Source organism: Rhinolophus ferrumequinum, chromosome 15 (genome assembly GCF_004115265.2).
Source record: "Rhinolophus ferrumequinum isolate MPI-CBG mRhiFer1 chromosome 15, mRhiFer1_v1.p, whole genome shotgun sequence".
In the NCBI taxonomy this organism is placed as follows: domain Eukaryota; kingdom Metazoa; phylum Chordata; class Mammalia; order Chiroptera; family Rhinolophidae; genus Rhinolophus; species Rhinolophus ferrumequinum.
Window position 1 is genome coordinate 33,753,934 of NC_046298.1, and position 243,374 is coordinate 33,997,307.

General features: G+C 47.8%; 3 protein-coding genes and 3 pseudogenes across 5 annotated transcripts; 3 read left to right on the plus strand and 3 right to left on the minus strand.

Annotated features, from left to right (window-relative positions):
• The first annotated feature begins 466 nt into the window (after positions 1-466).
• CDH15 (cadherin 15) lies at positions 467-20,954 on the plus strand. Its single transcript, XM_033129171.1, has 14 exons — positions 467-640; positions 8,190-8,348; positions 8,525-8,680; positions 9,272-9,416; positions 14,413-14,573; positions 15,546-15,674; positions 16,097-16,282; positions 17,242-17,495; positions 18,093-18,235; positions 18,401-18,637; positions 18,891-19,130; positions 19,243-19,379; positions 19,591-19,758; positions 20,749-20,954. The coding sequence occupies exons 1-14, from the start codon at positions 599-601 to the stop codon at positions 20,947-20,949; spliced, it is 2,358 nt and encodes a 785-aa protein (XP_032985062.1). The 5' UTR covers positions 467-598; the 3' UTR covers positions 20,950-20,954.
• Positions 20,955-20,964: 10 nt separating this feature from the next.
• Positions 20,965-26,822, minus strand: SLC22A31 (solute carrier family 22 member 31). The gene is made up of 9 exons (XM_033129172.1): positions 26,398-26,822; positions 24,690-24,793; positions 24,439-24,593; positions 23,975-24,143; positions 23,623-23,768; positions 23,421-23,529; positions 23,090-23,304; positions 22,597-22,708; positions 20,965-22,062 (listed from the first exon to the last, which is right to left on the minus strand). The coding sequence occupies exons 1-9, from the start codon at positions 26,773-26,775 to the stop codon at positions 21,765-21,767; spliced, it is 1,686 nt and encodes a 561-aa protein (XP_032985063.1). The 5' UTR covers positions 26,776-26,822; the 3' UTR covers positions 20,965-21,764.
• Positions 26,823-38,042: 11,220 nt separating this feature from the next.
• On the minus strand, positions 38,043-230,854 carry ANKRD11 (ankyrin repeat domain containing 11). Of its 3 annotated transcripts, XM_033128132.1 has the most exons (14): positions 230,755-230,854; positions 167,996-168,079; positions 80,544-80,688; positions 71,902-72,040; positions 60,717-60,810; positions 60,086-60,256; positions 59,693-59,896; positions 58,350-58,492; positions 54,815-54,962; positions 47,709-54,325; positions 44,026-44,124; positions 43,796-43,939; positions 41,298-41,390; positions 38,043-39,030 (listed from the first exon to the last, which is right to left on the minus strand). In XM_033128132.1, exons 4-14 carry the CDS (start codon positions 71,926-71,928, stop codon positions 38,845-38,847), a joined length of 7,926 nt encoding a protein of 2,641 aa, XP_032984023.1. In that variant the 5' UTR covers positions 71,929-72,040; positions 80,544-80,688; positions 167,996-168,079; positions 230,755-230,854; the 3' UTR covers positions 38,043-38,844. The 3 variants fall into 3 exon arrangements, with proteins under 3 accessions (XP_032984023.1, XP_032984021.1, XP_032984022.1); XM_033128130.1 differs by lacking the exon at positions 60,717-60,810 and having other exon boundaries at positions 38,044-39,030; XM_033128131.1 differs by lacking the exon at positions 60,717-60,810 and having other exon boundaries at positions 38,044-39,030; positions 80,544-80,691.
• On the plus strand, positions 107,755-108,787 carry LOC117034804 (KATNB1-like protein 1; annotated as a pseudogene).
• On the minus strand, positions 213,824-213,929 carry LOC117035689 (uncharacterized; annotated as a pseudogene).
• Positions 230,855-236,273: 5,419 nt separating the features above from the next.
• Positions 236,274-236,616, plus strand: LOC117035331 (60S ribosomal protein L35a-like; annotated as a pseudogene).
• Positions 236,617-243,374: the final 6,758 nt, after the last annotated feature.

Below are 243,374 nucleotides of genomic sequence, written 5' to 3' on the forward strand. Positions count from 1 at the left end.
CCCGGCCTGCCAGGGCCTGTCCTTGGGCCTGCCTTCAGCCTCTCGAGAGGCTTCACGTGCTGTCACTCAGCCCTTGGCCCGCCCTCTTAACACTTGTGCTGTCACTCATCGCCCAGCCCAGCCCACACGTGTGCTGTTCTTCAGCCCAGTCCCCGCCCCCACACGCGTGCTGTCACTCAGCCCAGGTCCCGCCCCTCCCCCCGCCCCCTGCACATGTGTTGTCACTCTGTCCTGGACCAGCCCCCCCCACTCCGCCCAGCACACATTTTGTCACTCACTCGGCCCCGCCCCGGCCCCGCCCGCGCACTTGTGCTGTCACTCAGCCCCAGGCCCGCCGCCACACTCGTACTGTCATTCACTCAGCCCGCCGGCTCCACCTCCCGCCCTCCAGCCCCCATTTCCCCCCACGCACACATGCGGCCCCCCAGCCCTCGCACTTGTGCTGTCATTCAGCACCAGGCCCCGCCCCGGCCACGTGTAGTCACTCACTCTGTCCACCGCCCGCGCACTTGTGCTGTCACTCAGCCGGGTTTTGTCGAAGCAGGAGGTACAGCTCGGGCCCGGCCGGACACTCGGCCAGTCGCCCCGCCGCCGGCCCATGGAAACCGTGCTCCTTCTCGCCCTCGGGCTGCTAGCCCAGGTAAGGCATGGGCACCTGCGGGGGTCCCTGGCCCCCTGCACTGCCCAACGGTGTCTTAGAGTGTGTCGCCCCGTCGTCCCCGGTACTACTGGCCCTGGTTGCCGTTAGGGGCCCCTGAGCTGATGGTCCTGGGTGGGGCAGCGCTGTCCAGGGCGCTCTGGGTCCCGGGGGTAGGAGGGTCCAAAGTGGAGTGGAACTGCCTCCCCCTGGACTGGACAGGGAGCCGAGCTGGCCAGGAGACCGCCTAGCAGGCCAGCCCCTCCCTCTGAGGTGTGCCCCTCAGCTCTACTGGGAACTGGAGTAGTCAGTCTTGTGGTGGGAGGCAGGGAGAGTGGGGAACTGCCCAGCTGGAGTTGCTGGCAGGCTAGATCTCTGTAGGAACCCCAGGCCAAGTTGGCGGATGACATTCGTTAGTCTTGAGGGGAGTCCAAGCCCCCCTCCGTGTGCCCTGCCAGCGTTGGCAGCTTCAGGCTCTACCTTCCAGGAACCCACTTTTCCTTGGGAGGGCCCTGTGCCCAGGGGAACCAGGTCCCAGCACACAGCCCACCACCCTGCACACTCCTTGCTGGTCCCCCGGCCTCCCCAATGAGGGAGTAGGATGGGTAGAAGGAAGCACAGGCCACCCCCTCCTCCCCACAATGGGCACCCCCTGGATCTCCTCAATGCCTAGGCCAGGAATGGAGCATGTGGCCTCAATGGCCTCCTGCCTTCAGGGGACTGGGCTAAGCCAAGGTCACAGGTCAGAGGCCAGGGGCCACGGCCAGGGCCAGGCAGAGGTCACGTAGAACCATCATTTGCTATTACAGTTCCAGGCCCATCAGGCAGCTCTGGATGCTGGTGAGGAGAGACAGCTTCCTAGCACCCACCATAGTGGCTTCTGAGTCCCCCTCATTCTCACAGACCTCCGAGCTCCAGCTGGCCAGCTCAGGTTTCAGCCCTGGCAGCTGACCAGATGCCCGCCAGCCGGACCCTCCAGCAGCTGGCCCCTCCGGGCACCTAGCCCCATGGCTCCGTCCACCTCCTCCCTCGCCTTTGGGCCTTCCCACTGTCCCCCATTGGAGACAGTGTCCCTGCTGCCTAGTCCTGTGCTGTCCAGCTGGCTCAGCACAGCCTAGTCACCCTTGGCCCAGCATGGCCTGGCCCCTCCAGCCCTCTGCTGGGAGACCGTACCCCTGGATGCCCCCACACACTGGGATCCACTCCAGAAGGCTCCACGCCTCCCGTGCTCCCTCCCCACTTGGCCTAGGAACGGCATTTCTGCCCCAGCACCTTCACAGGTATATTCCTGCAGACCCCTTTCTCTGGGTCTAGGGATGTTCACCTTTCACTCTGCTGCAGGGAAGGGGAGTCAGTCCCTCTCAGATTCCTCTCCCCTCCCCCAGGGCTACTGAAGAATCCCTCCTCCTCCAGACAACTGGAGCCTTCAGGATCGGGTGCTGGTGGGGGACCAGCCAGTGAGGGCCTCTGGGCTGCTCGAGTTCCCGCAACCAGTGCTCAAATTAGCTCCGGTGTGAGGGGAGTGCGGAGAGCCAGGGGAACAGGGGAGTGGTTGCTGGACCTGCCTAAATCTGTCTGTCAGGACCCTGCCCACCCCTCCCCCACCCAGCTCAGCTTTCAGACTTTTGTTCTCTCCTGTCCAGCCACATGGGTCCTGTGGCGACCTCTGGATACTTCTTCCTCCACCTCCAGGAGCCCCCAAGGCAGGCTGGCCCCAGGCCCAGCATGGGCTGGTGGGGGGAGGGTGCTCAGGGGGTAGTTGGAGACCAGACTACACAGATCCGTTGCCTTGGATGAAGCATGGCCCTCCCCTGCCTGTATCCCCTAAAATCTCATCCAGGGGGCTGAGTGAGAACCGACCTTTGTCGCCCCCACCTCAACCCATAGCATCTCAAGTAGCTGGGCTTACTCGGGGACCCCACCCCATCTGGGGGTGGCAGAGGGATTGGATTGGGGTAACATGGATGATTCAGGGCAGACCCACACCCTGCTGGGAGGGGCCCCAAGCCTGTGTCTGGCCAGTGAGCCACAGGGTGTCTGGAAGAAAAATGGGGCCTCAGTGGCACTCCTGGGAGCTTTGCAAAGTGTGGAGAACCCCAGGCAATGTGGAAAAGTGCCTGGAACAGGATGGCACCCACAGCAGATTCACCCATCTCCTCCAGTAGAGGGCGGGGCTGTCAGCCCCTCATTAGGGTGATAGTAACCGAAGCAGAGGCGGAAGCCTGCTCCTGGACCACTGTCCTCTCCAAGGAGGACAGGAGCCTGGTGGCAGTTATGTTGTGGTGTTCGTCCCAGCAGAGGGGGGCAGGCAGAGGAAACAGCTCCCCTCCCTACCCCCGTTTGCGTGGCCATCCTCATTCCTTCTCTGAAGCCTGCAGCAGCTGGAGGGGAACGCGGGTGAGGGTGGGGGGATGCCTTTCTGGGCCAGGTCGACAGCTGGGTCCATTCCTGGCATGTCTGATGCCTGCCAGGCCATCCAGGAATGATGTGGCGTGGATTCCAGCCTGGGGGGAAGGGGCTCATGCCCGGGAAGCTTGTGGAGCATCCAGACCCGGGCTTCTAGACCTCAAAGACACCTGGTCTCTCCCCCTGGCCCAGGCTCCACCAGGCTACAGGCCTCTGCTGATTCTTAGAATCTGAGAAACCCAGGGCCTACGCAGTATGGAAGGGGTGTCCCTACACCCAGAACCCCTTCCCTGAGCTGCTGCTGCATCCACTTTTCATCAGGTTTTCCCCGACTACACCGGGAGAGGGTGGAATAGAAAATGCCCTTTATCCAATCAAGACATACTGCTGTGGACCAGCTCCAGGGAGCTAGGTCCCAGACAGCAAACATCCTGCTCAAGCCCCAGTCCCCTGCCTGCCACTAGAGGCTGCAGTGCCAAGAGAGGAGCTGTGGTCTCCTTACTTTCCACCCTGCTTCCCTAGTCACCAGCATTTCTTCCCAAAGCGGTGAGCGCCCAGCCAGCCACACGCCCAGCTTTCTTGCCAGACTCCTGGAAGATGGGCTGTGCCTTATAATTTTTTGTTCTGAATCCACCTGGGCTGGTGAAGAGAAGCAGAGAGCCCTGTGCGCTGCCCCAGGCCTGTAGGCGGGATGGATGCCTGCAGAGGGTAGGGGGCAGCTAGCAGTCCCCCTCCAGGGGTTGGCTACTTTCTCTCCATTGCTTCTGAACAGCAATGGTGCTGGTGGAGATGCATCATCCAGCACTCACCACGGCTCTGTCTGTCTGGCCCCCACTGTGGCCCCCACACGCAGAGCCCCAGGATGGGAGGGACCTGCCTGAGGGATGGAACGTCAGGACTGTTTGACCCTGAAGTCCCACCTTCTAGCCCGGTGCTGCCCAGTTTCCCCAACGCTTCCAAGAATCCCGCGGGCTCTGGGACCACCGGGGTTCTCTAACTCAGTATGCCTGGGGTGAACTCGTGGAACCCCTATTTTAACAACACTCCTCCCACCCCGGTGATTCTTTCATCACTCAGGTTCTAGAATCCTGGCCTGTGCTAAATGCCTCAGCCCCAATGCATTGCCTGCGTGGTCTGACCAGGGAGAAGGCATGATCACCAATCCTATGGGAACTTCTCTGAGGCCAGAGAAGCATCTCGTCAGGAGGTGGCCAGCTGCTCACAGGCCCGGGGCCCTCGCCCACGTCTGGGTCAGTCAACACCATTCCTGCTTCTGCAGGAATGTCTGTAAGGCACTCGCCACTCAGCTTGGCTGTATCAAGTGCTCCGTAAGTGATGGGAGCTTCATTCCTGGCAGCCCTTGGGTTGGGTGCCAGGGCTGGGGTGGACCTCAGTGAGGAGCAGGGCCCTGGTGTCTCTAAGGCTTCCAGAATATTCTCTCAGGTTCTTGGTTAAGGGCAGGTCAAGGCTGAGTGTGGGGTGTTGTTGGGCACCCACTTGGGGGCAGTGGGCCCGTGACGCCCGCTGGTTCTGGCTTGGCGTCAGGGACAGCAAGGTGGGCAACGTATGTGAGTACATGTCATTCAAGGGCGTTGCCAGCATGCTGAGGGTCTGTGGGAGCTGGCTTTGTCCCTGGGGTTTTGTCCCGAGATCCCAAGGCAGCTCCTTCCCCCAGCCAGCCACGTCTTCTGGGAAGAAGGTGATGAGAGGACAAAGGACAAACAGAGAAGTACTCCCAACCTCCGGAAATCGCGGCAGCCCGGCCCAGCCACCCCACCCACCACAGCCTGTGATCTGGGCGAGGGGCCCCTGCCAAGGCTCTGTGGCTTCCGCTGACCTCATGAACTTGGGCTGTGGACAGACTGGGACCCAGACTCCCAGGCTCTGCCTCTACTGTACTGGCCCCACGCCAAGCTGGTGGGCACCCTGGAGTGTGAGCTGAGGCCCCTGGCAGGGAGGCGCAGCCAAAGGCTCTGTGGTGGGTGAGGGGCATAGGGGCCAGTCCAGGGTGGCAGCAGCTGGACAGGGCAGAGCGTGTTCTCCAGGATGCCTCCAAGAGCCTGAGATCAAGGGATACCTGTGGACTGTGCCCAGCCCCCTCCCCCCAATGCTGAAGTCAGGGCAGGGTGGGCACTGCTGTACCACTGGGCTTCTTTCAGAGCCTGCTCCTCTGAGTGATGGAGGTTCAGGGGCTGACTTCCCTGTGGCTCCCAGCTCTGCTGAGCTCTGGCTCTGTGGCCTTGAACAAATGGCTGAGCCTCTGTGACCCTCGCTCTGGAGAGCTATGAAATAAGGTGGTCACCACCTTTCCTAAGGGCTGTGAGAGCTGAGAGAGGGTCTAGGGGGAGGGAAAGAAAGGGGGCAAGAGCACAGGGAAGATGTGCGCTCGGTGCTGACCCACATAACCAGGAAACAGACACTGCCCCACTAGCCCCTGTGACAAAGGCAGGCAGGTCTCCACTTGGTGGGAATACCATGACGACCTGGAAGTGGCTTGTGCTTGGGTGGTTTTGGCAAGAAGCCCCAGGCAGGCTCAGAGGCCAGCACTGCCATCTGTCTGGCTGCAGTGAGATCAGGGGGTCTGGCCAGCCACCTGGTCCTTTTTATAAACAGGGTTTCTGCTACCTGGACTCCAGGCCCTGCAGGTGACATGCCCCTGGCATTTCAAGCGAGGTAGTGGGAGGAGTATTCCAGAATTGGGGAGGTGGCCTAGGGCCACCAGACAGGTCAGCTGTAGTTTGGATGTTATTGCCATTCTGTCAATAAAGTGTCTGCGAACTGACTGTGCCTGGTCCTAGGCAGAAGGGGGAGGTTACGGAAGAGAGAAAAGACAAGAGGATTACACAGCACAGCAGCCTGCTGCCCCCGCCACACCCCTAAGCACCCCCCACTACTCCTCCCTCCTCTGAGGCCACCAGCGCTCTGCGTCCCATGCTGCCCCTCCATAGACTGGAAGGGAGAGAAAGCGGAAGTCAGCAGGACCAGGTGGCTGGGAGTGGGTCTTGAGGGGTTCAGGAGGAGAAGGGCAGCCAGGGAGCCTGTGTCCCACTTGGAGGGGCCCTGGAAGTCACCCTGTCCACCTTGGCTAGAAGGGAGCCCCCTTCAGAAAGGCCCAGGAGCCTGGAGAGCCTGGGTGGGAGTAGACAGCTCCCAGGGCCATCCCCAGGGACACAGAGGGCTGGCGGCTAGGAAGGGGATTGGGATGGGGTGTCCCCTCTGCACACACAAGCTGGCTAGCCCTGCCTTAGGCCTGGGGGAGGGCAAGGTAGGGGGCAGCTGCAAACGGGGCGGGGGTTGACAGGCCATGGCAGGGGGCATGTCTCACATTCTCCTGCAGCCAAAGCCAGCTGGGCCCCGCAGGTGACTGAGCCCTCTTCCCTTTCTCTCCCTCAGGCCCTAACAGCCTTTATCCAGGTCCAGCCAAACTCTGTGCCCCCAGAGAGCTGCAGTAGCATCGGCCTCCCTTGTGATTTGGGGAGCATGAGGGGACCTTAATATCTCCGTGCTTCGGCCCACACTTGAGCCAGCCAGCACCCAGTCGGTGCAAAGACAACTTATTTAAAGCAGGGCTGCCCTGATGGGATGTGGGGCAGCTGCCAGCTACCCTTGACTCATGGGCTGGGCCCTTTCTCTGGCCTCAGTGTCCCCATCTGAGTGGTGGGGTGGGGCTGTCTGTAGTGACAGGGAGCTGGCAGTGGGTCTGGAGAGAGTTTTGGCCCTTCTCTGTGCTCCTTCCTGTACAACCCCCTCCTTCTGATCCCAGCGCTCAGTGGGTGGTGACAGCCTGGTCATGGGGCAGGACCTGGGGTTGTGTCTGCACGCCCCCTACCCCTGGAGTAGAGTGGGAGGGAGCATGGCTGCCACATTCTCGTCCTCCCTGTGCGGCCCCATAGGCTGGGCACTACCACTTGGGGGTGGGGTGGAATTGAGGGTGGAAATGCCACAGGGCCCCCAGGTCTCAGGAAGTAAACTATTTCTGTGAAAAATGACACTTGGTTCCACAGTTCTGGGAGGAAAACAGCACAGGCTGGTGGGAGTGGGGCAGGGAACACCTGCAGGGTGTTGGCCACTCTGGTACGTCATGTGGCCCCTTCCCTTCTTAGTTCTCTTCTGACAAAAGCATTGGTCTGGACAACCTCCACCAACCCTCAAGAATTTAAGCAGTGAGGAGCCTGGGATAGGCACATGTCACCCCCCCCTCTGCCCCAGCCCACCAGCCAGGAGCCCCCACACCCCCACCTCGGACAGACCCCACCTCGGAAAGATCCAGCCGTGTGGAGGGGGCAGGAGTGCTCCCGGGGCACCCGCCTTTCTTGGCCCCCAACACCATTAGCCACACTCTTTTTTCCCCCCTTCTTTCCGGTTGAAGCCGTTGTTTCTCAGTCTGGTTTTGTAGGACACAGCTCCCTGGCCCATGCTGGTAGTCATGCTGGTAGTCATTCGCCGGTCACCAGTCACAGCAGCTCTCGCCGGCTGCTGGCCACTCATGCTGGCCACCGGCAGCTCATGGCATCCCAGCTCCTGTCTTAGCTGTAGAGGGCACAGCTCACTGGCCCATGCGGGAATCGAACCAGCACCTTGGCATTAGGCTCATGGCGCTCCAACCACCTGGGACCCTGGGCCAGCCCTGTTATCCACACTCTTTACCCACAGGGGTCGCTGGAGAGGGGACCCTGCTGGGCCAGCTGTTGTTCCCATTACTCATCGTTCACCTCCCTCCCAGGCATCCTCTGTCTCCCAGCACCAGGTTCTCTGCAGCTTCCCCCCAGAACATCCTGCCTTCCAGGCCCTACAGCCCGAGCCTCCCCTGGGCCACATGGGGGAGTGGGGAGAGCACCCCGCACTCTGAGGAGACGGGGCACAGCATGCTCAGTTGCCCCCAGTCATCCAGAGCCTGTGACAAGTCCTGTTCCTGGGCTCAGGGGTTCCCAGACTAGGGCAAGAGACAAACGCTGAGATTTAGGGGCTCCAGGTGTGGGGGTGTGGCTGCTAGGGCCTCCCAGGAGTGCGCTCAGGGCTCTGATGGGGGTCAAGGTGCCCCTTGCCCTCCAGGCAGGGGAAAATTCACTCACCCTCGGCCCTTGGGGGAGGGGAGCTCTCAGTGCTGCCTGCTCCCGGGGCTCACTTGGTTGTGTCTTTATTGCAGAGCTTCGGCCTGTCATTGGGGGTCCCTGGGCTGAGAAGGCCCAGCACCCTGTTCCCTTGGCGCCGGGGTCCCACGCTGGGCCGTGTGCGGAGAGCCTGGGTCATTCCCCCCATCAGTGTGTCCGAGAACCAGAAGCGCCTCCCCTACCTACTGGTGCAGGTGAGTGGGAGGGTCTAAAGTGGGCATAGCAGAGGCTGGTTTTCCCTGTGGGTCCCCGAAGGTCCTTGGAGCCACATACTGAGCTGACCTCCTAGCTGGGGGTGGGACTGAGGCTTCAGAGAGGGAGGGACCCTCCCCTGGGGGCACCTCCCTCAGTCCATTTCCTGCCCTGGCAGATCAAGTCGGACAAGCAGGAGCTGGGCAGCGTCCTCTACAGCATCCAGGGGCCCGGTGTGGACGAGGAGCCCCGGGGCATGTTCTCCATCGACAAGTTCACCGGGAAGGTGTTCCTGAACGATATGCTGGACCGGGAGAAGACAGACCGCTTCAGGGTGGGGCTCCTCCCCCAACCAGGCTCCTGTTCCCATGTCTGGCTAAGACCACTCCTCCAGCGAGAGCTGTGTCCTTAATGGGGGGGCTGGGGGGGGGGGTGAGGTGTGGATTTGGGACTAGGGCCTGCAGCCCAAGGAAGCAGGTGCTCAGGATTATATCCCTGTTTAACAAAGGAGCAAAGTGAGGCTTCATGGAGGAACAGCTTGGTTCCAACAGGAAGATTGGGCAGCAAGGGCGGGTGCTGCCTCCTCAGGAAAGCACGACCTCACCCTGGTGTCGCCCTCTTCACCCACAGCCAATTCTCCCCCCATCTGGCTATGTTTGGTGGGGACAAGGTGTCAGAAGAATCCCACAGTACTGGCAAATCCCAGTGGCAGCTGCCCCCTGATTTGTAGGGGTGAGACCCTGGGCAGGGCACCACACGACCCACCCCTCAGAGGGTTTGGGGCTATGAGGTCTGAGAGAAAGGGCAGTGGGGAGGGAAATCAGGAAACACAAAGTCTGCGCTTGCTGTCCCTTTCGCATGGCTCTCGTGGGAGCCACAGAAATGTGGGGATCACAGTTTCGGTCGTTGCTCTCTGCTTGACCAGCTAAGGGCCTTTGCCCTGGACCTGGGAGGATCTACTCTGGAGGAGCCCACGGACCTGGAGATCGTAGTTGTGGATCAGAACGACAACCGGCCTGTCTTCCGGCAGGACGTGTTCACTGGCCAAGTACTGGAGGGCGCCATCCCAGGTGAGGCAGGAGCCCAGCCACCCTGTGCCCACTGGCTCCCACAGGGGAGGAAAACTTCTGCAGAAGGGTTCTGGGTAGGTCGGAAGTTCAGGATTTCCCTTTAGCAAGAATTTGGGGTCCTTCAAAGAGCCTAAAAATAAGTAAACCGAGTTTCCAGAACGGAGGACATTTGCACAAACCAATTTAAGTCACTTCCCATTTCAATATAAATTTCAAACCCTCACAGCTTCCAAAATGCAATGAGAAGATTTGTGAACGGCAAAGCTCTGGCTGCTGCTCCTGCTGCTTTTAAATTGAAGTGAAATTCACATAACAAAATTAACCGTTTTAAAGGAACATTTCAGTGGCATTTAGTACATTCACAGTGTTATGCAACCACCACTTTATCTAGTTCCAGAACGTTTTCGTCACCCCAAAAGGAAACCCTGTGCCCATTCAGAAGTCACTCCCTCTCGTTGTTTCTTAATTCTACATTTCGATCGCAAACAAAACACACCTGAGTTGACAGCCTTCAGCCCTTTATGAGTTTTTACAGGACGCACTCACTTGTCTGAGTCTGTTCCAGGACAGACAAATTTCACTGCAGACAGTAATCCCCTTCTTGTTTCCCACCCTGCTCCCAGGGTTTTGGTCCAATCCCAGACAAGTCACGTGCTTCAGGTGGGAGGGCACTGATTCATGGCAGAGGTGTGTCCTCTTTTGCCACTCATGTTTATTTTATTTCATCCCATTTTTTGTTTTTCATGACTTAAAATGACAATGCTTTTACTATTAACTTTTTATTGTGACATAATTTCAGACTTACAGAAAAGTTGCAAAGAATTCCTATACACCCTTCACAGAGATGTGATGTTCATCATGTTTGCTTTAACCTTTTCCTTTTCCTCCCTCCCTCCCTCCTTTCCTTCACTGCTGGTTGCAGACTCGATTGATGCCTTCAGTATATACACCAATTACTTAGCTACAGGATAATGATCAAAACCAGGAAGTTAACATTGACACACACTAATATCTGGTCCACAGACCTTATTCAGTTTCAGTTAACCAAATGCCTTTTACAGCAAAAGAAAACCCTGCCTGTTCTTATAGTTCCCATCTCTCCTCTGAATTCCCCATCTGTTCATGCATGTTGCCCACCTTTTCCATTAGAGCCTTTTGCACACGGATCATAGACCTTTTAGAGTTCTGTTGAATAAAAGCCTCAGTGTCCAGTCAGCTATAGGTCTGGTTCTGTTGGCTGATTGATCATGGAAGATGGAGTTTTTTTCCTCTTGCTCTTCTGTGTGTAAAAGAACAGCAGAGATGGAGGTAAATAGTGAAAGCCTGGGAATGAGGGGATGGCCCCACTTTGGGGACGCAGGCAGTGGGCAGGTTTCATCTGTCACTGGGCCAGCCTTGGACTCTGTTGCTGCTTCAGTTCAGCTTCCTGGGGCTTCCCTTGGTTTTCCTGCTGCTCCTCTGCTTCAGCAGGCACCGCATACCCTTGCACAGAGGGGTCTCTCCACAGCCCTGGCCCCTCCCAGGGTGACTGCTGTTGCATAGTACCCAGCAAGGCCCCTGGAGGGAATGGGGGGGGTCTCAATTTTACGTGGTCCCTGTGGACCTGAGCCTCTGGGGTGGGAGTTTTTCAGGGTTCCTGCCCCTCCTTCAAGACAAACCACCTCTCCTCCTGCTTAGGGCAGGGTCCTTTCCTTCCCCAGAAACCTCATCATCACCCTGTAGTTGTGAACGGTCCAGAGCACCACTGGGCTTCTCCAGTTCTCCCACTCCCCTCAACCTAGGCAGACCCTGTAGGCCTGGCCTAGATGCCCTCCCTGGCCTCCTCCTGTCCCAGTCCTTCCCGTGAGCACTCAGCGGGGGCCTATGGAAATGGACTGACAAAAGGGCACAGATCTCCTTGTGTGGGGGCTCCCAGGACTGAACTGTCATGCTAGCCCATGCTCAGCCTTTGAGACTTTGCTCAAAGACTTTGCTCTTCTCTTCCTGCCTGCTTCTGCGGTGGCTGCGTTCTCCTGCTTCGCTCCACCGAAGGTGAAAGCCTCTACGCGTCCCACCCTTCCTCAGGGAGGCTGGCCACATCCTGGATTCCAGTTTAGCAGGTTGCCTTGTGCCCTCACCAATCTGACAAACTCAAAATAAGTACTATTTTGTGGATTTCCCACTGGTTCTCATCGTGAGGGTAGGACTGACGTTGTCTTTCCACCTCCAAGCACCAGGACCTCTTCATTCTCCCTGTCTGGCGTTAGTTCCTTTAGCCATTAGGTTTTCATGAAACTTTTTTTTTTCTTCAGCTTTTTATGGTGGTAAAATACAACATAAAGTTTACCATCCTAACCGTTTTTAAGCGTACCGTTCAGCAGTATTAAAAACATTCATAATGTGCGGCCCTCACCATCATCCATTCCCATAGCTCTTTCCATCTTCCCAAACTGAAAGTCTGTCCCCAACACACACTAACTCCCCATCCCCGCCCCCCAGTCCCTGCTGACCACCACCCGACATTCTGTCTCTGTGAATTTCACTCCTCGAGGGACTTCGTATGAGTGGAATCATACAGTATTTGTCTTTTGTGACTCACTTATTTCACTTAGCATACTGTTCATCCATCCTGTAGCATTTGTCAGAATTTCTTTCCATTTTAAGGCTGAATAATATTCCCTTGTATGTAGAGAACACATTTTGCTTATCCATTCATCTGTCCATGGACACTTGGGTTGCTTCCATGTCTTAGCTGTTGTGAATAGTGCTGCAATGAACATGGGTGTACAAATATGTTTTTGAGACCCTCCTTTCAGTTCTTTGGGCCTATCCCCAGAAGTGGAATTGCTGGGTCATAAGGTAATTCTATTTTTAATTTTTGGAGTAACTGCTATACTGTTCTCTACAGCGGCTACAGCATTTTATATTCCCACCAACAGTGCACAAGGGTTCCAATTTCTCCACATCCTTGCCAACACTTATTTTCTACTTTTTGGGTAGTAGCCATCCTAAATAGGTGTGAGGCGGTATCTCATGGTAATCTTTATTTGCATTTCTCTAATGATTAGTGATATTGATCATTTGTATATCTTCTTTGGAGAAATACCTGTTCAAGTTCTTTGCTCATTTTTGAGTCCGGTTATTATTCATTGTTGAGTTTTCAGGAATTCTCTATATCTTCTGGATATTAATCCCTTATCGGATATATGATTACAAATATTTTATCCCATTCTTTGGTTGGCTTTTCATTTGATGTTGTCTTTTCATGAACAACACTTTTTAATTTTCACAAAGTCCAATTTGTTTCTTTTTCCTTTTATGGCCTGTGCCTTTGGTGGCATATCCAAGAAATTATGGCCAAATGCAGTGTCATGAAGCTTTTGCCCTATATTTTCTTCTCAGAGTTTTATGGTTTTAGGTCTTACATTTAGGTCTTTGATCTATTTTGAGTTAATTTTTATATACAGTGTTAGATAATTATGGGTCTGATGTCATTCTTTTGTGTGTGGATATCCAGTTTCTTTGTTGAAAAGACTGTTATTTCTCCATTGAAAGGTCTTGGCCCCCTTGTCAAAAATCACTTGACCATATATATGAGGGTTTATTTCTGGGCTCTCTAGTCTATTCTATTGGTCTGTATGTCTGTCTTTATGACCACACTGTTTTGATCACTATACCTTTGTAGTAAGTTTTAAAATCAGAAAGCAGGAGCCCTCCAGTTTTGTTCTTTTTTTCCAAGACTGTTCTGGCTATTTGTGCTTCCTCGAGATTCCATATCAATTTTAGAATCATTTTTCTATTTCTAAAAAAAAAAGTCCTTGGGATTGCATTAAATCTATAATTCACTTTGGGTAGTACTGACATTTTCACAATACTGTCTTCCAATCCGTGAACGTGGGATGTGTTTCCACTTACTTGTCTTCTTTACTTTCTTTGGGCAATGGTTTGTAGTTTTCCTCGTCAAGTCTTTCACCTCCTTAATCCTGATGCTGGCATTCCGAAGCATCCAAACAATTATTTTGAAGATTGTCTCTGCGTGTAACGTTGTGTGATTGGATTCGGGCTTTGCGTTTTTGGTTGGAATTTCACAGAAGTGATGCTGTGTCCTCGGTGTATCCTATCAGGAGGCACATGTGTCCTGTTCCTGGATGTGCTGACTTTGATCCACCTAGTGAAGGGGGTGTCTGCCCGCCTTCTCCACTGTGATTTTTCTGTTTTCCCGTTGTGATGGATAGGTATCTTGTGGAAGATACTTTGAGACGAATATCCCATTGCTCCTCAAACTTGCACCCACCAATTTTAGCATCCACTGAAGGCTCTCACCTGAATCAGTTATTATTCTGATGGCTGTGAAATGGTGGTTTTCTAATTCCATCATTCTTTCTCCATTTATCAGTTGGCTTTCTATTCTGTGGTAGAACTTTTACTTCTCCCCTATGTATGTACGTACATATGTATGTATGGACTTTGTTCCTGTATACTAGTCTGGACTGTGAAGTACACCTGAGCAGGGAGGGGGAGGTCAGGCCTAAATCTCACCAGAGGGAAAAAGGGGTGTGGGGACAGATGCTGAGGACCCTCCTGGCCCCTGCATAGGTCCCTCTATCCTGAGATTCGGTGGCTCGTTTGCTTCAAAGCACAGGTCCAGCCCTGGCTGCTGCTTCTCGGGCTGAGGACAGAGCTGCTTAGTGTATCGGCACATGCTCTGTCTCCCAGGGAGCTGGGGTTCAGGGCCAGCCCCAGGTTCTCCTGCTGGCTCGCCTGGTCTGACCCAGTGCTCTCAGCCCCTGCCGGGCTGTCTCAGTGTTTGTGGGAGACACAGGTGTCAGCTCTTGATTGAACACGTATCAGATACTCCTGCTTCCTTCCCCACAAACAACATAAGGCAAAAGGCTTGGACATTCAAGTTTGCACAGGCCAAACAGGGGCCTGGCCCTGGCATGGTGGGCTGCAGGGGAGCAGCGGTTAGGGGTTGGCACCCATGGGCGTTGCACCCACGTGTTCTTATCCTTTCCAGGCACCTATGTGACGAGGGCTGAGGCCACGGATGCTGACGACCCAGAAACCGACAATGCAGCCCTGCGGTACTCCATCCTGGAGCAGGGCAGCCCCCAGCTGTTCAGCATCGATGAGCACACGGGGGAGATCCGCACGGTGCAAGTGGGCTTGGACCGAGAGGTGAGGCCGCCACTGCTCCACTTTGAAAGCTGGGGATGAGGGAGCCGTTGTCACATTTGGCCCATTTTTGCCCACCTTATTGGCACTGTCGGCTGGTCAAGGGCAGTTCCTTTCTACTTGGACCTTCTGCCCCAGCCTTGCCCACACGGACTCTCCTTCCCCTACAGTGAAAGAAGGTCCCCATTGCTGCAAACACTCATGGTGGCTCCAGGTTCTGGGCACAGACTCAGATGGGAAGCATTTGCCTCCTGGATGGTTGTGGAGTTAGCTCAAGAGAGGGTGTGGAAGGCCCTCAGCGCAGCGCCTGGCCCTGACACGTCCTCAGCATCTTTCCTGCCGAAAACCTCCCTGCCCGGGTACCTACTAAGTAGTCAGGCTCATCACCTGGAGTAGGACCATCCCCTCACTTCATGGGCCCCACAGCAACCATTCATGCTCTGGAGACGGCTGCCCTCTGTTAGGACCACTGCTGCCTCTCACTGCTGGGCGTCTGTGTGGCGTTGGCACCTCCAGGAAGCCCTCCTTGGTTTCTCCACAGCCACCTGTGTGGCTCTGTCTGGTCACCCGCTGTGTTAGGTGGTCTTCATCCTTCTCTTTCTCTCTGCTATGCCCCAGGGCAGGGACCTAGCTTGTTGGTGCCACTCAGCACCCGGCATGCAGTAGGTGTTCTGTAAATGCTTATCCGACTTGGTACTGACCTCTTGCCCACTCCTGGGCTAGGGCAGAATCTGGGGTTGGCAGCGGTGCCATCAGACCCCCAAGAGGCCAAGCAGCACTTTTTGCCCCGAGATTGGGAGCAGGCAGGGTGCTTGGAACCACTTGGGGCCTCTGCTGCCCACAGGGCTCTTCTGTGCAGGCTGAGCCCACAGAAGGTGGCCTGCTCCTTGCCCTGTCCCCCGGGCCCTACGGTGGCTGGCCAGCCCTGGCCCTATGCCCACCCAGTCTCCTGACCCCATGTTGCCATCCCTCCAGGTGGTCGCCGTGTACAATCTGACCCTGCAGGTGGCAGACATGTCTGGAGATGGCCTGACTGCCACTGCCTCGGCCATCATCACTCTTGAGGATGTCAATGACAATGCCCCTGAGTTCACCAGGGATGAGGTGCCGCTTCTGTCCACACCCCACCAACCTCTGTTGGGGCTGCCCTTCCCTCCTCAGGCCCAGAGGGAGGGTGGGAGGCTGGGTGCTTTGGAGAAGGAGTCTTGCCTACACAGATAGCACAGAGACCTGAATTGGGGGTCAACAGAGGCGGTGCTTGCGAGTGGTAAACAGTCAAAAGGAGCCGGGAGAGAGGCCCTGGGAGAAGCAGCCCAGACACCCCTCTGTGTCTCTCCCAAGCCCTGGTGCAGCTGAGCCTACAGAGAGGGGCTCCCAGGGCCCCTGGGGGACAGTGGCTCCGGAGAGGACAAACCCCAGGAGGATTCCCAGTGGGTGGGCAGCAGAGAGAGCAGGGAGGGAGGGAGTGAGGGAGGCCATCCCTACTCCCAAGAGCCCTGGCAGGTAACCAAGGGGGGCTCCCACAGTTCTTCCTGGAGACCTCAGAGGCTGTCAGTGGAGTTGACGTGGGACGGCTCGAGGTGGAGGACAGAGACCTGCCAGGCTCTCCCAACTGGGCGGCCAAGTTCACCATCCTGGAGGGAGATCCCGATGGGCATTTCGCTATCCGCACAGACCCCAAGACCAACGAGGGCGTGCTGTCTGTGGTGAAGGTGAGTGGGGCGCACTGCTCCCCCAGCTGGGGTCTTGCTGTGGGCAGAGCTGTTCACACCCTGGGACCCCATTTGGATGCTCTGTGCATCTTCCGGAGCGAGCAGAGGGCAGGGATGGAGCCCAGAGGATGGGAAATGCTAGGACTGCAGACTCACACTGGCCACAGGGCAACCGGGCCACCTCCCACCAGCCTGTGTGTTATTTACAGCGCACTGCTGCTTTATGTTTGTAATCAGCGTATATGAATACAGACTTCAACTGCATCAGCCGGATATGAAACCGGAGAACCAGTAGGAGAGACATGTATACACACATGTTTGTATATACACATGTAGAGATACAGATCTATTTAGATATTGACATAGGAAGAGATTTGTTGCAGGAAACTGGCTCATGCCACTGTGGGGGCTGGCTGGGCAAGTCTGAGATCTGTAGGGTGGGCTGGCAACTCAGGAACTGGTGCTACGATTTTGAGGCAGGGTTCCTTCTTCCTCAAAGATCTCAGTTTTGCTCTTAAAGAGGCCCACGTATGGGGACGCCCACCCAGGTGCCCAGGACAATCTTCTTTCTTTAAAGCCAATTGATTGTAGAAGTTAATTTAACCACATCTACCAAATACCTTCTTCGCCACACCCAGATGAATACTTGGGTCACTGGGGAAGTGACACTTAAAACTGACCACACAACACCCAACAAATTTGTTTTGAGTGATGAGTATTTATTTGATCATTTTTACCTTATTCCTTGTGCCTTTTCTGTCCGGCATAACTTTTATGTTTTCCAAGGCCGAAAAGGAAAAGAAAGAATGTAGGGGGCTCTGAGGGCAGACCTGGGGGGCAGCAGCACCACCATGGAGGCCACTCTCTGCCTCGTAGGCCCTGTACCTGCCCCCGGGTGCCCAAATGTGAGGGGGGCCCGGAGTTCTGAGCAGGTCACCAGCTCTGCTTCCTCCCCACAGCCCCTGGACTATGAGAGTTGTGACCAGTACGACCTCACAGTGGTGGTGCAGAACGAGGCCCCCCTGCATGCGGCTGCCCCCAGGGCCGAGCGGGGCCAGGCAAGGGTCAGCGTGCAGGTGCAGGATGTCAACGAGGCGCCTGTGTTCCAGGAGAACCCCCTGCGGACCAGCCTGGCTGAGGGGGCGGCCCCCAGAACCCCCGTGGCCACCTTTTCTGCCCGAGACCCTGACACACAACAACTGCAGAGGCTCAGGTGTGGCAGAGGGAGCTAACGGCCCCATTCCTCCATTTCCCTGCCGGGGCCAGGGGCACAGCTGAGGCTACATCAGGCCCTGAGGGTTCCCGTCAGACCCCTGGTCAGAGGGTGGAGGGCTCATCAGTCGGTGTGTGTCCCTGATGGTCCAGAGGGTCTTAAGTCCCATGCGTGTGCATATTGGTGTGCCTTTGTTCCATAGGGCAGGACTGGGCTCCAGTGGGCACAACCCTGTCCATTCTGGCAATTGTTCCCCTGGGACTGGCCCTTAATATCTTGGATTTCACCCCCAGCCCCGGCCCTGTGTTATTGCTGTCTCCACGGTGCCCGTGGGTTGAATTCTATGGATATGATGCTGTGTCATTCAGTCCCCATGGGACCCTGGGCAGCTCCCCTGCCTCCCCGAGCCTCAGGTTCCTCATCTGTGGATTGGCATAGAAAACACCAGCTTAGGGCCTCAAAGGCTAATGTGTATATGCACATAGTGAGTATGCGTATGGGGATGTATGTATGTGTGTGTCTGTGTGTGACCACACTTCTGGGGGGGTTCCTGTGTAGGCTCAGGGTCACCCTGTTCCTCCCCTCCTTGGCCAACAGTTACATCAAGGATTATGACCCCGAGGACTGGCTGCAAGTGGATGGAGCCACGGGCCAGGTCCAGACCCAGCGTGTGCTCAGCCCGGCATCTCCCTTCCTCAAGGATGGCTGGTATCGGGCCATCATCCTGGTCCACGACAATGGTGAGCGCCAAACCCACACCTGGACTCCAGGGGTCCCTAACCCAGACGGGGTGTCCCTGCCACTGTGCAAGGGCTGAGAGCCGGGCCTTCCACCGAGCAGACGTGTGGAGTGGGCAGTGGGCTCTGGCAGAGGCAAGGAGCCCACCAGGCTTCTCCTGTCTGCAGCCTCCCCGCCCTGCACAGCCACCGGGACCCTGTCCATTGAGATCCTAGAGGTCAACGACCACGCCCCTGAGCTATCCCCACCATCTGGAAGCCTGTGCAGCGAGCCAGATCAAGGCTCTGGCCTTCTCCTGGGTGCCATGGATGAGGACCTGCCACCCCACGGGGCCCCCTTCCACTTCCAGCTGAGCCCTAGGGTTCCAGAGCTCGCCCGGAACTGGAGCCTCAGCCAGATTAACAGTGAGCTCCAACCCCCCCACCCTGGGGGTCCAGACCTGGGACCTGAGGGGCACTCATCACATGGTCCCGCTGGTTCCCACCTCAGCACACCCTCAGGTGGGGCAGGGGTTAGTTATACCCAGTGGGCAGATGGGGAAACAGGCCCAGCATTTCATGATCCCCACGGGGCACAAAAGGGGCATGGCCCGCCCAGGGCACAAAAGGGGCATAGCCAGCCCAAGAGGACCCTGCTGACCTCAGGCACCCTCCACAGTGAGCCACACACGCCTGCGGCTGCGGCACCAGGTCCAGGAGGGGCTGCACCACCTCAGCCTGCTGCTCCGAGACTCAGGGCAGCCGCCCCAGCAGCGGGAACAGCTCCTGAACGTGACCGTGTGCCGCTGCGGCCGCGATGGAGCCTGCCTGCCGGGGGCCTCTGCGCTGAGGGTTGGGGCCGCGGGCATCAGCCTGGGCGCCCTGGTTATCGTGCTGGCCAGCGTCACCCTGCTGCTCTGTGAGTGCTGTGCCCTGAGACCCTTGCCTTCAGACCCTGGCACCCTTGGACACCACCCCCTTCCCCCCCACACCGTCTTGTCGGCACTAACCGAGCCCTGTCTGCCACCTAGTGCTCAGCCTGCCTGTGGTCGTCCTCACACGGTTCCGGCAGCAGTCATGGGACAAGGGGCTTCTACAGGGGCTGCAGGACGATCTCAGAGACAACATCCTCAACTACGATGAGCAGGGGGGCGGGGAGGAGGACCAGGTGAGGGCAGGGGCGGGGGTGCATAGCAGCTCAGAATTCTGAGCGGTGGGAAGGGTCCCGGGGAGCCCAGGCAAGGGGCCAGCATCCAGGCTCCAAGGGGAGGGGCCTCCCCAGATCCTCTCCCCCCCACCCTCAAATCCATAGGACCTGTCTTGGGATGGAAACTCCACTGTCATCAATCCAGGCTCAGTTCCATGTACTTTGTCTGCAGGATGCCTACGACATCAGTCAGCTGCGCCACCCGACCCACCTGGCAGCCTTGAGCGCTCCTCTGGGTCGGCCACCGCTGCGCCGTGACGCCCCGTTCGGCCGGGCACGCCCCCCACCACCCCGTGCACTGCCCACCAGCGCTGCAGACATCGTAGACTTCATCAACGGCGTACGTCCCCCAGGGGTGGGCAGGGAGGGCGGGGGCACACACGTGTACATACACACCCATAACACCCACACCACATACCCATGCCTCCGTGTACCCCTGTACATGTGCTGTCGGGGGGAGTGGACTCACTGCTGGGAACCCTGGTCAAGCTTCTGGGAAGCTCCTGAAGACCTGAGAGCTGAGTGAAGCTGGGGGAACAAGGGGCCACAGGCACAAAAGTCCTGCAGGACGAGGCGGGTGGTGACCCCCTGGCCCAGATAGCGGTGAGCAGGGTTGGTTGGAGCCTGCCCTGCAGCGCTGTCCACCAAGCATTAGCAGAGGAACTTCATGCCCCTGTGAGTGAAGTGCAGCTGTCAGCTGAGCCTGGGCATCCCCGTAGCTCCTCTGGATACAGCGTCAGTGACTTCCTGAGGGCAACACAGGAGATGCCCAGAACATGGGAAATCCAATTAAGAGGGCAGTGGGGCAGTGGGGAGGAGACGGGAGGCACACAGGTACTTCCCAGTAGCAGGCCAGGTTCCACATCTGCCTGCACACTTAGTGCCCTGGCTCAGAGAACACCGCCGACAGATGCCCAGTAAGGGGCAGGCCCAGGTGCAGGTCCTGGTTAGGAGGGGTCCCACCCTCAGGAGCCAGTGCATTCACTGAGAAGGTGACGGGCAGAGGTGGACCATTTGCCAAACTTTTAAGAGGCAGAACCAGCTGGTCTCTGGGATGGGGTGTCAGGAAGCCTAAGGCAAGACATAGCCCTTGGGGTGGGCTGGGGACGGTTCTGGCCCCGAGGAAAGACAGCCGACCAGAGGGAAGCTTCTCTTTTCAAATCTACATCCTGGGGTGGGAGCTCCCAATGGTGCCCCGTCCCTCATGCACTCAGGGCTGCTCCAAGAATCCCCAATCACCCCTCAGACCTCCCACCTCAGGTTGACCTCACCCTGTGCTGCAGCTAGGCTGTGTGTGCGTGGGTCTTGAGCTCCCGGGGCCTCTCTGTAGGGCTTGGAGGCTGCGGACAGTGACCTCAGCGTCCCACCCTATGACACGGCTCTCATCTATGACTACGAAGGAGATGGGTCCGTGGCAGGGACACTGAGCTCCATCCTGTCCAGCCTGGGTGACGAGGACCAAGACTACAGCTGCCTCCAGGATTGGGGCCCCCGCTTCGCCCGGCTGGCCGACTTGTACGGCCCTCACTGAGGTCTGAAGTGGCAGCTCAGGACAGGGAAAGGAGCTTTCTGATGGGGACCTGCACCCACCCTGTTGAGGGCACAACCACCTGGACACCGAGGGCAAACATCCTTCCCAGGATGGACAGCCTGACCACAGGGAACTGACTAGATATACCAAAATCCGGCCATGCGGCTGGAAGGACCAGCTGACCTGTGTGGAGGTGGCCACAGGGCACCTGGCCCCACACCTAGGGGCCTTGGGCAGCCTGTTTCTCCTAGGGGAGGATGGAGTCCAGGGGGCAGAGCCCAGAGCCCGGAGTGGTGCTGCAGGAAGGAGGCGCTTCTCCCACCCCGAGGGTCCACCAGCCCTGCTCTGAGTTGCCTGCGAGAGGTTCGGCCACCCCCATTCCCAGTTCTGCCTCCCCCCATGCAGATCTCATGTTTGTACGAAAGGAAGCAAAACTCTCCAACAAATGTGAATTAAAAATATGCTGTCTCTCCAGTGTGGGGTGTGCAGGGTCTCACTCTACCCCCATCCCACCACGGCTACAGCAGTGGGCTAGCCCCAGGGGATGGTGGGAGGGGTAGTGGGGCACCCTGGTTTGGGGTAGTGAGCCTAAAGTGGGGAGCCCCCCCAGCCCCAGGATGCGGACTGAAGGAAGAACCAGTGAGGATGCCAAGTTCTATGGGTGCCTTTATCCTCCACAAGTGCCCCCAAGAACAAGGAACCCCATTGGGGCTCCCTCTTCACACTGTCCCCAGGAGTCCTCCCTGAGGCCCTTCTGCCCACACTGACACGTGGCCATCTGAGGGGAGGTGTGTATCCACTCAGGGTCACCCCTCCTAGACCAGCTGTGTCTGGGTCCGACAATGGGATGGTGGCAGCAGGGGCAGGTGGTCCTGGCAGGGGTGGCCCCGAAGGAGTGGTGAGCGGCGAAGGCGGTCAGCATCCTGTAGCGAATGTGGCAGCCCTCGGCCACGGCTCTCGGGCAGCAGCAGGACACACAGCAGGGCAAGGATGGCGAAGGAGGCGAAAACCACATGTTGCAAGAAGAAGCCCCGCCGGCCGTGCATGTTGGCGAGTGGGGCGGCCGCCTGGCCCAGGAACCCGGCACCTAGCACGAGGCCCAGCCCTGCCCCCCTGCAGGAGAGGGCATGGTGTGGGCAGCCTGGGCAGGTGGCTACCCTCACATGCAGATGGACACACAGACACAGCGTGTGACTCTCAGTGCCCCCAGGCAGGCCTGGATCCAGGGAGGGACCGCACTAAGCAGAACCAGAGGCATGGGGAGCTCCAGGAAAACAAAACTGTAAACATTTTTTTGTGTGAAAAAGCAGCTCCCCGCTGCCCTGGAACAAGTTTTGTTCTTTTCATTAGAAAACTGGAAAACCATTTCCCCCCGGAATTCTACTCTTTCTGAGGGCTCATCTGTGCCCTCCCTCCGTCCTCCATCTCTCCTTCCTTTATTCCTGAGCTGTGGTCCAGACCTTTCTGTGCCAGTGGCCCCCGCGTCACCCAGGAAAAGACAATCGGAACTTGGGTCATGATGGAATGGAGGTCTTGGGCATAACCTGGGGAGGGAGGGGGTGAGGTGTCCGATCCCCGGGGGGGCTCTGTGGGCTGGGTTGGCAGGACTGTGTGTCCAGCCACGTGGCTGGGAAGCCTGAAGCTCACCTGGTTACTGTGGGGAAGATCTCAGCTGCAAAGAGGCTGCTGAGGGTGGACACGGCCTGGGAGGCCACAAGCCCCAGGACAGAGAGGGACAGCACGGTCCAGCCCGGCAGGTCTGGGGACAAGGACAGGGCTCCCATGCTGCCCACACAGGGCTGCTCCAGGGGTCTTGCCGGGCCTGGCCTCCCCAACCTTTCACCCCTGCACCTGAACTTGGGGTTTGGGGTCAGGTGTTCCAGGCTGTCCTGTCTAAACCCGACTGTTATATTTAGCCCCTTCATGTAGATACTTTTGGTCCTTAACTCTTTGGGCCTCAGTTTCCCCAGCTGCACAGTGAGATAAATGGGGTAAAAAGACAGCAGCCTATCCCAACACCCCATGCTTCTCTCTTATGGTCCCAGAAGGGGGCTGATCCCAGGACCACCCCCCCGCCCCCATCAGGCTGACCCTCAGCCAAATTGGACGACCCTCTTATCCGGCAGGGCCTTCCACTCACACTGGGCCCCGGCAAGCAGCAGCAGGGATGCTAGGCCCACGACCAAGGTACCCAGCAACAGGATCAGGCGACGCCCCCAGCGATCCACTGTCAGGAGCAGGAAGATGGTGGCTGCCATCTCTAGGGCGGCTACCAGGAAGTAGGGTCCGTAGAAGACACCCTCATGTGGGGACAGTCTGCGGAGGAAGCTGGCTCTGATGCCCCCACCGACCAACCTGGGAGGGAGGGTGAAGCTATGGGTTCAGCCAGAGCTGGGGGCCCTGGCAACAACCTCCACTGGGGGCAGAGCACAGACCCATCTCTTGGCCCACCCACACCCTCCCCTCCTCACGAACTGAAGCCCAGGATGAGTCCGTTCCTCCAGGTGACGTGGGTATGCCGGAGCTCCAGGATGCAGTGGTGCTGGGGCTGGGGGCTCCCCGCAGACAGTATGTCCAGTTCTGTGGACATGAGGGGACATGAGGTGGTGCATACAAGGGGGTGAGGCCTCTCCTCCTCCAGCACCCTAGCCTTCCTTCTGGCTGGTGCGTTACCTGTAGCCAGGGAGCTCTCTTCCTCGGGGCCATTCTCAGGGTCCACGCCGCTGGCTTCAGACAAGTGCCACAGGATCTTCCTGGCTCTGGCCAGCTGCCCAGTGGCCAGCAGCCAGCAGGGAGACTCAGGAAACAGGGCTGGGTACCTGCAGGGGTGGGGCAAGGATGCCTTCAGGTCTTCCCCACAGAGATGCCAGGCCAAGGCCCACGCCCTGGACCTAGGGGCAGGACATCACATGGCTTTCTGTGTCCCTGTCCCACACCCATATGCCTGGTGTTACATGCAGGTGCAGAGGGAAGTGACACACGTGGCCTCCACGGTGGCTACTGACCCATGTCCCGCCACACTTACCCCCAAAAGAGCAGCAGGAGTCCTGTTGCCAGAGCGCTCAGCCCCTGCAGAAGGCGCCAGTCCTGTGCGAGCAGGGCCAGGCCGGGCAACAGCAGAGTGCCCACCCCCGAGAAGAGGCCTGCCCCCATGGAGAACACCAGGCGGTGTGGGGGGTCGCACAGCTCCAGGCCTGAATGGACACAGATGGCCTGAGGCCCAGGCCTCTCGAGAGGGAGGGCTGTCCTGTCCAGGGCTGTGGGGACCAGCCACTGACCTGCCCGAGAGCTAGACGTGTGAGGCCAACTCCCTGCCCACTCCAGCCCTGAGCCTGCCCACAAAGAGCAGTGCTCACAGTGCCCTCCCACCTTTTAGAGAAGGGCCCTCAACAGCAGTACGGAGAGGCCTCCCATGCCGCTGACGGCCCCCTCCTGTGGGGTTGAAGGCCTAGCTTGAGGGTACCTCTTCCAGCCCCCCATGGTACTCACGAGCCACATAGAGGGTAAGGGAGGCCCCTGCCAGAGCCCCTCCATGAAGCAGCCGCAGGGCCAGCAGGGCAGTAAAGCTGGCAGCTAGGGCCTCGCCAGCCCCCAGGCCTGTGGCCAGCACCAGGGAGGCTACAAACACAGCTCGGCGGCCAAACCTGGTGGGCAGTGGGGGACACACATGGATGCAGCTCAGGACAGATCAGGCGTTCAGCTGGACCCCGAGGAGCTACAGGGGAAGGGCATCACCTCACCGGTCACAGCCCATGCCCAGGATGACACAGCCCAGCAGCCAGCCCAGGAGGTGGCTCGTCTGCTCCAGTGGCACCTTCCAGCCATCCTCACACACGAGGTTCCACTGCAGGAGACAGCGTCACCTGTCAGCCAGCCAGGACCCTCCCTTACTGGAGTCCTCAGAATGTCAGGCTGGAAGGGGGCCCTAGATGTCCTGCTCCAATTCCTCCTTGGAGAGAAGGGGAAATTGAGGCAGAGAGAGGGCAAGAGACCTGTAGTCTCTTGACCAGTGCGCTTCACATGGAATTGGAACAATTCTACGTCTGAGTCCCCAGGGGGTGATGATCTGGGGTCCCCAGAGTACCCACATGGAGCCCCAAGTCTGGTTCCTGCTTTTCTCTGGATGGAGTCTCATCCCTCTCTCTCCAGCTTTCACTTTCCTCCCACGGCTGGCCCTTGGCTGATCTTACTTTCCACCTGCTGTGCCCAGGCCTCGCCCTCACTTCTCCCCTGCCCTGCTCACTTCAAGAGCAATTCCTGGAACAGGCTACAGGGCTGTGCTCACCTGCTTCCTGGTCAAGGGCCCTTGACCTGCTTTGCACCACCCCGCTTCCCCTTCCAGGGTCCTGGGCTTTTTAAAAATAAGTTTAACATACTTTTTGGGTCACACTATGTCAGTTTTTATTTTAAAATCCAACCAGTTGTGAAAGCTGATCGAACCATATACCAACAGGAAGGCAGGTGTGAGGTGGAATAGAATGGGTGGGAGGAGAGAAGCCCTGCCGGTCTGAGGGCCCCAGGCAGGCCTGGCAGGGATGTGGCAACTCTGCTCCAGTTTCCACACTGGGGCCAATCTTCTCAGGGGTGGGGGTGCGGCTTCAGGCCTGAGGCTGCTAAGAGGGAGGCAGGGATGGGCAGGCCCTAGCCCCATGCGGGGACAGGAGGTCCTAGCTGTCCTCTTTCCATTTTTTCCCACCAAGACCAGAGTTGCCCCCTTAGGAGCCCCTGCCTCTAGTCCAACCTGCACACACCTCACAGGTGGGAGGTCTGCCTTTCACAAACTGAACTGACAGTATTATTCCCTTGATTCAAAGCCTCCTGTCTTGGGAACCCAGTCTTGACACAGCCCAAAGCTACAGGTTGGTCAGAAAACTCGTGGCACTGAACTGAAGTGAACTCCAGGCCCTGCTGACCACCTGGAACCTACCTGGTCATACCTTCAGCTTAACTCCTCCTCCTCCCCCAGGTTGCCCACCCACCTTGGCAGCCCTTGGGCTTCAGACTCTGTCATCAGGCCTGGCAACCCGCCGACCTGGGCATCAGCTGCACCATCAGACAGGAGGGGGTGGCCCCCCAAATGAGAGCCCTCGGAGACCAAGGGCAGAAGGGCAAGGGGGTGGACGGACAGAGAAAGGGGGTACAAAGGAGCAGAGGAGGGGGAACAGAGGAGGGGGACAGAGAAAGGGTGGACAGGAGAGGATGAAGCGGAAGGGAGTACAGAGGAATGGGGACAGCATGGGGAGACAAAGGAGAGGGGCAAAAGTAAGATGTACCGGAAACGGAGGGGGGACAGAGAATTGGGGGCAGAGGGGCAGGGATGGGGAAAAAGAGCAAGGGGAATGAAGGAGGGGGGACGGAGGGTGGAAACACAGCAAGGGGGGCGAAGGAGGGGGCCAGAGGCAGGGGAGGGGGGCAGCGTGATGAAGAGCCCAGGCAGTCCTCCCGCACCTGGGTGACCGGGCTGCGCAGCAGGCCGGCGGCGGGCAGAACGTAGTGCCAGCCGCGAGTGCAGGGCCCCGTGCCGTTGGGGCGGGCGCGGAGCGCGGGCTCGGGGTAGCGCAGCAGCAGGCAGGGGCTCGGGGAGCGCGCGGGGCCCAGGCGCGGCACGCTGGCCTCGAGCAGCGCAGGTCCGCGTAGGGCGCGCAGCGTTGGGGGCAGCAGCGCGGGGTCCGGCCGGCAGTGATGCGCGGGCAGTGCGGTGAGCAGCGGCTCCGAGCTCAGCGCCAGACCCAGCGCCACGCATGGCAGCCACGAGGCGACGGCCAGCAGGCGCCGGGCTCGGCCGAAGCCGCCCGCCGCACGCAACACCCGCACCTCCGGGTCCATCGTCTACCTCTGCACCTTGGCGAAACTTGGCGAAGAACCTGCCACTCGGGGCCTTCTTGTGGGCGGGGCCCTGGTTGTAGGCGGAGCCCTGTTGTAGGCGTGGCCTTGAGGGTCGGGGTTAACAGGTGGGTCTAAGAGGGCGCGTAGCCGGCGGAGCGGGGCCTGAGAGGGGCGGGGCCGTCGGGAGAGGACCTGAGGGGCAGGGCTACAGCGCGGGGCAGGTCCTCGGTGCGGGGCCTCAGAGCGGCGGAGACTGGGGCGGGGCCTGAGGGGCCACGGTCGGAGGGCGGAGCCAGGAGAGGGGCCTTAGAGGGCAGGGCAGGTGAAGGTCCTGGTGTCCTGGCCTGGGCCGCGGGGATTGCAGGGGCGTGGCCGCGCGGGCGTGGCCGAGAGGCACTCAGGTGCTCGTGGTCCTGGCGGTGTCTGGACGCCGGGCTTGGGTCGCCCCAGTGGACTTCGGGCGGACGCTGTCTCAGGCGTCTCGGAGGCCTCAGGGTCCCTGGTGGGCCCGACGGTCCCGGGTGTGTGAGGCGGCCAGGGATCGTGGGCCGGATGCGCACTGGACTCCGCGTCGGCCTAGGTTCGGGCCTGCGGAGCGCGGGCTGCCACTGCCCCCCGGCGGCCTGACGCGGGGCTGCAGCCATGGGAGGTAGCGGCTGGGACAGTCCTGCTCCAGTGTCCCGCTCTGGCCCTCCTGCGTCGCCACCTTTGCTGCAACCGGAGCGGAGTGTGGTATAGGTGAGGACAGGCCCTGATCGGTGCCCTGCGTTTCAGAAGTTTGAGGATTACTGTAATTATTCTGCAAAACGAGCTTCAGTTACTTTGTCCAGCTCTGGGTCCTTTTGTGAGGTTGGCTCGGAATGGCGTTACGTGTATGGATTAAGTAGGGACACCAACACCGTCACCATGGTGGAGGCTTCCATCCCAGACAAAGGTAGGTCGCGTTTGTTTTCACCTTCTGTTTTTCTCAGTGAGGAAAATGACAGTATGTCCTATAGGTTATGCCTAAATTTTCCTAACTAGTTGGCTTCCTTTTGCTTTGTGAAGGAACTGTGGATTTGCATTGTATTTTCTAACTGGCAGTTTTTGAAATATTTCAGAGGTGAAATTCACATAACATAAAACTATTTTATGCTACCACTACCTGTATCAAGTTCCAAAATATTTTCATCACGAAAGAAAACCTGGTACCTATTAATCCGTCCCTATTTCCCTTCCTCCACCCCCACCACTGCTAACCACTAACCATACAATATGTGACCTTTTGGGCTTGGCTTCTTTCACTTTGAATAATGTTTTCAAGGTTGAGCTACATTGTAGCGTCTGTCAGGACTTCATTCCTTTTTGTGGCTAAGTAATATTCCATGTATAGATTGGTCACATTTTGTTTCTCCATGCATCTGTTGATGGACATTTGGGTTGTTTCCACTTTTTGCCTATTGTGAATAATGCTATGAACGTTGATGTACAACAGGTCCTCGAATAATGTTGTTTCGTTCAAAGTCATTTTATTATAACGTTGATGAGATGCTGTGGGAACTTAACTCTATATCAGTTAACCTATGGTAAAATTGGTTTCGTTATAAGTCATTTTGCTTAAAGTTGCAGAACCTACTGATGATGTTAAATGAGGACTTACTGTACAAGTATTTGTTGGAGTACCTATTTTCAGATCTTTTGAGTGTATACCTAGGAGTGAAATTGTTGAGTCATATGTCGTGAGTTCATATTTAACTTTTTGAGGAACCATCAAACAGTTTTCCATGGTGGCTGCCTATTTTACGTTCCCACCAGGAATTTCTCCACCTCTGTGCCAATACTTACCTTCCCTTAAAACAAAAAAAAAACCCCAAGACTATACCCATCCTAGTGGATGTGAAGTACCTCATTGTGGTTTTTAATTTTCTTTTCCCTAATGGCTAGAGATGTTAAAAAACCTATTCATGTGCTTGTTGGCCATATGCATATCTTTGGAGAAATAACTGTTTAAGTCCTTTGCCCATTTTTTACTTGGGTTGCATGCCTTTTTGTTGTTAAATTGTAAGAAGTCTTTACACATTCTGGTTACTAGACTTTATCAGATATATGATTTACAAGTATTTTCTGCCATCCTATAGGTTGTCTTTTCACTTTCTTGACAGTGAAAAGATTTTAACATGGGTAAGGTTCAATTTTTTTCCTTTCTGCTCATGCTTTTGGTGTCATATGTAAGACACCATTACCAAATCCAAGATCATAAAGCTTTACACCTGCGTTTCCTTCTAAGTATTTTATAGTTTTCATCTCTTAGATTTAGAGTTTCAATCCAAATTGAGTTAATTTTTGCATATAGTTTGTGATAAGTGTTCAACATCATTGTTTTGCATGTGGATATCTAGATTTTCCAGCACCATTTGTTGAAAGACCTATTCTTTTCCCATTGAATCATGTTGACACTCTTGATGAAACCAATTGTATGATTAATATCTGGACTCTCAGTTATAGTCTTTGGGTCTATATGTCTGTCCTATGCCAGTACTACACTGTCGTGATAACTGTACCTTTGTAGTACATTTTGAAATTGGGAATGAGTCCTCCCATTCCCAATCTTTTTCAAGATTGTTTTGACTCTTTGTGGTCCCTTGAGATTTTATATGAATTTTAGGATGGGTTTTTCTTTTTCAGCAAAAAAAATGCTTTGGGGATTTTGATGGGGATTGCATTAAATCTGTAGATCACTTCACACAGTACTGACATCTTAAGAAAATTAAGTCTCCCGATCCATGAACATAGGATGTGTTGCCATTTATTTGTCTTATTTTTTTTCCATCAATGTTTTGTAGTTTTCAGCATCCAAGTCTTTCACCTCCTTCATTAATTCCTAAGTATTTTAGTCTTTTTGATGCTATTGTGAATGAAATTATTTTTGTAATTTCCCTTTCAGTTTGTTCATTAATTTTTTTTTTTTTTTTTTTTGCTTTTAGTAGTTTGATTATGATTTATTTAGGCATTGATTTCTCTGAGTTTATCCTCTTTAGTTTGCTTAGCTTCTTGAATCTCTTAGTTTATATTTTTTGCCTAATTTGACATTTTTCAGCCTTTTATTTTCTCAAATTTTTTTCAACATAATTCTCTTCTCCTTGTGGGACTCCAATAACATATATGTTAGACCTTTGTATGTGTCCCCCAGGTACCTGAGGATCTGTTCATTTAAAAAATTTTTTCCTATTGTAATTCAGATTGAATAATATCTATTGATTTCTCTTCAAGATCACTGTATTTTTCCATTCTGCTATTAAGTCTGTACAGTGAGCTTTTTGTTTTGCTTACTTTATTTTTTAGTCCTAAAAATGAAACTTGGGTTATCTTTATGTCTTCCATTTCTTTTATGAGATATTGTATTTTAACATTTGTTTAAAGAATGTTAGTGATTGCTTCTTGGGAGTATTTGTATAATTGCTACTTTAACATACTTGTCAGATAATTCCAACATCTGCACCATTTGGGCATTGGCATCTGTCGATTGTCTTTTCCTGTGTGAATTGAAATTTCTGTGGTTTTCATATGCTGAAGAATTTTTTATTGTGTCCTGAACTTATAAGATCCTGGGTCTTGTTTAAAAACTATGAAGATTGTTACTTTTATCAGGCAGTCCACCTGGATAGATTCAGGCTGTAAGTTCCAACCTGCCTACTGTGTGCTGCGGTTCCAGTGTCAGTTCAGTTTTCAGAGCCTTCAGAGCTCTTCAGCTCTGTCCCAGGTGTGCGTCACCAATGGCAGTCTGTGTTCTGGGTGGGCATGGTCTACCTGTTCCCAAAGATTTTAGTGTGTTAATTAGGAATATGTATGTATGGGTGGGCCTGAGCCCTGGAGTTCAAAATTTATTGAGGCTTGATTTGTAGCCTAACATATGATCTTCCCTGGAAAACAGTCCATGTGTATTTAAGAAGCATATACATTTTGTTGTTGCTGGGTAGTGTGTTCTCTAGATATCTAGTTCATTTTAGTGTGTGCATGTCTGTTTCCTTGTTCATCTTCTGCCTACTTGTTCTATCCATTAGGAAAAGAGGGAGTATTGAAATCTCTAACTATTACTGTTGATAGTCTAGTTCTTCTTTCTGCTCTGCCAGTTTTTGCAGAGTCTCTTGTAGGTAGCATGTAGTTGAATCATAATTTTAAAATCAATTCTGCCAATCTCTGTCTTTTAATTGAAGAGTCTAATCCATGTACGCTTAAAGTAATTACTGATAATTCTTCTGTTCTGACATTTTTCTGTTTTTATTTCTCAGTGCCTTCATTACTGCCTTCTTTTGTGTTAGATATTTTCTAGTGTTCCATTTAAATTTCCTTGTTGTTTCTTTTACTATTTTTGAGCAATTTAAAAAGAAACATCAGTGTGGATATTACAGTTAACATCTTAATGAAAACAAACTAGTTTGGATAAGGGAATTTCACTACTATATAAAAATTTTCCTCCAATATATCTGTCTCCTTCCCCCTCCTTTGTGCTACAAATTACAAGCTCATCAACACAGTTTTATAATTATTGCTTTTGAAGTTGTTTTTTAAGACAAAAAAATGTTGAAAACAAAAATACACTTATACTTTCTTTTGTGTTTACCTATAGTTATCTTTAGTGATGTTTTTGATCTCTTCATGTGAATTCAATTATTATTTAGTGTTTTTTCAATTTAGCCTGAAGGGCTCTTTTTAGTATTTCTTGAAGGGCAGATATGCTAGCCATAAATTCTGTTTTTGTTTATCTGGAAATGTCCTAAATTCTCCTTCATTTTTTTTTTCCAATGTCAAGTTGTCCTTTCAATCTTAGTTCAGCTTCAAATTGTTGTCCTTTCAGTCTTAGTTGTGGAGGGCGCAGCTCAGCTCCAGGTCCAGTTGCCGTTGCTAGTTGCAGGGGGCGCAGCCCACCATCCCTTGTGGGAATCGAACCGGCAACCTTGTGGTTGAGAGGACGCGCTCCAACCAACTGAGCCATCTGGGAGCTTAGTGGCAGCTCAGCTCAAGGTGCCGTGTTCAATCTTTAGTTGCAGGGGGCGGAGCCCACCATCCCTTGCAGGATTCGAGGAATGGAACTGGCAACCTTGTGGTTGAGAGCCCACTGGCCCATGTGGGAATCACACCGGCAGCCTTCGGAGTTAGGAACACAGAGCTCTAACCGCCTGAGCCACCGGGCCGGCCCTCTCCTTCATTTTTTGAAGGATAATTTCACCAGTTGTAGAAATCTTGGTTGACCATCTTTTTCTTTCAGCACTAATATGTAACCCCACTGCTTTTGGCCTCCATGGTTTCTAATGAAAAGCCAATTGTTAATCCTATTGAGGGTTCCTCCTGTGAGCTGAATTGATTTCTCTTGCTCCTTTCAAGATTTTCTCTTTGTCTTTCACTTTTGACAATTAGATTGTAATGCATCTAGGTATGAATTTCTTTTGGTTTACCCTGCTTTTAGTTTATTGAGCTTCTTAGATATAGATTAATATTTTTCATCAAATTTGAATAACTTTGGACATTATTTCTTTAAATATTCTTTCTGCCCCTTTCTCTCTCCTTCTAGGGCTCCTATTGTACATATGTTGGTACACATGATAGCATCCAACAGGTCTCTGTTCAATTTTCTTCACTTTTTTTTTTCTTTCTGTTCCTCAAATTATACCATCTTAATTGACCTGTCTTCAGATTTGCTGATTCTTCCTTCTGCCAACTGAAATTCAGTTTTTATACTTTTTAACTATAGAACTTCCATTTGTTCTTTAAATTTTTTCTTTTTATTCGTGTTCTGTAGTTGGTTCCATTCTCTTACTGTCTTTAGAAATAAATTTCTTTAGTAACTTAAACATAATTTATAAAAGCTGATTTTAAGTCTTTGGCTAATGTATTATTTAGGATTTTCCAAGGAAGCAGAACCAGTAGAAGACAGGTGGATGGGTAGATACACTTTAAGGAATTGGTTTCCATGACTGTGGAGGCTGGCAAGTCCAAAATCTGCAGGTTAGACCAGCAGGCTGGGATCCAGGGAAGAGTTGATACTGCATTTTGGGTCCAAAGGCAGTCAGAATTACCTCTTCACTGTTAAAGCTTTCTCTTACTGTCATATTTAATCTTTAGGCATAATTTATTTAGTCCTTTCACCATCATTTGTCAAAGCTGACTTTAAATCTTTTTCCAGTATGTTTAACATCTGGGCTTCCTCAGAGATGGTATATATTGGTTGTCTTTTTTTTTTTTCCCTGTTTATGGGTCATGCTTTCTGTTTCTTTGCACACCTTCTAAGTTTCTGTTCAAAAGTAGACATTTTGAATAATATAACATGCAACTCTGGAAATTGGTTGTCCATTCCCCAGATTTGTGTTGGTGGTCGTGATTGCTGCTACCGCTCTGTGGTTAGTGTCTTTCCTGAACTGATTCTGTAAAGTCCTTTGTGTGGGGGTAGTGAAGTCTGTGCTGTTGGCTTGCTGCTCATCTAATGACTGGACAGAGGTTTTTCTTCCCACCCTTTGCCGAAAGGCTCTTCAAAGTACTCAGGCAGGTTATAGCCCTGCCTTAGCCTTTGCTTCCTGCTTTGAAAGCTTTAAGGTTAGCCAAAAGTGAGAAAATAGGCTGTTCTGTTATTTCTTGGGCATACCCATAGACTTGCACATTTGCATGGTCTTCTATACTCCCAGGAATATGTCAGAGCACCTAAGAGTACCATGGGTATCTTACTCCCCAGCTCTTCCTCCTAAATTTTGTGACCAGGCTTTTTTTCCCAGTGGTATTACCACCTCAGGCAGCTATGATGTTAAACAGTTGTCACTGCTTTTGACAAACCCTTTGGGAAGAGGGCTTTTCCCACTGAATGAACTCCAAGTCACATCAAATAATGACAAGCCCTGCGAATGGTGCTTTCCCAGGGAGCTGCCAGCCAGGTCAAATGGTGACAATGCCCTGGAAATGGGAGGGCATTTAGGAGCTTCACACCCAGTCTGACCCTGTTGGTGGCTACTGGGTGGCTGGTTTCCAAGGTTAAATGTAGCTAGAAAGAGAGGAATAGAAATATGGAAATTTAAAATGACAGAAAGCTCACTCTTTGTACCGAGATGCTGCTATTTTTCTTGAATAATCACTCCTTGGATTGTAACAAGCCTTAATTTCTAGATTTCTGGAAAAGTCGATTTTGGCCGGTTTGTTTTTTGTGTGTTTTGTGGGTTTTGGTTTTGGTTTTTGCCCCTTCCAATCTTCTCATTGCTCTTACGGAGATTTTTGGAGGTCTTGACTCTGCTGTTCTGGAAGTCCCAACTCATTTGCCATCAAATTAATTCATCTTACTTTATCTTCTCCATTTTTCAGAGGTTCTAATCTGCAGTATAATCATTCTCTCTTTACCAAGATGCTTTGTCATCCTCCCCCCCTTTCTTTTCTTTTTTCTTTTCTTTCTTTCTTTTTCTTGTTTTTGGTGGTAGTGCTGGTGATTTTGACTGGAAGATCAAATTGCTCTGCCATTTTTACTTGGCATCCTGCACTGTATTTTCCAAAGTATGTCCATGAATATCCTTCTGGCTTCCTGGGAAAATGGAGCCATATTCTCCATTTCTTTAAAAAACAAACAAAAAAACAAAAACAAACAAACAAAAAACTTGTATTGGCAACTATAAAAGTGGCCAAAAACATATTTACTGCCCACTGAGTCATCACAACACAAATACCCATTTAGGCAACACCCAGATCAAGAAATAGAGTATTGCCAACACCCCAGGGTCCTTGCATTCTTCACATGGTGACTGACTGCTCGCACGGCAGTTTTGTTTTCCTGGTTTAACTTTACATAAATGGAATCACGCAATACGAATTGTGTATGTAGCTGGCTTTTGTTCATCTTCATTGTTATATATAAGCACTTCTCAGTGGGGGTGATTTTGTCCCCCAGGGAACATTTGGCCATGTTTGGAGATATTGTTGGTTGTCACAACTTGGCTGCGGGGGTGGGGAGGGTGCCACTGGCGTTAGTGGGTGAAGGCCTGTGTGCTGCTGAGCACCCTGCTGTATTCAGGACAGACACAACAGACTCGTCTGGCCAGATGCCAGTGGTCCCGAGGCTGAGAAACTCTGCTGTATACACCGTCATTTTTTAACCCTTTTAACAAAGTGACACGTTTCTCGTTCTTAACTCTTACCAATAATTTAGGTATGCCTTTGTTTGTGATATTCTGTGCCCTGTGCATCTGTTTCTCATAGAAGCAAATGCTCAGAGTGGAGTTGTTAGGTCTGCGCCCTTCCATCCCCCACCCACCACCACGAGCAGCTCAAAGCCGTCGGGCTGGTGTGTGGTGAGCACACTGGCCTCGTGCTCCAGGGCAGTGCTCCCGTCCAGCTGGCCCCTCACTGCATGTGGGGTTTCCTCCTGCTGGTTTCAGTTTCTCATTCTATTTTCCAACACACATGAACCTGAGCCATTCTTTCCACTGTCCTGTGTGTCCTATGTAGTAAGTCCCCCAACATGCAGCAGCAGCAGCAGCAGCAGCGTATCTGGGAGCAGTGTGTCCCTTCCCTGTTGCCTCGCTCAGGATGAAAGCAGGCTGTGTGAGGGAACCTACCCAGCACAGGAGCCCACGTGCTGATCTGGCTTGTGGGAAGGCATCCTCTCTTCCTGCCAAGGGTGTTCCCAGCTCTCTCTCAGCCTCAGGCATCCTGTCACCTCAATGGAGACTCTGTCCTTCTGCCATGTGAGAACAGGCCTGGACATTGTGAGGTCCCCGGGCCAGCCCCCACCTCCAGGCTCCCTGCACCGCAGGAACGCTCTCCCTTGGCTGCTTTCTGTCAAGAGGAAAGCTGCTCATGGCTTTCACAAAAACCCCTCACCTGCTTCCAAGCTGCAGTCTGCTGTTAGCTTCTCTTCTGCAGGTTGGAAAAAGCCCCTGATTTCTTTTCTTTCCATCTAAGCCGCGGGCTACCCTTGGCAAGGCACCAGCTTCCCTGACAGAAGGCCCGTGTCTGACTGACGCATTGGCCCATAGCACCTGGTGGGCATTTGTTAGGGCTTGTTTTTGATGCTAATGAGGTACTAAAGCCTCTGAAGACCAAGGGATAAGAGGCCTTGAATTACGGGGTGGTGGACTGTCTCCCTGGCGAGGAATTCAACACCCGGCAGTGTCAGAGCCCGGAGCCCAGGCAGCAGTCGGGGCGGCAGCAGGTGTCCTGAGCAAGGGGCTAATTGTGAGACCCCAGCACCCCTTCCTCCAGCTCAAGCCAGACCCCCCCGAGGGCAGCCGGCCTGACGCCCACACCTGCAATTGCAGGCCTGGGCGACAGTCAGCGGTACCTCCAGACCAGGCACAATTCTGAACGCGTGGACGCCCTAAAAATACCTGCACTGAATCCTCAAGTGGAGGGGCATAACCACAGACAGAGCCCTTGTTCCTAGAATTTACAAATGTTCTCTGGGAACAGAACACCACCAGGTGGTGCGTGCTGTGCAGGTGGCCAGGAATGGGGCCAGGGGTACCAGGGCCTCCGCTGTTGTGGCCCGAAGCTGCTGATGCCACGCGGTGTCCATATGAACGCGTGCAAGTTAAGCCGTTTAAAAAAACAGGGCTTAAAGGAAGTGTTACTGTGATCAGAGTTCTGTGATTAGAAAAACAGAAAATACCCTGGAACTTCGCTGCCATCTCTGTGCTCCTCCCCAGGTATATGAGGTGGGACCAGCCTGGAGCGGATTTGCACAAAGGGGAGAACAGAGTCAGAAAGCGAGAGGGGGCGGCCTCCCTCCATATCCCAGGCACGGACCAGGGGAGGTCACATCAGGTGCTTTGGGGAAATCCAGGCCCTGCCCATGGCCCGTCCCCAAAGAGCCAGGCTCCCTGCACCGCAAAAACAGTTGCAGGCCGCTCAGGCTGGTCTGCGCTTTCAGGGTGCTCAGGGCCACTGGTGAGGCAGAGCTGGGATTTTGCTCCTGTGTGGGCTCATTTCTACAGTTCCTGCTGCCCTCGCTGGGTACAGGAAGCGTAGACCAGAGAAGAGGGTGAGGGATTCCAGGACATGAGCAAGAAAAAGGTCTACTCAGACCCTGCTGCCAGGACCAGTGCCCTCCATGCACCATGTGTCCCTCCAGCACCCCAGGTATTAGGGGAGCCAAGTCTGTGACCCAGACAGGAGTTGCAGACAGGACAGGGTGAGGGTGATCTAGGGGGAAAGGCCACTTTGGGAGCCCCCTACTCAGAAGGTGGCGCCCACACAGCCCATGTGGTCTGGTGCACCATGCCGGCTCTCACCCCGTTCCTGCAGGTGTCTTCCTTGGAGAGGAGCACAGGGTGCCAGCGCTGTCTGCTCAGTGCACTGCTCGGCCCCTGCAGAACGTGCTGGGCTCACACCTCCAACCGTTGCCCTCTGAGCTGGTTTTCTGCTAGCGTGGCTTTTTAAAAGTGGGGACCCTGTACCAGCGGCAGCCTCATCAGGGCACCTGTTAGCCATGCAGACTCAGCCCCAGGGGGAAGCTCTCTCGGTGCAGGGAGCGGCCAGCCTGGCCAGTGAGTGCTTGCTCCAAGGTCACGCTGCCCAGCGGACCTGTCTCCTTCCTATTCTGACAGGCCCCTCAGGGAAGACGACACAGGCATCCTGTTGGGTTTCTGGAAGCCGGGGGATGGTGCTCGCTATGTTCCCACGCACTCGGCCTCCTTCACAGAAAGCAAGCCTCGGCATTTTGCAGGAACTGCAGGTCCTGCCGCAGGCCTTGGTCATCTGCTGGGGTGCGCATCTGCCTGGGTCTGCCCTCCCGGCCAGCTCCTCCCCACATCGAGAGCTGTGCAGCGCCCGGCCAGTGGGGAACAGCCCCTCAGGTCCCCGTAAGGGCAGGAAAGGAGGGGAAAAATACAGTTGGCCCTGGACAACACGGGTTTGAACTGTGTACGGCCACTTAGGCGTGGATTTTTCCCACTAAATGCTACAAATGTGTTTTCCTTAAGATTTTAATAACATTTTCTTTTCTCTAACTTTGTTGTAAGAACACAGTATGTAATACATGTAACATACAAAATATGTGTTAACTGCTACTAGTAAGGCTTCTGGTCAATTGTAGGCTATTAGCAGTTAAGTTTTGGGGAGAATCAAGTTATATGCAGATTTTTGGCTGTGTGGTGCTCCTAACCCCTGCCTTGTTCAAGAGTCACCTGTATAATTTGTTTCAAAATTAAAAGCTACTAATTGGGGAGGGAAAAAGTTTAAGAAAATAGAGTCTTTCAGTGGAGTGACCCCTCATCTCCCAGTCCTGCGTGTTGGCCCCTCCCGGGGAGCGGACTGTCATGTACAAAGAGCATTTAATTAATTTATTTATTTCTTTACACATAACTGAAGTGATGTTACAGTACATAAGTTATTTACAACTGTGCAGTAATGTGTTGCAAAATAAATTATCTAGAAGGCAGCAAAAGTACATTGTGAATGTGTATAAAACTGTACAGCGTTTACGGGTACACTTTTTATATGATTATTGGCTCTGTAGTGTTTCAAGTTATGTTCTCAGAAAGAGAAACAAAATGCCCAAGATTAAAGGAAAAAATATACAAACCACGTGGATTTGACTCCATTAAAAACACAACCGGAGAGTCCTGGCTCTGTGTCCTTCTGTGTCCCTCTGTCAGGCGGGCGGGCGGGCGGGCGGCCTTGCTCGGCACAGCGTCCTAGCCCGTCGGAGGCCTGTGGCTGTCCGCAGTTCCATGGCAACAGGACAACAGCCAGGATGGCACTCTCCCTGCCCTCTGACCTGGAGGTCACTATTGGTGAGGGGTGGACGCCTTAATTTTATTTCCTTTAGTTGATCAGAATGGAACAAGAAATTTAAAAAAAACGCACTCCGTTCTGCAGCTCCTGAAATGCCCGTGCAGCCGGCTGGGAAACAGACCCCAAGGCCACCGTGTCCCTGCGGTCTTCTCATCCTCCTGTGGCAGCTGGTATAAAAGAGCCGCGCTCCAGGTGGAAAAGTGCAGGGTTTCCCTGGGTGCCCCCACCTGAGGGACAAGGTCTCCTTCCGCCACCCCGACTCGGCAGCACTGCTGGGCCAACGCAGGTGGCCCTCACTTGTGTCCTGTGCGGCTGTCCCGTGGTGCGTCAGGCTGGCAGAAGCACGAAGTCGTCATTGACATCTACCATGGGCACGTAAAAGGAGGGCACTTCGTTCACACACAGGGACTTGTGCCCAGCGGGGTCCAGCTCCTGGACCTTCAGCTGCCACTCCATCCTCTGCACAGCGTTCAGGGCCGCAGCCTCATGCTGCTGCCGCATCAGGAGACACGTCTGCGTGGGAGACACAGTAGGTGAGGCAAGTGGAAGCGAGACCCTGGGCCCCCACTGCCCACTCATCCTGCAGCAGTACCCACTGGGAGGGAGGGGTCGAGAGACCTGGGCCAAGCTCTGGCCGCAGGATGCCCGTCTGTGAGGGCCTGTGCCGCTGCGTGGTCTACGGAGCTGTCCTGCAGGCCACTTGACCACCCTGGCCGCCTCGTCCTGCCCCGAGTGGTCCTGCCCACCCCAGGGAGAGTCTATCTCTGCCCCCCAGCCCCATGGGCTTCACCACAGCGGCATTTAATTAGAATTTGCAACTTTTTTTTTTTTACAGTTATTTATGGGTGGTGATATTGTTCATTTTCATTTATAATCGTTTTTTAAAAGTGCACTTAATTTTTGAAAAGGGTTATCTAGGGTTTAGTACTAAAATGTTTAGTATTTATGGGTATATTATTAAATAGGTACTAAATCATTACATAGATACAATGCTGAAAACTGAAATAATGACACCAAATTACTGAAATGGGACAGAACCAGATGTAGCATGTGTGGATCTGGGGGGAGCACATTTTGGGAACAGAGGGGATTTAAACATGGCCAGGTTTGACAATGTTACAGTAACGGTACAGGAAAATAAATGTATTTTCTTACGTGCATGCAAGTATTTAGGATGGAATATCACAATGTCTAATTTACTTTAAAATAATTTTTTTTTTAAAAGTGTTTGGTCTTCCGGAACTGACTGCTGTGTGCGTAGCAGGCGTGTCTCCAAACTTTCCTCGCATGTGGTGCTGCAATGTGTCTGAACCCCGGATGGACCCTCTACATTGAGCAGTTCAGAGGCCCTCACTCACTGATTAAGCCGTGTCTGCCGAAGATACTACGTAGTATTTCAATCTTGGGGTGTCCCCACTCCATTTAATCACTGAATTATTGATGAGGCTTCTGGGTTTCCACTTTACTGGGTTGTTGCAATAAACTTGGAACTTTTTTTTTATGTATCCCTATGTTTTAAATGACTAAATGAGCTTGCTAGGTTAGGCGGCCAAACCCTGTGAAATCTGATAGATACTGCGCACCCTACAACACTGTCAAACGACTGCAGGACAGAACCCAGTGCGGAGGAGGCCGGCAGTCTGTCTTCTAAATAGGATCGCATGTAACTTGTGGTTCTCAAAACAAAGGTCACGGGCCGGCCCGGTGGCTCAGGCGGTTAGAGCTCCACAGTCCTAACTCCGAAGGCTGCCGGTTCGATTCCCACATGGGCCAGTGGGCTCTCAACCACAAGGTTGCCGGTTCGACTCCCACAAGGGATGGTGGGCTGCGCCCCCTGCAACTAGTAACGGCAACTGGACCTGGAGCTGAGCTGCACCCTCCACAACTAAGACTGAAAGGACAACAACTTGACTTGGAATAAAGTCCTGGAAGCACACACTGTTCCCCAATAAAGTCCTGTTCCCTTTCCCCAATAAACTCTTAAAAAAAAAAAACAAAGGTCACACGGAACTCCTGTGCCCGCTTCCTGACGACACCCTGGGACCTGAAACGCCACGTGGGTTCGCTGTTGTCTGCACTGGGCTTTCTGTCCACCCCATGTGGCACCTGTGTGCACTGCTGTGGCGCCATGGTCATGAGTCACTGAGGTAAGGGGCATGGGTAAGGCTGGCATCCTGGACACTGTCTTCCTCTCCCAATATAGGCACCACAGGGGTGAAGTGGGAGAGTCCGGGATGCCTCTCCATCTGTAGCTCAGGGAAAGCCCACTCGGCCCTGCCTCATGGAGCTTCCGGGGGTGGCGCTGACGTGTGTTAACTCTGTAACTGGCACGTTCTTGTTGGCAAGTTTTACGGTGGGTTCTCATGGGTGGCCCCCGGTGCAGCTCGAGCAGCTGCACGTGAGGGGTTGCTTCTCACTCGCTAAGCTTTCTAGCTGCCCCCATCGCCTGCCTGCTGCACTGGTCAGCACGTCCAGAGCAGTGGTGATGAGTGTATGCTGTGACCTTTGAGGAGGGCTCAAGGTGGGGTCCCACAGAGGTCTGACCGCCAGCTGGTGACAGGAGCTGCTCCCCGCACACCTGGACAGGAGGGAAGACACTCTAAGGAGACTACATGGGGGCGGGGAGACCTCAGCTCCCTGAAAGTATCAGCTGGGTTCCGAGAGTATGAAATTGTCACCTCCAAACACGGGACCCGGCAGTGGCCTCCCCCCGCCCCAGGAGACTCCTGGGGGCTCCCAGCCCAAGTGCAGCTTGCTGGGGGCGGGTAGAGCACACTGACCTTCATGCGGTCGTACTTGTCATCCACGTCCTGGAGCCAGGAGATGAACTGGCGGGCGTTGAACCGATCTCGCACAGACTTGTTCTCATCGCCCTGCAGGAAGAAGCAGTTGCGGGCATTTGTGGGGAACAAGGGAGAAGACCAACGTGCGTGTGCTGCAACCCTCCTTCCGCCCCGAAGGAGGCCGTAATGCCTGAGGACGGCTCGCGTGACCCTCCATCATCCTTCCCCCCAGCCAGCTTTCTGAACACGCCCTAGGGGGCCGTGGGGCCATCTGTGGCGGAGCTGCCCGGGGGGGTGAATCACGACCCCCTGAGGGTGTTCTCCATGTCTGTCCCGATCCCCGTGGAGGAAACAGAATCAGGAAGCCCTACGACTCTGGCTGGCACTGCTTTTGGAGGCCGCGTGGTAAAGCTGGCAGGCAGTGGCATCCGTTTCAATTCCTTCTGTTTGTTAACTTTTTTTCGTTGAAAAGGATGTTTGAGAGGCCTGAGGGGGCACAGAGCCAGCCTCCTGGGTTCACTGCAGGAGTGCTACCTTAATGTCACCGTCCTCAAGTGTGGCAGCGTCTGTGCCTGTGACGGACTGTGGGAGCCTTAGGACTCCTGCTGTCTGGTTCTCCACGGTGACAGGTGGTGGCATGCCGAGCAGGACACATGAAGTCTCTTAGCCAGGGGTCCATGCGCAACCACCCAGTGCGTGAGCCCGGGCCCCACATAGAACGTCATTAGGAGAGGAGGCTGCGGCCTTCACTCTCTCTGACATTCAGAAGCAATGCAGGAAATCCCTTCATGATCAGCAGATTCCTTTTCTTTTTTCTTTTAGATGCAAAAAGCAAAACCTCCAGATACCCAATCTCTGAAGTAATCACTCAGTCCCAACCAAACATTTTGTTTTATAGTTTGGTGACAAATGTTTTGTTTTAGGGAAAATACTTGTCGTTATGCATAGTATGTTAGATGGAGAAACTATTTAAGATAACCTTAAAGATTATACATAAGTAAATGGGAAATCTTTAATACACTAATAAAAGTTTTTAACTAAAAATCACTGAACCACTGTATGTCACCACACAACCACAGCCAACCTGGGAATGCTGCTCAGAACCCCCAGGGGTCCACATGCTCCTACTGTGAGTCTGGGGTACAGCAGGCCAGGAGGGGACTTGGTGCCAAGGCCTGAACAGTGAAGGGGCCAGCAGCAGAGGGACAACAAGGGGACAACAGTGTCCCGTGCAAGTCCATGCAAGCAGGGGCGTGGTGCCGCGGGGCAGAGGGCAGGCCTAGAATGACACATGCTAGGTTGTTTGCACAAGTCACTGGGGGAGAAGAGTAAATTGGGGAGTAAATCCCAGGGCAGACAGCCTCAGAGGGCCAGGTCTGAGTGCTGTGGGCAGTGAAGGTGGAGGAGGAGCCAGGCTCAGGACGGCCATGGGGGACATGAGAGCCCACTTCGCATGTGTTAGATCTCAGACGTGTCTATGGACAGGGCAAGAGGCAGCTGACAACTCCTAAAGCTGGGGGGTCACCAGCAGATGGGGCCACTTAAAGACACAGTCCTGCACTCCAGCAGATGCAGGGAGACCTGTGGGGAGGGGGTGCCCACCTGTTGAATGACAGGTCAAAATGGGTTAGGGAAACAAAGGGTATGACCGACCACATGGGACAAATTTAACCCTGGAGGCGAGGGGAGCTCACTGGGGTGCACGAGGCAGGGCCGTGGAGGACAGGTGGGGTGCTCTGGGCTCTGCTGCCTAGCCTGCATCAGACCAGCAGGTAAGTTCTAACAGGACCTGGTGAGGCCCTCAGGCAGAGGAGAGACATGCAGACGTGCAGAGTGGAGACATGCTAAGCACTCCCAGGTCCTCACACCTTTTGGCCCTTGACTGGAAGGCCTTGGTGCCGCTGTCACGCAGCTGGCACGAGGCCATCACTGTCCCCAGCGTGACAACCTCCTGTGGGCCTTCGCTGCACAAGGCTATTTATGCAGCAGCTCTGGGTGCTGCTTATAGTAATCATACCGTGTTTCCCTGAAAATAAGACCTAGCCGGACTCTCAGCTCTAATGCGTCTTTTGGAGCGAAAACAAATATGAGATCCGGTTTGATATTACAGTAAAATAAGACCGGGTGTCTTATATTTGTTTTTGCTCCAAAAGATGCATGAGAGCTGAGTTTCTGGCTAGGTCTTATTTTCGGGGAAACACGGTCTGTATGTTTTAGAGGAAAGTTGAAATAACTCTTTAAGTGACTGAAACTAAAGCCCAGCCACTGAGCCACGAGACTGTGCCCATGAGGACCCTGGAACAGCCTCACAGAGCTTACATGACACCATGTGTTGCATGTACTGCTGTCCCGGGGGCAGACCTGCTCATGTGACCAGCATGGCGTTTGTGGGATGTCAGTGTCTCCCGCTCCTGCCTGTGTGTATGGCCAAAGCCTGGAAGGCCCAGCTCTTCTTGGGAGGCAGGTGTGAGTGCCCAGCCTGGGCGAAAACCGACCTGGCTTTCCAGAGGCATGTTGTAGACCTCAGAGTCCAGCAGCATGGTGCAGGCGCTGAACGGCACAGCCTGATTTGCGATGGTCCTCGCCGCCCGGCAGTGAACCCGCAGGATCTCCTGTTCGCAGGAGACGATCAGCTTTTCCTAGAGGACAGGAGCCAGGTGAGCCGAGAGTAACATGGCCAGACGCATCCTGGGCCCAGGGCCCCCCACCTGAGGCCTCCTCTTACCCGCTCGATGCTGTGCTGCAGGCGCAGCTTCCCCCTCACGGCCTCCTGCTGCTTGAACAGCTCCTTCAGGGGCTCTGCCAGGGAGGGAGGGGGTGCGATCTGCAGTCACAAAGGGGGAGGGCGAGAGGGAGGGGTTAGCAGAGGCTGAGAACCTGTACCAACAACAGACTGGGTCTGCCCTGAAGACACCTCCAGTCACACCTCATACACACACACTGCGCAATGCCCTGGAAACCAGGTAGACGCTCGTACACAGGAGAGCAGGTGAATGAACTGTGGCACGGACCTTGGTCCCGAAAGGAGCGTCACACAGCTGTGAAAAAGAATGAGGGGGAGTGAATGCCAGAGATGGTGTGAAGGGTAAAAAGCAACGTACAGAGAGTGTCTACACTGCTACTCTTCATGCAAGAAAGAAGAGATCAAGAATACAGACGTGCTGTCTGTGCAGAAGACATACAACGAGAGGAGCAAGTGGGGGGCAGGGGAGAGGAGGCAGAGCTGTTTATTTACAGTGAGGTTTCACGGCCCCCAAATAAACTCTGACACCAAGTGGGATATAAATACCAACACGAAACACATGTGACAATTAGCCCAACTGTCCTACGCAGGGGTCAGCGAGGGGAAGAGAGCTCACCTGAAGCAAAAGACCAGAGGAACCACCCACAAATGCCAGCCTCTAACCAGTGAGGGGTTTCAGGGCTTGGGTCGGCACTGGTGAAACAAGACGCGTACACTGGGAGTGAACAGGCCAGTACACGCACCGCAGGAAAGAAGCAACAGGTCTCTCTCTCGGAGAAGGAAGATGCAAGCACAGGTTGAAGGCAAGATTTCAACACGGACCAGACAGGAACAGGCCCTGCCACCCTGTCTCTCCCAGGACAGCGGGCACCCAGGACATGGTTTCTAAGCACCGTCCCCACCAGAAGGGACCATGTGGTTGAAGACAGGGCTGAGCTGGAACAACTCGTGGAGCCATAAAGTGCGCGAGTGCTCAGAAAGATGGGGCCACCTAAAGGAGCTATTGACGGCCAAGGCTGGGACAGTCTGCACACAAAACAACTGTGATTCACGCTGGATTACACGAAAATTCCAATCCGTAAATGTAGGAGAGGGAAGGAGAAAATCAGCATTAAGCCAGCACCACAGGATAACTGCTGCAAACGAGATCCACTGAAGACTAAACTCAGTGGGCACAAGCGTGAGGAAAACAGGACTTAAGTTTCAAAGTACCTTCCGCAAGATACTTATCAGCCGCGAAGGGAAAAGACAGTAACTGCAGAGTGGAGACTTGGAGATTTGGGCCACTATGACCAGGAAGTGGCTGCTGACAGCAAGAAACTGGACACGACACCCCAAGGTCTCGTCACATCTGTGCATTCTCACCAGAAACATGTCCCTCGGCCGAGTCCTGGACATCGAATACCTAACCAACAGTCCTCGAAAGTGTCCCCAGACTATGTCTTCCCAGGAAGATGAGGTGGGTGACCTACCACAGCCCAGGAGCCCAGCGAGGGGCACACGCTCACTCTGTGCTTTCAACTGTCCGTCTAAAGTTAGCTCACAAGACAGGAGGACATCCAGCTGGTCCCTTTAGGTGCACACCGCACCTCGGGGGCCCTGCTCTGCTCAATGGGCCCGGCCTCGTGGGGCCTGGTGTGCCTTCCTCATCTGACTACCTGGGCCGTCCACAAGTGGTACCATGCGGGGAGGTGCGAGCTCAGTGGCGCATCTACGTGTGATTCTTGTTTCTGGTATGAGTTAAAGCACGACTGTTTGTGTGCCCTCAGAGACAACGCCAGGACCCGGTGCCATGGCTGCCGGAACGAGGCCTCACTCAGCGTCAGGCAGCCTGGAGGGAGCCCCAGGCCACTGGCCTGGTGAGAAATCCAGGAAGGCCGGACCTCGGCCTGCCCTCACCTAACAGCCTGGCTGCTCAATGATGTGCTAACAGGAAGTGAAACAGCTTTCTTCCAGAAAGGCATGAGTCCAGGAGAAGAGGAGACGCGCAGACCACTGACAGGGTGAACCCTGGGTGGTAGGAGTTCAGTGACCTCTGCCGTTTCTTGGTTTCTCAAACTTTGTGTGGTGATCATGGTACTTTTATTTCGATAACTAAAATTTAAACAACAAAACAACAGAAGTCTCACCAAACAGAAACCTACTGACCTAGATGAAGCCAGGCAGCTGGCTCCTCCCAGGCCAGACTAGGGTAGGGGTGCCTCAGTGTCCCTTCCCCAGAGCGGCGCAGGGTTATAGCACCAAGAGAGAGTGACACTGGCGACATCCCACTGGATTCCACGCTGGCGGCCCTGGTGGCTGTGCCCCACGCCTCATCCTTTGAACCTCACACTCAGAGTCGCTTGTCCTTGTTCAGAAGACGCTGGGTGTCAGTCCAATTAGCTGAGCTTTCTGCCTGGTGGAGCCAGCAGGTACCGACTTCTGGAATACCAAGGTCTGACAGCAGAACATACGCATCCAGGACAAGAGGTTCCCTCTGAGACTGGCTGTATGCCCACAGCCCCCCAGAATCGGCTCGCCCTAACCGGCACTCACTCAACAGCCATAACTGAGGCCCATTTGGGGCCTAATGAAAGATGAAACAGAAGTCCTGGCTTTTCTTCAAGGGCGTGAGATGGTCAAAGAAATGAAACGTAAATGGAGGAAACCTGGGGGCACGATGAGCCGGGGTCCTTGAAGGCCAAGGAGGCTGTGGCTGAGCCAGGGGAGGGTACAAGGATCCCTTTGCCTACTGTGATTAGAACAGACCCCAATAGGCAAGGAAACAGCAGGAGCCAGCCCAGGGGAGGGGAGAGGAGCGACACGGGAGGTACTGGCCTGCAGAGACCTACCGGCAGGACTTGCTGATGGGCAGAAGGACGGGGGTGGAGGGTGGTGTGCATGGTGCCATTCAGACGTGTCATGTCTGCACCGACACGGGGCCATCAGGTCGAGACGGAAGGTAAGTCACCAAGGGAAGGGACTGGATGAAAGGAGGCCCTGGGTAGCGTGCTGAGGCTGGTGGGGTGCTGAGCACAGGCCCGCCAGCTGGAGAAGCCTGGTAGCCCGGTGTGCTTCGAGGAGGGGCAGTTACCAGGGTCACTCAGGGTTCCCGCATGATGAGAGCTGAGGCCTGGCCTCAGATTAGCAACATGGGGGGAGGGGGGCTGCTAGAAACCAGGACAAGAGGCACGGAGGGAGGGGTTCAAGGGTGAGGGGCTGGGCTGGAGCCAGGCTGAACAACCCCGTGGAGGTCTTCGGCTGTTAAAGGGCGTTGAGAGGAGACACGGAGCTGCAGAAAGGGGGGCTGCTGCACAGGGGTGCCCAACATGGGGTGGGGGCCTCGGTCGGCCCTAGTCCCAGGTGAGGATGTCAGGGAGACCAGGGACTAAGCAGCACCGGGGTCTGCAGGACGCAACCACAAGGACAGGGAGCTGGGGGACGGTCAGGAGGCCACAGACCCCAGGACTGGGCACACAGTGACTCAGGCACGGGGTGGGAGCTGCCACAGGAAAAACAATGAGCGACAAAGAGGAAAGTGAGTGGACCTCCGGATCCAGAGGAGCTGTGGCAATGCAGACCTCCGCGTTGGAGGCTGGTCCCCAGGACGGCACACCTGTCCCCAGCTCTGCTGTCCCCGGCAAACAGGATCCTGACCCAGTGGCCTGGCCCCACCTGGCACTCACCACGGGGATGTGCAGCTTGCTGAGCGGTTTGCCATCTAGGAGGTAGGAGCCTGTGTAGGTGACGTACTCGGCGTAGCACTGGGGAGCCTGTGGGGTGATGTAGCACAGGATCTTCCGCTTCTCCTCAATCTTCTTCCTGATCTGCAAGTATTCAAAGTACGGGTTGGACCTATCGCTGTGGTAGGGCTCAATGTCATCCAGCTTGATGGCATCCACGATGGCAGCCAGAGTCTGCTGGATCACCTCCCGCGTCTGCTGTGTGGACGTGTTCATCTGCTGTTGCAGCTGCTGGCTGGAGCGCTGGAAGCGGCGTTTGCGCGGGTGCTGGGCTTGGGGGTCCTCCTCCTCGGAGCCACGGCCCTTTGCTCTGGGAGTGGGAGTGGTGGTAGGGGCGGGCTCCTTCTCTGAAGGCGGTGAGCTCTGCTTGTTCTGGTTGGCCAGCATCTGAGCCCGGTTCCTGGTCATGCGCTGGGGGATCTCCTCAATTTTGGGGGCCTTCGGGGCTTCGGCTGTGGGTCTGGGTTCTTGTTCTGTACTTTCAGACTGGAGGCTGCCTGGAGGCCCCTCAAGCCCAGCGCTGTCATGGGGGCCAGCCCCGTCTGCTCCATGTGCCTGTGCAGGGCCATCCCCAAGGGGCTCGGGTGTGCTGTGGGGTGCTGCCGAGGGGTCCGGGCCCTCGGCCTCATCTCCACTCCCGGGCGGACGCTGCTCCGGGGAGGGTGGTGTGAGCCCCAAGCTGGAGTCAGAGGCCTCAGGGGCTCTACCCTCCGACTCGGCTTCTGCTTCCACCGTGGCTTCCAACATCACATCTGGCTTTGGCCCTTCTGAGGGCTCGGGCTCGGCGGGGAGCTGGGGGACTGCCTGGTCAGGAGGCAGCACGAGCTGTTCCTCAGCAGCTGATGTAGCCACATCCCCACCATTAAGGACCATGGGGGCCCCTGCAGGGGTACTTTCCGGGGGAATGAGAGGACTCTCTTCTACAGGTTCTGTTTCCACATCAGAAACATCTTTTGTTTGCAGAGGAAGTTCTGGCAGTGAGAAGGGCCCCAGGTCCAGGTCGTCCTCGGAGTTGGGGAAGGCGTCGGGCCAGGACACCGGCTCCACTGGGCCAAGCGCAGAGAGGCTGTGGCCATTTTCCAGGAAGGTATTTTCCAGAGGCCCCAGAGCCTCCACCTGAGCCACGGTGGTCATACATGCAGGCTCTGGGGGCACGTCGGGGGGCGCTTCTGGAAGTGGCTTACAGTTACTGAAGAAGGACTCCAGCCGGGAAGGAGGGGCGAAAGGGGCTGGTTCTTCCGCAGTGGAGATGGCGGCCGGGATTGCGTCCACTGAGGCATCTTTGACTTCCTCTAGTCCTGGCTCAGTGACCGACAGAGGGTACGAGACAGGGGAAACGGGGTAAGGGGGCTCCGTGGTGCCAAAGGGCCCCGGGGCAGCAGGGTGGAGGGCCTCGGCAGGGCAGAAATGTTTTGGGGACTCTGGGAATCTCTGTGGAGACTTAAGCATAAGGTCTGACCCCATGGGCCAGGTGACAGGGTTTTCAGGGGCGCTTCCGATTAGGCTGGAAGAGAGGCCCTGCTCCGAGGCGGTGGGGTGAGCCCACTCAACGGGCTCCTCTGTGATGACTGTGCTGAAGGGGCCCTCGTCCAGGGGCTCCAGGTAGCTGGGCTCTGGGGGGATGATGGCGGCCGTGGCCTGCTGGTCCTCCGTAGCATCCAAGGGAATGCCCAAGTCGGGGGGAAGGGCCCCCTCCATGGACGAGGCCAAAAGCTCATCTCTATGTGAAGTGGGGGACTTTGCTTGTGAACCAGAGAAGGCGCCCTCTGGGGAGGGGGTCGCGGTGACCACGGCTGCCGGTGGGCAGTGCAGAGTGTCCACTTTGGGGGAGGGGATGCCATAGTCCGGAGAGTAATACCCTGGAGACAAGCAGGCAAACTTCTCGGGGGGGCCAGGGGGCACAGGGGCCTTGTCCTCCAAGTGCTGCCCTGGCGAGTCGTAACTGGATGCGGTGGGGACACTCTGCTGTCTGAATAGCTTGTCCCCAACGCTGAATTCTTCTTCGGGGGTCCTCCTGATATCAACAGAGACCGAACGATAAAGGTTTGTGCACAGAGGCCTTGTAGGCGTCTGACCTGGGGTTTCTGAAATCCCACTCCCTGCCACAGAGAATCTATCAAAGAAGGAGGGGGAGCAGGCACTGGCGGCCGTGCTGGAGACGGGCGGGGGGTCTGTGCAGTCGAACATGACATCGTGGTAGTCGTCGGCACTGCAGGATGGGGTCCTGGGCGTGTGCATCGCCTCCTCGTAGCTGGGGCAGGACACCACGGACGTGGGGGTGGGCACCCCAGTGGGCCGATTCTGGTCAGGCCTGGGGGAAGCAGGCAAGACCTCTTTCATATGAGGTCCTGCCAGCCAGTCTCTGGCGTCCACAGCTGGTCCTGGGTGGGGCTTAGTCTCGGGGGCTGGTGGAGCAGGAGCCGACTCCTTGAGCTTTTTGTCTTTAAGGGCCAGGTCCAGCCCCAGTGGCTTCTTCGGAGGGGCATCCAGACTCTTCTTCCGCATGTCCTCACCCGGCTTTATCCTCTCCTTAAGCTTAGGGTCCCCAGACCTGTGCCTCATCTTCTCCATTTGCTTCATTCTTTCTTTGTGCCGTTTGTGGCGTTCTTCAATCTCCAGGTCTTTCTGGGAGAGCATTCTCTCAAAGCTGGTCATCATCAGATCGCCATCTCCTAGAAGCTTCTCTCTGGGCCTGACATCTTTCTTGCCTGGGTCTTTGGACAGCTGTAACTTATCGTTTCCATTGCTGATCTTGACAGAGTCCCCCTTTTCTTTCTCTGGATTTTCCTTGAATTTCTCCTTCAGTTTGGTCTCGCTGAGTTTCAGGCTTTCGTCCTTGGACTTTTCTTTAAAGGAACTGGGAGGACTGTCCTTGTCTTTGGCTGCAGGCCTGTGCTCCTCCTTGTGATGTCTCAGGAGCCCGTCCCCGTGTTTGTCCCGGTGTCTCTCCTTCTCGTCTCTCCACTTCTCCCTGTGCTTCTCTCTCCTCTTCCTCTCTTTTAGGATGTTGATGGCACTAGATCCATAAGGCTTTAGTTCCTTTTCTATTTTCTTGGAAGGTTCTCTTTCAGAATCGTTTTTATCTTTCTTTTCAGCAGAAAACAGTTCAATGGTTTTATCTAATTCGTCTTCTATGTCGGCTTTTGTACTGTAAGAAATACCGTAAGCATCAGCATCCAAGAAATCCTTTTCATACTGGCTGGAGTCCTTCCTGCTGCCAAGGTCCTTGTAGTCGTCGCTCTTTTCTTTTTTCTCAGACTTTTCTTTCTTGACTCGCTCTCGCTCGTGGCTTTTCTTGGATGAGGAAGAAGAGTGCCTGTGCCTTTCTTTCTCCTTCAGCTTCTCCTGCGGGCAGTTCTCCTTGACCCTCTCCTCAGGGGGCTCGGTGAAAGACACCTCCAGGAGGGCGCTCAGGCCTGGGTCCTGCCCTCGGTCCGTGAAGCTGTCAGAGGACACCTCGCTGATCTTGTCATTGGAGTCTTCCCTGTACTCATGCAGAGCTTCTTCCTCCAACTTTTCCAGCAGGCTCTTCTCTACCTCAGCACTTTTGGATGCTTTCCGCTCTCTGCAGTGCTCTTTGTCCGGCCTCTCCCTGTGTCTGCTCTTGGCCTTCTCTTCGGCAGAGGGCTTCTTCTCCACCTTCTCGGGAGGTTTCTGTTTGTTTTTCTTTTCCTGAGTAGAGTCAACTGAAGTTCGGTCTTTCCTGTCCTTATATTTTTCCGTAGACTCTTTATCCTTCTTCTCTTTGTGCTTTTCAAAGCCTTTTTCTTTCTTGTCTTTCCCCCCTTCTGTGGCTTTTTCCTTTTTCTTTTCTTTGAGTTCTTTCTCCTTCTGCTTCTCCGAGTGCTGCCTGTCAGCAGAGTGCTTCCGGTGTCTGTCTGAGGGGTAAGGCTCCCTCCCATCGTCTTTCTCCTGGAGGCTGTCCGCCCTCTGCACTTCACTGGCCTCTCCGATTTTGAATCCGCTGGCTGTATAATCATCTTTTTCATCTTCGCTTTCATCTGTGAATATATCTGCAATATACCAGCTTTTCTCTTTACCCTTTTTTTCCTCTTTTTTGTCGGAGAAGTCCTCTGAGATAATTCCAGGGAAACTCTTCTCCTTTTTTTCTTTAACTTGGTCAAGAGAAGATTTTCTTTCCTTGTCTTTGCTATGTATATCTTTATGCTTTTCTTTAGGATCTTTTTTCTCTTTAAAACATTTATCAAATTCTTTGTCCTTCTGACATTTTTCAAGGATTGATTTTTCACTTTTATCTCGGTCACTGGACTTATCTTTATATTTTTCTAATTTTATTTTTTCCTTCTTCTCCTTCTCAAGGCCGTCTTTCTTCTCCTTCTCCCTCACTGGATGATGCCTTTCCCAAGGCTCCAGACTCTTCCCAAAGTCACAGTCAGACCTGTCCTTGAAGATGCTTTCGCAGCCATAGTCCTTCAGGTCCTCCCTGTAAGCCTCCTCGGCCTTCACTCTGTTGTCTTTCCGTTCCTTGGCACTCTCGAGGGAGTCCTTCCTGTCCCTGCAGATGTCACTCAGATCCCTGTCCTTTCTGTCTCGTCCGCCTTCAGCAGACTCTCTCCTCTTTTTGTCCTTTTCTGGAAGATAGCTGGGGATACTTTTATGCTTTTCAATTTGGTCTTTTCTCTTCTCAGGGTTTTTATCCAGATAGTCTCGGTCTTTCTTTCTGAAGAAAGCATCTTTGTCGCTCCGTTTTTCACTGTACTCTCGCTTCTCCCGGCTTTTGTTTTCCCGCTTCTTCTCCTTACTGTCCTCTTTCACCGTTTCCAGGATCAATCTGGCCACAGAGTCATTTTTAATGTCCCTGTAGTCTGTCACTGGAGAATCCCAACTATCTTCCCCTTTGAAATCAAAGGACGAATCGGACAAGTCAGAAAACCACCGATCTTGCTGATCGTCAGAAAGGCTAAATTTGGTGTCTTCATTCTCCAGAAACTGACTTTTGTTACAATATTCATCAAAAGCAGAATCTTCCCTATAAACTTTTTCTTTTTTGGGTTTTTCTTTATCTTCTTTGAAAGTTTTCTCCTTCTCTTTTGAAATTTTGTCCTCTTTAAAATCATTCTTTTTCTCTAATTTTGAAGGCCTGTCTTTGGACTTTTTCTTTCTTTCCTCTTTGTATAGTCTCAGTTTTTCCTCTTTTGGAGACTTTTCCTTCACCAGTTTCTCCTTTTCTGCTTTATTCGAACGGTCTTTCTCTTCTCGGAAAGATCTGCTCATGTCTTTGTTCATGTCTTTGATTCTCTTGAGTGACTTTTCATCTTTGGAGACCTTTATTATCTCATCTTTAAAGAGCCACTCTTTTTCTTCTGACTTCATTTTGCTAAGCTTCTCTTCTTTCTTAAAGTGGTCTCTATCGTGCTTTAACACTTTTAACTTATTTTCAGTGGAAATATCATTGTCTAAAAGTATAGCCTTGTCTGACCTTTGTTTGGAGTCCTCATATTCATAAGTGAAACTTTTCAATTTTAGTTCCTGACTGACTGAACACAGCCCTTTCTCTTTGTTTTTGTGTTTGTGTTTTGTTTTATGTTTTTTGACCACTTTCCCCTCCTTGTCCAGCTTGGGAATGGCGCCATCCACACTGGAGTGGAAGGAGCTCTTCTTCTCTGACAGAGCGCTCTGCAAGCCGCCCCGCTTCCTATGCTCCTGCCTCTTCCTCACTGGCTTCAGCGACTCCACACTGGAGCCCTCTGAGGAGCAGTCAGACTCACTGGTCAGTCTTGTTCTCGTGGAGTCCGATAAAGAGCTGACCTCTGACCAGGCTGGAGAAGAAATGGTTTTCCAATTGTCTGTCCGCCAGTGCTTGGCATGCTGGTCTGTGTGGCTGGGATTATGCTTCTGGGCGGCAGAGCTCCCGTGAGACGAGGTGGAGGAGGCAGATAAGGAGCTGAACAGGGAGGGGTCCTTCAGCACCAGCGGGGACTCCTTGAGGCAGCCAGAGCTACCCACCGAGTCCCCGTCGTCCTCGCCGCTCTCTGAGGACTCGCTCTCTGACTCAGAGGAACAGAACTTGTCGTTCCTCTTCCCAAACCGCACTTCTTTGCCTTTTGTTTCTTTCTTTCGCTTCTTTTTCACTTTATTTTTTTCCTTCTGCTGCTTGGAATTAGAAGGCTCCCGTGTTTTGTTACTGGGCAACATTGTGTGTGCAGAGAGTCTCAGCTTCTCTCCTGTCCCCACAGTGACACCAACGTCCTCCTCATCTGATGTGTCTGACAAGATGCGATGAGCTGCTTTCTTTGGTGCAATTGTGTTATTTTTAGTGTAACTTTTCACTTCCATTTTGGGTATAGAAATAAAACTATTTGATTTAGTCTCTTTTCTGTAATCCTTTTTCAGTAAGTGTTTGTCATCCACTGGAGGGACTCTGTCCTGCTCGTCGTCCTCGTCAAACTCATACTCGTCCTTGACAGGGGTCACAGTTTTCTGGGGCTCTGGATTCTTAGCCTTGTGCTTTAGGCCTTTTTCAAACTCAGAGTCCGTGTTATTGCCATCAACTGAACTAGAAGGTGCGAACGACGGGGCATCTTCCTCCTCTGAGCTCTCTGTAGGAAACAGGGAGAAAAGATGTCAGAGGCAGGTTCAAAACACCTGCACAGACACAACAGGGGAAAGCAGTCTGCAGAGGTGACCTGGAGAAAGGCCTCCCCAAACACTCAAGTCACCCCTGGACGGTGGGGGAGGGCCCCTGGAGAAGCACTTCACTTGACTTAGTGAAATCTGTGGCCAACCAAGGAAACCAAATCTGTGGCTGAAGGAAACCAAAGATAGGTTTGTGCAGAAACAAGCTGGCACTTTAGGATAAGCCTGAAGGCCTTTTGGTACTGAAACCCCAGGTCTTCACAGTTCAGAAATTCCTGTAAATGCCAGGCGTCTAGGAGGCTGGAACTGTGTGCGCTGATCTACAGATGAAAGCCAACATTGCCTCTGGCATCACAGCGGTTTTGGGAGGCCTACTCCCCTGTAGTGCCGCACACCCTGCTCCCGCCCCCACCGTCCCCACCCTGCACACGGCCTGGTGCCCAGCCACTGACCAGTCGAGCTCTCCTCACTGGACGTGTAGGTGCCTTTGCCCAACAGGAGGTTCACCATGGTTGGGGAGTTGGCCACCTTCAGCGGCGTCTCGCCCTTTCGGTTGCTCTGCTGAGGATTCCCTCCATACCGCAGCAGCAGCTTCACCACCTACGAGACAACAGCAGGTGTGTGAGGGCGCGTTCTGAGAAACACTGACTGCTACAGTGCCCGTGTAAGACTGCCACCTGTTCAGACAACCTTGTGGTTATTACCAGGGAACAGCCCCCAGGCCGAGGGCCGGAAGCTGTGTGCCTAGATTACCCGGTGGGGTCTCTAGACCTGTGCCTCTTCCTTAGGAAGGACCCTAACAGGTCCTGGCACCCCTTCCAGGCTTTCCTGCAGGTAGAAAAGTCCCAACTCCCCCCGACAATCTCCTCCCTCGCAACGAGTTGACCGCTTTCTTGGAATCTTCTCACATAGGCTCTCCCCTCCTGCCAAGGATGCGCTCACCATCCAGCAGGGTCCAGTGGTCACGGATGAGTTCTGGCAGTTTAGGGGGGGAATTTTTTTATTGGAGGGGAGTTTACAGAATGGAGGAAACAAAGGCCAACCTTCCGTAAGCGGGTTTATTTTGTTTTCATTTATTTTAGAAAATAAGATCATCTCCTTTATTCTACCCTGTTAAGGATGGTCATGTGAAGGACAGAAACACTCAAGGTGACATTTCCACAGCTCTGTGTATAACCAGGAACCTGTGTTTCATACGCCCAGGACAGCTGATTCACTGAACCCAAGGACAAACACTGAATTCAATCTCAATTTCAGTCCAGTCTGAAATCAGAGCATGAGGAGAATCTTTCATAAGGACTGACAGAAACTCGTTCCTCGCATACTCTATTTTCACTCAGTAGTTACAGCTTCTCCTGCTTCATCAGGACAGTCTCCTATTGCTGCTCTAACAAATCAGCACCACCTGCATCTTATAATCCTAGAAGTTAGAAGTTCAAAAATCAATCCTGCTGACCTGGCTGATGTGTAGTGCTGGCTCTTTCCTTTCCCTGTGTGTAGGTTTCCTTGCAGTGGTGGTGGTCGGGGGGGGTGGGTGGGGGGGACTCTGGTCCCGAGTCCTTGTTGTCTGCCAGCTGAGGGCCATCCCAGTTGCTGGAGGCCACTGCACCTTGACCGTGGCCCCGCCTCTAAGGCCGGCAGGTCAGGTCTCCTTCACGTCCTCCTCCCTCCTGCCTCTGCTGGTAACTCGGACCCAACTAGGAAAGGGTCTCTGCTGTCGGGACCCTTGAAGGCCACTGGGCCTGCCCAGAGAATCCAGGAGTATCTTCCATCTCATGGTTCTTCCCTTTCTCCCATCTGCAGTCCCATTACCACATGAGGTCATATGTCACAGGACCCAGGATCAGGATGGGTTTATCTTTGGTGCGCTTATTCTGCCGCCCTTAGCACATTTCCAGTCTTTGACATTTTCCATAATAAACCACTATAGAAAAGTTTTGTTGTTTTTTTCATACATTAACGCGCTTTATAAATGGAGTTTTACTGTCTTACTTTTCATATCTAATTATGAGGTTTAGAATATTATTTCCATAGTATTCTTTTGGAAGATATAACGTTTTTACTCTTGTGAAATCAGTTCCTGATTTTTACAAAATTGATGACATCTGTGCATTGGATACTTTTATAATTTTTCTGTTAATTTGCCATTTAAGGATTGCTTAGTTTCTTTATTTTGTGAACTCTCATACTTTTTAGAAACCAGGCTAATTCACAGGTCATATCATTTTAGTTTTGCTATTTTAGCTTTTAGTCACTGGAGAGCTTTTGAACTTTTAGCATTATTCTCAGAGCCACACAAAACTGGGCATTCGATGTACAGAATAAATCTTTTAATTCAGTAGTGTAAAACTGAAATCTTATCAGAATCCCAAATGATATACTGCTACTTTTAACTCTTCATAAAAGCATTACTCGAATTTTTCTTTTCTTTCTGTCACCATCCTCAAAACAGAAATTACTCTCCAATTTACAAGAACTTTGGCCAAGAAGAAAATTATTTTAGTCTTTAAATAACATTGATGAAAAATTTTATTAATGGAACAAGATTGTTTCAAGGCATTATCTCCCAGAAACCTTAGTGATTCAAATCTCAACCACAGAATTAGAATTAAGACAGACTTTGGTTTATGTTTAACCATTTTCTAACTACAAATTATACAAAAAGAAAGGGTAGGGTTTAACCTTTATTGAGTGTTTATGTGTCAGGCTTTTTGTGTTGTGATCTTTTTCATGTTACCACATTTGAAACCCTCACATTTCTATAAAGAATTCTGCATGATTTTATGATTGACAGAGCATTTTCAAATCTGTTTTCTCTTGTGATTCTCCTAACATCTCTGTGAGGAAGGAGTTCTTAACCCCATTTTACACATGGGGAAGCTGTTACACGAGAATTTAAATGACGTGCCTCGAAGTTAGCAGTGGTAGAGCACTGACTTGAAATCCAGAGCTCATAATAATAGAAAGTTTTATAACCAAATGACAATTACAAAGTGTAGAAGTTCAAATGATGACCCCCTTCCTCCCTGTTTCATCACCTTCCAGCTCACAACCAGCCTCATTTCACCGCCCCCCCCACCTCCGGTATTTTTAGCAAATCCCAGACATCTCATAAATTTTTCAGTATATTTCTTAAAAGAGTCCTTAAAAAAAAAAAACAAAAAACCCATGTCAGTATCTTACCTAAAAAGTTAACTATAATTCCTACCATCAAATATATAATCAGTGTTCAGATTTCTCTAGTTGTCTCAGAAATCTTTTAATTCAGAGCTCCCTCCCAATCTGTCTTTCCCCTGCAGTGACTTGTCCTTTTCATTGCTCTTAACACTATTAATGTTTTGGCATCTGCCAAAAAAGTGACCAGGTGGAGCTGCCATAAAGGAGCGTGGATTCAAACAGCCACGAACGTTCTAGTCTACTCGTGTCATCGTCCTCACCATGCTCGGCTATTCCACCTTTGGCCAGGGGCCTCTTCAAGATGGCTCTGGTAATGACTACAGCAAGATTTCCTCATCTTTGTGACCACCCCGCTTTCTGGCAGCACAAGAGGCCCCAGGCACATCACGTGCATGTCCTGCTTCAGACCTGGAGGCAGCCATTTCCCCGAAGAGGCCGAGTCCTCTCGAGGGAAACCGTGCACTGGGGCGCTCACTCCTGCTGGGCTGGTTACACCTCTCAGCATCGCATCAGTCAAGACCTTCCGGGTCTAACCGTACCCCAGGAACAAGGACAGGGGCCCGCAGCAGCCCGGAGGCTATGACTGTTCACCCACTAGGATCCAACCACACCTGCGTGGCTAGAGCAAGGCCTTGCCACACACACGCTGCAGACAGTGCTGGTTGCGGGGACTACACGAGGACGTCCCGGTGCTGATCCGGGACGAGAAAGCCGACCTGGTCAGCAAGGACAGCTCTGGCGAGCGGCAGTCGCCCAGCAAGCGTGAAGGACAGTGAGGACAGACAAAAGCGACAGAGGGCGCGGAGTCACCTTGTAGTGCCCGTTGTTGGCAGCGTCGTGCAGGGGTGTGTCGTCGTCCAGACCCTTGGTGTTCACCTCTGCACCTGCAGCCAGCAGCTGCTTGGCCACGTCGTAGTAGCCCCGGTTACATGCCTCATGCAGTGCTGTCCAGCCTGGAAACAGACACTTAGGACATATGTTATTTAATCCTCAGGAACGTCACTCCTGTCTCAAGGCAGCACTCCAAGTGTGCGGATGCCAGGACCAGCCCTGGGGGCTCTGCTCAGCACCGAAGGGCCAGAGGTCTAGGGAAACCCCGAATGTGCTGTGCGGCCGTGCCTCTCATTTGCTCCGAGACACGTGGCTGTTAACCCTACGGATGAACCAGCTGCAGGGTCATCAGGAGCAATAACCTGACAAGGTGGAGGGCACCGTGTCGTGAGCGGCAGCCTCGGCCCAGCTCAGCCAACACCACATGGGAAGGAAAGCGTCCCCTTGGGAAACAGCCCTCTGAGGAGCGCACGGCCGAGGCCACACGTGTCAGTGCAAACAGGGCCCCTGTGGGCACAAACTCCAGTGCTTTGGAAAATCCTGATGTAGGAAAATGGCTTTAAAAAAAGGTGCTACATTAGGTTTGGATCAGACAATTATCAACTAGGGCAGTGGGAAAAATCTAGAAAGATTCTGCATGAAGATTGCTTTGCTCATCTTATGCTCCCATTCCATTTTGAACAAACTACTCAAATCTGTTGATGGTGCATTAAAGCATAATGGAAGTATTTGATGCAGAAAAGACAACACTGAACTGTAATCATGAGGCCCTCCCTCAGCCTGTCTCAGGTCAGGGAGGCATGTCCATTTCTGTCTTAAAATGAGAGTCCCGGGGTGACGTTTCTTCCCTGGGAGGTGGGAGGGCATCCCTGGGCTGACACCCTCTGTCTTGGGCAACACGGTTTCATTCTAAATATGCCAGAAGCACTCCTCCAACAGTCAGAAAGAATGGATCCTCTGGTACAAAACTGGGGTTTACATAATACAGCAGATTAATAGCTACACATTCTTCAATTCTCTTAAAAATAATGAAAAACAAAACGATTTTATTTTGAAATACTTCCCAAGACACTAATTCCTCCTCAGAAACAGCCAGTGATGCTGGTGTCAGAGCTGGGCCTGCCCACGCACCCAGAAGGCACCCACAGAGCCACGCAGGCCCAGGGCGCGGTTCTTGTTCCTGCCGTGCGGATCGCAGGTACAGGTACCGCTGCCAGGACGCTGGTGCTCGGCCAGAGGCTCCCGCGCCTGGGGGGCCAGCCCCCTGTGCGGTGACCTCGCATGCAAGGGCCCCCGGTGGCCCTCGGGTGCTGTGAGCTCACCTGCAAAGTCCTTCACGTTGACATCCGCCCCCTCGCTGATAAGTTCCTTGATGCGCCGGGCATCCCCCCGGATGGCAGCTCGATGCAGGCGGGTCTCTCCGCGCTCGTTTCTCTTGTTCACTTTATCTTTGGTTTTTGAGGCAGAGTTAGGTGTCCCCTTCTGACACACTGTCGACTGGGAGGGGTGCTTTGGTGTTGTATCTACTGCAGGCCGAGGGGAGAGACAGAGCATTAGTGGGGGTAGAGCCAGGAAGGCTGGGCCTTGGGGGAGAAACCTCCAGGACCTGGGCTGTCTTCACCCGGGAGGGTACGCCTCTGCATGGGTGCCCGTCCCCAAGAAGAGAGCCTCCCCAGTCCCAGGGGACACCCCCCACCCGCCCCGTGGGGGCTCACCTGGGCTGTTTGCAGACTCCTCGGCCGTCATCTGCATGAGGAGAGCCACCTGCTGGCGCTCGGAGAGGGGGTAGCCGGCTCGGATCCCAGACAGCCCCATGCCAAACAACAGCCCGGCCTTCCGGGTGACAGGCTCCTTCTTAATCCTCTTCCGCTCAGGACCCTGCTTCTCTGTGAGGTGGTGGGGGAAGAGGAAAGGGGGAGACTTCAGGCCTTAGAGTCCTCAGAACCCGGAGCCTTCCCTGGCATGACAGCCCCCGCCTCCCACCTCCATGGGGGGAAGGGAAAGAACAGAGCTGGCAGCTCCCCCGCTGCCCATCAGCACCTCTTGCAGCAGTAACCGAGACACGATTCCAACACCTCGTTATCAGTCAGTGAAGCCTGCTAAGCCGTGGCCCCCACCAACCATTCACTTCGCTCCAGGTTTCTCCCCAGACCACCCGTGTGCCAGGCGGTGGGAGAGCCGATCACCAGTGTCCTGGCTCACACAGGACAGGTCTCCACCTGTTAAATACGCATGTCTGTACTCTAATTTCTCCTTCCCATCCCGCCTCCAAACATTACAGACATAAAATGGCAAATAGAGTTCAAAAACACATAAACAGATCAAAGCTGACTGGTAGTACTGTACCTTTCTTCTTGCTTCTAGGCACCTCCATTTCATGCCATGGCGCTTCGAGGAGCGAACCCGCCTTGTACCACGACATGGACTGAGCTGGAGGCATCTAAAGGCATCAACACAGAGCACTAACAAGACACGATGGAACAGCGCGGCCATCCCATCTCAGCCTCCTCATAACAAGCAAATCCTCCACCTGTCTCACCCACTACAATTTACCCTGTCCGCGTTGACCAGAAATGCATGTGCTGTTTCTTTTAATAGAGGCAGGAGTAAAGCAGACAAGATACCCCCAAACTCCAGGAACCAGGAGCCAAAAGCTCGCCTCTCCCTTCACCTTGTCCTCTTGTTCAGGGGAAATTCGGGGTCCATCAAGAGCCTCAGAACCACCCCGCTACGGCCCATGCTTTCTGGGTGGAGCCCCTGTGTGGAGCCAAGATGTTGTGGGGTGCTCTAGGTCACAGGGTACAAGCTGCAGGCAAGAGAGGAGACGCAGGTCTCGGAAACTCTCCTCTGTTTCCTTTGCTTCCCATTCGGCGAATCTGAGGAGCTCCTGTCACTCTCCAGGTCACTCAGCTGGTTCCCTGGCTGAGCCTCAACCCCAGACAGGTGGGTGATGTCTATGAAACAGACTAAACAGCGCACATGTCCACCATGTCCACTCCCTCCTAAAACAACAGCCCCTTACCATTCACCATAAACACATCTGTCTGCCATCTCCTGTTATCATTAAGACGAGTTTTCCATAAACTACAATTTCTTTTCAAAGTATTTTAAATTGCCTTTTTAAACACTAAAGTTGTGACTTGGTGAGAATGTTGATTCCTGTGTGGAGGTGATAACTCAGGCACTGCACGCCACCACCAGCAGCAACAAGCACAAGTCCGAGAAAGGAAGTGATTCCAGTACAAATGCTCTTCGTTGATGACCAAGGACCCCTCACCCCTCACCCCTGCTCACCCATCCCCATTCTACCCCCCACCTGCTTCCCGAGAGGCGGAGCCTGACGGTGTACCCCACAGCAGGGCCGTCCTGGAAGCCTCTGCACAGGATGGAGAACGTGGACAGCAGCAGCTCTGGCCCAGGGCCTCCAATTCCCCGCTTTACAAGGGACTGGAAGCCACAGTACCTGAATCAGGGCACTTGGTTTAAACACTCGCACACAGCTGCGTGCTCCACTCGCTACCTGCACCCCACGCTCTGCCTGCCTCCTCTACGTTCACCCACTTGTCCTTTCACTGCTTGTTTATACAATACTTTCTGATAATGAAGATGACAGAGCTTTCCCCTGCCCAGGTGTGAACAATGACAGACAAGACCAGCGGGCTGGCTGGGCCCAGCTCCGCGGCTGCTCCACAGGCACACGCCAGCTGACCAGCTCCTCCCCACAGGGCGCTGGGGCCCCACCACTGAGGGGCTTCCAGCACAGGAAGCAGGAGGAAGGCACACGCACACTCCCCATGCTCTGCAAACTGGACCCCACTTCCGCCCAATCTCCTGGAAGCAATGCCTGGCCCCTCAGAGGCCTGTACCCACCGTGCGTCCATAGGACACACAGTTCAAGAGGCCCCCTGCCCCCCCCCCTCACCTAGGGCCATGGCGCCAGGAAGCTCACTGAAAGAGGAGGCAAGCAGGCCCTCAGGAAAGCAGGGCGGAGAACTCCTGGTTGTGGGAAATGTTGGCTAACTGCACTATTAACTTCAGAGGTCAAAGTGCTGCTGCTCCTCTGCTGTGTGTGGGTGCAGCGGGTGCTAGATGGACGGGGGGCAGTCTAGGTGGGAGAGCTTCAGGACAGACATGACAACAACTTTCAGACGCCAGAGGCACAAGCAGAAAGCACCAGTCTTCAAGTGCCAGTGCAGGCAGTACACTGCTCAGGGGTCCAGGGGGTGAGAGAGGGACCTCCAGGAGCTCACCCCACTTCCTGAGCGGCCCCTAAGAACTGGTGCCTTTTGCCCAGAGGGCAGCAACAGCACTGGTTTTCTGCTGCAGACCAGGACCCCATGGCACCCGGCCTTTGGAAGGGACAGAGGTCAGGTGTGGAGTGTGGAGACGGCCTCCCCACGGCACCACGCCCACCGCCACTCCTCCCTCTGCTTCTGCTGTCACTGAGCTTTAGCAAAGGCAGGATATGTCTTCCCTCTCTCCCATGGCCTCAAGGACTGTAAGCCTTCTCCGTGATGCTGAGGGAAAGGCACACGTGCTCTCCTGGTAATGAAGTCACAGCCTCACTGGAGCCTCACATCCCCGACCCCCCGCCACGTGGAAAGGGAGCCGCCTTCTCACACGGACCTCCTTGGGCTTAAACTGGATATTTTATGTGTCTGAACACAGGGAAAAACGCAAAATGTAATCAGATCTCAGATGCCAATTTCTTGACGGTGAAATCTTTTCTACGAGCACCTGAAGGTACCAGTACTCGAGGGGTCCTAGTGCGGTGAGGCTGAATCTCAGGTGGAAGGAGAGCCCTCAGAAGCTCTCCATGCTGGCCCAGCCTCAATGAGGCCGAGGGCTGAGGCCCAACATGCACAGAGCACGCTGCGTGCTCGAGGTGGCCCTGCAGACTCCTCCCAGACACCACCCAGGCTGGCCCGACCTGCTCTGTCCTGTTAGCAGGAGCCAACTCAGAGGTCAGCCCGGTGAGACCGACCCCCTGGAGTTCGGAGGCTGCAAAACCAGCCTCCTACCCCGGCTGGGCAACAGGCCCCCATCGGCCAGTGCCCCTGCTGCCAGTGCAGTGCAAATGACAGGGCAAGAGGAACGACAGTTGGGGCGACGGGCAAGTTCCTTTGGCATTCTGCTAATTTTCTGTTTCTAATATCCAACCGGAAACAAAGAACTTACAAAATTTTCAAATGGTATCTGCCAAGTTGCAAAATAGAAAACTGGCAGTTCTGAGTGACAGCAGAGCAGCAAATGCAGGTTGAGGGCACAGCTTTGACAAGCCAGTCTATGAAACTTCTCCCAGGCTTAGGTTGGGGGCGGGGGAGGCCGAATGCGGAGTGGGGCCTGTGGTCTGCAGCTTGCACATGCTTTGAGGGCTTTGCAAGTGACGGCAGCGTGCGGCCCAGAGGCAGAGTTCCAGCGAAGGTGGAGTGCTGAAGAAAAGCCTGGGTGGAAACAGCTGGGGCCATATCCCAAGGGCCAGAGTAGGACTGTCTTCCTACTGGATCGTTCCTTCCTTCCTGTTCCCTCAAGGCTGTCTGCGGACTTCCTCATTCCTACCTGCTCCCAGTATCCAGCATCAGCTGTGGCGCTCCGCTTAGGCTCATGGGTGGGAGATGGTTGCACATGAGCCTGGACAGTCCCCCTGCATCACCCTTAGGAAAACCCAGTGATGTGACAGCATCTTGTATCACTACAGCACCTTTGTTTTTGTGAACGTTCACGTCTGGTCTCTGTGACATCAGCGTACACTTGATCATCCCTTCTTGGTCTGTGCTCACCCAGCTGGCAAATGCAAGAATCCCCACCCTCCTCAGGCCGTCGGGGGGTTTCCCTACTAACCCCCTTTCTCCTCACCCAGGCTTCCGGAACATAGTCCTTCTGCACCTTTTACTGCAGCTGTTGGGCTAGAATGAGGCCTTTTCCTAGGGCGGTGGGGGCTGCCAGGGCAGATGGTTCTGAGGGACCTTTGTGTGCAGAAGTCAGCGTCCCGAGTCCACTTCCTGCCGCCCAGTCTCACTCCCCAGTAGGACTCAGATGCATCCACCAGAGAAAAGAGTTACGGCAAATTCTGGCAGCCAGAGCAGAGTGAGCTTCTGGGGGAAGGTTTCCCCATGAGAGCCAGTCCGGAGCGTCCAGTTCTGTGGGGTAGTGCCGGCTTCTGACCTCCACGGTGCCTCTGGGAGGTCGGCTTGCTCTCTGTAGGCGGTGTCTCCCTCCCTGTTCTCTGCGCTGTTCTGTAATTTCATCACAAAATGCTTACATTTCCTCATTTGTCTCTCCCCTGCTCATAACGCACTACGCTCCCTGAACAGAGGACTCCCCCCGTTTTCACAGACACGAGGTTCCGTCTTCTCTGAGCAGCACCAGCGCCTCCACAGCTTTCCTTGGTTACATGCCAACGTTGAGCCGCAGTCTCTCCTCCTTATCTTGTAACCTCTTTTATGTCTTCTCTCTTTTTCTTCTTATGCCTCAGTCTAGCCAATTACTGCAGCTACAACTTCTAATTCACTCATTCTTTCTACATTGTATCTAATAATCTATATAATCTGACCACTGAATTTTTAATTGCAATGTTAATTTTCGTTTCCGTATGTTCCATTTTATTTTTAAAAAATCTACAAGATCTTTTTCACAGTGTCTTGTTCCTTGCTTGTGTTTTCAATTTCCTCTTTCATTCCATTCTCCTGATTTCATATTTTGTATCTAAACATCCCAAGGTGTGACGCCCCTGGGGCTGCACCTCTCTCTTAGGATGGGTTTCTTCATCCTGGTCTCTGAATGGGCCCAGGAAGCTGCACAGAAGCCTGTCTCTGTCCCAGGACTGGGGGAGCATGTATTTCCAATGGCATAAGAGAGCCCACATACAAGCGACAGCCCTGCAGAAGGGCAGGCTGGGTTAGTCTCCGAGACGTCCCACAGTTCCTCACCCCATCTGGACACCGGTGAGAGGAAACACAGCACCTCAGCTGAGGGATGGTGTCTTCCAACCCGAAGTGCTCGCAGGTGCGAGGCCTTGGCCCGTCCACTGCCGCCCCAGCTAACCTGTGGCAAAAGCAGGGCAGAGAAGTATCCCAACTGTCACTGTTCTAAGCCCCTGGGGACTTCAGCTGCTCATTTGTTATGTTTATCACTCCCCACCTCTAATTCCTAGGCTTCTCCAGGAGACAGTCCACTGTATTGCCAAAAGGGCAATCTGTAACGCCTAAGACCCCCATAAAATCCTAAGCTGTCAATACCCTCTTGACTCTGCTCCATGCGAGAGCGTGTAGCAGTGCTCCTGTGAAATCACCAAGTCCAGCGCGATGTGAGGTAACGCTCAGGTAAGTCTGCAGCAGGCGGGGCGGTGGGGTACCGGGAAGCTGCTCTCCTGACAGCTTCCTTCTGTCTCACTTGGCCTCGGGAGCACACCTTCCACACCACACATGTGGCCTACCCGTGATGTTCAGTCATGAAATACAGTGCTCCTGACCAAGAAGCCTGATTCATGGATCGTCCACACATAAGACAGATGACCCGAATCAGGTAATGCATTGCAAGGGTTGTCATGTTTACCTAAGCATTACACCCCAATTTGTTAAATTCAGCAAAATGGAAGACCCAGAGACCCAAGCCAAGTGCTGTCCCACTTAAACCAGCGCAGTGAGGCATTGTCGTCTGTTTAGGCTGTAGTTCTAACTGGCTTTTCTTTCTTATTTCCTGATTTGTCTCACCTGCTTTCTTTCCTTTTTTAGAAATTACCATCACTGATCATTTAAAAAAAGGGGATCTGTGTAGCTCAGGTCCCTAGTACTTCTCTGGTCTTAACCTCCCTCCCAGCAGGGGGCAGCTGGGTCTACCGGGACGCCTCCTTCTCCATCTACCCCGATGGAGGGCTCTTCTGGCTCACCGGCTGCATGAACTCTACAGCTGGGTACTTTTATCTCTAGGTGAGGGTGACGACAGTCCCTGTTTCACAGGTGTGCAGCAATTCAATGAAGGCTCGCGTGACCCGCAAGCCTGAACGGATAAAGCGATGTCAGCATAAAGGGCCCGGACAACAGTCTCCCAAACCACCGCTTGCCATTTTCACCACACCAAAGCATGCTGACAATTCTACAAAACAAAATTTTTAAATCTGAATTCAAACCTGTAGCCACGCCTGACCCACACTATCCATCTTGCTCTAGTCCCTGCACCTGCCTGCACGGGCCTTCGACCCCCACCCCGGGAGCCACACCAGTGGAGTGGCCACATCTTGACCCAGACTCCTCCCGAGAACGACTAGAATGCTTGCTGGGAGCACTACACACACAATTTTCTACGTCAGGACCACAGACTCCTCGTGCTTGAGAGCTTTATGGACGAAAACACTGAGAGGCACAGAGAAGGCAGGAAATGCCCCAAAGGCCCAGTGTCTTACCAGGATGCAGCCCGGATGTGCCCCCTGCTGCCCTGCCTTCTACGGCTTCACTGCTTGACTACACTCCCGAGCGTCCTCACAACCCATGGAAGTGGTCCTGTGATACCGAGGGGGGGACCAGCAGCTGCACCTCTTCCCTGTGCTGACTTTGCTTTGTGTCTGTCACTGTAATCGGTTGTGGTCATGAGTAGGACTACACGAGAGGTCCCTGGAGTCGTGGGGACCTGCCTCACCTGCTGTGTTGACAACATGGGCCTGACCACCTGCTGGAACACACCTGGGAGGGACCCTGAGGGAGGCCGTGATACCCTGTGGACGCACACCTTTTCTGCAACCGGGGGAAATAGAGAATTTTCAATAAAAAGAATCTTCCTTTGCTGGTCCAAACTCCCCTTCTGTGTAAGACGAAACTGCTCAAGTTTAGAGAGGAAAAATGATCGGGAAATAGTCTGACCAGAGGTCAATTACATGGAATTCTTCATTATTTGAAAATGATGCACCTTGGAGGTGCTTCTTCATGAGTGACCTCCCGTGTTCCTCGCATATGGCCAGCACAGGAGGGGCGTGTGCTGGGCTCCCCACACCTCCTGCTGTGGCCCCACTGGCTGCTCAGCTTCACCCACATCCCATCTCTCTTCTGTGTAACGGAATTCATCTTTAGTCCATGGTGATGGCAGGTCAGGAACGGGCAGCAACCAAGTCCACGCAGTGGAGATGAGAGCCACAGAGAAGTGGGCCCGGCCTGGCCTTGTTTCTCGACTCTGCTTTGTGATGGGAGGTGATCAAGCATCCAGTGCAGACTGAGGCAGGGCTTCCTGATCCATGTAACTAAAGCATCCTACCCTCGTCCTTCTAGCTTTGGGGGTCTTGTCAGAATGCCCCGACCCAGTCCTGAGAGCTCCTAGGGGAGGTGTCACCGCAGCGTCCCTTTCCCACGGCGCCACCTAGCTCTCTCTGGACTGTCCAGCACTCAGTGAGCAAGCCCGAGAAGCCCATTCATCACCATGCACAAGTCACCTCCAGCGCTCAGCAGGGCACGCTGCTGAGTTCCAAGAAGTTCTGCAGACGGCAGTGCAGAGAGCATGTCCTCTTGTCACAAATGGGACAGCCTCGGAGAAGTCACAACAGCCAGCCCGTTCCCATCTTACAGAACCCGGGTGATCCTGATTTCAGTAAATGAGTGAGTGTCCCCAAACCATAAACAGTGAATGAATGAGCAGTTGACATTTCAGCAGTGCTGAATGAACACCCTAGATACCAGAGACAAGTTTTATTCACAGGTAAAAGCTAAATAAGAAAATCTCAATTTTTCTTCATTCCAAAGACACATTCAGGTGTTGAAAATAGGCAGCTGCAAGCTCTTGATGCTTCTGGCCAGCAGGGCCCACCTGTGGTTCCAGGTAGGAAGTGGCAGGCGAATGTTGACTAAGGAATGGAGAACTGACGGAGCAAAGGCTTCTGTTGGAAGCCTGCAGAGGGTAGGTAATCGTCTAAACCAACCTAAACAGTATTTATTTATATTGTTTCTTCTTACACAGAAGGGGAGTTTGGACCAGCAAAGGAAGATTCTTTTTATTGAAAATTCTCTATTTCCCCCGGTTGCAGAAAAGCTGTGAGTCCACAGGGTATCACGGCCTCCCTCAGGGCCCCTCCCAGGTGTGTTCCAGCAGGTGGTCAGGCCCATGTTGTCAACACAGCAGGTGAGGCAGGTCCCGACGACTCCGGGGACCTCTCGTGTAGTCCTACTCATGACCATAACTGATTTACAGATTTTTGCAAATTGTGGGGAAATGTAAACATGTAAAAGTAGACAGAATGGTTTAATTTCAGCAACTACCATACGTCACATAATTCCAATGTGAACACTGTAAGTGGTAAAACACTTTACACCAAGACCAGCAGCGAGTCAGCGCCAGGCAGCCCGGGCAGGCTGAGCCTCCTCAGACGACCTGCCTCGGAAAGGCTGTTCTGATGGGGTGCCTTCCTCTCTGTTGGAGGGGCTGCCTTCTTTTGAGGCAACAGGTGGCCCTGGGTCTGCTTGTTTTCCCTACACAGGCAGCCAGACTTGCTTCGGGCCTAGGCCGGAGGAGCCGAGACACAGCGTGTGTAGCCTGCACCTGGTGCAAACAGAGACCTGCCTCTGGGGCATGCTCTTTCTGGAAGGACACGGAAGCAGTTCCCCACACATACGCTCATATTCACTTGGACATGAGCTGTCCAGGGTGCTATGCGGGCACTAAAAGGACAAACCACCTCAGGATGGACTGGCTTTGATCGGGCTTGGACGCGCAGAGTATTTCCAGCTCTCACCACAGACGGAGCCGTGTTGTTCTTGGCAATCCGCCCCCAGCCCTGACTAAGCGCGCGGAGGCCGACCTCCTGTGGGCTGGGTCACGTGCAGATGCTCCTGAGGGTCCAGGAAACAGAAGGAGATTCCTGAGCAGCTCGGTGGTCTCTGGAGGAGGCTCAGCAGCCTCTCCCAACTCAGGGCACAGCAGAGGAAAGCCACTATCTGCCACTCAGAACCTCAACTTCTGGAGCCTTCTGTGGTGTCCCCCTTTGCAGGGTGCGCCAGACCACATCTTCCCAGCAGAGGGCGCTGGAGGAACACGCAGGAGCAGGACACAGGGCAGCCTCTGGGGGCGGGAGGGAGGGCCAGGTCTGTGGCTCCTGAGGACCTTCCCTCACCCAAGAGGACCAGGTCTCCCTATCTCAGTCACTCAGCAGAGTTACTAACTCTGCGTGGCTTCTCCCTCCCTCCTGACAGCTGAAGGCTCAGTCCTGCGGCAGGGCAGCCAGAGGGGTGTGCCTCTCAGAGAAATGGCCTCACTCCATCTCACCCCATTTCTGAGCAAAAAATACTCCTACAGTTAGTGCAGAATTAGTGATCAGCTCAGGTATCCTGCTTACCAGGAAGTGCAGATAGGAAGAAGACAGGTGGTTAACCAGTAAGGAACCAGGGTCTGCAGGGCCAGCAGGGCCCAGCAGAAGGCTTCCCACTGCTGGGCCCGATGCACAAAGATCAGCCAGTTTTAGAGGCTCCTCATTCAAGAGACCCCCGACACGCACCAGAATCATCTCACGGGAAAATCTCGTTTCGTTGCATTAACGAGCACATGTACAAGGGAGTTATATATTAAAATCAACCCCTAATAGGAAAATAAACACAAGAGGGCAAATCTTGTATTTCATATGTATTTAGATTTTTCCTTAACATAGTCCTTGGTTGGAAAATTCTGTTTTCTAAATGTTCTTTACTTTTTTCATATCTCACAGTGATTTCCTATGGGCCCCAGGTATCTTCTAGACACCGCAGAAAACCAGTGTGGATACCTTCTGCTGGGACGCTAACCATCAACAGATGGATATGAGGCTTGCTGGAGTACGCAGAACCCAGAAGCCACTGACACAACATAATGGGCCCTGCAAAGAAATCCTACCAAATGGGGGGGGTCGGGGGCGCCAAGAACGTCCGCCCCCAGGCACGCTCCACAGGAATGCAGCTGCAGCACCTCTGCTCAGGCAGCACCTTCTCCTGGGGGGTGGAAGCTTTAACACCATCTCCTTGGCTCTTAAAGCAAGGCTCTGGGGCCTCACAGGAACTTTCCAGAGGTCTGACACCAACCTCTAGACCTGTACCATCCAGAGAGCCAATACCAACAGCATACCCTCCATAACTAGAACTGGCCTGGGCACCAAAATAGGACAGGATGTCCGGCCTGGTCTGATCTCTGGACCGAAAGTCTCAGAATCCCTGGGAGCCTCTCCATTCTGGCAGGCGCCCACGTGCACCCCCTCCCTCCCTCTGCTCCACTGCCCATCCATGGAGTACCGGCCCCCTCCCCCTCCCCAACGAGCCTCCTCAGTGACAGGAACCACGGGCTTAGTCCAACCTGTGAGAAGGACCCCACAGAGCCCATGCCACCTTCCTCATATACCAAGGGCCAAAACCAACTCCACTTCACTGGCTTTAAACTAACCAAAGTCTCTGCCCAGCTACTGTGAACCTGCTCCCTTGGGGAACACCTGCACAACAGGTGTGAGGGAGGGACCTGCGACTCTTCAAAGCTGTGACACAGATACTCATTTCCAGGCTGTTCCCTCTGCCATCTCCCCCAGTTTTCTTACATATTTATCTTATTTCACTGCCCGACATAAACCCTCACATGCAGGAAGCCCCTGTCCACACCCCGTCCTTGCAGGGGCTCTGCTCCTGTCCTATAGCGGCATTCTGTGCGAGCCAGCGCACACCTCAGAGCTCTGTGGCTTTCCCCAGGCTCCGGGGCCCTCTGTGTGCTACGCGCCCTTTCTAGTCTGCAGGGCAGTCAGATGACCAGCAGGCGGGGAAGGCTCCTGGGCACCAGGATCAAGAGGGAGAGAGTGTGGGCTCGCAGGAGAGAGGCCGGGTTACTGCCTGGATGCAGCACACGTCTTGACAGTGAGCAGTCAAGATGGAACCAACTTGAAAATGAACACACCAAGGATTACTAAGCCCTCGTGTGCACACCCATACGTGCACACACTCGAGTGCAGGCGACATGCTCACACACATGCATACATGCTCCAACACATATGTATGACATGTACACACGGTGATGCATGTGTACACACGCAGTCACGCCCAGGATCCACCCACACTCGCAGAAAGACCGCACGGGCTCCTGCTCAGTTTCAGTGGTCCCTGTGACTTTTATTTCCAACAACTGGCTTTCATTTCTGTGTCTTTTAGCACTGAGGGAAACCATGCTTATCCTCCAATTAAAAACTTTCAGAGACTACGCAGAACACAGAGTTGAGTGGCTGGGAGCCTCACGGCGGGACACACCCGGGCAGTCCCCTGGGCGTGCTGGGGGATGGGGGCACATTTCTACTTTGCACGCTAAGGTGAATTCTCTGTGAATCTTTCCTATCAGCTCTGAGTTGCCCTGAATGTCAGAGAAAGAGGAAAAGGAGCTGTGAGGCCTTGCTCCAGGCCACCCCCAGGCCAGGTCCAGTGCCAGGACACCCCAGAAGGACACCTCCTGGGGAAGAGAAGAGTCTGGCAGGTGTGATGCGGGCAGGGGCCGGGTGAGGCTGCCCTGGAGGCAGCAGGAGGGAGACCGGGATGGGAGGGGCGGCCGGCGCGGGTACCTGTGTCCGAGTCCTTCTGCTCTCCATTGGCCCCCACCGTGAAGGGCAGCTTCCGTTTGGTTGCTCTCTCTCTCACCTCCTTCCCTCCATCACTGCGGTCCAGCTTTGGGGTCTTGGTTAGAGAAACTTTATCTTTATCCTAGAAAAGAAAGTGACACTCTAAGACATCATTCCAAAATTAAAGTCTCAAAATCCTCATGTTTACTATGGTTCTTTTTAACCACATGCCAGTTAACGCAAACCTCTCATTTGGGTGATAAGCAGCCCCGCCTGCTGCCAGGCTCAGGTGTGCACAGGTGGCTTCCCCGTCTTCCTCCCCAGACCACACAGCCACGCTGACCCACCAGGCCCCTCACGGACTAGCACTGCGGCTGACCTCATCCCACACAGCCCCACGTCTTGTCCCGAACCCAAAGGAGTCTTGAGAAATTACGGCTAACAAGTGTAACTGAGTAGGAAGAAAGAAGAACATAGAGACACAGTTGCCTCTGAACCCGTTTTCCCAGGGAGAGACCCAACAACGAGGCACAAGAGCCTCAAAAGGGAGTGTGGACAGGTAGAGTCCTGATTTCCACCAGAAAGTCTCCCTGTGGAATGAAGGGCCTCCCACTCCAGGAGTGTCTCCATCCCCCGAGATGCTGTGCTTCCTGTGAACGGGCCAGCCTCTCCTTTGTCTGACACCCCTACATGGCCGCACACGCCGCCCAGTACTCATGCTGCCTCTGGCTTCCCCACAGGCCTGGGACCCTGTGGGGCTGCCTTTCAGGCAGACCCTGCAGGCCAAGCATCCATCCCAGAGTAGAGCCCACAGCTGCAAACCTGATACAAGTGACCCACCAAAGCAAGAGCTGGCTGAAAGGCAGGTGGGGCACATCCCCACCCCCCTTCCTTGCTCTCGTCTCAAGGCTGGTCTCTCCTACAGAGTAAGGAAGCCTGAACTCCAGGCCCAGCCTGAGCAGCTGGCCCATGTTTAGCAAGTGTAGCGCTGGTGCTACCTCAGTGTCACCACTGGCAGACAGGACAAGTGGAGGGCTCAGTAAGCGCGCGCACGTCCATCGGCCGCTCCCCACGCAGTGTCACGTGTGCAAACAGCAGTGCGCAGAGCCAAGCAGGGCAGGGGAGGGCAGTGTGATCCCAGCACGCGAGGCATGTGTATGTGGTGACGGCGAGGAACGAGCACCGTGCGCAGACAGGAGCCCGCCTTGTGGGCTGCCGCCGCGGGACGCCTGGAGCACACCCCTCAGCAAACAGCAGCACCCTGGGCAGGGTGCGCCGGAGTTGTCTAACCAACACTGTGGCTCATTTGCTCCTGGCGCACATGGACTGGGGAGGCGAGGGGCATAAGGACTCCGGCCTCCCCACCCGTCCACGGGGCAGGAAGAGGCTCCAGGGAGGACGTGCATTAAGCCCTGTGCAGGCAGCACACACACAGCCCGCCCACAGGTCAGCACGCTTGATGCCTGCAGAAGACAGTACTGCTACGAGCAGACGCTTCCTTCCCCACCAGCAAGCTTTCTTTCTGGAATTTCCCCAGGGCAGCTGTTGGTAAGCGTGGTGCAATCACAGCCATGCCCCCAGGCCACCCCTGTTGCTCCCGGGAGGAGCTACCTGCCAGCTCCAAGCACCACCGCTTTCCTGCTCCTGAGGTCCCAGTGCACCCCCATCCCCCTTCATGGATCAGCCTCGGCGCCCACCACCTTAACAGTTCACGAGAGACACCCTCAAGTGGCCTGGGAGATCTCTACCAGCTCCAGGGGCATCTGGAGCACAGAGGGGGCCACGGGACATGCTGCTGAACGAGGAAGGACTCCAGGAAGATGGAGCCACACAGATGCTAGATGTGCCATCTCACCACAGTGCACCTGGGCCGTGAGCACACAGCCATGCCTGTCACCACCTGCACCTGCTACCCCAGCACTAGGAGAAGAAGGGAACCTAGCAGCAAAACCCCCGAACTCCAGTCATCAGTTGTGCATCAAGAAAACTCCGGGCCCAGTTGGTCAATCTGATCTCAGATACATAAAAAAGGTAAGGCAAAAAGTAACAATAACCAAGTAATCGGGAACGCAAGAAATTTTTAAAAATCAGTGTCATTCACCACATGAAGAAAATAAAGAAAACCACAGGATCAGCTCGCTAGCTGCAGAGAAGGCCTGTGATAAAATTTTACATTGCTCCTGACGCGAGGTCTCAGCGCCTGCAGAGCAGGGAGCCTCACAGAGGACCGGGACCGACAGCTAACCCCTTGCTCAAGTGCAAAGACGGTGTTCCCTGAGGGGACTGACGTAAGGACGCCTGCCTATCCTCACCACATCTACCGAAAAACATTTTTGTTTAAATGAGCAAAAGATCTGAATATGCACTTTGCAAAAGAAAATATCCATCTAGCCAATTAGCATTCGGAAAGGCGTTCTGCACTAGGAAAATGCAAATGAAAACCACAAGGAGATCTAAATACTTCCCCAGAATGGCTAAAATAAAGCAGACTGACAGTATCAAATGCTGACCAGGTGTGGCAGAGAAAACAGAACTCATGAGGTGTGGGCGGTGGGGCTGAAATGGCACAACCGCTTTGGGAGTTTCTAACAAAGTTAATGAAATGAGTGCGTACGTTCACAAACTAGCACAACAATGTTCACAGAAGTTTTGTTCATAATGACAAAAAAAATGCAACAACACAACTGCCCATTAAAAGGCAAATGGCGGGGCAGCCAAATGGCTCAGCTGGTTAGAGGGCGAGCTCTCAACAACAAGGTTGCCGGTTCATTCCCACATGGGATGGTGGGCTGCGCCCCCGGCAACTAGGATTGAAAATGGTGACTGGACTTGGAGCTGAGCTGCGTCCTCCACAACTAGATTGAAAGACGACTTGGAGCTGATGGGCCCTGGCAAAACACACTGTTCCCCAATATTCCCCAACAAAAAATTAAAAAAAAAAAAAAAGGCAAATATCTACATTAATTCTACTGTAGGCATAAATGGAATATTCCATAACAACAAAAAAGATACTGGCACATGCAATGACATGGACGACTCTCCTGTGACACCTCCTGGAGCAGAACAGTGTTGATCCATCAGTAGTCACATCGTGACACTTCTGGGCCACAAAAATCAAGTCCCCTGCGGAACCAGATTTGGCTCAATCCCTTTTTCCCCCTGAGGGATAACAAAGTATACATCTTAAAATGATAGGTTGTATACCTGAAAAATCCAAAGGAATATACAATTAAAGGATTCAAATTAGTATGTGAATTAAAGAAGTTGCCAGATACAGAAAGTAAATGATTTCTGTTTACTATAAACAATTAGGAAATGATATTAAAATATCACTTACATAAGTCTCAAAACACATCAAATACATAGAAATAAATCTAACAAAAGACGTTCAAGCCCTCTGCACAATTACAAAACACTAGTGAGAGAAAATAAAGACAACAAAAATGGAGGGACATGTTCCTGATAAGAAAACTCATATTGTTAATATGGCAGTTCTCCCCAAACTGATTTTTACCTTGAAAGCAACCCAATCAAAATCCCAGCAGGCTTGTTGTGGAAATCAACCAGCTTATTCAAAATGCATATGGAAAAGCAAAGGGTCAAAAATAGCAAAGATAATTCTGAAAAACAGCAAAGTTCAGCAAATTAAACTACCAGAGATCAAGACTATAAAATGAATGTCGTCACAGCAGGTGGGCCTGGACCAAGGCTCAAAGGTTCAGAACCAAGAGCACCATTTGGAACCCCACCTGGCTGGTGATAAAGGCACTGCTGCAACACAGTGAGGAAAAGAGGGTCGTTCCAGTAAGTGACAAAGACCGTGTGGACAACCGTAAGGAAGAAAATAAACGTCGACCCCCACCTTCTACTACAAACCAAAAATGGATTCCAGACGAATCAGACTGAAAGCTTTTACAAGACAGTACAAGGGAACATCTTCACGACCAGTAGGCAACAGAAGAACAAATAAAGCCACAGGATGCCACTATACACCCACTAGCGTGACTAAAATTAAACCAATACCACAAAGTGTTGGCAAGAACGTGGGTAAACCTGAACTCTCACAGCTTTCAGGACCGCGGAACTGGCACAAGAACTCTGACAAATGATTACACTGTACCTGCCACTGTGGGAAAAACCCAATGTATGCGTGTTCGTGTCATTATCATTTCCCAAACTGGAAAGAACCCAAATGTTCAACAGAAGAATGGATAAATAAGCTGCTGAACATTCATACTACAGAGCAACAGAGGAAGAGAAGTGAGAAGGAAAAAAGCCTTGTAAATCAGATGTAATGCTGAACAACTAACGGACGCCCTCCTGTAAGTCCCAACAGTGCGAACGTATCGACAGTGACAGCGGCAGAAGAGAGGTCACCATGGTCAGGAGACTGCACAGGAAGGCTCCCCGGAGACCCGCAAGGCTGGTACGTTTTGATCTGGATAGAGATGATCCCAGGTTTTAATCATGAAATATAAGGAAGGATGTGCACTTATATTTCACTTAAAGAATTCACGGAAGTTTGAAAATCCTAGCTCCCCGCTATGCTGGCTGTCCAGGGGGAAGCAAACCCCTGTGCTGCACAGCGGGGGCACGGCTCTCAGGGCAGACCCGGGTTGAGCCTTGCTGATCAGCTGGGCTGGGGCAGGGCTGAGCTTTCCTCACTAGGAAAACAGGAAGCCTAACAGGAACCAACTGTACACATTACAACGTTTTCATTCCTAAATGCTTCAAGAATACCTGAAACAAATTCAACTTTACTAGTCACTACCATGCCAGACCCTGAGATGCTGTAAAAACAGCCAGGTGCTACCAGCTAGCACGGGACAAACCAGGTGTCCTGTATCCTCAGAGCAAGCTCGAGGAGGGGCTCCGCACACATGACCTACAAAGAGAAGGCCCGCTTGTAATCTGCCATCACACTATGCTTTTCACATGGAGGGGAAGAGAAATTTTAGTTAACTGTTTGGAAGATGGTCGTGGTACACTTGACATACTTAACTATGGCTAACTAACTCTTATCTATCAATGACCAAAGCAAAAGAATCCAACAGGAATGAAAATTGTACCAGCCACAAAAAACAGCATAAATATGGTGCTTCGTTTGTTGAAAAGATTACCCTTTCCCAAGTGAGCTGCCTTGGCGTCTTTGTTGAAAAGCATTGATCATACGTGTGTGGGTTCTATCTGTGGACTCTAGTCTGTTCCACTCATTGATAAGCCGGTCCTAGGCAAATACGGCACTCTTATTATTAGTGTAGCTTTATAGTAAGACTGAAATCAGATTGTGTCCTCCAATTTTGTTCTTCTTTTTCAAAGAAGTTATGATTATTCTAGGTCCTTTGAATTTCTATGTGAACTTTGGAATCAGCTTATCATTTCTTACCAAACAGCCCAAGGATTCTGAGTATTATATTGGGGGAGAGATGGTATCTAAACAATACTGAGAGTTTTCTGACAAATGAACATGACATAACTCTCCATTTGTCTAGGTCTGCCTAATTTCTCTCAGCAATGTTTCTTCATAGCTTTCAGGGTACAGGTCTTGCACATCTTTCATCAAATTTATCCCTTAATAATCCATATTTTTTACACTATTCTAAGTGTATTTCTAAATTTTAATAACCAATTGTTTATTAATAGTATTCAGAAATATACTTTGCATACTGACTTTATATTGTGCAACCTTGCTAAACTCACTCCTTAGTTCTTGGAGCTTTTGTGTCGATTTCTCAGGGTTTTCTCCACAGATAATCCTGTTGTCTGGGAGGAAAGACACCTTCACTCCTTCTTTTGCAATCTGTGTGCCTCTTGCTCTCAAAGGCCAGCCCTGCCTTCAGTTGGAAATCTGATTTGATCACCTGAGGGTGTCACCATTTGCACACTAATGCCTAGTGAGCGCCCAGTGCACTCGGCATTGTGGGAACACAAAGTGGATCCTCCCAGAGCTTACTTATGATGGGAAGAGATTACGAGACAAGCAAATGCATGCGTGTCAGAGGGGAGTGAATGCTCCAGAGAAGACCACGTCGTGTTAGGGGAGGTGTAAGGCAGCAGGTGCTGCTCAAGTGGAGTCAGCAGTTGTGGGTAAGTGAACAGAAACCTGTCAGTGACATGCAACCTGCTCCCCAGCTCCAGGGCTGGTCTGAAAGCTGAAGGCGACCCAAGCTTGGCACATATCTCATTTCCTCTGTGTTTTTCTCTATTTCCTTCTCCGCCCTCGCAAAACAGACAGAAAGCAATCCCAACAGCCAAGACTCTCCGGGTCATGGAGACGACGAGTCCACCTGAAATGACAATAACCTGACTTCACTAGAGACTGCTGCCCCCAGAAAGCCTACCTGAAGCCTGAAAAGAGCCAACACTCTCAGGGACCTGGGATCTGTGGAAACTGGGCCCACCTTCACCCTTTCTGTGATTTCATTATCGGGACATAACTTTCTGCCCTTTCTTCTGCAGATTTCTTTTGGATTTGTGCAGCGAGATGCTCCCAGCACTCCCTAGGATCGGAAAGAGCACAGGGACCCACAGCCCTGCGGACGCCGTTTCTTGGGGCCTTGTCCTAGAACTGCCCATAAAACCACAGGATGAAGCAGCTACAAGTCAAGGCCCCGTTAACCACGCCCCTTCCAGCTTCCAAACTGAGGTCACTTTTGAAATTACTCCTCTTGGATGAAGGGGGCGGGGTCACAGGGTCACAGCCCCCCACTCATAGCGCTGAGATGCCACCTCTGGAGCCAGGCCTCATCCCTCCCCCCAGGAGAGGCGGGCCTGTGAGGAGGCTGAGTGTGACTTCTCAGACCAGCCCTGAGGGGTTCCGTCTAAGGAGAGTGAAGGGAACCCTGGATGTCGCAGCCTGTGGGAACACGGCACCTGGGCCCCCACCACGTCCCCGGAGGGTTCATTAAAGAGGGTAGGCGCCCAACCTCGGCGCTTTCCTATAAGGTCCCCGGGGGGGGGAGGGTGTGGTGCTGATGCTGCGGGTCCAAGAAGCCACTCGGAGAACCACTCATCTAGCACAAAGAAAATGACCTCCGCTACCACGTAACCTTTAGAGTAACCCTGAGCGCTGTGCGGCCTCCTCTCTGAGCGGTGTGTGATGAGACAAGCAGGATCCTCTGTGAGACGGGGAGAAGGGCTGCTGTGACAGGGCCCCAGCCTGGGGGCCACGGGGTCATTTCTTACTCAGTGGCCTCAGACACCACAGCAGCCCTTGGTTTCTGTGCACAGAACACCCTCAGCCATGAAGGGCTTGCTGGTTCCTTCCAGGCTCCTTCCAGGTTGGACGTCCCGGGATTCTGTAGTCTGCTGAGCGGAGGCCCCGAGGAAGAGCCTGTCTGCACTGAGCACCTGGCTCCATTTATGTGGCATCTTCAGTGTTAGTATTTGTCTCCCTCCATGAGGAAAATGTCTGGCTTCATTCTGAGTAGTTTAAAAATAAAACAGTACAAAGCTACCTTACTGAGAAAACAAACAAAGCCAATCCACGTGCATACGCTGCCTGCACCGACCACGCCAGAGCCAGTTCAGTCCCCTTGAGTCTCTGTTCTCAAGTAAAAGAAAGCAGTGCAAACAGTCCAGAATGAGCCCCCTGTCGGAAGGTGAGCGGGAGGCCTGCCCACGGCCCCTGGACTGGGTGCCCACAAGGCCCACGCAGCTGCTATGTCGAAGGCGTGCGCTGCCTGTGCGTCTTTTCCCGTGTCAGCCTTGGTTGGGAAATCCTTCTGCGCAGGCCCAGCCCTGATTCCACCTTGTGGAGATCTGGGCCAGTGGGGACAGCAGCCTGGGGCCCCTGACGATGCAGCCTGGAGGCAGAGAAAGCAGCTGGGTGGGGTTCCAGCACAGGAGCCAGGCGCAGGTGGGCATCTCCCCCATCCTGTGCCCACAGCTCAGCAATCCTCTTACAAGGAAAATGCACACACAGACCAGGGAACCGAGATAGTATCAGTGTGAAAGCGTCCCACACTTGGGGCTCTCACACACGGAGTGGGAATTCCCGTGCTCCCAGGGCAGTGCCCACTGGCTGCATCTGCTCACGGACACGGCAGGACACGTGCACCCCAAGCCGCTCCCAGGCCATCCAGACGCCTCAGACGCGTGTGCCTCTACGGCTGAAGCCTCTGCCTGCCTGCAGCTCCACACTGCGCTCCCACCTCGGTTAAATGTCAGATTCAATCTTACTGAAACCATCACAGGAATCCTACAGTCTTGGGGACAGAAATGTGGGGGCAAACTGAGGTTATCTCAAACATAAACCTAGTGTTTAAAGACTAACTTTGGGCCCCAGATAGAAAAAAGAAAGGTCACCCTTAAAAGAAAGCAAGACCTCTTTGGCAAGATCACTCCTCTCCACACCAACCCACCCAACAGAACCTTCTCCACTGCAGCTGCAGAGGGAGGCCTAACAAAGGTGGGACCGAAAAAGAACAGTACTGCTGCAGACATACAACCTGAGTGGTCAAGGTGACATTCTCAGCCCTTATGCCTGTTTAGACACGGTGAATAGGCTGAGGATAGGTGAGTGGGAGGAGGAAAGACAGGTGAGGAGGAGGAGGAGGAGGAGGAGGAGGAAGAAGAGGAAGGAGGGTGGGGGATGGAGGAAGGAAGAAGAAGGAGGAAGGAGAAGAGCCAGACCAGGGTGTTACCTTTTTCCCCGTTTGTTTCTCCACCATGTCGTTGCTGAGAGAAAATTCTTCTTGCTGTGGTGTTTTAGAACACCCACCCTTGGGCATCGTTCTTCTCCCCTCACTTGATCTTCATTTATACGGCCATCGCTTCGTCATCAACCGTCTGCTTCCCAAGAGAAGACAAAGGAGGTTAAGATGTGTTGAACTCAAACAGACCCAGTCAATCTCAAACTCATGCAACAGAATGAACCAAACCTAACCAGCTGTTCAGACTGGCCCAGAAAGAAACCACTGAGGAAACACCAGCCAGTCAACACTGGCAGGAACATGTACATGACATAATGGAGGACACAGTGGGGCAAGCATATCTTGGCTGCAGAAAGGATCAACCTACCAAGGCGATGGCCACGCTTCTGAGCAGCAGTGGCCAGTACCCACCCTCCGATTGCATGCCAGGGCCCAGCGTCTCGGGTCCTGCTCTTCAGGGTTGGGTGCCACACATGCTCTGCAGTGGCCGTGCCACATGGGCAAGGTCACACCGAGGTGCAACGCCTGCCCTTCAGGTCCTACAGATCGTGCCCACCCACCGTTCTGGCCTTACCACCACCGGCCACCTGGGAAAGCAGCTCCCTTCCCACACCGCCCTGTAGACAGAAGGTCAGGTGAGAATTTATACTTTACAGCAAGTACCAACACTCCCAATTAACTCACCAACTTCTCCCGAATAAAATGTTCAGAAAGCAGCCATGTGATGCCTCTGAGGGAGTCATCAGAGAATGTTCTGGCAGTTTTAATGCCCAACTCCTACCTGCTGAGCCAGCCCCTGCATTTCCCAGGAAATCCCAGGACACATGCTGTATTCCTCATGGTTTTATTTTTTTGTATTTTATGATGTTCTGACATCTTAAAAAGCTTGCTGTCTGGGAGACACTGTCCCTCACGGGACTAGCCCTTCCTTAGAGACAGCAAAGACCGCCTGAAGTGGGCACGCCTTTCACACACAAAACCACCAACCAGACCATCTCACTCACACACAACCACATGACTTCCCCTCACATACACGGTCCCAGCCACCAGGCAATACAGGCCACCCTATAACCACAGTCCACAGAATTGTTCAAACCAGCCAATCCCAAACCGCTCCCCCTGTCCTGCCTTGCCTTCCTACAGAAACCCCAACAAAGGCTCTGGCCGAGACTTTCCTCTCACTCCTATCTGCTGGTGCTCTCCCCGGTGGCCCTGTGCAGCACACAGTGACCTCTCCCTGGGACCTGTGCAGAGAACAGACTTCCTGCCACATGCGCTGTGGCCACGCGGACCTGACCAGACCATGCCTGACGTGGATGTTCCTCCAACACAGGCTGCCTCTCTCCCCACTTCCCAGCCCTCCTCTGCGTGTCCCACACATCGCGTCACTTAGCAGGAGGACCAGGGAAAAGCACACCTACTCCGTCTTCCTAAAGTCACCGTCTTCCTTTTCATGTGTTAGTTTCACTGTCAGAGTTAGAAAATATTTTATATAAACCAAATCACATGCATGGTTTCATCTCCTTTTCCCACAGTCACATGCTTTTGTGCTTTGCTATTCTGGACAAGTAATTTTTATAACTAACTCACCTAGGATTCATTCTGTAAGTAGCAGTTCCCTACTCTTCCTGCTCCCTGTGGGCAGAAGACCAATCTGCCTTCCCCATCCTTCTGGAGATCCTGTCTTATTTTTCCACATTAACTGATAAAATTTCATCCTCTTGGTGCTTAACTGACCTAAGAATTTCATTCACTCCCTGACACTTCCTCCCCCAGCACACAATGCAGGTAAACAGAGTATTTCCATCCACTGCTCCAATGGCTGAGGCCAGAAGTGACACTTCCTGTCTCCCCTTGAAATGATGAGTTCCACTTTCTCCTCCCATTTTCCTCTACAGACTGGGGACACCTCAGCCAGGAGGAATGGCATCTCAGAATCTGATGCAGAGACAGCTGTTGAAACTCACGGCTGTCTGGGAACTGAGCGGCAATGTGACAGCAGAAATTTAAAGATTATCCAGAAAATTTTTAACAATCCTGATTGCCTGCCCTCATGATGGAAACACTGAGCCAAGTAGTCATGGTGTCTTCAACCCTCCAGTGCCTGGATATGAACACACATGAGTCTGTGGAGAACGTGCAGGAGACACTGGGAACCACCGGCGTGGAAACAGCGCGGACCCGCGGTTCCCGGGCCTGATCTCGCCGCCCACTTCGCAGCACCGTGACCAGGAGAGCACACAGCAGCCACTTCCTTCTCCAAACCACTGATTTCCCTCGGTGTCCCCGAGCGGGCTCTGCTGGGTGGTCTCTCTATTCAAGATGGAGGGCTGAGGCCCCTCAACTCAGAAGCCGGCCTCCTTCTCGCACGCCTACCTCTCCCCCCGGGAAAGGCAGCGCAATGGCTACCGGCAGGACGAAGCGATTATGACGTGTCCAGAACAACTGCCCCCAACCTCCAAAGCCTATTTATCTGTAAAAGCAACCACAGAAGTTGCAGGGCTGGAGAAAATGGTGACTGAGTTCTGCCTTGCTCCTGCAGGATTCCTTCCATTTCCCAAGCGCCCCCGAGACTGGAGGGGAGGCGTTTCACAGGCAGCTGTGCAGGGGCGGGGTGCGGAGGTAGACACAACACTGCACGGGAAACACCGCGGCCTCAGAGTACAGGCTACGCCCCCAAACTCGTCGCTTAAAGGTGCACCCCAGTTCTGTGTACTGTGAACCGTGAAGTAGGAAACACCGGGAACAGTCCACCGATGGAGCCTGACATGGCTGCCATTGTTAGCATTAAAATTAAAACACTGCAGCCTCAAGGGACCCATCTTTGGGTCCAATGCCTTTCACCCAGACTCTGGCACAAACTCGTTCTACCACAGGCAGCTGTCCCTTGCTACCAGGAGACAATCACCACTGTTTTTATTTTGTGAACAACCTACCGGCTGATTCCATGTGATGTGTCACAGAGTGAAGGCAGGGCTACACCTCACCAGGACGGCCTGAGGGACATTACGTGTCGGCAGCTGGCCATGCACGGTGTGTCCTGCCCTGGCCCACGGGCCTCACTCACGCCTGAAAAGGCTGCCGTCCTCGAGCTTCACCGCCCCTCCCCCGAAGGACTGGGAACCCCGCAGGTAGGGTAGGAATCCTTCCTGAACACTGTTTTGCTGTAAACCGTGTCCCTTGAGCCCACCTTCCCAACAACAGACAAGACCACCGAGGCACCGCACTCCCAGGATCCTCGAGTTAGGGCCTCGTACTGGTTACACACACCCAACATTCAGCACTGATCAGGAATACAGGACAACGATGGCTACTGCTCCTCGGGGCCTGGTTACCCCAGCACACTAGACTCCTATCTTTAGGAGCAATCATTGAAAAAGGGGTCACAAAAGCTGGGAACGACAAAGAGACAGAGTTCAGATTTGCCAGTGACACATTTCAGTTGAGTTTCTATTAGGCTGGTGCAAAAGTCATTGCGGTTTAAAAGGTTAAAAATAATCGCAAAAACCACAATGACTCTTGCACCCACCGAACGGCAGGAGAACTGGATGCACTGGATGGATGCATCCCCTGCCTCACAGGGTGCCTCTGGGGAGTCCATGGCCAAGGGGAGCTTGGGCCACCCTAACTTTGTTAATTTATCATGACAAACTAGGTAAGAGCAAAGGCTCAGCTGCTCCTCCGGCCTCCTCCATTTGCTGGGTCATCTCGACCCTCCCAGAGCTGCCGGCCTCTCGGGCTGCACGCCTGCATGTCCCTTTCCACCTGCTCAGCTTCTCCTCGGCTGCAGGAAGTGGCCACGCCAGCCAAGGGGATGATGCAGATGACGCAGATCTCCCCCCCACCCCGGCCTCCCCCTAGGGGGTTTCACCAGCACTGTGAGGCCCCCTAGAAGGGCTTAACCCTCATGTCAGGAGCCAGGCTCTAGAGCACTGCTGCTTCTGCGAATCCTGTGAGGGTGGGGGCTGCTGGGACACCCAGGCCTCCCCACTCAATGCTGTGCATTCACTGTTACACCCAGGCAGAGGCTGGGGCTGCCCGACGGCTGTCAGAGTGGATAGTCTTCATGGCTGTCAGTCCTCCCTTCTAGAAATTTCCAAGGCTGTCTGAACCTGGGCTCTGGGGCTTTCTGATCAACATGCTCCACAGCTGACTACCCAAATCTTCGCCCCAGAAGACCATTTTCTCCCAGGAGGTGACTTGCTGTCCCTGATCAGACACACTGTGAGTGCAGCCTGAATCCCTTCCAGTATCAGAACAAATCCACTGTAAACGCAGGGACGCTCTAGTTCACATCAGAACCAAACCCCCCACGGCGCCCTGGGACACAGGCAGACTGGAAGCTGAGCACCTGGGAAATGTCTGCAGCGCAGTGCAAAGGTGGCCACGGAGAGCACAGCTGGTCTGCGCCCTTCCCTGGCACTGACCAGCTCCTGCACGGGGACAAGTGGCTGGATGCAGGCCCTGTTCCTGCACCTCCAAAATGAATGGCAGCTGTTCCTGCTTCGCAGGCTGTTGGGGGCATGGACACCATTCGGGAATGCACTCAAGAGAGTCTGGAGTGGGGTGAGTTTTCTAAAGAGACGTCATCACATTCCCTGAAATGAAGGCCCCGTGCTGTGCTGCGGCTGAAGGACTGCCAAGCACCGAGCAGCAGCCCGTCGGAGCCCAGCCGGGGAGGGAACCAGCCGCTGTCCGCAGCCAGCCCCCTGCCCCAGAGCGAGACAGCCCATTCAGCTCTGTACCTGTGCACCTCGCAAGTGGCCCACACAAGCTCCAGGTGATGGCCACCTGGTAGAATCTTCTTCTTCCCACCTGACCTGGGAACCCGCATTTGTGAGCTTAGAGAGACAACTATTCAAAGGGCTGGCAGGACCGACATGACAAGAGGCCTCTGGACAAGGTGACGAAGTGTGTTCCTTCCCAAAGGTGCTTCAAACAGTGCTCAAGTGTGAGAGGTGCATCAGACCCAGCGCACACCCACACTCCACAAGCACAGGCAGGCCTCTGTCTAAGCTGACCATCCCAAATACCACACTGTCTTCCCCTCTCTACACACAATATCGTACTGCAAGTCCCTCTACGCGGGCAGACGCAGCACACGTGAGACAGCCTCCTCCGAGACAAAACTTGATGCAGGAAGGTGAGGAGCACTATTGCAACGCCTGGAGCTTAGCAAAACTCCTAGGAATTTTAGCCTGATCCTGCCATGTCAAGTGTCAAGCTAACAGCAAGAAACTATGGGGAATCACAAGGCATGTTTACTGGCCTCATGTGGATCAGAGATGGAATCCGAGTGGGAAAAGGCACAGCCTGGGAAAGTTCCCACAGGCACCGTGGGACCAGCCGGCTGGAACTGCTCTGCGAGGGAGAGCACAGCGGAGTAGGATGCAGGGTCAACAGCCCTGGCCGCCTGTGTACAGGCCACGCACACCAAGTGGGAAAGGAAGGCCCACGAGGCCCCTCCCTGCCCAGCTGAGCTGCAACCACAGGAAGAGGACAGGCGCCTGGGAGGAAGGCCTGGGAGGAAGACCACCGTTCACAAGTGCACATCCCAGAAGGGATGCAGAGAACCTGGGGAAGCCCCACTGAGACTGCAAGAGATACAGACATGGGGCACAGCAGGCTGCTACAAAAGAGAAACAAAGGATTAGAAGCAATGTTGGGTTGGTAGAGTAGAAACATTTAAGGAGAGAGAGTAAAAGATCAGAAATTTTAAGATAAAACATACATTCTGCAGAATCAATCCAAAAACCCACCATCAAAGGCAAAGACATTACCAAAGAAATAGTAAAAGAAAACAGCCGAGGACATGCCTCTTTAAAGGGAAGGAATGTGAGGACACACAACAGAAATGCGCTGAGCCATAACCTAGCCTGGCCTCCAGAAATCCCGCCCACTAGGGGGGTGGGGGGTGGGGGTTGCAGAGCCAAGATCCTCCATGAAGGAGTGAGATTCTGACTGCAACAGAATTCTCATCAACTCTATGAATGCCAGATGACAATGGAACCCCAGTCCTAAGAAAATTATTTCCACACCAAAATACCAGATTTAGCCATACTGCCAATCAGAGTAAGCGCAAACTGAAGACATTTCCATGCATGCAGAAAGTTAAGTTAATCACTCCTGGGACACCCCCCCCCCCCCGGAACAGCAGACTACAGTCAAAGGCCAAAGCCAGCCATCTCCCCTTTTGTGTAAGCAATAAGGGCTAAGAATAGGTTTTTACATTTTAAATCCTTGGGTGTAAAAGAAAATCAAGACTAATATTTCGTGACATGTAAAAATTGCATGGAATCAGAATTTCCGTGTCCATAAAAAAGTTTTACAGACCTTGGCCACACCCAGATTGCGGCCCTGGTGTGCAGATGGCTTCCCTCGGTCTTTACTCCATCAAGGTGGGCAGAATGGACAGCTCCGCCCCCTCCAGGGTAGGGGTTCAGTGTTGTCTGTGGGCCCTGAAGGTCGCCTGGAGCTCTACAGGGGGCCTGGGAGGCCAACACCATTTTCATAACAATGCCAAGAGCAACCTGCCTGGCCCGAGGTGCCAGTGGCCCAGCCCCAGGAAGAAGGCGGGGGTCCTCTGGGGAAGCAAGCCAGTGTCACCGACAACTCTCCTTGATAAAGCAGCAAAAATACAAATTGTATTGAAATGCAAACCTTGAATCTGTGACAGGATGGAAGTCTGTGTGGAGCACTTCTGCTGCATATCAAAGCACAATACCTATCTGAAGACTTCTGCAAGTTTGTGAGTTGTTAGCTCAACTGACTGCATTTTCATGGAACACAAGTCTTAACTTGAAAAATTCTTTCAGACAAACTATTATTAAGAACTGGGTATCCGGCAGCTACTTTCTCAAAAACGAACAAACTGAGCCTATCACTTCAAGGAAAATTAACAGCAGTTGTGGCCAAAAATAAAATGTGAGCTTTCAAGTGAAATCTGTATTTTGGGAAACTTGTATCCATCTCCATTAGCTTACCAGCATCCCAACGCTGAAGGACATTTTAAGGAGATCAGTGGTGATATAAAACGGTTATTTTTTAAATAACGTGTAATGAGATGTGTCAACATTTGGAAGATCTGCATAACTCAGTGAACCAGCATTTTCCAAATGACCAAATATGGGATATTACAAAACCACACACAGGAAAACATGCACAGAACACCATGCACAGAACACACTGGCGGGGCTGTAGTGCCAACAGAGAGCTTTCAGAGCCTGTGCTGCACTTCCTGTCAAAGCAGAATCCACAGTCACGTGAGAATGGCTTCCAATGTCTCCCTTTTCCTACTACATGGCTGAGAGGCTGGATTTTCTTCCATACACTTTAAACAAAACAGCAGAATGCAATAGATGGAGTGCAGACTCAGGCAGCAGTGTCTAGCTGTCTTTTATTTAAGCCAGATATTAAGAGATTTGCAAATATATAAAACAATTACACTTTTCCATTAAATTTGTGATTTCTTTTGTAAAATAGTTATTTTCTACAAAAAAATTGTATGTAATAGTTTATTACTTCTTAATGAACAAAACATTTAAAAATTTTGTTATACTTTTTAAGACAATGTTTTAATACAAGAATTTGAAAGCTGTAACCGCCATCACAAAAGCCCTATACGGTACTCACTAATCTTCAAGCTCAAGAAGTCTGGGAACCTCTGCAGCCCAAGGGCAGGAAAAGACTTGCTACCAGGAAATGAACCCACCCCAGGAGAGCAGTGATGTGAAAGCATAAAATGACTACTGTGCAGAAGCCCAAATTGTCGTAAGAAAAGAGAGGGAAAAGTCTTTTTAAAAACTCAAGCAAATAAACTTGAAAAGAAAGAACCTCAAAATTAAAGTGCAAATTATTTAAAAGCTGAAGCAACTGTTAAAACACCATGATGCTGACCAACAAAGCAGAGCCAGAAAGGGTCTGGTCCCCAAAATATGGACACTAACTTATGACCACAGAAGCTCCAAAGGCAGGAAAGGCAGTTGGGTCCATTAGTGGCGAGGGGACAACTGGGCATCCAATGGAAAAACACGACATGATCCCCACCTTACACCATGCCCGGAAATCAATGCCGGACAGATTACAGACCTAAATGTAAAAGGCACAGCAATGAAGCTACTAGACATACAGAAGAACTGCTTCACAACTTCAAGGTAAAGACAGATCTTTTAAACCAGAAACACTAACCATAAAGGAAAAGTTTTGAAATTCGGACACTTTGAAAGTAAAAAGTTTTGTTCATTAAAGGTCACCTTCCCACAAAAAAAGAGAAGAGAATATTTCCTACACACAGACCTGACAAACAGCTCTTACCCAAAAAATATATAAAGAGCTTCCACAAATCAATAAAAAAAGACAACCAACCAATACACAAATGGACATGAGACTTAGGCACTTAACAAAGAGGAATCGCACAAAGCCACTAAGTAGAAGAAAAGCTATCAGCTTCTTTATCCATCAAAAATTCAAACAAAGGGCCGGCCCGGTGGCTCAGGAGGTTGGAGCTCCGTGCTTCTAACGCCAAAGGCTGCCAGTTCGATTCCCACAACATGGGCCAGTGGGCTCTCGACCACAAGGTTGCAGGTCCCGCAAGGGATGGGGGCTCTGCCCCCTACAACTAAGACTGAACACGGCACCTTGAGCTGAGCTGCCGCGGAGCTCCCAGATGGCTCAGTTGGTTGGAGCTCGTCCTCTCAACCACAAGGTTGCAGGTTCGACTCCCACAAGGGATGGTGGGCTGCGCCCCTGCAATTAACAACTGGACCTGGAGCTGAGCTGCGCCCTCCACAATCAAGATTGAAGGGACAACAACTTGACTTGCAAAAAGTCCTGGAAGTACACACTGTTCCCCAATAAAGTCCTGTTCCCTTTCCCCAATAAAATCTTTAAAAAAAAAAAAAAGCAAACAAAAATCAAAATACAGTATCAGGTATCAGGAAAAATGTACAACAAAGGAAGTCTACTGGGAATGTGAACCAATGTGAACCAATGCAACAAGCCTGGCACTCAGATTGAACATCCATACATCCGACTGTACAACAGTGGCATTCTGGGCACATTCAGAAGACATGTAAGCACATATGTACCAGGACAGATACAAGAACACGCACGAGGCAATGCGTGTAGAGGCCCGCACTGGTTGTAGGACACTGTGATGGTGACAATGGAATACTATACAGGAGGGACAACACACAACCTGAATGAATCTCACAAAGAACGCTGAGAAAAAACATCACAGAAACACTTGCGTGTTTAGGAATGCACACTTAGGTGATAAGACGAACAAAAGCAAGGCTGAAATTGTTGTGCAAGTCTGGAAAGCAGTGGGGGGGCTGGGCGCCGTGACTGCCAGCTGACCAGAAGGGGGTTTCTAAGTGAGGGTTACACACCTGTGTCCTCTGTGATAAGTGAATGTACATTTTTACTTTGTGGATTTTTGGGTGTTATGTTACATCTCACAATAAATAAAGTTTAAAAATCTGGATATGTTCAAAACACGGTATGCTGCACACTCTGGCAGGACTTGAGAAAGTGGAAGGTTAAGGGACTTGTTGCACAACTGGTGTCCCTTAAGTGGCCCCAGCACCCTATGTGATCCTGGTGAGAACTGTAGTTATGCAGACATAATGGGGTAGCAGCTCAAGGCTTCCCAACAGTTGGAGTGAACCTAACCTATGCAGAAGTCACTGTTATTGCAGAACAGAATGAAAAACAAAAGCCCTGATAAATTAAAGGTAAACACATAGCTCTCAGAATATGGGAGGTAAAAAGGGGCTGATAAAACAAAGTAAGAAAAACACCTGTCTACACAGAAGGAATTAAGATAGACTAAATGTGACGAACGGATGTGACGAACGGAGACAGAGAAACGAAAGGCACACAACCAAATAACTACAAATAATAGCCATGAAGCACTGACTAGAGGAGGGCTTAGTCTGGGACATCCTCTAAGGCTGATCCATGTAGAAGTAAACTGACCAGAAGGGGACAAAAACACAAAGTGGAGGAAAAAGATCAGAAAGAGGACCCAGGCACCTTGTGCATTTCTGCTGGGAATGCGGCAGAGGACAGCCCTCAAGAAAGGGGTTGTGGAGTATCCTGAAGTATCACGTACATCCTGTAACCCAGCCACCCCACTGCTAGATCTGCCCCAAGATGCATGGATAAGGACAGTAAAAGGCGGGCACAGGGCGATTTACCACAACACTCCCTAGAGAGGTCCTGGGACACAAAACCCACCCACTAGGCGGCTGCTCAGGTCACGAGGTATCTACACTGCAGCATAGGACGAAGGGGGGAAATCTATTACTCCAGCGTGACCTCCACATTGACCTTCTCATCAAGTAGAGAAAGCAAGTAGAGAGAGATGCATACAGTTATGTTTGTGGTAACAAATATAGAATATGCGAGGCTGGGTAAACATGCAAAAATTAATCAATGCAATCCACCATATTAACAAGCTAAAGAAAAATTACCATCATAACAACTGATGCAGAAAAAATATTTAACAGAATCCAACACTCATGATAAAAACTCTCAGCACAACAGGCGTATAGGGCAATATCCTCAGTGTGATAAGGAACTCTAGAGTAGCCTACAGCCGTCATTCTTAACAGTGAAAAACGGAATGTTTTCTCCCCAAGATCAGGCACAACGCAAGGACGTCCCCTCCCGGCGATGCTATGAGACATCACATTGGAAGTAAGGACCATAGCGATAGGCAAGAAAAGGAAACAAAAGGCATCCAGATTGGGAAGGAAGAAATAAAGTCATAAAACTTTCTACAGTGCTCCCTTGATACCCAGGGGGTAACTGATTCCAGGACCCTCCCCCATCACGAACACCAAAATCCATGGGTGCTCAAGTCTCCCATATAAAAGGGCGTAGAGTATTTGCATGTAACCTACGCACGTCATCTCTAGATTGTTACCTAATGCCATGTAAATGCTATGTAAACAGTTGTGATGCTGTATTGTTTAGGGAATAATGACAAGAAAAAAAGTCTGTACATGTTCGGTGCAGACGCTGCAACCATCATATGCCTGACTACACAGTCCACATCAGCAACAATGTAACATTTTTAAAAAATATTTTTAATTTGCAGTTAATTGAATCTGCAGATTTGAAAGCCACAGATACGGCAGGCCCCCTGTATTTGATGATGATGTGAAAATTGCAAGGAATCTACCAAAAACTGCTAGAAATAATGAGTTCAGCAAGAGCAGAATACCAGATCAACACACAAAAAGCAACTGTATTTCTAACAAACTAGTAGCGAACATATAGAAACACAATACCATTTGCAATTGTTCCAAATGAAAATGAAATGCTTAGGTAAAAATCTAAGAAAACCTATAAAAATTTTAGGAAAAAAAATGGGATAAAATCTTCAAGATCTAGGGCTAGGGAAAGAGTTCTTAGATGTGACACCCAAAGTACAATCCACAGTGGAAAAATGGTATCTCAACAAATTAAAAACTTCGGTCTGTGAAAGACCTAGCTTATAGGGTGAAAAGACAAACTGCAGGTAAGGCAGAAAATTTCTGCAAATCACAAGTCAGACAAAGGACTTGTATGTAAAATAAACAATCAAAACTACAGTCAACAACAAACAGTCCAATTAGAAAATGGATGAAAGACATGAACAGACATTTCATCGTTGTAGAGATATGGAAGCTAAACAGCAATTTGGGAACTGTGTTATACAGACGCAGATCACCTGCTGGGTGTTTCCCCAACCAGGGTCAATCCCAGAATCATTTTAGCATGTTGAACAGCGATTTTTTAAAAAGTGAAATAAAACAGAACAGAAAATATCAGGGGGGCATTACGTACATACACCATCTCATGAAGAATTATTTTGTGAACATGTTTCCAGTGTGTGTGTACAGCATGTTTAGGGCAGAGATATAGATGGTTTTTCTCACAATGGGTCGCTGTCAGGACATTTCAGAAACAATGGCCTAACTGGTTAATAATCCTGGGTTTGTGGTCAGATACATCGAAGTTTCCCAATCTATAAATATGGAAATGAACCCTTCCTTCTCATAGTAAGAACTTTGGGCAAGTGCTCAATCAACATCATCCTTCTTCACCAGCCATCTCTCAACTCGGAAGGTATGGCTGAGGACGGAGAGCCCTGATTGTTTTGTCCTAAATGTTTCTCTTGAAAAACCACTGTGTTACCTGGACTTCTCATTGAGCACACCTTGGTTTCCACAGTGTGTGTCCTGTCCTTCTCTGAGGAGCCATCTGTTCTCATCACTTTACTCCCCCAAAGGGTGAGGTCCTGCCACTTGCAACTGTAGGCTGGCAAAGAGCCACAGATGACCCAAAGTGACAACAAGACATGCCACCCAGGCTGGCAGTTGGGCACTCAGCATGCTGTGGGGTTCCTGGGAGAAGTGGCCAGGCCAGGCAGGCCAGGACCTGACCTGGGAGCAAGGAGTAGTGGGCACAGGCTCTGCCCATGCGCCATTCTAGACTTACCCCACTGAGTACGCACAGACCACCAAAGCCATGTCACATCCACAGACTCACACAAAACCTGCAAACAGCTCAAATGTCCCCAGCAGGACAACAGATGGACCCTGGTGGCGCCGTGACAGCACACTGTGGAAGTGTTTCCCATGGTGCTAGAAGCCGGGGGATGGGGAAATTGAGGAATGGATGGGACAATCCTGCCTTCATCTGGCTGTTCCCACAGGTGTATGACCAAGCGACCCAGCCTCATGCACATGGAAGGTGGTTGCCATTTCCTGCACTACTGTTGGCACAAGACCTTTTTGCACAAGGTCTCTGCCACCCTTGAGCTTCATTCACGTGACACTGGCTCTCTCACCCTCCAAGGCCCTGTACCGAGTACACAGTGCCCCAGCCCCCTCGCCACACCACCCCCTAACAGCTCTGTGCCACCTCAGTACCCTGAGACAGGACAGCAGGTGGTATCACCTTGGCGTGCAGCCCCTGGCGTCCACAGGAGCAGGGGTGCGAACCCTCCACGTAAACCTCAGCCCCCGGCCTACAGAGCAGGAGCAAATCTCCAATGCTACTGAGAGGCGCTGAAGCTGCTGTTCTCATGTCTGTTTTGTTGTTTGGCTGAGTTTTCTCCAGGTCCACGCTACCGGAGTGTGGCGAGCAGACATGCAGCATCTGGTGGCAGGATGCTACCATGGGATATGCTTCAATCTGTCCGATGACACTCTCAGGTAGAGCTTTTATAAGAGTTTCTAAATTAAGAAGTGATGGCCGACATCACAGGAAACTTGACTTAGACACTTTTCCTGCCAGTTGGTTCGAAAAAGCTTGAACTGTTATTTTATTGATGGGCTTCCGGCCATGTGACTATGCAGCCAAGAGAGCTGAGGACTCAAACCACCGTCTTAAGGGGTGGTGACGGCCCAAGGCCAAGGCAACGGCTGAGGTTCATTCACCACCTTCACCAGAGCGTGAAGCAGCCTGGCAGGGAGCAGGTGGTCAAGAAACATTTGCTGAAGAAGCACACACAAGAGTACCCAAAACACACACCCTTAAACACTGGATCACCAGGTCACTGGGTGGAAAACGCTAATATTGCCCACAATTCCTCACACTTTCCTACAAGGTTCAGATACAAACCATCACCTCTGCAATACCGGTGGAAACCCAGAACTTCCACGAGACACGAGGCGCCTTGTTTACAAGAGGTGCCTTCCAAGGAAGGCGAGAGGGAAGCCTTCTGCTGAAGCAGGTCCTTCTGGGGGGTCTGACTGCCATGTCCCTGCAGTTCGTCCCATTCTGTGCAACTACCCGTACGCTCATGCCATCCCCAGGATGACGCCATAGCTGGACAAACCAAAGGAGAGATGATAAAAGGATTTTGTACAAGAATAACATTTTATCCAAGGAACATCTTCCCATTAGAAAACGACTGCAAACTCAAACGCCACAACAAAGCAGACGACAGGTTAGAGATGAAGCAGAACGCTCCTTTGAAATGTTTCAAGGAGACAGAACTAGCAGCTCAGATTCCTTCGCCCACGTGATCAGATACAGCAAGTGCCACTAGGCAGCCGTGAGACACTCGCTTCCACAGAGCTCAGTATTTTTAACTCTTCTCCACAGTGTATGTTCTAACAGCAGAGATCACGTGTATGTCTCCTCCCTCTTTCGCCCTGGCCTGGTGTGCAGACAGACAGCTCTGAACGTGCGGGCATTCCAGCAAACCTGGGACCCCGTGTGTCCTGTGCTGCAGCCCCAACCCCATGGTGGCATTCCTGCCGTGCCGCCTCAGCCATGTCGCCACCCCCGTTTACAAGCCCACATTCCTGCACCAGCCTCTAGGCAGAAATGAGCAGGCAGGGAAGGCCCAGTTCTGCACGACACGGTGAAGCCGTCGGCAGAAAGGCTGCCCACACATGTCCTCACCCAGCACAGGGGCACCCAGACTCCTGCACCTCCCCCCCCCTGGAAAAAAACAAACCATCAAGCTCCTGGGCCCACCCAATCTTACTGGTATGTGTGGCTGCCTGTCACATGTGTCTCTCCCTGTCTGGCCACCTGCGTCCCTCAGCCAGTCATTGCTCCGCAGGGGCGGCCGTGCTCCCGTGTGCAGGCACAGGTTCCCGCCGGCATGCATGCCTTCATTTTAGTAGTTACATATTGACTTCGAGTATATTAGCAAGAAGATTACAGCTCAGCCTTTGACCAAGGCGAGGAGAGCAAGGCAGTCAGATCCAGGGCGCCCCAGGATATGTGGGACGAAACACCGGCCAGAGAATCACTGGAGCCCAAAGAATGACTTCCCCTCCTCCCTTTGTTCTCAGCCCACAACCTAAGCCTGGACCTGCATCCCATCCCAGCCTGCGAGGTGCAAGGGCCCTGCCTTCCCCAGCTTCCTGTCACATGTGGGACACAAAGTGAGGCCATCAGAGGCCTGGCTAGCAGCCAGGATACGCAGCGAGGGCGAGGCCCCCCCAGAGGCATCGGGGCACAGCTGCAGCCCTGCACACCCACCCGTCCACGCCAGGTACTACCAAGGTGCACTCCCCCATCTGTGTACTGCTCTGAGGGCCGGCCCCCGTGTGACCTGCCCCTAGTGTCACACAGCAATGTTCCCCAGGACAACCATCTGTTTACTATGGCGGGAGGAAGGGTAGGGGGAATGGGGGACGGAGAATTGACAAATGCTGACGCAATGCCAAACTGGAACACCAGTTTGGAAAAGACCTATCTGTATTGGAAATACTGTCTTCACAATACTCTCTGGTTTTCTAAAACAGGAGACCTTTTGTAGAAAAAGGCTACCACAAAAACTACCATCTTTGCTTTCCTTAAGTTTAGATAATCAGCCAGGTAAAAAAATAGTTTCCCTCTTCTAACTGCAAGGTTTGCTAAGTGGATGCTTGGAGCCAAACAAGCCTAATTAGTAACAACAGAATCATCCAGAAAGAAACCCACAGTGAAACTACCTCCTTTCCCCTCAAAGGAACCACCAACTGGCCTGTGCCCTCAAGTCTCATCAGAGCCGGAGTGTGAAACTTGGGAAGAGATGCAGCGTCTACTGGTTCCTGAGGCTTAACCTTTCTACTCGACCGGAAAGACAGTCTGGGTCACCGCTCAGAGACAACTATGGACATTTGGACATTTTCCCTCCAACCTGATATTCTTTTCACTACAGGTCTCATTAACACCAGAATTGAGTAACTTTAGACAAAATATCCCAGCCTAAAAACCTGTTGGTGATGATGGTCACAAACCATCAGAATATTTCCTTCATTGCTCTCTTGGTTAGAAAAGGACAAAACTGAGTTGGCCTTTGTGAAAACAGGAGATGCAGGTTCAGAAGCGGGGGTGGCTGGTAATGCCGTGACACTTCCAGGCTTGCCCTGTACCGCCTCACCAGAATAAGGCTTGGCATGAACTTGGCTGAACATTTAGGGCAAACAGGCTGGCAGGCTGGACTGCCACAGAGACTGCTCGCAAGGGCACAGTGCTGTGTGACACTGGCTGCCAATAGCACGGCAGATGGGAGTGGCTGTGTTACACACGGGTGTGTCAAGACCTGTGACGCAACAGGAGTCTCCTGTTTCCTTAGGGTAACTGCAGGCAGGTCTCCTGGTTACCCCAGCCTTTCTTGGGACCTGGCGTTGTCATCTCAGGGTGCAACCAATGCACTGACATAACGAAAACCTCAGGCCAAGACTGCTCACCTTTGCAAAACCAAGTAAAAGGCTTGTCCTAGATGAGACAGCAAAGTATTAGGAGAAATTATTTTTCCTTATTAAGAGGGTATTAATTGAGAGAATATATTTAAAATCTATTTACTCAAATACCCTACCTCCTTTGGGAGCGAAGAAGCTTTACGCATAACAGCCACACACTGCCAACCCCCCAAATGTCCATCAACACATCAGTGGATGGGCGAGCTGTGCGGTGAGCAGACCACGGGAGATGACTCAGCGAGAAGAAGAATGAACTTAGGCCTCGCCCTCGCTGCGTATCCTGGCTGCTAGCCAGGCCTCTAATGGCCTCACTTTGTGTCCCACATGCGACAGGGAGCTGGGGAAGGCAGGGCCCTTGCACCTCGCAGGCTGGGGGATGCAGGTCCAGGCTTAGGTTGTGGGCTGAGAACAAAGGGAGGAGGGGAAGTCATTCTTTGGGCCCCAGTGATTCTCTGGCCGGTGTTGTCCCACATATCCTGGGGCGCCCTGGATCTGACTGCCTTGCTCTCCTCACCTTGGTCAAAGGCTGAGCTGTAATCTTCTTGCTAATATACTCGAAGTCAATATGTAACTACTAAAATGCACACTTATCAGCATGGATGAATCCCAGAGAGCAACGCCGAGGGAAAGCCCAGATACAGACGGATGCGTGCGTTCTGCTTCGATGAAGGCCCACACAGGCCACATTACGCCGCAGTGACAGCGACACACAGGACACCCTCAACAGGGAGGGAGGGAGAGCTGGCTGCGAGGGGCTCTCAGAAATTATCTGTGCCTTAAAGGGCGTGGGAGTTACATACTTACACTCAAACTGCATTTTATTCATGACTAGATTACATCTAAACTTAAAAAGAGAGAAAGGAAAAAACACACATTTATCTCGAGAAAGCATGAGTGGGTTCTTGAATGGTAGCCTTCCCCTGAAAAGAGATAGATCCAAGCAGGACCTGTGGCTGTTACCTTGTTTAGAAAAAGGTCTGGCAGACATAACCAAATTAAGGATCTTTAGCTGAGATCATCCTGGATTATCTGAAAAGACCCTAAATCCAATCACAAGTGTCCTCATCAGAGAAGGCAGGGGGAGATGAGGCAAGAGGAGGCAGCCAAGTGAAGTTCCAAGACAAGAGTGATGCAGCCACGAGCCAAGGAATGCTGGCGCCCCCAGGAGCTGGGAGAGGCTGCGGGGATTCTGCCTGGCAGCCTCTGGCGGGCCTGCAGCCCTGCCAGCACCTCAATTTCAGAATTCTGTCCTCTAGAACTGTGAGAATACATTTCTGTTGTCGAAGCCACCCAGTCTGGGGTAAATATTACAGCAGTGCTAGGAACTATAACACGACATCTGTGTAAAACAAAGAAATGTGCTGATTCTCCTGTGACTGAACGCTTACTCCCCCAAAGCCAAGCTAAACGGCCTCGCCCCGCGTCCTCAGGCGTGCAGCTCACACTACCGGCCCGCAGAGGCTGTACTCTGGCTTTCCATCCTGCTGAGTGTGACACCCCTAGGACCACTGGGTAAGGTGGTACCCCAGCCTCTGGGAGTGTCTCCACCCAGTGGAAGGGCCTCAGCTGTGTAAAATAACTGATCGTGGCTGTTCCATGCCAAGGAACGTTCATCACAGAAATTGAGATCTGTTTACAGTAAACTGAAAAGGTCTCTGTTGAGCCCAAAGCAAGAGGCTGGCAGGCACTTGCTGTTCCTCACGGAGAAGGGCTGCTGGGAGGGGCCCCAGCCTGGGCCCTTGGAACAGCTCCGACCAGGCTCACATTCCCAGGTCAGGCTTTGCTCCCTGCCAGGAGTGGGCAACCTCAGGAGTGGGACAGTTTTCACATCTGTAAATGGTTATACAAGTACCTACATAATATCCTCAGTGTTGCCTCTTAGGTTGCAAAGCCTGAAATATTTACTGTCTGGCCCTTTAAGAAACAGACTGCCAAGACTGTGCTAGACAGAGGCGCCTGAAGGAGTCACGGATGGAATACTACTTTCCACAAAACAGCTTTAAGATCTACTGAAATGGAAAGGTAGAGATTGATGGTGAAAAGAAACAGACTACATAACACTATGATCTCATTTTTGCTAAAAATAAAACGTTAATATAAAATACAAGTTATCTATGAAACAAGAATCGAGAAGCTATTAACACTGATGAGCTGAGGAGTAGAAATGTCTTTTTTAAAGTTTTACTTATTTGTAGTTTTCTAATTTTCTACCATGCACATATATCATTTCTATCTGATTGCAGAAGAAATAGACAAAATTTCAATGTGCATTAACAACGCTTTATTTTGTGTAACATTTTATGTTTTATTAATCATTTTACCTACGTGATTTGGACAAAAGCCTATAAATTTTGTCATAGGATGTATATTTCACAGGTGAAAAATTGGAAATTCACATAGTGTGAATGATGTGCCCAGTGACAGTGAGTGAGACGCTCAGAGAACCCACATTCCATGTGGAAACCTCCAATGCTGCCTGACAGAAGTCCATAATCACAATAAAAGGGGAAGTTTTACTATTAAGGTGAAAAATCATTTATTAGATAACGTGAATTCCTCCTGGATATAACCCAAGGAGTAGATGTAGCCAGGTTGGCTTTAAGGCTTACATCCACCAATGAAAACCAACAACAAAAACTCAATTATGAAACTTAAAAACAAGAAAAAAAGTTGCAAAATTGGGGGCGTTAGTTAACAGCAGTACACAGGTCAAATTCTAAAGTGCTCAAGTCCACAGCCCCTATTCTGCACCAACTATGATCTACATTCATGAAGTGCCAAGTATAAAAGCAGTTCTTTTTCAATCCATTCCAGGAATTTGGAGTACCCCTAAATTTGTTTAAAATGTGTTGTTATATTTTATGATTTCCTCATAGGAAGTATTTTCTATCCTAATTTTATAACAATGTAACCATGGCTAATATTAAAATGTTTCAAGCATATATTTAAAAAATGAGAAATAATGTACACTCAAGTATCTATCCACCATCTGTTCCTTTTGCCATACTGGCTTTGGAATTTTTTTAAATATAAAAAAATAGTACATACACAATTGAAGCCCTTTATGCAACCGCATACTGCTCTGAACCCTACTCTCCAAAGATTCTAGATTTTGATGCTAATTATTCCCATACGTGTTTTTAGACTTAGGCTACATGTAAACCTATAAACACGGTATGTGATGTTGGTAAGTGATGCTTTTTACAGGAAACAGACCGCACAGACCCTCAGATACTTTTTCCCCTCCAGATTTTGCTTTGGGGATTTCGCTACGCTTTTGTTAATGCACTTCTTCTTCATTACAATTGCAGTGTGGTATTCATTGTCTGAAAAACACCCATTCTCTTGTTAAACGTCATTTGTTTTGTTCCAACTCTGGCACTACAAAGGCTGCTACAATGAACATCTGTCTATATACTTCTTTAGGTACACATCTAAGTTTCCTCTGAGGTTTACAACTAGAAATAGAACTAAAAGAAACTAACTGTAAATACTTCTAACAATCTGATGAAGATTCACACGTGTAGTCATTCCCAGACATGCCCTATTTTACTTCTGATTAGGGCACATATCTTATATTGTAAACTCATCGAGATCTTGGTTGGGTACTCTGCATGGAACACTCTTGTGGAACAAGATTAGGTTCCAGAAAAAGAGTCCATTCCATAATCAAGAACTTTCATTAAATAGACATCGTAAACTCAAGTGATAATGGGCTCTTCTGGGCAAACATTTGAAACAACGTTTAAGGACAGCTGAGATGAGAGGACCCTGAGCTCTGAAACTCCGTGAGTCCCACCAGATAAGCACAGATTTATGCATTTTCCTCAGAAGACCCACAGCTTCTACCAGAATTTTAGGGAGTCCAGGGCCCAAACGAAGTTTACCCAGTCGTGTTTTTTTTCTAAAAGTACTCAGCAGTGAGGCAAGTGAATATAGATGGTGCCCCAGTGAAGCACTAGAATAACACCGCAAATCCAACCTTCCAAACAGACTAAAAATGTACCAACACACCCGGAGGAAGATAATTATACTATAAATGGCATCAGACTTTTTTAACCCAGAAAAAAAAATTATAACCCAAGTCATATGACTAATGTTGTTTATATGTAATATTGTAAAATTTTTAAAACTTGAGATTTCTATTGAGAAACATCTAAAGCCCAAGTCCACAGTTCTGTTTCTAAGGAGAATGAGACAGGTGAGAACCACTGAAAACAATGACGTTCTGCCACAACCATGACATGGAGGAAAAAATGGGAAAAGAATGCTGTTGTTGCGTTTCTCTCCATATTAAATGCATCACAGGATTTTTCTTTTTAAATTACATAAAGTAAGCAGGCAATCAAGCTAAAAGGGAGCAGACAACGTAAACTGGAACAGGGCAATTGCAGCTTCCTCCATCACGCACCCATGACACCCTCGTGTGCACAGACCCCACCAAGCTGTCCCCACCTCCCAGAAGGACTGTGTGGGTGGGACTTGGGCTCATCACCTTAGAAACAGCTCTAAACATATGTGCAGTGACACCAACCTATTCCTGAAAGCTGTAAATAGAGAATAATGGCATAAAAATTCCCGATTAAAGCAAGGACCACCCGTACCCTCGCCTCTCTGCAGCACCCGGGCCTTAAATCCCACGGGTAACAACTGAGAGCACTTCCCCGTAGGCAAATGTGCTTTTAGGCCTCGGATGTACCAAACACTCTGCATAATTATGTACCTACAGAAAGCAAAACGAGGCCCCAGGATTAATTATCTTTGTGCAATCTTGTGTATGGACACGAAGTGGCCACGAGACAAGTGTGTGTGGTACAGGACAATGAGCCTGAAGCAGCGGCAGTCCCCCACGGGCATTTCTGGGCTTTTGCTGACCCACAGACAGCGCCATGCCCTCCTTCCCACACGGTCACCTGATCCCCTCTCAGGCCCACCCATTCCAAGGTTCCCGTGACTTCCTCAGCACCTGGACTCGGAGCCCAGGGCAGTACTGACAGCCAAGCTCCACAAACCAGGAAGTCGCGCCAGAACAGGAAAACAGGAGTGGTGGGCCTGCCGCATGGGGAAGCAGCCTCTGCAGAGGGTGGAGGCCACGCCGCATCCCTGGTGAAGCACAACACAGTCCGACGCACTGGCCCCAGGACCCATTTCCATCTTCATTTCAAAACCACAGGCCACATTATCTTGGAGGACGAAAACGTGGAATTCCCTGGAGCTTTTGAGAACTTGGAATGAAATTATTTAGTCTAGGATAAACCTGTAATAGTACAAATAGGTGTACCGTGGACCAGGCTTGCAAAGAAATGGCCCAACATGAACTAAATTATGAGGTTTATTCCCAAAGATTTTCTGTTTGTGTTTTTCAAGGAACTCCCTCAAGCTCTGAGAAAGGAATCCGAGTGCAGCGAAACATCACGCCATACTGCTCGCTCTCTCTCCTTTCCCACGTGTTGTCTCTGTCCTGTTTTGCTGGCTACGTAGGACTCTTCCTTGCTCCAAAAGACTAGAATAAACTGATGGAGCTGCGGGACTATGTAGGCACCTCAGAACCCATGGATGATGGGGTTTCAGGTGTGGGCAATCTGCAGCAGGTCAGAGACTTGACACCCGCGAGTGGGGCTAGGACTTTAACAGAAGGAGGGAACAGCTCCCCCATGGTGAGCGAGTGATTTCATCTTGGCCTTGGTAGCCTCCTTTGTAAACTGGGAAAAATCACTGTCCCGGGGGCCATTTGCAGCCCTGGCAAGTGCTTGGTACACACTGGCAACTGTAATTAATGACAATGTCCCACCCCCTTCAGTCAGTGACTGGGGTTTAACGATCCATTTCAAATTACATTTGCACGGTGCTTTCCTTTCATATGTTATTTTATTTAGAGCCTCTAACTAGCCTCAGCTGAACAGATGGCATTACTTCCACTTTACAAATGAAGGCAGGAGTTGAGATGATCCAAAGACACACCCTCCCTGGGAGTGCCCCACAGGGCCTCCCACTGGGGGACTGGGGACCATCTCGGGGCCACAGCAGGCTCAGGAAGCTCCAAGTGAACTGAATGGCATAGATTTTATCTTCTTGGGCATAAAATAATTCCATCTTCAAAAATAACCCACGAATAAAGGAGTCTTGCCCTTCCTTTGTCTAAAAGCTGCCTCAGCGTCTTGAGGATTACACTGGTGTTTCTTCAAGGTCTCAGAGAATGTGTCTAAGAGAATGCGCCTGAGAACTCTGAAGGGCTAAGGAGGGTGAGGGACAGAGTGAGGGCTCACTCACCGGGGAAAGCTTGACTGAGGCCTTCACACTGAGCAGGAGCGAGTTCCCAAGTGTCAGGGTTAAATATGAGAGCAGAAAAGATGATTGGGGTGGCAGCATTGCTCTTGATAAAAAAATGAAAAGGACAATAAATATAGGAGGTGGAAAACTGAACAACTTTGAAAATTTTTATCTTCATCAAGTAAACACCAAACTGCATTTTCTCTGCTTTCATTATGAGGCTTCTTATGGAAAATACGAGTAAAAAAGAACAGTCAGAAGATGTAAAAAGTCATAGGAAAAAAATACAGAAACACACACAACATTAATTGAAACAAGAGCGGACAAGGGGCATGAAGAAAGGCAGAGTTGGGAGGTGTTCCAGGTGGTCTAAAAAGTTTCTAAGATCAGTCCCTACAACTCCAAACAAAAACTGCTTCAAATGTTGCACAGGTTTCAAAATCTGGGAGCATCCACCAGAGAAGGTAAGGAAAAGGCTGGCTCGCCTTTACCCATGATTGACGCCCTGCCCCTCCCCCCAAAAGGTATATAATTTCTGAATTTGTTAAATTTTTTTAAAATCTAAAAAAGAGAAAATAGACAACTCAGAACCAACAGAAAGCCCGAGACAATATGATGCAACTAAATGTTATATTAAGTACAAAAGTAAAGGGACTAAAAACTCCAGTTAAAAGACAAAGTTTGTCAAACTTCAATGGAAAAAGTAATCTACCTACCTCAGAATAAGGACAGGATGTATAAAACATAAAAATCTAGAAAAACTTAGAGAAAAAAAAATAAAAGATATACCAGGAAATATTGAGCAAAAGAGGTGAGGTTGCTGCATGAATGTTGGATACAGGCTTGAGGCCAAAACACAATTCATGAGATAAAGTTAGTCACTGTAACAGAACAAAAGGTTCCTTTCACTAGAGAGATAAGATGGTTCCAAATATTTATGCACATAGTAAGACAGTGTGGGGGTTCAGAACAAGCCACCCCAAGATGTGTCTCAGTGGTATGGGGATTGTTTTGAGTTAGAAGCAATTTTAGCTTTAGGCTCAGGAGAAAATTCTGCCCTTTCCTTAAACTACCCAGAAGAACCTGCCCATACGAGATTAATCACCAATAATATGGCAGGGCAAACTTCTCTTTACTAAACGCCTGTTCTTATCATCCTGCAATGACCCTTTGAAGCTCTCAGGGTGCCTGACCTCATCCCTCCCTCAGGATGTCTTATACACCTCAGTCGTCTACTCCATCCCTGAAATGCTCTGTGAGTGGGGGTGTCTGACTCATGTATGCGGGGTTCCCACACATATATTATGTACTAAATTTGGTTATTTTCTCTTGCTAATCTCTCTTACATCTATTTGATTATTAGACCAGCCAAAAGGACCTTGAGGGTAGAGGAAAGTTTCTTCCTCTCCCACAATAGCCTCAAAGCAAAGAGCAAAAATTGGCAGAACAGGGAAAACATATACAGACACAACGACAGAAGACTTTAAATACCTTTCAGTACCTAATGCGCCAAGGAGACAACACCCACCAAATATCAGAACACAACAGCAAGCCTGATTCAATGAGCATATACAAAACATTCCAGCCAATAATTCACAATGTCCATTCTTTTCAAGGACACAGGGAACAAAACGCTCATGAAAACTGACCTACAGAGCAAGTCTAAAAAATCTGAAAGGACCTATTTCTTACACCACTATGCAATTTAGATGGGAAGGGGGTGACCATAAACACCGTAAATCTGAGAATTAAGAAATGACTTCTAAGTATAAGGGTCAGAGAGGAAATCAAAGTGGGAATTACAAATCTTCAAAATTGGGAATGACAAAATGCTACACAGTAAATTGGGAAATCCAGGTAAAAGCGGTCTTAGAGGGAAATGTAGTTATGTACAGATAGCATCCCAGTAAATAGGTTTTTAAAAATCAGAATTATACCCAAAAGCCTAGAAGGAAAACATGATGAAGAACACAAAATAAACAAAAAGGAAATATGTAACAGAGGCTAACCAAAGTCAAAAGTGGATTTTTATTTTAAATGATCCATGAAATAGATAAGCTCAACGATAAAGAGCAAGCTAAATGATGCAACAGGAAAGCAATAAGGAAAGCAGAAAGGGAGGGCTTTCTGGTCAGTAGAAGGAAAGGAGACTGTGCTGGGTGAAAGGGACCCAAGGGAGGCGACTGTGTGCCATGCATGGACCAGACACGAGCTGGGAGAAAACCCTGGACCACAAAAGATCTCTCCACGGTGGGGCATTAGATGAGATAGAAGCTTACTAAAATGGAAAGGTGACAACCACTGAATGAAAAAGAGGTAAGATTTTAATGTGTGTGTGTATATAATATGTGTATCAGTTAGTTTCAATCAGAAACATAGATATATGTTAAATAGGCAATATATTAATTTTTTGCAAGGAACTGGGTTACAGTATTGTGAGGGTTGGCAACATGAGCCTGAAATTGACAAGAGGGGGCCCTGGGGCAGAAGCCTCAGCTCTGTTTATCTCAAGGCCTCTGAACCGATGGAATAAGGCAACCCACATTACTTGCAATGTTCTGCCTTATTCCCACTGATTGTGGACTGTACACAGATCTACAAATTCACAGCAACACCTGACTAATGGTTGAATAACTGAGCACTGTAGCCTAACCAGGTCAATCCATCAAAATGCCCACGTCACACGATGTACTTATACATGTATGTGTGCACACATGCATGGAAACACACACACAAAGATCTCTTCTCTAGGCCGTGAGAATGGGATGGTTTATTTTTCCTTATCAGTGTTTCCTAATTTTCCAAAATGAAAAGTATTGCTTTAGTAATAAAGGTTATTTTTAGAAAGAGAAAAGAGGTGACCACAAACAAGCCCATCTTATAAATGACATTAGGGAAAGAGCATTCAGTCTTTCTTTCACCTTTAAGTGCGATGGCACAATCAGCTGTAGGTATCTCTTAAAATGTCCTTTTTTAAGAGACTGAGGAAGTTCCCTTTTTTCCTCAGTTGGCAGCCAGTATTTTTTCATCATGAATGGATATGGAATTTTGTCACTTTTCTTTTTTTGCATCCTGTGAGATGATCTCATGGTTTCTCTTTTTATTATGTCAATATGGTATATTACATTGATTGATTTTCAAAAGTTAATCCAAATCTGAATTTCTGAGATAAAACCTACTTGCTCATGCTGTATTATTATCCTTTTATACCGCTGAATTCAATTTGCTACAAAGTAAGTATTCTTACAGCTGTATTCACGTGGGTGCTGGTCTGTAGTTTTCCTTTCTCATCGCATCCTCCTCTGATTACCATATCAAGGCAATCCTGCCTCATGGAACAAGGTGGGGTGTGTCCCCTCCTGTGCTACGAGAACCTGTGTGGAACTGACATTACTTATTCTTTAATGGATGGGAGAAATCACCAGTGAGGCCATGTGGGACTGAGGGTTTCGTTGTGTCAATAATTTTAATTAAAAATTCAATTTCTTTAATAGATAAAGGGCTATTCAAGTGATCTATTTCTTCTTCAGTGAGCTTAGGTAGTTTGTATCTTTTAAGAGACTTATCCATTTCATCTGAATTGTCAAATTTATTATAAACATAAAGTTAATAAAATCCCTTATCCTTTTAACAGCTATAGAATCGTAGTCACGTTCTCTCTCATGCCTGATATGAAATTTTGTGCCTTCTTTTTTTCTGATCAGTTTGGCTGATGGTCTTTCAGTTTTATTTATCTTTTCAAAGAACCAACTTTTGGTTCCACTGATTTTTCTCTTATTGTATTTTTTTAAATTTTCATTTTGATAGATTAAAAAAGCATAGGATAAAACTCTACTCCCATTCACATAGTTAAAAACTAAGACAAGAAGCAAACTTTGTCGACTTAATAAAGGACATCTACTAAAACTCAATAGGTAACATTAATTGTGAAAGACCTAAATAAAAACTTTACCCCTAAGATTATGAACAAACTGTAACTATAAGCAACTTTAATGAAGTTCCAAGACAGGTCACTATTTTAAAAAAGCGACTGTATTTCTACACACTACCAACAAACAATAAGAAACTGAAACTGAAAATAAAAATAATCACAACAGCATCCCAAAATGAATTACTTAGGTGGAAAACCTAAGATACATAAAATTTCATGTTAAGATGTCGATTCTCCCGAAATTGTTCTATAGGTTCAACACAATCTCAATCAAAATACCAGCTGACTCTTTTTTATAATAATTGATGGTGATTCTGAAATGTATATGAAAATGAAAAGGGACCTAAGCAATGTTGAAAAAGAACAGAGTGTAACGACATCCGCTATCTGATTTCAAGACTTCCTCTAACGCTACCGTACTCCAGACCTTGTGATTCTGGCCTAAGCACTAACATGGAGAGCAATGGAACCCAACAGTCCAGAAATAGATCCACACATACACATTCAACTAATTTTCAATAAAGGTAAAGAGACTAAAATGGGAAACAATAATCCTGTTAACAAGTAGTGCTGGAATAACTGGATATCCTTCTGCCAAAAGAAAAAAAAACGGACCTTTAACTTTACCTTATATAAAAATGATCTCGCGGCGGGCACGCGTGGCTGTGTTTGAATGGCCCTGAGTGGGGCTCAGCCCGGGAGCCGAGGGACTAGTCTCTAGGCTTCCGGGCGCAGTTCCTCAGCGCTGGGACTGAGCTGAGGCACCGCGGTACCGTGAGGCGCTGGTATTCAAGAGATTATGGCATCGGAAACCCACAATGTTAAAAAATGAAACTTTTGTAACAATATTGAGGATCATTCCACTGATCTTCCTAGAAAAAGAATATCTAATTTTACTAATAAGAACATGAAGGAGGTTAAGAAATCTCCAAATCAGTTGGCTGCTTACATAAATAGAACAGTTGGACAAGCTGTGAAAAGCCCAGATAAACTATGTAAGGTGATCTATCACAGAAAGAAAGTTCATTATCCTTTTCTAAATCCTTGTTACAAAAAACAACAACATTCCCCTAGAAGTGGGGGCTGTGACATGGCAAATAAAGAAAATGAACTGGCTTGTGCAGTTCACTGTGCAGGCCACCTGCCTGAAAAATTACACCATGATGGTCGAACATATTTGCTTAACTCCAGTGATTCTGGTTCTTCACAGACACAAAGCCCATCATCAAAATATAGTGGGGTTTTTTTCCCTGAGGTTTCTCAGGACCATGAAACGATGGCACAAGTTTTGTTCAGCAGGAATTTGAGATTGAATGTAGCTTTAACTTTCTGGAAAAAGAGAAGTATAACTGAACTTGTAGCTTAGTTGGTGAGGATAGAAGACCTTGGAGTGGTGGTGGATTGCCTTCCTGCGCTCACCAATAGTTTACAGGAAGAAAAACAGTACATCTCACTTGGCTGCTGTGTAGACTTGTTGCCGCTAGTAAAATCACTACTTAAAAGCAAGTTTGAAGAGTATATAATAGTTGGCTTAAACAGGCTTCAAGCAGTCATAAAAAGGTGGTGGTCAGAACTATCTTCCAAAACAGAAATTATAAATGATGGAAATATTCAGATTTTAAAAGAACAATTAAGTGGATTCTGGGAGCAAGAAAACCATCTTACTTTGGTTCCAGGATATACTGGTAATATAGCTAAGGATGTAGATGCTTATTTATTACAGTTGCATTGAGAGACTTCATCTAGTAAAGAGCATTTGATTATTCAAAACATCCCTGGATTATATGATTTCCAAAATGTCTCATCAGAGAACTGTGAACTATGGAAGAAATCAAAACTTTTTTTTTTTTTTTAAACCACATAATGAAACCACTAATGAAACCCTAACAATCTACTTCACGTTGTGGAAGTGGAAAAATACCGAAAGGAGCAGCTTCAACTTCAATGAGGTGAAAGTGCACTATGAAGACTGTTCACCTTTACTGCATTTGGGATTTATATGGTATTTGGTGACATTGTAAGAACTACTGGATCTTAATGCAATCCTGCATAAGAATATACTTTATACTATGTGAAAAACATAAGACAACGTATTACTAGGAACCACAAAGACCAATCATCATTACTTTTTTTAAGATTGTGTTTTATAAGAAAACACTCAAATGTGTGCAGCTATTTTCTTATGTTGTAAAGACTTGGAAAGTTTAAAACATCATAATAAATAATCAATACTAAAAGTTTTTTGTCCATCCTGAGATACTGTGTATACAAAATGCCTTAATTAATGAGCCAATGTGTATGATACCAATGTCTGTTTTAAAAAAATTAAAACCAACCATGCTTCTGGCATGATAAAATCATGGACTCAAATCAGGGGTTTCCATTCATATAGAATGTTGTTAAAACTTACTCCACACCATCTTTAAAACTTGAGAATATTTTTAATATCTCTGTTTTTTTTGCCAGAATCATCATGTCATATATGTATGTGTTATTCCTATATAAAAGAAAAGGTGAATATGTATTTGTATGAATGCTTTGCTGGAAATGTTCATGGAGTTGGCTAATTTATATTCACTTTCTATTGTATATAGATTTCTAACATTTTCAGTTCTGTATCATTTAAGCTTCCTTCATTTGAGTAAATTCACTAAATATTTCTATTTTTTGCTTTTTAAATCCTCATTTTATATGAATTCTAATTCTTTTTGACTACATATGTTTTAAAGAATTGCATACAATGATTTAGAAATGTTTACAGTTAGTGCTGACTTGTATTTTAAATTCCAATACTTTATTTTACTACCTCCTCCAATGGTTGGTATGAAATGCCAGCAGACTATATGAGGTCTTTTTTTGTTTTAAATACCATTTTTAGTGTCAATGAACACACTTCTGGAATGTCTTCACAGCTGTATATCTTAGCCTATCTTGAAAATGATTGAGATTTAAATACCACTGTTGGTTGGTACATCATCTCGTCTTTAATGAGCCCAATAGGCATCTGAGCAAAGAAATTATTAGTAATCAAATTTCTATGCAGTAATCCTTCAAGAGGTTGAATGTCTTTAGTATTTACCCAATTAGCGACTACTGATGGGAGTCCTCAACAAGCATCTTTCTTGCTTTAAAAATATTAAAAATGTTACTTTCCCTGAAAAAAAAAAATCTCAAAATACGAGACTATAGAACTGAATGTAAGAGCCAAACCTACATAACTTCTAAAGAAAACATAATGAGAAAAATCTTTGTGGTGTTGGGTTAGAGAAAGATACTTAAGACACAAAAAGCATGAAGTATCATCTAAGAAAAAAATTACTAGGTTGGACATCATCAAAACAAAAACCTTTGCTCTTCAAAAGACACTGTTAAAAAGATTAAAAGCTACAGATGAGAACAAACTTGCACAACATAAATCTGGTAATGGACTTGTGTCTAAAACATATAAAGAACCCTCTAAGATACAGAGTATCTTTTTAAAAACTCTCAGTAAGACAACCCAGTTTTTAAAAATGGACAAAAAAGATAGATACGAAGAAACATGGGTGACCAAATGTTTTTTGAAGTAGTGGAAAGATAAGCTACATCACTTGTCATTAGGGAACTGGAAAGGAAACCCACAGCGGGATGCCAACAGACATCCACTACAATGGCAAAAAGTAAGACTGACCATACCAAGTGACAGTGAGAATACAGAGCAACTGTACTCTCATTCACTGCTGATGGAAACACAAAATTGTATGGTCACTTTGGAAAACAGTTTGGCAGCTTCTTAAAATGATAAAACATTCCCCTACCATTATGACCCAGAAATCCCAATCCTAGGTATTTACCAAAGAGAAAGTACAACATACAGGCACACAGGGTTTTGTATGCAACTTCACTCAGAATAGTTAAAAATTGGAAACTGTGCAAATGTTTATCAACTGTTGACGGGATAAACACGGTATCTGCATCCAATGGAAAGACATGCTAAGTGAAAGAAACCAGTCACAAAAGACTTCATACTTCAGGATTCCATTTATATTAAATTCTACAGGGGGGAAAAAACCTATTGTGACCAAAGCATATCAGGAGTTTCCTGGGGCCAGAGGCTGGGAGAAAGCTGGTGATGGCAGAGGGACACGTTGGGATAATGGGGTGTTTTGTATCACGACTGTGGTGGCGGGAACGTGGCACTTGGGAACATGGCTGTACTGATCTGTTAAAACATCACTTAAAATTGTTGAATTTCATTGTATTTAAATTATGTTTCAATAAATCTCTCAAAAAGAGGGTGGGAGAGAGTATGACAAGAAGTATCACCCTCTCTGTAAGAGGACTTTTGCTGCAAAGAGGAGAGGAGCAAAAAAAAAAAAGGAGTGGAGCTGGCGGTAAAAGTGAGGTTGGGTTTTTGTTTTGTTTTTATTTGGTCAAGAAGGGCAAAAGGACAGCATGTTTGCATGCTGGTGGGAGCACCCCACATTCACCCCCTGCAAAAGCAAGCTGCGCGGGGCGAGGAGGAGCACCCCTGGAAGCGGCGTTTGGCAAAAGCAGCGAGACTGTACCGGGGCGGAGAGCAGAGCTCCGGGACACAGGGCGAGGGTCGCTGGGACGTGCTCGCAGCTGCTCTGGACTGACGCTGAGAGCTTCCGACGGCTGCCGCGCAGGAAGGAGCCAGAGCCGCCACAGAGCTGGGAAGGAGGCTGACTCGCTGCAGACATTCATTACTCACCAAGTGAAATAACTGATTCTCATCTCCTAAGTGTACCCATGCAGTCTCACTTAAATAGAACCATATCAAACTTCTAAAATGAAGCATTTGATATAATCTAAAATGCCTCTAAGTTAAATTATGGACAAGTAGGTTCTTTTCGTGTTTCTGCCGTTACAAACAATCCTGCCACGGCCATTCCTGCCGTATGTCCACATGCACACGGGCACAGGATCTCGGTGGTGCCAGAGTGTGTGATTCATGATACGAAAGAAACATTCAAAACAGGCAAACCCATGGAGACAGTGGTTTGCTTAGGGCTGGGAGGGGGGAATGAGGCGTGGGTTTGGGTTTCTTCTAAGACAATGAAAATGGTCTAAAACTGGCTGCGTTGCACGTGTCTGCGAATATACTAAAGACCACTTTAAATGGGTGAGCTGTATGGTGTGTCGATTATATCCCAATAAAGCTGCTATTTTCTTTAAAAAACATGAAGTAAGATTCCTTGGGGATAAACCACTGGGCAAATGACAGTTGTCAGAGGGAGTAGGCCTCGTGCTGGCCAAGGCCAGGGTCGGAGCAGGTCCAGGCCAGCACGGCCCTTCCCCAATCCTCGCTGTCCGGAAGCACACCTCGGTGTGGCCCCTTAAGACACGTGCGCACGAGATCCCACAGACTGCTCTTCTGTGCTGGTCAGTGGGCAGCGGGGCCCTGGCCGGGCACAGGGGCGTGTAAAGGAAGGTCTCACACGGTTACTAGAGCAGCTCTGCCAAGCCTGCCATCCTTCTGCACAGCTCTCACGTGAACGGCAAGGCCTGTCTCCCACTTCCTCCTGCTCCAGCCTGTCCAGACCACTTACTGCAGCTCTGGTCACACCACTCCTCGGCACCAAAGTGTCCCGTGGCTGGCCCTTGTCCACCAAATGACCTGATGCGGCATGAAGAGCCCCCAGAAGCAGGGTTCCACCTGCCTCTGGGAATGTCTGCAGCTCAGCTCAGCAGGTTTAGGTAGCATGCCTGTACATGCCACAAGTTGTGCAAAGGCCTAATGGCACGGAGCTAACCAGGGCACCGGCATCCTCCAACAGGCCTTTCCTCACTGCTTCTTCTACTCAGCGGCAAACTTAAGCAAAGGGGGCCGTTAAAAGAAAATTATTTCTAAAATCACGTGTTTGAGGAAAGGGTATGGAATAACTAAACCTTAAATACTTAAATATTAACTTTATAGGGTCTATTTACTTCATCCTAACACTGATGTAAAATTATAACACAAGAGAAAGTAAACAGGAAGCTTCTACCTGTCTCTACAGAGCATCTTAAAGGGAGAGCCAGAAACGCTGGCAGAAGATTCATCACAAATGAACTGCAGTCCCAGGCAACAGGATGGACCCGGTCACATATTTACGCAATGCAACATTTCTAAACATTCGGCCAACACAGCACCACACCCATCAGCATTGAGACACCAAAAACAAGACTCAGCCTTACAGCTGAGCATGTGCTACCCAGGCCAGCAGGAAAGTGGACCTTGGGCAGAGCTGGAACAGAATGTGACCCAGGTCTGCAATGACTGACAGGAGCCCTGCCCAGTGGGCATGGTCCTCCAGCAGAGAGGCAAGTCCAAACAGCCCCACCCCTACCCCCACCCTCAGGGTCTACCAGCCTTGTCATTTAACTGCTTTTAAATAATACACTGCATAGGGTGGCTGAAAAACATGCCTTTACTCATTCAAATCATCTGAGGCATGCCTCTTCACAAATTAATTTTAAATGTGATAAACAAATTTTGCATTCAGAAAAAAAAATGTTCTTGTTGAAGCAAATATCCCACCCTAGAATTTGAAAAGCCTCCTTTTCCTCCTCACTCTGAACCAAAAAAAAAAAAAAGGAAACTCTAAGAATTGACTTCATGAATATTAGACAAGTCTCCAAATATGAAGTGTTTAAGACAATCAATATTTCAGAAGTGGAATCTCACTGAGCAACTCTAACCATGTAAAGCCAGCTGGCCTCCTGCACCGGCAACCCCGTCACCAGGTGCGATGCCAGGCCTTTCACAAGGTCAGACGGGGAGCAAGGTGTGCCAGGCAGCCTGCTGTTCCTCTAAGACCCGCTGCGAGGCTGCAGGGATCAGGTCTTTATTCGTTGGGGGGTATTCTAGCATCAAAGTGTGCTTCCAATAAAAAGACTGGGAATGATGTGGCCAGATCCATTCCCCTAGTTCCTTTAAGAAAGCAAAGGCCCTAAGGCAGGAGGAGGGTAGGGGACCAGATGCTCAAAGCCCACAGAGTGACTCGCTAAAGACTCACTAGAATGCAAGAATAAAATACTGTAACAACACGATTCGTTTTCATCTCAAAACATCAGGAAACGTCTAAATGTTGCCAACTCTCCCCAGGGGGAAGGACACAGGCTGTGTGTGGAGTGTCAGTGACCTCCAGGCCAGAGCCAAGTCTGAAAGAGGAGCAAGGGGCCGTGGACCCCACCCACCTCGTCCTACAATAAGCTTGCTCCCCACTTACTCCCAGCCAAAGCAGGCCTCGCTGGTGACCCGCAGAACATGGGCAAACGGCCACAGAAGTTCCTGCAAGGATCAAACACACGTGAGCAACTACGGCACACAACCAGGAAAGGGAAGAGCCCACATTCCCACTTCTGGGATAAACTTTTTTTATGTTTTCCCCCCCTTCCTCCGCCTCCCCCCCACTCCAGTTCAAGCCGTTGTTTCTCAGTCTAGTTGTGTAGGACACAGCTCCCTGGCCCATGCTGGTATCGTGGGCCTTGCGCTTCCCCCAGCTGAGGGGTTGCTGGTCGTCGGTTGGCCGCTCACAGCAGCTCACGGCAGTTCTCGCCAGCTGCCGGCCACTCACGCTGCGGACACTCATGCTGCCGCCAGGCGCTCCTGGCAGCACACGGTAGCCCACACTGACCTCCGGCTGCTCACAGCAGCCCAGCTCCAGGGAAAGCTGTTGTTCACAATCTTAGCTGTAGAGGGCGCAGCTCACTTGAGGCCCATGTGGGAATCGAACCAGCGACCTCGGTGCTAGGAGCTCAGCGCTCCAACCACCTGAGCCACTGAGCCGGCCCAGGGATAAACTTTTCATCCACTGGACTGTTTTGCCTAAAAGACCTAATGAAGGTTGACAAGAATCAGTCAAAGATTTCAAAGCTATCACCTGTAGTGCATTTCACCTCAGTATAAGGTACATGCTATGCTTCTGAAAATTATCTTTTCCAACTATGACACTGAACGTCAGCGTAAGCGCAAAGCCACACCTTCAAATCACAGCATCATCAGTATTAAAACAAGGTATTTAAAAACCAAGTGTTTGTTCCATTACTAAACACAAAGCAAGATGCTTATTTTTCCTTCGTCTTACAATAAGCAGACATACAAGGAGGAGTGGGTAGTCTTTTTTTAACGAATGGGGCACACACTCATCGACCTACAGCGAGCACTTGTGCTCCACTTAAATGGGACATAGAGTTATTAAAAAAAACCATAAAATAAGTAGAGAAGAAACATGATTATTCTCATCCTGTAGTTAGGGAGACGGGGGCTCAGAAATGGTAAGTGACTTTCCAAGATTGTAAGAAATGGAACTTAGATAAAAACCAAGGGCCTCTGCCTTTAGTTCCTGCCTAAATCCTCCAAACTCAAGAGCTAGTGTGGTTGGCAAGCGCTGGCCCAGAGCAGAGGTGGGCTGGCACACATAAGAAAGAAGAGCGCGTCAGCTGGTCCTGGCTGAGAGCCAGGCCCAGAATGAGACGATTCCCATCCATGGAGTGACGGAGTGAATGTAAGCATATGTGATAAGCTTTTAATAATTCAAGGCTGCCTCACATTATACTGCAGACAACAAATAAATGATTGTGAAAGCATTCTGAAAACCTTACCATGAACTGGTGCTTTTCACTGAGGCACAGTACTTTTTTTAATTCTCAAATTTCTGATCTTTATCTTTTTAAAGATATAGCATTTATAAATTACAAACAATGCACAATCTGTTGTGGGTTTTTAAAATTATTCATTGCTGATTCTCCACAAGTCCGAACGACACATCTTTTATCAAGGGAGTGAAGTGGAAAGTTTCCGAGATGAACCCAGTTCCCTCCATGACAGGCCTCTATGGGACCTCCTCGCCTGGAGGGAGGACAGTGATGTCAGCTGACCCTGCTCAGCAAAGGAAACAGGCTCAGGGAGCTGCAAGGAGCAGATGAGGCCAGCGGCCAGACCACAGTAAGGAGACGCTGCTGGTCAAATGCCAGTTCTGTAAATGAAGGGATGGCACAATTTGGGGGACCAAAAAGATAGCGCACTTAATAAACGGCAACAGAAGCTAGCATGTTACTTCCTGGAGCCTCTCCCAGGCCCTACAGCCAGCGTCTCCATGGCCCATCATCTCCAGGCACCGGTGGGGTCAGCCCCAGGCAGCTCCCATCGCCCAGAGGGGCTGGCGGGCTGCTCCATTAGGACAAGAGGTCCCACTGCTAACAGTTCAATATCCAGATTTGGCATCTTTTATTCTAAAAACTAATCACAAAATAACCCAAGAGCAGAGGTGGGGATGAGGATGAATTTTCAGGAGGGACAATGGGGACAGACAGTGGGAGGGAGGACACTGGGAAAGGCACTCTACCAGAGCTCCATGTGTACCCCCCAAAAGGCACCACGTGGGTGACATGAACGAACTTTCCTTAAACATACCTGGAATTCACCTTCAGCCCATGAGATCTGCTGGTGAAGGAACAGAAGAGGGTCACCTGTGCTGACCACATGCTCTGACTGGCTACAGGAAGGCTGCCAGTGGCCTTGGGCACCTCACAGGGGCCGAGCAGCAAACGAGGGGGTAGAGTAACGGGACCCTCCCACACAGCTGGTGACAGTGTAAATCAGTACAGCCGTCGTGGCAAACAGTGTGTCGGTTCCTCAAAAAACTAAACACAGAATTACCATTTGACCCAGCAATTCCACTTCTGAGCATACACCCCAAAGAAATGAAAGCAGGGTCTCAAAAATACAGAGGGTGCCAAAAAAATGTACACTTACTTTAAGAAAAGAAAAACTTTTATTAAAATTGTAATACTCAATATATACCGCTAACAAAAGAGGAATACAAGTCACGTTTGACTTCTGCAATTACAAGAGGTGCTCAAAGTGGTTCCCATCATTGTCCAGACACTTCTGCTTACAGTGAACTACTGCTTGAGCAACGCTGACCAAAGTGCCCACTTGTATCCATTTTTTGGCACCCCCAGTATCCTTGCACTCCCACATTCATAGCAGTATTATTCACAATAGCCAAGACATAGAAGCAACTCAAGTGTCCATCAACGAATGATTGGATAAAGAAAAATGTGGTCTGTTCATACAGTGGAATATTTATTATCCAGTCTTAAAAAGCAAAGAAATTCTGACGCGTACTACAATGGATGAACCTTGTGGATACTATGTTGAGTGAAGTAAGCCAGTCACAGAAAGACAAATACTACTGTGTTTCCCCGAAAATAAGACCGGGTCTTATTAATTTTTGCTCCAAGAGACGCATTAGGGCTTATGTTCAGGGGATGTCATCCTAAAAAATGAGAGGGCTTATTTTCCGGTTAGGTCTGATTTTCGGGGAAACACAGTATTAGGTGGGTGCAAAAGTAATTGCGGTTTTTGTGATTATTTTTAACCTTTTAAACTGCAATTACTCTTGCACCCACCTAATATATTATTCCACTTACATGAGGTACTTAAAGTAGTCAAATGCATAGAGACAGAGAGTGGACAGGACGAACATGGGCCATCGATGATATAAATGTGGTGGTCATGTGGTGGCCTGTGGTGGTCATGCAGCGGTGTGTGTCTTCGTCAGTGTGGGATCTGGGAGGTAGCAGGGGAGCATCAGATCAGCGGGCAGACAAGCACACGTGGGGTCCAGCAGAATTCAAAGTGAGGGGCCCCGGGAGGCTGCCCGAGATCCCGTCTTCCCCTAGTTGGGCCACCTTCTTCTGTCCCTGCAGGCAGACACCAGTACACCTCTCCTGGTGGCCCTAGAAGCACACAGGAGAGGCCGGAGCACTGGCTTCTCCATCAAGAGTCCTTTTCCTTTCTTTCCTTTTTTTCACAGAACACGGGGGTGAAAGTAATGAAAAGTAGTAGTAAAAGTAGTAGTCCTTCAAAACACACACCAGGTGCAATTTCTGAAATCTATCTTTAAAAACAGTCCTGCGAATAGGTCATTTTCCTTTTAGGAAACTACATGCACTTAGTCTCACGGGCCCGGAGCCAACCCAGGCTCCTCCAGGCCCACACCACGAGGGCGGTGCGCCCTCCCCAAGCGCCACCAGGGACGCCCACCTCCATGGCCGTGGGTCCCAGGAAGGCGGAGTCCCTTGCTGGTCTTACCCAGGCAGAAATTGAAGCCCCACATGCAGAGGTCAGCGGTGTGCCCACGACTAACAGCCTTGCCCCACGCATGGAGCAGACCCTGGGAAAGGCCTGGGCTCCGGCCGTGACGCAGCTGGACCGGCTCCTGCTCCCTGTCACCCACACTGCAACCTCACGTCCCCCACAGGATGTTCACATCTGCACAACTTTCCATGTTGGTAAACGTGGGCAGCTCAGCCACAGTGCAAACAGCAGTGCAGACAAAGGCCTCTGTTACTGGTGCTGAACTTACACGCTGGTTTCATGTCACCCCCTCTGGAAAGGACGTCTGTGAGACCTTCCCTTCACAGCACTGGGCTTTACTCAGGGCTTCTGTTTCAACTAACATGGCTGTTCAGAAAAATGAAGAATGCACACAAAACCAAAACACTTAAACTTTTGCAGATTTCGCTCTCTGACCAACAAGCAATCTGCGTATATATTCTCGGCTTCCTTGTTGGGGGGCCCTCGGCTGGGTGTCTCTGGAGGTGGCTTTTCTAAACGCTGCACACTCCTTCCTCATACAGCCTGAAAGACCATGTCTCAGGTCATACTCTAGAACTGAAAGTGAAAGAAAAGGAAAACTTCAGACAGCGGAGAACCAAACAGCCAAAATGTGTTCCTTTACATACACATCCAGGGTTTCAACTATGCTGACCCAGGATGCCACCTGCAGCCAACTTCAAGGACGATTCAGACACTGTGCCCTGCACCTGAGACGGCGCTTGTGGCAGAGATTAGACCACATGGCTGTCACTGGACACCATCTTCCTCAGGTAGTAAACTCCTCATTTAAAGTTTTAGTTTTAGCGTTAGTGTTTTGTTTTGCATGGTGATTTTTTTTTTTTGGTCTAAAATTCTGGAACATTATTCATAGTCATTTTAACTTCTGCTAGTAAAATAAAAAATGAGGACACATAGTTCAATAAAGATACAGATGCCATTAACTACGTTTTGTCGTGTCTCATAAAGTACTTTTCCAAAATGCTACAGAAGGATCAAATACAACATTCAAGCAAACAATGGTAACTTCAGGAGCCTCTACCCAAGCTTGTCGGTGCTAATCCCATAGGCAAAAGTGACCTTCACTCCCTCCATTTGTAAAGCAACATCTGAATGATTACCAATCAGTTTACAAAGCAGAAGGAACTAACGGGTCATCAACAATTACAAGATCCAAATCCTACACCTGGAGCAAATTTCTTCTACGTCCACACTGCCAGTTACTTACTGAGCAAAGCTTTCCTCTGCCTCAAATTTTAGCATTCCAAAGTTCTTATAAAGCACGCACGTCCTCATCTAAAGACCTGCTCCTGCATGATTTATAATACCTGGAAGAAACTTAAGTGTCCATCAATAGATGAATAGATAAAGAAGATGTGGTACATATATACAATTAAATATTACTCAGCCATGAAAAAGAATGAAATCTTGCCATTTACAATAGGGCATTATGCTAAGTGAAATAAGTCAAACAGAGAAAGACAAACACTATATGATCTCACTTATATGTGGAATCTAAAAAAAACCAACGAACAATACAGAAACTCATAGCACAGAGAACATTTTGATGATTGTCAAATGGGAAAAAGGTTGAGGGGGGTGGCTGAAGGGGGGAAGGAATTAAGATGTACAGATTGATAGTTACGAAAAGTCATGGGGAGGGGCGGCCGGCTGCTAGGTTGAGGGGCAGAGACTTGGAGCTGATGGGCCCTGGAGAGACACACTATTCCCCAACTGAAAAAAAAAAGAACGAAAAGAATAGGGCTTATAGGCTGCCATTTCTTAAAAAAAAAAAAAAAAAAAAAAAAGCCATGGGGACGTATAGCATAGGGAACACAGTTGATAATATTGTAATAACTGTGGTGTCAGATGGGTACTAGACTTACAGGGTGATCACTTTGTAAGGTGTATAAATGTCTAATCACTATGTTGTACACCTGAAACTAATATAATATTGTATGTCGGCTGTAATTGAAAAATTTTTTAAATTAAAAAAGAAGAAGTGCAAAACCAAAGCAGACCAGCCCTTAAAACCGATAAAAACAAATCTCCACTGGTTCAAAGTGATTGGTCATTAATTCGTCTTCCTGATGGAAGAAAAATAAATACTCTTCAGAGAAAAACAAAAAAATAATAATAATATTAAAGCCTTGCTCCACACTCTCGAAAACATCACGGATGTGGCCCCTGCCCTACACACACCGTCAGTGCCTCCCCAAAACAGATGCTAGATGTAAAGGGCTCAAGAATCCTTCTTTATTTTTAGTGAAGACCAAATAAGATTCCCAGGGAAGCCCTTTTCCATACAATTCAACTGCTGTGAACACTTAAGCAGTGCTTCCCCATAAAGCAAGAGGCTGACTCCCTGGGACCCAGCAGAGACCCCCTAGCCAATTCCTGGCAACAGGCGCGGGCTCAGGCTGCTCCTGCCTCCTCCCTGTGGTCCACCAGTCTTGACTGTTCTGAATAAATCCTACTCTCAGCCTTGGCTTCCAGCCAGATCTGTTATTAATGGCACAAAAACTTCTCGCTTTATCTTCTTCTACACCAGCAAAGGCTGTTGTCTCGTCTCTGACTCTCCACACTGAACCTGAAGGGGGAATGGAACTTCACAAGAGGCCCTTCACCCATCTCCACATCCCGTGGTACGAGATGTTTACATTTTAGTCTACACTAGATCGTAAGTGATGCAGAAAGACAGGAGAGCATTCACCACTCCAAAACCCTAAAAACAAAGTGTCATAGATACTAAAATTAGCATCATATATTTTAACCAGTTGATAAAGACATCTGTGATGAATGATTTTTAAGTTACATGTGATGCAATTCTGATTTACATCTCTTAAATCTTAAAATATTTCAAAAAATTAAAGGACCACAGACCTATTTCTGTTGCCTGCATTAGTCAATGTTGGTGCTCTCAAGAATTAACGTCCCTTCCAAATACAAGGGCAGCATAGCACTCATTTCAGGGACGACAGAATTTCTAGAAACAGCTGCTTCACCTATCATACAAGGGAGCGCCCTTTTGCAGTGCACGTGCACGTTTTGGACTATGGAAAGCAGAGGAAAGATCAGACCCACCCAGCACCCCTCTGAGTGCCCACAGAAAGCCCTACGAACTAGTCAGATGTCCTGCTCTGTCACAGCACGAAGCCCCCACCTATGGGCGAGGTGCTCCAGCCACCTCCACACAACCGGAGCCGCCTCGTGGCAGGACTCCAGCTGCAGCCTGACCATCCCGCGTGGGCCCTGGAGTCACGGGCCCCTCCCAGCTGCTATCCCAGTCGCACCCCAGACGAGACCCCCTTCCGTCTCCACAGCACAGCCTGCGCCCCGCCAGTACGGCTCTGGCACCCCCCCTGCTTGCCCATGAAGGCCCTTCTTCCTGACCCAGGCTGCCACCCTTGGGCCTCACTTTTCTTCCTCCAAGTCTGAAACCTTCCAGACAGGTGTGAGCCTTCTCGGTGATCCCACACCACCACCCTTGCCCTCTACTCGGGACACCCCACAGAATCTCTATCCCCCTCCTCCACAGGCGTGACTCAGGCCTCTTTGGTGCGGGCACAGTGGTTACAGTGAGGGCTCAGGAGAAACTGCTGGAGAATTAAATGCCCATCTCTGAGTGCCAGCAAAACCCAGAGCAGTAAGCTGCTCATTCAGGCCCAGTCACAATCTTCGTCATAATTCAACTATGAAACGAAGGGTTTGATTCAGCTTGTTTATGCTCCATAGTTACATCTCAAAAACATTAACAAGTGTTGCGTTCTGTGGTTATTGTTAAAATTGAAAATAGTCAATACACTATGAGCTAGCTGGGAAATGCCCAATCACAAGAAGGCTCAGCCCAAGCAGAAGAACTGAGGGCAGTGTCCACCAGTCTACGTAAAACAAAATCTAAAACGAAGAGTTACAAATGAAGTAGGCAGCACTGGAGCCTGAATGAAACAATAAATACTCAATAAATGTAACCCAAATCCAAGTTGGGAAAACACGTCTATAGGTATTTACAGTAGAGTCCCCTTTACCCGGTTTTGCTTCCCACGGTTTCAGTTACCCGGGATCAATTGCGGTCTGAAAATATTAAATGGAAAATTCCAGAAATAAACAATTCATGTTGTAATTGGCATGCGATTCTGAGGAGTGTGATGAAATGTCATGCCTTCCTGCTCAGTGCCACCTGGGATACCCAGAGTATCTACACTCTATCTGTGACCTGCTGGTCACTTAGTAGCCACCTTGGCTATCAGATGAACTGTGCAGGCACAGCAGTGCTTGCGTTCAAGCCACCCTGATAGCAGCCAACACCACGTCATGAGGCCACATCCTGCACCTCACTTCACTCATCCAGTAGGAACTGTATTATCTCATATCATCACAAGGGTGAATACAGTACAGTAAGTTATTTTGACAGACTACATTCACATAACTTATTACAGTACATTGTTACAATTATTCTATTTTATTATTAGTTACAGTTGTCAACCACTTACTGTGCCTAATTTATAAATTGAACTTTATCAAAGGTATGTATGTAGAGAAGAAAGCACAGCACATCTAGGGTTTAGTCCTATCTGCAGTTTCAGGCGTCCATTGGGGTCTTGAAACGTGTCTCCCTTAGATAAGAGGGCACTGCTGTACTTAAAAACCTGCTAGGCAAAGATTAAGATTTAGTCTTGGAAAGTTGTGATATCTCTAAAACAAACAAAACTTTGGTAAATTCACAGTTCCGTGTCAAAATTTAGGGAAATCAACCCCAACTTTCTTCTCATTCTATTAAATTCTGATACAATCTTTGTAGCAAGCGTAGCACACTACTCATGAACACCAAACACTAGACATACTTCTTTCACACATACACCCTGGGCAGACTGGATAACAAACCACAAGATTCCCAGCTCCTCCTGAAAAGGGGGACTCCTTCCCCAGCACCTGGGCCCCAAAGGCCCTCTTGGAGCACTCCTGCACCCACACACAGAAGCCTGGGCCAGATCAGGAAATGAAGAGACCCAGCCAATCCACCAGCTGACTGCGGCCTCATGAATGACCCAGGTGTGATCAGCAGAAAAGCTACGCAGGCAAAATAAGAATTATGAGAAATAATAAATCATTGTTATTTTAAGACATTAAGTTTTGGGGCGGTTTTGTTATGCGGCAATAAACAACTGATACACATCTCATTCAGGATACACATCTACTTTGAAATATCCGGACAGTGTATAAGGTACTAACAAACACACATTTGATTCTTTGTTCCCCAAACCCCCTCTTCCATTTTGCCGGGAAAGCACTCGCGTTCCCTCAAGACTGCAAACAGTACTCCCTACACCACCATCCTGCCTTGGCTCCTGGAAGTGAGAGGCTCTATCAGTGCCACCCACCACCTTTATCACTGTGCTGCCTTGTTCCACTCAAAATACTGGGCACGGAGACGGCCCACGGAAAAGCATACCCAACCAAATGCTGAACACTTGTGAAATCCTTTAGTGTGACTCCAAGTGAACAAATACTATGGTAATTCTCAAATATTAGCATGGAAATCACATTCCAAGATCTTTTCGAAACTTTCTGGAAGCTACTGTGAAACCTTTTAATAAGTAACAAATCTGGAAGTCAAAAATAATCAAGATTCAATAAAATAGTCTCAAAAGTGACAAGACTCTCCTTTCTACTACCCTCTCCTCATTACAGACACTGTTGGCAGTCCTTTCTAAGTGGTTGTTGGTTCAGTTCTTTGAAAGCCCGACCAGGGGTGATGATTTTGTTGGCTGGTTGGAGAGGTGCATTCTGGAAGTGGCTGAAAGACCTGGTGGGAGGGGGAGAGGAAGTACTAGAGCAGACAATTGGTTTTTGGAGAAAAGATTTGTAAATCGAACTTCAGAAACCCCAGATTCCATTTGATAATAACACACACTTGTGAACCCCCGGGTATCTCATCATGTATTCTAAACCCTTGGATCCTAATGCTTAATTACATACAAGTAGGTAATACATATATCTGTTTCTCCAAAGTCACTTGCTTAATATTTCCATCATAATTCAGTAGGTTCATGAAAGACCTGTGCAGAGTTCCAATGTCATAGAGCATAAGGCTGAATTATTTATGGGGGGAAATGCAAAACACAAAATACACGACCACCCTTCAGTTCGGAAGATGGAGAATATCTGAACATCTGTGCGTGGCCGCAGGGTGTGGGCGGAGCCTCACAGGGGAGGGGCCTCTGCTGGGCCCCTCAGGCAGCTCGGGATCTCCATCGCACTGGGAGGGAGACGCTGCAATACCAAGTGGCTCCAGGATCTTCTGAAGCTTTCTTTCAAAAATGTTCCAAGCTCTTATGCCTCATGCTTGCTTTAATAGTAGAGAAGGAGGCGCTCACTGGAGAGAGGGAAGAGTAGTGAGCGACTAGGGACTAGGCCCGCTGCTCTCAACTGCTTGTATCTACAACGACATGCAAGGGTGGCACCGAGGGGAGTTCGCAACGGAAACCTGTCTGCATGACCAATCAGCTCCAACCTGCCTACAACCCGCAGGCTCTTGTTAAAGACTGCAGCCTCCTCGACTTGCTGGCCTGCATTTTCCAGTCGGTGCTGAAATTAGACTCTCGTCAGTGGTATGGCACTTGATGGGACAGAACCCAGGACTTGGGTTTAACAAAACCACTCCTTGGAGCCTGGCTCAATAGCGCTCACCAAGTCTGGTTCCAGAAGGCTGACTTCCTGGAAAGAACCAGAAAGCAAACACTTTTTGGCCTTTGCAGGCTTTGCTGTTGTGAACAACTCTTTAAAAACATGAAAACCACCCTCAGCAATCTGGTCGTACAAATTCAGGCCACGGTGTGCCAGCCCCTGGCCCGTGGTCAAACCAGGGTGCAGCCCTAATTCCTTGTTGTGGTCCTCCTCTGTCCGTCTCAGTCCCCTCCACCCAAGACTAATGGGACAGCTACTGCCTCCCAGAGCCGCCACTGGGGACGAGGAGTAGGCCCATCACCATCTGCAGAGACGGTGAAATCACACACCTAACACAACTCTGGGGGTCCACGTGCTGGGGTGAAGTGGTACTGGTAGGCAACAGCACCTGGGACCCCCGCTCTAAAGAACAAGTCTGGGGCTGCTCACTTCTGCTTTAGAAAGGACCACACCGGAAACTACAGTGGGCAAAGCAACCCCAGAACACCAGACGTGGCTTCAGCTTTCAAACAATCCCCACGAAAGCGCAGCTGCCAATGGCAGCCTGTGGAGCCTTCTTGGGCTCCCTTCAGCCCAGTTCCTCTGACTCGGCCCTTCCTTGCAGCGCTGCCCCGGAGGAGTCCACCTGCTTCTAGAAGCCTCCAGAAATCCTCCACAGAACAAAACCCTCTCCACTGAGGAGGCCTCCAAGGCAACTCCAACAGGCCCCAAGAGAAGCACAAGGGCAACAGGTTCATGCTTCGAAATACCTCCTAGATACACACCATACACCACTACTCTCTCTGTAGTTTGGATTAAAACCACTTCTACCCAAAGGAAATGACATTAAAACAGTAATTCGAAGCAAGAGAGACTTTTTAATGTCCCTCTTCTTGTTTTAAATACAAAGGAAACAGGTTTATTGTGTCAGTCAGTCCTGCTGCTCATTTGCTATTGCATTTCTTCAAGGTTCCAACAGAAAGCATCACATTTAAATATCTGCTCTATTAGAAACTGTGCTTGCAGCAAACTATTTATTTGAGGAGACTGCATGTACCTGGTTTCTAGTATTCACAATGTCTACAGTGTTCAGAGGTTTGAACAAGAAGTCCTAAATCAAACCAGCTTCCAACATACTTTGTCCAAACACCTTTGCAAGGCTTTTCTGTGCAGTACTTTCTCTTGCTCTCACATTAATTTCTTTCTCTAAAGGAAAACACAGTGCAGTCAAGACCACAGAACCAGGAGGTGGTGGGGCAGTCACAGAAGGCCCTCTGGTTCCTTGAGGTTAAGCACATGGCTGTGCAGTCACAGGATTTCAGTCAGGATGTGGGCCCCACATTGGAGAGGAACACCCCACGAAGAGTCCATTCTTCCTCCTGCGAGCCCAGCATGGACTAGGGACTATCCAGCTCAACCCGGCAGCCTCCTCTAGAACAGACACACACACAAGATCAAAGCCACAAGCACCTCAACCTCAACAGGTTCTCCCAAAAGAGAACATAAAATTCTCTCATCTCCAAAGGCTTGAATCAAAACACATAGAAGTGCAGCAATTCCACTCCTGGGTGGATGCCTGAGAGAAATGAAAACACACGTCCACAGACAAACCTGTATGCCGATGTTCACAGCCACGCTATGCATAATCACCAAGAAGGGGACCAATTCAGATGCCCATCGACTGATGATGGAGAACTAAAATGCGGTCCATCCACACAATTAAATATTATTCGGCCATCAAAAGGAATGAAGTACTGACACGCGCTACAGCGTGGAGGAACCGCGAAAACATGAGCATGCTTGGGAGGAGGTGCCAGACACAAAAGGCCCCACAGTGTGTGAAGCCACTTACGTAAAATGTCCAGAAAGGCAAAGCCATAGAGACAGAAGGCAGATTAATGGCTGCGAGTTACAGAAAACAACAGGGGTGACCCCTGTGGTGAGGGCGCTGTTGCAGCCTCTTGACTGTGGTGCTGAACACCGGAAGCTATGTGTGTGCGCAAACTGCCAGAAGGAAACACACCAACAACTAAGTGAGAGCAGCGCGGGCAATCAGAGTAAGATCAGAAGATTTTATCAATGCTGCTCTCCTCTCCTGGTTGTGATACTGCTGGTCTCACTTTTGCAAGATGTTCCCATTAGAGAAACCAAGCAGAGTACAAAGCTCTCTGTGTTATTTCTCATAACTGCATGTGGATCTACAGCAACACCAAGAAAACCAACAAACACAAACCAGGTAAGCCAGCCCATTTCAACCCCCTGCCCCTAGCTGAGGGTTGAAATTCTGAGAGGCTGGGGGCCTGTCCCCCAGGCAGAGTCCATGTTTGCATGACCACGCCGCAAACCTTTTCTAGATTCAAGTTCCAGAAACAGCAGGGAAAGAAGTAAGCCATTTTAATCAGGCGTGGTGAAAAGGGCTTGGTGGAAGCAGTGGAATTAGGAAACCCTTGTCTTCTTCTCCAAGAGTTTCTGTGAGGGGCTGGACCGGTGGTTCAGGCAACTCCGAAGGCTGCTGGTTCGATTCCCACATGGGCCAGTGGGCTCTCACAAGGCTGCCGGTTCAACTCCTCGAGTCCCGCAAGGGATGGTGGGCTGTGCCCCTGCAACTAAGATTGAACACGGCACCTTGAGCTGAGCTGCCGCTAAGCTCCCAGATGGCTCAGCTGGTTGGAGCGCGTGCTCTCAACCACAAGGTTGCCGGTTCGACTCCCGCAAGGGATGGTGGGCTGCGCCCCCTGCAACTAGCAACGGCAACTGGACCTGGAGTTGAGCTGCGCCCTCCACAACTAAGACTGAAAGGACAACAACTTGACTTGGAAAAAAGTCCTGAAAGTACACACTGTTCCCCAATAAAGTCCTGTTCCCCTTCCCCAATAAAATCTTTAAAAAAAAAAAAAAAAAAAAGAGTTCCTGTGAGTACTAGAGCAGGTACAGCGCTTTTCTACCCAGGCCTCAGCTCGGGCGGACAGGACCTCGCATTCTAGGGTGGCAGCGTGACCTCGACAGCAGTCCTGAGGAAGTGTGACGTGGGGCACACATGGAGAAGTTTCCGGAATGGGCTGTGAGCTGCCATGCAGGCCCGAAGTCTCACCAGCAGTCTGCGTCAGGTCTGCAGGCATCCCAGGGGCACCCCAACCCAGAGAACGACGTGCAGCCCTGCACGGCCTGGCCAACACCTCTCCTGGGCCACTCAAGTCACCACCCTGGAGCCCCAGCAACCCCCTCAGCCCAGTGTGGATTCTGCAGTAGTGACCCCGGAAACCTCCCACCTGCCAGGTGAGGCAAAGTGGTAAAAGGCTCCTGCAATCTGTCACCGAGGCGTAGAAAAGATCAAGAGGCAGTTTCTAACAGGAGCCAAACTCCCGCTTCCCGTAGGACTCCTACTACTAAGGAAAACGAACCAGCTGAACCCCAAAGGCCCCTCAAGCCGCTCACCTGACCTCACTTCCTTCCACTGCAGAACACAAGCGCAACAGTGCTGTTTAACCAAGGAGACACTCACTTCAAGTAAGGTGCCCATGGTTTTGGTGAAAGAAACTGCCGAGTCTGGGGCGATGTGCCCACGGCCCCCAGGCCGCTCCTGCTCCCCCCGCAGCTTACAGGGCACAGACGCCAGATGAGCACCCTCTCGGCTGCCTGCCCCCACGGCCCTGCGGCTGCAGGACTCAGCTCCACGCTTCAGCTTCCCTTTCGGAGGAAAACATGGTTGGTAATGATGTTATACACGGCCTTATCTCCTGACAAATGAAGAGCAATGGAGAATTTAAAACTGCCACGGAAGGACACAGCACAATGCTGTGCAACTTTCTGATGTACCAGGAAGAGGACGGACTGGCTTTCATTTCCACCCCACAACTCTTTCAAAATACTCAAGAAAGGCACACCTCACAAAGAGGGCTGACTGAACATGACACCAGACTGAGCTATTTCTAAGAAACAGACTGACACCGCCAGTGGCAATTTTACAGTTTGGTGTAGTTTGTTTTGTGTTTTTTTTTCCTTACAAGTCAAGTTGTTGTTCTTTCAATCTTAGTTGTGGAGGGCGCAGCTCAGCTCCAGGTCCAGTTGCCGTTGCTAGTTGCAGGGGGCACAGCCCACCATCCCTTGCGGGAGTCGAACCGGCAACCTTGTGGTTGAGAGGATGCACTCCAACCAATTGAGGCATCCGGGAGCTCAGCGGCAGCTCAGCTCAAGGTGCCGTGTTCAATCTTAGTTGCAGGGGGCACTGCCCACCATCCCTTGCGGGAGTCGAGGAATTGAACTGGCAACATTGTGGTTGAGAGCCAGCGCTTCAACCAACTGAGCCATCCGGGAGGCAGTTCAGCTCAAGGTGCCGTGTTCAATCTTAGTTGCAGGGGGTGGAGCCCACCATCCCTTGCGGGACTCAAAGAATTGAACCGGCAACCTTGTGGTTGAGAGCCCACTGGCCCATGTGGGAATCGAACTGGCAGCCTTCGGAGTTAGGAGCATGGAGCTCCAATCACCTGAGCCACCGGGCTGGCCCAGTTTGGTGTAGTTTTAATCCAGCCCACCCCACCCCCAACAGATGTGGGACACAGTGCGCCCCGATGAGCCCCACCGGCGGGACACGGAGGATGGTGAAGCCCAAGGGTTCCCTGGAGGTCAATGTACAGTCCAGTGCCGCCTACGCCAGCAGAGCTTCTCTGGTAGCAAGGAAGAGGAAGGGCAGTGCACCCCAACCCCAACGAGCGCTCCAAGACCAAGCTGATGCGGACCGACCAGAGCCACACGTGTAGCACCCGAGACCGACAGGCTAACAGCTGGCACCACACCGCAAAAGGAGAGGGCAGGACTGCAGGAAGCAACAGCCCTCAGGCAGCCTTGTCAGGACCAGACCTCTGCTGGACGTCGGTGTGCCTGTGATGCTCACACTGAGTTATTCCACAGAAACCAGAAAATCCTGTTGACCGCAGGTGTGCGAACTGAAAAGGAAAGTGTATCCAACAGCTTGTGTGCAACTACGTTGGCATTCCCACATCCGACAAACACATCCCATTACACAATGCCAAAGGCTGGTTCATTGAAAAACCCCCTTTTAAAAAAAATCCTTCCGTAGCTCTAATGGTGGAACCAGAGAGGCAGTGGATTTGAGAATGCAGAGGCAGGAGTAAGTGTCTGCACTAAACCCAGGGATCCCACCTACTGATTCCTGCTATGAACTGGAGGACCACAAAGACCACCAATGAGGGTACCCAACCATCATACAAATAAAGATTGAAAAACTTACTTCTACAAAAAATTGCCATTAGAGTTGACACCCTTAGGAGAAAAAGCACAAGTAGGCACATAAAGACATGTGCTGTAAGTCTAAGAAAAAAGCCACACATGCCATTTACTGTCCACGGAGCGGGTGAGGGAGCCTCCCCCAAGAGGGGCTGCAGGAAGCCTGAGCACCAGGCCCACCCGGAGGGGGCAGCCTGCTGGAGCGCCCAGTATGTACTCCTGCAGCGAGGCAGCAGCAGGTCTGTGAGGGAAAGAGTCTGACACAGGGTTATGAGTGGCAGCTGCCGAAACCAGCCACGGCTAGAACAAAGGCTTTAACTAGTAGAGACACTATTGAAGTGTGTGCAGGTAAAATAATAGGATGTTTGAGATTTACTTTAAAATACTAAAATTAAAAAAAAAAAATTTTTAAAGAGAAAACAAAGGCAAACAATCAGGGGGAGGAAACAGATATAACCAGACTGGCAAAATGTTGGTTAACTGTTGAAACTGGGCACACAGGGTACCAGTCTCTCAAATTTTGTGAATGTCTGGAAATATCCCTAATGGAAGGTTAAATAAAAATTTTAACTCTATATGTGAAGTCGTCTCGGGGGCTCCCTGAAAGTAATTTCCACATGATTCACTGTCCACCCTCTCAATCAGCTGTAAGTGCTCATCGGTCCCTAGACATTTTCCTGAAGGACCCAGTCAGTTTCAGTGTTATTCACAGAATGGCTACTGTGCACACACGACTGAGAAAGGCCAAAGAAACCACAGTCAACATCTTCAGTAGAAGAAAGGAATCTTCAGGCCATCATTACTGCTGTTCCTCACTGTTATGACCATAAAGAACTCTCCTACCGTTTCATATCACTGGACTGAGAATAAAGAAAGACCTGCCAGATAGTGACCCTCAGAGAGCAATGGACGGAATAGAAAAGCCCGTCAGAGACCATCCAGTCCAATTCAATAAAGTTACTTTCCCAAGACCCTAGAGTAAGTTTTGATCCTTGAACAAGAGCAAAAAAACCGTACTTACAAAATCGTACCACAGTAAGTGGCGTAAGCTGGCGTAAAAGACAATACCCCCCATGTCAACACTGGACGATGGGCAGGTGGAACCCTCAGGTGAAGCGCTGCGGGCATGTTGGGACTGAAATCAGCTGCTGCACGTACTAGTACATTCTGGTCCCAGAAAACGCAAGCGTCCTAGGACACCTGCACCTGCTGTCAGCACCACAGCCAGGGAAACTGCCTTCCTCTTGCATGATGCTGCCCTGCCCTCCCCCAGTGCCCAATACAGGTCTCAACCCCAGGGGCTGGAGGGCAAAGTGGCATAGAGGGCAGAGAAGAGCTCCCTGCAGCCTTTTCCTTGTGAGCAGGAGGCAGACAATCTGCAGGTACAGGAAACTCAGTTCCAAAGTCCATGCGCTTGACTGCACGGAGCAGAGGGACGGCGACTGCACCCTCATTAACACTTAACCGAGACCCACGGGAAGGCTCTAGAACACAACCCTGGCTTTGAAGCAGACACGCTCCTCAACCTACCCTCCGACCTTTTACAGTTCCCAGCCTGGCATTATCAGTATAATTAATTATGAATAAAACTGCTGATTCCACTTGTCTCAGCACACTAAGCCCCTGAAACACAGCGGCAGTGGCCGGAGTCTCGGCAGGTGGCCCCGTGTGAGCGAGTGAGTGTCATGTAGACCAGTCAGCTTTTGGGGGCAGGGGGGGTGGGGGACAGCATTAGCACCACCAGGCCTCTGTGAACAGGACCAGCTCTTCCCTGGCCCTGGGAGGAGGGCTTCTTCCCCAAACCAAACCGCTGCCGCCCGTCAGAAAGGCAGGCAGCTGTGCCTCTGCGTCCCCCACTGTCCAGGACGAGCACTCGGCTCGCCTCCATTCCTGTGCGCCCAGCGCACGCTTACGTGTCTCTGACAGGTCCCCGACCAGGGCAACACCCCCACACCACGCCCGAACCGGTCAGCCAGGGGCCGCTTTTCTCCATTCTGGGGCAGAACGGCTGACCGTGAGGTACCAAGTACAGGGCCTCAAAACAAAGGGGGGTCCAGGACGAGCTCTCCTGCCACCAATGCCCACACTCACCTGTCCATTCAGACTCACCACACACACCTGTGGTTTCAGACCCAGAATGTACACCACAGGTGAGCAGTCCTGTTTCCTGGCAGGACTCCATGCAATGTATTTGTAATGTTTTCCCACATAAAGAGGACGGCTTTGGGAGCCATCCCTCCAAACCCCCTGCCTATTTTTAACCCCAGCTCTCCTTGCCTCACCCACGAAGACAGAGAGAGACATACTCACTGCTCCTCCTGTATTTCTTTGCTTTTCTATTTCCAAGGCTCTGTTCTCTGCCTAGCTGAGTCTCTCCTCTACCCCATTCTTCAAGACCCAAACCCAATTCAAGTCCTGCTTCAAGTATAAAAAGTTCCCCAGTGTCATCTGTCACCCCTCCTTTCTTCCCAAAATCCTCCATCCTCGGGAATTTTTTTCCCTCTGAACTTCTATTAACTGTGTGTACCATTTATTAGATGATTTATTTAGATACTGTGTTGCTGATTATTTCATGTGTCGTTTCACGAATGTATCTGTCAACTGTGAGAACCTGAGGCCTTAAAAAATACTAAACACAGCACTTAATACCCAGCAAGGACTCAAGAAAACACCTGATGACTGATGGGCAAGTCAAGTCCTGGGTGTTGTTCCTCCATTACTCCCGGAGAACAGTTAGACTGATACAAGGTTGTCTTTCACTCACATCTCTACAAAGTTGCAGTGAGGGAAACATTAAGCATAAGTAAATGACTGGGAGGCAGTGTTGCAAAAAGGACAAAATTTTAAATAATTACTTTTTTGGTAATTTTCTTCATTGTCTCCCCTCCTCATGATACCATTAAAGAAATGCGCTATGCATAACAACTCCTGAAAACATCAAAATCAGACTTTGCAAATGTATGTTACTTTAATAAAAATCAATCAGATCTTGTGCTTACTGACCCTAGTGACTCTCATCAAAAAAAAGTGTCGCAGAGAGCAAGCTCAGCAAGTGAGGGCCACTGTCCATCTCTGTAGAGACAGTTTCATTAGAATAGTCACCCTCACTTGTTTACGTATCATCTGTGGCCACTTTTGTTCTATATCGACAGAGGTTAATCGCTTCAACAGAGACTACACGGCCTGTAAAACCTAAGACCCTCACTGGCCCTGTTCAGAAAGAGCCGGGCTGCCCTGGAGATGCCTTCCTCAACAAGGTCCCATGAGAGAATTAGACTCGATGGCCTAAGGCAGCCACTGTATGTCATGAATCAACTTCTTTCCTGTGCTTCTGGGCTGCACCTCCAAAGTGAGAAAACCATTGCTCAGAGCATGTCGGTTTAGATGAGAAAAGCCCCCCTACAGAACACTGCTAAAAGCACTTTCAGTCTTGTCCAGGTAAGGTATGGAAAAAGTTAAGAATTTAAAACATCCAAGTTCAAAAACCACATGACTAACATGTGTGTATAAATGTATAAAAAAAGATTTTATAAACATGTAAGTCTACCATCTTGAATAGAGTGACGTTTAGTCACAATTCTTAATAATAATTTCAAATCATGACATGAAGCTTGCCCACCATAGCTACATCAACAGAAAATGACAAAAATGCAGATCTTAAAAGGATATTAAACTAAATTTGTTATTAGGCTACAGATAAATAAAGCATGTTGAAAATACAGTAATAGGATTATATAGCATGGTTTCGTATGGTATTTTCTCAGGCTTTAAGAACACACTGGTATATGCAAAGATCTTGAATATTAGAAGGCTAAGAAAAATGCATCTAAATGTACCCATAAGCCTGAATTATAAACCTAATAATATGTAAAAACAGTCTGAGATTATTAGAGGCTAAAAGATCTGAAAGGGTTAACAACCACCAGTCCGTCCGTCTTTCACTCTGTGTCTGTGTGCACAGCTCCCTCCACACATACACAGGACTCCACACAGCACATGCCCACTCAGGACTCCCCCACACACACAGGGCAGGAACCACAGCTGTCGTAAACCCTGATCCCTGGGGACCCTGCTGTTAGGAATCGTTTCTGTGACAAGCACACTGGAAACTGCGGAGGAGGAGATGCAGTCAGAGTCTGGAAGATTGAGGAGAAACTCTCAGGCGTTGGTTTTTTTTGTTGTTGTTGTTGTTGTTTTCCCTTTCCTGCATGTTATTTTGGAGAGGAAGAAGAGTGGGGGATGGGGAGGGATCTTGTAAAGCGGAGAGTCCTCTTAGGACAAGATCATTATAAAGGACGTGGCAGCACATTAGGACATCGAGCAGTCTTCTGTAGCCCCGCCAGGCCCCCGCCCCGAGGCGCTGCTGCAGCTGCTGGCAGCACTGAGAATGGTACTCCCTGAGAACGACCAACCACCAGAAAGCAGACTCAGCACATGGGGTCATCTGTGCCTACCAGTGTTGATAAAAGAGAGGGCCCCAAAATGGGTGTAGCTGGAATCTGTCTGGAAAGCCTTTCCGACTGGTCACTGGAAGGTGGGGGGACAGCCCCCAGGCCTGCCCCACACGAGCCATGAAGCAGAGGAGCCATATGCAGAGGCTGGTGTGCATCCTAACAAACAAGGCACTCAGGGATTTTTCTCTCATCTTAAAAATGTCAGAATTTCTGACACAGACATTCTACCAGTTTCTAAATGGGATTAAAAAATCTGTAATTAAAATTTTAAAAAAGCTCAAATCAAGTATAAACCATGAACAGGGCTCTCCATATGCTTTGAAAGCCGCACGCAGGTATTAGGAAACTGCCAGGTTGAAGAGGCACAGCCTGTATTCACCCACAGTGAACTTCAGACCCCAGGGGGGCATCCAGAAACCAGTTCATACAACGACCTGCACCGATACGTTTCCAGGGTCGCCCCTGAACGCGTAGCTGTATCTCTTCTCTCGTGGATGCAAGAGCTCCACAAGAAGCAGTTTAGGTGCAATATGTGGAAGACGTGTGTGTTCTCATAGTTAAAGAACTGGCGTGGAGGGCAAATGGGGCTGGGCTGTTAGCTCCATTTACGTTGTGATTGTTTCCAATAATTTCTGAATACAGTTTTAATCTAAAAATTTTAAAAATAAAGAAAACAAAAAGTGTAGAAAGAAATAGCCTGCTGCAGAAACTTACCATTTCACAGCTTCTAATCCTCATCTTTCAAAAACATACACCTTCATCTTTACTCACCAAACACTCCATTTTCTGCATTTCTAAACTGCTCAAGCTTCAATTCAGGTCCAAATAAAAATGTGTGTGTGTGTGTGTGTGTGTGTCTCTGTGTGTGTGTGTGTGTGTGTGTGTGTGTGTAACTCCTCCTTTCTACCAAGAAATTCACTGTGAAAAGATGTTATTTCTGGCACCCTAGTTGCGAAACGGTGATGCCATTTTTAACTCCTTTTCTCCGAAGTTCGCTGAGCGCCATGAGCCCTCAGGTGTCACCCGTGCAGGCAACGCTGGAGCACCACGTGGCTACACCTGCGTCCTCGAGGGTTCTACACTCCCTGCAGCCCAACACCAAGGGGCAACTGCACAACTGGAGGGAGACAGGGGTCCTGGGCGAGGGAAGACTCAAGCTTTTTTCTCTAAGGCCAAACAAGTCTTTGTTGAAAGACAAAAGCCAAGAGAATACAAACAGGTTCATTTACAGAAAATCCGGAGAAAACTACAAGGGAACTTGACTGACTGACAGGCTCTCATCAGGATGCTTTCCAGTGAAGGGGAGAGAACGAGGAGCAGATACTGGAGAGACAAACTGGGCGATGTCACAAACAAGTCTTTACCGAAGTGACCATCACTAGGACTGGGGTTTACAGGAGGAAAGACTGTGCAGTTCTGGCCCAAAGAGCATGAGGCTCACAGCCAGCGCTGCACCCCGAGGTTAGGAAGGCAGCGGAGAGGAAAGGACCTGCTCCCCCGTATGGGGGCCGGAAGAAAGCATGCTGCCCTGGCCACAGGCAGCATTCTGACAGCTTCCAGAGCTCTAGGCTCTGCGCAAGTGGTAGACAACCAATCCAGGAAGTGGATTAGGGGTAGGCAACAGAGGAGACTGCACGAAGACAGACAGACACCAAGAAACTACCAACATGGCAACAGCTGACACTGTAGGCTTGCTGTCTGAAGGAGCAACAGCGTCACACTGCACAAGTCCCAACCTTAAGTCATCGACAAAAGTCAAATTAAAGCAAGTATTTTCCAGTGTATGAAACAGGCGAGATGACTTTCGAATTATGCGAACAAGTGACTTACATGGGACGACACACTTCCTAATGCGAATAGACACAGAGCGAATCCTGCACAGAGGGCATCAGGAACAAGATGATCACAATAAGAAGTCATCTGGAATCCCTGGGTTCCAGAAGACAGCAGAACCCTGGCACGCTGCATCCTGCCTCCTTCAAGAGGGGAAAGCATGCAGACCCTGGGCAGGCTGTCCAGGGTGGCTGCTGTGCTGGGAGCAGGACGGACAGCCGCCAGTCAGACCCCTGCAATCTCCAGGGCCTGGGCCCTGTTAGGTTCTAGGTGAACGTGTGTCCTCAGCTGGGCGAGGCAGCAGAGCCTCGGACTCTTCCTGAAATCTTTTCAGAAAGAGGGAAAAGCTGCACCTGAACTTGACCCACTGCCCTTGACTACAGAGTTCCTTGAACCAGCAACTTGCCAGCTGTACTCAGGTGGTAAATAGCATAGTGTGCAAAGCCCGCAGCAATGCCCACACACTCTGGTTCCACACAAGGGGCGCTCGGCACAATCGCATTCCACCTGAATGCACACAGACCCCCACCCACAGGCATGTTAGGAAATGCAGTCCACAGAAATAGACCTTCAGAATTCCCATCTCAAGAAATTAATGCCCTTTAGCTACTCAAAATGCAGGCTGAAGGATACCTGATAGACATATATACGTACTTTTTATCATGATGTGTTTAGTGAACATTTTTAGCTCTCAAACGGATGCAACAGGGGCAGGGGGACGCCAGATTAGACTCTGAGGGCATAAGTGACAGCTGGCCATGGGTCAGCAGCCATTCAGGCTCTCTGGGTCATGGCCTACCTATGGCACTCACATCACATCTGTTCTATTCCCTCCCGGGGCGCTTGAGATCCTTCCAGTAAGTGTTTGTCAGCATTACCATAGATGCCCAAGGAAAGCAGAGGGATTCAGGCAGTGGGCTGGGCACCGAACAGATGGAGGGAGGGACACAGACACCCCCCCCCCCGTAAGGGAGGGGTCTGTTCTGACCCACCTCCTCTTCTCCTGGAGCTTTCAAAGCCATCAAAAACATTTCAGGTGGTGACCAGTGCAGGGGGTACCCCAAACAAAGATGAAAGAAATCTGTCACTTTAGTCCCTGCTACACCTGAAACTAGACAGCCAGGCTACCCAAAGTCTAGAAATAAACATCCCCCATCTTACCCCTAACCATGGGGAAATATCCTCATCTTACTGCCTAACCAAGAAACAACAGTACAATTTTTAATAAATAAAGCCATATATCTATACAACCATGCCACGTCAAATTCCTCTTTTTGGTCTGCATCTTCAACCTTCAAACCAGTCAGTTATTAAAACAGTTACTGAAAACATTCAGTGTGAAACACTAACCCAGGCATGACTCTGCCATCCCCCACCACAGCAGTCTAGACGCTCGGCTCAAGGGGTTTGGAGAAAGGAAGAATGAGGCATGATCTTGCTTTAAAATTTTTAAACAACCATTTACTGTGAAAACAGAAGCGATACATTTTTATTGTAAAAAATTTAGATAATACTGACACACTAAAACTAGAGACAAATCGCCAACACGCAGGCCTCAAGTGAAACATAAGTGTATTTTTTAGTCAAAAATGATATCCTACTGAATGTAATATTTTGCAACTTACATTTTTTTTAACTTTTATTTATTTTAAGTGTGTTTTTCCAGGACCCATCAGCTCCAAGACAAGTAATTGTTTCAATCTAGTTGTGGAGGGCGCAGCTCATAGTGGCCCCAGTGGGGATCGAACCGGCAACCTTGCTGTTAAGAGCACGGAGCTAATCAGCGATCCTGTAACTTACTTTTTAAAATCAACATTCTCTACCTCTCCATTTAAGATTACAAATGTTGCGCATGAGCAAACTTTCCCTAAATTAACACACTGGGACACATGATTGATTATTCAAATCTGTGCATGATTCCACACCAATTTATAAAATTGGAAGGATTTTATAAATTATGGAATCCTGTATTCCCCCTATTGCCCAGCTTAACAGCAGAAAAACAAAAATTAAATAATTCCAAAGGTGCCACAGATGGTGTCCACCTCGTCTTGTAGAGCAGAGTGCAGGGACATGAGTTCCCATTTCAGTCAGCTGCCATGTAGTGTGACACGACCCACATAATTAACACATAATGGTTGGTATCTTTGGACAACGCTCTGACATCAAGATTCCTCTGTGCGACTCCCCATTGGACAGCTCGTAGTGAGAGGAACCGGGGCATCGCGGGCTCCCTCCCAGCCCCACAGGCAGCTGCTAAAACCGTGACCAGCAGCCTCTTGCCACCTGGAAATATGTATCTATGATTTAAAAGGCAAAAAAAGTTGCCATGTGCTGACTGAGGTGAGAGACAGGTGTGGGACCAAGGCCATCAGAGATCAAAACAAAACAAATCAGAGAGGAACCACAAAAGGAAATGATGAATTTGTAGATGAAAGTTGCAAGATACTAGGAATCCACCAAGAGTGATGAGATTTAAGATCCCCAGGGACATCCAAAAGCTTCCTCCCAGCCATGACTTCCTAGCTATGCTGGGGTGACATCAACAGCCCCCACTACTTACTTCCTGAGCAACAGAGTGAGGGGAAATCAACTGCCTCTGTCCGTCCGACGGATAGCTCCAATCTGGTAAAACAACGTGGACAAAATGACGTTATGTCCACCTTTCTGAAAGGCTGATTCTAAACCTTATTGTCAAGCTACACTGACGCCTACTCCTGAATGTGTGTCTGCAGTGACAGGGCAAGTAAGTCAGCCTGAAACACAGCTGCACCAGAATGGCCAGAGCCAGGAGGCCAAAGCAAGTTGAAGCCCTGTGGGTGGTCAAGTGCTCTGCGGAATCCAGAGGCAGCAGGTGGACAACCAGACAAAAGCCAAAAAACTGGCCCCCCCTGGGCACATGTGTGGACCCCACAGACACGACGAGCTGCCACCACCACCCCACCCTCCTTTCCCCACTACAGCATCCATGCTGACAGGTGAAAGGTGACTATTTCACATCCACTGGCACGCTGCAGAAATTTCCAGTGCTTTATATCTGTCAAGCTCAGCGCCCACTGAACGTGGTGTTCGATAAAAGCAACTGGCAAGATAAACAATCTAAAACATCTTCTCTGTCTGAATCCTGTACTCCCTTCAAGAAAGAGAATGTTCTCTACGGCTTCCTCAAGGAGGTCAGGCTCGTCCCAGACTCTACCCTCAAACCCCAGGGAGCGTTTAGGAAAGGGACTGACACCACTGCTGGACAGACACATCTGCAAATCCAACTGAGCCAAACCCAGCCGAGCCTGCCTGCGAGGTGCAGGGAATGACCCACGCTCGGCCTCCAGAGTTCAGGGCTGTGTCTGCTCACCTGGGACACAAGCCCAAGCACATTGACAAGAAGGCTAGACTTGTCTGGCAACAAAGTCCCCCTTTTTGTGTACGCAACCTTTTGCTCTGACGTTGTTCTGAGCCAGTAAGACTAAAGTGTAAAGACTAAAGTGTGAGTCAGTTACCTGGGCATCAAAAGAGCCGTGATGCAGACCCACCACCTGTCTCCACACACTAACTGGGAAACACAGTGACAAAAATGAATGGGAAGGATGTTTTTGAACCGATCACATAGTGGGGGCTGGTGTAGGGGATGAATGAAACAGGTAAGGAGAAGGCAAATATATGCACAACAGAAAGGGACAGAGTAAGTCTGAAAAGTGCTCATCACAAGAAAAAAGCAGTTTGTAACTACATGAGGGAATGAATGCCGACTAAACTTACTGTGACCATTTCACAACATAAACATGTATCAAACCATTATGTTATATACCTTAAACTTATACAATGTTATTTGTCAATTATATTTTGAAACTAGGGGAAAATAAAACAAAAAAATTAAAAATTATAAAGGGACATGAAATTATTTTTCCTTTTTTTACGTCAATCAGGTGGCCTTTTGGTCTTACAGTATTTTATAGCAACCTACATTTACTGTCTACAGAAATCAAGCCTAACAGACAGCCCTGGGGTAGAAAGATCAACTGGGCAGTCAGTGAGGAGCTCACTGGCGTGTGTGCACACATGTGGGAACATGCAGGCGAAAGCACACATGTGTGAGAGAACCTAAGAAAAGGCTTTTTCATGGCAGTCTGTAAGAGAGAGCAGAGCACTTCCAGACTGTCAAAAATCACAGTAAGTAAAGAGGAAACCTGAGACTTCTCTTTCCCATCAGTCTTTACAAAGCAATAAAACACTCACCTGTTCTTTTCCTTAAGCACCAGGGATGACGTGAAATTTTAGGAAAGAACGTGCCCACAACAGCCCAAAGTATGATAAGCACATCCACGTGACAGGAAGTGGGGCTGGAAAGTGAATGTTCCCACTGATTCCCAGCAAGAAGGGAGAACTGGAAGTAGCTTTGGATGCTGATAGCCTCGCCTGCACTTTTTTTATTCATTTCTTGCTGGTTGTTTAATTAAACAAACAAAATAGAGTTTTTACACTATTTGTAATATTTTTTCTCTTCATTATTTTCTAATCAGACCACTGAGTTATTTGAGAACACACCAACTAAATTTTTCACACTTTACACACACACACACACACACACACACACACACCTAGGAATAAATTTAACCAAGGAGGTAAATGACCTTTACTTAGAAAATTATAAGCCACTGAAGAAATTGAAGAAGATACAAATAAATACCAGGGGTGCCAAAAAGAAATGGATACAAATGGACACTTTGGTCAACGTTGCTCAAGCAATAGTTCACTGTAATCAGAAGTGTCTGGACGCTGATGGTAACCACTTTGAGCACCTCTTGTAATTGCAGAAGTCAAATGTGACTTGTATTCATCTTTTGTTATCAGTATATATTGAGTATTACAATTTTAATATAGTTTTCCTTTCTTAAAATGTGTACACATTTTTTGAACCCTCTGTAGAAGGATATACTGTGCTCATGGATAGGAAGAATTAACATCGTTAAAATGCCCATACGACCGAAAGCAATCTATAAATTCAGCGCAATCCCTATCAAAATACCAAAATGGCAATTTTCACAGACCTAGAACAAGTAATCCAAAAATTAATATAGAACCACAAAAGACCCCAAATAGCCATAGCAATCTTGAGAAGGAAGAACAAAGTTGGAGGTATCATGCTACCTGATACCAAACTATACTACAAGGCTATAGTAATCAAAACAGCATGGTACTGGTATAAAAACAGACACATAGATGAATGGAACAGAATAGAGCCCAGAAATAAACCTACACTTATATGGTCAATCTATGACAAGGAGGCAAGAATACACACAATGGGGTAAAGGCAGTCTCTTCAATAAATGGTGTTGGGAAAACTGGACATATACGATGCTCAATGTCACTCACCATCGGAGAAATGCAAATTAAAACCACAATGAGATTATCACCTCAGACCTGTCAGAATGGCTAGCATCAGTAAATCAACAAATGAGTGTTGGTGAGGATACGGAGAAAAGGGATCCCCATGCACTATTGGTGGGATTGCAAACTGATGCAGCTACTGTGGAAAACAGTATGGAGGTTCTTGAAAAAATTAAAAGTAGAGCTATCTTATGACCCAGCAATTCCATTCGGAGTATTTATCTGAACAAAGCCAAAACACTAATTCCAAAACATATATGCACCCTATGTTCACTGCAGCATTATTTACAATAGCCAAGATATGGAAGCAACCTGAGTGTCATCAACAGAAGATTAAAGATGTGACACACATATACAACGTATTACTCGGCCATAAAAAAGAAAACAGAAACCTTACCATTTGTGACATGGATGGACCTAGAGGATATTATGCTAAGTCAAATAAGTAAGACAGAGAAAGACAAGTATTATATGATTTCACTTATATGTGGAATCTAAAGAACAAAGTAAAACAGACAGACAACAGAAATAGACTCAGATACAGAGAACAAAATGATGGTTGCCAGGTGGGAGGGGGGATTAGTGGGCTGGGTGAAAAAGGTGAAGGGATTAAGAAGTACAGATTGGTAGTTATAAAATAGTCACAGGGCTATAAAGTGCAGCAAAGGGAATATAGTCAATAATACTATAAATAACTATGTTTGGTGCCAGGTGGGTACTAGACTTATCAGGGGATCACTTCACAAATCATATAAACGTCTAACCACTATGCTGTACACTTGAAACTAATACAATGTTAAAAGTCAACTGTAATCAAAAAATAAAAATCAAACAAAAACAATTACTAGTTTTGTCATATTTGTCTGTGAAACAAAGGAGCTGCCCAAATTTTGCCTATTCCTCAGATTTTAGTTTTTTTAAATAAAGCCTTTACCAATTAAAAAACATAACACTGGGTTTCCAGTGGACAATTAATTTTTCTACTTTTAATGTGGATCAAAAAATAAGAAAATCTACACAAAAAAACAAAATACCACTGCAAGGTATTTTATTAACGTAATGACCGAATCCAAAAATGAACTTATGTAATCACATATTTAAAAGTTGGGTGATTAAGACAGACAATTCATGCAAACTCCCCTTCTTACAGCAGCAATACAACCAGGTTTTAAATGACATGACTGCCCCAGGAAACCTGTCCGTGCTCCCCTTTGCTGCCCCTACTCACGAGCCACCTGTCCTCTGACCTGAGACATTGAAAAAGTGCAGCCAACACAGCTGCATGGACACATCCGCTCACCAGTGCTTCTCCCTAAGCAAGGGGCCCTCTTTTCTCAGCTGTGAGGGCTTCCTGAAGGTCGGCCACAGGGGGTGGTCTCCCCACAACTGTGGGGCGGGGCAGGGCGGAGTTCAGAGCTGCCAATACTGGCTCAGTGGTCTTTTATCCTCAAAGACACCTGTCAGGGAACAGTATTTCTAAAAGAAGCCTTCAGGAGACAAGTCCTGACCTAGTAAAATTCTCTTACCTTCTGGTAGGTAGAAAACACTGATATTTTCAAAAGTTACAAAAAAATTTTATTTAAAGAAATAATAGCCTTGCAAGCACAGACTACATCAAGCCAAAACAAACACAGAGTCATTTTCAGATGATATACTTCTGTTAAACAGCAGCTTCATACAATGGAAGCCTGGCGACTCGATTCCATCACTGACTGAGCCACAGGCAAGTGGCTGTCAGTCATCGTGCTTCGCCTGAAACGCGCACCCCAGGCGCGAGCAGGACACCTTGGAGTCGCTCCCTATGCCGTGAGTGCCCAGGTCAGGGGGCAGGAAGGGCTCAATATTGTGTGTCTACCAACAATGTGTGCCTGCAGTGAAAGTAGGAGGGGGTCCCACACAGGCCTCCCAGTGCCCTCTGAGCACCTGGGCCCACCTGTGGTCATAAGCGGCGTGGGGGGGTGGGGGGAGCACGACACCTGAAGGCCTTGCAAAGAGCCGGTGGACAGCATTCCAGACAGGTGGGAACATGGGACGCATATACACAGGATGTTTGGGAAATTCAGTGTAGCCACACAGAGTGGGACAGGAGAGCCAGAAGAGGCCATGCCAGCCACCATCGGGGTGATGGTGAAATAAGACAGCAAAGCCCAACTAAGGAAGAGTGCACAGCAGGAAAGATGTCTGGGACTTGACACCAAGTTTCAAAACAAAACAAAACAAAGCCACTCTGCTGAATACTGCGTGTGGAATGCAACGAGGAGGAAGAAGGGCCTGGAAGGACACGCCCTGAAGCAGCAGCTACCTCCTGCCTGGGGAAGGCAGGGGTTGGGGTTGGTGGTGAGAGAGAAAGGGGGGGCTTGCAAGTTTCACACCACACACGTGTGAATTTGAGAAAGTTCTATTAAGACCGTACTCATCTTGTGAAACACAGTTGTAAACCTCCACTGGGGGAAGAAAGACTGTACTTAATCTATTGGGTTCTTTTTAAAAATGTTTTATTTTAAAATAGTTTAGATTTATAAAAAAGTTGCAAAAAAAGTTCAGAGTTCCTATATACCCTCCTTTCAGCTGCCCCTAATATTCACATCACATGTAACCACAGCAAAATTACCTGATTCCAAACGCCCCTGGATACCACGCTCCGACCTGCACAGACCTTCCTCCAGTCTGACCGGCCTGCGCCAGCCTAGGACCTGCCCGGAACCTGGGGTCATGTTCCCTTGTCCTCCTAATTGGGTCACTTCTTAATGACATAAAATGAAACAATACTTTTTAAAATTACACGAAATGTGCTTTGCACATAGATGGGTCAAATACAGTGTTTACAGAAAAGCCCGCAAGATAATTAAAAAGGCAGAATGCTGGGGGCGTGGGGGGGGGGGATATTCAGAGAAGACACGGTTTGAAGGAAATTATCCAGACATCAGGACAGATCTCCTTGGGTGTTCAGCAAGCAAGAACCATCCCGCCAGCAGACAGAGCAGCGGGATGAGAGGCTGTGCGACGCCAGGCCCCGCCAGGTCCCACCGGCCAGATCCCGGCCCAGGCACTGGGCAAGGTCAGGAAGGCATCGCTGCAGCCAGGGGAGCATCAGCCCACACCTGAGGAGGCCCCACCCACCTCACAAACCTTAAAAGCAAGACCTGAAAGGAGCAAACTGCTTCCCAAAGCAAACTGCAGAAAGATTCACAGGAACGCAGACCTGTGCCGTGCCCAGTGAGGCAAACGTCAGTGGCTGGCATCCTGTTATTCCCAGGCGTGGAAGCTGGAACAATCTGAGACCACCCGCCCCCCCCAGAAAAAGTATGGTATCAAACAAACACACGAGTCCACGCTGATGTAAATGAGCTGAATAAACAAAAGCAACGGGGAGAAGAGACAGATCTTCCCTACAAGCAGCCCTTATCCTCTTGCATGTCCACTGGATTCAGTGTGGGCATCTCAAGGACGGAGAACGAAAGAGGAAGAGCAGATTCACAGCATGGGGGCCTTCACCAGTGATGGAGGTTAGCATCCCGTGTGTCATGGTGACAGCACATGCCCTGGCAGGATGGGATGAGAAGGAACGTCACCTCTGTGGTCATCTCCCCCCAAAACCAAAACCGCAGCCTAAGGAGAAAACAGCAGACACACCCCAACGGAGGAATCCTACGAAACACCTGGGTGGTGTCCCTCAAAACTGTCAAGGTCACAAAAGACAAGGAGAGATTGAGAAACTGTCCCAGACGGGAGGAGGCTGAGGAGCTAGGATGACTGAATACAGTGCGCGGTGCTGGGTGGGATCCTGGGGCAGAAACGGGACATGAGGGAAGCAGTGAGGATGTCTGAATAACGTCTGTGCTATAGTTAACAGTGCAGCCAGGTTGGGTTCTTTGGTTTGACAAGCAACCATGGTAATTAAGACATTAGCAATTAGGGAAGCGGGATGAGAGATACACAGGAATTCTCTCTCTTTACAATTTTTCCTGTAAATCTAACATTTTTCCAAAATAAAAGATATACTGGGGGGGAAAGTCCCCAGTTATGTAATTAAGAAAATACAACACATAACGGAAAAATAAAAATCAATCCATTGAAACCAACCCAGAATTAACACGTAATGCAGATGGCAAAATTAGCAGACATGGCTATTAAACAGTTACCACAACTGAGTTCACCAATATTCAAAAACTTAGACACATAAGAATGAGCCTGTAGAGGTGAGACCAACGCCACGGGAGATGAAAACACTGGGTGGGATTAACAGCACACAGACATTCCGAAGGAAAGCTCGGTGAACTCCCCCATCCTAAGCTGGACGGAGAGAAGAGGGTTGTGAGCAGATGAGCGCACCGTCAGCAACCCGGGCCAACGGCAAGCAACGGAACGGATGTGTGACTGGAGTCCCCATAGGGGGTGACAGACAGAAAAGAATATTTGAAGAAATAAAGTCTGAAAGTTTTCACGTTTTGATGAAAATTATAAATTCAGAGATGCAAGGAGCTCAACGAACCCCAAGGCTAAAGAAATATGAAGAAAATCACACCAGGGTGCATCACAGGAATAAAAGAAAACTCTTACAAAGCGGCCAGAGGGAAAGGCGATGCAGAGAGGACAGGACGGCAGCAGATTCCGGTGGGAAACCATCTGAGCACAAAACCTGGGAGCAGCACCTGGATTCTACACACATTGAAAATTCTCCCGAAACAAAGACCATGTGAATATACTAAAAACCGTATTGTACACTTTAAATGGGTGGATTACTTCCATAAAGGTGATTTCATCTACACGCACGCAGTTGAAATAAAAAAAATTTCAGACATACAAAAACTGAAAGAACTTATCATGAGCAGAACCACACTAAGAAATGCTGATGGGAGTCCTTCAGACAAAAGGAAATGACACTGGATGGAATCAGGACTCTACACTAAAAATGAAGAACACCAGAAATGATAATGGCACAAGTAGATACCTATGACTTTTTCTTTTAAAGATGGTTTACTGTTTTAAACAAAAACAACAGCAATGAAGTATAGAGCTTAAAATACATGTAAAAGGAAAATGTAAGAAAGCCGCAGAAAGGTTGGGAGGGGAGACACGGACGTAGACTATTTTCAGTTTCTTATACTATAAAAGTGGTACTCAGCAGTGGATTTAAACCTAACCACACTAATAATCACACTAAGTATAAATGGTCCAAACACCCATTAAAAGGGCAAGATTATCAGAATGGGTTTCTTTAAAAAGCAGTAATACCCAACTCGAGGCTGCCTACGAGAACCCTCTTTAACTATAAAGACAAATAGTTATAAAAACTTAAACATCCTATAAAAACTTAAAAGGATGGAAAGGATATAGCATGCTAATACTGTCAAAAAAAAAAAGAGTAGCTATTTTAATATCAAAATAGACTGCAGAGCAAAGAGCACCATCAGGGATACAAAGGTCATTTCATAATAATAAAGAGGCAAATTTATCAAGAGGATATAATAGTCTCAAATGTTTATGCCCCTAGTAACTGAACTTTAAAATATATGAAGTAAAAACAAACTGCATGGAGAAATACACAAAACCACCACCATCGTCAGCTTTCAATACCTTTTTCTGAATGCAGTTGTCCCTCAGTATCCTCGGGGAATAGTTCCAGGACCCCCTGCAAATACCAAAATCTGCAGATGGTCAAGTCCCTTATACAAAATGCCTTAGTATTTGCATATAACCTGTACACATCACCCTGTATACTTTAAATCATCTCTAGATTACTTAAAATACCTAATACAATGTAAATGCTACGTAAACAGTTGTTATACTGTACTGTTTAGGGAATAATGACAAGGGGGAAAGTCTACATGTTCAGTACAGAACCACTATAGGCCGAACTATATAGTACACGTTAGCAAAAACATCATTTTTTCCCCTCCAATATTTTCAATCCATGGTTGCGGTTGGTTGCATCTGTGGATGTGGAACCTGCAAATACAAAGGGCCAGCTGTGTGTGACAGGACAAGTACACAGAAAGCCAGGAAGGATGGCTGCCCACTACTGAAGGGTAGTGGGGAGACTTATTTGCCTGGATGGTGCAGTTTTAGATTCCATCCCCCCCTTCATGTTTCTTGTATTTTCTATAATGGGTGGAAAATGGAAATAAGAAAAACTATGTTTATTTTTTGAGACCTTCACAATGGACCTCCTGGTCCATTTTCTAAGCAAAAGGAAAGCAGTGCAGCACAGGCTAAGGTGCTTAGGGAGTCTGTTCCTAATTCAGGGGACATTCCCGGACATGAACAACGCGCAGGCTACATTAGAAACAAACCTGGCTTGACTGTCCCTCAGGAGCCAGCCCCAGAAGCTGACACTTAAGCCTTCATGGACAGTGCACGTTAACAGAGCTGAACCAACAACAGGGACAAGCTCATCAACAGCCCCACGTCCAGGGCCTCCAATAAGCCCAGAGGCAGCACGTACGTCTTCACCAAACTCCATCCTGCAACAGAAAACTCCCTCAAGGCTGCTCTTCTCTGAACACTATGTTAGAAAAGGGGGGGGGGGGGGGGGGGAAAGAACACTGGAAACAGATTTTAACCAATCCCATTATCTAAGCAAGAAAACACCCTGGAGTCAGTGAGCCTGTGTCTAATCACCAGTGATCTTGCCCGTCATCTGAAATAAGGTGTGAGGTATTCCTTCCCCACCCAACTGATAAGTTTTAAAACCAATTAATTCCTAAAGCACTTCAATATCAACTCTGAAGGACGGTTACACGAGTATTTGAAAGCCCCAGATGGGCACAGCCCATATCCCTCCCACAGAACTTCTCCCTGACACCCTGCACCCGCTCCGGCCCTCCCGGGGTCTATTGTGAGAAAGGAAAAGGAAAAGAGGAGAATGGAACCTAAGCCATACTGGGCTGGAAAAACTAAAAACTGTTCTTCGTAACGTATAAATGTGTCAATTGAATTAGAAAAGAGACATCCTCTAAAGATCAGAGCCATGGTGACAACAGTATGAGTTCACTTAGCTCTGTTGCCATCCACTCAGCCTCCTGATACAGCAGCCCAGGAAAGATCTGGAATAAACCTGCAGATTCCAAGACTTCAGAGGACAGAAGTTTAATACTCTTTAGTCCTACTTGCCAAAGGGAAAAGTGCGACCTTTCCACACTCCTTGCATTCATTTGTTTTGCTGTTTTCTGTCTGTTTGGACCTGTTCCTTGTACCCTAAAACTGAAGGAAGTCAATCTTGCAGCAGGTGGGGTAGGATGGTTGAGAAACAGGAAAGACCCGGTTCAAGCTGAAATAAAAATGACTACTAAAGGGGGTTTCAAACTCCTTACGCCTCACCACAAATATATGGATATTAAAACCGACACCCTGGGCTGCCCGGAGGAGGCTCCATTCTAAAGCACATCCCTGTTACTCAAACCCTTAAATTACACGGGAAAAACAACATTAAGGCTGTGAGCTATACTTATTACGAGGCTTAAATACGCAATAATGTACAGAGTAGGACACAAGGCATATTATTTTCCAAAATAAGAAAATGACCAAAACACCTACACATTATCCATTCAAAGATATCTGCTGTTGTTAGTGGAAGAAATTGCTCTTACAGATGTTCTTTTGATTTTTTTATATTAAATGCAAATATTAAAGCTGCGTGTCCGCGCACGCGCACCCACACCCACACCCACAGGAAACTCCAGGCCTCAACTTCCCGTCCTGAATGACCTCCCCAGTCCTCCGCTGCCTGGCGGTGTCCCAGTCACTCTTCCCCCGGCACCTCCAATCCGTCATGTCCGAACCACAGCTTCTCCCTCAGCCCCTTCTTTCTGTCTCCTGTCTCCACACCACACCACTGTCCTTCTGGTCACCACACCTCAAGGACCGGGTTCCCTGGCTTCCCAAGCCCCACACTCCGCAGGGTCTTCCTTGGACCCTGCGCCCCAGAGCCGCTATGGAGACTGGGCTCGTGCCTGCCTGGCGAGGCTTCCTGCCCACACCCCTTTTGCAATACCTGCTTCTGCTCCCCACCTTCCAAGAAACTCTTGGCATAGCATGCCAACCTCAACTGTGCCCAAACTTTTAGACACAGCGGGTTACTCTCTACTCTAGGCCTATTCTGTTTCCTTCACACGAAATTCCATTTCTAATTCCTGTCACCACTTCTAGTTTTACTTATTACTCAGAAGCACCCAAACTCCACCTTCTCAGTGGAGCCTTTGTCAACCCCAACCCCCAAGAGACACGGTCTCCTGCCCTCCTGTTGCCCATTTCCTCTCACAGGAGCTTCTGGCAGGTCTCTCCATGGGCCTGGCATCTTACTGCAAGACTGTTAAGTGCCCTGAGAGCAAGACGCCAGCCTGTGTCCACAGGTGACAGACACCATGGCCTCCTGGGAGAGCATGCCCTGGGACTGCGGGAGCCCCCCACACATTAAACTTTCTTTTCCTTCTGTAAATGGAATAATGCCCACTTCAGAGGCTCTTTAAGGATTAAAAGGCAAAGCAGGTGGCCCAGTGCTGACAGGCAGTGAGCACTCCAGGTGCCATTACCCTTCATCCTGGAAACCCAGCTCGGTTTTACACAGATCTTGCACTTTAAGAGGTGCTAAAATGTACTGAACGAATGAAATACATTGGACGGTGAGAATTACTATTTTGATTTACATGAGTAGGTGTATCCAAAAATGTATACCAAAAACAAATCACAAAGGAAGCTCATAATAGAGATGGATTTAATTCTGAGGGCTACAATCAGGAAAGCTCCAGTCACCCCTTGTTGGAGATGTAAATCCAGCAATGCTGGCAATTCAGAGAGGCCTCATTCACCACACCTGCTGCACAGGGAGCTGCCACAGAGCACGTGGCAGCTATGCACACAGTCCAATCCAGAGGTGAGAGCGATTCATAGGGTCCACGCAAGATGACAGGGGATCCTAGCCTGGTGCTCTCCACAAAGTAGCGCGTCAGAAGACTGCATTCCGAAGACTGCATTCCCGACCAGGCTTCCATGTCACTGGAAAACCAGTGGCCTCAAGTCCTCCAACCCTGCCATCCCACTTTCAGTAAGAACTCTTAATATAAAAATATCTGAAAACGAGTATTTTCTCCTCATCTCAATAAAACCTGAAAAAGACTATACAGGAGTTATATTTTGTGATATAGAACTCTACTAAAGATGCTAACAGGATTGTACGTCATAGTTTCAGAGTAAATGGCCAAAAAAGTTAAATACAGGTTACTGAGTTATTATATAATACATATTATATAGTATTATATCTTAATTTTGGTTAACAATATGACTGTTGTCCACACTGCATATTCTTTGAAAGTATGGCTTTTTATGGCTGTAAATTATTCATCAAATAATATATCCCAATTAATCTAACCAAATAAAATAAAAAGGGAGGGGGGAACCCTAGAGGCCTCATTTCCGATTAAAGCAGATCAGCTCCAGTATTAGAAAGTCTGTCTCAAGGTCTCATTGCAACCAATTCAGAAACAGCAATTCTTTAAAAAAAAAAAAAAAAAAAAAAAAGTTGAGTATACAGGACTCCACAAATTTGAAAAGTTTTCCAAACCGGCAAACACATAATGATATATTTTAAGCCACTGCAATCCAGATCATTTTAAAAGATCTGTAAAATCTGGAAAAAGACACCTTTTTAAATCACGTGACCAGGCTGAACTATAAGACAAGACTAAAGTGAGCCAAGAGAGGCAACATAATTGAAATAATCCAAGAGAATCAGGGTCTTAAAAAAATGAAATGCATGTGCAATTTTGAGGCAGCTTCTTAAATGGAAGAATTATACAAGTAAACTGGATGAGCCCCAGAGAGGGGCTGCTCGATGCCAGAGGAATGGGGCTGGATTGCAACCAGCAAACCCCGCCCCCCCCCCCCCCCCGGGAAGAGTCCAAGTTCCTAAACGCAGGCTGTCTGTCACACAGGAACTCCGCCTGCACTGGGGGGCTCAGTCTACTTGCTACTGGAATCCACTAAAAACAAAATCAAAGGAAGGGCAAACAGCTGGTGAGCCACCCACAACTGAGGATATGCTGAGTACGTGGGTACACACCCAGGACAGACACATAGACCCACTTTAAAAGACCCACTTTTACATGTCCACTAGAACTACAGAAGGGGTGCTCATTGTCAAGGGTCCCCTTTGAAAACACACACAAATCTGTGAGCTAGATGTGCTGGGGGAGGGGAACGGACACAGTCAGGTTCTCCGGAGGCTGTAAAATGCTTAGTTATAAGCACGTAGGCGGACTTGATTTGTTCAGCTCCATTTTCTCTTAGTACAGCTATTTACAAAGTGTTGTCCAAGGATTCTTGGGGATCCCTGCAACCCTCTCAGAACTTTTTTTACAGTAACACTGCCTTTTTAGCTGGGGTTATTTGTGCACTGGTGAGGCAAAGGTGATCGTCCAGTTTGCTTAAGAACCTCCAGGATGAAGCAATAATTACTAATTTCCTTAAATCCTAAGCCTTTCTACTTGTCTTTTTCCATATCCTATAACAACTGAGAGGTGTGCGTGAAGCATTTCTGCTGTGTACCAAATACAACAGTTCTCTCCAGCAAAGGCACTTTTTCAGGGCACACCATTTTTCTGTGAAAGAATGACTGACAGACAAACTCCAGTTATTCAGACGTGGATATTTGGCAGACCATTTCTGGAAAATGAACAAAACGAGACTACCGGTTCAAAAAAAACACCTGCCCTAATTTAATGCCAATGCTAAAATTCCAACGTTCAGTCAAATTTTAGAATTTCGGAAAATTCCCCACTGTGAGCAGACAGGTTCTGGTGGCTTACAGGCTCTTCTGGTGAGAGGGGCGGCAATAGAAACAAAAGGAACTTTGTCGTGGTAAAATAAGTACATCAGCATCCGGAAGATGTAAATAGCTCAGCAAACCAAACACAGGGAAAAGATCGTGTCACAGTGCCAGGAAGACCAGTGGGTCTGAATGCAGCTGGCAAGGAACAGCCCATGACTCGATGGGGGTTCCAGGCTGCCACTGACCTTGCACCACACGACCATTTGCCGAGTTCTGCTGTCCAATCAAAGAAAACCTCCAAAATTATGTCAAGAAGCTGTTCCAATATTCTTCCCTATGCCAACTATGTGGTTTTTTTTGTATACGTTAATCAAAGCAATATACGACAATCGCCAATTTTTTGTTTTGCAATACTTTTAGTAAAAATGTGCTATTTAGATTAATAGGCAATGGGTTTATTATTCCTACTTTTAAATGGAATTAGTAAATAAACACTTTATCAACAGATATACCTATGCAGACAAAAGTTCTTTGGACCCCTCCATGTTTACAACATGAAGAGTTCCTGAGATGAAAACGTGTGAGGGCGGGACCCAGGACCAAAGGGTGTACAAGGGGAGACTGCAGTCCACGCCCCACTTCCACCACAGACGCCCCCAAGAACTCACCCGGGATAAAATGCTGTGTGTGTCTCACTCCATGGATCTCACAGTGAACAGTGTCAGATGGATGAACAGAGAAAAAAGATGTACATATACAGAATCTGAGTATTTCTCCCAAAGAAGTGCCGGCTTTCTGACCGTCTCCCTGGGGTGAATCCTTGTTCCGTGTCAGGAACAGGGAGGTGGGCCTAGCCCCACCGGATGGAGCTTTCTGCTGTTCAGGCTCCTTCTATAGGAAGAGGAAATGCAGCCACCTCTGACAGAGCGTGTGTGAAGAGCAGTAGAGCATGTCCGCTCGGACAATGAACTGGGAACGAGGTATGCAAGAGGCCCGTGTGCCTTGGGCTGAGGCATGACCGGGACTTTGTCCCTTTTGCGCGGCAAAAATAAGGCACGCTATTTTGAATTTTACAGCATCCTTTTATAGACCAGACCCAGTATTATCCTCTGAATGTCATGATGAAAAGAACCCAGACTCATGTCATGCAGGTGTCTCCTCATTTACAGACAAGAATGAAGGCCTAGAGGGCAGGCTGCAGGACAGGCTGAATGCACTGGTTCCAAGCCATCCCATGCTGGCTACCAGCCGGGACACAATCCTCGCCTGGACGGGGGCTATGCTGGACGGGATTCTGCCTTGGACAGGATGGGGGTGGCACTAAGCAGCAATCCTGTTGCTGAATCAGCGTGCAGAGCTTACTCTCAAAAATGACCAGTTTGAGTTAGTGAATAAAATTAAATTGTGTTTGGAGAATCTGAGGACATTTTGAAATAGCTAAAGACCCCAATACACTAAGTGCTCTAAACCCAGGTTAAGAATTACTGGTCTGAAAAAAAATTAAGCGGTGCAGAGAAAGGCACATTGGCTGGATACAGGGGCGTATCCTCCCTGAGGAATCCCAGCGAGGGCGTCGCACCGTCTTTAGACTTGGGAGTATGGACCCCTCCGAGACCCCAGGGAGCGTACAGCCGAAGGCCGTCCTTCTCCCTCTCCCATCACCAACTTTGCAGTGTCTGAATGCTGTGAGAATGGTTTCTACACAAGGTGTTTCCTGTGTTCCCTGAACAGAGAGCTGCATCTTTCCTGAGCAATGTCTTCCTGTCACAGTCCAGGGTTCTCAGAACTGTGGGCACAACACAGCACAAGAGTGAACCTTCACGTAAACTGTGGACTTTGGGTAATGATGACGTGTCAATATAGGTTCATCGGCGATTCTACACGTAATAAAAACATGTACCAGTCTGGTGGGGGATGCTGGTAACGGGGAGGCTTAGGGAGGGAGGGTGTGTATGAGAAATCTCTGTATCTTTTGCTTAATTTTGCTGTGACCCTAAAACTGCTCTAAAAAAAATTTTAAAAAGTGACCCTCCTGCCAGAAAAACACAATGTGCAGCAGGACAGGCTCCCAGGGAGAACTGAGGTCCCTGGGAGAGGGCCCCTAGGAACAGAATGCCTGATTTACATAACAAAGATAATCCTTCCCCAGGCTTGAACAGCCAGGCCAACACTTGTACCTGGCCCCCCAGGCGGCTGTCCAGCACCCCACCTCATCAAGCCCCTCCGACCTCCACACCTGCTGTTCACACGGTCTCTGACCTCCTCAGGTTCATAGATAAGTTCGTGGGACCACTGCCAAATCTCACAAAGCACCTGTTAAGTGCACTGAAGCCTTTCATACCCCCACTCAGGTGGAAAGGAAACCAAGGTGCAAGCGGACAAGGTCCCTTCTCCAGAAAATGCAAACATTAAAATTTTATCAGTCACATTACAGATTTCTCTCTAGATTTACAAAGCCATTAAAAGTCACATTTTGAAGATTAATGTCATGGGAAATTAATGCTAAATTTTAAAATGCAGAGTATGATACTTTATGTACAGTGTGATCCCTATTTTGTGAGAAGTATGTAACATATCGAAAATTTTTAATTTAGATGTTCACCTATGAGTGGCAAGATTACACATGATTTTCAGTTTTTTCTTTATATTTAACTTTATATACTGTTACTAAACTGTGTCCCCCAAAAAATATATGTTGGGATCCTAACCCCCAAGTATTTCATAATGTGGCCTTACTTGGAAATAGGGTCATCGCAGATGTAAGTCACAAGGAGATCCTTAGGGTGGGTCCTAACCCGGTATGTTTCCTTAAGAAAGGGGGAAATTTGGACACGGACAGACGCACACAGCGAGGACGCCATGTGAAGATGGAGGTAGAGATGGGATGATGCTTCTACAAGCCAAGGAGCACCAAAGATTGCCAGCAAACCAGCAGGAGCGGGCAGAGAGGCCCTCACAGCCCCAGAAGGAACCAGCCCTGCCAGCACCTTGGTCCCGGACTTCTGGCCTCCGGGACTGTGGGAGAATACATTTCTGCTGTTGGAGCTGCCCAGTGTGTGAGACTTTGTTACAGCAGCCACGGCAAACTGATACTTAAGTTTTGTTCAATGCGCATAAACTACTTCAATAATAGGAAACCCTAGGGCGGCCGGATGGCTCAGTTGGTTAGAGCACGAGCTCTAGGGTTGCCGGTTGGATTCCCACATGGGCCAGTGAGCTGCGCCCTCCACAACTAGACTGAAGGACAACGAATTGGAGCTGATGGGCCCTGAAGAAACACACTGTTCCCCAATAAAAAAAAAAATTTTTTTTAAGTAAACCTGGTTTAAATTTAGAAATGATAATAAGGAGAAACCCTAATTTTTCTAAAAGACACTGACAAGCATAACTCTTAGAATAAAGATAAGATTTCTACAGTTCACTACACAAAAGAACTGCGCTTTCAACAAAAGCAAGCAAGGGTATGGCCATTATGTGTGGATACCTACACTTTATTGTAACCAGCTCTTTCTAGAAAACATGGGGGTTACCTTACTGATATTAATTTCTAACCATACACTCTTAACCTTAACAAGCCACAATAAGGTACCTGAAATTGACTGCTCCTTTCAGTTGCTGGGCAGATGTCTGAACTGATTCCCCTGAGAACTGTGGAGGAGTCAAGACTCCTCAGAACTCACTGTTGGTAGTAGTTCTGTTCCCTAACCCCAAATCCTGTTTCTACCCAGACTCTATCCACCCACAACTACCCAAAAATAAGCAAAAAGTTATTTCTGATTTGTCTTACATTGACAATTTGGAACAAACAGACTTAGTGAAGTCTGAAGGCCCCAAGCAAGAGCATGACTGAAACGGGCCTCAAGAACTGAGATCACAGGGGAAGAGGGTGCAGAAGCAATGAAGCGATATGAGAAAGGGGGTTACTCAAGGTTCTTTGGAGAAGCTGACATTTCCTGAGGTGATTGGGGGGACATGGGAGAGGCAGAAAACATGCTGGAGGCATAAAATAGAAATGCAAAGCACCAACCCCACTAACCATCCGACTGAACCTTCTCTTGCCTCCGAATCATGTTTGGAGAGGTAGCCTGAGGCCTCGACCCCATGGTCTCTAACTGGGCACTGACCCAAAAGGTCACCCCGATGACCTGGACAGTAAGTAACCTGAAATGGGGCCTTCATATCAATCAATATACAGAGACACTATGAACTACACAATACAAAATGTTCCTCAACTTTTCAGGTGAAACACTTCAAAGAAATTCCCGACTGACAGGTAGAGCCCACACTTCTAAGGGCCTGAAACATCTGACACGTGCCAGCTCAAACCACTCACAAAGAGGCTTTCCACAGTGGCTGTGTGGCCTGCTCCTGGCTGGTCTAGTGTCACCCTACAAGATCTCAGAGCCTGTCTAAACCAAGTCTGAGGCCATATCGCTACCAGCCTCACTTCCTGGAGAGTCTGTGCTGTTTGGGGGGCCCAGCTTGGGAGAAGCTGATAAACTGAAGTTCATAGGTAAACTAAGGCCCAGGGCTGTAACTTACGGCAACCCCAGGAAACCCACAGAGTGACTTTAACACATTCAACCAGGATTAGGCAGAGATGGGGCTTAACAAGCAGAGAGACCCCCAGGCAGCCTCTCCGGGCGGGGTGTGGAGCGTGTCTGTGTCCCAGGGCACAGACAGGAGCCCAATGCTAAGATAATGGAACAGACAGAGCAAGAGCCAAAGCATGGCCCCAGTACAACTAGAACTTAAAACAAGGGGCAGCTCTCAGAGCAAACTGAGTAAGCTGTAAGCCAGGCATTACTGAGGGGACAAGTTTATTTAAGGAAAGGAGTTCTCTTAGAAGTCAACAGTCTACACATAGTGTCGTACATGTCTCTCAGGTGGAAGGCTGCCAACAAGCCCTGAGGCTGGAGTGAGGGAGCCAGGGGCCCAGTGAGTTCTCTTCCGACGCCTCCACCCAGGCACAAATCCTGAGCAAAAGCCTCTGAGAATACCAACCTCCGTAACTAAAGAAAATGGAACTATGGGAAGGGAGCCAAACGCAAAGAAAACACTGCCTTCACTGAAAACACTTAAAAAATGTAGAAACCTGTTATGGCTCCCATATAAAACTTTCCTCTGCTTTTAAAGGATTAATAGCCAGAAAGTGTTATTTTGTTCTTCTAGGATCCTTCAAAAAATGTAGCATCGTTTAAATGGTCTGGCGCAAAAGAGAAGGGAATGAAGAGTTGCCCTACAAGATGGCAATGATCAGTCCTAAAGCTGCTATAGCCCCGAGGCCCCAGGCTGGGTCAGGCCCCTGCCAGGAGAGGACACACATCCAGTCACTATGCTGAATCCTGAATGGGAGACACGGATCATTACTGGATACTGCACCCCAGAGGGGTGTGTTTTTAAGAGTTCAGAGGCCAATCCTGTGCTCTCCTCGACCTCACAGGGCTGTTCTGAGGATCCAAGACTTCATGTATTCACATGGAGATTTGGTTTTCAAAATGTTCCCCAGTAAGGAGGCCGTCACGTAAATACACTGCTGACCTTATTTTCTCTGGAGTGAGTAATGTGAACCCGTTAGCAATAGATGGGTAACCATAGACCACCATAAACACACTTTGTTTTAAGTAAAACTGAAATCAGACTTCCAAAAAGAAACATCTAACAGTTTCTCCTGTCTGTACCCCCTCCCCCCTGGGGTCATTGTCAAGACCATGGCCCAAGGCTACCATCACTTGTTCTCCCTACACAACCACCCACCAGATTAACCTGCGGAGACTGCTGGGGCAAAAGCGGGGGTGTAAGTGGGGGGGGGGGGCAACAAAAACTTCTCTCCTCTAATATTTCTCTATAGTTATTTCTGAATGAGTTTCATAGTAGTTTTCCCGCCCAGAATCTGTGCCTCTCAAATAATTTTCACTAGCTTATAATAGATGCCCTACTTGGGTAATAAAGGGAAGAAAAAATATTTTGTTGTACACATTTGCACGACAGCTATTTACAGGAGCCTCTCTTCACAAAATAACTTTTCTAGCCTGCTTCTGGGACAGACTTGATTCTGTTCATGGCTAGTGTGCACTTACAGCTCCGCGTGGGAAACGCGTTACTGGAACTCGTGTCCTGAGGACTTACCCAAGCCCCTCCGAAACGCAGGGCTCTAACTCCTCGCGTGTTCTCCCAGCACTCACCAACATACAGGATGCATCACAGTGAATCCCAACTGTTCTCCAGCAAAACTTCTGCCAGAAAATCACCAAAGACCTAAACCCAGTTAACACTTTGCTTTCTGTTTCTCAATGATAAAACCACAGCAAGGAGTGAGAGCTGTGAGCTGGAAGCCCTTGAGACCCAGTTACTCTGGGCTGAGCACGTGCATAACGGTCAGACATATTTTACACCCACAACTCCAACCAAAGCACAGAAATGTCCCCAGGCCTACACACAGTGACAGGGACACACGCTTCACACCACCAGAGAGCACTGCCTCCCCATCACTCCCCACGGGGGAAGGGTGGGCCTAGTTACAAAAACCCCAATGTGACAATCCTAGAGGAGAGCCTGAAGCTCACAGCCGAGGGGAACATGAAGGATGAAAGAACATCATAGGCCATGGAAACAGGACACTGCGGTGAGCAAGACAGATGAACCCTTAGTGCTTAGGGTCTTGGCGGGATGGAAAACAAAGGGCAGCACAGGAGCAGGAACAGATGCAGAGTTCACTAGACATCTGCCGGGACGAAGGACTAAGGGCCAAGACTTCTTTTAAAAAGCTAGGCCCAAGTGCTTGGCCGGAGCTCCCCAGCGCTGTACCCCTAAGCAGTCAAGGACACAGAATAAAATGTGCTCCATGGTGGTCCACTCCACCAAGAGGCGAATGCCCTCCGGGAGGCAAGAGCAGACGCAGGAAGAGGTGGGGACTCAGAGGGAGGACAGAATGCAGCCTGAAAGGACAGGGCCTCCAAGGGAACCCTGACAAGTGTCCGTACATTAGGAAAGGACCAAAGAGAGCAGATGGGAGAAATCTAATTGATAGGAGATGATGTGGTTACAGAGGCTTGAAGAAAGGGAACAAACATGAAGGTCAGGAAGCCCAGCAGAGCTGACCAGCTCAGTATGTTTCCCTCTGGTCACTGCCCCAACCCCCAGGGCAAAAGCCCCCACCTCACCAGTGGCAGGGCCACTGGACAACACATCCGAGCAAAGAAATGAATTCCTTCGTTCATAAACAAAACTCCACCTTCCACTTAACTTGAGGGGAAAAGGCTCCGACTGTTAAACTACAGGCCGAGCATGAGGATGCTGATGGCTGCGGGCACGCAGGGCTGGCCTTCCTGAGCGACAGGTGCGAGCGGCACTACTGCCCCCTCTAAAGCCGACCTTGGGCAGGAAGCCACTGGCACACATGTGACCACAGATGAGGAAAGAGGCGACGGCCACAGCGGAAGGACTCTGAGGCCGCTGCACCGTTTGAAGAGTAGTGGTTGGTCTACACAGTCAGTCAGCAAACCAGGCTGAGTGAGTCACCATCTGGGAAACCTCACGCCAGCTTCTGCCTTTGGATTCCTTTCCACCACCTCTGGGCTTTACCGGTTCTCCTGGGGCAGCGGGCTCCAGGGTAAGGCCAGACAAGACTATGCCCGCAGGACATGGACTGCATTATGTAAATGAAACAAACCACCGCTGCAGCAACCCTTCCAAGTTTACTTAAGTCTCAGGCTGCGGTATAAACAGAGACAAGAAAAAAAGTGTAAAAAGGTCAACTGTATAAGTAAGCGGCCTGACTAGGCAGAAAAGGCCAGAATCAGGAGCTAGTTCCCTGGACAACAGAGAAGGAAAAGGATGGCAGGTACAAGGCCTTTAGAAAACGGGCTTCACCATCAACCCAAGAGCAGCGGACCCAGGTTTCTTTTCCAAGCATACTTCATTTTATTGCACTTTGCAGATGTTGCATTTTTTTTTTACAAACTGAAGGCTTGTGGCAACCTTACATCAGTAAGTCTATTGGTGCCATTTTTCCAACAGCATCTGTTCACTTCATATCCCTGTGTCACATTTTGGTAATTCTTGCAATATTTCAAACATTTTAATTATTATTATATTTGTCGTGGTGATCTGTGATCAGTGATCTTTGATGTTACTGTTGCTGTGAGGATTGCTGCAACGACAAAAAGGATTTCAAGTATTACATAAACCTAGTTGATCAAGCAGCAGCAGGGTTTGCAAGGACTGACTCCAACTGGAAAGCGTCTCCATTTTACCTCTGAGTAAAATGCTGTCAAGGAGCATCGAATGCTACAAAGATACCATTCATGAGAGAAGACTCGATCACTGCGGCAAACTTCACGGCTGTCTTATTTTAAGAAATTGCCACAGCCACCCCAACCTTCAGCAACCACCACCCTGATCTATCAGCAGCCATCAGCATCAAGGCAAGACTCTCCACCAGCAAACAGGTTATAACTCGCTGAAGGCTCAGATGGCAGTTAGCAATTTTAGCAATACAGTATTTTTTAAATTAAGGTACTCTTACAATAAAAATGTGGAAAATGCTATCTATTTTCTTGGGTTTAGTAGGGAAAAGAGGAAGGACATAGTGAAAGTGTCTCACCTGCAGACCTTAAGAGTTAATGGGAAGACACAAATCAGCAGACAGTTTTGAGTGGGGTTTCTCCCAAGGGAGGGTGAGCACAGGCGGGCTACGAGAAACACAAAAGCCCTGACCACCCAGCCTCCAGTGAGGTGGTCCCAAGGAAAGACTCCTTGGGCAGAAAGAAATCTACTAGGAGAACCTGGCAGTCACCAGGTGAAGAATGCCAGAGAGGTTGGCCTGCAGGGCAGGCAAGGCAACTTAAAGAGAAGAGCCTCAAACACAAAGAAAAGGGATTTTTTTTAAAGTAAGGTTTTAGTGTAAGGAGGTTAGAGGAGCTCTACATACCTGCTTACAACTTTCCCTATTTAAAAAAAAAATGCTCAAAATAGGGTTTCTTCAGCTGTGCCACCTCAGGCTGGATGGTAAGCCTTTGTCTCCCCCCAGTCTGTCCTCCCACGACTCAAAGGCTCAGAGTCTGTCTGAGATGGTAGAGAGACCAGTCTCTGGACTGCAATAAAGCCCAACTTCCACAGGCTCCAGCACCCAAGTCACAAACAATTCTGTTCTAGACCCACCTATAGACACTTTGTCTCCTTTCCTTCTCCTGATGCTGCAGCCGGTGTTCCTACGGATCCTTTCTTAAGTCACTACTCTGCCCACTGCCAGTACGAAAATTAATGTGGGTAAAGGGTGAGGGGTAAAGGTGAGTAAGACACTAAACATTTCAAAAGAACAGGAAAATTGGTTATGTTAATGGAAGTTTTAATTATAACAATGAAGTTTAAAATGCGGTATTACCATGCTAAAATATCCTAGGATTTTTGTAGGGTTAAAAAAAAATCGGGTCACATCTAAATTGGCATCTTTCAGCTCAATTCTCAATTTCAATCTAACTTTATAACATTGTTTGCTATTCTGCTACAGGGCAGAATTTAACATAAGATAGGCACATTGTGAAATTCAATTGTGTGGGTACAGTCACCTGAGCTTCACGTGACATTCTCATGAGGTAATCTGTCTCTAAAGGTGGCATCTGGTCGGCCACTAGGATGAAATCTTTAGAACTCTGGTTCCCACTAACAAAAAAATGAACAAGAATAAATTTCAAACAGGAGCTGGAGAAAATGCACAGAGAAGATTCACAAAAGATGGTGGTGGGAGGGAGCGGAGTTGGGGGCAGGTGAAAAAGGTGAAGCGATGAAGAAATACAAATTGCTAGTTACAAAATAGTCACGGGGATGTAACGTACAGCATCCATCATCAGTAATGCTGTAACAACTACGTATTGTGCCAGGTGGGTACTAGACTAACCAGGGGATCACTGTGTAAATTATATAAATGTCTAGCTATGCTGTACACCTGAGACTAATATAAAATAATACTGTCAACTGTAAAAAATAAATAATTTTTTAAAAATAAAAGTACAATTCAAGAAACAAGAAGATGGTGGGTGGTGGTGGGAATGAATCTAGGCCAACACACCAGATGCAAGACGCCCTCCCCAGCTGAGGCCACCATCAACCGAGCAACTGCTCCCAGAGAGACCAGGCGCTGAGGGAAAACACTGCCCTCGATGCACGCCTCTGGCTCTGCCCTTGCCCTTCTGCCCTCCGAAAATACCCAGGATCTAAACAGCGGCTGCTACCTTCCTCAGAGGTAGATGAGGGCCCCAGGGTTTTCTTCCACTAAACAAACTGTCCATTAACAAAAGGTCAACAAAGTCTAAAGCCTGCAAAGAAAAGTGTCATTTGATTTCTAAAGAACCCTTTCTTATTTCCCTCCTTTACCTCCTTTCCTATTCTTGCTCAGGCAAAGAGCCCTCTAAGCCCACAGGAGCTTCACCTCTGGCCTAGGGCAGAGACTCTGAGCTTAAACAGAATGGCGTGGGGTCAGGGGGCTGTGAAGGAAAACACGGAGAGGTCAGTGGCGAGAAAGAAACTGTGTGTGTGTGCACGCGTGCATGTGTGTTTCGAAGCAGAGCCTTACATACTAGGTCACGCCGCAAGCCAACACCTGGCAGTTCCCACTGCCAAAGTCAACTTGTTCTGGTCCCCCGGCCTGCACACTCGGTTTCCTTCGAGCACGATGCAGAGGCAGGGCTGCAGGGGTAGCAGTCGCCTGGCCCAAAGCTCAGGACTCCGTGCTGGCATTGCAGCCAATGACGTGCACACACCCAGGGCCACACCGTGCAGACCCTACCCTCCCCAACCTCTGGCACTGCCTAGTACTATTACAGACCCAGGGACTGGACCAATGTCCTGCTCTCTTCCCTTTTAAACGTGCTACTCTGGTCAGCACTCAGCTCCCTCACACAGCTGCAGGGAACCACAGTGGCAACTACTAGGAGACAGTGCAGACAGGTTTGGCTGGATCACACAAGCACCCTCGCATTCCTAACAGGCCACGAAAAAGCCCACCACCGCCCTTTTTTGGACACTAAGAATATGCTAAATCCTTCCTCCCAATAGGCAATACAAACAATCAAGACACCTATTCTAGAGTGGAGAGGAGACTACAATTCTCAGCAGGCCCCTCCTGAAGGTGCCTCACGACTGTTCGGGCCATCCCCAGATGCAGCCACACTGTCACACAGCCCCCCTCCTGTCGCCTTCCTCCCACCAAGATCAAGTGGGCTGCACACAGAACACACTGCAGCAAAGTTCAGCTGCGCAGAGTGCTCCCTCCCTGAGTTACGGTCAGCAAGGACCACAGGAAGGATGTAAGGTGGTTCTCTGGTTTGTTCCAGCAGTTAAGTTCAGCTGAATTTTAACAGAACTTACGGAGCATCTACTATAAGCCAGGGTACAGGCAAATCTCTTCACCCTCAAACACAAAACACGGAGGAAATCCCTTTAGCCAGCTTTAAAATTTGATGGTATAAAAATATAAAATAAACACTGGCTCTATGAGAATCCCTGTAGTTAACAACGGAAGGAAAATAATAGCGATATTATAACCAACAAATGAAGGATTACAAACAGTCTACAAATCCTTCTCAGTCCCAAGCAGGTATCTCTACATGCCATCCTTCCCCGTGCAGTTGGGGTCGCAGAACCCAGAAGTCCATTCCAGCTAGAAACATCCGGAGGGCAAGAACAGAGCCGAACAGCCAGAACTCGCAGCACTTGCACAGCCACCACTGCTGGGACCTGGCTCCCCTTCTGCTCTGATCTGCCTACTTTCCAAACCCTCTCCCCGGCATGTGAATTCTCCAGCAATTCAAATATCTTGGAATAAGAGGAACAAAGTTCTACCAATTAACAAGGACTGAGCTGGGGGAGCAAGAGCTTCTGGGGAAAAGTGTTTGAATACAATTGCCAACTTTTATATTTTAACAAAAAATATGCATTTAATGAAATCTAATTTAAATGATATCTAACATTCTGTACTTTATATGGTTTAAAGGAACCTAGCCAAAAATATTCCCCAGAACCCTAAAATTACAATAAAAATTCATTATACTCAAAAATTCAGTAAATTATATTGGCATAATTAGTTATGCATATTTCTTTGAAAATGAGGCAGTGTGTTTTATCTCTTTTTAAATCCAAAAAAAAACAAAAAAAAAAAACCTCTTTGTTAAAAAGGCAAGTGAATTAGCCTTAGGACACGGTGGTACACATTCCTTACAACGTGCAAATCCAACCCTGCCCACTGCATAGGCCACCGCAACCATGTGTGCCCTGGCCAGGAGGGCACTCGGCGGGTGGCAGGTCAGGAAAAATCGCCAGTCCTACCGTACACACGGGGAGCACAGGGACCAGCCTAGGAAGAGCTTCTCTCCCCGCCCCAGCACCGGATGGCAAGGCATGCTCTGTCAGGACCCCCTCCTGCAGCCCCACTCCCTCCAACCTTGCTGCTCAGGGGACCCTACACGCACACGCCACCCCTGTGTGATCAGCACGTGAACAGCAGGCAGCAGAGGACTTGGTTCTGTCGCTAACAAGCCTTCCAGTCCGCCAAGCTCTCTGGGACGCTGGCCGAGCACCAGCATTGCTCACCTCTCTACAGTAAGCACAGCCTGTTCGGGGTGCACAGGCTCAGCGTCGCACCCAGAAACCCCGAGACTACACATCACTCTTCTGCGTACCTTGCAAGTTCAACATTTCAGCAAGTCAAAAAGTGATCACTTTTCTATTTTAAATATAGGTGTTCAACTGGAAATATAAACCATTAAATGTTTATATAAAAGGAAGCCTCCATTCATATAAACAAGACTGCCTTTATAATTATAATAGGCCATTTTCATAAACCATATTGTTTTGGGAAACATACTGCAAAAACCCTGATTGACAGTAAGTGTGAATGTAGCTTTCACATGCCACCTAGGAGGCTGGTCAGTGCTGGAAACAACTCTCACGAGCAGCCGGAGACTCACGCACTCTCTCGTATCTACACACTCATCTAAACCTGGTAGAACGTGTGCCACCAAAAACCATTTCAATCCCATCACTTGTCTGGAAAGGCCTTGACCCTCCTGCTTTACCAAGAAAGATGTTAACAAAGTGAATTACACAAGCCGGTCAGCTGAAACTGGAGTTTTATGCTATAGAAATGTGTTTAAAAAAAAAATCTAAATCTAATTAGTTTAAAGCTTTTATTTTCGTGGAATTCTGTTTCCATAAACAGTGTCACTTAATCTCTAAAGAAACCTTAAAGTTAGCTATCACCATTGCCACCTCACAGGGGAGGAACCACGGCTCACAGGATTGGTGACGTGGGCCCAAGGTCACCACACAGCCCTGTAAACACTGCCACGCCTGGTGTAACTCAGGGCAGGACCAACTCAGAATCCACCCAAACTAGGACCCTAACTGATACCCAAGTGGGAGACGAGAGCACAGCAGTAAACGCTAAAGGAGATTTAACAAGCCCATCTCTGTCAGAAAAAGTCATTTTAATCTGATCTAAATGGCTCATATTCTACAGTAGGTGGTCAAAATGAAAATTAGAAATAGTGAATAATAACAATGAAAAATTATTAGAGAGCCTACAAAATTAATTCTGTTTTTAAAAAACTGCCTTCTGATGCCAAGAAAGGTAAAGGAGGGTAGCCATCAGTAAGCCGCTGCCGCCCAGCCCTGGCCCTGCTCTCGTCCATTCAGGCCACTGACCCAGGAGGAGACCTGGCTGCTGGGCTCTCACAGCAGCACCTCATGTGCATAAGAACCTTCAGCTTCAGTCAATACACACACGGTAGATTTTTTGGAAAGACTATCATAATCACTATTAACTGAATATTTATGGTTAAAGTGATAAATGGCATTAGAAACCTTGAATTAATACTGTGGTATGGTCAAAAAAGCCAACCCTTCAAATATTAGAAAGCCTTTTAAACATTAACACATCCACTGCTGTCAATCCACCAGACCAACTGGGCCAACACAAGAATGTCAGCAAACAGTTGCTGTTAATTGTTTTCTTTTAATCAGGTATCACCAAATCCTTAAGAAAAACCTAACTTAAGCAGCATTTTGTTTTTCCTTGTTATAAATTAAGAATAATATTCTAGTTCCCCAAAACAGGCAGAGCTTGGCCTCCCAGACGTGGGTCTCCCCTGGACCTAGTCTCTAGTGGCTGCGCCACTATTATGACAACCAAGCTGAGCCCACATTCACACCGCAGGAAGCACTACCCGGCTGCCACAAAGCCCACCACCATCCCACCTGTTCACAACACCCCTAATGGCCAGGCTAACTATTAATCATCCTGCACATTTAGAGAAAATAAGTCTAGGCCTACTGTCAGAGACACCTCGGGTCTCTTTTCCATCAAACCTTATCCCCATTTCCAAGAAAATACTTCAGTCAAGTCAACAAGACCAGCCAGGTGCATTTCAAAGGGGCCCGGTTCAATGATGGCTGAGATAGAGGATGGTTCTGTTAGATTAAGAAGCCACATCACTCCAATCTATGGTGATGATGGAAAAAGAACTGACTCTGGATGGTGAACACACCATGTGATATATAGATGATATGTTACAGAATTGTACACATGAAATCTATGTACCTTTACTAACAATTGTCACCCCAATAAACTTTAACTAAAAAGAAGATGACGACGACACATCATGAAAGTAGCAGGAAAGGTTTCCTTCATGTCTGCTAGGAACACCACCACCACAAAATAGATAATACACGTTTGGACTGTTTGCTTTAAAACACTAATACTTGGCTACAGTATGAGAAACTAAAATGAGCCAAGCGTTTCCTTTCCAATTGTTATCAATCCACACATCAGAGGAAATCAAGTGTATGCCAATGCAATGCGTCTCCCAAGGGAGGGCTTTGTCCTGGAGCAACAGGTGCTCGGTCAGACCCAAGACCAGAGTCTTTAAGGAAACAGCTGCCCCTCCTCTCAAAAAATTTGCCAGTAATTCCAGGAGGAAGCAAGGACTCAGGGCAATCTAGCAAAACACGCCATTCCTTACCCACCAGCCACAGACACTGCTTCAAACGTCCAGGGATACCATGGAGTGGCTACCGTGACTACCCGGCAGTGCCTCACTGCCCAGACACATAGGCCACCAGACCAGAGCACAGAGCCAGGCCTAACGCTTCCCCAGAGGACGCGTGACAATTCTCAGACTAGAGAAACTCTCCTTCATGCCAAGTATTAATGCAAGACGCAGAGAGCACAACACACACACAGCAAGTGAGCACAGGGACCCGGGGTCTCCAGACTACCTGGCGATGGAGCGAGTAACATAAAGGAAGTTGAGAAGAAACCACTTCCTTCAGTGGCCCAGCTACCAGCTTGTTTAATTTTTCTGCAGGAGTCCTCACTGGGACTTCAGGGGGGCTGTTTATTAACCCCGACCGCCGCTCTGAAACACCCTCATCTAAGTGAAATCCAGAACAAAATTCTAAACTCGTAACCAAACTATCAAGCCCAGGAAAACCAACTTGAAGCCTGAAGCATTCGTTTGATACTCCTTTTTACAAACCAATGAAAATAAACACAAACTGATGAGACGTAATGCAATAAAATATTTACCGAGTCCATAGCTGAAAGTCAATGTTGACGAGGGCTGTATATTAAATCCAATAAAGGCGTGTCCAGAGCAGTACTGTGTGTATTCTGAAACGAGAGAGAAAAATTAAAATTAGCTCAGGCGAATAATAATTTCTACTTCAGCTTTGTTTACAATTTGTCTCTCTCCATTTGGACCAGCCATTTATTCTACTACAACCTTCTTTCATTTCATTTAACTCCAAACAAGCAAAAAGTGTTTAAAATGTCTGTTTGATTTGGGGTTATAAAGGGAGAGTAAAGCCCAGGAAAGAGGCTCACACCTGATGATTTGTGTCAGGGCACTGTCCAAATGGAAACCTCTGTTCTCAGTACTTTTTCCTGGAAAGCAGTGCAAGGAAAGACCAGGTTGAGGAAAGAACCCTCAGGTAGGCCTGTCATTCTCCCCAGAGACAAGGCCTCAGGACTAAGGTTTTCTCTTTACTCCAGTGGAATTTGACAGAAATCTCTGTCCAAGTTACGCGGTTTGCATCTTCTGCAGACTTCCTCTCACACTCAGCATAAAATCCAAACTGTCCCTTTAGCTCATTAAAAACCCGATGGCGCGCCTCTCCCCACCTCCCATAGCCCCTCGTGCCCCGCCTCCACCTGCACCTCCACCTCTGTCTACTTCCCTCACTAGGTCAGGCCTCTACCTGGAGGGCCTGCCACCTTCGCATGACCCACATTCTCTCTTCCATTTTGTCTATGCCCACTGGTGCCTCTCAGCAGGCCGTTCCTGACCACCCTATAACTACCCCACGCCACCCAATCTCTTCCTCAATCTACTTAAGATTTATTCTCACAGACAAAGGAGCATAATTCACACCAACGTCCTTCACATGACTCCAGTTCAGAAATGTGACTCCAGCATCATACCATGTGTTTGAGTTCCTCCCTACACAACTCAGGGGAAGCAGGAAGATGAGGGCAACCCAGGAGGGCCTGCACATTTTGAAAATGTGATGAAGGAATGTAGTGTGGGGGGAGGCTGGATGCTGCGGTAAGCCGTGGTGCCAGGGCTCGCGGAGCAGAGGAGCTCGTTCGACAGGCTGCCTCCCTCCGATTCATTCCTTACAGAGACAGTCCACACATACACGGTCTCTTTACTAATTATTAAACTACAACCATACATATCAACATAACTCAATCTCAAAAACCAAACAATGAATGAAAAAGAGGTCTCGGAGGGATATAGTGAAAATATTTGTCTTTCAAAAGCACATAAAATTTAACATATTTGATTTACTATGTATATAGTAAAATGTCAATGAGAAGCAAATCACTATGAAATATAAAATTCAAAATAATGGCAGCGGGGCGTTTGGACCCCAACTGGGAAGCGTACCAGAAGTTTCAACAATACTGGTAAAGCAGGGATGGCTGGTTTTCAAGTTTATACCATAATCACCCCTGAAGCTCACATGATAAACTAGCTAGAATCTTCCAAAACTCCGTGACAGAGGCTGAGTGCTCCGTGCCCCTCTGCTGCCCTGACAGGGAGTGGACAAGAAGCCAGGGCCACACCCCACACGAAAGCCAGGCTGATCCCTGGTCCCTAAATTGTACAACTGGTCCTCTTCCATCTTGTGATTAAGTGAAATAATTTAATTCTATCATTCACTACTAGGAATTTAAGGGTACACAGACAACTAAAATCTTTATTTTCAGTCATCAAATATTTTTATATAAAAATGTAGCAATTTGAACAATTTGAATGTACACCCAAAGTATAATATCAAAAAAGAGCAAATGACAAAAATCATAATCTTGCAACTAGATTTTAAATAAAAACTAGATTTTATTTAGAAACCTCTCAAACTTTCTACACACAAGAAATCAAATAAATCAAGTAACCATTTAAGTAGCCTTGCTGTATGAACACAATAACACTGCCAGTGAAAGGGAGAAATTATACTGCAGCATTACGAAGAAAACTGACTACACAAATCTGTATAATCTCCTAGGAGAGATTTGAGATCTTTAAGAATAAAGCAAACAAGTATTAGTGGGGGGAAAAATACCATTCACACACATTTTTCCAATCCCTCCGAACATCAGGCTCTCATCCACCTCCAAACACACTGACCGTGCAGTCAGTCAGGGAGCCACACACGCAGGCAGGACACAGAGAAGGTTCTCAGACATGGTGCTTTTAGGAAGCAAGAGGCCCAGGGTCTGCACTCACAGTGGTTTCCTGACCTGTGATTACAGATGTGTGTGTTTTGCAAAGATGGAGTCAGATTTTTTTGCCCTTATACTCCTGTGCAGGATTTTTCAAAGCTAACATTAACCTCAAGGACGATCAAAAGTGGAAAAGCATCTTCCGGTCATAACTTGGTTTTAGTGAAAAACAACAAGTAGTATGTCGTTAAGCTTTTCGATTTTCCTATAAAGATGGTGACAGAACAATATACAGAGTGTATGATGAATGTCTATAACAGGGATATACAGCAAATAACACCTAGTACTACAACTGTGAAGAAAACCTGAGGCTCCTCTAATCCAAGGTTTCTCAAACTCAGCATCACTGGTAATTTTGGCCAGCTCATTCCCTGTTGTCCTGGGCACTGGAGGGTGTTAAGCAGCACCTGAGCCTCTACCCACTAGATACCAAGAGCGATCCCCCCATTGTGACAACCAGAATGTCTGCCGACACTGTCACACGTCCCCTGAAAACAAAATCATCTGGGTAGAGAACCACTGCTCTAATCCACCTGCTAGTTTACGAGTAAGGAAACTAGTCCAAATTAGGGTGAGATAAAAATAAGTTTTTAGTTGTATGAGGTCATGCAGAGAACTAAAAGAAGCTGGAAACAGAATCCACATCTTCTAAATCCTGGTCTGAAGCTCTTTTCATTCTAAGGGAAAATACTTTAGTAATTGACTCAATTATTTCTGGAAGACAGTACAGGTTAAGAGTCTTAAAATATTTATATCTTTTGACAGAGTAAACCCGTTTCTGGGGAATACATGTTGAAGAAATACTCTAAGACACAAAAACACCTTCATGCAGAGTACCCGTTCACATTCAAAACCACTACCACAACTGTAATCAAGCTACCTTTTCAAACTGAAACGCACCAGTCTACACTTTTTACTGTCAGCTTATAGCTACAGTCGTTCCTGGGCCAGAAATGAAAAGATTAGTGGGGAAAGAGTGCAGACAAAGCCATGGAGACACGATCAGTCGGTCAGCGTCTAACACAGTTGGCAGGGGACAAGTGCGAGGAAGAAGAACTATTCAATAGATGGGACAACTGCCCACCCCTGTCTGGGGGCGAGGCCATCATGGATGCTGAACCTCTGCAAGAATCCATCTACAGTAACAGGGAGATGTTTCCATCAACGAGACTGGCAACATGGACTAGATTGTAATCACACATGCTGATGAAGTTTGACGTGTATTGTTTGTTCAAGAAAAACAACATGAATTTTTTGAGAAAAAGTAGGAAATATCTTTAACATTAGTTACTTCTGAATGGTGGGACAATGCAAGATTTTAAATTTATCTTTCTACTCTTTAATATCTCACCAGTTCCTTTAATGATCTGGGTGCCATATTAAGGGTAGAGGAAAAGTTTTTGAAAAATTACCAAGAAATATGATATCCACATTAACCCCACCTCCTCTCACTTTTGCATAAAAAATTTACATTGGAACTCTCGCCTTCCTTTCTGCTACATGAGGAGCGACAGTGCTGCTTTTCACTCAGGCTCCCTGTGAAAAGCCTGCATGCACAATCTCAACACAGAACCACAACACTGTAAGGACCTTAGATACACTCTATTATTATATGGGGGCGGGGGGCAGGGGGGAGAAGGTCCAAAATTACTAATGTTTTCACCACAGAGAATCATCCTTTTTCTCTTCTAATGGAACCCTGAGTTTTGGAAGACTGTACTTCTACAACTATGTACAATATTTAATTCACTTCCATTCTTATCAAAGACCTGTAACTGCTAATCACAGTTTCTGATCAGTATGAGCATTTTTTAAACCTATCTTGATATAATTCAATCAATACCAAAAATAAAAATCATGTTATCTTTAGTTGGCCCACACACCATTCTTTCAGATTAACAATTTTCACTCTGGATTTTAAAATACTGAACATTTCTCGAGTCTCCCTTCTCTCCTTCCCTTTACGACCTTTCCAAATATCCTAAACGTCCAGGAATCCAAATTAGCAAAAGTCTGGTCTTACCTACACTGGCCTTAGCCCACAGGTCTTAAAACACTGTTACCCACAGAATGACTGTTTCAATCACAATCTTATGTAGAGTAGAAACAATTCTCATTGCTAGAAACTGGGCTGAATGAGTAAGCTCACATTTGAACCACTAACTGACTGTGGGGTCCAGTGCAGGGGAGGCACTTCACATACAATGGTTGACAAAACCAGTACAATTACACCGGGATGGTGGCCACACCCAAAGAGCTGCAGGACTGAGACGATTTCTGGTTTTTCCTTTCCTACTTCCCACAGAAAAGTGGCAGTGCGCTCCTTCCATGGAGGGATGGGAGCAGAGAGGAGCCCAGGGCTGGGTTTGAGAGACCAGTGCAGAACTACGGCTTTCCTGATACACAAATGCTTTTTCAGTACGTTCAAACATGCAAGAGATAGCAAGAGATGTGTCTTGAGGTCTGCACACAGACAAGCTAAATCCAGGGGCAACACCGACACTCACAGCAGAGCACCTAGTGCCTTCTGGGTACCAGACTGAGCTATTTGAGACTGCCATTTTTGCAGGTCGAAAATGATCCAATATCCTCCACAACAACGTTCACAGCAGTTTTATTTCTAATTGCTAAATTCTAAATTGACATCTAGAATCAGCCCAGATGTCCTTCAACAGGTAAATGGTTAAACTGTGGTCCGTACACACCATGGAAAAACGCTCAGCAACAAAACGGGAGGTACTGATACTGCAAGTATTTGGACGGATCTGAAGGGGATCGGTCAGAAGCGGATCGAGCTGAGCACACCAAGCCAAGCCCAAAAGGTTACATTTACATGATTCCACTTATAGGACGTTCTCATATGATAAAATGTCAGAAATGGAGGACAGGTGACTGGTTAGGGACAAGGGTGACGAGACGCTGCAGAGGGGAAGTGGGTGTGATTATAGAAACAGGCGAGGCCCTCATGGTGACAGCGGACACAGGGACCTGGCCGTGTGATAAAACCACTCACGCACAGCACCGGTGAAACTGGGGCGATCTGAATTGACTCGTGGGTTGTACCCATGTCAGTATCCTGCTTGTGATGTTGTATTACAGGTCTGCAAAATACCACTGAAAGAAAACTAGGCAAAGTAAACAAGCGCTCTTTCTGTATTGTTCCTTACAACTATGTGAATCTACAATTGCCATTTTTTTAAAGGGTCTAATACTGACAGTTTTATATTTGACTATTAACTTATTTAATCCTCACAATCCGATAAGGTAGATATCTCTTTTATTCCCACTTTACAGATGAGAAATCAGAGACCCTAAGAGGGGGAGAAACAGCCAAGGTCCCACATTAACTGGTGGAACCAGGACTCAAATCCAGCCTGGCTTGGCTCCAGAGCCACTCACAAAATCTCTCTCTCTCTCTCTCTCTCTCAGCTAGAAATGTAAAATATGAGTGTGCATGCTGTTCTCATAGCTTTAAAAATCTCCTTTAAAATGTAACCTTAGAGGACTTCAGTAAACACTGTTTGAAGACCACTGATCTGGCCTCCTCTCATTTTAAGGTTCTCAGTCACAAAAAGATACAAGGGACTAAATTCCATCTGCACATGAGCCACAAAACTTTCCTCCCCTCAGAGCTCCAGGAGCCCACAATTCCCAAGTCTGCCTGTGCTGTGGGAGTGGGGTGGATACCACCTGTCATCTCTGGGAAGGGCTATTAATCTGACCTTGACCATCTTCCAAAGAAACAACATTGTGGGTTTGTTTTTGTTTTTGGGGGGTATTTTGATCTAGGATGGGTGCTATTTGTTACTGTTTTCTTCAGGTTGTTTTTTTTTTTTTTTTTTAGTGAGCAAGAAAGCTCAAGGGAATAAAGGCAACTAAGCAAACTTTAGCAATGATGTGAGGTGGGAAAGAAGCTGGAAGGAAAAATGAATGCTCCTCATACAGCTTCTTTCTTCAGTTCAAATGCTTATTTTTCACTACAGGGCAAAGCAAGCAAGACACAGAAAATTAATGTTTCAAGACAATTCTCTCTATACCCTTTAAAAGAAGAAAACGCAAAGTGAACGAACAGATGCAGAATGACCAGAGAGGGGGATGATCTGACGTGACTGCCCCCACTTTCTCCACGCCTGTGCTGAGAGGAATCAAACACCTCCAGCCTGAGGCTCCAGCCCAAAGTGAACCATCTCCTGCTCATGCTACCAAATCCAGCGGGATGACAGAAAATGGGCTTTTTAAAACAGATGTGTAACTACCAAGAAAAACGAAAAAGGGAAACACTGTACACATCCGAAATGGAATTCCTGAAAATTAAGAGAATAAAAACGTGCACTCAAACTAGAGAAAGTGGGAGCAGACTGTGAAACAGGACCCTGTTTAAGAAAAGACAGGCTGGCACGCTGTGTCCTGAATCCACGAAATATTAACCCGTGCTGACTTCTAAATAGGACAGAAGGCCCCGACTCTCAAGTCCACAGGCTCCTTGACTCCCTAACTCACCCTCAATGTAAGAAGCCACCATCAGGAACAGTTGTTTAGACATCACACACGTTTGAAATCCTGATTAACAGGCATAAAACATAAAACGGCTTTTCTCAGAGTCTAAATCAGGAAACAGATTAACAATATGTCTAGCTCTTAGCAAACTCATAGAATTCCACACCAGCATCACACTCTAAGGGCAAAACTCAGAGGAAAACACGCATGTGATGAGATCTGCCCGTCTCTAGAGTACACTGTGGGCCTCCCCATTTTATGATGGGGTCCCAGGCACTGGAAACACACAGTAACAGAAATCAGCGCTGGGGCTGTCGCACGGCACTTCATTAGTGTAAGCGCCTACAGAACAATCACTTATTTATTTGCAACCTTTGACAACACACATCTGTTTATTTCTACAAAATGAATAGTCCAAGGAAGATAGACTACAGGACACTGGGTACCAGCCTGTCTACAGGCACTCAGAATCGAGACACAGCTCCGTGAAAATATTGTCCTCATTCTACACAAGTTTTATTCACAAAATTCAGTGCAAGTGCTCTACATTCCCTCCCCTTGAAAACCCATGTGAGATAGGCAAGACTTGTAGTGACAGAGCCTAATATTAATAGAAGCAATGTACCAACCACACAGGGACACAGACAGGAAATCACTGGGACATAACTAAAACTTGAACTGGACTGTCCAGAAAACTCACTTTAAAAAGGGGTGTAGGGGCGGCCAGATGGTTAGACTGTGAGCTCTGAACAACAGAGTTACTGGTTTGATTCCCCCCCATGGGCCAGTGAGCTGTGCCCTCCACAACTAGATTGAAGACAACAAGCTGTCGCTGAGCTTCTAGAGGAGCGGCCAGGATGGCTCATTTGGTTAGAGCGCAAGCTCTCAACAACAAGGTTGCTGGTTCAATTCCTGCATGGGATGGTGGGCTGCGCCCCCTGCAACTAAAGACTGAAAACGACAACTGGACTTGGAGCTCAGCTGCACCCTCCACAACTAGATTGAAGGACAACGGCTTGGAGTTGGCGGGCCCTGGAGAAACACACAGTTCCCCAATATTCCCCAATAAAATTTTTTTTTTAAAAGGGGGTGTAAAACTCTAAAGACTCTACACAAAACTGTTAGAACTAATAAATGAGTGCAACACAGCAAGCCTGTAAAATAGAAGATCAATATACGAAAGATCAGTTGTATTTCTATACACTAGCAATGAATAATCTGAAAGTAAGAAAATTATGCCACTGCAACAGCATCAAAAAGAAAAACTATTTAGGAATAATTTTAACTAAAGAGGTGCAAGACTTGCACACTGAAAACGACAAAACGCTGGTGAAAGAAACTGAAGAAGGACCTAAAAGACCTAATTCCTTGGGTTCTGAATTCCTGGATGAGACTTACTAGTGTTAAGGACAGCAATCCCCCCAAAGAGACCTACAGGTTCAATGTGATCCCAACTGCTGTTTTTCTAAAACTGGACAACTAATCCTAACATCCACATGGAATCATCATAAGTGCTTTCCTTTAAACATCTTATATACTGCAACTTACAGAACTATGAAAGTTTTCCTAAAATTTTTTAGACAAGGAAAACATAGCTGAAATGTCTAGTACTTGTATGCTGCCAGGTTTTTCCCCAAAAGGGTGATTTTATTTTTTAAGTACTGGGGAAGTCTCAGATTATTAACCTATAAAACAAAGGCATTTGATTTGATCCCTAAAACCCCTTTAGTTCTAAAAATATACTCAACATCCAACATAGCATCGTTTCCTTTAAAAATACATCATTTCCCTAAATGTGTACTGCTCTTTTCATTTAGAATGTGGACCCACAGCAATAATTCGTACAGTTTAACAACTAAGATGCGTTGAATAAGCTGTAAATTGGAGGGGGTTTGAGGACACAGCAGGTAGGATGCACAACACCTGACATCAGAGAACTGAAATGTAGCTGAAGCTGACAATTCTCAAGTCTAGGATATGGCTGCTGAGGTGTTTCCATGTAATAAGGACAAAGTTTAACAACTGTCTGTTGAATGACTGACTTCTTAACAGGTGTTCTCCCCTGTCGCCTGTCCCAGCCCTGCCCAGCATGTCCACTATCCTGGAGCACCGCTTCTCGAATTTCACTAATGCATCCTGATGCCCAGCCTCTGGAATGAAAGGAACATCACCGAAACAACTTAAACTGATTTTGTAAGACTAACGAAAGGGAGTTTATTCTTTGTATGGTATCTTTTCAAATTTCTATTTGGAAACTACAATGTTCATTAGTGTTAACTGACTCTTCTACTTTCTCTCTCATCATGAACGGAGCCCCTGCACCCGTTTGGAGTGGATGCACAGACTGAGAAGAGAGGTGACCCACCAGGAAATCAATCTAAACTCCATCCAAGCCTTTCAGCAAAGCCTGCACTTATTCAACACAGCCTCCCTGACAGGTAGAGCTGACAGCCAACTCTGTCCTCCCATTAACTTTCAACAGAACTCCCCAGGAGCTGCCACTCAAATAAAGTCTGCCTCTTTATTAAGAAACGTTTACAGAACTCTCAAGTAGCAAAGGTGAAGTATAGAAGATAAGCAAAAGCAAGCTGGCCCAAGTGAATGTAACTTGATACATATTTATTTACGGCTTGTATGAGCTCTGACACATCCAAGCGTCTGGAAGGGTCCTGGCACGGAATGGCAGCCTCTGCCAGCTATGCTGGTGCCCACCACAGACCTGCACTGTTCTCCATACACTGTGTCATTCAACCTTCACAACAACCCTAAGCAACGGCATTGCTTCCATGTTTCTGATGAGAAACCAGATTCTGAGAGATTGAACCATTTACCTCCAAGTCAGGAGCAAAACCCAGGCTTTAGAGTCTGTATCCGCAGCAGCCACACACACCACCCACCTCCCCTGCACTTAACGGTTCCTGGAGAGCATTTTAAGTCTAAAAATGACAACGCTCTCCCTAACCCAAAATATTGACACGATGCTGGCATTTACAATGAGATAATTCATACCTCAGAAATCCCGGGCAGGCTTAGTTCATCCTTCATCTAAACCAGGAACATAGCTGACTCTTCCCTGACTTGGCCTCTCAGCAGCATTCATCCCACCAACTACCCCCCCTTTCCCAGGCTTCCCTCATACCACCCCAGTTTCTCTTGCTAATTCTTTATTTCCTCTTGCTTTCACTGGCTAGCTGTTTCTCCTCCACCTGCTCCTTAAATGCGGTTGCCGTCACGCTCTCCCTGGTCAATCTTATCTGCTTCTGGCTTTAATAACCACGCTGTTAAATCTCAATTCCAGTGTCCAACTCAGAGCTCCCCCGGAAGTCACAAAGTCCACCCATATCAGAGACACACCCGCAAGCGCGCGCGCGCACACGCACCCTGCACATATGGGGTCCCCAATCCATTATGACTGCTATAGTTGCTGCCCTGGGTTCAGGGTACCACTGTCTAGACAATCCTCCAAGTCAAAATCCCACTGTCCCCCTTTTCCCTCCAGATCAAAAGCCAGTTGACAAGTTCTGGCAATTCCATCTTCTAAACATCACTTTCTCTTCCCTCCTGCCACTGCCCTAATTCCTAATTCAGCAAAGTCTCAGTATTTCTTCAGCTATGTTATCATAACAACTTAATTATCTCTACCTCCAATCACACACACCAACCAACTCATTGCCCACACTGCTGAGAAGTGAACGTGGCACATCTGAATTGCCTCTTGTTTACACCTCGCTCTCACCTATAGGAGTCACTGGGCTAATAAGGAATCCATCAGTGTTTTCCAAACTTCCCACCCACAGTGAGAAACGTTTTACCTCATGATGCAGTACACACACAAATATGTAACTAAAGAAAAGGCTTCACACACCCAACGCTGCCCTTCCTACATGGGAGGCACCCCAATGTTTTCTACTATATTCTATTTTTTTCTTTTTTTTTTTTGTTTAAAGGAGGGCACAGCTCAGTGGCCCACGTGGGAATGGAACTGGTAACCTTGGCGCTACCAGCACCACGCTCTAACCGACTGAGCTAACCGGCCACCCCTCTGTGATATTCTAGATTGGCTGTTGGTGTTGGTTTGTTTTTACTGTGAGCACATCCCACTAAGTTGATTTCACAGCCCATCAATGTGGCAACCCCCTAATGGAAAGCGAGAGGAACACAGGTTTGGAATGAGGCTGTCCTGGGCTGCCTCCTCAGCAATTTCATTCTGCCAATTTCTTGAAAAGACCACATTTCATTCCTGGGTGGCTCCCTCTGCCCCCCTGGGCAAGCTCCTATTCATCCTCCAACATCACACGCAGGTCCTGACTTTCTTCCTTAATACTGTCAATATTTTCTCAAATTCTCTAGAGTGGACATGTATTGCTTTTTATTTTCCATTATGTCATCACCATACGCAGGAAACCTTTCCCACACATCCCCCCTGACTCAGGCTGTCCCCCTCTGGACTTGTCTCTCCAGTCTGTAAAAGATCCCCTCGTCTCAGAGCCAATACAGTCCCCCGGTTACACAGCACAACGGACATGGAAGACACAGTGCAGATGAAACCCTCACTTTCAGAGAACATGAAAACACATAACTGGTTTACTGGCAAACATGGAAACGAAGTCACTTCATAGGGAAGCACTGTCATAATAAAGGTCTCTACCCTTCACCTCTGCGCATCTGTGCTCTTTCGATCCATCCAGCTTACAATCGTTCTTTAATACAGATGAAAATTCACCTCAAATAAATGTAGTTTATAGACAAAATGAATGAGAAATGAATCCACAAAGAAGCCCTCCCCGTGCACAGGGTCTCACCACCAGCCCCAGCTGAGCAGCCTGGTCAGCTACCGTTCCTCAGGTAATCCCAGATCTGGGGCACAGCAGATTGGTTCCTCAGAGCCTCTCATTCTGCCTCCCCTACAGATTAACACAGTTCTATGAATAAAGTGCCCATTTTCTCCTTTCCAGAGTCACCAATTCTCGACAGCACCGAACCACTTCTTAACTATACGCCAAGTTCCAATCTACTTTTTTCCTCCATTTTACTACCACAGACAAAGCTTTCAAAATATATTTTTACCAAATGGAAAAGAAACATTGCTCAATGGTCCCAATTCAAGTAAGGTTAAACTCTCGAATTGAAAGATCTCCCTGAAGGAGCAGTGAGGGAGGGAAGGAGAGATGGGAGACAGGGAGAGAGGGAGGGGAATGCAGCTCTCCCCTCAGCCTGCAAGAACTGCGGAAGAAAACAATGACTGGCACTTGCAACATAGCTACATAAATGTTTAAGATTAGTAACATTCACTGATTCTTTCCTTTAACCATAGTATCCGGGGAAGAGATGCAGACAGGACACTGGCCTCCAAACACAGAAGTTTCAAGTTCCCATCAGTTCCACCGCGTGTTACCCAGCAGGAATTTAAGGTCCCCATCACCACACAGCCTGTTCCACCCACTCGCTAGATATAAACAAGCAGCCCCGGTTGCAGAGAGGCACTGAGAATGGGGCTGCAGGGAGGATACGCCCACTGTACTTCAAAGACTCAAATCACCCATGACTTGTCTCGTACATATTCCCACACCTAAAGATGCTTCAGAGTCTGTGTGTCTGGGGGTGAAGATTGTAGAATTTTTTTTTTAATGCTTCCCAAGCAAATCTAATAATCACTGACCAGTTCCACTCTCCCACCGAAACCCCCAATTATACAATTGTAGAAACAATCACCAGAAAGCAGTGTTTCTCAAACTTGAGAATTCTCATTATCCTTCCCCTCTAAAGTAAGTCGGAGAGGCCTAGTTTGAGAAAGAAGGCCACAGAAACGAGAAGATTCCACCAAAGTCATTTAGGCCAGGAGTCGCAGGGCTGCCAGGCGAGTCCAGAGCTGCCCCTGCTGCAGGCTGCCCCATCCCAACCCGGGCGTTAACAGGACTAAGGACACACGCGGCGGGTCCACTCACTGTGTTCCTGCCCAGCTACGCACGGAAAAGCCTATTCAACAGTCCTGACATGACACAGTCCGCAACAGAGATCTCCTGGATCCAAACTCTGCTCTAAGGGACAAGATCAAATGCTTCCTTATTACAGCGTGAGATGCGGACGGGGGACATCAGATTCATACATCCGTACCGCACATGTGAGTCTAGGATCAAAGCAAGATCATCTCCTGGATTCTAGTGAGCTGATGTTTGATGAGCTGTCTCCTGCTAAGTAAGATCTGGGCATCTGGGGGACATCCCCTCCCTGAAGACTGCACAAATGCAGAGGCCAGCAACACCGGCCTGAGGTGTCTCACTAAGGGGCCGCAGAGTGGAGGTGCTGGTTAATGGGCAGGCATACATCAGCGTGGGGGTTCACTTAGGACATGATGCCTGCTGGGAGCCCAACATCTACCTACCAACACACACCTGCCCTCCCTTCACAAACACACATACTTTCCACTTGTCAGTTCAAGGAATAAGATGTCTTGCTCACTTCAATATGCTGGTGATGCTCTTCATCTCTAAAACATCGGAAACTTCCAGGACCCCTGTGCCCCAGGGAGAGTGCTGAACTGGCAAAATGTGTTCATCAGCCAACAGGCTAATCTGCTTGCATCTACCAAGCAGATGGACGTTTGCACATCCACACATGTCCTCTCACCAATCTGAGAGAAGATAACGCCCCCCACCCAGCAAAGGAGTAGATTTGTCCATTTTGAAAAGCAGAGTAGAAGTTTCTTCTATTAAAACATGAAAATCCACCCTTCTTTCCTACTAGACTATCCTCATCAGCAGAAGAAATTCAGATAGAAAATACACCATTTTCCAATAGGACGTATTAAACAAGAACTTCAGACAATGGCTGCCTTAGATATTAAGAGAAGAAAGCAGGATGGTCATTCAGCAAGAGTAAAACTAAAGCAGTTGAAAGGAAGGACAATACTTAACAAACATCAGGGCAACCAAGCCCTCCTTTCTGGATTTACCATCAGAGTATTCCTTTAAGTTGACTTCCTACAGAATTAAAATAAAAAATTATTTTAACACTGATGACTAACTGCAGGATACTCACAAACCAAAAAAACTTTGACTACATATTTGTTTCAATAAAATTATTATAATGATCTTGAGTAATTATGAGAGTAACTTAGCTAATTGTCAGTTGAGACATCCTAAAATAAAGGTTAATGGTACTCCTTTAAAAAAAATGTCAGTTTTTACTCTTAGATGAACTGACTTGTTTACTCTAATTGAATGAAATTCTGAATTTTATATAATATTAATCGTATCTTTAAAAAGACAGGGATGTAGAAAGTGGGGAAGCTCAAAGTAGTTTCATTTAAACCAAAGATGGTCACAGTTAATAAATTCAACACAACTTGTCCCCAATCTCTTAAAAGGTGACATACAAGAAAGGAGCGTTGTAAGGAAAAATAACATACATCCAAATTTAACTCAACTTACTTATGCTACCATTTTCAAAACAGTGAAATAAACTTTGTTAGGTGCCCTGAGAAGCCCATCATTAAAAACACAGAACAAATCTTCTTGCCTCTAAACTAAGAAATTAATGTCCATTTAGAAACTGCGGGGGGGTGGGGGTGGGGGGAGAGGGCAGACATGGGACGGCTCTCATTCCATGAGTCAAAGATGATCCTTACATATCTGGAACAGAATAAAAGCAAAACACCGCAGAAAAAATGAATAAAATATTTCAATTGACACCAAAAATGGAACACTGTTTTCCTTAATGCCTGATTTCTTCATCTGTTTTCAATAACCAGCAGAGCAAACAGGGCGACTCCTCCCCTCCTCCCACTTTCCTTCTCCACACAGGTCATTTCTTTTCATTCATCTCTTCCTCCTTCCTGCTCCTTCCCTCCCAGTCTCTCACTTGGTGACTCCCTCTGTCCCCAATCTGCCACTGTCACCTCTAAGCAAAGCCCTCCCAAGTCGGCTACCCTGTCTGGATCTCTCCTGAGATCCCATTCCTGCTCCGAGCCTGGGTGTGTCCAATGCCTTTCCAAACTCAGCGCATCAGCACAGGCCTACCTGGCTCCTCTCTGTTCTTGGGCTGTGCCATCCTGGCCACTCCTCCAGGGTGTCTGCTTCACTTCTGCGGCCCTTTACTGCTCGATGCCACTGTAAATCCCAGCCTGTACCCGTCCTACAATTCACGGCTCCAATGCTCTTCATCTGCAGCAGCCAGTTTAATTTTCCTGAAGATCAACGTGGGACAGTGTGTATAAGCTAAGACCAGGGGCTATGGAGTCTGACAGCAGCGTTAAAATTCTGGGGGCAGCTGGAGGGCGCAGTTGGTTAGAGCACTAGCTCTTAACAACAGAGTTGCCGGTTCAATTCCGGCAGGGGGTGGTGGGCTACGCCCCCTGCAACTAAAGGTGGAGAACAGCAACTAGACTTGGAGCTGAGCTGCGCCCTCCACAACAACTAGATTGAAGGACAACGGCTTGGAGCTGATGAGCCCTGGAGAAACACACTTTTCTGTATTCCCCAGTAAAAAAAAAAAAAAAAAAAAAAAAAAATTCTGGCCCTGCCACTGTATTGGCAGTGACCTTGGATATGTTCTACTTGTACCACAATGTATCATTCTTAGTCTTATCTACAAAGAGAAGTTCCTGGATACATAACACTTACATTAGTCTGCAGTTGGGTAACTGTCTTGAGTTTTATCCCAAGAGTAATTGCCTTCCTTTTTTTCTTCTCACCAGAATCAGGAAACACACATGGGCGTTTTGTAGACATGATGGGACACACAAATGCAAAACACAATATGCAGAACATGCTGGCAACGCAGTACAATGTAGAGTCCTGGTTGTTTACCCTCGTGACTGCATGACTGACTGGGACCTGTGGCTCACTGTCACTACCCCGCATGATCACCAGCCCAAGAAAAGATCAAAGGTCAAAATTCGAAGGAGGGTTTCTACTGAATGCATATTGCTTTTGCACCATTATAAAGTCAAAACATCATAAACCATCCTAAATTGGGGACCATGTGTAATGAAGACAGGTGACAGTGTCGCAAGGATAGACAAGATGATCAGCGGCACAGACACACTAGACACAAAGCAAGCACACCAGGAAACCTGATGCATGAAAGGTAACGCTGCAGATCAGCGAGCAAAGCAATCTACTCAGGGGATGAGGCCTGGACAACTGGTATCCACATGGAAAACTACCGCGTTTCCGCAAAAATAAGACCGGGTCTTTTATTAATTTCTGCTCCAAAAGATGCATTAGGGCCTATGTCATCCTGAAAAATCATGCTAGGGCTTATTTTCCGGTTAGGTCTGATTTTCGGGGAAACACGGTATGAACAACGGGTTCCTTATCTCACATGGTACACGAAAATCAATTTGGGACAGATGTGAATGGCAAAAGTACACAATTTTCAGAAGGCATAGGAAGCTATCTTTACGTCTTTGGGATCGGGAAAATTTCCTATACAAGACACAATGGCTCATGACCCACAGTTAGGAAGACACTGTCCTGGAGAACCTGGCATAGTCCTTTCTAAATAAAAGGATTTAACCTGCAAGCATCAAATATAACTGCATTTTTCCATTCCTCTCATAGGTAAATATCACAATGGAATATTACCTAAATCCATGACATGTGTCCTTCAAAATTCAAGTATATACACAATTGTAACAAAATTCTTACTTTTCCTACTCAGCGCTGAAGGTTCAATACATTCCAATTCCACTGTTTTGGGTAAACAGAAAAACAGGTTTTTTGAAAGATGCACAGTATTGAGTACAAATAACTCTGTGCATGAGTCATGAGCACAAATATATATGACCTCTGCATATATAAAAATCTTAAATCCAGCAACACTAACGTAATGGTTGTACATCTAAGGAGATAAAATCAAATATACTCTTTTACTGCTAAGAACTGCCCCAAAGGAAAAAACAAGCAACAAAGTTCTCCGTGTAAAACAGTGACTGAGGGATGTGGGTGAGAAAAATCTATCCAACATGCAATGCAATACTTAGATGAAGTTTAAGCACACAGGAGAGGGCCTCAGTAACCAGGGCTGTGAATGTGACCACACAATCAACAAAGAAAATCCTGTCTTATTCTGTACCTACACAGTTCACAAGCAACACCAAAGGTGTTCTAAACAAATCTCTGTAAACCTCAGACCTCTGTAAACTGTTTTCATTCCAAATTATCACATATGGGTCTGGTTGGAAGCTCAATGCTAACAACAAGCAGAGCTCAGTTAGGGTCTAGACTGGATGGGCAGCCTCCAGAAGAAAAGGTTCCACCTCCACTACATGCACACCTTTCTGAATACACTGCCACATCCGACGGCATTTTATTTTCTCTGGGTTTGGGAGATGAGCCACAGGCCACCATTTTCACTCTGTGATCTATGACTTCACTCTCATGCAAAGTCTGACAGAGTAAGAGCCGCAGAGGGAATCACTGCATACTAGCACCAAGGTCTAAAACAAAACTACCCTGGCTCCCAGCCTTGTGTTTTTTTCTCCTATACCGTTCTCCCTGCCTCTTTAATCTTTGGTCTTCAAGGGGACATCGGAATGATTCACATCAATGAGCTTCCCCCAAAGAACTCAGTGTGCTCTTTGTAAACAGTAACAACTTAGAAATATATTAGTATAAAATGTTCATGTTCTCATGTTTCTACTGTTAAATGATAACAGTAGAACTAGGAAAAAAAAGAACCACCAGACAACGTCAAACACAAACCAAGGGCCTAAGAAGTTCTGACCCAAACGCATGTGGGCAAAACCTTCCAGAGAGCTGCAGAAGTTGCCGTGGTGCCACCTCGCAGGGCCAGAGGAAAAGCCCACCCAGGGGCTGAGGTCCACAGGACCTTTCTCCAGTCTTGCCAGAGCAGAAAATGAATCCATATGGCACCAATAATAGTCATATTTTTGAGTGTTGCAATGTGTGTACTTGCATGAATTTTGGTGTGGTTACGTGAGTTGAAGCAAAGGGAGAGTTTAGATCATAGTTTCTAAAAAACAAAAGTTTCCTCCACTATGCACGTGCTAAGATCTCAGATGGGTGGGGAGGAGGTCCTAAAATATTTAAATGAATTTTCAATCTGAAGGGACTAAAGAAATTCTCAAAACAGGCTCTATTACATAGACTTTTTTTTAAGATCTTACAAATCCAATGTCAGAATATATTCTGCCACCCATAACAAACACAAAATCATAAAAAAAGATCAATTCTTTAAAAAACAGAATTATTTCAAAAAAAAAACAACAACAAAAAAAACAGAATTATTTCAAAGATGTGCAAACCTGATTCTAAAACATTACACCTACCCCGCATAATTAAACAGAGGCCACATACAGGTGTCTCTGCAACCCAGCATTGCCACAGTGATCCCAAGTGCCTGCCAGCCTGCCACACAGCCACGCACAGAAAGTGCCATCCATAGTCTCTGCAAAAAGCTTTCCTGAAGTCATCCAAGACCTCAGACTGACAGTCCATTTGTTGGCAGGTTTGAAAACAATCTATTCAAATTTAAACAGCTCCAAATTAAAAGTCAGAAGTCAAAAATCCTTGCACAGAAGTACAATTAAAATCAGTTAAGACTAAGATCCTAGAAAAGTAATAAGCATTAATTCACCAATATGTGAAGGGTTGGATAAGTCTGAAATTTCCTTGGAGAATACAATGACCAGAGTGCAGGACTCATAAAGGACAGGAGGCAGACCAGCATAACAGGACGGGGGCGGGGGGGGGGGGTCCATGGCCAACACAGGCTGCCTCCTCTAACCTCTCAAGGTGGGATACGCACAGATGGTGGTGGTACTTTGAAAAAAATGCCAGGTAATGCAACGTTCTTCTCACTGAGGACTTAGTTTCAATATTCTACACTATCTTCTAACTTTTTTTTTGAGTGTTTATTCTGTTCTTTAGATTCCACATATGATAAGATCATATGGTATTTGTCTTTCTCAGTCTGACTTATTTCACTTAGCATAATTTTCTCTAAGTCCATCCATGTTGTTGCAAATGGTAATATTTCATTCTTTTTTATGGCCCAGTAATAATCCATTGTATAAATGTCCCAGAGTTACTTTATCCAATCATCTCTTGATGGGCATTTCAGTTGTTTCCGTATCTTGGCTATTATGACTAGCACTGCAATAAATAGTATAGAGGTACATAAATTTTTTTCAAATTTATGCTTTGGATTTCTTTGACTAGATAGCAAGCAGTGGACTGCTGGGTCATGAGGTAGTTCTATTTTTAATTTTTTTAGGATCTTCTAATTGTTTAAAGCATAAAACCCACGTTTTTGGATGTGATGGAGTAGTACCAATCTAGATAGTGCATTGGAAATTGTATCTCAGTAAGCTGTCTGTTAACAAAAAATTAAGACTTCTGAAAACTGAAATTCTATAAACTTCTCTCTAGAAACAGCTTGTCCAGACACATTTATTTTTCATCTGTCTCCATCTCTGTCTGTCTCTCTCAATTCCTCTAGCTTTTAGGCCAAAATAAATCAATTTTTTACCTAGCTGGATTGTCATTCAGGAATGGTTTTACCTATCTAAGACTCGTTTCCAAAAAACATCTGTGAGTGTCTCAAGGAGGCAGCCCACATCTTACACAGGCTGACAGAGTTTGGTCCAACCGTTCCTTCCCCACCATCCCGCAGGAGTGGAGTGAAGCACAGTTTCTCACAGCAAGACCCCATTCTGCAGCGCTCCCTCCGCTTACCCCGCAGGTTAACTCCCCAGCATGAAGCAAGGCTGCATGCTCAGTCCTGCCTCCAGCCGTCACAACCCCCACGCTCCTGGGCCAGCCTCCAGCCTGGCCAGCGCGTCTTCCAGCTGGCCCTCCGCCACTGTTACTGAGTACTTCACTACAATATCCAGCCTCTCTACCTCTTTCATTAGAAAGATAAATATGAATTTTTCCTCTAGCCAGGAAATTTGTCAAAAGTATTTGGAATTAGACTTGCTCTTAGTCAGCAAAAACAAACGGGTACCTGTACTCCAGGGCATCAGCTGCCCTCCCGTCAGCGAGGAGGTGAGAAACACAGCGAGGGCTCCGATTTCCAATGCAAACATCCTTCCCCAGCACCGCCCTGCACTGCGAGCGTCAGCATCACATGTGGTTAGTAAGCATGCCAGCCACCCTGCTGCCTCCCGCACATGGAAAATTCTTTAAGCAATACCCTCCGCACCCAGAGTAATAAGCATTACCACCACACCTGTTAAGCCCTCCCAACCAGGTTTTGCAAGCAAGAAAAATTAATTTATTAGGGACACTGTGCTTAGGAGTGAGGAACACCCTTTTTTACATGTAAAGCTACACAAATGGGATGAATTAATAACTTGTGACAAAGGCAATCACCCATTACCCAGATAGGTTAAGCAGCAAGTTTGCACAAGTGGTAAGGGTGGACCAAGAGCCAAAATGAGTGTAGAGTGAACCCATTTTGAGAACAGAGATCTGCTCCTGGAAGACAGTGTGAACAAAACAAAACCTGGGCAAATGTGTAACCGCTGTGTAGGAGAAACGTGCCAGGACAAAGCACTCTACCAGGCTGGACAGGGCAATAATGATTGAAGATCAAGACCCACCACTAAGGGTTTAGTAGAACACTGAAACACACCAACGCTGAGTCAAAAGTTGAGGAAGAGTTTAAATCGGAAATCAAAAATAACTCACTTACATGTTTTAGCAAGGAAAGTAGTTAAATGTTATACGACTGCATAAAATAGTAATAAAACTTAAAACAGATAAATATTGCTATGCAACTTTTTAAATTACAAGCAGAATAAACAATGCACTGTGAAAGCCTCCACATGAAAAAGCGTGAGCAAAAGAATTTATCAGGAAGAAAAGTTTTCATGTCCAGAGTACTTCTGAACAAGTGGCTGCTCACCAGAATTTCTCGTGCATGAAACACTTTTGCTTGCAAGAGCAGCTGAGGAAGAAAATACTCTTTCTCTAGAAGGCCTGCTTTTGGGGAGAGGGTACAGGATGCGGCCGGCTGCCAGCATCAGCGGCTTTCCCGACTACGGAGGCCTGGCTCCTCTCCCCGGCACGTCAATCCCTGCACTGCATCTGAAATCCGATTAGACCAGAGGAGCCAACAAATTATTAGCACACTTGATCCACTCACTGCCTCGTATCCTAAAAACAAGAAAAATCCAATGAGGCCGGTGGAGATGAAACTATTATGAATCACTTCAGGGCTTATTCGTATACAAGGCTACTTTTTAGGAACTCTAACAGAGAAACGACTACGAAGCACCAACCAAGAGACTGCAGTCTCTGCAGAAGTGCATTAGGGGCTGGGCTGCAGGGGGCCTACCAGAGTCTAAAGAAGGCAAAGAACCCACAGAAGACAATGCCCCAGGCTGACAGAGGCATACACAGCACCACCACCCTGCCAGCCCAAGCCACTGAGACCCACATGGCATCGACCATGCACCTACTCATTCTGGGAAGCTGAGGCCTGCTCCCGCTGGCCTCTGAGGGACAGGACCAGGCGTGGAGCGCTCAGCCCCACACTTAGTGAACGCCCGTATCTCTCCCAGCAGCCCCAGCTCAGTGGAGGCAACTATTAATGGCTGATTCTTTCCCAGAAAGCTACTATCTGTGCAGCTTGTTTGTAAAAGAAAATCAGGCTGCTTGGATGTGGCATTAATGGAGCATTGTAGAGGGGAGGAAGCAGGGCTGTTTTATTTATTTAACAAACCACCCATGGCCCCAGCTCCGTGCTAGGCTCTTGGCAAGTGCTTTACCAATTGGATCTCACTGAATCCTCACAGCACCTCCACAGCGGAGATCCACCATCTGACGCCCATCCCCCTTGGCACATAAGGAGAACAGATAAGGAGCCTGAGGGCACAGGCTTGCCCTGCAACCCGTCACGTGAGTGCCAGTGGGTTCACTGTCTGCTCACAACAGAAGGAAGTGTATGTGTAGTGGGCCCTACAGAGCTCCTGCACCATACGCACTGGACTGCGGCTTCCTTCTCAGAGCACCTGTGAACGGAGGTGAATACCTCCCAGGACACGTTTCCTCCAAGGTGGGGCAGCAAGAGCGTCACCTCTGTGGTAGAACGTGGAACACAGCAGCCACCACAGATCCTCTTCCTACAGCCAGGACACACTAAGGACACGTGGTGTCAGTAAGGGAGGCAATCAGCAGAGGACTCCAGAGGAAACCCAGGCTGCAGGCCAAGTCCCAGCACTGACTCAGCACCACCAAGCTGCCTCTCTGGGTTTCAGGGAAGTTAAGAGGCCATCATCTCCATGGAGCCCAAGATGCTGCCCCTGCAAGCTACGTCCTACCTGTCATGGGCACCACAACCGCCCTCAAACCCTAACCCCTAAAACACCTTCCTGGGACCAGTGCCCGAGCCCCCAGTGAATACCCCCAAACCCCTCCAAATTGCCAAGCCATGCCAACTGCAGGGAAGCAAGGAGAACACTCAGTAAAAACACTCACAACTCCCTGCCTTACACTGATATCCCAACAGCCTCTGTACAAAAATCAGGAAAACAGGTGTAATTTTTTTTAAAGATTTCTTTTTAAGATTAAAAAAAGATTAACCTAGCATATGTTCTTTAACAAGTAAACAGCAAACAGAACATGAAGTTTAGTTGTTTTTGAAAGGGATCCACTTAAAACCAGTATTAAGGAACACGGCTTTTATAATTTTACAATAATTTTAAAAGAGCCTCTTTCTAACCGCTCTTCATACAGGATGTAAAAATCCATGTTAGGCCCATTTTCAAAGAATGGGCTATTGGGACAGAGCCGAGGGGAAGCAGGCAGTGGCCCTTGCCTTGTTCCCAGACAGGGGACCTGATGGAGGCGAGGCCTGGGGTCCTCCTGACAGTGGGACCCTCTACAGCATGTGCTATGATTTAGAAAAGGTCTAACAAACAAGCTCTGAACAGACTCCTAAAGCTTGGGCCAAAATCATGAGTGATGAGAATAAGGGAAAAGCTTCTCAATGTGAAAAGAGATGACGTTTTCCTCAAGTTTCCCATGGTGTTCGCATCTAAAAGAAGTTTAAGACAAAGTCAATTCTGGGAGCCAGGCCATTAAGGGCTTTGAAGTAAAACCTGAAACCCTCCTGACAGGACCCGGGATGTACACTGACAAGACACCCAAACACTGCACAGATCAAACCACTCCATCGCTCAGTGCCCGGCCCAACAGCACCCACTGAGCACCTCCTTACACAGACTCCTGCCCACATCTCCACACCGTCAGCCTGTCTCCTCCACGCTGGGGCCAGGGGCCGGCACCCACGCCACTGTTTTCCTCTGACCAGCGGCCACTCCTGTACCCACCTGCCAAACGCCCTCCACCCTCAGCAGTCCCAGCCAAGCCACCAGGCAAGGCACTCTCCGAGCCAGCCTCTGTACCTGTGGGTGGGAGCAGCGCCCCCTTCCCAGGATGGGTCCTCATTAAGGCTTCAGTAGAACAACGCTTGGGAAGGACCCAGCCCACCGTCCAGGCCCCGCCAACAAGGACACTGCACGAATCACCCTCCCTCTCCCCCAGCTCGGCCTGTACGACCCCTACATGAAGAGCACACCCAGCTATCCAACCACACGCTCCGTGCTCAACTCCAGTGACCTTGCCACCTCCCATCCAGGTCTGCAACCCACTGCTGCCAAACGCGTCTCCCATCCTTCCGACATCACCCTCACTGCTCTTCACAAAGTGTGCCCGGGTGGTCCCTCACCAGCAAACACCCTGGTCTTCCCCGAGATCCTCCCCGCATGTCGCCGAGCCAGCAGTTCTGAATGCCAATGGGGCCTGAGGAACTGCTGCAGAAACATGGCAGCGAGATGGCATCCCCAAAGCGTGGGCATCCAACCCACAGGAGCCTCGTGATCCCGCTGCAGCTTTCTGCTCCCTCTGGATTCTCCACAAGTAGTCCCACATGTCACCTGTTCTCGCTCCTCCTAAACAAGCTGTGGGCAGGCCCTCAGCTTCCACACCTGCTCAGGCAATCCTCTTCCCAGGACAGACGGATTCTTACTGTCTAAGGCTAATCCTCCCAAAGAATCCCAACCCTTCCTTATCCTGTGGAAGCCTCAGCGCAGCCCAGTCCGGGAACCCTACAGCACCCCTCTGCGTATCTCTTTCTCACCCTTCCCTCCGCCTCCTGTTGTCTGTTGTCACATCCGTCTCCAAAGGTAAACAGCCAGCTCCTCCAGGTCAAGAATGGTGCCTTTCCCCTCAGCGGCTGCCACACTGAAGTCTGGAGTCAGCCACAGTGGGCATGACACGCGAGCTAGTGCACAGGCCTGTTCCCTGACCCAGACAGGATGATGCCTGACAAGACGGAATGACCTTGTCACACTCCCCCTCCCCGTGGTGGGCACAGGAACTCACTACACTGAACAGGTTATATTTCTACTTAAAGTAGCAAATATGCACATATTCCCATACAAAGAAAGTCTCCTTAAGAAGTTCTCAACCACAAAACTAACGGACAGAGCCTAAAGATAAAATCAAATACTTCCTTTAAAATTTTGAATTAAAGGGACAAGTTAATAACAATGCTAATGGTCAAGGAAAAACTCAATGATCGGTCAGAATTCACACTATGGGGTCCAAATCCTACTGAAGCATTTGAGGTCTTGTCCTAAGCAAATTACTGTAGCATCTGAACAAGCATCTGTATTATCATAAAAAAATAAATAATAGGCTTACTGTTATTACTTAAATTCTCAAACTAAAAATTAAAAATATAAACCTTATACATGACACAAGTACGTCCGCATTCCTCCCTCCCTGAAAGGGCATGCATGCCCTCAGAGGCACTGAACGTGTCTCCTGAGTCAGGTTAGGCAGGAAAACTGAAAGAAGATGCAGGGAACCCGCTCCAAGTCACAAGAAGAAGGCAGAGCCACCCTGAGGGGTGAAGTGCTCGTACTCCCCAGGCCCTGCCCCTCCCAGCAGACCACACTCCCCACGTGACTGGCCGTTTGAGGCAGGGACCAATACAGAAGGGCCGAACTCATGAAATAGCAGAAATAAACCAGAGAGGAAGCCAGGGTTCCAGTCACAAAGTGGAAGCGGTCTTACACAAGACCCTGGCTATCAGTAACACTCAGTGTCCTCTCGAGATCCAAAGAAGGGATTACGTGGAAAAGGCCACGGGCTAGAAACGTAATGTCCTAAAATGATGGGACGCGGGAGGAATTAATGAACCCCAAAAGTTCAGATATGATCCCAGTCTACAATCTCACTTCAGCCTTTCATTTAAAATTTCTCTGTAAACTTGTCTCAGCAATAAACTCCTGTGGGAAGCAAATGCAAAGAGCCCCAAACCGTGGAGAGCACCGGCACTGTCATTCTCCATGGTTTGTGCGTTCCTGGAGCTACAAAGTGGGGGTGGAAGAATCACAGGACTAGGGGAGGCCTCCTCAAATACCCAAGTCCTGGCCTATAAGCCCTGCCTGCAAGCAGGAGTCACTGCCGGAAATTAACGCTCTGCTTTCCCCCAGTCCCCCCCATCCAGGCCCAGAGGAATCCAGCAATGGGGCTGCGGGCAGAGTGACCACCGGGGAGGTACATGTGAGGAGAGGAGAAAATAATCCAGAGCAGAGATGCGATGGCACAGGTATGGGCTTATAGGTGCACACTGCAATCCCTGACTTTAAAAACAAATCATCCCATTCTTAATGATGTCCTTTATTTATTCCTCAGATCCCAATTGAATGTCTAGCAATTCAAGATGTAGTGAAAAGATGGGCATAACACAGTAGGAGAAAAAACAGGAAAACAGTATGTCTTAGCATACAAAGGTATTAACTGGGAAAAGCTGATAACTGAACAATATATAGTTTCCATTCACATTTTTAAAATCCCATTTTAACATACAGACACACCTATTTTCATTCACCCTGATAGCACTCAGGGTTCCGCTCAGGGTTCTGCAGGAAGATGCAACAAACCCATCACCGTAGCACTCTCCTTACAGTGTATAGATACACGTGGAATCGCCAGTTTCTGCTATAAACACCTTAATGTTGCTCACGACACAGCACTGTTATAACTGGAGAAGGGAATTTTTCCATTTAGTAAAAAAGTAAACAAAACATAAGACTCAGAGATAGAATGCAAGAATAAGGCTGAGTGCAGCTAGCTGCAAGGACAACTTTTATAGTAACAACTGTGCCCCCAATGGGGAAGAGGGAGGCCACCAGGACCAAACCCACACCTGACGGTCTAGAAGTGGTTAGTTCTCCCAGTTTAAATGATCAGTATTTAAAAGTAAAAAGTTTTATTTTAAGTCAAAAACCCACTCGTCATATTTATTGCTGATGAATGCTTACGAGCCTACAAAACTGAAATCCTTTGTGATTATCATGCCCAACCTCTTTTCTAAAACTTACTACTTTTCATGTACTCCCAAATTCCCAAGTTCTCTCAATTGTCAGGACAATCCAAATTCTAGCTTTATCTTCCTAAAAACTTAAGTAAGTATGCTTTACAGTGGTCATTAAAATGACTGATGAAAATGTAGACACTGTGGGGTCTAATCCTGGTTTCTACAGAAAGTCCAACTGGTTCACTCATTCCATTACCAATTATCCATGGCTATTTTTATGGTTCAAAAGCAAATCCCAAATATTTACCATCTGGCCCTCTACAGAAAAGTCTGCCAACCCCTGGCCTATGTCAGAATCCAAGGTTTTACTCAACCAAAGATAGGCAGTGTCTTCACATGCTAGATAAGTGAGTTTGGAGCTGCTGCTTTTGAGAGTGTTTAGGGGTTTTATTTTAACAGTTAATTATCTGTAAAGGCAAATCTATAGCGATAGAAAATATACTAGTGGTTGCCTAGGGCTGGGGACAGAAACAGGAATTAACTGTTAATGGGTGTGGAAAATCTTACTGGGTGACAAAAATGTTCTAAAACTGAACTTTGGTGTTGGTTTCACAACTCAGTGAACTTACTAAAAATCACTAAATTATATATTTAAAATGAGTCCATCTGCTATGAAAATTAATCAATAAAACTTTTAAATTTTTAAAAAGTTAACTACCTATATATAATTGTGCTTTTGTCATGTAAGACCTAGAGCTTAGGGCACAATTTGCAATAAATCACTAAAAATTCCTCTCCAACACTCGTCCAAAACTTTACAACTTGAACCTCTGATAGCGAACAGCTCATCTGTGGCTGGAGGGAACAGGAATCACAGGCAGGTGCACCTGGGCTGTAAGCTACGAGGGCAGGATGGGGTTGGCACCCACATCCTGAGCGTCTCCATGAAACCCCAACTTCTCTCTCCCCACCTACACAATAAGTACTTGATGGCTAGGATATCCACATTCTGGGCCCGGTTTAACCGAATAATGCCTCTCTTCTCAGTAACCACATAGGTATTTAAAATCATAGATGAGGACATAGCCCTTTACCTTTTTTGAATTAAGAATACTTTGACAATTTTTTTTAAGGGGTCCTGTACCCTCACTACTTTTTGGTCCTTCTTTTCTATGCAATCATGCATTCTCACACGTGAGGAGAAACAACATCACACCTTAAGCACATTCTAAATATTCTCTACTATGTTAGTGGTTATAAAATATTCCACTGCCATCAAATTTTGTCTTAGTTTGCTGACACTAATGTTTCAATCCAGGAAGTAAGATAATTATTGTTCAAGGTAAATAGTCCGCTTTTGTATCAAACAACTTCCACCTTAAAACTGAAGCAGAAATCCCTTGGAGCACCTACTTCCCTGTTAACATTTCCTCAAACATTCTAAGAGGAATATATAACTAAGTTAAAGTACTAATTAGCACAACCAATTAGCAAAACTCCTCTCCCTTTACAGAAAACTACCATTACAAGCCAAACTGCCTTTCCATGAACAGGAACTGCCTATTGCTAGATATCACCTATGACAAAGTGTTACTAACCAGCTTACTAACACTAGCACTGGGTGTTTCCAAAAGGACGGGTAAGAGAAAGGAGGCAAAAGAGATGTTATTTAAATAAAAGCACAGTGTCCTTTCACAAACAAGAACATAAATGGGAAAACATGAGAACAGCACAATGTAGTGAGAAGATATTCATTCCACACTGCATGCGCTGGAGGTACAGCTGCCAACAAAACAGACTTGTGCCCTGACCATATGGTATTTATCTGTGAAAAAAGGGTGGGGGCGGGCGGGTGAATAGTAGTAGTACAGGACATGTGACTGGACACAACACTCCTGAGTGACCGGAGGCGGGATTCTGGAGCCAGCCTGCCCAGGGTTTACTGCCAGAGTCGCTATTCCTGACCTATGTGACCCTGGGCACATGGCCCAGCGTCTCTATGCCTGAATTTACTCGTGTCTACAGCAGGAAGAATAGCACCTACGCCTCACAGGTTACCAAGATTAAATGAGTTAATCTTGCAAGGCACACAGAACAGCATCTGGAAAACAGGACACGTTTTCTAACTGTGTCTTCAGTGATGACTATCAATGATACACTCTCCTACCTCATATGGAGAAGGTGCTTTTCAAAGGGCTTAGGGGCAGATTGTGACAGACTCAGCTATGAGCATCAGAGCTGTGAAGAGCTGCTCTCAGTCACTGAAAATGGAAACCCCAGCCATCCAGGGGTCAGAGATCATGACTTCTGCAGGTCTGCCTGTCAACAGATGAAGAAAGGAGCAAATAAAAAGAATGGCTGTGAGGCTGACATTGAGTCCGGAGTATCAAGGCTCCAATCTAGAAATCAAGAGAGAACCCTGACTTTCAGATGTGACGGTTGTGGAAGAGTTTGGTGATTCCTCAAAAAGTTAACTTGAGAACTGTCGTAGGACCCGGCAATTCCACTCTTAGGTATACACCCAAAAGGTGTTCAAACAAAACCTGTACCTACATACATAGAGCAGCACTATTCACAACAGCTAGAAAGGAAAGCAGCTCACATGTCCATCACATATGAATGGATACACAAAATGTGTATATGCACACAATGGAATATTTTTCAAACATAAAAAAGAATGAAGTTCCCATACTGCTACAACATGGATGAGCCCTGCAAACATCCTGCTAAGTTAAAAAAGCCAGAAACAGAGACCAATCTTGTATGATTCCATTTATATGAAATGTCCAGAACAGGCAAATCCACAGAGAACAAAGTAGATCAGTGGCTGTGGTGGCTCTGGCAGAGGGAGGAGAGCACGAGGAGTCACTATTTACTGGATACAGGGTTTCCTTTTCGGGTCATAAAAATGTTCTGGAACTAGATAGTGGTCATGGTTGCACAACATTGTGAATTACTAAAAGCCACAGAACTATACACTTTAAAATGGTTACAATGGTAAACTTTTTATGTGAATTTTACCTCAATAAAAAAAAAAATACCCTGCTGTGGGAATGATGCGCGACTCAAGAGTACATCCTGTGTGATTCGATTTATGTGAAATTCTTAGAGGCAAAACTAATTTATGACAAAAAGTATATCGGTGATCGCTTAGGCTGGGCCTGGAGCTGAGGGTTAAGCGTGAAAAAGGAACTTTTTGGGAGCGGCCGGTTGGCTCAGTTGGTTCGAGTGTAGCGCTCATAAGAACCAGGTCGCCAGTTTGATTCCCACATGGGCCAGGGAGCTGCACCCTCCACAACTAGAGTAAAAAAAAACGGTGACTTGGAGCTGATGGGCCCTAGAAAAACACACTGTCCCCCAATAAAAAAATAAAACATAATAAAATGGAACTTTTTGAAGTGATGGAAATGTTCTACATCAAACCTTGCTGTTGGTTACATGGGGTGATACAACTGTCAAAACTCATTAACTATAGATTTTAGAATGGGTACTTTTACCATCTGAAGTATACATGTATAAATGCCACTAAAACAATCAGGTATATTAGTAATTATACGAAACACACAACCGTGGAGCTGGATGGACCAAAAGAAACGACCCACAGCGGTTAAAATCGGGATCAAGTTAAAGGCCAGAGACTCCACCTAACAATGAGCAGCTCCCACAAAATGACACCCCCTCCTCTCTCCGCACCCTCACCCCCCTGCCAGAGCCTTAGAGATCCTCCCTTCGTAGAACAAAAGACCATTAGCACAGTCGACCTTCTGTTCTCAGAGTGACACCACTGCTGAGAAATGGCCAAGGAAAGACACTGATGCTAAAAGAAAAAGTTTTCTGAAATGATTTAAAAGTTTAATCAAAATAAAATTCAATTTTTTCTTCCAGATATATACTCCTGCTCTTTATTACTTTAGCACACATTTTATGTAATTTAGATATGTGAGTGTCATTTCTTAGGAAGCACACACACTGTACATTAACAAAATTTTTTTGCAGTGCTTTCATTTCTTTTACAGTTCCACTGGAAGGCTAAACGTTACCCTGGCTTGTTCAGACATCTTCCATTAATCATTTCCAAAGCTGCTGGCTACAAAGAAGCTGCTTCATTCAACAGCATTTCTTTAAACAAAATCCAAACTTGTCTTACCTAAGGTAGTAAAACTTGATTTAAATTCCCAAAAAGGGAAATGAGTCTCCAGTTTATCTTCCATATCCTAAAAATATCTCCAATCCATCCAATACCAGGGTTGCAGCACCAGCCCTTATTCATTTTCACCAATTACTGCCTCTACACATTCTCTAATCTAGCAATGCACTAGGTAGGATCTGAGATCAAAACCATTGTCATATACTAAGAAATTATTTGTCCTCTTCCGAGTCTACATTTGCAAGGAGAGTAGAAGTACTGGCACCTCAGCACTTGTAATAGTGAGTACCATATTCTGCATCACCACATAATGGCAATTTTTAAATGCCCATGTCACTTACGACTGTTCTGATTTAAGCAATAAAAAATAATTTTATTAAATTTCAACAATGGAGTACATATTATCTTAATACTCTCTGACAGAACCAAAGAGAGTATAAAGCACACATCTGCTGAAGACCGATGGACAATGGTTCTTAGAACAAAAAGCACTTGACTAGTTCAACTGTTTGAATTACTATTTTATGGAAAACCAATTTTACTTGAACAAATGACTGACAAACCATAGCTATAAAAGCAAACAACTGTCAGTATTTGTTGTCAATTATAAAATCTGAGCTTTCAAGCAAAATAAATAAAATTTTGTAAAATTTCTACGCCAGCTTCCACTTTAATCAAGGTGGACTAGAAGGGAATGGATTCACCATCCCTCTTAAACCTGGACAAAAAGTAGGAAACAATGGTTTACAAGACACTGGACATCAAGCAATGAAGACAAAGTAAACTCTAAAACTGCAACACCTTACTGACTGGAAAGAGTTTCCAGGCTGCAGCATGGGTAGAGGAAACCCAGGAGCAGCCCAATGGTCTCTTTGCCTTGAGAGGGTAAAGCTGGGATTCCAGGCAAGCCAAAGAAGCTACAAATCGCAGGGAGAGCACAAAAGGAGAGCACTACACAGGAAGAGAGAAACCCAAAGATCTGTAAAATCAGCCCTGGACTAAATGCTGCTCTGGTGCCATCTAACAAAGCTTGAAATAAAGAGCTGAAAGAATCAAAACTGTTTCAGAGTAGCTTAACTACACCCCAAAACAAAGCCCAAGGATATTTATAGTTAATACAAAAATATCCAGCAACAAACTAGGTAAAATTAACAATGTCTGGCATGCAATCAAAAATTACTTGACATAAAAGCAGGAAAGTGTGAGCAACAATGAGAAAAATCAATCAACCAATCAGAAGTGACACAGATACAACAATTAATAGATCAGGACATGAAATCATTCTATACATTCAAGCTAAAGACTGAGCATACTAATTAGACACATGGAAGATGTGAAAAGGACCCAAGTCAAACTTCTTCCAATTAAAACTATAATGAGGTGAAAATTTTTGAGACAAAAATGTCTGACTTGCTACACATTACAAAAGAAAGGGGTAGTGAGCTTGGAGATACAGCAATAGAAATTATCCAAAATAAGACAGAGACACAGAGGGGGAAAAAAGCAAGAAAAAATTAACAGCACATCATTGTGCTGTGTGACAATTTCAAACAACCTCATATAAATGTAACTGGAGTCTACAAAAGAGAAAAGGGAGGGACAGAAAAATTATTTGAAGAAATAATGGCCAGAAACTTTTCCAATCTGATAAAAACTATAAACCCAGAGATTCATAAAGCTCAACAACAAACCCCAAGCACAAGGAATATGCATAAAACTACACTAAGCAGGCTGGCCTAGTGGCTCAGATGGTTGCAGCGCCGTGCTCCTAACACCGAGGTCGCCGATTGATTCCTACATGGGCCAGTGAGCTGTGTCCTCTGCAGCTAAGATTGGGAACAACGGCTCTCCCTGGAGCTGGGCTGCCGTGAGCAGCTGGAGGTTGGCGTGAGCTGCCACGGGCTGCCATGAGCAACTGGTAGGCAGCCATCAAGAGTTGCCGTGAGCAGCTGACCAACGACTGCCTCAGCGGGGGGGGGGGGGGGGGGGGGGGGTGGGAGCGCAAGGCCCATAATACCAACCTGGGCCAGGGAGCTGTGTCCACACAACTAGACTGAGAAACAACGGCTTGAACTGGACTGTGTATGGAGGGATGGGGGGAGGCGGGAGAAGGGGGGGAAACAATTACACTAAGCTACATTATAAACTAAATAGCTGAACCATCTTCTACGCAATCAGAGAGAAAAGACATTACATACAGAGGACGACGATAAGGATGACAACAGCCCTCTGGTTGGAAACGCATTCAATGAAAGTCAGAACCCATTGGAGCACTATGACTGAAGTACTCAAAGAAAAAATGGTCAATCTGGAATTCTTTACCCAGCAGAAATACCTTTCAAAAAAACAAAAGCGAAGAAAACACACTCTTTGAGTCAGACAAAAGCTAAAAGAATCCACTGCCAACAGTCCATTATAAGAAATACTAAAGTTAGTACTTCAGAAAGGAATAAACTAGTAAGTTGAAATCTGGACCTACACATAGGAATGAAGAACACTAAAACTAAAAACTATCCAGTTTTATTGCAGTTTTACCCCTAACATTTATAAAGCTGCTAACTATACCATGTGATTTAGGTTACCTAAAGTCTAGGTAAAAATAAATAAATAAGCTTATTATTTAAATCTATTTAGAAGAAAATTGACCATTTAAAGTAAAAATGATAATGTATTATGCATTTTATAATATGTAGAAGATGTTTCAAAATACTAATACAAAGCCCTGGAGAAGAGAAATGGAAGTATACAAAGTAAGGTTCTTAAACTATATGGGCAAGATGTATCATTTGAAGAAGTCTGTGATAAGTTAAATACATACACCATATACACCCTAAAGCAACTGCTACAGGAAATAAAAAGGTGGCACACTAAGCAGCAGAAATTACCTTACTCACCCTTTCAGAAGACACTTCCTATAGACACAATGCTATAATTACAGTTTATATTTTATACCACTAGGTCTTCCTGCTGTGGCCCAGCTAGAAAAAGCTTTACAACAGCATAACTGAGGGAAAATGCTTTTTCCTATTCTGAACTCACTTAACTAATTTTCAGAAGAAAAACTGTTTAAAATTTGGGAGCCCTGTAATAATTGCGTTAATACAAATTTAGGAAGGCATAACAACTGCACTTTGAGAAAACTTTTAAATCACAAAGTGATACTTAGTAAGATTTCATAGGCTGGGCACTAAATCACATTAGGAAACATGGGTTCAGAGGTATCATGATGCACTATTCCCCAGAGACTGACAGTGAGACCCTTCTTAAAGAGATTACATATGAACTATATCAATTACTTCAATTTCCAATTTTACTTGATTATCCTGAAAAAACACCTTATTTTTTAAATCATAAAAACATAACCCTAAAAGAAACTTACCATCTGTTTATAACACTACCAATTCAAAAGCTTCTCTTTAATTTTTCGTATAGTCTCTAACGAAAAGACTTCTTAATTAAAATGTTTTAATGCAATTAAGAATCTAACACTTTCCGACCCAGATACTACTCATCTTCTTGTGATTACACTTTCACAGCCAAGTGGACTCCTCCTGTCATGGAATCCTTACAGACAATTTAAAAGTTGAGTCCGCCATAAAGACATACAAACCAATGGTATAGAATACAAAGCCCAGAAATGCTTTTGCATATATGGTCAAATGACTTTTGACAAAAATGACAAGACCATTCAATGGGGAAAGGACACACTTTTCAACAAATGGTGATGGGAAAACTGGATATCCACATTCAGAAAAATGAAGTAGGACCCTTACCTAACCACACAAAAAATTAACTTAAAATGGGTCAAAGACCTAGATATAAGAGCTAAAACTACAAAACTCTTAGAAGAAAACATAGAAGAACATAATTATAGCAAAAATGAGAAGATTTGGGGGTAAGCTATTGAGATGGCTGTGCCCCTCAGTAGACTGTGAGCAAGGAACCAATCAATTCTTGCCCTCCTTTATCCACACCTGCAATGTGATTCTGCAGCTTACTCCAATCACGTGCTGGAGTGGTACAATCTATCTCACATCCCCTAAATATGGGCGGTTTTAAGACTTGCTTTGCAGGGAAGAATGACACAGGAGTGAAACTGAGAGCTATGGGCCTCTGGACGCCACAGGGCTGCTACTTTTACTCTTCCACTGACACAGCAGCCACCACAGCTGTGGTGAAGCCCAGCCTACCTGCTGGATGAGGAGAGGCATATAGCCCAATCGCCCCTTCAACCAGCCGTCAAGACAGCCAAGCAACAAATAGAACCAAGTGCATTTTAACCCCAGAATACACGATTGGTTTAACATTCGAAAAACAATCAATGTAATTCACAGTATTTACAAACTAAAAAAGCAGTATGCTCAACCAAATAACTGTAAAAAGTTTTTTATAAAATCCAACATCCACTCCTCACAAGAATGCAAACATGGAATAAGAGTGAACTTCCTCAACCTGGCAAAACGCATCTATGAAAACCCTATACTTAACATCATAGTTAGTGGTGAAAAAGTGAACGTCCCCCTCAAACAGTCAGAAAACCGCCTCAGATGGCTATCTACTCGCACCATTTCTTTTCGACATTACACTTGGAGGTTTTAGTCAGGGCAATCAGATCAAAAGAAAATAAATAAAAGGTATCTAGATTAGAAAGGAAGAAGTAAAACTGACTTCATTTGTGGATAATATCACCATCTACATAGAAAAACCCAATGGAATCTATAAAAAAAGTCACTAGTTTAGTATGGTTGTAGGATACAAGATCAACTTTAAAAATTGACATATGTACTGGTACAAAAATAATCAAAAAATTTGTTTAAAATATCGTTTACAACAGCATCAAAATATTAACTACTTTAAGGATAAAACTGACAAAAGATGTTCATAATTGCAACACTGCAACCTGAAGCACTATTGATGGAGACCACAGAACACCTAAGTCAACAGAAATATACATCATGTCCATGGGCCAGATGACTCAGGCACCTTACGATGTCAATTCTCTCCACCTCAACAACCAACACAATCCCAATCAAAATCCCAGCAGGTTTTTGGGTGCAATTTGATATAATGATCCTAAAATTCATATGGAAATGAGAAATACCTAAAATAACCAAAAACAACTTTGAAAAAGAAAAAACAAGCTTGAAGGAATAACACCACCGGACATCAAAGCTTATTACAAAGCTATAGTTAAGCATTCATACCAGTGTGCTGTGGGCCAAGGTCAGATAAAGAGATCAATAGGACAAAGGAGTGTCCAGAAACAGACCCAACCACAGCCGGACAACTTATTTTTGACAAAGATATAAAGACGATGAGAGAGAAAGAATTCCATTTATATAAAATTCTAAAAAATGCAAGTACTCTTACAATGACAGAAAGCATATTGGGGGCAAGGGAGGGGCAGGGTAGGAGAGAGAAATTATGAAGGGGTCCTAACAAACTTTGTGGGGTGATAGATGTTTTCATTATCTTAATTGTGATATATACGTACAAACAAAATTTTTCAAATTGTTGTACACTTTTAATAAGTATAGTTTACTGTATGCTAATAATACCTGAATAAAGCTGATTTAAAAACATAAAACAAAACAGCAGTTACCAAGCATCAGATGTCACCCTTGACCAAGCAAAACAGAGGGTGAAGGGAATAATTAAATTATTATTTAGGACTTATGTGCTAGTCACTGTGCTAATTGCTTTAATAGTAATTAGCTCATTTAAACAGAAAAAAAAAAGCACTGAGTGGCAGATATAATCCCAATACTCTTTTTTTTTTTAATTTATTGGGGTGACTTTTTTTTTTTTAATCCCAATTCTTAAGAGAAAAACAAATGAGAAATTGAGTAATTCACTCATGGTCATGGCTTATAGCCTTTGAGGTAGCATATGCTGTGTGGCACGCACAAAGAAAAGTGAAAATGTGCACATGAATTAAAGTCAAGGTCATACATGTGCATCTGAGGAAAGGGTGTATAATAGGCCAGATTGAGGACAGGCAGCTATGGGTATCATGTGTCCAGACTAGGAAAATTGGTTAATCTGATTGATTTGGGAGGAGAAAAAGAATATCAGCCCCCAAGTAACCACAGAAAAGCATAGGAACCAATCCCTTCCCTCTATACCCTAAATTTAGAAGCACAATTGAGCCCCAAACTAGATACTATTTGGAAATTCTAACAATTTCCATATCACAGCCTGAGAGTAGCTGAACACAAAACTTAAAAGACGGCTAATATGAATCCATGCATCATGACCTCATATCCTTCAAGAACACAAATCTCAAATAGGTGATCAAGGAAAATTCTCAACTTAGTTTCACAAGACAGCAAGAACGCACCCAGCTGTCCAAAAGGATGTGATTCTCTGTCAGAGGCTACTCTGAGCAAAAGCTTCAGGTCAGGAATGAAGTGACCAAGGAGACGGTTCAAGTGCAACTGACGATCCAAATCAGGCCCTCAATTCACAGGCAACACCACAGAGAAAAGAGGGAAAGGACAGTCATGTATTTTAAGTATTTTCCTCGCTAACTATCAGGTCCTGTCAGGTGAATGCAGCCTTGCCAAGCTACAATGCTGATTTTATCGTGATTTAACAAAATAAAAACTACATTCACTCTCTGCCAAAGGGTACCTGAGGAGTAAACTTAGTGTCATTAACACAGTTTCCCACTTACCCGGTATAAATCCTCACTCATACTGACAGACCGAGCTCTGTAAAAGGAGAGGCTAAGTGCCCAGGCAAAGGCCTCCTCCAGCTCTGACATCCAGTCAACTTCTCGTCCAGGTCCTCCCAACAGAGCAGGAGAGAGCACTGGGATCCCAGACAGAAACGTAACATTCAGGGTTCTAAATCCGAGAGCAAGTTTCCCGTCCTTTTCCTGAGGCTGGAGCTACTGTAGATGCAATGACAAAGCTGCTGAATGAATATTCCCAGGCACAGAAGCAACAGCGATGACGTAAGCCGGGAGAATGGGAAACAAGCAAGGATGTGAACTTGCTTCCCCGGGTTCCAAATCCAGGCACCACCTATGCTTTTTGCATGAAAACGGGAAGAGGGTATCAGTATCTCTAACTCAGGTGCAATATTTAGGAGATCTAGACAATCACTAAAAGAAAGAAATTATTTCAAAGTCACATAATAAATCCAGCAATGAAATAAGTACACTTATTGACACTGGAAGCAAATGAGAAGCCAGGTGGGTCAAAACTGCCAGAGATGATAGATGCAATAACTAGAGTGACCAGAATCACAAACACGTCCCATGCTCTCCACTCCACTTTAAAGGCTGTGATGTGCGATGCCACGGCATTATCAGGTGTCCGCCATGAGCACGCCAAGCCCTGGGTTTGGTGCTTGCACACACGCGTTTCATTTAGTGGGAAGGCAGCTACGTAAAAGACGAAACACAGAACAATAAATTACTATCAGAGAGGCGAGACAGAGGATGAGAATCTAGTCAACTGGGGCAGAAGCCACACACAACAAGAAGCTAAGCCATGAAATCAAGAAGGCGCACGGGGAAGCTGAAGCCTGAAGGATGAGTAGGCATCACCAGGGGAAAATGAGAAGCAGGAATTCCAGGCAGAAAGCATATCACGTTAGACCTGGAAGACAGCAGTCTCCTCTAAAAAAGGAAATAACAGAATCAGAATTTCATTTTAAAAAATCACTTTGGTAATAGTGTGGAAGTATCAAGGAGCAGTTAGGACACTGCTGCAGTAATAAAAGGGAAAGGGAGGAGGACCAGCTGTACCAGTGTCACTGCGGTGACAATGCGGAAAGACGTAAGTGGACAAACTGGAAGATGCTTAAGAGGCAGAACGAACAGCCGTCGACGTTATCTACAAGGCCTCAGAGAATGCTCCCCGCTCCCCATCAAAGGTCCAATGCACTCAACAGAGTCCCGGCTGGAGCAGCAGGAGGTCTAGAGGCCACAGCAAAGTGACAATCCTATACTTTCTCCTGAAAGAACTGATCCCCTGCTGAAGAATGGAGAAGACGCAGTTTAGTTCACTTGGCTCAGAAACGAGCATTCCACAAGCCCTGCCCAACTGGCTCACTGACCACACCCATTATCTCATCTACTTCACCACAAACCTGGAAGGCAGGCAGGACAGCTGAGAACACGAGGCGTGGCGTAAACACTGTAAGGCGGAAGGACAAGAGGACTGTCACTCCAAGCACTCTTTCCACCCACCCTGCGGCTCAGTCTTGGTTCTACTCCCCCCTGGTTCCAGCAGGCTCACAGTGCACTGAGAATGGACAGGCAGTAGGGGAGAAGAGGAACGCCACCCCAAGACGGTACATTAGAATCCAGGGAACAAGAGTTCCCAAAAGCAGCCCATTCCAATGGACACCCCAGATGGCAGACGGATGGACCCTGAGACCCAGTGACTCCGCTTTCAAGCGTCCATGCCTTCATGTAATCTCCATCCATGAGTGCAGGACCCGTGACTTGCTTCTAACCAATAGACTATGGCAAAGGAGATGCAATGTCTCTTCCTTGATGAGGTGGCATTACCTGGCAAAGCTGGTGTGGTAGCAATCCCTTGATTACGTTATGTTAAATGAGACCCAGTCACAGCAGACTGGAGCACAAGACTCATTGGTGGCTTGTGAGAGGACTACATGGCCAGGAACTGCAGCAGGCCTCTAGGAGCCAAGAGCAGTCTCTAATGACAGCCAGAATGAAAACGGGGGACTTCACAACCACAAGGAGATAAATTCTGCCAACAACCTGAGGGAGCTTGGAGGCAGAGCACTACCCATTCCAGCCTCTGCTGGACCACAGTTCCACCCGACGCCTGGACTGGAACCCAGTGAGGCCCTGAGCGGAGGCGTCGGCTAAGGCCTGCCCAGACTCCTGACACAGAAACGGCGAGGTAAGAAACGAGTGCTGTTTTAGGCTGCCATGTATGCGGTCATGCGTTATGTATGCAGCAGTACACACATGTCCCATCTGCACTCTTCTATGCCACCTCCTTACGTGCATAAAGAATGGCTGAATACAGGCTGCCAAAAAGGGTACACAGGCCTCTCAGGCATGAAATTCAAGAAGAACATCAGAAGTCTAAGTTCTTCACAACCTATTACTAAAAAGATAGTACCATCCAAACTGAGACCAAGTTCTTCACAACTGACCTCACAGCTTCCAACAATGACTATATTACAAGTTTTTCTTATCATTTAAAAGAATGCTGTTTTCCAGGTTGAAATCTGCTACCAACTCTAACTCCAGAATAATGAATAAACTAAAATTCACTAATCTGTAGTTCACAAAAAATCAAACTGAAATCCGCCAGTACGGTCATGCTAGTAGTCCAGCACGAAGTGCCTGGGTTTGTCTCTCTTCTCCCCTCAGGAGCAAGCAGGGCCATCCCGGCCCTCTCTTCCTGCCCGCCTGGTGTAGTGAGATGAGGACCTCAACTAAGGGGTTGGCAGTGGGACTTTCACAATTCAGGACAAATTTTAACACTTCTTGTTCAAGCAGTGATTTTTCACCAGAACCTCCTGATTGCTTCCTGGGAGACGATCTTACAGGACAGGCACAGGGGCTGGGCGGGGGTCTACAGCTGGTGGGGCTGCACACAGACTCACAGGCAGGAAGGAAATCCAGGACCACTCAGCCCAAGAACAAAAGCACCCCCTCACCCTTCACAACCCGCACTTAAGCTGGAGGAAAAGAAAAATCACACCACTGTACTCAACCAGGTCCTGATGCTCTTGTGACCAAAAAGAATGAGAAAAGAAGATACAATTCCGGTCCGCCCCTCAAAGTCATGTTGTGGCTGATGCTAGAGCTACATACAGCCGACTAACAGAGAGCTCCATTATAAAAGCCGGGTAACCTGGCACTTGATTAACACTCACTACCACACGGGACTGTTTCTATAGCAACCAGAAAGAAAATATAAAGCAACCAGTTTTACATGAGAATTCTCTGTTATAATGAAATGTTGCAGTCAGGAAAAGCATTTTAATAAAGAACTAGGTCGGCAACATCAATAACATTAATACTAATTATTGATTCACCATCCAAACAATTTTTTCTTAAATTCTAAAATAATTTTATTGTTCACATCAGAAGTCTGAAAGCTATTTTGAGCACTAAACATTACTATCAATAAAGTATGTTGGGTCCTCTATTTTTAAACTAAGAAATAATGACAAAAGATACAAAGGCAAATCAAGAACTGCAAAAATTACAAAGTTCTGATCTCTGCTCTAATACCTACATCGAGCAAGAAATGCCTCAGAAGTCGGAAGGAAGATAAGGAACATGAAAACAGTTGAGCAAAACAATGATGAAAAAATAGAAATATGCAAATTCTAAGACCAAAATAATTTTAGCCAATGTCTTCTCTCATCAAAATACCAAATTCAGGTTATCAACCCATTCTCAAAAAATGGAATCACATTCAAAAGATCTTGTTTTCAAGGTCCCCAAAGCTAACTCTTACTTGTCACAAACCTTAATAACCTACCACAATCAGGATAGTCAGAGACAGAACTCTTAGTTGGAGGAATGTTAGTATTTCACATTGTCTTCTGTTCTTAGGTTGTTTGTAGAACAGTAAAGTGATTTGCTTTGTAACAATAAAATTGCTATTTACATGTCAACATGAGGAAGAAATACAAACAAACCCTGGCCAAACCAGGAGTGGTGTGTAGACCCTAGCAGCCCATGCCTGCCTGGGCAAGTGGGCAGGTTTTGACTCAACCGGGTGCGGCTCTCCAAACAGAGCTACAGACGCTGAGACCAGCCCCAGGGACTGGGCTGCCCAAAAAGACTTTTCTCCCTGATCTCACGCTTGACTGGGGTGACTGGTTCTTCCAGAAAGAGGCTCTAGCACCTCGTTCCTGCCAACTCCACCATGACCACTGCCAGTCTGCACACAAGCCTGAGAAGAAGCCAGAGCCAGCATCAGCCCCTCTCCTCCCAAACACAAGGCCCACCACCCCTCTCCCTTGACTTGGTGGTATTCCTTCTCCAAATCCACTTGTGCTTCTGGAAACTCCTTATCCTCAGAGAAAAGGCAGTCAAGAGATGCTTCCCCTTCCTCCAGACTCACAGGTGACCTTCTGCTGAAAAGTCTACATACAGTGGCTTTGAAGATGACTGAAACTCAGAGGGGACTAACCTCACAGCACTCACCATGGTTATGCTGCTCTGTAGTCCACAAGGGCTACACACCACATAGACACGCAAATGCTACTAAACATAATTATGAACTAAAATCATGACAAATTTTTATATCATTAACTGTTTAACCAGTAATTTTTTCAGCATCTTCTAGACAGAAATAGAGAAATCTCTAGAAAATAAAAACAGCAGCCCTTCAATGTGTGAAACCTTTAAACCTATGCAGAAAAGCTAACCAGTATGACACTTCCCCAAACGGCAGAATTTTACTTTTGACAAAGGCCACTTCAAAACATGTGAACAGAGAACAGACATAAGTGGTCTTTACAAATAAATCCAAAGCACTCATACATCATTGGTGAGTGTGAGCCAGCACAATCTCAACCAAAAGTGAGGTGGCAAAATCAAAATACCCATAACATTGGACCTAGCAAGTCTAGGAACGTAACCAGTAGATAATACTTAGACCCGTGCAAAAGTATATAGAAGGATGTTATTCCGTCACAGGAGAACAATGGAAACAAGGAAATGTTCATCAGTAACAGACAAATTAAATAAGCTATGACACAACCAAATAAACGATGGAAAAACATAAAGCAGCTCCACTGGTATTTATACAGAATAAATTCCAAGAATAAGTGAAAAAAGCAAAGTACAGAATAGCACATGTGTACTACTTGTGTAAGCATACACATCCGTATGCTTGTACATGCAGGGACTACCCCTGCAAGGACACTCGAGGTATGGAAAGGAAGCTGGGGACCAGAAGTAAAGACTTCCCATGCCAGCTGACACAAAGAAAATCACTATTTTCAATGTTAAAAGTAAGCATAAAGATAAAAACAAAGCAAAATTAAATTGTGTGAAGATAAGAGAATGTAAAATCTGGGGCAGCTGGCTAGCTCAGTTGGTTAGAGCACGTGATCTTAAGAACAAGGTTGCCGGTTCGATTCCCACATGGGATGGTGGGCTGCGCCCTCTGCAACCAGCCTGAAAACGGCGACTTGGAGCGGAGCTGCGCCCTCCACAACTAGATTGAAGGATAACGACTTGACTTGGAGCTGATAGATCCTGGAAAAAACACACTGTTACCCAATAAAATTTAAAGGAGAAAAAAAATTATATATATATATATTTTTTTTCTATATTCTATTTTCTATTTGATTTGAAAATTGTTGCCAACTTGTCAAATCTTAAGATTTTAACTATTCAAGTTACTTATATATTCTCAATAATAAAAGTGGCCAGACCTAAGTCATTTAACGTATACATTTAACGCATACATGTGTCTTTAACTCTTAATTTGGAACCAGTCCTAGTGTTTGTACTGCAAAGTAGACATTGAGTACACTGCCGTCTCCTCCCCAAACCACATCCTCTCTTCACTTCCCTACGAATCTGGCTCTCTGGGAGGCAGCAGACGAGCTGGGGTAGAGATGAGACATGGTCCTGACTTACTGAGTCTCTTTGGGCAGATCCATCTCACTCTACTGGGAACACACACGTATGTGCACAGACTAGCACACAAGATCCAGCTGGCAATCTGTAATACACAAAGCTCATTAAACTTGGAGCTAGTCAAGGGGGAAAGGGGAAAAATGGATGGAGCAAATGCTTTTCCATGAGCATTTGTTAATGAAAACAAATAGCTTAAGAAACAAAGCGAGAAAAAAATTCTTTTTGTCTTCCTTGGTGTCACCGACTACCATTAGAGTACGTTTAGCGCGTCTGATTTACATCTCAGGAAATGGGTGCGATATGAAGTGTGTAAGCATCACCTACAAAGTGTTTTTCCAATATTTTTATATTAAAATGTGAAACATAGACAAGGTTAAGAAACTAGCACAGTGCACACAGGCACATGTCAGCCCCGCACCCAGATTCAAGGGTTCACAGTTCATCTCCTGTCTATATATGTTGCTGGAGCAAAGAATAATCTACAAAACCCCAAATCATTATCACACCTAAGCAAATAAACAATCATACCATCTGATATCTACAATACCATCTGATATCTAGCTCATATTTAAATGTCCAACGGTCTCCAAAACTTTTTAATTGAAGTATAATTGACATAGCTCGATGCACTTTTTAAAAGCCATTTTGTTCCCTCCCTCCAAACGAAGGTGCAAGCAGTTTTCCTCATTGCACATGGTCATTAATACAGACCGAGGTTAAACCTGAGGGAAGAAGGACGCTGTGAATCAATATCAGTGATGCTGAGCTTGATCCCTGGTTAAGATGGGAACCACCAGGTCTTCTTCCCACCATAAAGGTACACGTGTCCCTCTGCAACCAAGAAGTCATCTATGGGGTGTGATCCTTTGTCACCCCATAGATTGCTCTGAACCAAAAAATTTACCTCTGAAGTTAAAAATGTTTAATCAAACTCTAATCAAGCATTCCAACCTAACTTCCAGTTTACAGGAAACACAGAACCAAGGAACAAGTTAAACCACACAACTAGGAAAAAGCCAGACAACTTGAGAATGCACTTCCGTCTACAGATGACTGGTTTGGACTCATGAAGAAAACACAAAGCAGGAGAGCTGTTTGACATTAAAAGACACTATAGGACAACCAAATGAAAAGCATGCTCAGGTTAGCCAGGGTTTGGTTATGGAGCTAATTGGCTCTACTAGGTAACCTGATTCTCTAAAGAGGTGTGATGTATGCTGCAGTTCACAGATGATCATTTTATGAAGATGTTTATAGAAATGGAGTGTCATGAGGTCTCCACCTTACCTTCAAATTGTCATGTAATATACACATGCGCAGACAAAATAAACATACCCTGTTTCCCCGAAAATAAGACCTAGCCGGACAATCAGCTCTAATGTGTCTTTTGGAGCAAAAATTAATATAAGACCCGGTATTATATTATAATTTATATTATATTATATTGTATTACATTATATCATGTTATACTATATTGTATTATATAAGACCCAGTCTTATAGGAAAATAAGACTGGGTCTTATATTAAGTTTTTGCTCCAGAAGACACATTAGAGCTGATGGTCCGGCTAGGTCTTATTTTCGGGGAAACATGAATGTTAGCACAATGTTAACGAGGATTGAATCCAAATGTTAGTACATGAGTGATCACTGTAACTCTTCTTCCTGCTTCTCCATATTTTTGAAATTTTTCATACTAAAAAGTTGGGGGGAGAAAACATTGATTTTTTTTTCCTTTTTGCTTAAGTATACTAGACTAATACATGCTTATAAAAATCAATTATGAAAAGTACTCTTTAAACTAGGTATTAGATGATAGGAAATTATTGTTTCTTCTGGTAATTGTAACAAAGGTAATGTGACTGTGTAAGAAATTGGCCTAACTGAAGTTTTTGTGGATTTGTTTGTTTTAAAATACTTCAAAAAAATAATAAAGCAAGTATGGTAAAATGCTAACTGTTACATAAATCCAAATGATGCATATAGAATGTTCATTTTACCATTCTGTCTACTTTTCTGCATTTTATAATAAAAAGTCAAAAATGAATGCTCCTTTAAGAAAAATGTGTTACTGGTGCAGCCGCTGTGGAAAAAGGTTTGGCAGTTCCTCAAAAAGTTAAACATAGAACTACCATATGATCCACTAATTCCACTTCTGGGTATACACCCAAAAGAACTGAAAGCAGGAACTTGAACAGATATTTGCACTCTCATGTTCATAGCAGCATTATTCACAATAGCCAAAACATGGAAACCCACATCCGTCAACAGTTAAATGGATAAACAAAACTCGTATACACGTACAATGGAATATTATTCAGCCTTAAAAAGGAAGAAAATTCTGGGGCGGACAGATGGCTCAGTTGGTTAGAGCACGAGCTCTGACAGTTCGATTCCCACATGAGCCAGTGAGCTGTGCCCTCCACAACTAGATTGAAGACAACAAGCTGCCGGAGGGGTGGCAGGATGGCTCAGTTGGTTAGAGCAAGAGCTCCCAACAACAAAGTTGCCAGTTCAATTCCCCCATGGGATGGTGGGCTGCACCCCCTGCAACTAAGACTAAAACGGTGACTGGATTTGGAGTTGAGCTGGGCCCTCTACAACTAGATTGAAGGACAACAACTTGGAGCTGACCGGTCCTGGAGAAACACTGTTTCCCAATATAAAAACTGTTTTTTTAATTTAAAAAAAAAAAAGGGAAGAAAATTCTGCTACAACATGGGTGAACCTTGAGGTCATTATGCTAAGTGAAATAAGCTAGACACACAAAAGGACAAATATTGTATGATTCTACTTTATGAAGTACCTAGGGTAGTCAGATGGTGGTTACCAGGGACTAGGGCAAAGGGGATGAACAGTTATTATTTAATGGGTAAAGTTTCTGTCTGGACTGTGGAAAAGTATCTGGAAAGAGTGATGATTATACAACAATGTGAATGTAATTAATACCACTGAATTGGACACTTAAAAGTGATTAAAATAGTAAATTTTATGGTATTTATATATTTTACCACAATTAAAAAAAAACAAAAGGATGAAAAAAGTTTATGAATCAAGGTCACAAACCTCAACTCTACAACAAAGAGTGCCTGGAGAGGGCTTTAGCTAAAAATGAACAAATAAAAGGCAAAATCAAGAGTGATAAACTTTCTACACTTGATCTTAGCCAAAAGGCCGAGAAGCGATGGGAGAGTGATGAACTTTCTAACACAGTCCCAGTATTTAAGAGGAGAACCACCATTCTCTTAACTAGCTTATTTCCACTACTTCTGAAATATCTCTTCATTGAACTGACATTCCTGATATAAGGTGCTTAACTATGAGCAGTAAACATTAAATTTTCTTGATAATGAGGACCCAACACACTGACTTGACCCCACTGGATGGCAGGCCTTAGAGAAGTTGTGGAGGGAATATGGCCAGTCATCCTTTCTCTGTTCCTAATGTGCATTTGTTCTCTTTCTTTCTGCACCGTTTTCAAAGCACTGCTGACTGCACATCTTTGGATATGATTAAACGTGCTTCATTAAAAAATAGGTCACAGTAAAACAGTTTTGAAAATATTAAATGATTGATAAATTTTATCAAAAATTAGACCTCATATTTGTTTCTTGGTATCTACTATTCTATTTTCAATTTATTATGGCTTCAAAAGAAACCCAAAAGACTTAAAGAGGGAAAAAACGGCTCCACGTGGCGAGTGCTTAATTGGTTGGTTTTGCGTTTGACTCTTTCGGGAATAGTTCCTAACTGCAGTCTTAGAGAGGACACGAAGGACCAGCACACAGCAGTGGCAGCAAATGGGACTGGTCAGCCAGCTGGACCCAGACTTCGGGGAGCAGCACATCCCAGGGCCCTCAGGCTGGCAGGCACAGACCAAGAAACACCCCCAGGACTCAAGAACCCGATTTTTATGTCCAGCGTCTGAGAAACAGGAATGTACATAGGAACGATCACCCTATCAGACACTCGGACTGCAACAGTACAAAAGGAAGCGAGACAGAAAATGGAACTAAAGCCAAACTAAAAACAAAACATCCTACTCCAAACATCCAGTAGAAAAGAAAGACCTTTACACTGTTAACCAACATGATGTGATGTCTCCATCCCACACATGAACATTCCCCAGCCCAAGTCAGCAACGTGCCAAAGAGATCAGGTCTCAGGTCTCGCAGACTGACTGTACCCCAGAAACAACCTGGACGTCATCCTCACATAAGCAGCCAAGCAGCGTCCACACGTGTCCCTTTCATCCTTGCTCAAAAGTCACACACCAGCTGGAGGCTGCCTCCCTTCAGGCCGCTCTCTCCTTCCACCTGTTGGCTGGGGGAGAGCCGTTCTGAAGCATCTGGCTACAATTGGCAGCTTCTTCTAGGTCATTTCTCATTAGAACTTCTCATAAACAATTTTTGATGCTTAATGAAAATCCCTTATTCCCATAACTCTAACATCAAAGAACCACACCTCAAGAGAATGAAATCTTGATTCCTAAATTTTCCAGGATGACATAGTCTGGAAAGCTAAACGTGCCTGAACTGAGCCGTCCTACAGTGACACACTTGGGCCCTCACACCAGATAAACACGCCACCGTGACAATTTCGTGGACAATGTATCCCCCTGTTCCCAGTGGGTCCCCCACCCATCACTCACTCCCTTGAGAATCATGGTCCGTAAAAGTTTCAAGTATCAGATAACCAACCTCAGGAAAATATAATGACACTAGGAGAATGTTAATTACAAGGCAGGTTTGCCTCCTGCATAAAACAAATGTGACGATATAAAAAGTCTCACTACTCAGAAATTACTTTTAATAAAACTGAGGGCTATTTAAAGCAGCCTGGAAAACCTACTTCTCTCGATTAATCAGCACTTGATATTTGTTTTTTTAATGTATTCAGTTTATAGACAACATGTTTATCTTTTAAATTACATTTCAAAGCAAAAGTAGTGCAGATATCCTAACACTCCAGCAACAATGACAGGGGAGGGAGCACCATCGTCAAAGGGGGGGATACGCAGCCTTGGGTGGGAAGCACCTGAGCCCTCCCAGTGGGCAGCGAATCCACCAGTTCAGCCTTGCTCACAGGTTGGTGTTTCTTTTTTAATCGTGTCGCTTCTCATTTATTAATTCAGTCTGTTCTAAGTTGTACAGTTATGAAAATAACAAAACCAAAGCTGGAAGCCCAGGAATATTTACACTCTCGTGTAGTGAGGTCAGGCTATGTTGTCGCACAGATAGGTGTTTGTAATTCAGACAAAAGTGGACAGATTAACAATGATATTTACAGCAAAATAAAAGGGGAAGTCATTCAAATATCAAAATACACAGACCAAGATTAAATAACATTTTTGTTACAATTCAGTCCCATTGCCACACCATCAGCAACAATACTTTCGTGACGGTCATTCTACAGGTCTGGCATCTCAGAGACCGAGGTCAGACCAGCTTTCTAACCTCCGGGTGACTGCAACCATGCCTGTTGCTGCTCAGTCCGAGGCTTCTCAAGAACTCCCCAGAATCTGACCTGAGAAGCCCAGGAGGGATGCGGAGCGCGGCACTGCAGAGCCTGCAGGAGGGGAGCCCCCGCTCAGTAGCTGGCAAGCCAACACGAGGCAGGCAGAGGGCCTGTGCCCACAGGTGTTTTAAATAGCACTTCTAGTACCAAGTGAGCACCACTTAGACCTTGTAGTGAATGTCTTTTTAAAATCTTTTTCCAGTTTTATTGAACAATTGACATACATCATTGTGTAAGTTTTAGGCATACAGCATGATGGTCTGGGTTTACATTTATTGTGAAACGATTACCACAACAGGTTTGGCTAACATCTACCTTCCCAGATAATACAATAAAAAGAAAAAAGGAAAACAACGTTTTCCTTGTGGTAAGAAAGAACTCTTAGGATCTCCTCCTTAACTTTCCTATATATCGTACAGCAGTGTTAGGTATAGTCATCACGTTGTATAATATATTCTAGGAATTACTTATCTTATAACTGGAAGTTTGTGTCTCTTGACCACCTTCCTCCAATTCCCCCCCCCTCCACCTCTGATTACCACAAATCTAACCTATTTTGGGGGGGGCTGAGGTGGGGTTCTTTCAGATTCTTCATATATGTGAGGTCATGCAGTACTTGTCTTTAACTTCACATAGCATGTCTTCAAAGTCCATCCATGTTGTCACAAATGGTAGGATTTCCTCATTTTTTATGGCTGGTAATATTCTGGTGTGTGGGTGTGCGTGTGCGTGTGCGTGTGTGTGTCTCACAACTTCTTTATCCATTCAACCACCAATGGACACTTGGGTTAACGTGTTTTCCCGAAAATAAGACCTAGCCGGACAATCAGCTCTAATGCATCTTTTGGAGCAAAAATTAACTTAAGACCCGGTGTTATAATTTATATTATATTATACGATACTATACTATGCTATATTATATTATGTTATATAAGACCGCGTCTTATAGTAAAATAAGACCCAGTCTGATATTAATTTTTGCTCCAAAAGATGCATTAGAGCTGACTGTCCAGCTAGGTCTTATTTTCGGGGAAACGGTATTTCCATGTCTTGGCTATTGAGAATAATGCTGCTCTAAATATAAACATGAGGGTGCAGATATATTTTCAAGTTAGTGTTTTTGTTTCCTTTGGATATATTCCCAGAAGTAGAATTGCTGGATCATATGGTAGTTCTATTTTTAATGTCTTGAGGATCCTCCATACTGTTTTCCACAGTGGCTCCACCAATTCACATTCCCACTGTCACTGCCTCTCCACATCCTCAGGCGGATCTCTTATCTTCGTGATGACTGTTCTAACAGGTGTGAGGTGATGTCTCATGATGGTTTTAATTTGCATTTCCCTAATGACTAGTGATGTGGAGCATCTTTTCACGTTAGCCTTCCTTAGGGTTTCCAGGAGGGAATTCCCGCCCATTCTCAGGAATTTTTTTCTCTTTCCTGTTCCCGAATCCCGAGATATAAATTGTTTTGTTCTCCACGATGAATCGTTTCCACAATGTGACGGCTGATACTACCAACTACCTGGGTTTAAGGAGCCGACTTTCCCGCTTTCCCAACCAACTTTTCTCAGGATTTGGGAACAGGAAAGTGGGGGAAATTCCTGAGAACGGGGTTGGGGGGAAATTCCTGCCTGGAAACCCTAGCCTTTCGTCTATCTTCTTTGGAGAAATGTCTGTTCAGGTCCTTTGCCCATTTTTTAACGGGGTTTTGTTTTCTTTCTATCGAGTTATATGCCTATTTTGGATATTGTGGCCCTTATCAGATACTTGGTTTGTAAATATTTTTTTCCCATTCTGTAGGCTCTTTTCACTTTAATGGTTTCTTTTGCTGTGTGTGAACTTATTAAAGAAAGCTCCATGAAACAAGGAGGAACAACACAAATGATAACATGATGTTAATAAAACATTAATATAAACTCACTAACATCTGGAATAAAACTTGATTTTTTACATTTTACATTCCAAAGAGTAATTTTTATTACTTAATCAAATCGTAACTCTGAGCAGTAGGACCACATGGGACGAAACCTAAAACCACTTCCTCATGCACAACACGCTCCACCTCGCCTGAACCCACCAGCCTCACACACACCGACCGGGGCCGTAGGGCAAGGACACTGGCATGCTCCCCCCGGTGATGGAAGCCAGGGAGAACCACTGGCCGAGGGAGGACCTTGTCTCCTGAGATACAGTGAGCAATACTGGAAGAATCTACTCATGGAACTCAACATCATCCGACAATATCAACTATGAATAATGAAGGTCTACTTCTCTGAATTCCATGATGGGCTTCCAACTCAAACTGTGACTTTACTTAAGGAAAAAAACTGTAAATAAATCTCATTTGTGCAATTGTCTGTCTGCTCTAAAAGTAATGACAAAAGTAATTATAATTTCATTAGTGAAAGCTACAGTTTCACTAATTAGGAAATTTAGCCACCAATAACAAATACATTGTTACATACATTGGATGTTTAAAAGTGCCCTAAGTGGTTGGTAAAAACACAGGTTCTAGTTCCAACTCTCAAGCCTAGTAAATGGAGGTGTGGGCTGGAATTAACTGCCCCATGCCAGGCCATGCACAGAATAAACACATGCCAACATTATTCTGTTTGCTACAAATCTCTCCCCCTTCTTTCATATGCCCACGAGCAACTTACAGTCTCCCCTAAAAGATCTAAAGCTATCATTTTCAAAACCTGGTAGAGTTTGGAACCACTCTTGTATCTGTTATTTAGTGCTCTGCCATGGTTTAAAATCTTATATGACTTTAGCCTGCAAACAACTGCATAAAAAGAGCAGAATTTGCGAATGAGAGGGGGCACAAAGTCTTTCTCTTCACCTTAACCCAACAGCCCAGGACAGATCATATTAGCCCCAGCTGCAAACACTTGGAAACCAAATAGCCCTGACTAGCCCACTGACCTTAAATTATTTTTATGTTCACTGAAAGCATAGCCCTCAAAAGCATCCTGGACAAAGAAACAACAATAACAAGCTAGTCTCGGGTAGGGTGAGGAAAAGCCAAACAAAACCACAGTGGGGGCCGCAACCCCTGCCTGAGACTTGCTGTGAGTCCTCTGCCCCACCCCCATCCCCCTGCTGTCATCAGTTAGGCCGTGGGTAACTTAGACCTAGAGTGCGCCCCTCTGCAGCTCCTAAATGCAGTCTGCTAATCAAGAAAGGACAGTGGTTGGATCAGCCCTGTGACTGTGTAACAAGTGTAAAACCAAGTCCTCTCCTTCAGCTAAACAGCAGTTGTCACCTAGTGAGAAGGTAAAATGCTTTAATGGGGCTATGGAGGGGCTGGTAACACAGGGAGCTAACAGAACTGAGGAGAGCAGTAGAAGTAAAAACAAACACTGCAAAGTAAGTGCAACACACACACACACACACACACACACACACACACAGGCCCTCCCTGGCCCTGAGACAACTCCCTTCAAGTGCACCTCGTCCTGGGCACCTGCAAATGTCAGGCTGCCCAAAACATTTACTTCTGCATCTGCAATTAAACTACCTGCAATTTAGGCCCCAACAGAAACAGTACAGCCAACAAAGGCAGTCACCAACCAAAGGCTCCCTAAGCCAGATGCCTGACTTTCACCACTGCCTGCCCACAGACAGACCAAAGGACAAAGTTCTTCGGACCAAAGCACATGATAAACGGTGCTACGATAGAGCAGGATAAAGGCTACATTCTATGATTGGAGGCAAATCATGAATACTCACACTAGTTAACAATAAGCTTGGCATAGGTTTAATGTTTCTTGCATAGAGTACTACGTATTTCCTGCCAGGTATTACTCCTTCCTCAGGTCATAAGCCCTTTTTTAAAATCATAACTTTTAGGTCTATCTTTCAAGCAACTATTGACTAGGTATCTACCGATATGTGCACAGAACTATGGGAGACACAGAACAAACACAAGCCTAACAATGAAGCTGGGCAAGTAACAAGGTCCCTGTTCTTCCTTCCACACAGCCTTCATCAGCAGGCTGAACACTTCTCCAGATCCCCAAATCTCTAGCCCCTTCTGTATGGACCCAAAACTACTACCCTTAGCCTGCAGTTTATACTGTCTTGAAATAAACTGCTTGAGGGCAAGGACCAGACTCTGTCTTGGACATAATAGGTCCTCAAACTTCACGTCTGCTGAGCTGAACTGTTGCCAATCCCAGGCTCCTGGCCTCTGCTCGTCAGACTTCCCTAGACGGAGCTGCCCATTTCTCTCCAGAATGCAAGTACCACCAGAGACATTCAGGTTTCTCAGAGCACAGAGACGGAGTGTGGCATGCAGCAAGCACAAGCCAGAAAATCAGTACTGTGCCCTAGTCTCTGGCAGCCCTGTTCCCTTTTTTTTTTTTTTTTTTTTAGGATTTTTATTGGGGAAGGGGAACAGGACTTTATTGGGGAACAGTGTGTACTTCCAGGACTTTTTTTTCCAAGTCAAGTTGTTGTTCTTTCAATCTTAGTTGTGGAGGGTGCCGTTCAGCTTCAAGTTGTTGTCCTTTCAGTCTTAGTTGTGGAGGGCGCAGCTCAGCTCCAGGTCCAGTTGCCGTTTTTAGTTGCAGAGGGTGCAGTCCACCATCCATCCCTTGTGGGAGTCGAACCGGCAACCTTGTGGTTGAGAGCCCACCGGCCCATGTGAATCGAACCGTCAGCCTTCACGTTAGGAGCATGGAGCTCCAACCACCTGAGCCACTGGGCCGGCCCACCTTGTCCTGTTTTAAAACTGTACATCACTTGTTTGCCCCATTCCATCCACTCTGAATCAACCTACCCTCTTATTTCCAAGCATTCTTATATAAATACTTGTTAGCAAACACCATTAATTCTTCACAACTCGCCCACACAGGCCACTTTAAGAGCCTCCTCCCTGTTTCAAGATTCTCTAGATCCTCTTAGGAGCATCTTAGCCCACAATGCTCTTCTCTCTTCTCACAAGAGATCATCCTCCTCTTGCCTAGACCCCTCCCCCTCACTGACAGGTTCCCAGCAGGGTTCTATTATATGCACTTCACATCCCTTTTCTGGGATAGATATTTCTGCCATTCATCTGAATTCAAGTATTATTCCTATAACAAATGTTAAACCTGTTCATCCATTTCTAACTGGTTGTTTTACATTCTTCCCTAGAAAATGATCTTCCTACTTTCTATAACAGTGTTTCTAGTGAGACACATTTTAAACCTGATATTCAACCAAAAGCTGGGGTTGATGGGGGTAAAAGTACAAACCAGAAGACAAAACAGTGACCTTGCATTCACCTCCTCTCAGAAGCAGTGGCCAACCTGAGTTGATTCTCTCTGCCAAATCCCGAGAAGCCGCCCCTTTCTGGGCATCCTGTGAGTAGGCACAGGAGTACTGCAATGGCCTCCCACTCACCGGGCACTCCGAATTGCATCTAGCTTGTCTAGTTGTCCGACTCTGACACGTCAGTCCTGCCTCAAGCAATGTAATGCTTCCTCCTTAGGCCAAGTCCGGGCTTCGACCCTCCAAGTCCTATACAGTTTGAATCCAGTCCATTTTCCTAGCTTTATCTGCTACCATTTTCTTTCATGGGCTCCATGTTCAAACAGGTCTAGCTGACATTCTCACGTTACATCCCACCCCCCAGCCTTTGTCCAGCGCCTTCCCACAGTCTACAATGGCCTCACCCTGCTCTCTGCACACTGACACTGCACTGATTCTTAAATAGCCCTGATTCTTAAATAGCACTTCCTCCATTACATCTCACAGACTGCAAAGCCAGAAATGCTTTCTCTCCCCTGAACTCCTGCCTTTTTTCACAGTATCTCTGAGTGCATCTCTTTCTTCCCCCATCTCAGGGCAGGGCCACGTCTCAGTCAACTCTCTGTTTCTACAACACAGCCTTGCACACAATGAGCAACCAATAAACATATGACTAAATCAGTATAAGTTTGTCTAGTACTAGAAACCCCCTCCATAAAACATGTAACTCATTCCACTTGCAAAAAGACACAAAACTACTCTCTCACTATAAAGCAGTCTACATTTGGAAAAGTAGTCAGATAAACCAGACATCAGCTTTACAACTGTGCCAAATGGGTGAATGGTTACAAAGACATAAAAAACAAAGACAGTACTCTTCCAAACTGCCAAGGACATGAAAAAACAAGGAAAGACTGAGAAACTGTTATAGACAGGAGGACACTAAGGAAACATGACAACTAAATGCAATGTGGGATTCTGGAACAGTAAAAAACATTGGGGGGGGGGTGCCGGCCCAGTGGCTCAGGCGGTTGGAGCTCCATGCTCCTAACTCCGAGGGCTGCCGGTTCGATTCCCACATGGGCCAGTGGGCTCTCAACCACAAGGATGCCAGTTCAATCCTGCAAGGGATGGTGGGCTCCGCCCCCTGCAACTAAAATTGAACACGGCACCTTGAGCTGAGCTGCCTCCCGGATGGCTCAGCTGGTTGGAGCACAGGCTCTCAGCTGAGCTGCCGCTGAGCTCCCAGATGGCTCAGTTGGTTGGAGCGCGTCCTCTCAACCACAAGGTTGCAGGTTCGACTCCCGCAAGGGATGGTGGACTGTGCCCCCAGCAACTAGCAACGGCAACTGGACCTGGAGCTGAGCTGCACCCTCCACAACTAAGACTGAAAGGACAACTTGACTTGGGGGGGAAAAAAAAGGCCTGGAAGTACACACTGTTCCCCAATAAAGTCCTGTTCCCCTTCCCTAATAAAAAAAAAAAATTAAAACATTAGAGGAAAAATGGGTGAAGTCCAAATAGGTCTGGGGGTTAATTAAGTTAATATACCAATGTTAATTTCTTAGCTTGGACAACCTTACCATTGTTACATAAGAGGTTAACATTAGAGACCTGGATAAAGAATATAATGGAACTCTGCACTACTTCTGCAACTTTTCTGTAAAGTTAAAATTATTCCAAAATAAAAGTTTATTTCAAAACAAAACAAAACCGTGTCCAGGACGTGTATTTCCACCACACTCACTGATCCCCCATCAATGCCAGACAACATTAGGTGATCGATGGCACTAAGGTTTTCCAAGAGCCAAGACTATTCTGGTGAACCAAAATAAAGTGCCAGAGCCAGCTTCACAATGATCTGATCCAACCTCATGTATTATGACAGCATCCATGGAATCCTAGTATGGTCACAGAATAACGTCCCCGAAGAGGGCCACATCCTAATCCCTGGAACCTGTGGATATTTTAGGTCACAGAGCAAGTGAAATTAAGGTTACTCATCAGCAGACAGGAGATGAGCCTGGATTAACCAGGTGGGCCCAATATAGTAACAAGGCTCCTTAAAAGTGGAAGAGGGAAGAAGGCGAGAGTCGGGAGGAGATGTGATTTTGGAAGGTCAGAGAGATGCCACATTACTGGCTTTAATTTAAGGATGCAGGAAGGGGCCCTGGGCCAAGGAATGTGAACAGCCTTTAAAAGATGGAAGAGACCAGGAAACAAGAGTCTCCTGTCAAGCTTTTGGAAGGAACCAGTCCTGCTGACACCTTGATTTTAGCCCAGTGAGATCCATGTCAGGCTTCTAATCTACAGAACTATAAAATAATAAATCTGTATTGTTTTAAGCCACTAATTTGTGGTAATTTGTTAGCAGCAATAGAAAACGAATAACGTCAGCACTGAAATAGTATAAAAAACCAGCTTCTCCGAGTGCGTATATTTTCCCTCCACCCTCACAATCTCCTGTGTCACCTCCTCTAACAAACCCTCGGTCTACATCAGTCCTCATCCTCCTTAGACTGCCTATGTGGGGGCTTAGAAGGAAGCTATCAAGGAAAGGAAAAGGGAAGACTATAGGTTAAATTCTAGGACAGAGATTTTCTCCCCAACTTTCTAAAATTTCACTATGCCATTGGTCTTTACTTAAATATCCCTTTTTAAAAAAATTAAAGTTATTGCTTCAACAGTCTTCTTTAAAAAGTCAGTCATCTGATGAGAACCCAAGTTTAGCAGAATCACATCTAATCTCTTCACCAAAGAAAAAGTTTGCATGCAAATCTCAAAGTTACATCTGCTAAAAATTAACCTATGAGTGAAAGGACATTATCACTTTTCTAAGTTTCATACTAAACGATAAAAGACACAATTCAAAGATTACCTTTGTTGAGTATTAGGGGAAAAATTCCTATTAAAATATTTTTAGTTTTAGTATATTTACTATATTAAACACTAAACTAAAAAACTTCAAATTTCATATGGACTATTCTTAAAGTAATGAAAATACCTATGTAGGTAATTTAAATACATTTAGGCAAATCATATACCTCTAGCAAAGAAGTTGTTCACAAAATCTAAAAATTCCTGGAAATTAGAATCACCCAAGGGGTTATGGAGTACTAACCAAACACTACAAGTTCACAAACAGCTTCAGCTCCCTAAAGGCCAAGTTTTCTTCTTTGTAATCAACCAAAAAGGCAAGATTTCTTTTTAACTGTTCTGCACATCCTTTAGCCAGGCGCTTTAGTAATTAAAAAAAAAATTAATTCCTTCAAGAGTGTTGCTTTGGGGTTTTGAGTTTTTTTTTTATTTTTACTTCCTGTTTTACAGGATGTAAAACCACATTTAGAAACATACTAGCAAGGCTGAATTTAAGAGTAATGTTCCTCACTGCTCTCACGCTCTCTATTTTACATAAGTTTACACGGTATAACCATAATGATCTCAAGCTTACATTATCACCCAGAATTAAATACAAGTCCTTGTTTATTTTGCTAGATATGAATGCAGTGGAAAAAGCTAATGATAACTTTAGCCAAAACCTCATGAACCAAGCACCCTATGCAATCTTCTCATTATTTAGAAATATTCATTATTCCAGGACCTTAGCATTCGTGGTCTGAAGACTGCTACTGAGAGGAGGGGAGAGACACATCACTAACAGGCTGAAAAAAGAAGTCTATTTGCTACATTTTAGATGAAAGAAAACCTGATATCAAAGGTATTAAGCGTTTTCAAGTTAAACTGCAATTCCAGCCATTCTTAAAGCACATTTTTTATAGTTAAGTAATTGGGGGAGGGGGAGAGTTTATGAATTTTATTTAACCCTGACAAAAAAAATTTGATCTAAGTGATCAAAAATCTTTTATGTTGAGAAAAGGCCAACATTTTTACATAGTGAACAGGTGCACATTGGTTTCTTTACAAGTGGAAAAAGAGAGTCTACAGATTTTCAGGATAATAAATAATTCACTGCACAGATGCCAAGGGCAGAACTGGAAACTTGGGTCTTGCCCTCAGCCAGGCAGTCAGAATACTGTAACTCAGACAGCATCACTCCCCTGAGAGCCATCTCACCTTTGGCCTGGGGGGGGGCGGGGAGAGGAATGGCAACAAAGAATCCTTGGCCCAGCAACAGGACTTTCAGTCCTTTCACACTGAAAACCCACTGAACTCGGTATTCACAGAACCAGCGTTAGAACTATGGGCTTTCTTAAATTCTAGAATGGTGTCTTTAAATGTTTTCAACCACAACCAACTCCCTGTCCCTTACTACCCAAAAAGTTAAAATCACACAAATCCAACTCACTGTACCCAAACCAAGAATTCAAGTCTCTATCACCCAAATTATACTCATAAGTAGTCTTTTCAAAAGCAAACATTTTGCCAGCTACATAACAAGTTTATTTTAAAAATTTAGGAAAAAAATAAACGTAAGTGGGAAAAAGAAATAACACATAACTCATTTTGCTGTATTTCCCTCCAAAGAGATTATTTCTTTATTGAAATGATAAAACTGGGAGGGGGAGAGGACTGTTAAGGGGCCACCTCCCTTCTGGGGAATTTATATTTAAACAGGCTTTGGCCTCAAGGCCCAGGCACTTTTGTATATAGCTACTTAGGGAGTAAAAAAAATAAATAAAATGCTAAAACTTTCAAAGGACAGCACTACAATGTTAAACCACTGTTCATGTTACATGTGGCCAAAAGGTGTTCAAAATGCTGGGTGAAATACGTAAGGGCCATGAGCAGGAACGGCAACAAACTACACTCAGTGCACCTCGGACTTCGGCCCCAAAAGCAGCAGTCCAACTGAAACTGCTTTCACAGAAAGAGCATTTTTTTTCTTCCCACAAAGACAACCTTCCCTTTAATTATTTTCCTTTATCTCTTGTTCTGTGCCAATTTTAAAAGCCATGTCCCACACCTTTATCTAAACTGTAAAGGCAGACATGTAATGAAAAACAAACGGGAAAATGGCTGAAGTGCACACAGCATAAGTCCTAGTCAATCAAATAAAGTTCATGAGTCTAAGTCTCGCTTTTCAAAATTAAATACTTCCGAATATATGTTTTAAACAATTCAACAAACATTTCTTAAGCCAATTCTACAACTAGTGTCATGCCCTGCGTGACGAAAGAGACCATTCCTATCATTAAGCTTACAGTCTTTCTATCCCGGAGCTAGACATGAACCAGTCCTTACTTATTTGATCAATTGTGTTAAGTTCTGTGCAGCTATAATGAGGTGGGGTGCCCCCTTTCCCTGGGAGTGATGATTAAGAAGCCTCTCTAAGAGGAAGTAATATTTACCTAAGACCCAAAGGCTAAGTAGGAGTTATCTTGGAGATTTTTTCTGGTGAGGGGAGGCAGGAGGATTTGCAAGGGAGGTAATGATGGACACTCAGCAGGACCCTGGTCCAGACAGAGGATCAGCACGTGGCAAGGCCATGTTAAGAACAAGACACAAGGCTCAATCTAGGAAATGAAAGGCAAATGTAGCCAGAGCATCAGGAGTTCAGGAAGAGTGACCCAGGATAAGAGTGGAGTGGGAGGCGAGGGGGTCCCGCAATCAGGCCCAGGCTGTTCATAATCATTCAGGACATCATCATAAAAATAACACTGGTAGTTCTAACGTGTGTATATATAAAACACTATTTGGTCCTAAGGTGAATTTAAAGAAAATTTTAAATATGAGGGGGAGGAATGGGAGTTAAGAAAAGCACAGAAGAATAAAAAGACATTTAAACATAGCTAAGTCTGGCTCTGGCTTAAAAGATACCATGAGTAAGATCCATCAAACAACAACAAGAAAACAAAACAAAAAACCCCAGACACTTAGGAATAAAAACATCTTTATGAGAATTAACAAAGTAGCCGTTAAAGTGGATCATTTTCTAAACCTAAAAAGGCTTTATATGGTGACTGTCTCTAGCTGCCAGAGTTCCAGGAGCTGAGGATTGATACTCTTCTTTTATATAGCTTTAACATAAAACTGGAAAAGTTGAATTGCACAGAAATTCCATTTGAAATTCAAACTAAGAGAACACACTAAAAACACTTCAAGACAGTAACTTTTAGTTGAGTTCATTCAATTTTTGTATAAAGTTTATCAAATGACCAAGCTCAATCCCCACAGAGGACTGACTAAATAGCAACAAACTGACACAGCATGTGGTCAAACAAGCAACGCATCATCATTTTCACCTATTAACTAGCAAATATCTTGCTATTAAAGGAAGCTCATCCATTACACTTACCATTAGAGGGATGAAGGACTTCTACAGGGTAATGGACAGATCACAACACTTATTTTGGCAACAAATGTAGATTGTGCTCTGAACCAGCATTTACTGACTCTCTCTAATTATGTTATTTAATTGATGGTGGGCTCATTGCCCACATGCAAAAAACTCTCCTCTTATGTTTGATGAAACATAACCTTACTATGTCAAATATACTTTAAAATCCAAGGCACACAAAGCTTCTTGAAAAATATTCTCCAATACAAATAGCATAGGTTCCTTAACTCTATTTGTAGAAAGTCCTACTTGTCACTGTATCAACACGGTAATTATAGCTAACATGACAGCCACTACTCATCAGCAGCCCATCTGGTTTAGAGAAACGAAAGGCACTGCTGGTGCAGTGTGATTAACATGGCTGGTCCACAGAGGGTCTGGAGGAAAACATCTGACAGTAGCAATGCTAGTTTTGCAAGTAAGAAAGCTGACACAAAGTTAAAACTGCAAATGAAGAATTCAAGACTAAGTGACACCTTTAAAAACAAATTTCTGGTAAATTTTGTTAGGTATATTTTACAACAATAAAAAAATTAGAAGTAAAATAACTTCTGAAAGCTTCAAATTTGGATCAAATCTAGCAATATCTTTGGGTAGCTTTTTAACTAACTCAAGAGGCATGCACAAAGAACGCAGAAAACTGTCATAGCAACTTGGTCTTTGTTTCCTCCCATCCCATTCCATTCAGGAGGGCCAGCCTATCAAATGAGATCCTGCTCTTAAGCGTGAAACTACAGAAAGGGGAGAACAGCTGAATGGAGGGTGGGGGAGACAACACCAAAGATAGGGATCCAATTCCAGGGTCACAATCAAAGTTGAGCAAGATGTTTTTCCTTTTTTTTTTTTAAACTACAGTTTCAAAGTAATACCAGAGTACTTGTGCAATCACTCTCAAAAGACACAAACAGAACTCTAGGTCTTCCAGGACAGCAACATTTAGCAAGAAAAATCAAGGTCCCAAAGGCATCAAATAGAGAGTCTCAGGGTCTCTGACTTGGAACTATCCAAGTTATGCCATTGACTGGGTTTGCACAAACCAAAAATAGTAACTATTTCAGTGGCACCTTTTTCCACAAACAATATCATCTTACATCATTTTGCTGAATTCATCTTATACCCTCAAAAGGACCAAAATATTCTAAGTTTTGCAATTCAATAACTGTGCACACTTTGACTCCTCAGTTGGAAAGGAATGTTAAGGATATTTATTGCTCAAACCACTTCAGTAAACTCTCTCACCATACACGAAAACCTGAAATTTGATTTCTCTACCGAGAAATCTGCAAAGCCACCCTGTTCTTGCAATCGAATATAAAACTTCTCATAACCTGTAGAAACCAATGAAACCTAAGTATGCTGCATCTTAACTGTTAGAAAATGGTTTTGAAAGTATAGGGCCCTCTTCCGCCAGGTTAACCTTCCAAAACCTCTTCCAAAACTCCTTGGAAGGTGCAATACAAGACTAGCTTTCCAAAACACAACAGAAGCAGAAAGCCTTGATAGTGCACCAGGAACAGAGCCGACATTAAAAATTAAAGACTCCCCCTAAGACGGCAAGGATATATACAGGATTAAACAGCACAATCCCTCTATGAGAGGGGACTGAATCCACGAGGCAGGGCCAACCCTACACACACATTCTCTCTCTCTCCTCTCTCTCTTTCTCTCACACACACACTCTCTCTTTCTCTCTCTCTCTCTCTACACACACACACACACACACACACACACACACACACACAGCTACCGCCCTGCCAGGGGATGATGAAATGAGGAACGGAAATTAACATTTCAGGCAACGTCTCACATTGTTCCTTGAGGCCAAGGGCTGCTGTTGCAGCCGCCACCGCCGCTGTTTCCCTCCCACCCACCCCCAGTCCCGCCTACCCTACCCCCCCAAACAACACCCCCAGTGCTGCTGCCCCTCTGCGAGCCCACGCACGCCTCCTGCAACCCGGCGCCCCCACTCTCCCTCCAGGGTCCCAGCTCGCCCGCCCCCTCCGGCTTGGAGCCCGAATCCCGCCTGCTCCCATTTCAAAACAGCGATAATAATAGGGACGCTGAGAATAACAACTACCACCGCTACCATGAAGGCGCCCCTCCCGCGGGTCAGAGGTCGGTGCCCCCGCTCCCCAGGTGCCCGGGGCCCTCGGAGCCCACCATCGCCCCTTACGGCTGCCTGGGCCCCCCAGACCCAACCAAGCCCCCCATCAGCCCCTCAAGGCTGCCTCAGGCCCTCAGTCTCTCCTTGGCCCCTCGCAGCCGCGCTTAACCCCCCCAACCCCCCCCCGCGCCCTCCATCAGCTCCTCGAGGCTGTTCGAGCCCCCTAGGCCCACCATCAGCCCCTCACGGCTGTCCTGGGCCCCCAAAGCCCACCTTCAGTCCCTCATAGCTGCCCCAAGCCCTCAGATCCATCCTCAACCCCTCACGGCTACCCCGGGGCCCCCAGACCTCCCAGGCCCGCCCCGGAGGCCACCCTCAGCCCCTCATGGCTACCTCTGGGCCCCCCAAGCCCGCTTCAGAGCCCACCCTCAGCGCTTCAAGGCTGCCCCGGCCCCCAGGCCAACCGTCAGCCCCTCACGGCTGCCCCAAACCCACCCGAGAACATCCTGTAGGCCCCTCACAGCTGCCCGGACTCCGCGAGCCCGCCAAGTCCGCCTGAAACCCACCCTCAGCCCCTCATGGTTGCCCCCAGGCCCGCCCGGATCCCCCCATCGACTCTTCACGGCTGCCCCGGGCCCCCAGGCCCACTCAGAGCCCACTCTCAGCCCCTCGCGGCTGCCGCAAGCCCCCAGGACCACCCGGAGCTACCCCCGTCGGCCCCTCACGGCTGCCCCGGGCCCCAGGCCTGCCCAGAGCTCGTCGCGCTGCTCCGCCCGGCCAGGAAGGCCTGCAGGCCTCGAGGCCGTCCCACAACCCGGCGCCCACCCGACCCCCGCCCCGGCGGCGTTTCTCACCCGGCTCCGAGCGGCGCGGCTCCGCGGGTTCAGCGGTGGCGCGCGGGCGAGGCCATGCAGCCCCGGCCCGGCTCCCGGCCCGCGGCCCGCGCGGGAAGGCGGCGGCGGCGGCGCGGGCTCCGAGACCGGCGAGGCGGCCCCTCGGGCGCGGCCCGACTTGGCGGCGCCGCGGCGGCTCTGGCGCTCACTGAGGGGGCGTCGGGCCGCGCGCTCGGCGGCGGCGCCTCCCCGCCTGGGGCCCTCGCTCCATCGCGCTCCGGCTCGGGTGGCCTCTGGCTCCGGGACCCGCGGCGGCTGCGGCGGGCGCCGGCCTCATGAGACGCCGCCGCCCATTGGCCCGCCGTATCCGCCACCGCCATTGGCCCACCGCTCTGGGCACAGGACTGCAAACGTCACAGCGTCGGGGAGGAAGTGCGCGCGGGGTGAAGGGGCGACGGCAAGATTGACATCTTTTGTGACAGGCATGGGGCGGGAACAGAAGAACGTCCTGGGACGGATTGGTCAAGGTCGTGCGTCCAGGCGCCCAGGTCGTTGGGGCAACGAGCAGCTGGATTGGCTGCCTGAGTCGCAAAAGGGGTGGAACTTTCGCTCTCGTACGTGACAATTGGTCTTTCCAAGTGCCGGAAGCGACGAGAGGAACGGTCGGGAACCAGGGCCTGGTGTTGAAGGAGCTGGAAGACGAAATGTGAGCCAGGCCGGTCTCAGCGCTGGGCTTGGACTGGAGGCCCTCGGCTCTATTCTGAGAGACGCGCCCCGACGGCTCCGCCGAGCTGTGCGTCGTTCACCGACTCCTATGGGCCTACAAAGCGCGGAGCGGTCCATGGGTGTTGTGTAGTAGTGCCTTATTTGGGGCTGAGTCCAGCCCCACTTTAAATGCACGTGCTGCTTGTACTGGAGCTTCAGCTCCATGACCATGGGAGCCTGCGCGGTGGGGCATGCAGGACGTTCGGCTGGATGCCGCTGACCGGACGCAGCCGTGGACATTTAATTCACCTCTCAAGTCCTACCTCACAGGACTATCGGGAAGATTCAACGAGAACCACGTGAAATCCTTAAAACAGTACTTGTCACCTAGGAAACTGAAAGTAATGGTTGTGCTGTAACCAGTCTTTCAGATTCCCCTGGGCAGCCAGATTTTGCTCTTCCCACTCAAAACCAGTAATTTCCCTGGATGAGGGTGGACACCTCACAATAACAGCCAATCCATGGCTTGGCGAGCATCCATGAAAAGATGACCCAAAAGTACCCTATTTGCTTCATTGTAAGAATTACCTGTTAAAATTGATAAAATTCAAACTCCGGACCTCACACTCACCTATTGTATCAATCTAAATGAGAGGGTCTAGGAATTACGATTTGTGGGGAGGAGGAGTTGTCCCTGACAATATTCATTCTTGGGGAAATTTTGAAAAACGCTGATCTTAGTCAATCAAATACTCTCTAGAGAATTTAAAGTAGCAAATATGAATAAGGAGTCAACTTGCCTTGGAAACAATCTGAAAACATACTAAGGCAAAAGCAAAGTGAAGTTCCACAGAAACAGAACCTCTAAAAAGTACACAGTTGTGAAAAGAAATACAGAGTAAAGGGAAAGAAACCATTTATTTAATGCATTAATTCAAAAATGTTTATTGAGGGTCCAGCCCGGTGGCTCAGGTGGTTGGAGCTCCGTGCTCCTAACTCTGAAGGCTGCCGGTTGGATTCCCACATGGGCCAGTGGGCTCTCAACCACAAGGTTGCCAGTTCAACTCCTGGAGTCCCGCAAGGGATGGTGGGCTGTGCCCCCTGCAACTAACTGCAACTGGACCTGGAGCTGAGCTACGCCCTCCATAACTAAGATTGAAAGGACAACAACGTGACTTGGAAGAAAGTCCTGGAAGTACACACTGTTTCCTAGTAAAGTCCTGTTCCCCTTCCCCAATAAAAGCTAAAAAGAAAAAAAAATGTTTATTGAGTGCTATGGGCTAGACACTTTATCAAGCACTGGGAATTCAACAGAAACAGAGCAGGTCTAGTCTCTACCAGCATATGATGTATCATTAGGCTGGGAAAACATGTTCATCAAATAGGTGTAGAAGTACCTAGTTCAAGCTGTGATAAGTGCTTTGAAAGAGAGGTATCAAAGTTATGAACGAAAGTATTCTTTACTGACTGAAAATCAGATCTGGTCTGGGGAGTGGCTTGCAGGACATTTCCCTAAGGTCTTTACACTTGAGCTGCTGCCAGAAGATTAAGGAAGAGCTAACTGAATTAAGATGTGGGGAGAACGACTAAGTCATCTGTCCGATAAGATAGCCCCTAGCTATCCATGACTATTAAGCACTGGAAATGTGGCAAATTCAAATTGACATGTGCTGTGAATATAAAATACACCACTGGATTTTGAAGACTTAGTTCAAAGAAGAATGTAAAATAGCTCACAAGTAAATTTTTTGTATTTATTACATGTAGAAATGATAGCATGTTGAACAATTGCGTTAAATATAGTGTTGAAATTAATTTTACTGTTTCTTTTTCCTTTTTAATCAAGGCTACTAGGAAATTTTAAATAACACCTTGGCTGCATTTGGTTTCTGTTGGACAGCCCTCAGCAAAGGGGCAACCTAACTGGTGTCCCTAAGGTGGAGAGAGGCATAGTGGCTCAAGGGGCAGCACTCATTCATTCAACACATATTTAAGGTTTTTAGTGCCCACATATGCCCAGCACCATTCTAAAGCCTGTATTAAATATGTGATAATAGGGGTGAGGAGAGGTGCTATTTTATGTAAGTTAATGGGGAAGGACTGAGATAAGATCATCTTTGAGCAGAATCTTGGAGTGAGGAAGCAACACGTGCAGGTTTGCAGCAGGTTGGGGCACGAAGGAAGCCCACAACCAGAGAGCAAAGTCAAAAAAGACAAGATAAGAGAGATGGCTGGGAGTCAGGACTCAGATTTGGGATTTCACCCTGTGTGGGATGGAGCCACTGGAGAGTCACAGGGAGATGGATCCAGGATTGCTCTGGAGATGACAAGAGCATAGAGAAAGTGGTGCAAAGTGGCAATGACGTCTGGACTCATGCGACAGTTGGATTCGGGATGTGTTTTGAAGATGGGGTTGGCAAGATTTTTGTGGCCTGTAAGAAAAATGAAAGGTCCAGGATGTAGTTGACATTAGCTGGAAGGACTCAGTGCTGGTACAGGTTTGAGTTGAAAAACTGGAAGTTTTGTACCGTTAAGTCCAAGATGCTTGGGCCTCTGTGGGGGTGATAGGTAAATATAGTCACTAGGATGGCAGCAACAGAGAGTGGAGGTAGCCAGGGTCAAGCTAGGCCTTTGGGGCACATAAATGATTCTCAGCCTGCAAGTAGTGCCTACTAGTGGAGGGCTTTAATCAGGAGGCCCAGGAGTGGAGTCCTGTTTTAAAACACTGCTCTTGAAACAGTGTGAAGGGCAAAACCGTGATGAGAGACCAGGTGGGAAGTTGTCCCAGTAGATCCAGAGAAAAGAGAAACAGGAAGGGTGACGAGGAAGTAGTGAAGGGGAAGATGGCAGAGTGGGGTCAGGTGGCAAACACAGCGCCTGCTGGGCCTGGAGGGAACTGAAAAGGGGCTGCCAGAGCCAGCTTTGTCACACCTTCCAGTTTTTCCATATTAAATTTTTATGGGGCACTTCAATAAAAGCAATTAATTTTTCAAACATTGTGTGGACCAAACAAAACATCAGACCTACAAATTCCTGATCTTGATCCCTGAAAGGTGGTTTTCTAATTCTTGCCTGGAAAGCCTGTTTTCCTTAATGTAGTTACCTGGGCCCATCCAGAGATTAGTAGCTCTGGAGTGAGACCCAGAACATGCAACTGGGTGGTCCTAGCGCCATCTTCCATCTTCGGAGTGTCCTCCGGCCCAGTCAAGAAGGCCTGGCCTTGACAGTGCCTGTGCTTAAACACTTTCTCCAATACTGGTCAGTGACTGTGTTCGTTATAGCTCACCCCCACCCCATCCAACGGTCTTGGATTTATCCTGCAAACATTCAGGGTCTGCTATTTGCCAGACACTGATCTAGGAGCTGTGGATTTTGCTATCAACAAAACCAAGGTCCTGCCAAAGACACATTCCCTTACGTCCTGGGTTCCCGAAACCAAAGAAGCTACTTTTTTTTTTTTAATTAAACATAAGCAACATGTGGCTCCAGAAAAGTCCAGTGCCCAGGCAGGGCTTGATGACCTTCCAGAGAAGAAACGGTATGTCCTACTTTGTTCTGCCCCTAAGCAAAGGTACTCCAAATGCCTCTCTGCATACCCGTCCCCTCCCCATACTACCTCTCTGCTGTGGACCAGGAGATTTATGGAGCTTGTTGAGATCCTGTGGTAGATGGGGGCTCTTTTCTCTCTTGCAGAACAGCTAGAGAGAGATCACTGCTGGAAGGGAGGCAGCCTAGCCACCTTGCTTTCTTTCTACTTCCTCTTCTGCACAAATGGCAGAAGTGACCAGAGCAGGCCCATGTTCTGGCCCCTTCTCTTCTGTCTCTTCTCCCATGGCTGTGTGGTGAGAACTGGCATCTGGATTGGAGCCTCGCCCCAGCATTCTTAGCACTAGAATTTGGAACCCAAGCTCATTTCACAATAAATTATTACATGCTTTGCTTTCCAGTTACCATAGCTTTGTGGTGTATCACCCTCCCAAACCTCAAGGAAAGGAGAAACTGTGGCATGAAGCAAGATTCAGTTATTGCTGTGGCCCCTGACCTTAGGACCACCAAAACCACCCCCTAATTTTTAAAACTCTGTCCCCAGTGCTTTTCCTATAGCCCCACCAGTTTTTGTGCCATTTTTTAAAGTCTAAATATGTGATGTATTATTTTCTTTAATTAAATCATCTCAAATCTAACTAGAAAGATTGGAGTAAAAATAAGTCTTCCTAAAACTTTTTCCTAGTAAGGCTGTCATCATATTGCATAATGTATTTTATGTAATGAATTTCAGCCTGCAGAAAGCAGGGGCCTTACTCAGCTGGGAGATGAATCATGTACTCATACAGCAAATGTTTGAGTGCCTACTGTGTACTGGACACTGATACAGACCAAACAAAAAAATCTCTTAAATGCTCTCACAGTCCAGACAGTGAGGACTTGAAACGCCATCTTGTGATTATGTAATTGGTGTATGTATAACATGCCAGAAGCTTTGGTGGGTGGCCATATTCAGTAAGTGACACAATGCCTACCTGCAGCCCCTCTCTTTGGGTTTGCAAAGGAACCACAGATCTACCACCGTGGAGGCTCCACCCTGCTCCATCCCTGGAACCTAACCTTGGGAATACACCTGAGCTCTGCTGGTAACAGTCATTGGGACAGCAGCCCTTTGGCTGGGGCCAGTTTTATGAGTAACTACAATGCTTATTTTTCAAGATAGTCAATCCAGAACCTTTTACTAATGCTGCATTCAGTAAAAGTTAAAGAAAAAAACAAAAACACATATTCTCCAGCTTTTTCTGCCATCTTGGGGCCTGTGGAGGCCTGCTGGGAACAGGACTTCTGAAATGACAAATGTGTCTGGAAGGCAGTGGTCCCAGGCCATTTCTGCTGACTATCAGCGGTGTCTCTGGAACCAGAGAGAGCACGCAGCTCTTCTTAAAATCAAAGGTGTTTATGCCCGAGATGAAACTGAATTCTGTCTAGGCAAGAGATGTGCTCATGTGTACTGGGCAAAAAAACAACACAGTGACTCCTGGTGGCTAACCGTACAAAACCAGAGTAATCTGGGCAAAGGGAACTCGTGCTCATGGAAACAGTGGCATGGTTTGTGCCAAATTCCGAAGCCACCTTCCTGCTAAGGCCATAGGACACAGAATCTGTGTAATGCTGTACCCTTCGAGGATTTAAACTTATTGAAAAGTAGATAAAGTGGATTTGTTCTCTTGTAAAAAAACAAAACAAAATGAAAACCTATTTTCCAAATTGTCCCTGGGTACTTCAAAATGTTTTAGCTACAGAGTAAATAAACTTGAACCTAATATAACAAGTTCCTCCCCGCTTTTTTTTACTGTTCTAAATTGTTATTAGGTAAGAATTTTACAAACAATACTTATATTAGTGGTAACAGTGTGGAGAGTATTGTGCCTTCTCCAAGCTGCACGACGAGAACCACCAGTAGTATGGTGAACCTGTGGACCTTTCCAAGACTCTTGCAGCGGGCAGATGTCTGCCCTTCCATCTCCCTGTGCATCTGGACTGGTCCACTGGGTATCAGGATTCCACCCAATAGCTTTATGGAATGGATCAATGAGGATAATCTCAAAGAATTTGTTTGAAGAAACTTCACCAACCCAATAAGAATTCAGGACACTTAGAGCCCCACAGTGGCATCCAGTTGGCTCCTTGGCAACAGACTAAAGACTTCAAGCAAAGTTTAGTTGGTTAACACCGTGATGGACAGGCTTGCCATAGGTCACATGGTCACAGCTTTAGGAACTGGGCATTTGTGGTCACCACAGCGCACACAAATCCACTATACATATGACATAACCTTGATTGGCCTTGTATCCCATCCTGAGCACTGTATCAGGCTGGGTGGAGCTGGGACCCTGTGGAGCACAGAGCTGGTGCTACTGTTAGCAGCACACCTAGAAGGAAGCGCATTACATCGGACTGCTTCTCCCTCCATAGCTCCTAGATGTACTTGTAAGTGCCTATTTTGGTGGCTACGTGATGGTCGCAGAGACGGAAAGGAACAAGTTCCCTTTTTAAATGTATAAAAATTAACAGCTATCTTTGATTAAAAGATTTCTAATTATGTTAACATTTTCACGATTGACTTAGACCACTGGTTCCCAAAGTGTGGTCCAGGAGCCCTTAGGGTTTCCTCCACTTTTGTGGAGTCAGCAAAGACAAACTATCTTCCTATAAATACTTAGAGGGCTTTTGTTTGTTTCACTCACTTTCCTCATGAGTCTATGTTTTCCAGTGGCTACCTGACCTAGGATTATGTCATCATTCTGACAGCTGGGGAATGTGTGTTCTTGTCTTTTAAGTATTTCTCAGTTTTGATGTTTACATGGTAAATATAAGTAGATACAACCCACTAAAACAAAACCTCTTGGGGCTCCTGGGTAGTGTTGACATCTTTATGCACCTAAAGAAGTCCTAAGACCAGAAGGCTTGTGAGCTGCTGGCTCAGGCTTACTGCCACCAAGAGCTGTGCTGCTATGGACAGAGCAGCACAGCACCAACCAAATGCCAATTATGCCAAAATCCAGCCCCAATGAACAAAAATTTTTTGCATTATGCATAATCTCTATTTAATACTTAAATGGTAAGATCATAGCTACAGAATCTGAACTCAGTCTTTTGTAGACAAAGCTCCATGGACAACTCTCCCAAGGTAACACAGTCGTCGAGAACATACACTCTAGGACCAACTCTGCCCTCGCTAACTGTGACCTTGGGCAAGATATTCACCATGCAGGGCCTTGGTTTCCCCATCTGCATTGGGGCTAATGAGACCACCTACCTGGTAGGACTTTCATGAAGATTAGCACCTCCAACTTGGTGAGAACTCTCTCTGGCATGCAGTAGACGTGAGTGTTAACTATTATTGTAAAATTAAGGAGACGCCTGCATGAGCACCATGCAGGGTTGTGAGGGTTGTAGCATAGGTCAGCATGGGCCGCGGGGTAGGCACGGTACACCAGCTTGGAGGGCATGGATGCTGGCTGCCAGCAAGGGTGGGTATTCTCAGGAAGGACATACAGAGTCCTGGGGTCTAGAACATTGAGTTGGGTGCCACTAGACCTGGGTACATGACAATTCAATGAGGGAGAGAGAAGTGGTTCAATTTAGTAGGATGGGAGAGAGTTTGGGGGAAATGGTAAAATGTGTGAAGCTAGGCCAGGCCTTAGTGGCTTGTGAGCGGGTAGATGGCCTCTAAGCTGACGCGTGTGTTACTTATGCCCCTGCTGGTGAGAAGCAGGGATCTTTGGTGATGGGTTACTCCGAGGGACATATACACTGGCCCAGGCCCGGGTTGCAGGAACCCAGACAGCACTTGCCTCGGGCAGGCAGCCTGAGATCTGCTCACCCATTTCTGCTTCACCTGATCCTTGGTCTGGGGACAGTGTTGTATGAGTGCACATACCTTTCACAACAAGATAATACAATACTGGGAATAGCAAAGGTGCTCAGTATTATAGGAATTAATACGTGTTGTCACTGAAACCCCGCTTTACTTTGCAACTTTAAAGTATCCAGAAAATAAAAAGATTTCATAGGAGTTAAATATAGAAATGCAGCTGGGCTGCCCCTGCATTTTAGTGTTGAATACTGTAAGTCATCTTTCAGTGACCCTCATGCAGCACCCATGCTGTTCAGCGAAACTGGCTTCTCTGGGACCCAGTGGAACTGCCGCGGCACCCTTTTACCCCAGACCTCCAGGCTATGTTTTTTGCTTCTTCCTTTCTGCAGTACAGACAGCTGTAAACATAGTCTATGGGATTTGTTTTGTTTACTCTTTTATGAAACTGTAACCTCAGATAGGATTGCCTTAGGGCCCAAGTAACAAATAAACTGTCAAGTGAAATAAAACATAAAACAGCAGGGATGGAGATGGCAAAACCCAACTGCACACTTTGATTTGAGGCATGGTATATAAAGCCAAAGTATCCTCCTGTCTCCAAATCATCTCCAGTTGAACCCAATCAGCTCTAGTGCCTCCTCCAACAGGGTTGGTGGTGAATTCCAGAAACACAGGCTCCTCTGGGGAAAACTGCTGAGTGTACCACAGGGAGAGCCTGGTGCCTCACCGCAATCTGCTGGTATGTATCTGCTTTTCCAGCGATCCTCGAGGTGAAGGGGGGCTTAAGTGAGCCATGGTTCAAATTGTGTGTAGAAGTGGCCACCTCTTCCTCTGTCAAATCAACCCCGTAAATTGCAGTGAAAAGGAGGCGGTGACTGAAACTGCTCCTCTGAGACCGAGCCTGGTGGGCTGCTGCTCCCGGCCAGCCTGTCAGGGAGGGACGCTTGTTTGCGTCCTCAGGCTGGGCAGTCATGTCCTGCTGGCACTGTGCCCAGCTGACCTGACCTCCGTGGGGCTGCGGGTTCAGGAAAGCAGCCAGCCACCGGGGTGAACACAAAGCCACCCAGGTTTTCCTGGGCCTCCTGGAGATCAGCTCCTCTCACCCTACCTCCCATCCCACTAGGCCGACTCTCCCCTCTGGCCTTATTGCAGCCCCGTCCTGCTATCTCCTCCCCACCTCTGGCTTCTCTAGACTCTATTCTCCATGAAGTAGCCAAAATGATGCTTTTAAAATAAACCAATCAGTCCTTGCTCAAAAACCTCCACACCCTTCCCCTCAAGCACAAAGACAGGGTCCCAACAATGGCAGCAGCACCCTGGGTGCCCCAGCCTGGGCCTGCCCCCAGCCCTGCCCACTCCCTCCCTCTGCCACACTCCCAGCCATCCTGGGGGGGGGGGTGACCTCTCACCTTCACTCCTGCCTGAAAATCCCCTTCCAAAATAGCAAATTGTATGTTACCTACATTTTACCACCAATTTCAAAAATTCCCCTTCTCTGTGAAGCCTGCCCAACCACCCCCTTTAGTCTTTGTCTCTGTGGCCACTTACAATCTTTTCACATACAGTGTGCTTTGTTGACTCAATTTACTTTGGTTTCTCCTGTCACTAACAGGGCAGCTCCTGGAGGGCCGGCATCATTTTGTTCACCACTATGGCCCCAGCACCTAGGACACAGCTACACAGTAAATACCTGTTAAAGGCAATTCCCTTTTATACCACAAAAATTTCATTTTCTCTCCAGTTCCTTAATTCTCTGCAACTGCTCTGGGGGCCTCTCACCAATTCCCTCCCAAAACTTGCCCTCCAAAACTCTGCCCAGCTGCACCTTTCACTTCACTCCCCCCTCTTTCCGTCATCTTTACTTTGGGAACTTAACTGTTCTGGTGTGTTTTTCCTCCATCCTTTTGCATCTCTTGTCCTTTCTTTGACCTATTTTTGTCCTTTCTCTTTTTGTTCTGCGTTACAAAACATCCGGGAATGGACTAGCAATCTCTGAGAACAGGGAGGTGGAAGTTCCGAGTGGACAAAGGCAAGGTTTTCTTTAGCAGGCTGGCAGAGAAGGGAGGGATGTCTACAAAACACTCATTTATCACGGCACCTTTTCCCTGCTATGCTGGGGCTGTCCAAATGCAATGTGGTTCATGGGAACTTCGACAGAGGCAGGTCTACCACTGATTTGCTGAGAAACCACAATGGCCACAGACCTCTAGGATCCAGGACCAGCCAGCTGGTGAATATTCTGTGTCTTAATGGAAAGGCACAAAGGCCTAGACTGTCCTCCTTCAGGGAGATGGCACACTCTGTCCAACCTGTTGAAAGGGAGCAGCCCTGCTGACAATTGCCGGCTGTGGACTAGAGAGTAGAGATACAGAATTAGCGGTCTGATTACTGGCTAAATCCCAGAGACCAGCACATAGAGGATCCTGCTGGCTACATGACCCTTCCAGCTGAGAACGCTCAGGGAGACCACATACAGACAAGCCAACTTTTCTTGCTACAAGTATCTCATCAAGTAACAAGTAACCCCTGGAACCAGACAGATACCTTACTAATAACTTTTAGGAATAGTCTACAAACTAGACATCCAGACGTGGCCCCTCCTTCCTGGTGGCTGAACCTAGGTGAGGCTTTTGAACCCACATCAGGGAGTTGAGGAGGAAGCCCAGATCTCTGGCCAGTGATGACTCCCCAGTGGCTAATGGACCAGGAGAGGCAAACCCCACCTGGCCCAGAGGAAAACCTCATGTAAACTTGTATCATAAGAAAGGGGTTGGCTCATCACAAGGAAATGAAGGATCCAGGGACACAAACAGGCTGTCCCGAGTCTCACCTGTAGCCTTGGCTCCTTCACTCTCTGTGGGCCTTATTCTCTCCAACTACAGCTGTTTTTTAACACAGGACAGGAAAGGTGCCAGCAGCACTCTGGATTTATCCTTCTACTTCATGAGCCCAAAGGCAAGGTTCCTTTTCCATCTTCAAATAGAAATCCTGAGGAAGAACTTCCAGGGGTTGACTTTCCCTTTCCTAAACCAATCAATGTGGCAAATCGTGCAACGCTGTGAAGGGTTGGGATCACATGATCAGGGGAGTCAGGAACTGAGGGGTTGGGTTTCGCTGAACAGATCTGAACAACAGGTATCTTCTATAATCATCACTATGGTTAACAGCCTCCAAGCTGGTCCTCAAGAACCCCTGTCCCCTTGGGTTGTCGCTGTCACATGGTACCATGTCATGTGAGTAGCCCCGTGGAGACTTGGTAAGGAGCTGAGGCCTCCTGCCAACAGCCAGGTGAGTGTGTCACCTTGGAAGCCTATCTTCTAGTGCCAGGCAAGTGTCAAATGATTGTAGCCCTGGGTGTCAACTCAACTGCACCCTTGTGAGAGACCCTGAGCAGCCAGAACTAGCAGGTCAACCACTCCCAGATTCCTGACCTCAGAAACTGTGGATAAACATTAGTTGTTTTCACTTGCTAAGTTTTAGGGTAATTTGTTACATAGTAAAGGATAGTTAACACAATCAAAAGAACAAGTGGTTAAATTAATGAACTTGGTATGTGCTGCCCAGAGCTATAGGAGTTAACATTATGAGGAAAGGGTACAGACCCTGCCCTTTCAAGGTCCCTCCTAAATATCTATCCAAAATCCCCCACCCAACAGTCTTACAGAATATTGAGGAACACGTTGCTATTTAGTCATGCCCAATTCCTGTAGAGGTTTTTCGCTAGTAGAAACGTTCTTTTCATCATTTCGAGAAGAACAAAATCTGTGTTTACAAAATCTTGTTGCGCATGTGATGAGTAAAATCCAGTTAACAAGTGATATGAAAATAAATTGTTTCCTAAGACAGATCTTTAGTTCAGAAACAAAATTTACCAAAATTTAAAGAGAGGGCCGGCCCGGTGGCTCAGGTGGTTGGAGCTCCATGCTCCTAACTCCGAAGGCTGCCGGTTCAATTCCCACATGGGCCAGTAGGCTCTCAACCACAAGGTTGCCAGTTCAATTCCTCGAGTCCCGCAAGGGATGGTGGGCAGCACCCCCTGCAACTAAGATTGAACACGGCACCTTGAGCTGAGCTGCCGCTGAGCTCCCGGATGGCTCAGTTGGTTGGAGTGCGTCCTCTCAACCACAAGGTTGCCGGTTCAACTCCCGCAAGGGATGGTGGGCTGTGCCCCCTGCAACTAGCAACGGCGGCTGGACCTGGAGCTGAGCTGCGCCCGACACAACTAAGACTGAAAGGACAACAACTTGACTTGGAAAACAGGCCTGGAAGTACACACTGTTCCCCAATAAAGTCCTGTTCCCCTTCCCCAATAAAATCTTTAAAAAAAAAAATTTAAAGAGATAAATAAGTTTATTCAAACACTCCACAGGGAGTGTATTTTAGGGAAGACATCCTAATATTAACCAAATACCTAGTTGTAGACTGGGTCATTCAAAGCTGCATGACTTAGCAGGAATGAGCTCACTGTCATGATTACAGTGCAGTAATTATATTGTGCAACAGTCCAAGGGCTTCAAAGGCCAGGGTAAGTGTAGAAGCAACTGTGTTTAAAAAAAAAAAGTGTACGGGG

Coding starts and splice junctions, on each gene's coding strand:
- CDH15 (XM_033129171.1), top strand. CDS start 599: ATGGAAACCGTGCTCCTTCTCGCCCTCGGGCTGCTAGCCCAG. Junction 14,574..15,545: donor AAGTGGGCTTGGACCGAGAG/GTGAGGCCGCCA, acceptor CCATCCCTCCAG/GTGGTCGCCGTGTACAATCT. Junction 18,638..18,890: donor GAGCCTCAGCCAGATTAACA/GTGAGCTCCAAC, acceptor CACCCTCCACAG/TGAGCCACACACGCCTGCGG.
- ANKRD11 (XM_033128130.1), bottom strand. CDS start 80,630: ATGCCCAAGGGTGGGTGTTCTAAAACACCACAGCAAGAAGAATTTTCT. Junction 44,125..47,708: donor GCAAGCTGCACATCCCCGTG/GTGAGTGCCAGG, acceptor TTGTGACTGCAG/ATCGCACCCCCTCCCTCCCT. Junction 43,940..44,025: donor TGCAGCACAGCATCGAGCGG/GTAAGAGGAGGC, acceptor CCTGTCCTCTAG/GAAAAGCTGATCGTCTCCTG.
- SLC22A31 (XM_033129172.1), bottom strand. CDS start 26,775: ATGGACCCGGAGGTGCGGGTGTTGCGTGCGGCGGGCGGCTTCGGCCGA. Junction 24,794..26,397: donor TGCGCAGCCCGGTCACCCAG/GTGCGGGAGGAC, acceptor TGTCTCCTGCAG/TGGAACCTCGTGTGTGAGGA. Junction 22,709..23,089: donor GCTGCTTGCCGGGGCCCAGT/GTGAGTGGAAGG, acceptor CCTTGTCCCCAG/ACCTGCCGGGCTGGACCGTG.